This window comes from Anabas testudineus, chromosome 23 (assembly GCF_900324465.2).
Source record: "Anabas testudineus chromosome 23, fAnaTes1.2, whole genome shotgun sequence".
NCBI lineage: Eukaryota > Metazoa > Chordata > Actinopteri > Anabantiformes > Anabantidae > Anabas > Anabas testudineus.
In genome coordinates, this window is record NC_046631.1 from 8,254,788 (window position 1) to 8,493,970 (window position 239,183).

Genomic DNA, 239,183 nt, shown 5'->3' on the forward strand with positions numbered 1-239,183 from the left:
TGTAGAGTGGTCTGTGTGTTTGTGTGTGTGTGTGTGTGTGTGTGTGTGCCGGAGGGTGGGGGTGGAGTGGGGGCACTGGTGTAAACAGACATAAGATCCTGGTCCTATGTGAAATGTTGTGTACACAGTTGTGTGCACACGTATTATCGTTGGGAATTGATTTACATTAACCTGTAGGGGACTAACTATACCTGATACCTTATCTTAGCTTTAGTAATTTAGTAAGTAAAGTCATCTTCATTTTTCTTATGATGTGTATATTTTTTGTGTGTTTTGCCTCAACTACTGCATTACAGCACTTCTGCACTACAGTAAATTGTGGGAATATTTTCGATGTGTTGATTCCACTCTATGGTAATGTTGGAGGATTAAATGCGTTAATATGCACTGTATTATCCTGAGGTGTTTCTCTTATTACCTTTGAATCAACAGCTCTCTAAGAAGTGTTTCAGCAAACACTGAACATTATCACTTAAAGGATTATTAACCTGCATTAGTTTTAGCGTAACTGCATATTAATGTTGGATTTTTTCAAGTCAGTAATGAAATGCCAATTAGTAACAAAAATGCATTGTCAGAAATAAAGAATAGCTTTATCTTCTGTGTTCTGGCATCTACTTATCAGTTTTACTGCATCTGAGTGGCTGACTACAGTGGTTACTACCACAACCCACAGTCATCTCATTGTCTAAACTTTTGGACTTGCTGCCTTCAGTCTCTTCTGAAACAAAAATCATCTCCTTGCTGTGACAAACAACCCTATACCAAGAAACAAGAATAGCATTCCTTCAGTATCCTCTATTGCTCCTGTGTGCATTGGCACCTTTACGGCAGATCACAGCAGTTTCATGCAGCGTTGCTATGGTGATCAGCTATGAATAGGTTTTTGCAGTATGTACAATGGAAAACGAAGTTGAGTTGGTACCATGCAAAGGAAAAATGCTATAAGGCTCTTCTGCATTTGATAATGTTTTAATGTTTCTTTGCACTTTTCAGCTCACTTCCCTAAATGTAGAGCTTCAGTCGTTCAGACTCTGCAGTAGTTGCAATTCAACCATTAGCTTCAAAATGTTTGTCCCTTGAAGTCCCTTGCTCCAAAATTCAACACAAAAACAAAAAAACATAACTAATTTTCATTAATTTCCTCAGATTTTATGTCTTTATATGGTGTGTAATATTAACATTGGCAAAGTGTTACCCTGTATTTAAGTAGAATTCTGCTCTCTTCAGTCACGCTTACTCACTTTATTAATAACATTATCAGACCTCAGGTCTTCATCAAGTAAAATCTGTAATTGTTATTTTGTGGTTATAATTTCAGTGTTATTTTTGTGGGTGTCCATCATAAAGGGCTTTTTTTTTTATTTGCACTTTTTTCAGTATAAAACACAAAGGGGAATAAAAAGAACTGTTCAGTCATTAAATTTTTCCATTTTCCCATGGCTGTTTAATTTCCTCCAAAATGCAATTCCACATTGCTTTAGGTACTAAATGATGGCTCTAAATGTTTCCATTTGTCCACCAACAGAAATGCAAATAAGCACATATCACCATAAAACAGTACATTGTCTTGATGCCCCTAAGGCCACATAGCAATGAAATTGATTGATAATTAGAGAATAGGATCACAGGAAATATGATCTCTTGAAAGTAATGAGGCTATTGTATCAACACATTTTCTTTTCATTAGAGTCCAGAGTACCCTCTATTCTAATGAATTGCCAAGAGTACACTGTGCTTTTTAGGTGGCAGACCTTGGTTGGTTGTTAATCATATAAATGGCACGGTACCAATTAAGCCCCACAGTGCTGGGTATTAAGGCTTTAAGAGGCCCCACATTACCCTGGACCACTCCACTAAGAACCTTTAATTACCATCCTTACCAGGAGAAGGCCTGAGTCAATGAGTACATCAATGTGTGGATAAATTCATAGAGTAAGGCTGCACAAGTTAAATTGCCATGATCAACTTTTATGGGAGGGTTATTTCCTAACAGAATGTGCTTGAAACTATGTTTATGTTTATGAGAAGGCGAGTAAATGAAGTTATGGGTACACATATACTTCTGTCAAACATACGAGAAAAAAAAAAACATAGCAGATTAGCAGGCCTGGAGGTTCAGATAAAATGTTGTACTTCTCTGATGCTTTGTTGCATTAATAATTGTTTTCAATTCTGCAGTTTTAATTCAACTAAATGTGAGTAATTAAGAGATGTTGTGTAAAACAAATTTCTAAAAGGCTCAGTGGGGTTGTACAGCAAGCGATGCTAATCACATTTTGTGAATATCTCATTAGACCAGACGGAACTAAAGCAAACCACTGTCCAGAAACAATTAAATTATATGCATGGGAGTGAAATCGTTGGTCAAATATGTTATGTTGTCATTTTAATCCAGTAAGGTTTGGGTTCTTTCTCATTCCGTTTCTTCGTTGGTGTGCGTGCCATAATTCTGATGAGTACTTGACACGAGACAAAGCTTCTTGTCAAATAGAGCAGAAGATATATCATTAATTAAAGAGAGGAAAAAGACCTTGACAAGAAAATTGAATTAATTGCAAGTTTAAGATCTTGGAAAGTGGCAAAATTAGGTAAATTTCTCTTGGGACTGAAGATATGGCCAGCTATCATAAATTAGAAATTTAATTCAACATTAGGAGCTGCTATAAAATTGCATAATATATTAATATATTTTCATGAAACACCAAGTGAGACCATGAGGGAAATTAAAACAATTGCTAGTGAAATAAATGTTTAATTTTCTTTTTGGTTTAATGCTTTAGTCCTATAAAATCTTTTCTGAGAAAAAGTGTCTGACCTTCGCTTGGACATGCATGCTGATTTGAACTTGCATAGTTTATTTTAATTGGATTTCAGGGTTTGATAAAACACACTTGGCACAAATGGAGCCATGTTGCGGGATGTTGCATACATAGAATATTCTCTGTACTGTTATGTCCTGTGTGATGGGTGTCACAGACAATGATTTGTTTATTGCAGAGATCAGCATCTATAGGTTCTAATATTAAGTCCATTAATATTAACTAGAGGATTTCATTTTAAATTGTAAAATCACTGCAACCCATATACACTGAAAGTGGCCACAAATGCCGAGTAAATCGCATGATGTACAGCAACAGCACAGGGAATAAATGCAGTTCCTCAGCTGCAGCCGCAACAACAGTACAGCTGTAGTAACAATTATAATAACGACATTAATGACGTGTCTTTTTTGTGAAAGTGTACTGTATTTAATCTATAGTGCACACCTGTATCAAGAGTTAAACCACCCCCCTCTCACACACACCCCTTTTTGTCTGTCACAGCAAGACCATGTAATGCCATTATGCAGCTTTTGCATTTGAACACTGCCAGACTGCTTGAGAATTTTTCTCATGATGCTTTTCTTTGTCCTGGAGCTCACCTTCAAGCAGTCCTGGCAGCAGCTTAATTTTCATTATCAGCAGAGCCATGGTCCCTCTTGTGTTTCTTGTTAACAAATACACTTCCCAAATATGTTATTTTTACATGGACAAAGTATCTGTGGCGTGATGGCTTTGTTGGGTTATGTCACAGACCATTTCCTAATTGCCATCTTCAGCTTTATCAGCCACATCTAACATTAAATGCTCTGCTCACTGTCTTTTCACTGCATGTACCCTGTGTGCCCTGTACACACCAGCACATAAATTGTTAGGATGACATGCATGCACATTGCATGCACACGTTACACAAACATAGAAAGACCAGCTGCCTGTCAGATTGAAACAGCTGGAACAAACACATAAAAAAGACAGTGCACTAAGAGGTTGCAATTAAATTCTGAGCACCACCAACACAATGGAGGGAAGCATCTGATGAGCAGATGGAAAGTCAGGCAGCTGACGGCATGCTGCTTGGTATGAGCCAGACTTCGGGCTCCCCAGTTTTATAATATAGGATTAGTCACGATGAAAATTGCCATGAATGTTAAGTAGTTGGCAGCGGCAGAGGAAGAAAAATAATCCATTACAAGTAAAAGTCCTGGAATCAAAGTTTTACTTAAGCCAAAGTGCGTAACTAGATTCAGCAAAGGTTTCCTAAGTAGCTATTACATAGTCATTCTGATTGTTACAGTATATTATGTGTAATATACGATTACTAATGATGCCTAATGTGCAGGCAACATTTTGAAGCTGCCTACATATTGCTGGTTGAGAATAAGCTAATTGAAACAACCTCATATACTGTTTTGTAGGAGGTTTAACATTGTACTGATTGGCATTTCTCTAAAACAACTAAAGTGGAACATTATCATATTTGTTAAAGAACATTTCACCTTATAATAAATTGCCAATTGAATATAGGTTTGGTACTTTACAGTGTATTTAAAATACTAATTTGTAGCATAACCATAGCCGTCAAATGAGTAAAAGATAAGATTGATGGACTGACTGAAATTTAGGATGTAGGATGAACATAACTGTAAATATCTAGTATGCATAATACAACAAATACAAAGCCAGCTGTATGTACAGGCAGACACATTTGCCAAGCTGCCAAATGCATGAGTGAAAGGAGACTACCGTGTAATTACAGACTTGCACAATATGTCTGCTGCCCCCTGCTCCTCAGACTCCCTCACACTCTCCTCCATGTGTTCCCAAAGCCGCTGACCCATTGGCTTTTATGTAATGACCATTGAAACGGGTCGTTCTGTCTTATTGACACAGCCTGGACATTATGGCATGTCGGTAGTGGGGATTATAGTTCCAAGAGTAATGACTGCCGTTGTGGATCACAGTTTCAGTTAATGACCTTTGCTATGGGTTGAGGAAAGTGTCTGTCTCCCTTGCTGCCTGTGTTGCTTTGTCCATTCATCTGTCAGAAAAAACTGGTCTATTCTGAATGACCCACTGACAGTAGTAGAAATGGTAACTATGAAGGCATTAATTGATTCATTCATCCATACATGAAGAAATAGAGGCACACACCACCCCAGTTCTGAGCCCTGTGTCCATTAGAGTGACATGGATTTTGAATGACTCCTCACTCCCTCCAGCAATCCTGCACATTAGGGATTATGTCCACTGGTGTGCCAGGCGACAGAGTGAAAGCGTGGGCCGCCTTTTATTACACATGCTCAAGGGGTGCTAAAGGGTTCTCATGTTGTGTGTCTTAAATAATCAGGAAAATTATGATTCAGCTAAAATTTAAAAAGGTGTCCTTTGGCATCTGTATGACATATACACAGGGTTTCCAAATTGACTCTAATGCTAATTTACTTGGTGCTGTTTGACACCCAAAGCAGTCACTTTGGTTGAGTACAGCTGTGGCAATATTGGAGGCTTTGACATCATTGGAGAGAGGGGAAAGTCATTTTCTGCACAAATATGTATTGCAAGCCTCTTTGTCCTAGTCTAGTGCCAACACCGTGTGCTTAAAGATCATACAAAGCAGTCAGCATATTTATATTCGCACCTAAGTAAACAGGGATAGTCTGAATTCTCAAGTAACCCGGAAAAGTCATGGAAATGGCAAATCTGGATTCAATAATCTGCCTCTGTATAGTTCAATCTGTAAAACAAGCTACTAAAATAAGTGAGTGATTGGTACATATGACTACAATAACAGAGCAGTCGGGTAACGTGACATTCACTGTTAGATTTCTTAAAATACACAGATTCATCTCACATGTAATGTGTTGTTGGGCCATATCATGATGCTGTGGTTGGTCACAGTTTTCAGAAATCTGTTTACCTCAGCCCAATGCAACTACATTATGAGAGACAGAGAGCAAAATTGTCCATCTTAACATGACAGACAAAATCTTAATTTACACCTAGGTAATATTTTAATATTGAATATCAATACCCTTTCTCTTCTGAGCTGTAGCTATGTTGTGCTTGCTAGCAATATCAGTCAGCTACACAAATTCTGTGACACAGGAGTTGTTAAACAGACAAATCAAGAACTGTGTAGATCCCACAAATAAATGATCTTAATGGATGCATTGGACTTCAGGCAATAGGAGAAAAAAATAACCTAACACCTTTTGAGACATTGAGTGAAATAAATCCTTAAAATTAGGTGATTCCTTCTTTGTTTTTGAAGCACTTTAAATAACTATGCTCCAACGGCTATGTGTACAGCAGGTTCAATATAATGAATTTGAAATGGAATGGTATTTCAGTATATTCCATTTTACTGAAATGAGTGGTCTTCATCCCCCGAGGGGGTTGAATTAGGAATGTTCCCTGGTTCTCAGAAACAAGGTTACCACTTAAAGGCAACATTTCTGAAAAGATCCAGTGGGAGCAGAATTTAGATGAGACTGGAGAGAGAGGGTGCATAATCTCATCAATTTCATTGTTTTCCTATTTCAACATTATTTCCATGAAATGCATACATCTTGAGGCGCTGCTCAGAGATTGAATATGGCATATGTAATTCTGTCTGTGCTCCCCTGGGTGTTGTCTAGGTGTAACTTTGGCCTGGATGCCTAAGGCCCTGATGGGATCAGTGCCACCCTTGTAACTCATAATCTCTCTGAAGCAATGCTGTCCCTACCAAGTCCCTATCTGGCCTTAGGAAAGACTTTGAATGTGCCTGTATCTGATTCTTGTCTGTATTTGTCTGTCTGCATTGGGCTGTCTTAATTCTTTCTGTCTGATTGCATGATTGACTTCTGTCTATCTCTCTCTGACTCCTATAAGAAGATTGGATCGGTCAGTGTTTGCATATAAAGTCTCTCACCATGGGAACAAATGCGGCTTCTAAGCATCTCCACAACCAATTATCTCCCTTCCTCAGGAGTCCTGGACTCTGCTCTCTTTTGTCCTCAAACGTTCTTATTCAATTCTACACTTGCGAATACTTTCATACACCTCCGCTTACTAACAAATTGGGGGAAAATTAAATTTTGGAAAAAATAATCTTACCAAGTGAACAAAGTTTGACTCTGAGTAACATTTGTATTCACTTGCAATATTTCTTTCTGTTTCCAGCACCTGTAGAATAGTTACAGTATCCATTCACAGTAGTTAGTCTTTATCATAACCTGATGTCTTATAGCAAATGTTATAACCGCTGAAGCATAGCCATAGCTACTGTTATAATCACAGCTGCAATCTGTCTCAACAGCAGCTGGTTAACCATCTCTGCTAGTTATCTTTCTACAGTAGCTGCAGTGATATAGACTTGCTGCTGAGCTGCCACAGCTGTGGGTGAACCCTCTTATCCTGTGGCCACAACTAGCACAATGTATATTGTATCATTAAAAGCAAACAGCCTGCTATGGATCAGAGGGAATGCCAATGTGTTGTGAGGGAAATCAAAAGAATTTCATTTCAAAGATTTCCACTGTGATCCTTCAGGGGCACCAGACTATCTGGTCTGCTACTTTTTGAAATGTTTTCCTGTATTGTTTGTGTTAAGTTGTGTGATATCACAAGTTGCAAGTTTATATTTCTGTAATCGACCTGGTGTTAGTGATTGCCTATTCAGCGATTTCCTACATGCTGCTAAAATTACAAAAATACCAACAGTGATTTGAGCATTATATCTACCCATTAGGATCAATGGTATAATGACCAGAGTGAATTTTGTACCAAAAACAGAAGTGAGTGAAATGAATGGACGGATTTGCAAGAAAAGGATTAACAAGTTATGAATTAATCAGAGGATGACAGCAGGGGCAGGTTATGGAAATGGGACAAATTACGAAAAATGAATAGGAAAATAATGATCGCAGTCTAAAAGAGCTTTTTTTTTTTCTAACTTAATAGCAAATTTACCATAACATCATCCTTGGCATCTAATTTATTTTTCTTCATGTTCTGTGAGACTGAGGTTGTCAGTCTGAAGCAGGTCACTGGTCTTGGATGTGATATAGCAGTCCTCTACTGGCTCTGAGGCTGGTCCCAATTTGTCGTTGATGTTGGGCTATTCACAAATTTGGCTGTTCTTTCAGGCTGCAGAGTCTCTAGTCTGTACACAGAGTCTGTAGATGTGTAGACTTTTCTCTTTGACCTGTCACAGGCAGTTTGCCCAGCCACCTTAGGTAGACAGACAGAAGCTGAGATGTACTTCTCAGTGGACTGTATTTCAGATATGAAAGTAATGGGTTTTTTTTTTCTAAAGTTATGCAGACATCATATCCTCTTAATCTTTATTAGGTTCAGAGCATGTTTAGCATGTTCTTCCTCAGACTTACAAAAGCTCCATTACTCCAGAAAAAGTACAAGGTTTTATCTGGTGTTTAACTGAAGTTTTTGTCAGCTTCATGACCTGTGAAATTTTCTATTGTTGTGTAGGTGAATGTGAAGTAGCGAGGTCAGGTAGAAGACGAGGCATTAAGGTGAAGGATAGCAGAGAGGCTCACCAGGCAATTATAACAAGATTAAGAGATCTGAGATGTGAGAGATGGTGTACTTGGATGCTCATGCACATAGGCAGACCAATCTCGCCCTCTCAGACTCACTCGCCCACACGCAAACACAAAGCCCTGTAATTTACTTTGGCTTATAGAAAGACAGAGCTGGCTGGTTGTCTTTACAGGCACGTAGCAACACTGAAGCCAGGCAGACTGTCACAAATATAGACGTTCTGACATTCGTGACAGGTGAAGAAATATCTCCTCTCCTGCTCTGTGTGTTGTGTCCTGTTCACAACAAGACTGTGTAATATTAAAACTTGGTTTCCACTGCCTATTGGGCTCATGCTGTTCTTTTTTTGGAGAATCATTGCCTCGGGAAAATGTGGAGTAAATTTCTCAAAATTAGAATAGCTTTCCATTTTGAATGTGTATTCACTAGGTTTAGTTAATACCAGATATGCTTAGGTCAGTATTCATGGAGATGCCAATCTGACAAATTAAATAAATGCATACTTATACCAATGCAATAGAATATTAAACTTCAGATTATTCTCAGTATGCAGTATACAGTGTTTTGAGACCTGTCATGATGCCAACTACTGTATATTTTAGGGCTGTGCCATATTTTAGCATACATGATATATTGTGCTAATACCTCCTCATGATAAGAATTCGTTTCTGATATTGTAATAATGACAATATAGCTGCAAGATTGTATTTTCATTCATGGCATAACATGGACATGCCACATGAGCCTACAAACACAACAAGCATGATGGAAGGCTGAACCAAAACACAATGCCAAGCCAAACTGTTGACAAGGATGGATTTAGGCTAATTAATAAAAAGGATCACAGATACCGTGGTGAAAGAAATATGCCACTCACATTCCTTTATTTAGCAGTGTTTGTGTTTCTTTTCAGCTTAGATTTGATATCCTACATATTGTGTTTGTTATTTGTGACTTTGGTAAAGATTAGATCACATTGGATGATTTCACTGCAAACAGTGCCATTACTTTTTGTGACTGTGTGTGTACAAATAGCAATGTGCAAAAGTCTTAGGCCAGTCCTATTTGTTGTTTTTGCAATGCTTTTATGACCATTTATACTTTTTTCTTTCTCTCATGTCCACAATAACCTGAGGGCGTACTGTTGTCCAAAGGCATTTGTCATTACTTACTGATCAATCAGGAACATATGGCTACAGTTATTGTAAACATGCCAATAATATCAATGATGGGAGTCTAAACAGCAGAGGTCATTTGGATTGGCTCTAAACAGGTCAATAATGTTTATCTAAGGGACTGAACCAAGTTGCGTACAGCCCAGTATACATCCACAGATCCATTTCAGTGCACAGATGGAATCAATGTGCAAGTGAGCTTATGTAATTTGAGTATGAAGTGAATGGTTTGCCCTTGGTTTTTCAATTTTCACTCTGACCTCACACAGATCTCCACTAGAATTATAATGGAAAAAGTGGGATGGTAACTGTGGTACAGTGTAAGGGACAAGCCTCATTGCACTTGGGAAACAAGGTCATCCACTAACCTTCTGTCACCAGCCACAAAACAAATACTCAAAGGAAAATACTGCCATTACCAGCTCCCTTAAGAGGGTATCAAATCAATTCCCACTAGGCACACATGCAAACACACACACACACACACACACACACAGATGAGTTAAAGCTTTCCCTCGCTGTCACACATGTCCACACTCCCCTCAGTCCGTCTGACCTCACCTCAATTAGTGCGAGACATCTTTGTTTGGGTTGCTGTGCCTAATTAGCATGGTTCACCACAGAGCAAGTGCTCTTTTAAATTCGTTTATCAAAGGCGCTGGGACAATGCTTCATGTCACACCATTAGGATTGCAATCTCTCTCATCTCTCCAGCTCATTTCATGAACTCATTTGACAGTTCTGAGTGTGGGAATGAGGGAGGAAGGAGGGATGGGGGGGGGTGTAGCATTATGGAGCGGTGGATAGAAGGTAACAGCATGTAAAACAGAATGCTAGAGAGAAGGATACACGTGGATACTGAGTGAAACAGACAAATCACGTTAGCAGGAGACACGAGAAGGAGAGCCACCAGATGAGGGAAAAATGAGTGACAACTTTTTAGAAAGTGGCAGATGGAAGAAGGCAGAGTTGAATAGATTTTGTGAAAGACAAATAAATGAAGAAGAAAAGAAGGGAAGAGGGGGGAAAATGCCTCAAGGGCATTCATATTAAGGCCAGTTTGAGTCACTACAGACAGATATGTGCGTAGACAGTGTTGGCAGCCTGGATCTCTTCCTATCAGACCTTTCCCATGAGAATGCAGCTTAATGGCTTTTTGTATACACATACTGCCTATAGAGGCACTGCGTTCTTCGACATGCATCAAATATTCAAAACATCTTCTGTTCTCAAGACACACACACGTACATAACCAGACACCACCCTGTGCATTTCTTACAACCTGTAAGCTATAAATGTCAGTATAGAAAGCAATGCTAGTTATCTCCCCTCTTGCTGCTACTGCCTGTCTTGCATCTGCTCCCTTCTTTTAGTAAATGGAATTGTTTATCTAAATTGCTGAAGAATATTATGAATCATTTTTCAAAACATCATCATTTGTTATTTTTCACATGGTGTGCAAATTGATGCATGGGTAACAGAGAAGGGTGGAGGGAGGTGACCAACAATCAATCACAACAAAGTAGCGTGCAATGACAAGTAGAAGATCTCTGACATTTTTGACTGACTTGATTAATGTGTTTTTAGAGTACAGGGAGAGAGTGTGTCAAAAATCTTCTGGCATTGAGCTTATAGACATTGTGTAGTAGTGTTGAACTAGTATCACCAATGCTGTGAAACAAAGCACCATGCCAGTCAGGTGATTGGCATGCTGCCACTACTGTGAATACTTCTACTAAACATTATACGTTTTATTCTCACAGTAATTCAGTTTTTTAAAATGGTTTTATGTCAGTGCTGTTTGTGCAATGCCAGCATGAGTAATGGCAAATTCTTTATTCATTTATAATATATTAATGATCAATTTAGATCTGTAAATCTAAATTGCATAATTGTCTGTCAGCTCCTGCTTTCAGCATCTTGCTGTGACAAAGTGAAAAAGGAGCTGCTGTTATGTGTGTGTGTGTGTGTGTGTGTGTGTGTGAGGTTTCCCAGCTGAGCTATAATGCATGGTTTTCTCTCAGTAATACATTACGCCCTACTATAGCACAGAGACTCTATTGTGCCACAAATGTGACATTGAAATCCTTTCAGCTCCTATGTACCATTAGTATGTATGCTACTTTGTAAGTTTGAAAGCTATTCAGTTTTACCTTGAAGGTCAGTTACGTCTTGTTCTGTGGAATGTTTTTTCTCCAAGCCTTTCAGGAAAACCATTTTTTCTATGTCCCTTTATGAATGTTTGTATGCGAGTGAATACAAAATATATGAAGTGGAGTTTGTGATCTTCAGCCGATTATTACTACTCTATTTCCACATACAGTATGTAGAGAACCTTCATAGTGAATGGATTCAAAATATATCGTAACATTTAGTGTGAATTGTAATGTGAATTTGAGTGTGAAATTGAGTTGAACTTACCTGAAACATACCTTAAATCCTTGTAAGTACTGCTGCAGTTATGCTGAAATGTGTATCCTTGCAGAACTTTTATTTTGAGGTACATGTAGAGTCAAAAATCAGGCCTTACAGTTGTGACCCAGAAAAAATGACTCAATAACTTGGTTGTGTCACCTAGGTAGTTCAAAAAACTTTAAATCACGTTTGGCCCAGTTCTAACCTGAACTTCTAGATTTATTTTTGAATGACAAATGACCACATTAGTGCAGGCTGGTTTCACCTGATGAAAAAGTCTATTGTATATTCATAGTGATGAGTTGAAGAATGCGGCAAAAACGTGGATTTCACAGTTTCCAAAAGCGTGTCTATATCTAGAGATACTGTGCTTTACTGTAAACCAGAGAACGTGAGTTTTCTTTTTTTCTTAATATGTGCCAAAAAGTTCTAAAAATGATAAGTCGTATTCTTCTCTCATCATGTTATTCTGTGGGAGCTCGATTTCTCACCATTCCTTCTCTCAGAGCAAAGGGTGGTAAGGCAAGGTGACATTTGAAAAGTGCTTTTCCCTCTTCGCTCTGTCAATCTGTTCTTTTTTTTCTTACAGACAGGCTCCTCCATCTGCACACCACCACAGCATGCACACATAAACTACACACAGACTCTCACAAACCCCTGCCCTCTCCCTCCCCACTGACAATGATGTCCCTAGTTACCACCAGAGCTGTGTGTTTGCTCTACCAGACTCTGACCTCTGGACCTCTAAATGACACATATGCTGGCTGCGGTGTGACCTGAGGGCCCATTAAGAATCAAACCCAACATCAGACCTGTCATATACACTCCTGTGACGAGCTGTTGGATGTAGCACTCTCAATGACAGGTTGTCAACACCTGTGTCAAGATGATCGATTAGCAGATTAAGCCCAAAACCTCGTCCTGCTGCTTTCTATCTCTTTTTTTAGACTTATTTAAAAAGGCCTTCAATCATCCATATTTCATTACAGACTACAGGTTTATTTATGTCCATGGTGAGAAAGTTTTGTTGCCCTGTTAGAAGTTATTTGCTTGACTTGTTAAGTTTTTGTTTGTCTGCTTCAGAGCGGCTGAGGATTTGACATTTATGTTGTTACAGTGAGACAGTAACAGTGACGGTGATGATCTCCCAACCTGGGGCATGAAATGGCCTGCTTGCTTTAGGAACCTCTGTGTCATCTGGTCATTCCACTTGTTCATGTTTATTGCATTTAAAGACAATGCTTATTTCCATCACTACCACCATTTTGGCAACAAGGTAAACAGATGGATACTGACAGTGAGCGAGCGTCTCACAACAAGTGTCTTGCACCACCATATTGCTGCTCTGACAGAATGCAGCAAGCCTTTACCCAGTTATTTTATTTTTGCCTGGCGGTAGCCAGTAAAATAAATGCCAGACATTATAGGGATTTATGTTGCATGGAAATGGGAAGAAATACCAATATGAAGTTGACGGCTTTCTTACTGCAGTCACAGAAATAGGGCTGTGCTCTGAGTTTTGGTGGTACAGACAGCTCAGAGTTTTATTGCCTTTCATAAAGGGGACTTTAATAGCTTCAAAAGAAACAACCTTCTTTCACTTTCTCTCTCTATCCGTTCCGTCTCTGCTTTCATTTCTCACAATGGTTTGATTGTCAATGAGATGACGTATAAATGCACAAACACAACTGTACCAATCAGTGCTGCGACAAAGCTGTTGACAGCTTGCTGTAACGGTGACTTCAGATGCACTCATAAACAACCAATTCATTAATCACTTTCTGCTGATAGCTTTTGATCAGCAGAGAGAGATTGTGTTCAAGGACTTGTTGAAGGTCGCTTTGTGAAGATCTGTGATTGCTGTGTAAATCGATTATGGCAACACCTCCCTCCAAGGATGCTGTCACCGAACCAAGCAGTTCCAAGCAAGGCTTTAGAGCCAAGGGACGTGTGTAGAGTGGAGAGGTTGGATACTGAATGTTGCACACATCATAGACAAGCATACAAATAATTTATGCACATGTATGCAGCATATCAGTTGAATTGCTTTGTCCCATAGTACAACCTTATTCACCTAGTGTTTATATTATATTATAAATAAATTGAGATCAATTGAAAAATAACTTAATGACTTATTTAAATAAATTCATATAACTTTGAGTATTGCATTGTGACGTATGTACCCTTTCTGATGAGCAGCATGCTTGAACAGCTGGCTAAAGTATGACGACATTTCCTTATTGCCCATTTGTTCTATTCTTGAAATAATTAGCTTCTCGTTGATGGTTGTGTTGATGTGTTTGGGCCAAAAAAGAGAGAACATGGATGGATCAGTTTAATGTCCTGCTGACAGTCTAAGAACCACTTTGGCCAGGTGTACACTGGTGGTGTCCTGTCACCCGTAGGCAAGACTTGGAAAAGCGACAGATGAACAGGATGAAAAAAACAGGTGCTTGGATTATAAAAGTAAAATGAGAGGCAGTTTGAAAGACTCATTTAGAGGGACAACAAGAGCAGCTCGTACAGAGAGGGGAAGAGAAAGCATCAGGTGAAGTTATTCTCAGTCTTAGTAGTCTGAGGAGAGAAGTGTGGGCTTCTACACACTGAGGGTTATCTGTCTCGCCCAGCTGTGCCACACAGCTGTCACATGCTGCTGTGCTCCACTCTGTCCTGGCATCCTGGCACATGACTCTCTCTGCCTACCATTATCTCCCTGTGTATGTACTCCACATTTGTCAGCCTTCATGCTTTCAGATTATTAGCATGGAAAAGAGCAGGTTCAGGTTATTTATGCAGGACGCACCAATATGAGAGTCTCTCCATGCCCTTTTCACCATCTTCAAGACAGTTGACTATTACTCATTCAGCAGCTAGCTACCCACCTATTGTCCTTTAACATTCTTCTTTCAATTAATCAAATCATTCTGTGCATGATGCAAGTTTTCTTTTCAACACAGTCTTGGAATCTCTGCAGTCTTTTCCCAGTGGAGGCCATGTGCCTTCTCTAGACACCAGACCAATCTGCCATCCCCACAACCGCTTTCACCACCCCAACCCCGCCGGGTAAGAGCCTCAATTACCCAGAGCCTATCACCACTAACAGCCACTTTGCAGCCAACCACCTGTGACTCGGACTGTGGGAAGCTTTGGCTACAGCATGGTTGTGTGGGGGGAGAACAGCCAAAGCCTTGGGCTGGCCAGCCAACCATTGATTAAGGGAATCAGTATTGATTAAGGGAGCAGGGGACATCTGGAATGGACCAATTTATGTCCCCACATCAATTATTCAAATGGCTGTTGGTGAATTGGATTAGAGGACGATCTCCCTGACATCGTACCCCTCTACAATCTGTACCCTCTTTGCAAGCTGTCGTCACAAGTCTCCTGACAAGTCAGCCCCTTGTAATGCAAAGTTTTATTTCTCCACATGGTAGTTTACTGCATAATACAACTGGTGCAAGTCACTGTGCTCTGTAAAGATTTACTCCCTTAAGTAAAGCACATTGGGACCATGCTAGGACAAGCATTTCTTAGCCCCTGATCATTGGCTAATGCCTATAGCTGATTGCAGGCCCACACTGTGTTGTCAGATTTGTTTCTCAGTTTGCCCTTCTGTCTCTGTGTTGACATCTTGAGGGTTTGAATGTAGCACATAATGGCACAGCCTGCTAAAGTCTGAGCCAGAGGGTTATTCATATTCATATTCATAATGGTGCTGGAGAAGCTGTGAAAACGTGCACGGCTTTGTTTACAAATGGTGTGTTTTTTTGAGGGGTGAGGGTGGAGGGTATTTGTGTTAATCTTTGTGTTAATGTGCCTGGCTGGATGCTTCTTTATGTATCATGCAGCAGTCAGTCCACAGAGACAGTCCAGCTCTGTGCACAGCTGATGGGCTCCTGTCCATTGTAGATGGGCTAACATGGTGGGAATGAGTAGACTGACTGAGCCAGGGACAAAAGCCCACAAGTGGCTGACTGTGATAGAGAGCTGCCCTTTGTCTGCAGCCTCACCGGAGCAGATCACAGGAACACTGATTCCTTTGACAATGATTGATGAATGATTTTTTTTTCTTCTAAATACTATATTATCATGTTCAGTGATCAACTTTGTAACAAACAACAGAATTTTAGCCTTATAAATTATTTTAAAATGTCATTTTATTTCCATTCGTGTTGTTACTCATACTGAACAAAATGTATTTATATTACTGCTGTAGAAATGTACATACTGTTTCAATATAGTAGTATAAATTGTGGCTAAAATAGGGTTTGCTGTAGCTTATATGTGCCTCCAACAAAAGGTTTTTAGGATTCATGTCTGTGTTGCACTGCTGTAATCCATTATCAATGTGAGGAATACGTTGGACATGTAAGCATGTCCTCTTGTGTTGAAAATAAAGCAATAATACTTTCAGTGTACTTCTCAACCAGATAATCAATTTACTATGTTGTATAGGCTTGTGCAGCTTGGGTAATTTGCATTTCAGTGAGAGCATATGGCGCTCAAGCCCGCAGAGCAAATGTGCTGTTTAGAAGGAATTGCAAGGTTGTTATTGATTAGGAGCTGAAATGGGGAAGAAGATTTGTGGAGCCCATAAAGGAGAGACTGTGTGGGTGTGTGTGTGTGTATGGGTGTGGGTAGAGGCATAGTTGTGTAAGATCAGTGGCAATGTTTAGCCTAACAGGATGTGTCTAGACTCTGTCATGTTCAGGTGATTCATCTAGTAGTGGCGGTCAGGGAGGGTTGCACCTGGAAAGGACATTTCAGAGATGTAATTTGGTAACAATATGTATCAAAATTGCAAATGGTACTCATCATTTGAAATGGCTTTTACCTACTGTACTGTAGCATTAGGAGCCATCTGACTGCACCCAGATTCCCAAAAGTACCTTGAAAGTTACCTGAGTGTTCAAAGTCTTTGTTTTGAAATGTTTGACTGACTCAAACTTGTATCTTCATTCTCCATCTGTAGTGTTTAGGGTGTTTCTGGCTCTAATCTTGAGTCGGTCTGATTTCTTCTCTGCTTTATCCCTGCTGCCACCAGCAACACAAATGTTTACCAAGACAGAGCAGACGGAGGAGAATGGACTAATATCCGTAATTGCTCCCATCTGCTAGCTTGCAGTTGTCAATATCTGAGTCCATCGCTGAAATTAGACCTGTCAACCAGTGTCCAAGCTGTACTTCTATCATCAATCTATCCATTCTGCCAGTCAGGCAGTTGACACAGCAGCCAGTTATCCACAAGACAGGAGCCACATGAGAACCCACATTTCAAAACTCAGAATCACAAGCAATGACCACATATTTTAATAATTAGAATTATTAAAATGATTTTTTCTAGCTGTATTTTATTGCAAAAACAAAACATTTAACTTTTGTCGTCTGTATGATATAAAAATTGCACAGAAACAACAAAATCATTAGAAAAAGCTTGGGAGCACTGTGGTGTGAACAAAGTAAGATGAGTGAACTTCACCAGGCTTTAGAAAAGTAAAAAAGAGCAAAGGACAAAAAGAGTTAAAAAAAAAAAAAGATTTAGCACTTTTCACAGTTTGATGCTTATGAATTTCAGATAAAATCCCTCTATTCTCCTCTCTGTGCTCTAAAGCCGAGTGTGAGCAATATACATCACAAATGGGAGACAGGTTGGCACCTTCTAAACCATTACTAACCTTGAAGCATTTTTGAATTATAGGATAAGTGAGCTGTATATGTAGTCATTATAAATGATTAACAAGTTCTTTGCAGTTTCCATATGTCAATAAGCCATAATGTGCACAGTATGCCACTTAGAGCTCGACATTTGTTTGTTCCTGTTTTTTCCCCAACATCATTTTGCTTCCTGAATCAGTTATGCTTTCTTTGTAAGAGGAGTTTCACAGCAGCTGATGGAATATTAATCTTTTGAATAGCTCTGTTGACAGTAAATCTAACCGTCTCTTGCATGAAAGATGAGTAGTTTAAGCTGTGGTAGCTAGGGGATGGATAAGGGTTCAAGTCCTTAAAGCAGCAGGTTCAGCCTTATTGATGATCCTATCCCATAACCCCACACTGATTGCATCAACAGCACCAAAGTCTCCTATTTCCCCCCTTGCCTGTCTGTCACTACATTACCATGTGGACCTTTAATGTTGTTCATAAATTTTTTTTTACCATGGTCACCTCACATCAGTATGTGTGGATGTGATGGCAGGATGGGGGTTTAGGGTGAAAGGGCTGCAGTGATCATGGGTGTGTGGAAAACCACCCCTGGTGTGAAGCAATCATAGCCAGCTCTCTATCATCCTGCCCCCTTCACTACCTCAATCCAACCTCTCAACCCATCACCCCTCAGAGTTGCCTCTCTCCTCACTTCCATTATTCCCACCTCACTAGTCAGAAAATTAGGGTGACACTTGGCAGCCTTCCCTCTCTACCTTTCTTTTTCTCTCCCCCTCCACCTCTTCCCTCTTTCAATTTCTCACCCATTACTCCCAGTTCACTGGTTGGTATATGGAGGGTGACACTGGGCCAATTCAATCTCTCGTCCCCATCAGCCACTCAGCCTGCCGCAGTGCCACAGCCTCTCGTCTGTGGGCATACTTCTCCAGCAGGTCATCACTCTGTTTTCTACACTTCACACCTCCCCTGCCCTCTTTTGCTACACAGAACTTTCCATTTCCTCATCTGTCACTCATGTTTTCCATTTACCTGTCTTTTTTTTTTAGCTTGCCACTGACTTTTAAAGACCTGTGTGACTCAGGGAAGATGTTATGAAGATGGTTTTGTTGCATTAGCCTAGCAGAGAACCTTTTGTAATCTGCCACTTGACAATATGAATACAGTCCATAAATTTACCCCATGGAGCTTTTTTTTACTGCAACTTGGATTAGGAGCTAACATTTAGGAGTTAGGATGTTGTATTTGCATCAATCCAGTGAGCCAGCCATACTCCTTAATTAGAAAATGAATTATCAGCCAGTTTATTATTACTAAATTCAACTAGGAAGGCAGAATAGACAAGTTTTCCAAGTTGGGAAGACATGTAAATAAAGATATGTATGATGTACATTTATTCCTATAATTATTATTTATTTTTGTGTCTTTACTCAAGAAGAGTTTAGTGAAACCTTTTATACAATGTATACTGAAAAAAATATTGCTTTAGTGTATGAGAGGGCTGCTAACGGCACACCTACCTGCATGCACGAGGCCCCGTATATTTACAGTAATATCTACTGCCTGCTGCTTCTAACAGACCACCCCAGTCTTGATATGATTTGTGGGCCAGCCTTTGTCATTCTATTCCCAGCTGGCAGGCATGTTTGCTTTTGTCCCGCCCAATATGAGATAGCTTTGTTATTGGGTAGGGGAGCTCCTTTGTGAGCCAAAGTAAAACACTGATGCCAGTGGTTTCCATTGCATGTCATCACTGTGTGCTAGGCTTCTATCTCTGCTTTTATATTTTTGACCAACTTTTTAAAATATAATATTTATTATTAAACTGCTTTGTTTATTACAACGACTTCACACCTAATATTTATAGTTCTTGTCTGCAGCTCTATCCACACAAGTAATGGAGAGATCTGAGTACTAAATGTTCACGATAGATGAGGTCCAATTTCTAATGGTGAGAGAGTAAGGTGGTTTCTAGTGAGTGGCTATCATCTTCCTAGCAGCTGTTACCCAAGACAACAGGATTGTTTTATGGCATTTTGTAATACCTATAACTAAGCACTGTAACTTTCCAGTAGCTATTCCAGTGTGATACTGGTGGGTGGTCCCACATTATGAAGGAAGGTCCGTGCACTTGACAGCTGAATACTTAAAATCATCAAAATCAGGTACACTGGATTGTGCCCCTTTTTAATGCATCTTTATGTAATTTGGCAAGACAAGATAGTGGAAACACTCTAGTATACGGCTGTTTCTGTCAGTGATTATTGCTTCAAGTTTTATATAAAACTGTAAATAACATGTAGTCACCATAGACGTTGTTTGAAGTAGCCAGAAAATATGACGACCACTCAAATTAAGACTCTAATGCATAGAAAAAGCCCACACAGGAGTTTCCAGATTTGTACCTGATCTCAGAATTGCACCGTTCCAAACCTGCTTGACTCCTCTTCTTGGCACAAAAGGGAAAAAAAACTTTTCCAGGTTTCTGATCAGCTTTTGGTGACTTGAGTAAACACAACAGCTCCAGTCAGCTTGAAAACAAGGTCTTGGAGGTTGGTTATATTTATAAGCATGTGTATCATGTTGAAGTGACTGTTTGCTAGTGGAGTGAAGTGCTTAGATTCATTTTCAGATTACAGTAGGGCCCCCACACTTTGAACTCGGTGACAGTTAGGCTATAACAAGGCTACTGTAGTCAAAAACACAGAGCAAGAAACAATCTTGTAATGCTTGGTTTCATAATAAAGTTTATTCTATATTACAAATAGTATTTTGTTCTTGACTGCAAAATAGGAATGCATTATATTTACATACACAGGTATACAATTAATTATAACAAAGTTAGAGAAGCTCGCCTTATATCCCCCACATTTCATTTTTATCTCTCGATAAGATACTCTATCGTTCAAATATGGTCTAGTAAAAGTCTTATCTAGCATGTCTCTGTAACACCTGCTATAACACTGAGCTAGGTGGACATTTTTACTTCCTACAAAACGTTTGAAGGTGGAAACTTTATCTTTGCTCTAGGCAATGCAAGGTGACTACTAGCAGACAACCTTTGTTACAGGGGAAGACACAGAACAGGGAGAAATGAAAGACAGGATGTTAGACCGGGGGGGTGGTCACAGATTCACAATGACAGTCCAGGGATCTCACCTTGTGGTAATAATTATCACACGGCTGTGAGATTTACAGACACAGTAAACATTGGCTAAATGAATGAAAGAGGTTCTTTGTCCAATGATATTTCAGTTGTATATTGTTTACTACATTAATGTCAGTCTTGCATAAATTAGTCATCTAGTATCTAAATTAGTCCATATTTCTAACGTACTAATTTACTTGATATGTTTACTAAACATTGTGAGTTAACACCTTGTGAATGTGCCCCTCGACGTTTAAACAGACATTCATCATACTGTACAGGTACAGATGGTAATTATTGGACAATGAGTTGATCACATACAGTATAGACTCCAAAGACTCGTCAAATGTATTTTTCATCATGTCTGCTAGTTATCTCTTGTTAGGGACATGTTAATTATCACATGTAAAAATGGTTTGCTCCATGCTTCTTCAAAAAACTGAAAGGGATGGAAATGTTCGTACTGTATTTTGTGATCTGCAAATTAAACGAAAAACAAATTAATGCAATTATGATGAATTGATCTAATGCAGTAGAATGAAATAAGACGTGAAATAATCAAATGCAATGTTGAACGTGCTTCTTTTACCAAAAGTAAAACTACAGAGGAGACAACAGTAACAAAAAACTGAGGAGCAGCCATAGAGGACAGAGTGGTCGTGCTGTGGAAGTTAAAACTAGGGCTTAAAATGATTAGTTGGCTTTTAAATGACTTTAAAGTCGCTAAAAGTATAGAAATATTTTGGAGCAAGGCAGTTCAGTTTCATACAACCCAAACAGGTCAAAACATGCAGGGTATATAATGTTTTATTTACCATTTAACACTAGACAAAAACATGGGCATGAGTTTCTGCAGTAAGGAATGAACTGGATAAAGGTTCCACCTTAAACGAAAGTTATAGTTTTTAATTACATGAACAATCCACTTTTTCCATCTCAATTCTTCCAAGCAAAAGAAAGATAAAAGAACACATCCACATCATCATTGCAAGGCTTAATTTTCTTATTTTTCATTTTTTTAAATAAGTTTCTTAAGTTGTTTACGTTTTACATGCGCTTAAAAAGCCAATAAAGGACCCAAGGTGGACCTAGGGCGGTCTTCACACATTCACATCACCACATGGGGCACGTTGTCAAGGCAAAAGAAAGGGCAGAGGTCAAAAGGTACGGAGGGCGCCTCCATCTCTCTTTCAATCAGTCTCTCCAATAGTGGGGATTAACATCCAACAAGTCTTATCTACTTTTAATGTCTATAATTTCCTGTTTATCCTGCCGTGATGTTCAGTTCTTGTTCTGTTCCTGCTCTGCTTTGTCAGATTTTCTTTTAACGTTTTTTTTTTTTCTTCTTTTTTGAGGCTTGGAAAAGGCTGCCCCCTGCCACCACTGAGGACAACTACACTAATACAGACAAGAGCGCCTCAACAGTTACACACTCAAGAGTTGGGGTTTTGTCGTATGCAACTAGCTACAATCTCCAACACTTGTGCAAAACAGAAAAGAAAACTGCTAAGTCAGGAGCCAGACACAGGGGTGAATGGTGTGCCGAGAGCCGGAGAGATCCAGGACGATGGAAAGAGAAAGGAGGATCAGATCACCTCGCCCACAGAGCCTCTCACCTCAACACACTGAGGTCAGAAAAATCACACAGGTTTCTTAAAGTTCCAGTGACATTTGTTGTGCTAGAAGTGTGGTCTTTTACATAGTCCCTTTTTTTTGTCAGTTCCTCAGTGGCACTTTACAAATACATTTTTGACCGTTTTTGAAAATTTCAAGCTCCTTTGGTTTTTGGCTGACCGACTTAGTCCATCTTGTTTGATTTATCCACACAAGTCTTTAAATAAGAACATCCTGGGAAAGAAGTGCTACTGTCAGAGCACAGAGCCTCGTTAGGTAGCAGACAGCCGTCTCTGGCTACGCTGTATTGAATCATTCTTCTTATTTTCATTGATCAAAAAGTTTCTTACCCAGTACATTTCAGTCAGCCCTTAACCGCCTCCAGGTGTACATATCTGGGCAGTCAGGATCCTGGGCAGCTGCTGATTATGTGTGTATCTGTGCGTGTGTGCATGTGTGCTTTGATAGACCGTCGCAGTTGCGACACAAGATTGGAAGTGGCAAGAGCCAGACAAAGACTGCTCCTGGTGTTTGGATTAGCAGTCAAAACACTGTCTTCCAGAGTTGGTACTGTGCTTCTTAGAAAGGATCCAACTTGGGTCGGGGTCTCCAGGGTTTTGTCTAATAAGTTAAATTTGCAGTAGCCACATAAGCCAGATGGAAGCAGAAATCATGAGCATTTTTTTAAGTAAATGTATGCTGGGCAGAGAAAAATGTGTGAATGTTGCAAAGTCGTATAGGCTGGGGATGCTCTGGTTTGTAAAGTTTTAATATCAGTCACATTTCAATCAAGGAAAGTTCGAAGAAGCACTAATCCTTCCCTACCCCCCCATCAGTTTCTCTTCTTAAATACAACTCCAGCTACATTGAAAGAACACAAGAACATTCTAGGTTTGCCTGGGCTCACCCCATATTTCGCAGATATGTATGCTTCACTTGTAGGTAGGTACAGTGTAAACTTGGCAAACCATCCTTGCATTAATTTTCTTCAGAGGTGTTAATTTGGCTTGCAGTCATCATTTCTGATGTTTCCTCTTGATTGGTTTGAATATAGAACTACAATAAACTGGACTATAGATGATGGTTTCATTTTAACTATCCTATTTTGTAAAAAGTTCTCAACAAAATGGACACCCAACATTGTGGTTTTTAAAGAATCACCTAACAGTGTAAATTCTTGAAGGCAACATAAAAATGTTTTTCCCCTCTTTTCTTCCAGGAGGGGGACTGACGTATGCCAATATGGCCAGCTTTCAAGCAGTCACCCCTTGAAGCTCTCCCTGTGGTGAAGCTGAGGGATCCCCCACATTGCACTGCGGGTGAAGCCAACCTCAGCCCTGAACCACCCTTCAGATATGTTCAGGTAAACTAGTCTATGCAGCAGACTTGATGTGGAAAACAAAATATTTCTTGGGGAAGAGGAAGCAGAAAAAAGGTCAAGGAAGAAGTCATCTTTGAAAGGCAGAGGGAGGAAGTCACATGATGAAAAAGATGGGGACAGGTCTTCACTCAGGCACGGCTCGGTTTCTGACGGGGTTTCTTCCCAGTGCGCCCTGGGAAGTGTGGTCCTCAGCTCTCCAGACTCATGAAGGCCACCACCTGCTCCAGCTTGAAGGCCAGCCTCTGTTTCCTGGCTGCATCATCCTGCTCCAGTGAGCACACAATCTGCCAGCAGGACAGAGAGGTAAACACAGACACACACAGCCATTATTCACAGAACTAAGACTGACAAAAGTGCAGTCAGTACTTTCAAATCTGGTATGTCATTAATGTCAACCTGAGGCAATAACATGCCTCATTGCATTCTGTGTTGTCCTGATGACAAAATTACTTGATAGCTGTGTTTTGAACATTAAATAACCAATCCTACATGGATTGGCTACTTAATTATTGGCTTGAAAGTCTGCTATGTAGAGTGTAATTTCCATCAGGGATGGGACAGACATGTCAGTTTAACATTTTACTTATTTTGTGAAGCACACCTAGTTTATTTTTAAAACTAATATAAATGTAGAATTGTTTTCTATAAAGGGTACTACACTTTACCTATGCATTATTTTAGTATACTGCACACCTAATTAGTTTGACAGGTATATGACATGCCATAGGTAGCTTTGTTTAATTGAGCTTTTTCTGTATGTTGGATTTAAAAGTTTTATTCAGCCAAATCTTCTGTCCCATATGACCTTATTTTATATGTAATCATCACTGTTACATTAGGAAAACTAACAGACTGTTGATCGTAAGTTGTGTTAAAATGCCTAGTAGTAACTAGGGCTTCTCAAATCTGATCCTCACGCCCCCCTTGTTCTGCTAGTTGTAGTGTTGTAATAGTAGTAGTAGAATAATAATAGTTGTGTTGTACTAGAATAGTAGTGTTGTTGTGGTGGTATTAGTGTTGTAGTGAAGTACTAGAAGCCCCTGGTACTTCTCAGCTTCTTGTGCTTTTTCTGCCTCATGTTGGTATCACTATGGCACTACGGCCCTGTTTGCCTGTAGTCTGGTTAGTGTTGAGGTAAGGTCACCACCTCTCATGTGGGAGAGTGGGGTTCGAATCGTATCTCCACTAGTGTCTGCCATTTTAAGTGGCTTTGGATAAAAGCATCTGTAAATCTTAAAGAATGGGACCCTGTGACAGAAGTGTTTTAAACACTGGTTAAAGGATAATGAATTACAGCAGATCTTCCTGTGTCTACATATGTGACTCTGTAGCACTTTGCAACTGAGCATAGCTGGATAGGTGAGTGGTCAACACCACTGACTTTGGCATGGTAGGGTCTGGGTTCGATTCCAGGTGTTGCGTCTAACAAAAACATGAGATGAGAACTATTGCAACGTGTTACACAAGTAATCCTATTGAATACTTGAAAAAAACAGCATCTAGACTAACACAACTAGTAACAGCAGAAACAACTTAGTGATAGCTCAGTGGTCAACACCACTGACTTTGGTGTGGTAGGAACCGGGTTCGATGCAGATGTATTTTAACCACTGGTCAAAGCATAATTACCAATCATCGAATCTGCCATGTCTAGATATGTGACTTCTCAGCTACAAGAAACTCAGTATAGCTGGATGGTTCAGTGGTTAACACTTCTGACTTGGTGTGGTAGGGCCCGGGTTCGGTTCCCTGTGGTGTACTGCTAAATGTAAATGTGGATCTTAAATAATGGGACCCTGTGACAAAAGTATTTTAACCACTGGTTAAAGCATAATAAACTGTCATCGAATCTTCAGTGTCTACATATGTGACTTCTCAGCAGTGAGCACCTGAGTGTAGCTGGATAGCTCAGTGGTTAACACTGCTGAATTTGCTGTGGTAGGAACCGGGTTCGATGCAGATGTATTTTAACCACTGGTTAAAGCCTAATCAACCATCATCCTGTATTCCCGTGTCTACAAATGTGACCTCCCAGCAGGGTGCACATGAGCAAAGCTGTGTGGCTCGGTGGTTAACACCTCTGACCTTGGTGTGGTAGGAACCGGGTTCAATTCCCGGCAAGAGTGATAGTTGCACAGTGCTCACTTCACACCTAATGACTGATTAGGTACAAATGCTACGGCAGGGGGAGCCAGGACGCCAGGACATGGGGGATGCATCACCATCCCCCCAGTTAGAGAGTGGGGCCAAATAACAGAAGACGAAGAAGACCTGAGATAGACAGAAGAGCTGGAGATATAAAAACCATTAGAGAAGTACCTTTGAAAGTCTGAGAGATGTGAACGTGCAGCACAACACAGACATTAGAGATAGTTAAGAAGGGTGTCCATGGTGGGAGAGTGTAGAGTGCAGCAAAGCTTCCTTAGAATATAATTTTTACAACTTGAGTGAGTTGATTATAAGTCAATTAGCTAATTTATAATTATGACAGCTAAAAATGAGAAAAAACTCAAGAGTCAGCTGTTTTAAGTGTCATTTCATGTTTAACTGTTGTAAGTTCAACTAACAAAATTCTAAGGAAGCTTTGCTGCGCTCCACACTCTCCCACCATGGACACCCTTCTTAACTATCTCTAGTCTGTGTTGTGCTGCACGTTCACATCTCTCAGACTTTCAAAGGTACTTCTCTAATGGTTTTTATATCTCCAGCTCTTCTGTCTATCTCAGGTCTTCTTCGTCTTCTGTTATTCGGCCCCACTCTCTAACTGGGGGGATGGTGATGCATCCCCCATGTCCTGGCGTCCTGGCTCCCCCTGCCGTAGCATTTGTACCTAATCAGTCATTAGGTGTGAAGTGAGCACTGTGCAACTATCACTCTTGCCGGGAATTGAACCCGGTTCCTACCACACCAAGGTCAGAGGTGTTAACCACCGAGCCACACAGCTTTGCTCATGTGCACCCTGCTGGGAGGTCACATTTGTAGACACGGGAATACAGGATGATGGTTGATTAGGCTTTAACCACTGGTTAAAATACATCTGCATCGAACCCGGTTCCTACCACAGCAAATTCAGCAGTGTTAACCACTGAGCTATCCAGCTACACTCAGGTGCTCACTGCTGAGAAGTCACATATGTAGACACTGAAGATTCGATGACAGTTTATTATGCTTTAACCAGTGGTTAAAATACTTTTGTCACAGGGTCCCATTATTTAAGATCCACATTTACATTTAGCAGTACACCACAGGGAACCGAACCCGGGCCCTACCACACCAAGTCAGAAGTGTTAACCACTGAACCATCCAGCTATACTGAGTTTCTTGTAGCTGAGAAGTCACATATCTAGACATGGCAGATTCGATGATTGGTAATTATGCTTTGACCAGTGGTTAAAATACATCTGCATCGAACCCGGTTCCTACCACACCAAAGTCAGTGGTGTTGACCACTGAGCTATCACTAAGTTGTTTCTGCTGTTACTAGTTGTGTTAGTCTAGATGCTGTTTTTTTCAAGTATTCAATAGGATTACTTGTGTAACACGTTGCAATAGTTCTCATCTCATGTTTTTGTTAGACGCAACACCTGGAATCGAACCCAGACCCTACCATACCAAAGTCAGTGGTGTTGACCACTCACCTATCCAGCTATGCTCAGTTGCAATGTGCTACAGAGTCACATATGTAGACACAGGAAGATCTGCTGTAATTCATTATCCTTTAACCAGTGTTTAAAACACTTCTGTCACAGGGTCCCATTCTTTAAGATTTACAGATGCTTTTATCCAAAGCCACTTACAATGGCAGACACTAGTGGAGATACGATTCGAACCCCACTCTCCCACATGGGAGGTGGTGATCTTAACACATCACTAATCAGATAAAGTACTTTAGCTGCTCCTAGGATTGCAGCCAAACAGGGCTGTAGTGCCATAATGATAGCAACATCAGGAAGAAAGAGCACAAGAAGATTGAGAAGTACCAAGGGCTGAAGGAGAGATGGAAAAGATGTGGAAGGTGAACATAAGTGGTACCCAAAGTTATAGGAACACTCAGGCTGTAACTCCTAAAACTGGGAGAGTGGCTCCAGCAGATCCCAAGAACAACATCTTACAACACTACTACTGTTCTAGTACAACACTACTACTATTACAACACTACAACTATACTAGTACAACACTACTACTATTACAACACTACAACTATTCTAGTACAACACTATTACTATTACAACACTACAATACTCAAATATGAAAGTACTAAATACTAGTGAATAAAGTACTACATACCTCCTCAGTATATTTGCCCACGTAGGAGTAAATCTCACTCAGAGAGCTCATGGTGTTGAACTCGTTCATGTGCATCCGTGACTGTTCTGCCAAGTAGGCATTCATGTCCTGGTCACTGATCGCTGGCATCTTACTGATGTCTGAGTAGTACCTATGAAGAGAGGATGATAAAGAAATCAACTATTTACTACAAAAAACGTCATGTGCATAAACCTGCTGTTTTTCTTGGAGTGGTTAGGGCAGATCTTTAAAGATATTCAGCTAATGCATGCAGGAGAGGCAACAAGTGTGTTGTGTACTAACATGACTGAAATGAATTCATAGTAAATACTGACAGGCCTTACATTTCAACCTTGAACACCAGAACACATACACACACACACACACACACACACACACACACACACACACACACACACACACACACACACACACACACATAGCATTGAGATAAAAGGCAATCAGTCACTGTCAGCAGCAGCTGTGTTGCCCCTATCAACTATGTTAATTAAAGCTGCTTATTTACATATTAAATTCCTGAAGCTGCAGCCGCTCGAGCACTGGCCCGCTTTTGGCTGGATAATTCTGGGAGTGTGTGTGAGAGATGATATTTGCCAGGAAACAAGTCATCAGAACAAACTGAGCAAAGGGAAAGGCAGGTGGGTGTTGCTTATAGCCTTTGCACAGAGGTCAGACTCACATCAACACCTGTTCAGAGCTGCAGGGCATTTGGAGGGAACTCCTGACAGGGGATTGTTAGAGTAGAGACCAGGTGTGCTTGCTTGGGGACAAAAGTTTGTATAAACAATAATTCTATGCTTTGAATTGTGAGGCTGTTTTCAAAATAATTTCAACCATTAGCCTAATAAGTATTCATATGAAGTTGTTTATCGCTGAAAACAACTTTGTCAATCAACCTTTTGAGTGTATTTCAAACATCTTTCTCATGCATATGACAGGATAGATAGGCTAAGATTGTAAACGGTACATGCAACAAGGAGTATAGACAGGGTGGGAAGAAGGCAATATGAGCTATGTGTCCAGTTTATGATAGATAAGGGGTAAATAATAGTAAATAATCTTCAAATACAAGCAGACTGTTAAGAATCTCAAAGTTTGAATGTATTACTGCAATATGAGCTGCATCTGGGCCAAATGCAAACAGGCTTGTACGCAAATAATGTCATGACTGCTGTGATATATTTGTTATTATCTGGAGACCATCAGCTCACACATCAAATGTGAAGCAAATGTATCTCACAAGCTCACTTTACAAGAGCAAATTAACATCAATAGCATATTGTAGCTCATGAACAGTACTGTCAACAGGGTTTTAGTCAAACAGTACCTCGAACTTGTGCAGTTGCTGACCTAAGTAATTCATCAGCATTTCAAGTGGTGTTCTGTGTGGATTTGCTCCAGTAAAATGAAATTTCTACATGTTCTGACTCTACAGGGTAGCAGCAACAACATTCTTCCTGAGACACAAATTTCCATTAGACTGCTCACCAGGTAAATACATCCTGCACTTATTTTTTTAAAATGTAGCATGAAGGAGAGAGAAAAGGAGGCCATCTCTTTTGTCCCTAGTGTTTGCTTCCTTTCCATACTGTCTCCCTGGAATAACCCTTACAGTCATTACTATACAGTATTGCTGAGGCTTTTCCAACTGTTCCACTGTGAGGTACTCCCTGGTGAAAATATTGCTCCACCAAGCCTGCAACAAATGTGTTTATGTATAGAGGACACGGCATTTCCTAAAAACCCTGTGTTTGTGTGTAAAAACATTGCATATGCCCAAATCTCACAATAACCATGTGTTCTTTCTAAAAGTAACTACACTCATAAATTTCTGCTTGTGCTGCCAAATCCACACAGTTAATTTGTCTGCTTACAGTATCTATGTACGAATGAGTACAAGACTCTCACAATTTCCACTATTTTTTTTTTATCAGAGACCACAAAGACACACACTGGACTAATGAGGCCAGTCCTGAGCTTGACGTTCCTCATTTGGTTGCACCCATTCAAGCAGCACGCATACATTCTCGTCCTGAGGCTTGCCTTGTGAAGAAGCTCCAGAGACATAAATACTCTGAACCATTTCACAGTAGCCCATCTTTTATTCAGAAATGCTTTGCCTCCCCTGCTGACAAATAAATTTGATAAAACTTTCATTTTAACAAATTACTGGTCTCTGCTGCCTGCTACTGAAAAACACACACACACACAATTCTGCACCTTTCCAAACCACTAACTCCTCTGTCCTGCGGATCACATGCCCTGGACACTCCTATCTATTCCTTACTCAGACCAACAGTTGCAAGACACATAGCTAATGCATGCTACCCAACAATCATTGTCCTCTGTCTTCCGTCTATTGTTTAGTGTGTACATGTTATGGATAGCTCACCTCTCAACCCAGCTCTTGTAGCTGGGGATGTCCTTGGCATAAAGCAGCTTGTTGGAGGGTGAGTCCTTCCCAAGGCGGTGTTCTGATGTGGAGCAGGAGTCCATGAAGGTCTGGGCCACCACAGACAGACAAGCATCTGTGATGCTGCTCTTGTGGATGTCAAACACAAACTGAGGATTCTTGATCACATTCACCCAGAAACGCAGAGGTAGACTGCAGGAAAGTGGGAAAAAAAGTAGTTTAATGGAAAACTAGTTGTGATTATACAAGTTCTTTCTCTTTTACTGTGCTGCAGCCAATCCTTGCTAATGTTGTGGGATGTTTTAACTTATTTTAACATGGCTGAACCTGTACTGAAACCTGAACAAAATGTCAGTAAAATTATATTTGCGGTAACTTTTCATCTCAGTGTGACAGTGCTCAAATAACCATGCAAACATTGGTACAAAGAGTGTAAAGTAAAACAACAGTCTGGGTCTGGTTTCACCGCTCTGAGATGAAGTCTCTAAATACCATTTTTATATTTGCTACAGCCAGCCAGGCAACAGACATGAAGACATTATGAGCCAGAAGGAGGGCGAGGATTCATTCACTTTGCAAAGCTACAAAGCTAGTACACAGGTCCTGCTGTGGCTGATGTGCTCTATTTGATGTGTGTGCGCAATTCAATAAAGCCTTTATCTTTAAAAACAGGTGGCTGGCTCTTATTTTTTCCAGCAGTGTCCAAGGGTCCTCGCTGGGGGCCGCACAGTGACACAGTTCATATTGCCTTGTTTGTGCAAGTGGGTTCTATTTCGTGTCTGTCCAGAATAATAAAAATATACAAGTCTGTTTATTTGCTGAGCTTGTTTCTGACAAAATGAATAGATACAGGGCCAGCTTTATCTGTGTGCTGCATTGAAAGGGCTCAGGTGGTATTAAGAAAGAGCTGAGAGTTACTTGGATCTTTATATCTATACTATTCTCTGAGCTATGAGGTTTTAGCTGATGTGGCAGAAATAAGACATGAAAAACACAGCAGTCTATCTTGCATTGTACTGTCTGTGTGGCACATTACCAGATACTAGGTATGAGGTGGGACAAAAATAAAAATTGAAATGCAATAATTTAAATTCCACCAGTGCTCCCCTACCAACCCACTAAACATTTATCCTAGCCTAGCGCAATCACACAAATCCATTCAGATGTACAATCTAACAAAAAGAGGATTTGGGCTCAGAGGTAGGAAAAACTCTGCATTATGACTTCAAAATTAATCTAAGCTAAGAATCCAGTGGGATTAGGTGCAAGGATCAAAGGAATATTAACACCACTGCTGTGTCTGCCCCAGCTGCCCTGTGCTTTGAAGTACGTATGTGCAGTTTTATTGTGGAAGTAGACACTAAAATTATGAGGCTCCCCACATAATTTTCTGCAATCAAAATGACCACCATTATAACATTTACATTATATCTACTGTGTAATAGGCAAGACAATTTTTCTACAGTTAGGTCACGCTGAGTAGTTTTAGTAATCTGTAGGATGGCCATGATCGGTCCTTTTGGTTAGGGATTAGGTTAAATATCAGCTGCCAAGATCAAGGGCATCTCTTATCCTAGAGGAATTACACTGGCTCAGTCAGAAAAAAACGTTTTATTAAAAGACTATTCCCCTGCCTGTCAAATTAGGACTACAAAGTGCAGTTGATTCAAACTGAAAAGAAAAGAGTGTGATATATTTAACAAATGACTTGTCTACCCACTACTTTAACAGGAAGCAGCTACGCTGTTATGTCTGGACAAAAAGCCTAAAACAATCTTTCTGCAAATTATGCAACAGACGGCTTTAATGGTTACAGAAAATTAGCCCATCTCTCAAAGTCCTAGTGATGCTTTTACTGTCTGAGTGGAATAAAAGTGTGGTCTGATGTCAGATTGGTGGTTAACTGCACACAGAAAAGAGCAGTGTACTGTATGTGCTAGTTTTGCACAATCATTAAAAATCTGTTCCATCCTGACAAATGTGCAGACAGACACACACATACACAGACAGACCCGCCAATACAGAAGAGGGAGGATGAGAGGAGATGCTGTCACACTGCTGCTAATCCAAAAGATGCCAACTGGAGATGCTCTAGGGGACAGTGACTCATGCATGCACACAGTTACTGTACATGCATACAAATACACATTACAACTCCAGCACACAATGCAGAACAGCTAGCACTTCCTCATTTTAAACTTGCACAATAGACGATTCCAAAACCTGACAATGCACACTACCTTGATGAAATAGGGGCATAGACATCGTTAGAGCTATCATTACACTGTTGACCATCAATTGGTGTGTTATAGATAGTTTTCCTGGTCTAGAATAGATCCTATATGTATCTTTCACATTTTAATGCAAATAAAACCTTCTCTTCATTATCTCATAAGAACCAACAACAAGGCGCTCTTAAGCACTACAGCCTGAGGGATAAGCTAACATATAGGCTACATCAGTGGACTTGGAGGGGAGCTTCGATGATGGGAAACCCTGAAAGGAGGGTGCAGGTAGCAGTTGTGTGTAGAGGCTCTGGTTGCTGTGATGGGTTAGTTAATGGTGTGTATGATGACGATAGGCCTGGTAGGTTTAATGGAATGGGGGCCCAGCATGAGAGAGGCACTGGCGTTATTATTCTCTACCACCAGACAAAATGAAGGCTTTTGTTGTAGCCAAGATTACAGTCTTTAGAGACGATTAAAGGTTATAGGTAAGCAGACACAGTGAGGAGTGAAGACATGGGCATAATCACATCCCACACAGAGAGGGTATCTGTGGTGGCATCAGCACATACTGCTGTGTGTGATATTAGTATCTCTTTGTGAGGTTGTGTTTTCATGAATTGGTATTCAGCCTCAACTCTCTGGTGAGATCCCATTCCATTAAAAGTCTAATGTAAGAGCGACCTGTTGTGCTCGCAGAAAACACTTAACACACAGCAAATGGTCCAATAAGGCAGATTCAGGAATGGATCAAATTTAGGAGGACAGTGTCAACTAAATAATATTTCTCTCCTTTCTTTAGCCTCCCTCTATCCTTTCCTCCATCCATTTCCCTATTTGTCCCTTGATGCAGATCAATTATGTTATCCCATCTCCATAGTTCTCCCGGGCTTTGGGGTGAGTGCTGCGTGCTGGGATCTTGGCAAAGGCCAGGAGGCTAATGAGATATTAGTGTGCGTTTAACTCCCACCAAGTTCACTTCTCTATCTTCACCTTTCATTTCTCTCCACACTGTATTCTGGAGCACCGTTGGTTATTTAACCCCTGCCAACCTCTTAAGGTGGGCTCATAGAGGTCACAATGGTCTAAATTAATCAGCGGATATTAATTTAGAGATGTACTTCCGGCACCTGGGAGCATACATTTGTCACTATGGAGATTTCCACAGTGACAGGCGTTTTTTGGCCCGGTTATCCTCGATAATAAATGGAGAGTCTTGGCAGCCAATTGGATTAGCCCCTTGTGGTTGGCCTTAATGAAGATTACATGCCCCTGTGGTTAATGGATATTAGGAAGGAAAGAGGCATGTGGTGAAGCTTGGCACTGACGCTGGGCAATACCAGGGCAATGTCATGTGAAATGTGCCAATATATACTGATTGTGTCTGCAGGGCAGAGAGAAAAGATCATGAACAGAGCCAAAGGCACCATACTGATATACAAATAATGACAAATGTATAATCCAAGTAACTGCCTCAGTAGTTTCTTATGTTCATTCTGTTCTACTGCATTGCAAATCTCAAATTTTGGCATACAGATGCAAATGGTTAAATGATGATCTTTGCCTCAAGCATTATGGGGGATACTCAGTGTCTTTGTCTGCATTGTTTGTTGTTTGTTTGCAGGTACATACAGATCAATGTGCTTAAAACCACTCAACTCACCAGTTGCTCTTCCATGTGTGTCGAACATGTGGGTCATGAATGTTGTGTTTGTCAGCCTGCTCATCCAGGAAGTCAAACATGTATTTGATGGCCAGTGGCAGGGCACTGCCTCGATGGGCCGTGCTGAAGATGGTCTCGAACAGGTCATCGACAAACTTTTGTAATGTACCCTGTGGAGCAGAAAGAGGAGACATGGTCAACAGATTAGATGAAGCTCTAATACAGAACTTGTTTTTATTAAATCATACAAGAGAGGATGATCACTGGTTGATACAGCCCATCGTAAATATATATATTATATGAAATATGATACTATACAGACTTGTCTTTGTTAAGTACACTTTTAGTGTGTTAAGTATCCATATTGAACAAGACAAACAACCAGTGAAAGACAAAGAAAGGTCATTGTGTAATACATTTTGTAACACACTAGTGCCTAATGTTGAGAGAAAGATTGGCATAAAAGTTTGCAGTGCATGTTACTTTGTCCTCCAGGTGCGACAATAATGTGTCTGACTATCTTAGAGACCCCGGCCCCTAAATCTGTTTGCAGCTTTGATGGGCAAAATTGTTATTTCATAGCTGACTTTTAATAATATCTGGGAACAGGAGGCACATCTCCTAAGCCTCTTTGTGCTGCCGGATTAGCTTCCACACTGCACCATTGACCCTAATTTGATTTAATGTTGGCGACTTTAAGGAAGAAGAGTAAGAGAATCTAATCCTCTTGTAAAGAATGAGCTGGTGGGATGCACAGAAAAAGAAGAAGAGTGAGGGATGGAAATAAAACGACCGAGGTTTCATCTCAGGAAAAGAGGCCATTGAGTGTGGCAGATGAGGTGTGTACAGGCACTGGCAAATAAAAATCCAATTTGGGTTGAAGCGGGTGACCGAATCACAGAGTCAAGAGAGGTAAAAGAAAGTGGGAGGAAAGAATCCTGTTAGTCCGACAATCATGGTTATAATTCTAATGCGGCCCACATTCCCGACAGCTTATCATTTGTCTGTGAAGATGGAATCACACATCTGCACTAGCTGGTAAGGAAAGACCTGATGTTTTGTGGGTGTATGTACAGTGTATGTGTGTTTTGACACTAAAATGTGTGTGTGTGTGTGTCTACAAGTGCTGAGACTGTGACATTTTACGTCATATTCTATCTCAATGGGGACTTCTGCATCAACGCTTTCATTATCACAGGATTCTCTTGTTGCCTGACGGAGCTGAAACTGCCAACACAACCCACCCCTCCCACCATCTACCCTGTGATTAGACCTCACTCTAAACACAATATGTCATCTGGATGCTTTGATGCAATCTGCCTCCACATTGAAATGAGAGGAAAGCAAACAATCAGAGAGATGGGGATAGCACTGAAGCAGGAATAGAGAGACAGGAGATGTGGCAAGGTAGAGATGGACACACACTCTGTGAGTGTTCAAGTGAGGAGAGAAAATGTCATTTTTCTCGATGCCCCTCCACACATAAACACAACCTCTACCCACACTCCATCAGAGTGACACTGATGGAGCTAATATGAGAGATGTCAGCCGTTGCCAGGGAGAGGTATTTATTGGTAAGGTGAAAGCCAAATGCAGTCAGTTACACTGCTTGTCTGGCCAATCATTTCTCACCGAGAGAGATGACCAGCCAAGATAAACTGGTTATTTCACAAAAACAATCCATCTGGAAAGATGATGTGCTGTCTGCAGTCAGAAGCCACCTTCCTGCACTCTGGAATGGGATAATGGCAGGGAAATAGAGCGGCTCAGAGAGGCCACGAGGTGACATGTGCAGGGGTGTAGAGGCCTATACAGTATGTCATGATGACTGAGCTATCCTCTCATCCTGTTTCTTAATATGTACTATTCAGTTTCTTTGTTTATTAGTATTTCGTATGTTGCTTCCATATTTGACAAATACCTACTAATACTTTTGCTCTGTCACTGTCTGAGGTATCTTCTTTAATTCATCACCCACCTACCCACACATCTGCCAAGTCATTAGTTCTCCCAAGTATGAACAGAGAAAGTGTTCAGCCATTTGTCACATTTTCTGTTTAGCCTGTAATATCTGTATTTCATCACATTTTCTCCAGTGTGAAACATCATTTAACTGTATCCGTACAGTATGCCGATCCAGTTAAGATGTTGACAATGATTTATTGTTTGTTAAAGGAAGACTAAGAAAAACTATTCTTTTTCTTAAAAAATAAAGAAGCTGTCTTTCTCCTAAAATCTTACATTGTCGACCTTTTCACATAGCTATTGCTGTGTAACTGACACTACCAAGTCGGCTAAAGTGTTGACTATTTCCTAATTGTAGTTACCCGTTATAGCATTAACTATTATGCTGTAATTGCCATAGTAAGTTACATCGCTTACAGTGCATAAAGCCTCTATTTTGAAATATAATTACAACCTGATTATGTTTTCTATAAACCTAATGAACAGTTCACAATTTATGTAAATGACAAGTTGCAATGTGTTGATAGTTACATATCAATTAGATTTACACAGGTAACTTATTATTGTCTATTTAAAATATCCAATCTACAACATCATGTTTTCTTTTCCACAAAGACATCTGAACTTGCAGAACAACATCCAGTTTTGTCGTTAAAGTTTTATGGTTACATGGTCACAGCAGTGGGTTAAGATCAGTGAAAGGCTACCTGAAGCTCACACAGGAGTTTAGACAATGTATTTAAATGAAATACACAGAAGTGGGCTGATGCTCTCTGTGCAATCTGCTCAACAAAGACACACACTGGATCAAAAAACAAACTGAAATGTTCCTGAATCAAAAAATTACAGCCTGAACATTCTCAGATTGAGCCTTACTCTTTCCTTTTGCCTTGTTGTTCTTCAATCTCTTTGTGTCTGCTAAAATGGACGTCTTGATGAAAAAATGAAGGAGAAGGTGCACTACGAGTGGATTGGTAATTTGCATTCAGCTGTTAGATCAAAGTCACATTTGCCACCAAACTAAATTAACATTTCCTTTTTCTTCCTGGGGACCATTGTTGTAAGCCACATTCAAAGAGACTCATTTTATAGCGATTTCTATTTTTGCCTAATCATTTTTTTTTATTATGGAATCACCTTCACTAGCTTCATGGGTTTTCCGTCTTTACCCTTTTTGATATGCTGCCGCATCAACTCGAACAGTAATGAAAAGAGAAAACAAACAGAAATATCTATTTTCTCTTTTTCACCTGAGGGGATAGAGGAATACATTTGAATAATCTTTTCCACTGAGATGACTCATCCAAAGTAAACATGAATATTTTAATATAGTGAGGTTTTTTTGGAGTCATTGTAACACAGTGTGAAGGTTGGAGTGACCTTTTCACCTGAACTGAAATAATTTCCCACATACGCTATGAAATGTAACTGTTGCTGTTGAATTGTATGTCCTCTTAAATGTTATAGATCTAAATCCAAAGAGTGAATTTAGCATGAGATATAAGATATGATGACCCAATACCAATGGCTCACCTTAGTAGCCAGAAGTCGTGTCAGGTAGATCTCAGAGACCATCTTGCTACCACGGTCGCCCTCCTTCTGGTCTCCGTGCTCATGGTTCTTCACCAGGTGCCACACTTTGACCCCACTCTCCAGATCAGGGGTGATCATGGGAGTACGGGAACGCAGGCTGTCAGGGCTTCCAGTGTACTTTATCATGTTCTCTGTAAAAAAAAAAAAAAAAAAAAAAAAACATGTATTAAGTCAAGGAATACTGACTTCACTGATCTTTTACTGATGTAAATTAAGGGGGGTCTTCAATAACTCGTGGCACAAGTTAATCATCTTTTGGTTTGTAAATGTTAACTATGCTGCTCTAAGTAGAGATGTGAATCTTAATGTGAAAATTTTTAGGCCCAAACTGTAAAATAAAAATTTGACTTTTAGATACAGATAAGTAACAAGACAAATGCAAAACAATCAGAGCAGAGTCTGAACTAAGAAAGAAAAGAAAACTAACACTAACATCCAGACGTGTGCAGCACAGAAACAAACAGAAAAGTACTAAAAAGACAAAGCTGTTGCTTCACCACAAAGGCAAGGAGGGCCGTAACCAATGCAGCCGAAACCAATTTACAGGTCTTGGAGATTGGATATGAAACTTTTAGAAAGTGTGCATGGTTAATTTTTCATGGCTTCTTCTCCCAGGGACAAGACAAGGCATCGCTGGCTGACACAAAATCGAACAGGTGTCAGACGAGATGAAATATGTATGGCCCACCCAATAGCTGGAATGGCGATGACATTTCCAAACCCATGGCTCAATGAATGTTTACGCAGTGTAAAAAAAATTGATCAGTGGGTGCGGTTTTGAGGAAAAAAAGTGTTTTTCACTGTGACAGAAATCAATCTGTCCAGAGAGAAAAGCAGGAGGCGTGTACAGCGGAGGGTGTTTGTGTGTGTGTGTGTCTCCTGTTGTGGTGTTCAAGGTTGAAATCTAAGACCTGTCAGTATGTTTGTATTGGCTGCTAATATCTGATTAAAAATATGATCAGCTGGAAAGGTTTGTATTTCCTTTGACCACTGTGATCATATTGGTTACAGAGGATGTGAGATTCTTCTTTTATTAAAATGAGAGTAAGCAGTATTTGTATTCATTATTTATTTAAAGAAGTTAGAAAGTGGGGAAGAGAGTCAGGGATTCACAGGAGAGAGACTTCCTCTGGTTTTCTGGTTGGTTTCTATTCTCATGCAGCGCCACAAACAGGAGATGTTATTCTTCTGGTGTATTTTCTCCTTGTAGTTTTTGATGGAAACATTACATCAAAGATCAAACACAGAGGTGTCTCCTTTGATTCTCTGACTCAACATGTTACACAGTGTTTGTCTTAATCTTTGTACTTTTTCTACAACTTTCTCTTCGCCTCACTCTCTCTCCTCACAGCAGCTACAATAAATTCAGCATTGTCTCTTCCTTCACAGTTTGATTGTACTCAGGGAGAGTTCAAAGTCACTCTCAAATACCAGACCAGTTGTGAAGTGGATCACACTTGTGTTTGAAGTCACTCCCGTAAAACATTGTGTGTGGAGATAGTCCTGCCATTCTCCCTCCCTTGCTTTTGCACCACTCAACTTGTCCTATCTGGTCTAATTTGAAGCCAGAGAGGCGAGGTGAGACCGTATGGAGATGAGGCGATGCTAATAATGTGGCACCACATTTGATGTGTCTGAAGTGTTTGTGGCCAGTGAGGCTGGCTCTTTGATCAGCAACTAACTTGATGGTTTCTCAGGTTCAAGTAGACGTGGAGCAGACGGACAGGCGGAAAAAACACTGACATATGGAAGGATGAGAGGGCACACTTTGGAGTCTCAAACGGCCACAACAACGGAACAAAGAGTCAATTTGGGCTCTTGTTATATTTTATATATTAAATATACTATAAATTCTGTCTTGTCTAAGTCTACCACTGTGGTCATGCAGGGTGGATGCTTGGCCCCAGACATATACTTTTATGTGGGAGCACATATTTTTTACAGTCATGTCTGCCATCAGATTGACTTAAATGATATCTAATTTGGAATCACAGTTGCATGGCATCTGGATAACATAAGCCATGCCAATGGTGGGCAAAATGCAGTTTACTTGAATTATCCAATATATATTTTGATGTTTTTTAGCTCATTAGAGGTCTATTTTAATGCTGACGTGTTGCATATATTAAATGAAAGCATTAGACCATGTTGTGGGTGATGTGAAATATACTGTATACACACTTTCTACTAGCATAACTGATCTTAGGTCTATTGGGAGATGCTGAAGATGTATAGAAACAGGAAGACTTACCATATTTACTTGCAGAAGTTCGAGACACCGTGGAGTTGTTTACTGAATTGTAGGCTGTAACTTGCTTGGGAACCAAGGCCATTACTGCATTGTCAGGTACCTGAAAAACAGCCACACCATGTAAATGACTGCTCAAAACAATAAAACCAGAAAGGCTTTTTGCATAGATTTTGTGTTTTCATTTGGGCAAATTTCTAACACAACCAATCAAAAATCCCATAGATCATTCTATGAGTGTCGTTTTCTATATTTCCCTCCATCTATTCTGTTTTCACGTGGGTCGACAGAGAATATCTCATTACCCTTATGCGCTCTTTTCAGCCCAACACATGCATATGATGACTGACAGCGAGGGAGTGTTTAGCAAAGCATTGTGCAGGCCTGTGTAAGCAGGGATGTCCCACAGTCTCTTTTCAATAATGCCTTTCCTCGGTGGTAAAGGCGTGTGTGTGTGTGTGAAGGTGTAAAGAATCAAGCAGTGTGCATCTGTGCTATGTGTAAATAAGTGTGTTTAAATGAATGAGTTAGTCACGCACTCCTTCTTAACCAGTCTGCATGATTCAATTAACACAAATGGGATGGAGTCTGCCTCAGCAGTACACACATATGCACACACACTATACCCCTATTCTGCATAATCTTGCTACCCGTGCTGCAGGGTAAGACAGGGTTAATTGAAGTGATCTCTATCATTGTGTGGGTGGATGGGACAGAGAGTAAGGACTAGGGGCCTTTTCTATGTGTGTACACACACACACACACACACACACACACTGGGGCTTTATTAAGATTGTATCATTAATTCATCCAGTCACTCAATCTGCTCCTTATGCATAAGATGTTTATATCATCGTAAGCAGGAGATCCACAGGGCAGATTTTATTATTCTTTTGTGGTAAACCCCCCCCAACTCTTCAGAACCCTTAAGCATGTTCCCTGATCACTGCTCTTATATGTTGAATGGATATAAAATGCGCAAGGCATAATGGAACATAATGTAATGAAAAAGGAGGAGTGGCATTTGGGAAAATAACATTTGGAGGAGAGGATAAAGCAGAAAGCAGAGCACAGTTTCTTAAAAAGGGAGGAGGAGGAAAATGTCTCCCATTATGGGACAAAACATCTGATATGGCAAATGCCACATTTGTGCTCGTAGCTATTATGTGATGGTTTTCCTGAACAAGAAACAAAGTCACTCAGAAAAATCATCACATTTTAACTGATGGCAGAGTGAGTGGCTGAGTTAGGAAAGGAAGGAGTGCACATGATTATATTTAGTGTGTCTGGTTGGTCAACTTAGCTTCTAAAAGGAGAAACAATAAAGGAGGACATCTCAAGACTAAATATACTAGTATTACATCTGGAAAGTCTCAAGCCATTACAATTCAGTTAAAAATAAAGTTAGAACGACAAAGTGGAGGAGTGAGGAAGTATGAAACTGCAGGTGCCCTTCAACTGAATGTGTTGTTGCCTCCCCTCCCTTGCTCACTCTTTGCTTAGCCTCTCGACAAATTTCCAGCAGATGTGAGTGTTTTCTTTTTTGTGGTCTGTCAAGGATAAGGTGCCCTTATTCCCCAGCCCTGAAAAAAATGAATTAACTTCTGTCTTCATTATCTTATCTCAGATTCAAATCAGTTTCCTAATCCATTGCACTCGCGGCTTGTACTCTAGGGCTGTTGACACTTGCTGGCGCTGACATTTAATTTAGGCAACACACACACTGCACTAGAGGGGACAGTTGCTGCTTGCTTAGCTGCTGGAATTATTAACATAATGTTTAATTTGGACTCTTTTCTGGTTGGCTTGATGGACATCAACTACTCATGAGAAAACACCTTCTGGTATTTCTTTGTCACTCTGCATAGAAAATATGGGTATGTGTATTTAAAGAGAGAATTATTAGTATATTGTCCATTTGACTGGCTCTTACTAAATGTGCATATCCTTGTCAGTCGATGACTTAAAGCACTATCTAAAGCAATTGTACTTTGCACAAGAGCTTAATAGAAATCATATAGCCTAAACAAAGGGTGGAGGTTAGCTGAGAAGGCAGCATCAGACAGCTAAGGTGATGTTAGGGGAAAACAAAAACAACTTAAAATATTTTCCTTAATTTGTCAGAGATGTGTGTCAGAATTCTGTTTGTGTACCTTTGCTGTGAATGGGATGAAACAAACCATGCTGTAGCTTTCTTGAAAGAAAGAAGATGTGAGTCTCTTCAAATAAAAGATGTAATCTATCAGTTACAATCTCCAAACAGATGATGCTAATTATTTGCAAGTGCAACTGCAGATAGCAATCTTTTATTCTTTCTCTATCTGCAAGATCCAAATCTTTGAATTTCTGAAACTTCAAACTTTGAAATGTTATTAAAATCTTCAAATGTATGTTAATTCAAAGACTTTTTTAAACTTGCACACTTGTGTAAAAACACCAGGAAATTTTATATTTTAATATTTAAAATCTTGCTGCTAATTGTTTCTAGTTTAAAACTGAAGTTAATTAAATAAGTTCAGTTTAGATTGGTTTTAATAGATAATTTAACAGGTGTACCTGATAATGAGCCAGCATGTTCAGTCTCTTCCAGTCACCTTCGATCTTAGTGGTGACGTCTTCATCCTGCAAGATCATGCGCTGTCCTCGACCCTGCCGCCATTCTGCAAACAAAATAAAAGAAAACTTACAATGGTGAAGATATGACTGCTGCATTTACACAGTAGCACTACTACTGATAATTACTTTTATCTAATGTGCTTCGTTGCCAAGTTTTCACATCTTTTCACATCTTGTCATATCTCAAATATCTTGACATGCCTTTGAGAAATTAACAATGGATTGTGCTTGTTGTTCTTCTTTTACAGAATCAATAAGTATAAAATCAATTGTTAAAGAAACGTGTTACTAGAGGTAACAAGCAGTTTGCAAGTTCTGATTACATTAATTTTAAAGCTTGTTAACAACTGTCATTACTCACATCATGCATACTGGTTATATGTGTAGTAAATTTCCTCCAGACATTAATAAAGATTAATTTGTAATTTTAACTTCAGTTTGTAATTCTGAATTTCTTAATTGAAAACCATGAACACTCAAGAAAACACTAGGCAAACTAGTCACTGCCTCCATCTTCCTATATTCAGGTTTTTCTTTGCTTTTGATTGCTTCAGAACAATCATTTGACATTGCTGTGAAAAACTTGAATAGAATCAAACAGAGGAGAAAAACACAAAATCTTAGGCAAACAACAGAAAGGAAAGGAGAACCGAAATAGAAATGGCACACGTTAGATACACTAACAACAAGCAAGTTAAATTAATCATGTGCTCTACTCTTTTTAGAATGGAGCTTGCCCTTGTTGCTCTTTCACTGCTACGATCAATGGGTGTGATACAGCTGCATGCCGACGGCTTGTGCACTTCCCTTTCCCATCTGCAGCACGGCCTCTGAAGGTGCTGCTGGTCCCTGCTCTAAGCACCCTGACGAGCTGCTCTTATTGTATTGTATTGTAGCTCTGGACTTGAATTCATGCCATAACTAAATCGAGAAACTAGTAAGCTGTAAACATAAAGCATTTCCATAATTTTCAACAAGCAGCTTCCAGTGTACATGACGGAGTCTTTCATTTAAACAACAGGGGGTTTTTACATGGCCTTGCAACCAAATTACATCTACACTACATACACACAAGGTTTTCCACATCTGGACACTCTCAGCTCAAAACAAAACCAAATGCTTTGATAGAAACTTCTCACAATGCACCAGCAACATTATCATAAGTGAAAAAGGAAAGCCATCTCAAAAACAAACAAGCAAATGATTCCTCTTTTCTTTTTGCAGACATCACAGGTTTTATGAATACGTTATCATGTCTGTGCTTCTTGCTGTGCTTCCCACATGTGTTGGCCACTGTCATCTCCTATTCTGATCACTCACAGGAGAACAAAGCGACAATCACTGTAGCGCATGATGAGACCTGTCTTGGGAGAATCGACCAGGATTGTGTTATCGTCTGAAAAATCTGCAGGAAATAAAGATTCTCCTGTTGTTTTTGTCTATACAGTACATCTTCCCATAAAGATGCAAATGAGCGCCCGTCTCTAGTCGAGGCTCAGTAAACAAATGGAGAAAAAAGAGAGGCAGAAAGGAATAAATAAAAGAATAAACTTTGTGCAAAGCCAGAGCAAAACGAGATTATTCTAATTCCCAAATCTGGTGGTCTCAGCTCACTAGCAAGAGAAGAGCTAGGCTATATGTATAGACTTGCTTTATGGACTCAAACACAGCAGAGGAGATAGGAGCCTTGGGAAGTGTGGATGATAAAGACAACAGCTAAAGGTGACTGTTGAACGCCACAGAGATGTTGACACACATTTGTTACTGATGACATGCAGATGATGTCACAAAGACACACGCACGCACACACACAGAACCAAGCTTTTTGTTTTTCTTTTGTTCATAGGCCCTATCTTCTCTGGTGCCCTACGGAGGACTGTGGATTGCAACAGATTGAATTAAAACAATACCTGGGATAGCAACACCCCTGGTCAATATGTCTCAGGACAGGCCTGTCACAATCCCATTATCCTTATCAGTCTGTGTATATGGGTTTGTGTGCATGGGCTGTGTCTCTGAGATCATCCAAGCCCATATATGTATACATAAAGCACAGTCTGTTCAAATAACATCAATCAAATCAAAGGTGTTTCCTCCGAAAAATTATAATTAAAGTAAACAGCACCACAAGACCAAGAAATGTCAATTATAAAATCATGACTTTAAATAAAAATTTAACTGAACTGTAAATGGATATATTTATTGTGTTTTCAATTTATAGAGTCAATTAGAAGAAACACCTTTCTTCTAATCTGTGCAGCAAGATACATGTTTTTAATATACCATTGTTAATATATATATATTTCAAACTCATGTTCTCTTGAGGTTGCAGTTACTCCATTATTGTCTCTTGTACAATATCTCTCTCTCTCTCGCACGCACACAGAGTGGCCAGCTAACTCAGACAATTTCCAATTCCCTTTTGGAATAAAACAATAATAGAACAACACATCCTGCCCAAAGGGGGCAATAAAACAATTTTATCCAGGAGTGTCATCAAAAGGCTAAACAAATCTCTTCACTTAGCTAGCACACAGACAGACTCCCTGAGGTACTCACTCAGCCCATCTTAGATTTGGTATTGGTTATAAATATGCTACAAACACACAACAGGGGTTTGGAAAATCCATGTGGCAATAATAAATCATATAAAGCATGGTGCATGGTGAAGACACAAATTATGAGTATGGGCAGACAAATAATCCTGGAAAACATTTCTATGCATGTTTGTATAGGTGTACCAACCCCCCAGATCACTACAGGAGATGTCTTACTGAGGAACACCCTCTTGTCCCTAACAAAGGGACCTTATAGTCATTTGTATACTACATGAGACCCCTGATGAAATACAATTTTGCAACTTAGCTTCAATAACTATATACTGCAGTTGCCCACAGGGGTAATAAATGATAACATTGTGCTGTATTCATGTGCAATGCCAAATGAGGTCCTTCCTGAACATCCTTTCCCACTCAAAAATAAAAGGACACTAGGAAAGAAATTCTGTAGAGAAGAGATCACTGAGCACCTCAATTGATTCACTGATCAATCATCTGACTCAGCCGCTAGTCCACAACATCGATGGGAAGTTTGGGAAGAGGAGAGACCAATCTTAGACATCTGAGCCAACAAAGCCAGGAAGTCAAGTCTCCCAAGGTTAAAAAAGAAAGCTACTTCTCTATAACTAAAAAGACTTCCTTTTAGTCTTTGTAAAAATCAATGAGTTCAGCCTGCTTTACTCCAGGCACACAGATGGGAAACCCTGCACAGAAAGATGTTTTGCTAAGTTATATAGTAACTACAGGGATGTGCAGGAGCTAAACGTTTGTCTTGTCAACTATGACACTCAAATCTAGAATTATAAATATTTTATTTATCAGAGACAGGCTGCATCCACACAAAAAAGACTAGGTGCAGTTATCGAACAACCTATCACACATCTCTTCCTTATTCCATAAACCAATCAGTTCTCCATTTCACATTTCACATACTTTTTCTTGCCACTGTATCAAATAAAAACATATTAAAAGACATACAGACAATAAAGGGATTCAGTAAATGTAATGTACCAAGACAAATAGTCAAACCTAGGTCCATGTCGGTGGCTTTTAGGCGGTGTGAGTGTGGGACGTTCTTGTAGATTGCATCCAGGATTTTCTCTTTCACTTGGCTGATGGTGTCACAGTTCAGCACCTTCACCTGGATCTCTGGGCTCTTCTCATTTTCTGGATGGATGCAGTTCACCACCTGTAGCAGAAATACACACAAAACTGCCACTATAAGAGAGAAGCTGTTGCAAGCTACCAGGGAAGCTGTATCGCTACTGTTGATTTTTATTCTAAATGACAGTTTATTTGTAGTTAACCATGTTAAGATTTCTTGCAATGTTTGCAGCTGTAACAAAATAACTACAACATGTAATTATCTTTCCACGTTGACTGAGCGCAAGGATAAATTATGCTCCATCTACTGGATAGTGAATCTTTGTAAAGAAGATCTTTGTGTGTTTTATATTAATAACCTTGATTGCATTGTAGATCAGCACTTAGTGGAACTGCAATAATTTTGTGCTTGCCAGAGGGTCAGTGAGTATTGCAGCAGAAGAAAAGATCATTCATTAGCGAAAATGCTCTTTCCTCAGAGCTTGAAGAGAGTTAGCAATGTGCTACCTGAATTGATGAACAGCAAACCAGCTAATTACAAAGGTAATATAAAATTCATCAGTTCTGTGAGTACTGCCTTCTGGTGTTTGTGTAAATACCTGCATTACAAGATGAACACAAAAACACATGACAGGGTGAATGTTTTATCTTCTATGCATATATCATCCTGAATGTATTTTTGCATTAAACATAAAAATGTTTACATATTTTTAATTTCAAGTAGAGTTTCTAGATGCAAAATTGTGGGAGAATTGTGGTGAGTGAAGCACTGGAGAATCTTCTGCAAAAGGCCAATATAAAGTAAATTTCTAGGATGTATCTCTATATTACAGCACACTATAGACATTTAGAAGCTATGCAAATCAGTACTTCCACAATGTAGAAGTACAAAGGCACTAAAATGAAAGATAAAATGAATGAACAGAGTCTGAGTTTCTCTTTCTGATTCAAACACTTCACAATGTGGAGACTTGAGATGCTTCCAGAAGGAAAAAGCCTCCTCGTCCGCTTGTGCAGACTTATACACATGCATAATGTCTTTCCTTCCCTCTCATCTTCAGGTCCTGCTCTTTTCCCTGACAGCTCCAGTCACAGCAGGAAGTGAGGTCGCCACTCCTGCGCCCCGTATGTCAAGTGTGACAATGACAACTTTATATCTGTTGCACATCTCATGACTGACAACCCATAACCACCCTTTTGCTCTCCCCTTGTCCCTGAAGGCATATTAAGTGTACCCTTTTACCCTTAGGACCCCTGCACAGATCAACTCCTTACCAGCGTCTTGTAGTCAATCTGTTGTCTGATGAGCTTGTCCTCACTGAGTGAGTAACGTGCCTCCCCTGTAATGGAGTCAATGGGGCCTTTTTCCATCTGCTGCTTGATGGCACAGAAGAGGGAGAAGAGGGGCTCACCTGCACATTCCTGCAAAGAGATGTGAAGAGAGAGGAACAGAGAAAAAAGTAAAGTGTGAAGTAATTTCTGCACTCAACTCACAGAAATGTTTCATAATGTTTGAGAAAATATCTAAAACGCTGCAGAATGCTTGTTGTAAGGTTTTCCAGACTGACTTGGCTCCATAGTTGCTGAGCAAGACTTATAAACATCATATCCCCAACTCTATTATTCTCCTAAATAAAAGAAAATCGTACCACCTGTCAATATATAAACTCTGTTGAAAGGAAGTTGAAGGTTGGGAAATGTTTGATGGATCAACAGTGAAAAATGTCATAAAAGCCACCCACATCTTCCCTCCTAAAAACACTGCTGTTCATCAAGCAGAGCGGATTCACCATATATCATAGTTGTTATTCTGCTCTCAGGTGCAGCTAAGGGATGAGTGGAAAAATGGAGAAAAACAGAATGATTTTCTTGACTAAGTGGAAAGTGGTGGTTTTGCTTTTACTTGTGACCTGTAAAGTAAAAAAAAACTCTTCTCTTCAATGGCACAGTGACATGTTAGTGCAGATGCACTTTAAAAATTATAGCTAATGAATGAGATGATGAATGTTTAGAGGTCAATAAAGCAGGGTGAATTTTAGTTAATAAACTAAAATACAGTTATGCTCTATATCTAAGGTCTTCATTACTACAATGAAGGAAACTTTTACAGAATAATAAATGCATGTACAACATCTCTGACATACCTGTAACTATTTTCCTTGTGTCAGTTTACCAAACTAAACAACTTGTAGTCATTTTTCCCCCAGCGTTAAAAAAAGTTCATATTTATTTATGAAGTTACCTTCAGAAACTTGTAGAGGAGAAATGTAAACCAGTTGGTCAGCATTTTCTCTGCGACAGACTCAGTCCTGCAAACAGACAGACGTAGAGACACAAAGCACATAATGAACATATGATCTCCTACGCTCTTATTACCATCATAAATATTCAACACCATCATGAAATATCCTGCTAAACATGATGATCATTCCTAATGAATTGGCTTTTGTTACACAAACATAATTGCAAAGACATGAATTGAGAGAACCTTTGCGCATGCTATATGATGGCCTTTCAGACAATCTTCCGACTGGCTTTTATGCTCAGGCACGCCAAGGGCAGCTCGTCTACGGCGGTGGGGATTTTAATATGAGGCAAAGCAATTAAAAGCCTTTATTTGATCCCAGTGGATTGATGTCGTTAGGGGCTGGAGCAGCTCTGTAATAACACTGGCCTCATTATCAGGCGCTCCCTTGCCTATTCACTGGACTAACACTCGATCCATGCACAATAGAAAGTGAATGAATACATCTCCCTCTCTTTCTCCGCCTGGCATCCATGCTCCACTGGTGTGGCAAAATCATGTTTGCCTGCACTTGTGTGTCTGCATGTGTGTATGTGTTGACCTGGGCCAACAGTGTGAGTGATCCCGTGTGAATGACTAATATGCATACATAATAACAACAGGGGTGGCGGCAAGAGGAGAAAGAGGAGAGGCGAGGATCGGATATCCTTTGACAGCCACCTTCTTGGCCAGCAGCAGGGGTGTGTGTGTAATCTGTTAGAACACCTCAAACACACACACCGCACACCCCTCCCTCAGCTTTCAATAAGCAACTACCATAGGCATCAATATTTTAGGCTTAGTGCCCATTGTGCCTGTGTGTGTATAGGTTTTGTCCCAAGTGTTTTCGGCAGCCACCTGCAGCCCTCCCGCCCCTCACCATTCAGACAGCCTCTTTAAGGGGCTCCACACTGAGAAGTGAGGGGGGGTTTGATGTCCGCTGTGTCTGCGGGGTAGCCTGGCACCCCTGCCAACACTGGCACAACACCTGGGGGGGATTAACTTCCTGCCTCTCACTGTGCCTGCACTTTTATTTTGCCACCCCTCCCAAGTTCCTCCGTCCACAGATCCAAGGGTCAACTAGGTCACTTTTCATCTTTTCTTTCATGTGTCCTTGCTGTCTTCCTCCCTCCCTCTGGCTTCCCCATTTTGGATCCAGTAATCATACACACTTCCAAATCCTCTCCATTTCCACAAATGTAGCCCATCTATCAAAGGGATGAAAGAAGCAAGGAGAAAGAGGGAGGTGCATCAGGAAGGAAGAAGGGAGAGAGCGGTAAAAATGAAGAAAAGTAGAAGAAGAAATGTTTGGCTGGGTCTGGCCTTCCGTTTTCTTTTTGTTAAACTTCCTTTTCTTTACTCTACCAACAGATATTGTGTTTTTTTGTGTGTCTGTGTAAGTGGACAAGTGTGCGGCTGTTTTAAGGCAAGCGTGCACAAACCACAAATTAATCCCACTGCGTATGTATTCAGAAGTCACCATGTGTGCTGACTAGTGTTTATTGTCAGCATTGTGTGTGCATGTGCGTGCTTCTGGCAGTCACTGCCAGCCCTGCAGTAATAAGAAGTCTTGGCATGGCCCCACCAGTTTGCTTATGCTTATTCTCAATCACAGCACAGTCTACAGGGAACAAGGATAAAAATGGCACTGTGACGGAGCTGCTTTAACATCTAACGTTAGCGTTTGGTATTACAACTTTCAAACAATCTTCTCAAACCTCCTCGGCAGCTATTCAAAAAAGAAAACAATCTATGTTTGGGTTAATGCAATGAAATGCGCGGTGTCCTGTTGGCATGGTCAGGCTTGCCTACTTGGCAGTCAGTCAGAAGGGCAGTGGGCACTAAGAATGATCTAAAGCAGAGAGGCCCTGGCAATACTTAATGTCACATAATTACCAAGGTAGGGTTGAAAGGGATTTAGCATTGTGGTTGACCACAGCTGCCAGTAACAAGTATTTGAGTATCTGTATAAATTGGACTGGATATCTTATCATAACCAGAATTATAGAAACTCTTTGATGTCTCAAATCAAACAGCTAATCTCTAGTTACTGGTATTCCTGTAGCTTGCAAAGATTGATTACTGCATTAGAATAATAGGGCTGCAACTAACACGTATTCATTATTTGTTAATATTTTGCAAAGTGATCATAAAACATATTACAATTACCAGTAAACAAGCATCAATATCGCGCTTCACATTTAACAAGCTGAAACAGGAGGATGTTTGGCAGTTTGACTGATTAATGTCTCAGACAGTTAATCAATTACAATTGTTGTCCATGATTTGCCCATGTTCCTTAAAACTGGGGGCCACAGTCATTGTGATAACCAAACAATCAACTGGTGTGAGAGCCTGGACTGGTTTCATTCACATGTTAAAACAGCACAGCTGGAAGTCAAATATCATTTCCATTTCACACTCTGACTCCTGGTGAGGCAGATTGGACATCACTGTGTCAAACGGTCTTACGGTGACTGCTAGCTACTGACACCAACTTGCTGAAGCTCATGTGCACATAGAGACATTTATTCTGTATACTGCTACTTCAAACAAACCCACAAATTATCTTTCAACAGATACTATCCTTATAGTTACACAAGCCAGCCTTTAGCCCTATGTATAGACTGTGTGTTCATGCTGGAGCCAAATCGAGGTTGTGATCAACATGAGAACATATTGTGCTTTCATCTTTTGACCAATATTAAAAACTGCTATTTTGACACATTAACTAAAGCCAGACAAAATTTAAAGCTATGAAAACACACTTTAATGCTGCATGACAGAAAGAGGCATGGGGTTGAGAGGAGGCAAGTGAGAGATGGAGGAATGGGGGGAAGAGAGGAGTTAAAGGAAGAGAATGCAGCAAGGAATGTGACAGATGGTTGCGGAAGGCTCTCGTTAGTTAGCTTGCCTGGTGGTTGTGCTTCAGCACAGGTTGAGATGGGACAGATGGAAGGATGTGTGTTTGTGTGTGGAGAGAGATAGAGGAAAGAGACACACACAAATGTCCACACATACAGATTTCTTGGAAGAGGAGGTAGCGGGTAGCCGTGCTCAGATGCTGTGCCAGAGACACCTTGCTCACGCACTTTAAGCATTGATTTAGCAATCAAGAGAACAGGGGAGGGGAAAGAGGATGGGAGGAAGAGCTGGGAATATAGATTGAGAGAGTAAGTATAAGACAGGATGAGAAAGATAAAGATAGTGTCAGCGTGACACAAGTGGCGCAAGCATCAGAACTGAAAACAAATGGAGGGCAGCAATAGAGTATAAGTACAACGAGGCAGGTAGGAAGAAGGGAGAACATTCGAAATAGGAAAACATTATAAAAGGAAGAGAGAAAAGACAAAAAGGAAAAAAATATATAAATTAATGAGAAGCAAGAAGAGAGGGAGGGGTGCTATCTTTCCTAGACTAGATTATGCTTCATCTTCACAGCCTTGTGCCTGTGTATCTGGGCTATTTTCAGCTGCTATCCAAGGACATGCCAGTCAGCCCACACTATGGGGTGGCATAGCTTGCTCACACTGCCTCATCACATCTGAAATGCATGCTGGGATGCTGAAGGATTAATAAGCGCATCCAAGGAAGAAGGACTAGATGAAGAGTCTGATCTGTGCCCATCATGTGTATGACAAATGAGCAATGCATTTGTTGTAAACATATGCTCTTCAGTGCTGGCTCAGAGCGGTGGTATTGTATCGCCATCTCCTCTCCACTGTGCAAAGAATTTTTGTTGGTCAGTCTTTGCAGCTCTTCCTATGACTCTGCTGGAGAGTTTTATCTATCTTAAACTCACAATCATATTGTGATATGACAATATTTTATTATTTCTGCATACAGCACATGTGGTGGATCTGGTGACATGTAAGGTAAGTAATCAACGAGTTGCCCCAGTAGCCAGCTTTTCTTACTGACACGTCGTTAAGAGTCCACATGGTCCTTGACTACCTCTTCTTGTCTCTGCTGTACATGTCGTCTCTTATGTTTTACCTACTGCCTGGATCAGCATTTACGCCACTGTTTAGTGGCTGCGCCATGTTCAGGGTGCTCGGGCTGCAATTAATCACTCCTGCGCAGACGTCATTAATCTCCCTCTCTGCATCACCAAGTAGACTCTAAACAGGCTCTCATGAGGTGAATTTGCCCACTGGCTTTTGGATGTTATAGTTAACATACTTCATGTTTTGTTTATGTATGCAACTTTACTGACAAAGATGAGTTTTAGCCAGGGGGAGAAGCAGAATTTTATATATTTATATACACATGTACAAAATATACACTCACATATCTAATATAACAGCTGTGAGGAAGCCTGTTTACTCTGCTAACCATAATCATCACACATTTACCATACACTGCGGGCAGGAAGCATAATAATAACATACAGCGCTGTGTTCAAGTGCATGCCATTAAATCTCTGACTACAAATCCAAGGGAGGATTGTAAGCTTTACACAGTTTCACTCTCTTCCTTTCTTCATGAATGAGAATTTCTTTCCTCTTGAGCTATTTGAAATTGGATTCACTGCTAATTAATCATAATTATTTTGCTAATGATGAGCATGGCAACGGATTTCAGTGTCTCTGAGACAGTGCCAGCGATTCAAGGTCATGGGAGTTAATCCTAACATGTCACAGATAGGGAACACTGAGTAGCATATCCAGTCCTTCATAGTAAAATGCTGACCAGTACAAGTCATTTATGTCTATCCCAAAACAAACCAAGCCAACATCTAGATTCTGAACGTGTTTCGGTGTTTGCTGTAATATTTAGCTCAGGACCTTTGTTTTTTTTATAGGAAAAAGAAAAGTAAGGTAGCTGGAATGAAGCAACTCCATCAAACATGGTCACTGCCAGCTGTGTAACTTTTGGCACTTGTTAGACAAAGATTGGAGTAAAGTTAAACTTGTATTTCCTGCTGGTTCTTACCTGCGGAGCAGCAGCTTGGGGTGGTTCTTGCTCTCAAGGTTGCGTTCTATGAGGTCAGACAGCAGGTGCTTTAGGACATCAGTGGCGTACTCCAACTTGCTCTGCAGAACTGTCATTATAAGTGAGGCCACGTTGCCACGGTCCCTCATGGAGAAACCACGCTGAGCCTCCAGAGTGCGAATAAAACACAGCAGGAAGACCTTGTTGTTAATGAGCTGGCCGAAGAGTTTCAGACCTTTCTCTACTTGCTCTTGGCGGTAGCCTGGCACCTGTGAGGAAACAGAAGAAATGTTCACTTGACTGAAACACTTTAAAAATAACGGGGAAAAGTTCAGATTCTATGCGACATATTCAAGGTGATGACAGATAAAGCTAATTAGTAAAGGGTTTTTTAAAATGTAATATGAACTCTTTCCCTCTGTAGATGATCAGTCTTTTCATAAAGATCACAGTGACTTTACACTATTATCCTAAAGAAATATTTAGGTTTAGACTCTGTAATCTATATAATGATGTAATATATACTATATGATGAGTTTAACATGTTTTTATCTTTGTTACATTTATATTGAAGGCAGCAAATAAGGAGAAAAACAGCAAAGGGAGGTTTATTACTTTGGCACTATGTTCCATCCAAGTGCAGTGAATTTCCCACATCTGAGCCCAGATTGTCCCTGCACCATTTATACTAATACCTGGAGACAGTTTTTTTTAATCTGTCAAATGCGCTCATGCTAAGACAGCATCTCTTTGCACCTAGTGCAGCTGTCAAGCAGCATATGTTCTGTCTTTTTACCTTTCCTGGAGGAACCCTGTGTAATCTGATGGGAGCCTTTGTTAAGGTGCAAGTGGAATTTCATAAGCATTTGACAAGATGTATAATTTCTTTGCATATATTGTATGTATGAGCATGTGAAATTTGGGAAAACTCTGAAAGATCACTGTAAATGCTTCAGCCTCCTTTGTATTAAGCTCAATCTACTGGTTAGAGTTACTACAGATTGTAGTATACAACAGCACAAATAATGTTATGTGTCTTTTTATGGAGAGAAATACTTACTGACAGCCTAACATTCTGACCTACACATAATATCCATGGGTATCTCGTAAGCAATGTCTGAAGTTGAATTGTTTCCTTCGAGTTAAAGAAGTGGGAAATATAAAAGCAGAAAGCAAAACAGAATTCAGGAATGAAGTGAAACTGCTGGGAAAATAGAGGGAAATGAAGTGCTAAGAATAAATCTTAACAGTTACAAGGAACAAATAAAATATCTGAAAGCAGACCTTATTCAGCTGACACATGCCAGATATGTTTTAACGTCATTCTCCTCTTACTTTAAATATCTCCGTACTGAGCTAACTTCCCGCTTTTCCAGAATACGTAGACACATTTTCATCATCTGTGCTGTTTCAGTATACAGCTCACTGTCCAAAGCTTAATTTTACATTCGCTGACATATAAATAACAATTAGGCAATTTCAACCATCTAAGATAAGCCCCACTTCCTTCTTCATTAGGTTCCTATTTCACATTATACTCCTCATACAGTTTGACATTTAGACCAATTAAAACATAATTAAAATTGCTTATTGGTGGAAATTCTCATCAGGCATAGAGTAGCCAGCCCTGAGGGCAGTGAAATGAGGGTCCATCATTCTCTTAATGGAACAAGAAGACCTGCTCAATTATGGTTGTCTATCAATGTCACCACTGGGGATAAATGACTTGATTCTTTTCCTTTGCTTTTCTCCCTCTGATTGACTTTTAATTTGTTTTGAGGTAGAGAGAGAAAATAGCACAGCGTCTGATATCATTAGAGTTATTAATAAGAGTGTGTTTCTGATTTGAGGCCTGCCTTGTTTGTTTTTGAAAAAAGTGTTGTAGGCCATCAAAAGGCTTTAGTTTACCAGACAAAAACAAGACCGGCATCAATTTCACCTACTGTGACCCACCGCATTGTTAATTTGCTTGCTAATTTTGCTCCCTTTTCAAATAAGGCTAATTGCATAGCGTTTGTCATATGATAGAGACTGAAGAACAGGTACACACACTTCTGTTGTTTGCACTATACTATCACACAAATGGTAGTGGAACCCTTAATTGACTTGGAAATTGCTAACAACTTCTTCTGTCCTCTTTCAATAAACTGTTGTCTGGTCAACACAAGAGATTTTCCCTGTGTCATCAATAAAAATCCACAACCTGACACCTGCAGAATGTAAATATCATACATATGGCATCTTTTTTACAGAGCACAATTTTGGGTAACAACAACATGGTCTTTTATTTAAAAAACTACTCAATGTTCAATGATACACAATGTTCAAAAAGACAATACCTCTAGGTCTCTGAGTACAGGATGTTCCTCAATTCCCGGAAAAAGGACCCTCATGGTGTAGGTCCTGTAGTCCAAGAATGGGATTCCGGCACCATCCAGATCGCTGGTCAGTTCATGGATGTCTGTCTGAAGTTCTGCAAAAGCTGATGGCACACAAACCACGTATTATTTGTGGTATATATTATTTCTATGTAATCATATGTATTACATTTGTTTAAATAGGGTAAATGAAGACATCGAATAGATTAAAACAAAGCATCATGTTGAATCTATTAAGAAATAAACACACACAATCCACATATTAGTCTACTTCTTACCCTCTTTGCACTCCAGAGCCACACGTGATTCAAGGTTGTCCATCTGCATTTGCAGTCTCTTCAATGTCAGGTCACTCTCACGAGACTTGCGTTTGTAGGCAATGAGTACCACCACAATGAAAAGGATGAGCAGGGCACCGGCTGCAGCAATACCAATGATTGCAGTGCTGCTGAGCGGGCTGTCGGATGTGATGTGGACCACGCCTGGGGAAAACTCGATACCACCCACACGTGCCTTGTGACAATGAAAGATATAGAGGCAGATTGTAAATACTGTATATATGTACTGTACATAAATATTTAATTTACTTCCATGACAGGTTTTCATAAGGCAGGGCCATATGTTAGTAGTGTATCCTTTGTGGATACTCATTCAAAATAGAACAAGTGGTTGAGTATATCAGAGCTATAATAACAAAACAACTCCACTTAGGTTCAATCGGTCGGTCCTTAGAAAAAGACAAATAACTTTTAAATTCACAAAGAGGTATGGTGTTCTTACAGGTCTATAAAAACACTTCAAAATCAAGATCATAGCTCAGACAGACATATTGATTTGTTATTTCAGTGTGTACACACTCTTGTTTACTTGCGCATAAACTAATTGTTTTACAGTAGTGTGTACTGTACATCTTTTATACCACATGCAGGTGGTAACATCAGAAAGCGCTTCGTTCAAAGTGGTCCCTCTTAAAACCACAAATGGAATCTTTATTGAGTTTGCTGGGGCCCTAATTCCTCTTACTGAAGGCTTATTTGTTTGTCTTTTGTCTACTTGTGGGCACTAACAGGAACCACACAGCCACACAGCAGATTGGATTAGCGCTGTAGTCTGTCTGGAAGTGGACAAGGAAAAAGAGAAAACAACACAAGAAGTATGTCTCTCTATCAAACTGTCCATTGATTTGTATGTCTGTGTGCTTTTCCACCATGCCTATCAGTCATGCTGTATGTGTCTCTTGCCTTTGTGAACATGTGCTGTGCCACTCACCAGGACCTTGTGTCGGCCTGTCAGGTTGGGTGACTCACAGAGCAGCTGAGTCTCTGACACTGTCAACACGCAGGGTTTCTCTCCAATCAGAACTGTGTAGTTCAGTTTTCCATTTCCACTATTGGTTGGTGGAAGGAAGTTCCGCCCCTGCATATGAGAATTTATGTGAGAACAGTATTTGTGTCCACAAAAAAACTGATAAATGATAAGATAAACTAAATAAATGATGTGAGCAAACGTGTCTGAGTGAAATCAGTCTACCTTCAGTATGATGGGCGATCCAGGTTTGAGCTCCAACACCCCTGACACGCTGAGTGGTTCAAACTCAGGATTGGGGTGGTAGATAAAATTGGTGCTGTTGAGTGCCATCAGAGCCTGCACGTCATCCAGTTTAAAGCCAAACTCATCAGGTCGCTCAGACACCTCCTGCTGTCTGGCCAGGCTGATGGGCAGCTCTGGGGCCTGACACAGCATGGATGTAGGGCTAAGCACCTGGCACAACTGGAAGAAGACAAGAAATCATATTTGTGAGCGCATATATTGTCTATAAATGAAATGAAAAGTTTGGTAGAAGCAAAAAATTAAAAATTGTACATTGTGTACATTTTACATATATATTATTGTGGGTAGATCTCAGTATACTTCATGATCAAAGTTCCCTGTTTTCTCCCTCATCTCTTCTTACAAGTTCTGTCACACTTGCCAGTTGAGAATGCAACATTACTACATACCAAGAAATCCCATCAACAAGTCGTTAGTGTGAACCTTTTAAGTCACACATTTACATTTTGCTAAGCCCACTAGAGACTTGATTCAAACTGGAGGCGCCTCCATTTCAAAAAGTGCAAAGAAAACCTGTTAGAGTATTTCCTCAAAGAAAGCCACTAAATGAGGTGCAGTTAGAGAGTCGGTGCAGCCTCTCCACAATCAGATTTTGATGTGTGAAGATTCAGGAGCGATAACTAGATCTTACCCCTTCCTTCATTACCTTCCAGAAAGACACCCCCACCCTCATCATTTTTTTTATCCCTTGTCCAGTTATTTCTTCTTGTGATCTTTTCTTCTCTTTGACACTTTCCTATTCACTCACTCATCTTTCCTTTTTACCACTTTTCAGCTCAATTATGTATTTCAGTAGTTTTTTTGTGTCTTGTCTCGCTCTTGTTTTGCTTTGTCTTTGGTATGGACTATTATTTGACATGCACTTTAACTCCTTTACCATTCTTCATTCACATCTCAAATGCAGTTTTATAAACAAGGACAGACTGTCCAATCTGTCACTGTAATGCTACCCGCCCTTCAATATCTCTGTAACATCTCCATTCCCCTGTCAAGGGATTGACTAGTCAACCACCAGCACAGGTCCCGTTCACAGACACTTCACATTTTCACAGTAACCTCTGCCATGACGCCACTCAAACTATTTCCTGTCACTATAATTGGCTCCTTAACCATCAAACACATTTCTGCAACATCTATAGGACATCATTAATATGTATCCTGCACTGTTGCGCAAAAAATGTTTTAAACAGTTTCTGGTGTTTGTTTTGGTTTCTCTCTCATTCAAGAAAGCACTTTTAATTTATGTTGGTTCAAAGCCGCCAGCATGGTAGCTCAGGCACAATGACCAGTATAGGCACATACAAGCACAGATGTTAAACGTTGAGCAACTTCATGCTTAAATGAACCACAAAGGTAGCATTATCACCTTTTGTTACACCATCTTCTTTCAATCTGATCAAGGACATCCGTGTATGGCTTTATCTATTCTCCCCTGGGTAAGATGGTGAATAAAGGGTAAATGAATTTGATAAGGGCCAATCTGTGTTTCTTTAGTTCACTCAGAACTTCCCTATTGTTACAAAGGTGTGGACAGGAATTACATCATTCTCAATTAACTCAGTTGCAACCTGCTGATATTCACTTTGTCCTCCCAGTATTTTCAGTTATTTTTTTCTTGACCCATTTACCTAAGAGCTCTGAAAAAAGCAAAACTGTTTTGACATGTACTGAGACGGGCTTTCTAGCTGCGTAGAGGAGTTATGGCTTTAGAGCCGAGTCAGTTGTTTTTTTTTTTGTTTTTATTTGTGATAAAAAAAAATATTGATATCACACACATACAGTATATAGTATAGGACACAGCAAATATTCTTAGACATAGACATAAGAGAAAGAGAAAAATTAGTTTGAGCTTGCAGTCACTTACATTTAGTGTCTCGTGGCCATTGTATTTGGCTCTGATAAGTGGGGTCTGAATAATGTCCAGGTTAGTTCCGGTCACTGTCACTGGGGTGTGTCCACTGAAAGAGAAAAATGATTGACAGCAAGGTTATATCATATTGTGTTTTATTAATTTGTTCTCATTTGAAGTGTTATAATGGGCTTGCTTTGAACCATACCTGTAGATACTCCACTCGGGCTCTATCTTGGTGATGGTGGGATCCTCTACATACTCAAACCGCAGGTCTTTCTGGAGGTGAGCCTTGTTTATGCTCACAGACACAGACACATTGCCATAACCATTCAAGGAAGCATGAGTACGACAGGTGAGCCATTGCCCACCCCTCCTAAATTGACAATGAGATGAAGCATTAGTTATGTTTAATTAATACAGAATGCCAATATCAAACTGTATAGACTTAATTTGTTAATGAAATGAATTGTGTCCAAATATTTAATGTGTAACCAAATGTTTGGTATTGTAACTTAACCGACACTGGCTTTGACTAAGATTTTAATGAACTGTTGAAGTGTGACATATTTGTGTTTCCCATTAACCTCAGATAAGTGCATGGCTGATCCTTAAACATGATTGACACATTGCTTCCAGCATCAAGGTGGCTGCCAGTGATGTTGACAATGGTACCCCCAGAGACTGGTCCTCGGTTGGGCTTGAGGCCGCTAATCCTCGGTATCTAGAGCAAGGTTGAAGGGTCAAACGTTAGAGGGCAAAATCAAGGTAGATTAGGAAAAAATGATATCCAAAAGGTTAAATCCTAATACTCAAATATCTATATATATGCATGTGCAAGTTTATTACAAACACTGTATTTCATATTTTCACCAGTTTTTAACATCAAAAGTTCTGCATGTTTTTATAAAAAGAACAAGAGACTCACCACAAAGTAATAGTACTTGGAAGATTTTGCCATGAATTCTGGTCTGCACTCTCCAACCCCAACACAGACTTGCACATTCCCAGTATACTGGCTCTCCTGTGCTTTACCCATCTCACACACAATCCTGAAAACATACATTAGCTCAATAAATAAAAAGAAAAACATGAAAATGCATATATAGAAATACGGAGGCATGGACATCTCTGTATGTTGCTGCTTTCAGCCATCTCTCAATTCTAAACCATCTCTCTGTTGCTGCTGCTGAGACGCACCCACACTGCACGATGCTGCCACATTCATGCTTCAGTGGAAGGATGGTATTAGCCATTAGATAAGTAGGACCTGGTTTAGCGCTTGAATTTCAGTTCAAAGAGAAACATTTTTGTTTCATTTGTTTGCTCTCAGAGTCTTTGGTTCTCCCGTCTCTGCAGTGCACTTCTGAAGCTATGTTTGAGTGGCTGCTGGGTTCTTGACCACCACCCTTTCTTTACTGAAGTGACTGTACACACCATACAGTACACAACCATGGCTACAGTATATGACAACTTCTGGAAAAACTCTGCTGCACTTCCCCAGCAACTGCAGAGCAAATTATATAATAAGAGTGACTTAAACTAATGTCAAAGCCTTAATAAAATAAAGTATTATTTGGCAGTGGATTCAGCACCTGCACACTGCCAACCTATGCAAGAAAAAGGAAAAACTCTTCCTTTTCTATCCTTTAAAGTATGACCTCAAATTCAGCAACCACTTCTGCAGGGTCAGCATTTAGTTACAAACTGCTGGCACATAAGTTTTTAGCAGAAGAAGCACCGTGTCTGTTGATAAGCCAATTTTAAACTAGTTTAAATTTATTTAATAAACCTGCACCTGTAAGGAACCAAAGTGCTGGATTAAATTCAAATGTCAAGTAAATATAATCGCTCAAACTTTCTAAAATGATTATAGGACGGTGTGTATGTGTGAATGGAGGCTTGATTTGTTCTCTAATAGCTACAGCAATCCACATACAAGCCTCTTGTTCTGTCTGCACACAGCTGTGATTTAAAGTTAAACTCCAATTTCTTCTGGGGTTAAGCCAAAGATAGATTAGTTCATGTCATGTCCAGGTATGTCATAATCTCTCTCTTACTCACACATGCACACAAACACCCTTAGGTGAGTCCTATGACTCATGGTCAGTCGGTCAGGATGACTTGTTATGATTAAGTTGTTATGACTTGTCATGTGGTTACTGCAGGTAACAGTGTGTGTGCGCGTCTCTCTCTCTTTCTCTCCCGAGTGTCTTGTTGCCTGTGGGATATGAAGCTGCGTTCACAGTGCTAACAGTGGGGTTAAAGCAAATAAAAGAAGAGCAAAGGCATGCTGAATTCATGATTTAGATTTGCTGCTGTTCAAAAATATAATTTGACTTCTCATATCATATGTAAATTTTAGTAGACAGAATTACTATGCAGCAAAAGTCACTACAACCTATAACTATGACTATATGTGCTATTAATAGTGACTATAAACCAGCTACTGCCTCAAATGGGACTTCGTTCTCTACAGGAATGTAAGATGAGAATGATAAAATAAGAGTGTAATAATTATTACTTGGTACAGCCAATATAATCAGTCGCTGATATAAATTATGACTTACTGTTCTGCAGGGATGTAGCCCTCACGAATGGGCGTGCAGTCCACTCCAGCCACCTTCACGTTACCCTGAATCTCTGTGAACTCTAGTCCTAGGTTCTCACCACGGATAGTCACAAGCACGCCACCCTCCCTGGGACCCCGCAGAGGAGTGATCTGTAGAAATTCATTGTTGTGTGAGATGAAGAGTGTTAGTGGTCAGCCAGTCAGATACACTTCTTAGTGGTTTGGTTCTTGTGAAAGTCACTGTATTGCCAAAGGCCCTCTTATAAAACAATATTGATGCCTCAGATAAGAACACAAATGACTACTGATTGAATTTTTCAAGTTCCTTTGGGATAAGTATTAAATGTTTCTATTCATGTGATATTATACTGGTGGAAAAAGGATTTTGTGAAGGGTTGCGAGGAGGGAATAGACTGAGTCCAGAAAAGAGACAACAAATGACAAAATAACATCTAAAGTGACAGCTAAGATGGTCAAGACTCAGGGTCAAGGCACTGTCATTTCTCAATTCTGTATTCACTGTTATCCACCACAATCTATTAACACATAAGATGAACCTGAAAGCTGGCTCTGGGTGACATCTTTACAGTAATCATAGTTTCCTATGATTTATCAGGAACATCTCTCATTGTTGATTGATGCAGTTCCAACATCCATCAACACTTTACTCACACAATTACTTTTTGGCCAGTGAGTGTGAGTACACATGATCAGGCTGGTCTAGATGAATGGATGTTAGAAATGTCCCTATCGGTCTTTGCTAAACAGAAATCCTCTGTGCTGCCTTCCACAGCCTGGAATGTAGCACCAGGTTTAATGCTGCTGTCTCACCCTCGCTCAGGAAAATAAAAGGAGTGTCAAGAATTTTCATTGTGTCCTTTTTATACAGAAACCCAGCAATATTGGTATAAAGCCTGTCCTTGCTTAAGATGCCTGTGCCTATTTACAGAACTCATTTATGAGTTACAATCTGTGAGTTACTGAGTGTGTATGGCCTGAATATAATAATGTTCACGTTACTACTACATGCGTATCAAAAGATTTATATTTGACTTTCTAAAGACTATAGCTAAAACAAGTCCTGTGGCTGTTATTTGGGGGATATTGTTAATCATATGGTTTATCAATCATACGTCTCAGAGTAATAAGCCTCCTTGCTGATATCTTAAATTAAAAAATAAACTACTGGGAGTGGATTTACTATACATACAAACATTGGACACTATATGCGGTGGCAAGCCTTTGTGAAGAAATATTGAGGACGGAGAGGGATAAAGATGTAGAAAAATGAAGGAGAATGAAAAAGCAAAAAAATTAAGTGGTGGGGGGAGGGGGTGCAATGAGGCGTTGATTAGATTTGTGACTTTGACAAGATAATTGACGGTTGGGTAGAGGCAAACACTTAATCACTTCTCCGTCTCTCTCCTTTTCTCTTTCCACCTCTCTGCGAGTCTCTCCCTCTCATATTGTTGATGGGAGATGTCATTATAATGAAGTGTATTAAAATGCATTAGGGACCCGGCCATCTTGGAAAAGTCCTCACTCCTCACCCACTGACAGTTTTTATGGAGGATGTAAGAAGGCTGCAATATGTCCCCTGCTGCAGCCTCAGGGATGTAAGGAGGGCCGATCTCCTCATATAAATCCACCGCTTAGGGTGAAGAAAAACACTGGAGTGGAGGAATGAGTGTGAAAGACCAATAAATCAATCAACCCACTTTTTAATAAAGTAAAACAAGGGACAAATCATCACCTTCCTCAAATGCTGATTTGATTTTGCTAGATAAAAATAATAGCAATGGTTAAAAGGTATCAATATCAAGAAAACATTAATGTTAAGTCCATTCGGACACAAGTTCCCAATGTTTTTTATCCTCTCTCTTCTCCCGTATCTACTCACTTTAAACACAGTGAGAAGTTTTGTATTCTACTGTAATCCACTAAATTTAAATGGTCAGAATCAGACTCATTGAATATCCAAGGATCTGCTCTATAGACAGTGGAGACTCAAGAAGTTAGTTTATTTCTATTCCTGTGTCCCTCTCTTTGTATTAACCCATCACTCCACTTCTAAGCGCATCAGAGGAGAATCCCTACTCTCTTTTTTATTAATGCTTTCCTTCATCCCTTCATATCTTGTCAGTTGACATCTGCTCCTACCTTTCCTCCAGAGAGGACCATTCATAATAGGTATAAGGGAGGAGGAGGGTAACTGGGGAATTGTTCTTCTTCTAACCTCTCAGCCTCGTGTGACTCGATTCTGACTCAGGGTGGCCATCACCACTTGTCTTTCAAAGCTAGTCCATCCTTCTCTTGTTTTATCTAGTTTCTCCATTCATTTTTCGTTTGTATCTTCCTATACTTTAACTTACTAACCCTTATGTTTCCTTCTATAGCCTCTTTATATGTCTGGCACAGGTCAAGCCTATTAGCCTCCTACAGTTTGTATGAATATCTTTGTAGACGTGTTTGATAACTACAGCAGTAAAAGTGAGGATGATTAGTCTCTTTCTGGTCTTATACTCTATACTATCTGGTACCGTCTGTGGTTGTGGTTCTAGTTTATGAGTAACATTGAAACCTTTTAATGAGTAAGATGAAAACGTTACGGTGTATATGTGTGGCCATTGATGTATCGACATTGCTTCATCCATGTATGTATGTATTATGTGAAAGTGTGAATGAATGTGCGGACATATGTGGATGCTGATTTTCTGTATGTGCGTCTCACCTGTGTGATTCGTGGGTGGGTACACTTGCTGTTGATGCCATTGTGCTCTAGCCACTGGTTCTCAGGGTGGGGGCAGTGTTGCTTGAGGGTGCAGCGGTTCTCTCCTTTGCACCAAACACACCCAAACAGTGGGTCTGCCTTCAGACACAAACCACAGCTTCCACGCTGGGCGTCGCACTTGTACAGATGGACTGTGCAGGAGAGAGAAAAAAAACAAAGAGAGGTGGGAAAAGAAAACATGGAGGGAAGGGAGAGAAGAAGGTAACAGCCGAGAGAGGAAGAGAGGAGAAATGAACAACCTTTTTTTTTTTACAAATGATTACAGAAATGCAAATGCATGTAAATTCATTTTGGGCAAAAGTCTGAGATGATGGACAAATGCTTCTAAATACACAAACTAAAATGTGGGTTGTTTACTCAAATCTCTTGATGTCTGTCAACTGTTGAAAAAACAAACTGAACATTCTCAGAGAGACATTCATTGATATATTTGTCTCATTATCTCTTCATCTATCATCATCTCTATATACTCCCTCTCTCTCCCTTTGAGTTTCTTACACTGCTGCCTCTCGCCTCTGCTCACCCACCACACATTTAACATATCTCCATGGCAACAGGCCAGCAATTTTCTTTTAATTGCCATTAGATTCATGTCTGATCTGTCCATCAAATCATGCCCCAGGAGCCTCTTCCTCCACAGGCAAACAATAGGACCGTCTATAGAGGATCCTAGTTCAAGCATCTCCCTATGTTTCTCCAACTATTGCTGCTTTTATTCTACACTTATGCTCAAATATGTTTGTACATTGCATTTGACTCAGAGACACAACAACACTACTGCAAACACACACAAAAACATTACAAACTTTGCCTTACAGCACACTGTCATGTGCATATCATTCAAATTTTAACATTTCTTATTTGTAACAGTACCACCCTTGGTTAAAAGGAGTAATTTTCGTGTCAGAGAACTACAACTCCTACAATCACTCACACATATATCAGCATTATGTTGTTAAACTGTACATATATGTTTGACAATATCACTTTTTCAGCACTTTGAATTAAAGTGATGAGTAAAAATGAAATGGGGAGAGAGATTGATAGACTGCCAAACTCCTAGAGGTGTGTTGACAGGGCAAAGAAGAGAAGCAACTGAAAAGAAATAACATATGAGAGTAGGTAAGAAAACAGGTTGTAGAGAGTTGAGAAAAGACAGGCAGTGAAACAGTAAAGTGCAGGAGAGGCAGATGTTAATGGAGATGGAGATATAAAGGGTAAAGGGAGATCTATGGAAGGAAAACCTAAAGGAAGATGTGTTAAAGTTAACCACTCTACAAGGCAACATCAGGGGATGGATGCTGCACCTCAGCACAGTGCCTGCCTGTTGCCATGGAGACCGGCTCTTAGGGCAACAGGCAGCAGCTTTTTACTTTGTGTGCATCTACGTGTGTGTAAAAAAGAGTTTATAAGTGGCTATGTTGATTGGGTGTGTTGTTCCTCATGATATGAGAACTACGAAAAGAGCCGATATGGAATCGTGTGTATGCGTGTGTACACATCTACTGTAGTACACCCGTGCGTCTGTGCATGCTCACCTTTGTTGTGGGCAGGGTTGTCGATGCTGAAATCTCCGTTCCAGATGACGGTCAGCTCCACGGGAAGACTGCTCATTTCCATCCCATCATAGAAATACTATCACCGTGGCAACCAAAGTGGGAATGAAGGAGAGTTGAGAAAGACAGTATGAGAAAGAGAGCGAGAAGCTACTGTGCTACTATAAACTGATATAAACTATAATCTTCTGGTATCACAATGCTCTTTCAATTCCAAAGCACATCATCCACAGGTGGTTGTACACCTGTACACACAGTGAACACACACATGAACTCTCTCTTGCACACACATACTGTCTTTCACAAGCACGCACAAACACACCAGAGAGCTTTCAAAGATTAGATTACTTTTCATTTGGTTTTGTAACACTAACAGCATGGAGGGTTGGTGCTAGAATCGTAATTTTCTGCTACATTACAGTTTCCCTCCTTCACTGCTCAATCAAAGTACAATATTTGGATTGTACAGTGATTATACACAGAAATCCCACAGACATCTCTACACATAGACACTGACACATACACTCAGGTTGATGAAGACAGACAGGAAGATGAGATGTTATTGTATCAACAGATGATTAGCATCAAGACCAGCACAGAGCCTTTTTCATGCTAGTCTTTCATTGCTGTCAATGCATTATTCAGTCAGTGAATGGAGTGTGATCGCAGAGACAAAGTCAGGCTCTTGTCTCATCTACTCACTGTCTAGCTGAAAGAGCAAAAATCCCTCAGCTTGAATCAGTGTCTGTGCATGTGGCTGTGTGTGAGGGAGTTAGAAAAAAAGATTATGTTCACTTTTATAAGACAACTTTATAGAAACTGGGCATCTTTATAGAGATTGTGTTGGTGTGTGGGTGGATGGTAGTCAGTAATGACATGCCACCGAAGCTGACGTACTATAAAAAGCACACACAGATATACACACACACACACACACACACACACACTCCTCACCGATGTGTTTTGACACTGCACGGATGAACTGTTGAAGCGCAGGGCAGGAACTCTGTGCTCATTTCCCTGGATGGTTAGCAGACACTCGTAGCCCCTTTGACCAGACTGGGGCTGGGGCAGGTTCTTTGCCCGCAGTGTGATGGGTTTGACCACGTTGACTGGAACTAGAATCTTATCAGCAGGCAGTAACTGGGGACACCCCTTAAAGACAAACAAGGAGACAAGAAAGTGATTAACTACATGGTCTCAGCAGATCTCAATATATAAATCTTTATATAAATCTATCTTTAAAACTGTTTTTTAACATACCACTGTTAATGCCTATATATTTTTGACATTAAATCCACATCGATCTTTTTTTCAATTTGTTAAATATATTATGAACTAGCTAATTGAACCAGCAGTACTCCTAAAACCTGACTGGCATACAATGTAAACTCACAGAGCCATCAACACTCTCCATTTATTCAATTAAGTGGCAGATCACCCAACAGTACGTTTATGAACATTTGTTTAATTTAATGACATAGGCACTTCAGTATGTACTGTTTTCAGTGTTTCGGTGCTTTTATTTGTGATATTTCCTGGGTTAAGCTAAACTGAGTCTCCCAGTTCGACAGTTCTAGGACCTGCTCATATCCAATATGAGTGAAGGACCAGCTCAGTGGGTACTCCACCATCCTTATCCACACGAGGGGAACATTAATGATGCAATGAAACAGACACTTACACTGAGATGATATGAAAAATCAGTTTGTATTTTTTTGTTCATGAAAAGAAATCTCACTGGGGGATCGAAATAAGGTTGATTTCTGCCTGCGTAGTAATTTTGCAAGACTGAATGATAGACAAGAGAACAAGACAAAGATGAGTCACATAGCAATTGGGCATCTAAAATGAAAAGCCAATCAATTCAGGTGTGAGTAGCTGGCTAAATATAGAGCACCTATGACTATCACAGGAGAGGAAAGAGGAGAAGGACAGGAGGAGGGAATGGAAGAGATGGACACAGAAATGGAAAGGCAAACAGAGGACAAACAGGACAACTGTGGAAAAAAAAGCAGTAGCAAGAGCGGGAAAGTGACTGACAAGAAGAAGTGAAAGGTGAGGAGGGAGGTAAAGGAGGGTAAAGATAGTAAATAGAGAACAGCACTTCCCTAAGTACTTTGCCAACTCTTTCATGTTTTTGCTGAGGAGTGGTGGATAGAGAGAGAGCAAAATAGGCTAAATGAGAGAGGGGAACAACAAAAGAACAGAGTGAGTGAAAGAGGCAAAAAATACCATTAAACATAAGCGACAGGAGGAGCTTTAGCATGTCAAAGAGGCAGAAGCAAAGGGTGAAAAGAAGGCGAGCAGATAAGGTGAGCCCCCCCCCTCCATGGATGGAGCTAGGGGGAGCGAAGCATAGCGCACGTTGAACTGGGTGATAACGCTTGTTTGAAATTCATTAAAAGCCACTTGATTGGGTTAGGCTGAGTGACTGACTGGATGGCTGCGTGGTGAGAGAGGGGAACGCTCTGTGACACTATTCACAAAGTCATTATAGATAAATGACACACAGGGTGAGTGAGTTCAGTGGAGAAGTGGTGAAGAAGAGGAAGGAAGAGTTGCTGCAGTTGCTGTTTGCTCTTCCAAATCTCATTTTCCTAAGAATGAAGGGCTGTATTTGGAGAATGAAAATGAGTGGGAGTGCAAAGAGAGATGCAATCCATTTTTAATCACATCTCTTCCAGTTAATCCACTTGAACAATAGGGACAATAAATTTGATCTGGTTTGTAGAAATAAAGGCACAGGAAGCACTAGAGCACAACGTAAGCTGAATGTTGAAGACACAGATCTGCACTGATAGTGGCATATGGGCGATGGGGTGATGAGGTGTATGCAGCACCCACCCACACACCCAGACAGACAGACAAAAATAATATTTAGGTAGTTTCTAAAATGGTAAAAAAACTCTACAAACTCACAGCATAACAACAGATTCATGGTAAACACAGTGACATGTAAGCATATGCCTGCACATTCTGCATTACAGTAGGCTAAATGGCAAAGATAAACAACCACAAGCCCAACAAATCAAGACAGCATCTCTTCCATCATCTACCTTCATGATAACATGTCATGGAGATGTAAAATTAAATGCAAATTCAAGCTACACACACCACACACTATACACTATCACCTTCCACAATTCTCTTTACACTGACATCGGCCTACTTTTTTTAATGATTATGCTCAAGATACCTATCCATGTACTCTCAGGTATAATATCTTACACACACAGATTTATTTAAACACATAAACAAGAGTAATCTGGCCTGTAATTCTGAACAAGCTTCTCCTACTACTATGGATTGTCTACCCCCACCCTCAATAGCAGTATAACCTATAATTCCTAATGCTTGCTTTAAATCAGTGTAATCTTAATTTCACAATTTTAGTGTTTTGTGAAAGAAACAAACATGGTGTCCACTGCTGTTAGTCTGGTCTTTTCTCTTATTTTTCCTGTTTGTATGTATACACATAGTACATACATACTCATAACATACCACAATCACTGCCAGCAGTCCCTGAGGCCAAGTGGGCTGTCAGTGGTTTGGACAAACACATGTATATCCAAGTGGGTACTGATGTTAGTTGTGTTGGCAGCGATGCTCAATGTCGCCTGTTAAGATTTATGTCGACGTTAAGCTGATCTAATGTCAGTGTCAATGTTTATTGCTGCTCTGCTCCAACTCAACCCCCAATAACTGAGGTGTGATAAATAACGAGAAGCACAAATGCAAATTACTACACAGCTAAAATGTATACAAATCTCACACTACATAACCCCCACCACCCAAAAAAAAAAAAAAAATCAATTCAATATACCATCATACAGACAAAAAAAATTTTAATTTACAACTTTTTACTATGTTAGGCAAACTACTGCTAGACTTCTAGCAGAAGCAGAAGGAAGGCAATGATTAATTTTATGGAGCAGTGAGATATGGTAGAATATGGTAGGATAGGACTATAAAATGCAAAATGGTTTCTACAAACTAGAGTCCTGGGTAATAAATACAAGTTACAAACCAAATTGTAAACAGTTTTCATTGAGCCTTGCTTTGAAAATTATTGAGAGCATGTTAAGTGGATGATTGAGTGTAACATGAGTGCGTGCTTTTTTTTAAAAATATATTTCTATTGATGAGTGCATCTTAAACACTTTTACATTTAAACCTATTTTATTGTTGCAGAAGCACAAATCTTTTAGGTAGACAAAATTAACCAAAACTATTTGTGTTCTGTGGGTGAAACAGATATTACAGTAATATGCCTGGCTGGAAGCAGACATGTTTTTGTATTTGTGTTGTTGGGAGTGAAGATATAAACTTCAGTAACAGTCCTACAGTCATGTAACCACAGGCTTGCACTAAAGCACTAGAGAGAAAAGTACCTGTCAATAGCATGACTCATCATAACCACATAATAGGCGCAGACTTTTGAAAGCCAAGTTGGCGCCTCTTTTTTCAATATATAATTATCCTTTATTATTCCTCTCTCCATCAGTGACTCATTGTTTTCTCTGACTGCATTTCTGATTCTCTGTCATGCTCATGCTTTATCCCTCCCTCATTTATCTCTCACTAAACCAAGTCCTTGTTGTTCATCCCATCTAACTCACTGACCCTTGTCATTTCTCTTACAAACTCCCTTTCCCTGATTCTCCCCTCCCTCCTCTCTTTCCTTACTTCTTTTCTTCTCAGGGACCTACTTAGATCTGATAATTAGAGGCTGGTGGGAGGTGTGAAGGGTGGCAATGAGCAGAGTGACAGAGAGTAGGAAGCGGAGTGGGAACTGTGAATGTAAAAGCCCTTGGCATAGTTTGAAGCAAGGGAGGAGGGAGGGTGAGGGCGAAAGACTGAGAGAGGCCCATAATTATAGCAGTGTAAGGTGTGAAGATGAAGAGGATTTTAAGTTTTCATACACATACACACACCTCATGGTTACCAAGAGTTCCCCTTAACTGGCCTCTGTTTTATCATCTCCTACAGAGCCTTGGGCAAAGACACTCTCCTGCTCTCTTTTCACCCTCCCTCCTTCCCTGCTGATCCTTACCTTGTTCCTATCCTGCTGTTCATTCCTTACTGTAAAGTTTCTTTTTTTCCACATACTCTCCACTGCTTCTTTTCTCAAACTTAAGAGATGACTGATTATTGTGGTTGTTGTATTGGTTTTATCCATCATCATTTCATGGTTATGATGACATTCTACTTGCTAAACTTAAGGTTGATGGGGCAACAAATACTTAAATGTCTTTAGTTTAGCTCGATTTTTAAAACCACTTTATTTTTAGGTGAAACCAGAAATTAGTGCATCTAAAATGTTGCTAATAAACTTTAAAAAATGGTGTATAAGAGGAGGTTTTAAACAAATAAATACCAGAAAGTTTTCCTCAGTGTCCTTATTTACTTCAGCTGTGACTATGTGTATGCTTTAGCGATACTTGGAAATGTGCCATTATACAGAAAAACACTGTTTATCAGGTAAACAACAATCTATTGCCATTATAATCGATGCAACAGCAGTGGTCAGGAATCTCTTCTGGATACTTATTCAGTGTATCCAAATGAAGCTGCATGCAAGTTATTTGTCAGTGAGGCTCATCAGAAGTCCTTGAGACATGGCCTTGGTTAATGTGCCAAGAGGAAACGTCTGATCCGGTTGGCCATATCATTGCTGGCATGAATAAAAAGGCGCACACTGTACGCTCAGGCCTGGCTTTAACTCTGTCTTGCCCTGCATACTAACAACATGCTCAACCAGTAGGAAGATTTGCCTGGCCTCAATCATTAGCATAATGTTAAGGGATTATTCAGATCGTTGCCTGAAGTCCATTAATTGTAATAGTAAACAAAAAAAAAAAAAAAATCATCTGCAGAAGAAAGAGACCATCCCACTTCATGCAGCTAGGTTGGCTTTCATGAAATTTGGAAATGACTGTGGGTGTGTCTGCATGTTCTTAAGACTGTGTGTGTGTGTGTGTCTAAACGATTAATTCTAAACAGCAACCAAACATCTGGCTGCAAATACACGACCTTGAATTTGAGGGGTTAATTAAAAACAAATTATAAGTCATTAGGCCTGCAAAACACCTGCTTTTTCTGAAACAACATGTCAAAAAATGGATGTCATTAATGTGCTAATACGAAATCCCTCTTGCTTTATTTATGGTTTTCTTTTAGTCAGCACCACAATAGGAGAGGATTCACGCATTATTATCTTCAGCCAATATTGACCACCAGCGTCTGAGTTAATTGGAAAAGTAAACCTGCAAAGACTCAGGCTTGGGCCTGACTAAGCAGAAGGTTCAAAAGGATAATGGAAACAGAGAAAAAGAAAATAATATCGTCTATGCAGGTTGAATGGCTCGGGGGAAACATGGGTGGAAAAACACAATTGAGAGCAGACTGCTCATCAAAGGAGGCAATCTGTCTGAGCTTGTCCCTGCCCATCATGCAGCGTCTGCCAACCCAGACATGAGCACTAGTGATCTTCATCATAGCTCACCTCAGGCTAGGATTAACAGGCCACTAACTCTCTGTTAAACTGTCCCCTGAAAACGATCATGAATTGGCAAGATACAGGCAGGCAAAAAACAAAAAAACTAAAACACACATGTGTACTTAAACGTCAAAATATATTGAACCAAATAAACACCAGAGATTATACATATACATAGGCATATACTGAAATCATCCTATAGCTCCTTGAACTTTCCTGAAGCCCCCACTGTGGAAGTGTCTCTAAATCAAAGTCAGACTCCTTACATAGGATGGAGAGAGGATGGGTTGAGGGCATTGACTGAATGTACCCCATCCAGTGAGTGGCTTGTCCTCTGCAGCAGAGCAGCCTAATTACAGTGGGCTCTGCTTCGACGGGAATAGAACTGGTTGCCAATACTATTGATAATTCACACAGACTAAGCTGTTGCAGGGAATAGGGATGGGCAGGAGGAAATGGCTCAGTTTTATTAGCTTCCACTGCCCTTTGATGTGCAGTCAAGATCAAGTCATGCCAAGAGACTTGTGCCAGATGGAAGCACTACAGCTGAAAGGTGTCTCAGTCCTTTTAACATAACTCTTTTTGCATGCAAAACCTAGAATTATAGCTATTAGTCTCACGTAGCCAAACATTTCCCCTCAATTTATTTCACCATGTATTCCTTAGCTGGTCTACTATAAATGGCCAACTGGAGCTGGTCAGCATTAAAGCTATGGAGGTTCTTGGACATCATTTTATACAGCCACAGCTTGACTCTATTTGAACCTACCCTACCAACAGGCAGTGGTACTGCTAGACATTTTGGGCCTCCCTAGAACAGCTCAAAGAATTCAATTTACTATCCTGGTATTTGATGACTAAATAACTGGATGTAATGTAAAAACTAGAAAAACCAAACCATAACCAAGACAAATCTTTCTTAGGTGGGTGGGTGCTCACCTCAGGTTTCTTGACTCGTCCCTCCTGGAAAGAACATGTGCGGGGGTCGTGGGTACAGTCATGTCTGTATTTGCACCAATGGCACTGGTAGGGACTGCTTACACATGACAGGCACCTGAATGGAGAACATAAGAGAGGGGAGACGGTTATGGATTTCACCTAAACTTTAATACTTTGAGGTCGAAGTCAAGTAACACTCATCATTATGAAGGGATTACAATTATGACAAGGTATCTGCAAGAGTACCAAATGTTCCATTACACATTTCACCCATCTAGTGCAATTCTTACTTAAATTTTAATTCAGAATTAAATGAGTAAATATATAAGCAGACATCAACTCACGATTTGTGCACACTACAGTTGTAGAAAACAAAACTAGTATTTGCGAATGCCAGGCCTGTCTCCTTAGACTTGAGATAGAGCTGCACAATCTGGTGATCACCTAGAAAGCAAAGATCAGGGTAAAAATTAACAGTGTGGTACACAGAGGCAGTCACAATGGTTTGTATTCTAATTAAATAAGGTAAGGTTAGCATATCAAAACAAATTTGCCTTTATTTTAAAATGCATTTATGGACAGTAGGACAAATAAAACACTATTACAATGGTAATGGTAGCATGGTACCCAATTTTCTAGCATGAATACAGTGTAGACGCTTTTTAGGAAGCTCTGTCTAAATAATTATTTTATTCATTTGTTCACATTGCTTTAATGTCTAGTCACCTTTGATTTTTCTAAAACGATGACAGCACTGATTTAAGCCACAGGTGCTCTGTCTGTTGCAGTAGCAAAGGCAGAATCTTATCAGAGAGGGAAAGCAGACAGGTTTTATTGGATGGATTAAGTCCCTCTATCCCTTTTACCTTACAAGAGACAATACAAGTTGTGCACATGCATTTCCCTTGGGATGGAAAATATTCCCTAGCCTTAGAGAGTGTCTCTGACAAGGTAAAGTGGAAGAAGATGAAACAGAAACTGTGTGTATTTGTGTGTGTATGTCAGCCTGTGCCTCATCTGTATTTGGTGTGTCCTTTTGTCTGGCCCTAATGAAGGCGTTCATGTTTAATTCAACAGCACATCCACACATCTAACTGCACTCTCTTCTCTATCTCTGTACTTCTCTCTCTCTCTCATTCCCACTCAGTCTCTACACATAAGTCTCTTGCTGCCACACTGCAACTCTTCTACCCCGCATCTCTCTCCATCTTTCTAACAAAGAAGAAATCATTCATCAATCACACTAAAGCACCTCTGACAACAGATCTGTCCTAATTAGGCCACCTAAATGTTACCTTGAAGTCTGCTATCCGTCCATCAGTCCCTTTCCTTTCTTTTCTCTCTTTCAGCCAAGCTTAGACTAATGAGTACTAGTACAAATGGTACATGAAATATCTAAATATAGGCAAAAATGTAGAATATATTCCTCTTCCTCAATACAGGTTATATCCATTTATTCAGTGGAATAAATGGATATAACCTGTATTTGGGAATGTGACTGTAAAAAAAGAAACGTCAGTTGTGTTGTGTATTTTCTTGATGTGTGTATGAGGTTTCTGTTTAAATGGTTGAATTAATGAAAGGATCAAAATGTGAATATTTGTGCATGTCTACAGCTGAGGTCTTACACATTTCACCTTAAATGTAAAACCCATCAGTGTATGTATGTAGTGGCGTGTGTGTAAACTTTGAGCATCACTGATAGTTCACCATTGTTTTTCATTTCATTCATTATTCATTTTGCTTTTCATGGGAGTACAGAAGGGTGGCATCTTCATTATCTACATGAGGACACTTTCAGTGTTGGTGATGAAGGATTGCCTGCCTGGGGACAGGCCTTCCCAGATGGGGTCTTGGTTCAATTAAACTGGGCTTAGCCGAGCACAGGCAGGGGAGGAGAAGAGCAGGGGAATTTGAAAGACAAATAAAATAGTTTCCTTTCTTTACTTGTGGAATGATTGTCAGAAATGTTATAGTTGTTTGCATCTTGAAGGCAATGGAACAGTGACTGTGTATTCATCAGACTCTAAATTAGAGAAATATAGTATGAACACTTTTGAACTGTGGTTAACTGGGATCTCATCATTCCCCCTAGAGCATATCTATATTGAAGGAATGAGGTAAAAAGAAATCCCCCAACAGTCTTATAACTAATGTCAATCAATTACTAAATATGTCCTAGGGCAGTGCTCTAAGGTCTGCTGAGTTACCAATGGCAATGAGAAAACACTTATAGCCCTAGGACTAGCCTACTCCTAAATGAAAGATCCAGATGAATGTTTGGTTCCTTGACCGATGATGTATGTATTTTACAGGTGCACTAACTTGGATAATTTGTGGATTCTGGAAATTACATTTAACTTTTTTTTAATATCATAAATAGAGAAGTTACAAAAGTTACTAAATATGTTCTCAAAGCAAACATCAATTACCCTCTATGACATCTACTGCTGACCAATAGGCAATAGTACATTTCTTGATATAATTTGGCTTTTAGCTGCCAGGAAAAGGTTGACAAGGTAAGGCTCCGTTCTTACCTTTGTCAACGATAATGCGTGGCATCTCCTTTTCAGCAGGCGAGGAACACTTAATACGGTTTCCTTCCACCAAGCCATTCATTTCAGCCAGGTCTTCAAAGGTGCAGTTGACACCTGCAGAAAGTTCTGGGACGTTATGGGCTTCCAACACCAACTGCAGAAAAGCAAAGACAGAAAAGCAGGCTGTGTTAACACTGGTCAGAATTCTGTATGTTAAATTAAATATTAATCTGACATTATCTCTATGAAAAATAAGCTACTGATAACTGAGATAGTGAAGATTTTGTTTTAGTAGATTCACTTTTAAAACATGACACAATAAAAAAATTAAACAACCTTGATGAAGCATGACAAAGTGCATATATTTAGACCCAGGCACTAGTGGACTAAAATACGCATAGGATGTGGATCCCCTCTAGATGTCCAAGCAACACGAAAATTTTGCAATAAAGAAAGGCTTAAAACTGAATACAAAGTCATTTTAACAGCCCATATCTGATGGCCTCAAGCACTATTACCAGGCCGCTCACCTCTCATAATGTCTTGTTGCATCAATGAGCTGTATGGATTTCACATTCCTTAATGTCTTAGCTCTCAGGGCTCAGTGAAGAAAAAAAATACCAGAGAAAGTGAAACAAATTATAAAATCGGAATGGCAAGGCAAGAGGAAGGATAAGGAGTCAGAAAAGATTGGACAAACTAAGTGAATGATGATGGCTGAAGCTTAGTGCATGATGAAAAGAAACTATGGTCAAGAAGAGGGACTAGCAGGAAGTCTGAGGTGAACAAATGAGGCAGTGAATAATAGACAGGGAATGCTGGACAGGGGAGGAAAACAAAATTTTCCCCACTTTATTTGTAAAAACTATGTAAGGAAGCGCTCAGTGCACCTCAGCAAAACCTGGCTTCAGGTAGGTCAGGAGGGTAAAAAGTAAGAAAGAATTAAAAAAAAAACGTCCTTGCGTTTGAAGAAAAAAAAAAAAGACTTGAGAGGCAGGTGGAAAAATAATAGATAAAAGTAAAGATTGTCTGCAGTGGGCCTGATTTGAAGGGCAACCCATAGTACACTTGTGATGGGATGCTGAAGGCTGCCTGAACAGCAGAGAAGGGCTAATCTGCTGTTTATTTGTATCTGTTTAAGGAAAAGACAATGACATAGGTGTGAACAGACACACCGCTTCCACACACAAGATGGAGAATGCATGACCACGCTTCTATCTCTGAAGGCTAATTCATACTTTGTGTCCACTTTGGTATCCGTGATGTAAAATAATCACCTCCGAACATTCACTTTTCTTTCCACTCAAATTCTCTCTCTTCATCTCTTGCATTTATTTACCTACCCTTTTAAGGAGGGAATGCAGCCAGAACCTCAATTACATTTAGGTCGCTTTCCCACCTTAATTCGTTTGCTTTGATCCGAATCAGTTAATGAGTTTGTAACATTGTATCAGTTTCTCTTCGGTTCGGTTTCGTTTCACACTGAGTAAAAATCCAAACGAACCAAAACACGTCACTTCAAACTACGTGAGAACGTCCTCTCCTCTTATTGGTCAGATTGTTTCTGCCGCTGGAAATAATAAGTAAATACATAATAATAGGAAGAAGATAAAGTGTTGTTCTACTGTACGTTTGTGTGACAGTAGGGAGATTATTTTTAACTATAAATGTTAATGCAGATCGATCATCCCGTTCATTATTGTTTATTACGTTACATCGCTTGCAGAGTCTTCAGACCTGTGTCTGTGAGACACTTCACCTCCTCACGTCTCCACATTTGTCCTCCATTAATCAGGCTGCATGTTTTTGTTGGACAAACGAAAGAAATTGGAATCTACACACTACCCAAAGTCCTCAAAACACGAGATTCATAGCGTTTGGTCCCGTTTTGGTTCGGTACGCGTTCCCACCAGGAGGACCGCACCAGAGTTCGCTAGATGATGCGGATCGAGACCACCTCGTTTTGGGGGTCTCGGTGCGGTTGTTTTGCTGCGCACTCGAGTGCGATTACCGTGTTCACACCAGACAAAACGAACCGAACCAAGAGGGAAAACGAACTTGAGTGCGATTTAATCGAACTAAATCCTGTAGGTGTGAAAGCAACCTTAGAGGATTCAAGGCCAAGCTTGGACATAGCAGGGTGTTGACGGAAACATCTGACACACACATACACACACAAAAGTCCTCCTGTAGGTTTTAAAACATCCTGCCTAATGCTGAGGGTATGTGATGGACTGTTCTCATGGTGTAATGTGCCTTTCTTCTGCAACCATTTTTGTAGTAAAATGATTTTTTAATTCTCTTTTTACTTTTCTAAGCTCAAAAACAAGTCATACTCACATCACCAAATGCACTGGGTACATACAATTTCATCTACAAGTACTGCAAAAGTATTATGTAATTGTTATGAGATGGCTTACATTGTACTGTTTTTATTGTACATATACTGTATAAAGTTCATTTACAAATACTAGCAAATACATTTGAATACATATACATAGCAAATACATTTGCTAGTCTATGGAAATGTTGATAAACCAAAGAGAGATTTAAAAGTAAAGGAATTAAAATAATAGCTTTCTTCCCCTCAATGGGCCAGATTTCAGCGTTGAAGTGTCATTTTTTCTCAAAAATGGCTTGGCTTATCTTTCCAAACAAATATATAATAACACAAAGGTCAAGGAGGAGCCCTTGCCTGTCTAACAGAAGCCTCTGCCCTGCAATCAGTTAGATGGGAGATGTGTGGCATAGCCTTTGAGTAAAGGCTGCTCGCTGGGAAAAGGTTAAACACTTTCTAAAGGCTCAGGCTTGACCAACATCACACACACCATGAATATCATTAGAGTGATGGAGAGGTGTACCTCAGAAAATCAACCTCTTGTGTGACCCTCTGAGCAACACAGATGGAGAATAGTCATTCAAGGCTTGACCTTAGAAAATCATATTGGATATTTATGCAGTTGGTCTCTGAGAATCAAAACCAATTCCAAATCACTATTAAACAGGAAATGGGAAATGAATTGTGGCATCACTTAAGGTGGTTAAGGTCAATGGGATTTTCATAACATTCAGCATTACAACCTTTAAAATAGGTTTTTAATATTTAATCTTTTCATCAAGAATAACGGTAAGCCTTGAAAAATACAGTAGAACAACATGATGCATTCACGCAATCTTATATATACACACATCGATTTATACATGTGGGCCCACACCACACAGCTACTTAACATTAGACCCAGCCTATTCCTGTCCCAGATAAAAATTATACTTTAATAGCACTGGTGTAGATTAAATCAGATGCACTGCAAGAGTATAACATGAGAAAACAGCCTCTAGCTCGATTAATTATCTAACTTGAATAATTAAACAGAGATGACACATATTCTGTGTACTGCTGCTGAAAGGTGGAGTGAAACAACCACCCAACAAGTGTTTGGAGCTCTCCAGTTTCTGCAGATACAGATTTTTGTCATAGTGGACCATAGCTCCTTCAACACTAATCAATACACTTGAACAATCAACAACAATTCATACTGTTTAAGCCTGGCAGCTGTTTTAGAATGAAATGTCCAAGGGAAATGTGCTGAATTTAACTGCCAGCTATCACAAAAAACACAGCTGAGCTAAACTGTGTGCTGTTAATGACTGTTGACATTTGTTGGGGGGTATTTCACTGGACGGGACTATGAGTTGGGAGGTCAGGATTTCAAGGATTCATATTGGCAGGCTGTAAAATGATGTAAAGCAGGATTATACAGTTAACACTAGCTACTAATCAGTATCTAGAGCATAATTACATTGCATTACAAATTATGCTTGAGTGTGTAATATTGTCAATCTGCCAGACAAGATTTCTCACTTGCAACACATTCAGCAGTCCTCACTGTTCAGTGCAATATGGTTGGACTAAAACAAATGCTTCCTTATTGAGAGAAAAATTGTACTGACTCACTTGTAATTAAAATTTGACATTTTATCTCCCAAAAAGAACAAAGAAGTGTAATAATTAATTTCAGAACACGTGAAAAGGAAAGCTGCAGTGGTATTGCAGGTTGAATGATGATAAGGTAGGTGTAATTTATGATATGGCCATCTATGTACATCTATTCTCACCCTTTTTATGAACCTTTACAAAAGGTTTAGAAGAAAACAGGTCATTGTTTCTTTTTTATTCTGTATGAATAGTATGTTTCTATCCACTCACCGTAACACTAAACTGGGACACTGAGATGTTATTTGGGTGGACACTGAGACGCACACACTGCTTGATGTCTGATGCAAAGCGCCGGGGCTCTGATGAACGTTCACATTTCTCCTTTCTGGTGCACCTGGAAGAAGAAAAAAATAACAGAGGGCGTTATTCACAGATGATAAATAAACATACATGCATGTGAGCACACATACACACATAGTAACCTGATCAGGGTTTACACTATACACCTGTTGGCACCTGGGAGAAGAAGAATGTCTCGCCGCTCTCTGACAGAGTTAGATGCATTCATCATTTTTCGTCTCTGGCACTGCACTAGCTACAGTGGGCAGTGAAAAGAAACCCAGTCTCCAGGGGGAGGGGCAGCTGCATTTAAAACAATGGTTGCTCTATGTGTGGAAGTGGAGCTGGTCCGTTGGGAAAGAAGTAGGCCTCATCTTTGAAAAGCTGTATTAATGGCTGGCATTCATGGACAATGCCAGGTACAGACGGCGGTATAGATGTTGGTAGGCTGCAGGAATGGATTCCTCTCCCCTTTTAATACCAGAACTGATGTTCCATTACAGTGATTTGGGGAAGTTGGGAGAACTTTTCCTAAACCTAATTCCTAATTCCTCATAGTAGGAACATGTAAATAGGTTTCTAAGTTCGCCCAAGAAGCAGACAAAACACAGAGAAACTTGGAGAAATTCTGTGTGATGAGAAATTCTGAGAGACTAGGAGAATGAAATCTCTGATATAAAACTATATAAAACTTCAACTTTCTGTACCCTCTCTACCAACACACACACACGCACACACTTAATTCCCTCATAAATGCATTAAAGTTTAATCCCATATTGATTTAGACAAAAACGTGCAGCACAATTAACAACCTGGCAAATCCAGAGAGTGTCCTAAAACTCCTTAAGAGAAATGAAAGAATGAAAAGAAAGGAAGAGGTCATAATGAACAAATGGAAGACTGTCAAGGTGGTTAACGTTTAAGATACAGTAATACCTTATGCAGCACAAAGTTTTTTTATCTGGAATTGGAGAGATTGAGGTAGGGTGGGTTTTGACCTGACATGAGTATTGTCAAGTTAAGCGGCCTAACATGCTGCGAAAAGACAGACATAAAGAACAAGAAAAGAAATAATCTGGTTGAGAGAGGGAGAGAACAGGAGGAGGGGTAAAGAGTGCATGAGAGAGAGAGTGGAAAAGAAAGCAAAAGAGAAGCAAGATTTAAAGGAATTCAACCATTGTTGGCTTTCTCTGAAGCTTTCCCTGCTAAGCTGGTTTGAGAAGGGTTTTAATCTCTTTGATATGTTTTGTGCTTCACTATAACTCCTGTCTGTTCATCCTACTCCAGTCCAAGTATTTAATAAGACCACATCACACAAGAACCTCCAGGCAAACAACCCACATAGAAAACCAACTAATGCACACTTTCACCTACGAACATATAGACTTAGCTTGCTTTCCTTTTCCTGAGAAGAATAACAGCATAAAAATTTGTTCAGCAGGACATTTTTTTTGTATTAGCTTGTCTTGTATTGTCGAGTGGTTGTATAATGATGTTCCTCTCCTGTTCCTGTTCCTTGACAGTACCACACAGTGTTGTTTTTGGTAGAAAACCCTCAAATCCCATGCCAAAAAGACAGTGTTACATTATTAGGGTTTACTGGAACACATTCTGTAAGTGGATCACTGAATGAATAATACATGCATGAATAGACGTTTATACCATTTGCCCCCTTACACTCACAAATGCACACATACACAAAGTAAAGACGCATTGAGATACTGTTCTCTTGATTATCCTTAAACAGCTGCCTTACATTTTACTGATTTATGAAGGTAGTGATTATGTGGTCATAATCATAATAAGACATTACTTTAAAAAATGCAATGGGCAAAATAATAGACCCTGATAAAAACAATTAAACACATAAGAAATTGGTAAGACAAACAGTTGCCCTCAGGAAACTCACTAAAGTGCTACAATATAAAAGTAGAAAAGGTATTAAGCTAAATTCCTCAGACATGAACATCATCATTTCTCAACTGCCCACCCTTGTGGACAATATAAATTTAAGGTTAGATTTTATGTGAGAAAGTCACATTATACTATGTTTACATTAAATAATTACTTCTGCAAAAATTTTAAGCCCACATGTTTTATCACCTGCAGGTTTTTACAATGTATCTTACAAGCCAACAAAACATAATGAGGCAGCATGAGTTGATTAGTGTCACAGCTGAACCTGGCATAACTGGAGTGGAGCCTATTAATGCATTACCATTAGAGAGGGTATATCACTGTGCTCTAAAAAGTGGACAGGGGCCAATTTGTTTGGCTTGTTATGCAAATGTGCAAGGGGCATGGACATTTTCTTGTACCAAAAAACTGTCACTTAAGTGCAACTAAGGACATCAATCTCAGAAGAACTCACTGATTAACTTCCTACTGTGTGCATCTATTGTGGTGTCTAATACATTATATTATCACGTAATTTTACATCTAAAACAAAACAGTGAATCATATTGAGCTTCCACATATTGAGCTTCCAAATATTGATTAAAAAGTAATCTGTACTGTAAATAAAGCCAACTTACAGGTGTACATCATTGCAAAGGGGAATTTACATGATGCAGCTGTGTTTGGCTGATCTGGACATTCAGTGAAAAGATACTGAAGACAATGCTGTACATGATTTAGCTGATGTAAGAGGTGGGCATTATCAGAGCCAAGCACTGGATAATTGTTTTCAATTACTATCCAGGCAGACCTTGAAAGAAAAATGATTGCCTCGTTTGTAACAATATGAAACAATCCAACCCTTTGTAAACTTTGTAATCAAAGAATAGACCAGAACACCAGAAATCAAAGCGATTTAGATTTCAAATAACGTTCATAAAAAGCCTGACTGGGATCTTTTTTTTTTGTGGAGAATTAGATGTCCAACATCTATTCATTTGGTTAGTAAACACTGCTGTTATGGAGAGCTGTTTGTCTGACTGGCAATGACACATTATGAGAGAGCGAGCTGAAAGGATTAGATTGGCACTGAATGGAAACTAATCTGCACCCTTGTTTCTCCGAGCCTTTGATAAGGTGATACAATTAGAGTAAGACTGAGGAGAGGGCAGAGAAGGATTTCTAGCCTCTGCAATTGTTGCTGATGAGGCTGTCACAGCCATTCAAAATTAAGTAGTCTTGTAGATAACATATTTAATCACATATATTTACCACTTTGATGTTTTTATGATCTAATTGACTACAATGTTTAGAATACATGATGATCCTATTATTCTGTGCAGCATGTACACAACCAAATATGACGATTAACACTGAGTGATGTGAACATGCATATGTTCATCATCAGAAGTAACCTGTAACTTTCTCATTCTTTGATTCACCATTTGTGTTGTGAATTCAAGTAGGAACACAATGTACAACTGGAAAAACAGAATAATAGAAACATGTAAACAGAGGAACATCAGCTAGTGCTATGAAGTTTATCACACAATACAACATAATATCATGGCAAAAACCCCCCACAATGTTATAAGTCAGTATGAAACACACAATACTGTGGTATAGTCAAGGCACTGGGACAAAGTATAATTCCAGGCTTGATCCGTTGTGGTTCAAACTCAGTCTTCAAGCTAAGTATCAGTGGGGCTCAGTTGCAGGTCTCAGGGGAGCGTAGCAGGAATATACCAAAGTGAAGGTGCAGATGTATCTGGCCATGTGAGACTGCAGGTGTAATGCATATCTAATGTGAGGCATGGAGAAAGTTAAGAAGGCTGGGAAATGAAAGCTATTACATTCTCATAAAGCTGAGATCCAGCCATCCTCAGCTCCATCAAATGTTCATGTCACTGGAGAATCCAAGCATGTGTGTGTGAACCTACATTTATTGGGCACAAGTTTAATGCTGGATGCCTTTCCAGACACAGCCCTGGGCAGTGGAGGGCACACACACACACACACACACACACACACACACAAAAACAAACTCCTGCATCAGTAACAGTTTTTAAAGTAATTGTTGCAATCCAGCCTCACAGTAATTTGTGTGGTAAAACACATCACAATAAATAGGCACCTAATTACAATACTATAAATGCATCAGGACATATATGCAGTCCAGTACATACCAATAGTCTGAAGACCAGGAGCTGTGTTGCAGAGATTCATTCAAATGACACATCTACATCCAGCCTGGCTACATCCCTCATGCATACATGTGACCACATGGCCTAACACAGCCACACACACACACACACACGCAGATACAGGACAGTCAGTGTGCCTCCCTGTGCTATCATTAAGAGTAGTGTTCCACGGAGCAGAAATCCGCATGGAGAGTCATTACCTGGCCCACTGGCCATGACCCTGTTACTCCCGTTTGTGGAAAAACACACACACACACACACACACACACACACACACACAGACACTGACACTCACACACAGACACACACACACACCTGCGTCTCTCATTTAAGCCCATATCCAAAGACATAGAAATTGCAGAGTGGCTGCCCCCCGGTTTAGAAATCTGCGAGCCATCCCATTTACGTACTACCAGTGCAAGAACACCGACTGAGCGGAAAATTACATAGTAACACTGCTGCTGAGAGTGTGCAGAGGTATAAAGCCATGGGAGATAAAACTATCACTTAAATAAAAAAAAAAAAAACATCAATGACTAAAATGTGACTAAAATGAAGGCTACTAGCATTTATTTTCAACGACCTCCATACATTTTTTATTTCTCTATCACACACAAACACACAAGGATAGATGGTCATCAGCAGCATCAATCCAGCCCCCTGGGCAAACAAGCAGCAGCTGCTTCTCTTGGTCGAGACGTGGTGCCTCACACTCCACCATGCAATTTTATCAGCTGTCAAAAGCTGTGCCACCAACTTTCTTCATCTCTCTTTATCTCTCTCTCACAAACGCAAACACACAAACAATCCCCTATCTAATGATGCGGTGGTGTGGCAGCCTTATTAGGTTGTTTATCTAGTGTATGTGATGCCACTGCTGCCCCTGAAGATACCATTAGGCCAGGTTCTCTACATTAAACAGCTTTATCTGTCTGGCTGTGAGGTGTGTTGGTGTGTGCAGAAGTAGGATGGTTAAAGAGAGTGATTACAAAGCAGATTTCAATTACATAATTTGTTTTTATTTATTTATTACCTGAATTATGGAATAATTCCATTTCATGAGATAAACAGATTCCACAAATAATGCTCAAATATAATGTGATAGTAGTGACAAAGACAGCAAACTGTCGTTAAAAATGTTATTTTTAAACATCCACCTCACCACACTACTCCTTTTGTGTGCATTATTTCTTACATGAAGTAAACTGTACTGCACTACTTAGATTTGAGAATACAGCCAAAGAATCTTAAAGCTAATAGCGGAGTATTTCCCAGCAGCTCATTTGTCAAAATAACCACATCAAACACAATCTGACCTCACATTCACAAAATAAAAGCCCAAGCACTGACATATGGGAACAATAGCTTATCATTGCGCTGTATCTCTCGTAATCCCAAAGGTATTTGTGAAAGTTCCCTATTCGATAATGTTTTGCCCATGTGGGTAATAGTGCAGGACACTGGGGAGCTGTTTTGCAATTGTGTCTCAGTAGTGCACTTGGTTTTTACCTTTCATATATTTTGTTTTCATTCTGGATGTGTGCAGCTGTAGACAGCAGCATATGAGACTATTGATCCAGGCAGCCCAGCCTGTGGCTATATGGTGTGTTTATTCACAGCAGTTTGTCACTTACATATATATATTTATATACTCATTTTCTATTTAGATGTCTCTACATACATTCATTTCTATCGTATGGAAAGCTATAAAGAAATTACAAATGGTCATAAAGCAAACACATACATGACAGAGTTTTAGAGTCAACCCACTGCATGATACAGTGTTCAGAATCTTTGATAGCGACATCATGATGCTATTCTATTATCATGGCGTGTCAACACTATCTGACATTAATACAATTATCAGTGGGGATTACTGCTGAATTATATAACATGGTTATTTAATGCTTGGTGTGCTGATGTTGTCATAGCAACCACTATGGGACATGTGAGGTGACCTGTGTGAGCACTCTCTCCCAGAGGTGCTCTCCGCCATAGTCAATTTGAACTGCGTGTGTTCATGTGTTTACCCTCCCTCATATACTCAACTAGAGTACCTCCTTTTTGAGTTCAATTTATGCTGTTGAATTTAACTAACCTCTCTTTATCTAGTGTCCCATTCACCCATCCCATCATTTGGAATTCATTACCATATATCTTTACTTCCTTTTACTGTCACCACATCCCTCATTCATCCTCTGTCTCATGTCACTCCCTGTGTCTGGTTCATGCTCTGCTGGACAAAAGCAAAACACCTTCCCTACTGGGAGTGTGTGTTTGTGTATGCTTGTCTATTTCCCAGAGTCACTGTGTGTAAGGGGGGTGACAATAGGTGACAGTGAGCAATGGTCCTGACTTAAAAGTGGACATCCAGCTGTTGTCTATGTGCTTGCGGTTGTGTGTTGAAGTTAGCTAGCTTGGTTTGTGTGCCTTCACACTATGTTGGTGACAGTTGAGAGGAAACTGGGAGGTGCAGTACTCCGTTCCATCCTGATGCCCCTGTCACTTCTTGGTCTTGTTCCCTTCCCTCAACTTCCCTTAGCATTCAGGAAGAGGTGGAGGGTAGGGGTAAGGAGGGTGGAACTAGTCACCCATACTCAAGAGATGGTCACTCTCCCCTGAGAACAAACACCAGAGCAAGTGCCTTGGAGCTAGGATCTCAAGATGATAGAAAAAGTTTCAATTTGAGAGTTGATCAAGTCTGTTTAAAGGATAAAGCATGTGATTTCTATACTGACTCATAGTGACTAAAACTTAAATGACTTGTGTTGAAGAAATACTCTAAAGCCTAGTTCAGAACTTTTTTGTCAATGTTTAAAAATCATTAAAAACACAACAATGAACAAAGTGCAGGTCTGATCCACAGATATATACAGCAGCTTTATGACAAATTAATCCTGAAAACCACAACATTTTACATCACACACTTTTTCTTGCCACTGTATAGTACATTTTTACATATCAGATGGAATCTCAGAATAGTTAGTTACTAATTAATACTACTATTTACTCACAATTTATGTCTTCCTGAAGGTGTCTAGCCTATTGTTAAATCTCTCTCTCCACAATAGGGAACACAATTTTATTTTGTTGTCAACGATGCCCTTCCCTCTCCGAGGGAAGCTATGTCCAGGGGGAGGCTAGTGATTGCCTCAACCAACAGAAAGAGGCCTTGGTAGCATGTTAATTGTGGCACTGCAGTTTAATTAGCATTAGTGTGGCATACCACAGTAATGAGCACACTGAAAGTAACGGATGACTGTGAACACAGCGACAGGTAGTTGCCGTGCAGAATTAATGTGAGAGAGAAAAGAAGAAGGAAAAAAAAAACACTCAGTGGATCTGCCAATTAGCTTTTCCTTCTGAAAAGGTTATTCATTTGACAGCACCAAAGACGTCTTAGGAATACAAAGGATTCAGAAGACAAAAGCTTTGCAGCATGACTTGCAAGTTTTATCAGCCATACTGCGTGTTTACTTATGACTTCTTGAACTTTTTTGTATTATCCTAATAAGCTTCTACATGTGTTTGACAACTGTTTATCAAGGTGTGACTGTGTAACTGAAGAATACATCTTCATAAAAGCATTCTCAATCTGTTCATGTACAGCAGAGTGCTACGCCACAGGAACATTTAAGAAGCAACCATGTACGATGTGTCCATACTAACAATCATAGTAATGATAGTAATGACACTTTTAAGAACACAGTGGAGTTTACTGATTTATAGGGACTGCCGCGAACGTCACAGTTTACCTCTAGAGGTTTTCTATTGATTGTATAGACAGACCTTCTCTAATGAACTAGAAGAAGGCATTTGCCTGTGGCCACTGGCACAGATGACTTTACTGCCCCCATTCCACTTCAGGGACGAAGGATCGATGTTTATGAGTGTGTGGAGGAAGAGAGAAAAGGAGCTGAAAGAGTGAAAGAGTGTATGTTTACGGGCAAAAGCGCTTCTGAATACAAAACAAACTGGGATCTCTTGCACACAGTTTACATGTACATATACAGTACAGGCACATCCAAAATATTAACCAGTTTAAAACGCATAAAACGTACTGGAACTGGTAATATCTAGATAAATGAATGCAAACTGTGATTGGTTGGACAGAGATACAGAGACATAAGTACATACAAAAATGCCGTATATGATAAGCCTGTATTTTAGCTTGACAGAGTATAGGAAGAGAAAAAGAAAAATGACAATAAGAAAAATTGAGAAAGAGAAAATGACTTTAGTGCTGAAGGAGTATTACAGCTATCGAAGTCAAATGCAAAGACTGAGATATGTTAGAGCAATTATTAATGTGATAGTGGTGCAACATTAACATCACTTGTTTGAAACTGACACTGATATTACAGAGTAATGTGAGATATTCACAACATCCATGCCAAATATGATGACATTCATTTTGACAATGCTACTTCTCCAAATATGGTTTCCAATCTGTCTGGCTGTCACACATGACAGGTTCGTTGACAGTCTAGTTAACCACTTAGAAAACTGACAGCTGACAGACTGGCATTAGGTGAGGTATCATATCCATAACGTAGCTGTATAATTTCTGGCATAATGTTTCATTGCAGAAGTGCCCCTACCTTACTTGGAGGAGTTTAAGTGTGGATGGAAACCACACAGAAAAATAAATCTGCCATGTCTGACTAGCTTCAAACTGTAAACAAACAAAAACCCAGAGATCTTCTAAACACAGTACTTTAGTCAGACTTTGAAAATTATAAAATGGTTTAAAAGCAGCTCTCAATGGATTAAATTCAAAGACTAGGATGTCTACTAAATAATTAACATGAATATAGTAAGTAATCAAAGTATGATTACTACTGTACATATACTGCGACCCTTTCATAATCTCTTATAGGTGATCTTCTGTAAGAGTCCTTCTTGAGGATCTCTTCTGATTGACAGTATGACATCCAATGTCAGTGCCAAAAAGCTGGAAAGAAAGGGAACGATGAATAGGAAGGGCTGATATGATATTTCACCTGGTGAGTTAGACAGGCATTAGCATAAGTTGTGCATTTTGGCAGAAAAGAGGATGAGCATGAGTTTGATGGGCTAAGACAGTTTGGTTGACAGGTGAGGGTTCGGCTTTTCTCAAAGGGCGGCAGTGATCACTGCAGGGAGGAAAAAAATGTTTCCCACTGCAATCATATAATATATGGGGGCTATTGAGGATAACAGTTGGCAGGATAAATGTAATGTCTATACACACCCAAAACGCAAACATCTGCAAGACATCTGCATTTCTAAATAAATGGACAGTGTCAAGGACAATAACTGCTATCAGAGACACACACACACACACCCAGGTGCTCCTTCCACTCCTGTTGATTTCCTCCCCTGTACTATTGATCGTATTTCTCCTCTTCCCCTGGTATTCTCTCTAACAGCTCCGATCTATGGAGTAAATAAAGGCAGTGCTCAGAAAGAGAGAGAGAGGGGGGGGGGGGGGGGGGCTTGCAATTCTGTTTGGTCTCAGACCAGTAAGGTGATTTCAAGGTTGAGTGGGAACAACAAACTATTTGGAACCACATTTTGAAGAGGAACTGCATGCTATCATTCTCCCCTTCCACCGCTATGTGTAGAGGGAGAGTGTGTACTTTCTAAGAGTTCCTTGTGCTCTTTTTCTAATAAATATGGCAGATGGCTGTTTTGTTAATTATACAATATATACAATTATCTTTAACCTCAGGCCGGTTAAAAACAAATCACTACATAGCATTGCAATAATTATAAACACAATGATCACTTGTGCTTTATTAGGAAAACCCAGAATGCACTGAACATACACGTGGATGTTGTGCAGGCCTTTCTCTCTGTAAGATAACAGTATAAACTTCAACACCGAGCATTCAACACATCAAGAGTTACTGTAACTTTTCTATGCACCTATTCATCCCCGTGTCTATCATTATAATTGTCAGTCTCCCTATTTTACTTAACTTCTTGGAGCACTACTGTATAAATAGGAACATTATTCTGCCAAGAAACTAAAGTGAAGATAAAAGGAGGATGAAGGACAAAAGGATAAATATTTTTATCCTCTGAACCTGAAGCAGTTCAACTCACTCTGGATATATCGTATTAGTTATGGATGAGATGCCTGAAGACCAGGGCTTTGGGTCAGGTATGTGTGGGTTCCATTTATGTGTATGTCAGATCTGCTCACCAAGGACATGCATTGTTAATTCATGGTCACACTATTCCTCTCATAAGACAGCACATCTTCTTTCCCCAACTTTCCACCTCTAACACTTTTAAATTATACACAGCAGTAGTAGCTGCACATTATTCCTGAGGGATTTGAATGGTGACTAGTGTTGTAAAGGTAAGAGTCTGTTGATCCAAGAGACTTCAAATATGATAAAAGAATACTAGACAATTGGAACATGAACATTTTCATCTTCTAGGATGGACATCTTATATCAGGCTAGGAATCATTTAATGGTAATTTTAAAGTTCATGTTAAGAAGAATGAAGAGGCTAAATTGTATGTCTTGCTGACATGTTTACACAGACACATCTGCCATAAACTTTATTAGTTACACATGCACAGAAACAAAATACCTTAGCAATCTTCCTTTCTTTGATTGTGATGGTCAAACACTTGAGACAGACTTAAGTGGCATTTTGGTCATTTTCTCTCTGGACCTGATTCTTGTTTTGGTGTCTTGACATTAATTCTCATGCTTTTTAGTGTGTGTATGCCTGTCCGAGTGTGTAAAGAGTGGTGTGAGCTAAAGTGAGCCGATTCTATCAGGCTAAGTGTGACAGGCCAATCTGTGGCCACCTATTTGCTCTGACAGAGAGGATGTCCAGGGTGTTAATGTGTTTCTACACACACACACACATTGATTTGTGTGGGCTTCCTTCTTAAAAATATTGTAAGTCAAATTATCTGTTTGAATACCCTGTATGGTTATTTAATGTTTGTTCAATTAAACAAACTGCAGTGGTGAAATGACATGAAATGTCTATACAGATAAAACAAATTGATGCGTTTGTTTGTGACTTCTGCCTCTAACCTCGGGTTTATGACGTGTATCCTCTGTCTGCTAATGCACATTATACCCTGGAGATGAAAAACACATTTACTTCTCACTCCTCACTCAGATGATTCATCCCTCCTTCACTGATCTTCTGTCTTAACTTGTGTTCAAGGTGACCATCTTGATGTCTTTTTTTCTGCCATATTCAGAATTTTACTAGTTTCTCTTTTCTAGTTATCCCTATTTCTCCTATATTCTTTTTTGTATCTATCCCACCTGTATCTGCTGTCTTCCTTTCTGGGTTTTGGTGTATTTGTTCCTCTCACAGTGACACCGCTTCTCTGCCCTCACCTTGTCCTCTCAGTACCAGCAGGGATAAAGGTGCTAAATGTACTCACTCAACTCAAACACACACACACACACTCTCTCTCTACCCAAGGGCTAGCACCAACACAAGAAACCAATTTTCAATTTACAGTGGAGTGGGAAATCTCCCTGCCCCCAGCAAGCACTATCTCCCACTTCAATCTCGAGGGACAAAGTTCTGACAACCGCTGAGGTGCATGAGAATTTATGTGTGTGTGTGTGCAATAAAGACAGAATGACACGAAGAGAGAGGTTATAGGTAAAGCAAGGAGACAAATACAATAAAGAGAGCAAGTAAGCAAGGCAGAGAGTGAGTCAATTGTGGTTAATGAGATAATCTCTAAGATCTCATTCACTTTCCTACAATAACAGAAGCTATCACTCCTCGTGTCAACTCCTGAAGTTTGGAGTTGTGCCCATCGGAGCCCTTGCAGCGGCTGCCAGTGCCTGTGCTCTCACCAGGCTCTGGTTTCAGGGCTGGTAAACAATGCCACTGGTTAGGTTTGGTAATAGATCTAAGGGGGGCACTGGCACAAGACCAAGCTCCAGGAAAGCAATCTGAGACTTGGCCCGAGTTGGCTGGAGGAGTCACTGAATGCTCAAGGGGGGCAAAAGATGGAGTGCTGGGCATGAGACCAGGCATCACAGAGGTAGGAGAGACCAACAACCCAAACACAGTGCTCCCCAAACTGCCTTGTTAGTATTTTGGAAGTTCAGCGAATGCATAAAAAAAGTATTACAGCAGTAGTATAGAGTATAATGTGCAGATTCATAACAGTAGCACTTACATGTTGTGCAGGACACACCAACCACAGTGGGGATCTCCTGATCCAAGACATTCACTGCAGGTTGAATACTGACCACAGGCCTCCACCGGCACCCTTGACAGCTGCAGAGAGAGAACAGTGAATAAATCAATTAAATAACGTAGAATATAACCAAAGTAAAACATTTATTATAAAAACATTACTGATGACAGTTCTCATCCTTCTTCCACTGGTTCCATATGGGACAAGTGGCCACTTTGGACAGCAGTCCATCTTTTATGATATATGGTCCTGCCAATTCAAACTGGCATTGACTGGCACTGATTGGCATGTGACTTGAGTGAGTGAGCGCAAGGGGCAAAGCCGAGCTAGATCCAGCCGTCCCCTCCTCTTGTCTCCATGGTAACCAAATGGTGCAACAATAGATGTAGCTGGCACTTTTGATTAATGAGCCGTCATTGGTGGATGACCGCTGTCACTCACACTACTCACCGATGACAGCCGGGAAAGAGAGACGACATTATCAGCGTGGGGCTGATACTGCGTTGTGATAAGAGTAAAGCTGTGTGTGTGCGCGTGTGTGTGTGTGCCTTCATTCTACCGGGAATACTTGTAATGGGAGTTTTAGATGAAGCAGAGGTTAAACAAATGTTTTGTTTCCTTCCTCTGTCAAACAGTTCCTTTCATAGATTGAGGAAAAGGAGAAAGAATCCAAAAGAAAAATAGCAGGAAAGCACAATCTAATAATAATGACATAGTTTATTGATCCCCTTAGGGAAATTGTGTTTGGACAGCTGCCAGCTGATATGTACATATGGGCTCTACTACGGGATTTCGCTGCCAAGGACACCTTGACAAGTAGCCACAAGAAACCGGGAATCGAACCACTAGCCCTGGTGTTTGTAGATGACTACATATAACATTACTTTTGTAATATAGGTAAATAGAGATATAGAAATACAGAATTTTCCATCAGAGGCCAGAGTATGTGATCCACACCAGTACAGATTGCTGGAGATTATTTGGATTTAGTGCCCTGCTCAAAGATACTATGGGATTGATAATTGGCACTAAGGCAACTTCAGCACAACCCTTCACTGAACCATCTTCAACAGGTGTTGAACAGTGGTTTCCGTTTATACCTCAGGATATAAGTTATGCAATAACACATCTTTTTGCAGCATACAGTATTGTACTGACTAAATTCCATAGTTAAATGTATGAAAGGGTCCATAATTAAACCAGCCAATGTAGGGCATGACTAAATGTAACAAGAGATCAGAAATGCCTATGAGTAGTAGTATCTCTAAAGCACAGCCTGGTACTGACGGCACTTCTCTCTACTGAACTTGAATATCACAGCACAACTGTTTCTCTCTCCCTCAAATGAAAACACACTACAACTTTGCAAATTCTCATTGTGGAAGTAATACTTCTACATGTGAACACACAGATCCACGAACCGTCACTGAAGTCAAACGCTGACAGCGTGGCACAAGGAAGAAACTTGAAAAACAAACCAGTATATTATCTTCTCTTTTGGTCTCTACATTTATGTCTGTGTATCTCTCCAGGTATTATAAATAGTATATTCACGCAGATGTGCATGCAAGCAAATACACACACAAGTGCATGGTAATTCATTCACTCTCTCTCTCACACACACGCACGCACACACACAGCATTCACACAAGTGAATAAATTCAGAAGGGGCGTATCTCCTTGCCAAAGTCAAGAGGAATCCTGTATGCTATTACAGATTAGGAACAATGCAAGTGCATCTTTGTGTGCCAAGCGTGTGTGCATGCTTTGGGGGGGGATAAGCGAGTATGTTTTTGTCCTCCCTACTGTGTAGAGGCGTATTTGCATTAGGTAGATAAATGGAATGAGTTTGAGATAGAATCTGAGAGATAGTGCTTCAACTGTGTGTGCACATGATCAGACTCAACACTGATCCTCGTTGCATCTCACATGATAGACTTTCTCCCTTCCTGTCACTCTCCGCCAATAGCTCCTCAGCAACCTGCCAGCTAAATAACCTGTTAGTCACTGAAAAGAAAGCCTATTGTGTTAGCCTATGGACAGATTTCAGCTGCCAAAGCATTTATGTAATCTTTGTAGCCATGTGTCTGCATCGAGTGGTTTGTCGCCTTGTGATTTGCCATAAAACCTAAGCATCCAGACAGAACTCTAGCAAACAATGCCATCATATCTGAACGCTTATAATTTAACACTTCATCGGCAGCAGATATGCTGATACACACAGCACCCAAATATACACATTTATACTAGGAATTGGAAGGGAATTTTTGATGCCTATCACGGCCTCAGATGCCTGCATCTGGGGAAATGGTTTCCTCAAAAGATAAAATGGACACACACAAAGACAAACACACGCCACATTCAGAGCCCAGCAGAAGCTATGGGTGCCAATGTGAGTCCTCTGTTCCAGAGTGTGCATTCTGATATCATTCATTCTCCGTCTGTCTGTCTTTTTTCCTCTGTCACTCAGATGCTCTGAGGTGTGTAAGATCATACATTCATCATCTCTCCAGAGCCTCTGTTCTCTATCCGGCTCCCACACACTCAAGCAGCCAATACTTTTGTCCCTTCTTTTACATATAAAAAAAAAAGAAGGGATTTGGCTGCTAAACGACCCAATGCACTCCTTATATCTCTCATCTCAATATCACATTCATTTCATGCTATCTTTTTCATGGGCTGTGCCAGAGAAGCCGCTATTATGCCTCACTGTCTCTTCACTATGGCTACGCTGTCAAATGTATCAGCAGAGATAAATACAAAGGATGGGGTGCATGGCATTTTTAATTCCCCCTGTTTCAGGTGAGTAAATGACAGCCATTACACCCTGCACTTTTCCTCCTTTTACAATAGGAAGATAGAAGCTGCTGACTATAATCATGCTTTTAAAAAAGTACTTGATGCCTTAATGTGTGGTGAGAGAGATGAAGTTGCACTTGACCATTTACTGTGGCGGCACAGTGGTGTCACATTATATATACAGTATATATACGGTACGTGTGCATTAATAGTATTCATTCCTTTTTTAGGAATATATTAATCCCCATTTACAAGACAGGAGACATGAAGGAAGAGTTCAGGATTTCCTCTTTAACACGTTCAATACACTGAGCCCGAGTTAATGAAACTTGACTTTGTTTTTCTTTCCTCTCCCTTTCTTTTCTCACTGTCTCACTCCTTCTTATATAATGCCAAGGGCCTTTGAGTCAACCTGCAGTGGGAAAGCGATCATTTATTAAATCTGCAAAGTCTTCTATTATCAACTAATTCTGCCTCATTTCAGTTCCTCTCTTTATCCTACTCTTTTCCTGCCCTCTCCACTTATAATTAAACAGAGATTCCACCTGCAGCCAAACTCCAGCACTCCAAACGAACAGAGAGAGGGAAATTAAAGTGATAGTCCCATCCTGCTTTACAGGCTGTAGGGCACACTGAACTTCTCTTATCTCTTTTCTTCTTCCCCCCCGGCTAGCTTTGTCTTTTTCTCCTTCCTGGCGTAAGTTTGATCATTAGCTTGGCACAATGCTAGCACTATAGTGATTACTGTAGGCTGGGACATGGAAATTAATGAGAAAAAAAAATCGATTAAGTTTATGTAATGCAGTTATTTTTAATACACTGTAAATTTGTAACATTGTGCACGTCAAAGAAATATTTCGGCAGATGATAGCAGTGGCCTACAATTAAATATGTTCAGGTTTTGTAATAAAGTTAAATAATCATAAAGCTGGACAAAGTTAACTTATTATTTATACACATAACAATGCATATGGAAGCCATTTCTGACTTGCTTGTATTAACCAATCATCAACCATTTCAACAGCCTGCTGCTATGTGTAGTGTTTTAAAATGGCTGAAACACATGCTCGTTAGCCTCCCTGGATAACAGACAGTTGTTCTATGCACCTCTCTAGCTAACACGGGATAACTATTTAATCTGTCAATTCACCATCGTTCATATACTGGACTTTCTATAGTTTTTTTTGCCCCCGTGTCTCACCTCACTTCTCTCCAGTTGATCGGAGGAGAGACTGATGTGGTGAATGAAGTGGAGTAGACATCAACGACCTGTTGCCTCGTCACAGCTGAAGCACCACTCAATCAGCCAACAACCAACCAACAGTATTATGTCACAAACTCAGTCAACAGAGCGGGTCAATGGCTGTAAGTACAATATTGTTTTCATTTGACACTCTTAGAGTTCAAACAAGAAAGCCATTCATTGTACTGTCAGGAATGTCAGTGCATGACAAATGACTCAGATGCAATCAATCATTTTCACTTATCCATCAATACCAAAGAGGGTAAGGCCACCCATACACAGAAACGAGTAGCTAAACATGAGTGCGGATTTTAATTAATAACAGTTTGTCAATTAGAATTTGTTGCATGAAGCATTTTCTTTCTTATCATCTTTCATGTTTGGTATGTTCACATTAACCAAAACAGCTAAAGCCCAGTTTTACACTTACTGAGTGCAAAGTTTCAAGTGGTTTCTCACTTAAAAAATGTTATAGTCTCTGGCACAATGGGGTTTCCGATTCCATAGCTGAAACTGGAAAAGACACAGTACTACAAGATTGAGAATATATTGAGGAGCAGCAAGACAGAACAAGGGATAGAAAGAAAACACAAAGGTAAAACTTCAAAAGGTACTCTGAGTTAGCCAGGAGTTCACTCCAACCTTGTCTGCCCCACTTCATTGACATTTTTCACAAGTGTCAGGCAGCGGTGGCTGCAACATATCCGATCAGTTCACATTTTTTGTTAGACCACAACAGCCTGCAGCCAAACTATGTCACAACATAATATGCACATCTGAACACCTTCATAACTCACAACCGCAGAGGGGAAAGGGAGCTATACTGTAAGGGGTGTGATAAAATGTCGCCCTCTGAAATTAAAAACACTGCTATTAAACATCTGATGAGATGTGAAGATGTAATACTTCCACAAATTGGTTTGTCAGATTGCCCTTAGAGGGTTCAAAACAGAAAAAAAGCAATGAACACCCAACTACAGTACACACAGATTTAATAATTCACACTTACAGATCTGCATTTGCTAAGGCGAGTATAAATAATTTAACACCATGAGTGTGACAGTCGCAGCACTTTACAACAACAATTTATATGCTAAATGTAAATGCCACAGAATGCATTGAAATAAGAGTTTATTTAGCAGGAAATCCATGTGGGAAATCTAATTAAATCCAACAGTTACTGGCAGGATAAGTATACAGTATGTGACAGTAAACATTCGTAGTCATCCAGGTGAGGTGAGGTTCAATGCTCAGGTTTGAAACATTTTAAGGAAAATGTTTTGACTTAAAAAGAAATTCAGCTGCCATGACTCACCTTCCAGATACATTACCAGTCAAAGGTTTGGACACGCTTTCTTGTTTTGTTTTTTTCATTTTTAACATTGTGCAATACAGTCAATTAATACTGTAGTCAATCCAAAAACTGTCCTTTGTTTTGATTAATCAAAATTAGCTTGTTTTTAATAAATGGTTCCCACTCTGAAGCAACTTAGTCAAAATTGAGGGCACATTTAACCAGCATGGCTACTACACTCTGACTTTACAGCAACATGCCGTCTTATCTAGCTTGTGTGTAATGACGCAAACACACCTCTAGGTTATGTAAGAGCAAATGTTTAAGGAGAGTGATGGGCTGCTGCATCAGATGACACGACCTCCACAATCACTCGATCTAAATCCAACTATGATGGTTTGGTGTGAGTTGGACCGGAGAGTGAAGAAAAAGCAGCCAACAAGCAGAAAAACATTTCAGGTGACTAGCTCCTAAAGCTGACTGAGACTGCCAAGAGTATGCAAAGCTGTCATCGAAGCAAAAGGCAGCTACTTTGAAGAATCACAAATATCATATTCTGGGGTATTTAACACTTAACATTTTTCCCACAGGATTTCATACATGTTCCCTCATACTGTAGTTTGGATGTCTTCAGTATTAATATATAATTTTAAAATAATACAGAAGATACTGAAGGAGAAGGTGTGTCCAAACTTTTGACTGATAGTGTATGTGCTTGTTGGATTGCTGCAGGGTGATGGTGTGAAGCTGGCGCAGTACTGAGTGACTAAGACACACACACACACACACACACACACACACACACACACACACACAAAAAACAACTTGAACTTCTCTCAAATGCCCTGACACCCATGTCAAGTCTCAGCACAACTAGCTACTGAGTAATGTGCTCTGCTGTCAAAATCATATTCAATCACATTACTTTCTCATGACCTGTTCCAAACAGAAGTTGTCTTTTTGTCCTATTTGACACATTTCTACAGAGATAGACTGAAGTAATTATGCACTATCACTGTCTTAAGGTTAGTTACACATTACTAATGTGATTGTGACTATCTGCTTACTGTCTTGGAATAACATTTGACATTTGTTAAACAGTCTCTAAACTCTTGCTAGTGCAGTAGAACCTATTTAAAATATATTCTATGTGTGTGTGTGTAATTTCTATATTTACAATATATATTTATACTTAAATGCTGAATAATGCTTAAATGACCCCCACTACACCAACCTCCCCCAACACTACCTCGTTCATTTTACCCTGATGTCATGGCTGACAGATGAACCAGTGTTAACGGGATAGAAACATTGTAGTGAACTACAGGGACCTGTCCCTGTCACTCAAACTGCAACCCTAATATCCATAATCATGGCCCACGCTATAATCTTACTGTCCTCTTTATACCAGAACATCTGTTTAACCCGCTAATAAGATGACTTGTGTGTGTGTGTGAGAGAGAAAGTATGTGTACGAATGGGAGAGCAATACAGAGAGAAAGCTCCAATTAGAGGACATCCCATCACTAGATTAATGAGGGGGTAGGGATGACAGATTACTCTTCTTGTCAGGAACGGTGGAAAAAATGCAGGAATTGAGGACTGGAGGATGGAATGTTATGGATGGATAGCGAGAAAGGGTTAGAAACAAATATGAATAGAAACAAAAGATGGGAGAGCACAGCAAGAAACACAAAAGGCTGAATTCTGATTTACTTCAAGACAAATAATAGAAATAATACAGGCTGTAAAGAGCTATAATCCCTAGAAGAAAAACAAAACTAATATAATAATTATAAAAATAATAAAGTATTGGTCTTCACACTGACTAAACTAAACACGCTATTCAACTTTACTTCCTCTTGCACAGCCTCAAAATATATATAAAATATGAAAACATACAAAACTATCTAACCCCTAACTGTTTGTCTACCCTAGGGCTCACCACTGTGGAGGGGATGATTTCAAGGCTACAGGATGGCAGGAGGGATCTTGTATTGACTCAGCCTGCAGTGGTGGACCCTCTCCGCCTCTCTCCGTCTATCCTGTATTCTACCAGGCTTTCTCAGTGTCCGGATCCCAGGCCTCAGAAACAGCAGGTGGCCTTCAGCTATCGAGCAGCTCAGGCTGCTTTAATATTGTTTGCCACCGCTGGGAATTGGGATTGTGCATTTGTGTGTGAAAGATGTTATTCTAAACCAACACAGATACACTGATCCAAACACTCCTGTATTGTATTTCAAAACGCTCACATGTATTAGTGACCACAGTGTGACCTTTGGACTGGTACACAAAAAGCTATCAGGTGACATGTCACTCCTATTAAGACCAATAGCAAACAAACGACTGATGACATTAGTGATATATCTGTTAATCACAGGTACATGCCAACATTTTCTTTATTGCATTTTTTTGACGGCTTCTAAAAGTAAGAAACTGTGGAAAATGGATCCTGTCCTGTTCTTTCTTTGCATTTGCAGGAACATTCAAATAATTTTTGACATTTAATGAAATCTGTTTTGACTCGAGGCAACAGCGTGACACAAAGCAATTCAGCTCATAGTTTACAGGAAACCTTCAAGAATCAACCTGCTGTAGTGAAAGCTGTGAGAAAAAACCTGTGATGTCAAAAAACTGTTGCTACATGTTCTTTGCTTTGGAGAGACGAAGTTTGCACTCATCTCCTTCAGTGATTATAGACACTTAATATCATTGCTGTGTTTAGTAACAGTAAATCAGGCTATGTACTAACAGTAATAAAGCAGTCTCTTTTCTCTCTCTGCATTAAAGACAGAGACAAAGATACAAGAGGGCACTACAGTTAAATGAGATGTATTTGTATATCAGTCAAATGAACTGCAAAAACTATAAATATTAATCATAACTTGACTGAGTGAATACACAACAGAAACGTTAGTTTACAGATATAAACTAGGTTTTAATAGCTGGGTTCAACAAAACCCATTCATAAAGCAAATGGTTTAATTAACATTCTTAAGAGTTTTGTTCATTTACTACATTCATCTTTTAATACATTTCCACATTAAAGATGTGTGTTTATGTGTATGTGCACTGAAATGCTTTGTGTCCAATGTGTTTGTGTTTTGTTCATTAACTACTTTCTATATTTGTGTGAATGGTAATTCCCAGATGTTCCTCCTAAACAGTTAGTGGAGGTCAGCCCTCGACAGTAACTAGGCTAATAGACTAATTATTGCAAAGGCCTCATACACATATGCACATGGGACCAGTATTGCACAGTAAACCTCACGTGGTTGCTTTCCCCCTCAATTTAAGCTAATTGGGATCCAAATTAAAATTTCTAAATTTGTAACATGTTGTTGGGCGACAATAAAGAGACATTAAGGAATCTAACATAATAGGAAGAAATGGAAATTAAGTATTCCTAATAATAATTTATTATTCTGCAATATCTTGTGTAGGACCAATTACATACACGGCAAGCTAGAAGCCACAAAATAAAAAACAAAAAAGCTAAATTCTCAGATTGGTTTACACAATTGTACAAAGACCTATAATTAGATGACATAAGGAAACAGAATTTTAAATGTTTTTCATGCTGCTCACTTGTCTTTCTCGCTTTTCTCCTCTCTCTCTCTCAAACACAAATAGAGCTGTATTTGAAAGGGCAACTTCAAATTTTGTTTTGTCTCTCTGATATTTAAAGTTCGAACCGGGCTCTTTAAACGTGCACACATGTTGTCATGCACACAAAGAGATGCCACTACACATTAGTAAATAGGGATTCTTTCAAGGTGCCACAGAGGTTTTATAATCCTCTGGAAGCTGCAGACAATGTACAGGTGTAACAAGGCTATCACTGCCAACAAAACAGCAGCAGCCTCTTGTGATTACAGGTAGCAGTAGATAAAGAGGACACGAAGAAAGGGGGAATGATATGCATAATATGTTACTTCTGAGCTTTGCCACATTATTTCTAATAACAATGAACAATAGTAAACTAAAAATATCTGTATTATTTATTATAATAGAATTTAGCCCAACATACACATGGTTCATCATTGCCACACAAAAATTACTACATAATGTGCATAAAATATAAGGTAAAAACACGCTTGTGGTTCTGTAAAGAGAATATCTAACAGTGAGTCAGAGTGTGTGCGCATTTATGTGAGCACAGCATGTGTGTTGTGGACTTTCCATGGTGGTATTTTAGCAAGGTTTTGCCTCTGATAGCGGTGTTCACAGTCTTTCTGTGTCTGTGTCCATTACACGGAGTGCTGCTATTTCGCTCTACATGCCATGTCATCAAAGGTACTAGGAGAGATAGTGTGGTTGTGTGAATCTCTGCACAGGCATACAGTACACACCAACACACACAGACGTGGACTAAGACCACTCTCCTTTCTCCCTATAATTCTGCACATTTATTCACTCCAGCTCTACCCTCACAGTCTATTTCTGTAAAAAGGCATGTTCATAGCACCCAATAGCCCATCTAATCCTTTTCTCTGCTCCAGTCAGGCTGTAATGAAATCCTCTATACTACACCAAAGGTTATTCTACCCTGTGACATAAGAAAATGATAAATGCCAGTGGTTATGATACTGAGGACTTCTGATGTGCATGTTTGTGTGTTTGTGTTTCTGACCTGGGACTCAGACATGACATAGAGGTAGTGATGGTCAGAAGAGAAGGCCATGTCTCTGAGGATGGGTCCGTTCTCCACTGCTTGCACTGTCTCATACTGCAGAGCACGAGAGGAGCCATCCACACGGATCTGAAAAAACACAAGTACATTATGAATTACTTTATTCAATAGACATTTATTTAATTGGTGTCAAGGGTATAAAGAGCTTTTTAACTGCTCAAGTAGCAAAATTGTTTTATCTTTAATTTAGGAAAGCAAACTGGAAATCCATTACAGTGACCCCTTTGTTTTTACTGAATCTGAGGAAAATCTGCATTTTAATCAAACCATCAACCATCACTTACCAATGCTAGAAAAGTTGTACAGTAAGTATAAAGTAGTGCAGATTACAAAAATGCCAACAGCACTTGGTTTATCACCATTTGCTTTTACAGTATCTTCTACATGAAAAAATAACATAACTGAGTGAAAAACAAACAAAAAAAAGAAATAAAGGTGTGAAAGAGCAATATCGCCTCCCTTTAGGAAGAACTTGGCAAGGAACAAAGGTGGCAACTTGTACTACAAAGTGTAGAACGAACGAGGGTATCACTAAAAACACACTTTAGAACATAGTTATTTGCAAAACCGCCCATCTACCACACGCTGCCGTTGGATTTCCCCATGCATCATGAATTTCAGTGCTTTAATGAGAAGCTCATCTTTCTGTATCACAATCTGAGCCATTCAAAAGCAATTATGGTAATTAGGCATCTGGGCAAGAGGTGTGGACTGTGGGCCCTAGGTGTGTTTACTCAGCAGAAAGTTCATGAAATTGGCCGCGCACACACTAAGTACTGTGATAGAAGTGTTCTGCGTTGTGCCTGAACATCTGCTAGTATTTCCCCACACAGAAACACACACACACACACACACACACACACACACACACACACACACACACACACACACACACACACACACACACACACACACACACACACACAGACAGGCAGGCTGTGATCCAAAAGATCTTTTCTAAATCTGGACCTCTGGCTGTAATTTCCCAGTAACACACAGTCCTGACATATACCTACCCAAGCAACTTTGAGCACACGCACAGGCCTGTGTGGGCTTGCGGACAGGTGTGAAGCAAGTCTTGTTAAAGTTGTGATGACTCTTACTAGTTCTTTGTGCTCTTCAGCACTAAAGGGTTCACAGGTAACAGGCACAAATGGGAGGAAATTGGACAGGAAGCAGATGGTAGAGCAGACAGGTGAGTCACTTTATGATTAATTATAAAACGCTGATGGCAAACTCTGTGTTCTCTCTGTCAGCATATCATTAAAAATACCTATCTGCCTGCCTACAGCTAAAGTCGCTTTAAGGTCAACAAACCTCGACTGCTCTGAGAAAGTAAACACATCCTTTTGGTAAAATGCTGCTGTGAGATTTGTTGTTAGGAAAACAAAACACAACCAAAATTAACATGTTTTCTTTGTCTTTGCTTAGACAGTTGAGAAAAGCCTAAGTACCCTCAGTGCCATTTAAGTGTTGGCCTTCACCTGCTGTTTCTACTGATATCCAGTTTCACAACATGACATTTTGTTATACAGGAACCATCTTTCACCCTGGTTTCACCCTACTCTCCATCCTCCTTTGTTTCTCAGTCATTCTTCTCACTCTCTCGCTCTGCCTCCTGCTTGGCTTGGGCGCCAATCTTGATCTCAAAGGACCTCGAGTTGTGTGTATCAAAGCCTCACACACTTTCACTGGGAACCATTGTATGCACTAGGGTCAGTTGCAAGAAAAGAACAGAAGGCAAATAGGAGAAAGAGTAAGAAGAGAGGAGGGTAAGAACTAAGATTTCCATGTGAGCAAGGGCCAGATTCAGCAGGTGGGGTTATCTAATCTGCCCGATCAGGTGAGTTAATTTGAAGTGCTGTGTGTATGCACACAATATACATACACTATGTGTGTGCATGTGCACGTATGGGATGATGTGTATCAGCTTACGCTCAGTGCATATGAGAGAAGTGTGGTGTCAATTGCTGAGCAGAGGTGAAGGGCAGACAGTCTGTGGCAGTGGCTGAATACAGAGTTTTATTGTGTTGGGACAGATCCACAGTCACCAGGGAGCAGACGAGCTTCAAGGGGAAGCTCCTGTATATTATCCTTCAATCTGACCAGCAACAAAACAAATGAGCCACCAGGGAGCCCACAGCATGTGAGCAAGCATGCAACACTGGGACAGTGGAAGAACAAACAAGGAAAAATGATTGATCAAAGATGAGTGGACTTACTTATACAATCACTGGAACATGTAGTTGTATTTAATAAATATTTCATCATGCATAATTTTATCAATGGTCAACCTGGGCTTGTTCCAGCAGAATTGAATGATATCCAGAGTGTGTCATGCAATATAAAATATAAAATAAACAACTAGTACAAAATTGAAATTACTACATACGCCTTCCCAGTGTAGACAGAACACAACCAGTATTTTACTTCCCCAAATGAAAAGCCAAAGCTAGTCATTCTGATTTGTTATAAAATGATTAATCCCAGTTTAATTGTCAGCAACAGTAATTATTAATATATCTTAAAGTCGTTTTTCATCAGCCTAAAATCATTAAGACAGCTACAGTGGTGCTAGCCAATATTATCTGATTCCTTTTCAACAGTAATAAAGTGGATTAGCTGCTCTATGCTAAATGGATTACAATGCTAATCTCTGCTATCACATTAGCACTACACAATAGACATTCACTGCCAGACAGACTTCATTCTGCCTCAGTAGAAAGAAGGTGAGAGATGTACTGGGCTCACACAAAAACCTATGTGTTCTGACAAGTGCTTGCATATATAGGAAACACTGGTGTTTCACTCTCGCTTTTACACGCTTACACAAACACACACACACAAACACAGGCACGCAGGCCGTCTGGCTGAAGATACTCATATGGTAATGAGAGATACTCTGGGGAAAGTAGGGAGAGTTACTGTCACTTTTGACTCACAGAGCTTAAGTTCTCAGCCCTGCAAAATGTGTGTATTAAACATTTCTTCAGTAGCTCTGTGTGTGTGTGTGTGTGTGTGTTATGGTCCATGTGCACATTTACCTGTGGGAGAGATCCATGCAATATCATAAATCATGCAGAAAAAAATAAAGTCTTAGTCTTCCACAAAGACACTACACTTGTCATAAACTGTGTCCCCCTAGTGGCTGTGACACATTACTACACCAGTATTATTACTTATATACACAAAAATACAGGCTTTTGCATTTAAGCTGCACATCTGCACCTCTTAACTTCACTTCCACATTCAGAGAAAATAAAATATTTATTTTTAATTTAGACCTACCAGACCTTCCAAGATCAGTGACTATCCTTAAGCTCTATGACAGAACATGGGGGCAGTGTTGATGGAAATACTGACAACTATAGGCACACTTGTAAATCAGTATCAGTGTCCAAACCAAAACCAAATGCAAACCTTACATACATATGGTATTTTATGCCTTAAATCTGTCATTGAAAAAAATGTGCCCAGAGTGACTATCTGCCTCTCTCCATGGGGCTAGCAGTTAGCAGAAGGTGTGATACAGACAGGGAAGCCATTCCGGTGTGAAAACCACAGGCGTACCCTCTTTCAGTTTTCTCTTACTGGCACTGTAGACCACAAAAACACATGGAAGGTACGGTGCTTCCCCTCACTTGGCATGGAATTCATTTTGAGCCAGGTAAAAATGTAATACTCTAGTTGTTTTCTTTTTGTAAAGATAATTTACAGAGAAACAGTAAGACGTGTGATTATGTTATGTTTATGTCAATATAATGTGTGCTGGAAAAGATGCAGAAATGTACCAAATATACATTTAATAAAAGACATTTTTATCAAGTAATCATAGGGTCAAAATACAGGCTTTGTTTTGACTATGGTTGACACAAAGGACACCTTGCATATCCTAAGATAATTATGTTGTTGTCCCAGTAGAATCTCCAGTGACTTCCCCTGACATTTAGTACTTCTGGTTACACATCTGAGTACTTCTATTGATTTTGGATAACCTCTAAAATGGTGTGTCATTATGCAGAAACTACTTTACATCAAGTAGTAAGATAGATTGTTCACAGTCTAGTCAGTCCTCAGGAGACATGCTGTAGTAGCTTTAGTGCAGATGATCTGCATGATATACACAGCAAAAACAAATCCATCCAGACTTGTGAAAATATTAGCCACACTACATATTGAATGTGTACATTTTGTGTGACCGTGTGCACCTTAAACACACAATAACTCAAGTTCAAGTTGAGGAATATGAGTGCAGTTGTAAGAGAGGGCTATGAGAGGGACTGGAGAACTACTGCATGTCCTTGCCTGTGATGCCTTGGATTTTGGGGTAGCAAAAGGAATGCTAGTCACACAGAGTTGCAGTCTGTTAAGCATGGCACACAGACTAACGCACCATGGCTGGAAAACACACCATGACCAACATGCTGCTGGTGGAAGCCAGAATAAACTGCTGACTAAAGTATCACTATGCTCAGACATGGGCCATGCAACCACAGTGAGGTGAGCGGGCTGGAGCAGAATGTCATCCAAAGTCATACAGCATGCTGGGAAACTTAGATTGCCACAATATTTGTGTGAGGGATTCCACCAATCCACTGACACATGCACATGGGCAAACCCAAAATCAGTGCCAGCACTCATGTAGCCAATAAGGGTCATGAACCTTTCTGTGCTGTGTATCCACATAATAAAATATGTGTATATGAATATATCTGGTCCCAAAATGTATTTAAATACAAAACTTAATGCAGCAGTAGATACAACTAATTAAAATTATAAAAATGTCAAAATTAACAACGAAAACAATAAGTCTGGGGCCTCCTCTTTAAGCCCTCCCTATGCTGTTCAAGATATCAATCACAAACATTTTGGAGCAGCACCAGCAGAACTACATGCCAAACGCCACCGTAACCAAAGCTGCCACACTTTGTGCAGGTTTCAACCCCTGGTCTTTCAAACCACAAAGTGTTGGGTATTCAACCAGGCAAGGCAGGACACGCAATAAGAGCTCAGAATGAGAGACAGCCAGACATTCACTGAGAAAGAGAGGAAGAAAAGCAACAACCTATCGTCACTACATAATGGCAATGTGTCTATCCATGCATTCTATTCATACCGACAGCGATACAATGGTTGCTGTCTGATATCCCTAATCTGTCCAGCTCACTGAAACATATGGCAGACAGAAAGAAAAGAGGGGGCGAGGGTGGGTAGTAGGAATAATGGAAGGAAACGGGGTTAGGGGGCGGACTGGATCCATCTCTCAGTGTCAATAAGTGGTGGAACAAACCCTCCAATTGCACATTCAGTGCCTCAATATGTAGCTTTAGGCAAGCTGGACTGGTGTGAGTGGAAGAGTGTGGATGATTTGACATTAATCTGAGGGTATTAATGAGGATGTGGCACACTAAAATAGGATGTCAGGCTGGTTGTGTAGCATATGTGGAACAAAGAGAAAGAATAAGTAAGACCTCGTATTCCACACCAACACAGTCAAAGGGCCACACATGTTATTTATTAACACAAAAAAGAAAGCTTTACAGATGTACAGACAGTTAGACAGGTACTGCAGGTGACAGCCTTAATCTACAATGTCTTTCGGTAATACTATTTAATAATACTAATTTATGCAATTAAATAGTAATTAGTATTTAATGTTTCCTGAGAAGCTAGGAAGGAGGTACAGTATCTTGCAGTTATCCACAAGCATGACGCCGACTGCTTCTTTGCTTTCCTTTATCGAGGTAAAATATTCACTCAGTTCATTAAAAACAAGTTTAAAATACCCCCTTCTTTCCTTCCTTCCGGCTCGACTCCTTTCTCTATAGGAGGATGAGTGGGCAAAAAACCCCGCTGAGTGGAACTGAACTCATTCTGTGCTTTAATTCACTATTCTCTGTTTTATGTTTGCGATTAGGCATATCTTCTACACAGCAGGATTTTAATTAATGCCTTTGCTCCCGATGCCTGCACTGTGAGGGAAGGTGCTTTGTGGGTGAAAATCAGAGAAATGTCATTGTTGGCAGGGAAGTAACAGCAGTGACTTGAATGGGCAGGGTCAAAACTAAGCAGAAATATGACCTCTACAATGGACCTCCTGTTGAGGTTTGGTTTTACAGGGGTTAATCCTCTGCAGAAGTTTTATTTTGGATAGGAATAGATCATAGAAAGTTGTGGTAAACCTCAATAACGTGGTGCTCTAAGTGGTAACGGTAATAACTTGAGTGAAAGGAAGAGGGAAATAAAATGAAGACAATCAGAGAAATCAAAACTCAATTTACAGTTTTATGAATTGGCACTTATCTGTGTTTCTAATGGTGGCACTTCAGTCTCCGCCAACTTACACCTGGGATCTGACACCATGTCAGACAGAACCACTGGAGAACCATAGCTCAGTTAAATTAATTTTGGCAATAAAGGTACCTGTTAGGCTGCAGATCCATACAGCTTACTAATCTAAACATAGGACCCTGGTAAGAGAGAAAAACCAAGGACGTAGAAGAAAAGAAGGACAAGAATGTTACTGAGAGGGATGATTGTGTTCGGACGTGGAAAGGGAAAAGTATCTGGAGACTTCCTAACTCTCCCCCCTCCACCCCTCTCCTCCCTCAATAGGTTCAAAGGGTGAGTGACAGATTTACCTGCTATCATTGCCTTCACTGCTGAGCTGCCTTGAGCACTGTAGCCAAGCAGGGGACTCGCAGCTCAGCTTCTGTTACTCATTTCCCTCCTCTGCTCTTACTGTACTCCCTCTCCCTCTGCAACCTCTTTCTCGATCTGTCTCAATCTGTAAGTCTAGAGGTTGAGTAAAATACCTACAGGCTTATGACCAGTTCAATCTTGAGAACACTGACTTGACTTCTCACTACTCAAACTCAGTTTCTCTCATTTACTTTTTCCCCTTTTCGTTCTTCACAAAAATGCACACTCCCCCCTTTTCAGGGTTTGTTATTTTCTCCTATCTGCTCTGTTTTTATTGTGCTTACATCAGAAATCTGAATCAAAAATCTTCACACACTCTGTCAGATGTGACTAGAAATAAGAAGGCTTACAGGCCTGATGTTTTTTAGAGCCTGTTGATGCAGCACATAGTTGTTGATGGAACATATTTACCCACAGAATATAAGAACAGTGTTTACTGCTGTACTCTATGTGCAAGCAGACAGTAAGTTTTTCTTTTTCAGGTCAGTAAGATAAACACAATATATTCATAATGCCCAGTGAAGAGCAAACATGCCATGCTGTCCCTTTTCTATTTCTTGTTCATCAACTGCCCCCTCTCTCATGCTTTTTCCTCTCAGCTGCTACTTTCTGTTTTCATTGTCATGATTCATTTTTGTCTATCGATTTTAACTTTTGTCATTTTTCTCGTGCAACATGCATCATTCTATCACTCTTCCTGTGCACAGAAGATGTCAGAGTATGCCTCTCTCTATCCAACTCCACTATTTCTCATCCTTGTTTCCCCATTTTCCCATCCAGTTCCTCTTTCAATGTCTCATTACACCCGCAGCAGGGTGTTAGAGGTGACAGGTAGAGATCTCCTGACAGACCTCATTTAGTGCAGACAAATACCAGGACTGGCTGAGAAAAACCTGTATGCACATTTCTCTTTCAAACCAATTATTTCTTCTATTGTTTTTCCCATCTTGCTGCAGTATTCTGTAGTGATAAGAGCTGCTGTTCATGCACTGCTACAGCTACTGGCTGAGCCTTAAGGACTCCAAGGAAGCAACAGCATAATTTGAGAGCACACCACCACCTGTGTCTCTATTAGTGCTGCAACCCGGTGGCAGTGCTACAGGGTGGGGTGCACCCCATTATATTTTGTGACCAGAGGCCAGTGTGAGAGCTAAAAGGCTTTGGGAGCCATTAATGAAGTCAACATGCTCCCCGGAGTAGTGAGGGCACCAAATCAGCCTATTGTGTTGAATCAAGACTTGGCCTTTCAGGCAACACAGCAGTGCACAAACTCAGAGCTCTGGACGCCATTCATTTGAAGTAGTGTGACCGGTAAATGGTTTCAACAAGCCGAGGAGTCTAAATACAGCTCACTCTGTATAATCACGTTGAAATTATATTTAGAGGGTTGTGTTTTGTGTGAGTGTGTGTGTCATGACAGAAAGGGAAAGGTTGTATGAGTGTTGTGCACGCCTTTAAGGACTGCAGCACTAAATAAAGTGAACGTAGCCAAGCAAGTGATGCTTAGAATAATGTTAGATCTCTGCCCAAAGTGTAAAGAGCATCAGCATAGAAGTTTTAAGAAGTTGTTTCAGTCAAGATAAAAAAAATACATGCATGTGTTTAAGAGCTAAATGATAATGTGATTCATTCCTCAACCGAGTTCAGCTGACTACAATCCTTAACTATCAATCGGCAGTTTGTCTGTTGAAAATAACGAGTAGAGGATCCTGATTGTCCTATGAGCAAAAGAGACTGAGAATCACTGACCTATGATAACCCTAAGGTCAGTGCTAATTGGACAAAAACAGAGACTGGCAAAACCTTAGATCAGCATTTCACAGAACAGGTATAGTGCTCTCCTCAGGAACCTCAGATGAATATGAGCCCTTTAGATAATGGTCTGGTGAAAGCCTTTGATCAACATTCACAGGATCATCTCACAAGCACCCATCTTTATGTAAGGTTGTATTTCACAACAAAACAACAAGGATGCATTCTTCCAAGGTAATCTCAGTAGGTTTCCTTGATGCAACCATATTCTGCTTCCATAAATGTCAATCAGCAACCTATCCAAGCAGGATGGTGGCGAAGGGCCAGGTCAGCAAAGAGATGTCTAGGTCTGATAATGACCTACTGACAATCTCAGATCAACGTTGGTCAAAATGAGAAGTTGACTTTGAAAACTTCTTAGTCCTATGCCAAGACTGTGCTTTGTTTTAGCAGTTGTCTCTTTTTTTAAACTCCTTATAAGTATGCCCTCTTCTCTTTGGTCAATACTAATTTCTGCTTGTTTACAATACCAGAAAGCTGTTCATTGACATAGTACATACACTACTCACATCCCATGTTTGGTCATGCACAAAGAAAATGCCCAGAAAACACAGTAGTCCAGAACTGTGGAATGTGAAATGTGGAAAGAAAGTGTAGTAAAGAGTCAAACATCAGGGAAGGAGACAGTGTGTGGATGTGTGTAAGCATTCATGTATCCAGGTGTGTGAATAATAGATGGGGAGCTGAGAGCCAGACACTGTCTGAGAGCAGACATCACCCTGGATCCCTTTACCACACAGCGGCACCAGAATAACTCTGGAGACACAAGTATGCTCTTGCACACAAACCTAGAGTTCAAGCATTCAGACGCCTGCACAAGGCTATGCACAAACACAGTCCTCTGTTCCTGCATCACAAACACTGTGACCTCTCTGCACCCCCTGTGCTGCATTACTCAACACAACGAGATCTCTGTCCTGAGTCCTTCCTGAGGTGTAATCACAGAGATGAGTAATATGATCTTGATTGTTATGGGAATTTGAAAACCATGTGTAAAAAAATTTTTAAGCAATTTTCTGAGAATGCACATGCAGTTCATGTCAGCGCTACTACAGGGTTTCTGTGTCTTGTCCAAGGACACCTCGACATGTGGCCAGATGGAGACGGGAATCAAACCATTGAGCCTGGTGCTCGTAAACGACTGCTCTACCAAAGGAGCCGCTGCCGCCCCAATGTGGAATGTAGCTATGGTGGAAGAAAATTAGCAATAGTCTTACGTTTAGAATAATAGAGGTAGGTGTGCGAGCGTGCGTCTGTGTGCGATATGGGAAGTATTCATTGCTGACCCTTCAGTTTTATGCTGTGATGATTTATGGGGGTTCCTGCTGAAGTTTCTAATTAAATAGGGAAGCCCCTTACAACCAATTCCTCAGAGATAAGCAGGTGTGGATTTCAGTGCGCCCTCCTTATTGTCTGTGCAATTGTGTTTGTGTCTATATGTACACTTCCCTGTTTTCAGCCCCAAGGTGGCTTTCGTTTTCCCTTCTCATCTCTCCTCTTTGCCTTTATTCCTTTATTAAACAGACTGGCACAGCCCCTCCATTACACCTGTTTTTGCACTGAAGTGAAAAATTGTGTTGCTGGCATAGCAGGGGACACAGAGAAGGGGACAAAGAAAGAGTCAGAGTGAGAAAATGAAAAACATCGAGAGAGAGGAAGATAGGGAGAGCGAGGAATAACACTGCACTAAACCCTCAAGGCATGTGTTGATTCACCAACTGCTATAATAATGGAAATCATTGGAGGGAAGATTGTAACTGAGAAAGAGAAAGAAGACTAAAGGTCAATGTCCACTGAAAATGACTTGGATGCATTCCACGACACCATGTGTATCAGAACAAATACAATGCTCTTATATTATTAGTAGTTTAAATGTCCACTCCTGCTTAGACCAATACTGCTATATGTGCAGTTTTCTGCTTTTTCATGCATGTAGCCTAGAAAACTGTTGATGAATCTATTCACGGTACATAATTAAGGTATGTAATATACCGGTTCTGCACAGAATACTCTATTTTTATCCACAATGAATAGAGGAGCTAACCTACTGTGTTTTAATTCAATATGTTTATTATTTTTATGAATGTAATAATTCAAATCTAATAACCACCTTGTTGAAAGGTGATTGTAAATAAGTCATTTGCCAAAGAAAACTAAAGAATGAATATTGAGAATGCAAAAGCTAAAAACAATATGTGCAGGCTTCTGAGTTATTGCTCTTATACTTAATTTGAATTTAACTTAATTTAAAGAACAAGCATCTACCAGCAACACACATGAATCACAAGTTTATTTCTACATCTCCCAGTATGAGGTAGAGTAGCTGACCCTGAATAATGTCTGACATACAGCAACAGGTTTTTTCTTAGTGTATTGCTTTAGTTAAGTGACCCTTGGTGTTGCAATTGCTTTGAGTTTTGTGATACAATCTAAATATTGAATATACATATATACATAAACTTGTTATGAACTCAGTAAGCACATTCCTTCTCTTCTACCAATGAAGACATCATGAGTATATGCCAACCTTTCACTGACTCCACGGGAGGTTTTTCTAAATTTAGTTCTTCTTTATCAAGGGAGCACATTAGTGTTTCATGCCCATGCATTATGCTGTAGCACAAAAGCAAAGTATTGTGCACGCTAATGGAAGCTTCACAGTGGGAGTCAAATAACTTCACTCCATAAATAAATAACAATGTTATTTCAGGATACTTGGTTAGCTTATGATAAAGACTAGGGGACAATACTTTCCAATGTATAAGCAAGAATATGTGCAAATCTCTTCTCCTCCTCTCCACCCCTCAGTCTTGTTATCTACATTCATTTCTTCCTCGTCTTCCTATTCTGCCCCTTTTACGAGGTGACATATCAAAATGTGACGAGCAAACAGGCAAACCAAGTGCCCCTGTCGAAGCAGAGAAAGCCTGAATGACAGAGAGGAAAAGAGACAAAGAGGAGAGATTGAGAGGAACTGAAACATGTCACCTGCAGAATGTTAGATAGAGATGGGTGTAAGCTACACTAAAACTTGAAGACAGATAAAAGTTCATTCTTTCTCTGGGAGAGAGAGAGAGAGGAGTCTAAGCGGATATTTGGTGAATGGGCCCTGTCAGCTCACGTTGTGCAGAAATCCTCTTATACCTCAAAATTTCAATTAGGTGGGGAAGCGTTTCAGTGTGGTGCGCTTCTCTCACTCTGCACAGGAAGTACAAGGTGCATGAGGTAGGATTTGTCACAGCAGCGACAGGTCTGCTCCACCTACATTATGATTCAAAGAACACACAAAAACACACACACACACACACCTCTCCCAACTGCCACAGCCATTTCGAGTGACAACAGTGGTACACTTGATGCTGCTTCAGTGTTCAGTGAGCGGTGTTGCAATTGAGTTTGTTCCACTGAAGAGGATCTAAAATTTAAACTCCACAGGTTTGTGTTGGGTGGCTGTCATCTGTGTGACAGCTACAATTACACTGTGTGTCAACTTCTCCAAATGACACTGACTTACAGTAATTACAAAGCCAAAAGTAGAAGCCCATTTTCATGGTGTGTTTTCATTTAATTCCCACCTTAGTGTTTCTCTTTTATTTTACCTTGTATATCACAATGTCTCCTAAAGTTATATGAAGATGGAAAAACACAATAATTAAGTAGTATTTAAATAAAGGTACTACTAACTCTTACTTCTTTTAGCAGAGCAGAAGCCAGAGAGAACAGATATTTAAGGGCACTGCTGATTCCTAAATAATTGTGATTTATTAGATTTAGGGGTCTAGGTTTTGTCGTTCTGTTCATTATTTCTTTGGTTGTGAAAACACTGTCTAAGAAACAGCTTCAGCAAAGTCTGATGGGGAAGGAAAAACACAAGCAGTCAGAAGATCAGAGACTTGCAAGATTCTGAAAAACTTTTACTGGACAAAAAAAGTTAGCAAAAAGTGTCTTTGATGGCAAATGGACTTGCTTGTGGTACTGTTCTTCTTACACTTTATATTTATGTTTCACCTCGTCAGTAATGGCCCCCAGGCTCATGCACATAGCTGAATATAAGTCACCTGAAATATTGACCATACTACCCCATTGGGGATGCAAAGTATAACTACATCAAGTGTATTAGGTGGAAGTTGGACCAGGGACTGTCCCAGCTGTCAGAAAGAAAAACATTATGTATTATAACCAATAGAAACGTAGGACCAAAGCTGTATCACCCTTTAGGTGTACATTTGCTTTTTATCTGGCAATACAGAAACCCTACTTACAATAATATTATACTTACATTTCCCTTTCTAAGTTTTCCATTTTCCAATCTGTCTCACTTCCAGCCACATTTAGCTCCTGTTCTCCCCTATTCATGCACTCCCCATCCCATCACTCTATTCCAAGTATTTTACTCACTTTGCTGTCTAACCGCTCAATGTTCTTCAAAAACCTTACATCTCTTGTTACGTCCGTGTCCCTTCTCCCCACAAACCTTTCTCCCAGTCTTGTACTCTTTTCGTTGCCCATCTAGCCCCTTTACTCCTTTCATTCCCAAAACTCTATCCCCTCTTTTTCTTTCTCTCGCCTTTTCCCCCTTGCTCTATTCCCAGCTTCCCAGCTGGCTTTCATCTTCCCCAGGTTAGATTACTGTAAAGCACTGCCTGTCTGCCAGCATTCCTGAAAGCTTTTCATCTCTGCTCCGATTTATCTGGGGAGACAGAGCCAGAGAAAGAGAGAGAAAGAGAGAGAGAGAGAGAGAGAGAGGGAGAGAAGGCTGTGTGATACTGCGACTATGGATTTCAGAGCCTTCAGTGGTTAACCTGCACTGCACACTGCGCCATGTGCTGATGGGAAATTTTCCCGTTGGTCTCTTGGCTGTCTGTGAAACACCCACTCACTCAGAGCTGAGAGCACACCTCACTGGGGATAGACAAATATCCACACACATACATGCACACACTGGCTAAAGCAAGACGCAGAGAAAACACTACATACTACACAAAATCAAAAGTTGTAGCCTGAAGATCACCACGCGTAACGTAAGAAAACACCAACAAAATGAATAACATAGTTCACACAAATCCAAGAAAACTGCTCAAAGATGCACTAAGGTATGAATCACAATGAGATACTAATATTTGGTGACTCCTGCACCCCAGCTCATATTTCATACTGAAAATATTCAGCACTCAAATTATCAATTTCAACTTGCAAGATCAAAAACTCAATATCTCAATATCTATAATACCAATCTTATTATATTTTGTATTCAATTTGAATGTTCAAGCTGTTAAAAACCAGAACGACTCCAGTGGAATAAACCTGAAGATGTGTTTATGATGTAACTGATCAGATAGGCTCCACTTATCTCCACCCAGCACTCTGAAATTTACTCAAGAATACATGAGAGATGTAAATGCAGCAGAAAATGTGCCTTAAATGTGTGTTTCTGCCCACATACATGCACTGACAGCTTACAAACAGCACTACAGGTTTAATTACAGAAGACCCTCTAGCTGTTTATGGCTCTGCTTCAATGTGAGTGGGTGTGTATTTGAGTTTTTATTATATGTGTTTTGGGGCAAATGTGTTGCTGTGAAAATGTGTGTGTGTGTGTGTGTAACATTTATGTGCAAGCTGCGTGTGTCCATTTTATTGTTTAAGTGTCAATGATTGGTGAGACAATCACTCATTATCTCTTTAAAGTGACTCATAGCTTACTGAAAAAATAGAAATCACATATTCATAGACACACACACACACATACACACACACTATTTCCAAATCTCACTGTGCCAGGTCTTTCCTTTATGTTGGGACTGTGTGATGATATGGTGGTCTGAAGTATTAAGGGCATCCCTACATGTGATATTTATGGGCCTGCCAGTCTTCCAACCATAGTCACAACTCCCACACCCTTTAATCTTACTGCTGTCATCTACTGTCACTGCCTTACGACTATGGCCTTGGATAACTGCCAGCTGACACACAGGCGCTATATGTGTGTATGTGTGTGTGTGTGTGTGTGTGTGTGTGTGTGTGTGTGTGTGTGTGTGTGTGTGTGTGTGTGTGTGTGTGTGTGTGTGCAGCTGTGTGTGTACTGGAGAGTGCGAATGTGAGATCACTGAAATACAACACTACTATATAGTGTGCAATATGTCAGTCAAATGTGGGACAGCAGTGAGAGGCAAAATGACTACTGCTGGTTACAATACAAACTCACATCCATCTCTCGCTTAAAAACTAAATGACGAGTTGCTAAAAACACAACAAATAAAAAATAAACACATAATTACAGTCTTCCCTCCTGAAGCAACCCCAGTATATTACAGGCAACACACTCAGTTGGCAAAAAAATATGAAGATAAAGACTTGAGAGAAAAAAATGTTGTGAGAAAGGAAAAACAACAACATAGCTTTTACACTCACAAACTAAACTGAATTAGCAGTTTCATAAAATAAAGCTTTGGTCTTTAGCAGAAATCACCACTCCCACACATTAAAATGGCAATGACACATAGTGAATACATTTACACGTATGTCATGATAATTCTTATAACCAATGCCAACAGTATGTGGTGCTCTGAATTATCTATAGTTTTATTTACAGTTAGCCCTTAGAGGCTGTTTGATTGCTATCCACATCCTTTGTAGGCCAATTCAAAAATCACTTAATGAATAGAGAAACAGACTGACAAACGGCCTCTTGCAGAGTATGAAAAAAGATGCTGCATGCACACACATGCACTCAACATCCACACATATGCAGACAATGATAAGAGCCAAGCCTTACCCTGTTATGATAAGCATTTATCACTAAAGGCTTCCACAAAACAGCTAATTTGGCAGGCTCTGTGGGAAGCTCATTGTTCCTGAAAAGGTGATATGAAATTGCTGTGATCAGACAATTATAAATTGAAAGAGCTGCTGCATTGTGAAAAGTTGGAAAATTGAGCTCTGAAAATTCTCAGTTATACAGCATGAATATAATGTGAAGAGTAAACACTGTACACCACACAAACATGATCATTAATTGTTTCTATTGCCTGTAAAACTTTGTGATACATGTAAATGCATCAGTTCTGCTGTCGGAGTCAGATACATAATATTTTCCAAACAGACAATTGTCAGGGTTTCCTCAGTGAAGCACCTCTATAGTGGGTTAATTGCACAGTCTGGAATAAGTGCAGCTTCAGTGCTTTAACTTTGGCCCTCTCTCTATCTCCAAGATGGAAGCTGATCATTTGTCAGAAATATTCAGGTGGACCTGCTGAGTAAGCACATTGACTAAACCTATCCATTTCCCCAGCACCCCTAAACCTTCTCGACGTGTAGAGTTACTTGGATTAACGCTGTATAAATGACAGCGCTTACACTGCTATACAAATTGTATATGCATATGTTGGCACTGTAGTGTTTAAATTCTAATCAATAAATGCAATTAATATCACAAAAAAGTAGCAGCATTTTTTTACTAGCTGTCACTGTGTGGTAATAGTAAATGGGGATTACTGTTGTCACCGCACAGCTACCCAGTGTAACATAAGTCTTTGGGGAAATTAACAGCATTTGCCTGTTTCCCTCTGCTTTACAAGTTCTGCAACTTCTTCTGACTGAATGGCTGATGCAGTGTGGACCTAGCTGCACTGGCCTCGGGGCCAAGTTTCACATTTGGGAAAAACAACACTAAATATACAAAATTATTTACTGGAAAAGGTCGTACAGTATCCACAATATACATTATTGATTAACCTCCTCAGTGAATGGCAACTCAATTGTGCTGACTGTTCATTTAGAAATATACAACTAACCATTTAGCATATCTAGAGGTATTATAACAATCAGCTTCCAGAATATTTTCACCCAGTCCTATCAAGGTAACATGGGTGGAATGTATGATGTTATATAAAAGGAAAATAATTACAGCAGAAAGTTTTTAGATCAAAGTTTTTAGATGCCACTGCTTTGCATTCCTAAGCACCAATACACCTAAAATCAGTAAAGCCTCCAACTCTGCTTGCCTATGCTCCAACCCTATTTCTGTCACTCAGCCCCTCAACTGTCCCACTTGAGCCCTGACATTTCCATCTCCCTGTGGCTACGCATTTTAGCAAACCAAGTCACAGCCCCTTAGCTACCCTTGATCTATACGTATGTGTGTGTCTAGTGGTCTCAGGCCAGGAGATGAGGGCCCTAAAACGGGACTGGTAGAAGGATTAGCTTTTCCTATCCTCCTTTAGCTCTTTACCATTTTAATGAGGCAGTGCCACGGGGTCTTTCTTCTGCCCCAGCCAACTGTGTCATAGTTTGGGCCTGGGGACAGAACACGGCTGCAGGGGTTCAGGGATAGTTCTAATACAGCATTGTGATTGTACAGAGAAATGAAGTGAGATATGGCTCTGATGAGAGGGAAATTAGGAGAAGTGTGTGTATGAGAAAGAGAAACAGAGACAGATGTGGATGTCGTATTGTACGGTAAATGTGTGTATGCACAAACCTGTGTTTGTGTGTGTGTGTGTGTTTGTGCATGTTCTCCCAGAATAAAAGAGTAATTTAGGTCTTTCAATGGTCCTGCCTCCAAAGCTTCCCTGGTATGCACCCTGATAACACAGAGAGGGCACATGTGGATTAACGCTCCATTGAAGGAACTGTAATTACCTGCTGATATGAATATTATTACTACTGGGTGAAAACCTGACAAATTTCCTTTAAAAAAAAAACACAAAACCTGTCAAGTGAATGGTAAGGGTTAACTAAACAGGGGAAATAAATTGAGTGGTAATGCCGTGTTTGTAACATCACTTTAACTAAAAGACAACAAACATCAGGCTGTGTCAGGGAAATACTGTCTGGGAGAGCACTGATATGGGATAAAACCAATGCACAAATGCTTTCAAGCTGATTTTTTCTTTAAATTGTTAAATTATGTCTATAGACTGTGAGGTGAATACAGTCACGCAACTTTAAAATAAAAGCTTTTGACAGAAAAGACTAGAAGAGTCATGGTACTGCAATCGACAGGACAGGTGGGTGCTTCTGTATTCATTATTAGTAAACTGGCTCTGACAGACTTCCAAAGCCACCTGGGGTTATGCAAGGCAGATGTCTACTCGAAGCTTTAAAGGAGGACAAAGCTACTGTCACTGGAGTGAGAGAATGGACAAAAAGCCATAGGGTTGCCAGAGGGCTTGACATCAGTGGACAGAGGGGAAGGCTACGGGGCTGAGGGCTCTAGTGGTGTATATAAAGATCAAAGGTGTGGGTGTCCGAACACTTGGATGTGCATGTGCTTCTCCGTGCTTCCATGGGAGCAAGCATACAATGACACCTCAAAGAATCTAGACTGAATTTTTTTTTTTTTGGAATCTAAAAAAACCCTTTGGCAAAACAAAACTGGATCCACAGCAGGAGGCCCGAGTGAGCCCTCTCTATTTGACAAAGGGCCCGTCAATCATGACAGAGGGTGACAAGGGTGGCACACACTCACAAAGCAAGAATGCATGGCTAATGAAACTTCAGGAAAAACACAAATAACCTTGAACTGATGTTCTGTGGGTGTCACTGATAAAGGATTTCATAAAAAGGAAGAATGAGACCAACCAAAGAATGGTACTGGTGTGAAGGCGAGCAGCCATGGCTATTGAACTAGTTATAATGGAGTCCATGAAGAGAAGTCATTGATACAGGCTAAAGTCCACTTCACGGTGGTTTTGGCATTGAGGGTATGAGACTGAGAAACATTTCACAGCCAAAGACCTCGGGGCAGAAATTCCTATGGAGTAGGGCTAGGCTCCGCGCTATGACCTGGGTGTCAAAGGCCCTAGAACACAATCATTACTGTCATTAGGGTTTGACAAAGACTTAGGCTTTGTCTTTCTGTCTCAGTCTTTCTCACGCATACATTAAATAGTCCCAGACACAAGAACTTATACAGACAACCATCCCTCTCTGTAGTCATTTCAAGAACCAGTGAAACGGCCGAGACATGTACCACCCTTTTTGATAATTTCTTGACCTCGTATACTAATGTTCATCTTTACCTCTTTCCCATGCACTACACTCCAGTTTGCCTGAAATCATCTGCCAGACCTTTACCTCTATTCAGCTCACCTTTGTTCTCCTCGTCTCATCTCAACAATGCTGTTTCCTCTGTTTTCAGGCCCTATATTCCCAGGCCAGGCTAAATCACAGCCAGCCACAGGCACTAAATAACAACAAACACTTCTGCTTTACCTGGACAGCCTCCCTGAGGGGACACTCAGAAACTAGAAGACAGCAAGCCTCCACTCCATTTCTTTCTGTAAGACCCCTCCCCAGCTCCCCTCACCATGTGTAATTGGAAAACACAAGGCCCGAAGGCTTTTACTTTCTCTACAAACGAAATAGAGCAAATGTTTCACAGGGAGACTAAAAGTGAGGATGTGTGTGTGTGTGGGGGAAACACAAAGTACAATGCAGAGAAGTGATTTAAATGGACAGCAAGGCAGTCACAGTGGCTGGTATGGACAATACCTTAAAAAGTTAGTGCATAAAATGGCATAAGACATGGAGAATTGCGGTCCCTGAAGATGAACAGTATGACGTCACCCCCACCCACGAAGAGGTGCAAGAGGCTGCTTAAAGGATGCACTAAGCAAGGCTCTTCTAAGTTGGTGTGGCTTAATCCCCCTACTGATAGGACACAAGGTGTTGGGCTCTCTCATCACTCTATTAACATACTCACACATCCAAGTAATAAAAAGAAAATTCTCCTCTACAATATGCACAGAGGGACATACACGACATGTACAACTTCCGTGTGCAACTTTTAGTCCATGCACAAATCACAATCAGTTGAATCACAAATGCTCACTGTGTTTGTCTTAAGAAACCACTCTCAGATTCTGATGTGCATGTGCATACATATGATGCCAGTGTGTGACTAATTAATAATTTCTTCTTTGTGTATTAGTGTGTGTCACCGCTCCAGTCTGACTGCTTTGCATTCTCATTGCTCCCTCTCACATCGTGCACACAGATGAAAGCGGGACTTGTGTGTAATTAATTGGATATGTTTGTAATTAGGGGGCGAGAGAGGGAGAGATGCATGCAAGCCTCCTTTTGTTTTGTCTGTTGCGCCTAACAACAGCACAGGAAAATAAAAACTGATTACACAGAACACTAATTACCATGGAATTATACCCCTCACTTCACGGGGTTAATTCTTATTCCATGTGTTTGTGTGTGTGTGTGTACTCATATCCACACAAACACAACAATTTTGATGGACACACAGTTTGGTGTTACAATCAGTACGTTATCGAGACCATTAGACTGCTCAACGAGAAGCATTATCATGTGATGGATGGTAATAAAAGATACAGCTGATGATCTGCTTTAAAACACTAATGAGCTCTGAGGTCCATGCACCCCAACAACAACTCTTCTAATTTAGCCTCAACACCATATGATGTGTACTATTCTGTGACTTAAATATTTATTCACACGCAAGAGAGTCAGCTAGGACAAGGTGCCACAGCCAGGTGCAGGGGAGAAAGTGTAGGGCAGTGATCCCACACGCTCGTCAGTGTCAGCTATGTCCCTCATCATGTGAGGTACAAACACCTGAGGCCCAGCTTAATTTAAAATCCGTTCAGACTGCTGCAGTGAATGAATAAGAGAGTAGAAAGTCATGGAAATGTTCATAAACAAAGCCAGGCATTGAAAATATAATATAAAGTCATACTACTGGTCTTAAAAAGTAAGTTTTGCTGCTGAAGAAGCACATCAGCGACGTCACTCCACCAATGTGTCTGTTGTTTTTGCCATTTGCTGAGTAGAGTTAGTAATGAGTTGGTTGATTGTTGTTTATGTGTGTGTCTGTTTCAAACACGTGTGTGTGCATACACAGACCCTCCCACCTCCCCCCTTCACTTCCAACTGTGCCTAACATGCCATCTGATTAACAGCCCCAATTTTTTGCTTGGTGGCGTTAATAGGCTTATCCTCCAGCAGCTTTTATCCAAACAAACAGACACAAAACAACACCAAGAGACTAACTATAAAAGCATTTGAGTGTTTTAGAGTGAGGTTCTATTGGCATGGGGCAGGAAAGAGGTCTATATATACACACATACACACAATCATGCACCATAACAGGTGACAAACCATGCTTTGCAAAAGTGTCTAGCCAGTATGTAAGTCTGTATTTGTCCTTAACATTCAAACTATAGCAGTGGAGACGGACCATCTGGTGTCCCAGTGGTAAAGTTGTTCCTCCTAATTGTGGATGATGCATTGTGAATATTACCAAAAGGTAGAATAAACACGAATACATTTACTGTGATGACAGAGTTAGATATCATTGGTGCTGGCAGTCAATGGCAGAAATGCCATGGCAGAAATCTGTAAATAGACTCATTCTTTATACAAAGGGTTAAGACAAAAAGGCATAAACATTTTTCCTTTACATGTCATTTTGTAAATATACTCCTAAGACTCAAACACAGAATACAAGTGCAAAAATCAAGCCAATCATCTCTCATTCTGAGAAAAAACATACATCTTCAATCTATTTTTCCACCGATGTGGACCTCAGGGACACTCTTCCCTGTAGATTATGGAAATGGAAGAGTGGTTCCCTCTAGATTTTTCTCTCTCTCCCTGTGTTTTCCTACATCCTTGTGTTGCATGGCTCGGCTCGCCCAGTGTTACCATGGCAACAAGGACTGGTGCAGCATGGCGAGGACTACAGAGGGAGGAAAGAGAGGAAAAGAGAGAAGGAAGAGTCCACCTGCAGTCCCCTACCAGCACCAGAAACCCTCAGGGGAATCCAGTGAGAGAGGCACAGAGACAAGAGTTCAAGTCCAACTTCCTTTCCAAGGCGAACATCTTTGTCCTTCAGCTTCAACACTGACTCGTCTTTCTGTCTTTCAACCTTGTATCTTTTTCTGCTCATTTAGCCTGAACTCCTATCGTTTCACCCAAATGCGTCTTCCCTTCGGTCTTTGTCCTCCAACTTTTGTTGTTCTTTTTTCTCCCCATATCTTCTGTTCTTCTTTGAATCCCTCCTTCCCTCTCCTCCCCCATCCCTCAGAATGAATTAATAATGACACTGATTTGGTCCATAGTGATGAAGGAGAATGGTAATTATAAAAATGTCATTTCTAGTTAGGCTAAGCAAATGACAGAGGAGTCATTACCGTTTATGACTTCTGTGCTTTGAAAAGACAGATGAAAATAATTCTGCTTCATTTTATTTACAGGATCTTATCAGATTTAAATGCATTTACTGGGGCTAGAAAATAAAGATTTCATTGCATGTTGGAGTAATGAATTCTTTTTTTTTTTGTAGATGCATGACTCTGACATCATATCTTATAAAACATCTTTGAACAATAGATATCACCTTAAGATTTATGTGCCAGACTTACAGCTGACATAAAAGTGTGTCCTCTTATGCCTCTGTTTATTGGCAACTAGCACTTTTTGTTGGGATATTCAAAACATCTTTCCCTTTTTGATTTATTTCAATACATTTATATCACAGATGTAGTATGCAACATTCAAATACTGTGCACTGGGAATCTTGGCCATTATCTTCGAAGAGATCTTGATGAATAGCTGCAGGATGTTTGGTATCTAATAAAAAAACAACTTAAATGGCCCAGCTCAAATGTTTTAAAGTTATTTCTATTTCATGATAATACTGTGTTTACCTAGACACTGGCACTTGCACGATCTTGTGTGCAAACAGGACACACAAAGAGTGATGTCAGATGCAGCACAAAAAAACACTGCCCAGAAACACACAGATCAAGCCCCAGCATTGGCATGCTCCCAATGTACTGTGTGTTTGACAACAATCCTGAACACCCATCAGCTCCAGCGCTGCCAGTGTCCTGCTAACTATCTGGTCTGATCAAGCAAGAAGCCAGTTCCTCAATAATCAGTGATAGCAAAACATCATATTAAGAAGTTGAGTTTGTTGCAGTATCCTGTCTAAAATCATTATTTCATGATGTAGTCTTATCATAATTTCCACTATATTGTTATATGATATGAGAATCTTATATGGCTTTAGAGGCAGTAGGGAGTAATAAAGTCTATCTATATCTTCGTCTGTTAGAGTCCCAAGTAAAGGCAGAGCTGTCACACTGATGTAACAATCTGACCTGAGCAGGCCGAGGGTGCCGAGGCTCCCATCAGACTGATAAAGATGTTCATAAAAGGATTTATATTGACTGTCACAGAGTGTATAGATTGGTATCAGGCACATATAGATGCAACATCAATGCACATGCACAGTAACACACAAATGGATGACACGCACGCACACACCTGCCCCATTCATCTTCACTTTATATGCTACCAAACCAACTCTGATCTGGGTGATCTCACCAACCGATTCTGGTTTAGATTTGAGGTATTGGATGACAAGAGGAAATCACATAGAACCTAGATATGATCGGATTCAGAGACTTCCTCTAATGCTTCGCATCGAAACAGAACTGGATCCTGTTTTGACACATAACACAGGCAGCATGCTTATCATTAGTGCAGCTCACATTCCCTTTGAAAGACAACATAACCCAATTACCAACATCCTGTTTTTGACAAAGAACATACATTGGCGTGTGACAAAGTGTGTGTGTTTTTGTGTGTACATGCATATATCCACATACATTTCTGTTGAATATGTTGGTGATGGTAATATTACAGTGGAATGGGCACTAACAAAGGCCATGCATCTACTCTCTAAAATGCATATTGGTTCTTTAACTCAGTCGGGTATTATCTGGGAATAAATATAATTCTGTCAAACCAATTTCTTTGTAGAAAAATATAAATAGGAACTGACTGATTTGACATAATTGACTACAGTTGCATTTATTAACTCACACTTCAGCTGTGGTTTAACATGACCAGCATTGCCAAAACTAATAAAAGCCAAAGCCACCATTCCAATTGCTGCCGATCTTAAAAAATAAACACAAAACAAAGCAGTTTATGGCATTCAAAAAGAGATTGATGTTAATAAACTGTTATTTACAGGCCCAAATAAATAAAAGAAAGGTTAAATAAAGGAATCCCAGTACAAGTCTGATATATATATCAGCATCGGGACAAGAACATGTAGGAAAATACACAAACAACTGTGGAACTCTGTCAAAACCTGAAAATTTTCAATGCAAAGTAATGAAGGGGAAAGAGGAAGTGCAGAGACAAAAATGGGGTACTGGGGTTAGATGACTTAAACCATTTAAATTCTCATCCCCATCACTGCTCTTGTCACTATTCATTTATATAATGAAATGCAATAATGAGCTAGTTGATTGGAATAGATGTGGTGCACTGTAGAAGCTTTTTATGACTGATGTTGCCTCTGCATAAACATAATAAAGAGAGCTTGGATGGAAAGATGAAGGCAGAGATGGAGGGATGAAAAGGTGTTATGGTGCAAGACCCATTCATTAACAGAACCCATTAGTGCATAAATGAGTAGTGGAAATAAAACAAACAGGAAAGACTAATCAAGATGAACTGACTTAATATAGCAAACATAGGTTCGCACATCTGTGTCTATAAAGTGTTTGTGTCCCTACTGCCAATGTGTGTTTCAGATACTTAGAAAATTCATAAACATGACATTGCTGAGTGTTAGTGGGCCTCTCTCAAGGTTGTCAAGCTCTGCTTTAATTAACACACACTGCCAGAGGAAAGCTTCACTGATAAAACGAGAAACGCACCCAAACTCTTTATCAATGTTCCTACAACACTGCTGCAGGCTGGCAGGATTTGTTGTTACCACTAAAATGTACCAGCAATAAATCAAACTGAAAGAAAACCCAAGCACTCACGCAGAGGCACATGATCAGAAACATTTATCAAGCAGATTTAACACAAAACAGAGATCATGTGATGAAAATGTTGGTGTGTAATCCTTTGAACATGGCGATTACATGCTTACAACCACTTAACACTTTGTCAAGGTTAAGTTGAGGTCACATTGCTACAGTACTGTATGTGTTTGCAACCTTTTGCTCAAACTCAAAATATAAAATAACTGTATAATGGTTGCTTCTGAAAATGTTTTCTGTGTTAGTAGAGAGAATGCTCCCACTGGTGTTTGAAATATGTCCTTGAGCAAAGCAGTGCGTAAGGAACAGAAGATAAGACCTGTCTGTGCACGCACTCCTACAGAAATCATTTTTTCACATAGTAACATTCAGACGTTGAACCATAACCCCTGTCTCTCTTACACATACACACATATCAATACATAATCACCTTGATATGGTCCGTGTGACAAAGTACAGTCTCACAGAACGATACGGGGAATCAACACAAGACCTGATCAAACAGTGACCTGCTGTGTTCCTATCACTTACACACACCAGTGCACAACCAAACACATTCTCTATTATCTGATATAAGTAAACACACCTCTGGGTGAACACTGAAATATCTAAGGACATACACATGGAAACTTACACTGACGAGAATTTCTACAGAGACTGTCTTTATAATAATATAGTTCTCATACACAGAGACGCAAGAAGATGCACAAGAAATGCAATGCAGTATGTAAATATCTGTAAATATACAGTAAATCCATAATGATGCTTTATTCACAGTTATTCGACACAGAATCAAATCCCTTCTCAGTTAATCTCCCTTCAGAGTTTGCCTCTGACCGACTGTTGCTCATCTTGTTTTTCTCCCACTCTACCCATCAAACCCTCTTCTCCCTGATGGCTGCTGTCTGTTGTGTTACCCAACATGCAAGCGGAAGGAGAGGGAGTAGAACATAGAGAGAGTAAAAAAAGACAATTAAAAGTCAATGCTAGAGAGAGCTTCCCCCCCATTAAAGAGTCTAGTGAAACAAAAAGAGAAAGAATCAAGGATGTAAAGTGCTAAATAAAGAAGAAGAGGCAAGAACACAGGCTGCCAAATACCCAGCCTACACATAATGTAAAACAAAAGCTATGATCCAGCTGACATAACACTAAATCCAACTATACTTATAAATACACAAATAATTAACCGACTAAAAAGCTTTGTCAAAAGTATTCGTCATTCGTCACTCATGTAATGGGTAAGTCACTAAAACATGCCAAGTTGAATTAGTGGCACGAGACAGGCAGTGAAAAAGATAAAAACAAATGACATCCTTGATGAAAAGGTAAGCAAGCACCCAAGGTATGAAAAGAAATGCAATTAAATGGAAGCCAGATCAGGTTGAAAGACAAATCCATGAAAAAATTTCACAAGAGAGAAACAGGCGAGCAGTTATGCAGATTGAATGTGCCAAAGCATGACTGCAATGCAACAAACTGTTCTCTGAAGAGGTTCACAGAAAAAAAAGAAAAAAGGAAGGAACAAAGGAAGGAGAGAGTGCGTAGAAAGAGGATAAGAGAATAGAGGTGAACATGTTTCCTCTAGTGCTGAGTCCCCATGTGCCTGACAGTCCAATGGATGATTTATCGTGAGCATTGTCTAGCGGTGTAATTGGCCGCCATGTTGGTTTCTAGTGTGGGAAAGAGACCATGAGAGAAGTGGAGATAGCTCAGGACCTGGGTGGACTGTGTTCAAATAGCAGCAATCTAATGAGACAAGTGGAAGGTAAAGGGGTGGAGAGACCAAAATGTAAAAAAAAAAAAAAAAAAGGGGATGAGGAAAATACAGTGATAGAGGCCAAACTAACAAAGACTGAGTGTGCCATAAGGTCGCTTTCCTTACTTCCTCAGCATTGAGTTTAGAGAAACAAACATAACTTGTCCTCACATACACTCTGAGTTTTTGTATTGCATACAAATATATACACAAATAAATATGTAATTGGACTTATTAAAGGGTAAAGAGCTGTCATCACCCTTAGCTATGGTCTCATTTCACCACACAGTAGACAAAAGTGAGGCTCCAGTCCAATAATTACTTTTGAAGACTTTTTGCTCCCTGTTTATTTAAACTAATAGTTTGCAAGAGAACAAATGTCAGTTGATGATCTAGCACTTTGTAGACAGATGAGTAACACAGAATCAGCACACCGTCAGTCCTCAGTGACATGCAACTAGGTCTCAGTTTATAAGCTTATTGATGGGTGTGCACTCAGCAGTGAGATCATCTGTGCCACATTAAAATGAGGTCATATTACTATTCACTGACTTAACATGAAGGGCACCTTGGGATACCATCTACACCAAGGGGCAATGCCAATAAATATTTTGAACTACACTACTGATTTGGCTATGTTTCAGTAACAATGCGCTAAGCTCTTGATATTTTGACAAATGAAAATGGCATTTTTGTAAAGGAAACGTGAACAATGACTTTACAGAAGCAAAAAAAAATATTGTATATGTAGTAGCATACAGGTCCAGTTTTAATTGCAATGAGTCATCTATTGGGGAATTGACTGTATTCTGATTATACGTATTTACATTAATTTTCCCGCAATGGAAGTAATCATCAGCTCAAAGTAGGTGTCCCATTTGATCCAATTTTGTAATAGAGCTCTTCGTATAAAAGATAAATGATTGAGGATATTCAATCATCTTCTTGCCCAAATAGGCAGACATGTTTGATGTTAGTGCGTGTTGTTACATTGCTCTGATGTGTAAATAACTCTGCAAAAAAGTTGAGTGCTATTTGGCTTGGTGTTTAACTGATATAGTCTTTGAGAAAGACATCAAAGGGTCCACTGTGTCTTTTATCTTCCCATTCTGGAACTGATTTAATGCATACATGCATGCACACTACCATCTACCTACCTATACGCATGCACGCACGCACACACACACACACACAATCTTCTGAAAAGCCAAAAAAAAGCTAAGGCAGACAGAACTTCTGTCTCTCTCCCATTCTCTCGCTGATGCACCTCCATCACACCCCTCCCTACTTCTTCCCTCCCTCCTCTTTTGTCTCCACTTTTCCCACCAGTGCTGGCACTCAGAGAGAAGTTGTTCTCTCCATTTTCTCTGTGTGAGTGGACCAGTCCAATAACTTCTCTCTTTAATGAGCATGTCGTGTTTCCCTGCTCTGCTCATTCCCCAAACACACCCTCTAACACTGGCAGCTTTCTGGGAAGAGAGTGGTGTGTGTATGTGTGTGTGTACACAAGATTTTGTCGCTGTGTGAATGCAATAGACCAATAACTTCTCTCTTAAATGAGTGGGTGCTGCATTTCCTTGTTCTCTCAATTCTCCTAGCACAGCCTCTCAAACAGTGATAGCCTTCAGTGGGATGAAGAGAAGGATCATGAGGAGGAAAGTTCAGGCACGTGGTGAATTTTGTGAAAAGACCAGAAAGGAGAGAGAATGAAATGGAACAAGACAGAAGACAGGCGGAACTAAACTAAACACTTTCAAATAAGCTGTAAACTAAAGCTGTAAATGTTTTGGCACAAACAGTATCAGACACTGTTTGTACACTAACACAAACTCCATGTACAAATGCCAGCATCCATGCGCACACACACACACACACACACACACACACCCCAGCACCCTGAGGCTACAGCGTCAATCCGCAAAACCCTTCTCACCAAACTGTAATCCCCTCAACCTTCTTCTCTGTAGCCTCCAGTGATTTCCACACCATCCACTGATGTTGCATCACTGCTGTTGTCTTTTTCATGACATCACAGACTTTCCTTGAGCTATAGATCAGTAAGCATTGTACACCAGACATTGCATATACCACCAAAGCTCCTTACAGCCCAAGGCTGGTGAGAAAAAGGCTAATTTGCATAATGGCTGTGCTATTTGTAGGTAAAACAAATCAGACTGTCACCATTTAGTAACCCTTTCTATTTCACATTCAAGAGAAATAAGATGTGTAAGCTCCCACCAGGAGAATAAAAGCAAAATTTGTACCAAAAGGTCAAAATATCAGCCGATAATAAAAAATACATTTTAACATGGAAAATGATATCGCTTAGTGTGCTGGTAGACCGTCATGGACAAAAAGGCACAGATAAAGATGAAGTGAGACAGGCAGACACACACACAACCACACACTCTCTCTCTCTCTAGGCAAGAGAGCACCAATCCAAACTTCTGTCTAAGCACCAATAGAACCTGCTAAAAACTTTCTGCCGGAAGCAGGTGTGGATGAATATTCGTTGAATGAATCGAGTATCAGGTTGCTTTTCCAACCACTATCCTGTGAGTGAGTGAGACACTGTGTGAGCTTTTGTGTGTCTTTTGTGTGTATGCAGCAAGCAGGGTTCTGTATATCTGTATCCACGTGTAGGTGGAAAATGGCCTGCTCAGAGAAGGACAACTAAAGAACGACAGAGGGTGGAAACAAAAAGCACACTAGCTGCAGTTCTGAATATTCATTAGGCTTTGAGAGACTCAGAGCAAATCAGCAGGAAGGAACAGGAGGGGGGGTTTGCTCCACTAATTTCTGTTTGATCAATTTTGATATAAGCTTGGAACAATGCTGCACATTCAGACGTTTTACAGAACTTATAGCCAAGTCCCTCATAGCAGGGACTTTAAAGGGACTGTTTGAAGCAAATATATTTTTGTGGCAGCTGCTATGCATTTTAATCATTATCACTGTAATCCAAAAAAGTTTAGCAGCACGGTATAGCTCAAATATGGCGCTGCTCTACATATAGCAAGCAAAATTGCTCTTTAAGCACACTTCTCATTGTGAGGATCAGCGAAAATGTCCTCATTTGAAAAAATATCCTCACTCCAAAGGTTAGAAATTCATCCTGGTCCCTCACTAGGCACACACTATGCACGCACGTTTACACAAGGACATGCCCGTCACACTAAAATGCTGTCACATCACAGTTAGAAGAGGAAAAGCACGTTTTCCACCGATACTCATACATTACCATGGCAACACTGTTAAACAGCTTATTTGCATGCCGACACTGGTTTTTACCCTACATAATTTAAACCCCACTTATATGAGCTTTGTCCACTTAGAGATCTGTTGGGAGAAATGGCAACCATACATATTTTAAAAGCATGAGGGGGAATGGACCGAGATCGTCTGATGCTGTGATGCTGAATCATATTAATGCTAAGCAAGTAAGTCTGAAGTACTGGAAGGTCCAAATCTCCCAGTGGCCTGAGATTCAAAAAGGTGAAAATGAAAGGAGGCTAACTAAAGAATGAGGAGGGAGTAGTGGAAAAAAGGAAAATTATAATGTTTAACACAGAGAGACAAAATAATCCATTATTTATGGATTCCTCTTTTATTCTCCAAATCAGCGAGGATTGTACACTTTTACCAGTATGTGGGGAAATAGCTAGTAGAGAGAGAAAAGGAGCAAATATAAGAAATATTCTGAGAAACAAGGGGGGAAGTGAGTGCTGAGTACTTGACATGACTGGCATTTTAATGTGATACAAAGATAGCTGTGAGACCAGCAGCTCACCATTGCTTCAATAATAATAATGATATTAATAATAATGGCTTTACAGTTATGACCCACATGGATGGGGCACAGCACTGTGTTGGAATCCACTAAAGCCATTTATTTCTGTCTTTGCTTCAATTCATTACCATCTTTTTATTCAGCTCAAACACTTGCGAGGGGTTTGGAGAATTTTGTTGTCTCTTCAGGAGATGTTTTTCACCTTTTATCTCATTTTGTTCATATGTCCCATTGAGCTGTAGCTGGTAAAAATACAGGTTATAAAAAATGTAATTTAGAGCTTGCTACAGTGTGTTAGAGGTGATCACTAACCTAATCTAAAAACTATAGTCATACTTAGCTTGACTTAATTTCAGAACTTCAATAACTTTGGTGCCTTTATTTACTCAACAGATTAAAAAGTGATTCATGTGCTGGTGACCTATAAAATCAATAAAGCAATGGCAGCTGACTATGCAGCAAGAGCTACCTCAAGGTCTGTGTGTGCATGTGTATCTGCATGAGTGTATGACCTCGACGTGTCATATCTTGTCAGTCAGTATAGTATGTCAGTAGAGAGAGATAAACAATGAGTCAGCACACACCCTCAGTGAATTCCAATCAGGCCAGATGGGATCCTGCTGTGTCATGAGAAATATTCAGACCTGCATTCACCATTTTACACCCACACAGCTACTGCACAGGAGAGAAAGTGAGGAAACAAATCAGCACAAACCTCTTCACACCACCAGTGCATGTGAACGTAGCTTAGCTTAAGTCTAGTATGACTACTGATAGTGTTTAGATTATGTAATTGCTACCATGCCAGGGACTCAAGGCTTATCTTGTCACACTTAATTATATTTCTACTGAACTCAGTATATCAAATTTATATAGCACACAGATGTTCTGATACATTTTTTTTATCACCTAAATATAAAGTCACATCAGTACACATGCAGGTGTTGCCAGGTTGGACTGGTTTGAAGTGTTTTTCAGGAGGGTGCATGCAGGGATGAGAGCAGTTGCACAAAAGGTTGGTCAGGTAAAAAGAACAGAAAAGAAGAAAGCAGTCTGAAACAAATTTGACAAAATACACAATTGAGACTGGGGTAAAGAGGAAAGCAGAAAAAAAGAGTACATCCAGGCCAACGTAACTATAAATTTGGGGAAAAAAAAATCATAGGCTGTCCTGCTCAAGCACTTTTTCCTCTCTTGACACGATCACAGCCCTTCGACATCAACTGACGGATTAAGTGCTTTTCATCTTGTGGCAAGGTTTTTCACCCAGAAACAGCAATTGAAAATCTAGCTAAAAAGTCCTATTAAGAGCTTAACAGCCACCTTTGAATTGGGGGAGGAAAAGCACTGGCTAAAAAGTCAATAGGTTTCCACTTAAGATTCTTTTGATAACAGCAAGAACGACATCATACCTTGGCATGATAATTCCTAGGGTGATGCATATTGCTTTCAGAAACCATTTTCCTCGAATTCTACACTGCAGAAGTTAAAAATCATGCATGCTCATGCATGCACTTGCACGCACTGGCAGAATGGGAAGTTGCATTTTGCAGACGCTCTGTCTGACTGTAGGCACTTCAAACATAAACAAACAAAAATAATATTACAAATACATTACTTCAAATTCAAACACTATAGACAAAGGATAATGAGATTCAACAGCACAAAACTATCAGTAGTGCAATACACTTAACAAGAGCTGTTGACGTGTCTGGTGTCAACTGAACATCAAAATTAATTCTCATGAAACTGTAAAAATAAACCTTGGTATGCTATGCCATGTAGGGCAAAAAAACGTGCACCAAAAGACTCAAAAATCACAGCAAAGAATATTATATGTTGAAGTTTTTTTTTTTCTCCTGTGACTTTTCTTACATTACGTGAACTGACATGCAACACAAATGGCACACCTGGTAAAGTAAGCAGATTATAAATAACACCAGGAGTTCTCTGCACCTACTTTTTGACCCAGATACCGTGTGATCAATTTCAGAGAAGTCAAGTATCTTTCTCAAACACACATAAGGCAAGTGCAACATAATAACCACCATCACCTCCAGATTAACCAGGACAGCTACTACATAAAGACAGCTGTTCTTATACAGTACCTATAACACTGAATATTTTAAAGCAAAAAGGTTAACAATGGTTTTTATTATTCACATGCACTGCATGGAAGTGGTTCAAAGCAGAAGTAGAAAATAGGAAAGTTGAGAGGATAGAGAGGAAAACAATATCATTAAGTTATTAATCTTTCCCAACAAGAATTAAGACAGGTTATCACGATCATAAAAACCAACATCTTCGGGCAGGGCTGCATGAAAAAGGTCATCATTGTTAAGAAGAATATGTGAAATGAGTGAAAGGAACCCTTAAAGTGTTGAATTGAGTGTTGTGTCTGCATATCTCCAACTAGGTCAGTGTGAGACCACATGAGTGGCTGCTTACATAATTGAGTTTGCGTTTATTGTGTATGTTGTTTTTCCTTGTTTGTGTTGAGAGTAGATTATGAAATTTTCATCATTGCTTGACATGTGAGATTATGAGACAAGACAACTAGCAGTCTATGCCAGTCAACAACTAATAAAACTGATATTAGTGTTGAGAAGTGGAGAGCTACTTATTATGAAGTAATAAGAGGTTTTAAGAGAGGTTTCAGAGGTGGTAGAGTCTAATAGTTTATGTAAGACAGGGAGTCTGTGTTTGGAAGAAAAGAAATATGCAATGAACCTGATGTTCTTGGCAACAAATGCTACTCTGCCCACACCAACACTGACAATCTTACACCAGGGCACAATCAGTAATCTGCTGCATATCTAACACATAAATATGGTATATACTGAATATACTGTGTAGACTGGATGAAAGCAATCATTCTTCAACGCATGTACATACACATGCACACATCAGAGCTGCCACAATCCCCCAAGTCCCATAATTACAGTATAGAGCTCTCTATGGACCTAATGTGTGGTAGCTAGTAAACACTGCAAATAATGGACAGCAGTATATGCCTCAAGCCATGCTATTTTTATGTGAGACTAAGGGAAGTGACAAATCATTAGCATCAGGGATCAGTCTCACTAGATTAATAAAGTCAAACATAACTTCTGACCAAACACACCTTTGTCTTTCTACCTTAAAACTCCAAGTTAAGAAGAAAGTATCATACACTTTTGTCTTGGCCAGAATATGTACACAACAGAACATTTATTTAGCTAATGGAAAGGCACAAACTGTGTGCTCATACCTCAAATCCTACTGCCTCATATGGAGCATAAGAATAATAGACTTAAAAAGAGAGAGGAGGAAAATAAAATACAGCAGGAGGTCAGTAGCTCTAAATATTCTACAGAATGCCGCAGAAGCTATCGTGATGCTATGATAGCAGCAACAGCTGAAAACTGCTCAAGATTAAAGGAACAACCTAAAGAGTATGGGCACGCAGGTCACACAGGACAGTCACACACATACCACTACAATATCAAAACCTCACATAAATTTTTGTCTTTGATGCTCCGTGAGCACTCACGGGTTAAGATGACAAATAGATGAAGAGGGTGTAACAGGAACATTTTGACCTGGTCCACCATCACATCACCAATTTTAAGACAGAGGCAGGCTGGGAATTCTGGGCATAGACACTATTACATCCATTTGTGCAGCAAGCGTAATAGGAAAAAAAATCATATTGACTATGAAAAGTAACAAATTTCATCTCAACCATAATTACAAGACTAAAGATTGATTTACAATATGGCAATCATACTTAAATGCATGTTTATGTTTTTGTATGAAAAAAATAATGCTTATGCTTTTAGAATGACTGATGAAGTTTTGTGGACACTTTGTAAGACTGATGAACTTTAAACTTTGAGTGAAAGACGTCCTGAATTATCCTTGCATAAAACATTAATTCTTCATATTTGCACAGCTGCACAGCAGTATGTAACTGTGGTACAGTGTGGCTCTTGGTTACATACCTGATATTGGGAGAGAGCCATTTCACAGGTGTACAGAAGTAGAGGTATCACAGGAACATGGAAGAAAGGGAGAAATAAAACAACATATTAATAAAGTATTGACTGCACAAACAAAATAATACATTGTAAGCACAAATGATCAAAACTGGCATAACAAAACAACTCAAAAATCAAATGCTCAATTTATGCCACATAATAACCAGATATGTCAAACTAATTCAACAACATTCTGCAGGGGGTTGTTTGTGTGAAGCGAAAAACACCCACAGGCTGAAATGATCAAATTTGTCAGGCAGTTTCTGCTCATACCCTGAATCTAATTTTCTTCTCCTCGCGCTAACTCTCAGCCCCTGTTAACAGTGACAGCATCCACACCCTGTGCCATGTTGTGCCAGAGAGAAGCAGGCTGGCACGGGGCTGACTGGTGCTCTGCAGTGCTGTGAAAGTGCAGCAGCACAGTAGCAGCCTCAGGTTAGAAAGATGTGATTCATTAATCAACACTCCCCACAGGGAATAAGGCTGCCTGCTGGCACAGCCTTTCTTTCCATTCTCCTTCACTCCCTTCTGACTCTCCACTGGACAAACAGCTAAATAGTATGCTGTATACATAAGGGTATGCATGTACAAACACACCAGTACACATCCCACACATAATTAAACACACACACATACACACTCATATTTGTTATGCCTGGCTTGTCTCCTGAGGCTTACCTGTGAAAGAATGGGCTTGGTTTGGGGGACTGACGAGGCTAGGAGAATAATTAGTTGAAAGCAGAGTGGGAAGTTTTATCTGAAAGCTCCAGATTTCTCTTACAGTATTGGCCTCTATGGTCAGCCACTTACATTCACTTCCTATTTTTGTTTATGTTGCAACATTGGCTTTATTAATCACTGTCAAACATAATAGGGCCTGAAGTGGCCAGTAATTGCTGTTTGCAGTGTTATGCGCGACATTATACAGGCCCCTTGTGTTCTGCAAAGGTGAGAGAACAGAGGGGGAGGGGTACGTGTTTTTTTCTGTGATTGTTTTTCTTGATAAAACTAGAGGACCAACAGAAATGAGTTTCCTTTACACAAATCCTCATTCAGATAATGGTGAATGAAAACTGTTTTTGTCATTTACACCTTCCACTTTGATTAGGTCCTTGGAGAAAACTGTAAATTGAGTGCTATGGAAGCAAAGCCGCTCTGTGGTTGCAGTGGTTCCTATCAATACACTGAGGATGAGTGTCTGGTCCTAAAAAAAACTGCACATGCCATTAAATGCCCTAAGGTTCCCAGGCTCGTGTTAAGTGCTGGTTTAGCATCATGAGCAACCATGCAGTCTGCCCCATGGAGCCCTGAGACAGACATTTTAAGAGGACAGCCTTGCTGGGATTAGAGATAAAAGGTCACAACTGTGCAGCCAAAACACAGTTTGATGCAGTGCGTTTCTCACATGGACCTATAGCAAAAGGTTTTAATGGATAAGCTTTAGTAAGGGACAGAGCTGAAAATGGCAACAGATCCCTCTGCAGGCTGGAGATGAGTCACTGGGGATACACAACTTCTGAGACTGCCTTTTTTTGAGATTCAAGGGGAAAAAGCAAAACATAAGAGCAGTTCGCTGACAGTGTTTACTTACTATTTCTGAAGAGGTTTGAAGAGTGCAAGTCTTTGACTGCAAGTATATTTGGCAAGCTGTTTAAAAGAAAATGCTGAAGAGAGGTGAAATGTATACAATGGTCAGCCCGACTGCAAACAGTCTTTTGTCTCTGGCTGACAGGAAGTAGTAACTCTTCCCTGTTTAGAGCTGGGTCCATGTGTTGAATGTAATTTGTGTGGATGCTAGCTCACATTTAGGTCAGGCTGCAGACACATTGGCTCTTGTTTCTTAGTAACCACTGACTTTAATGTTTGGGAGAGAGCCCACCCAAACATATTACTAGAAAAAACACAGTATTTTTATGGTATTAAATTATGTGTTTAATGCAAACTGCTTTAATGTTTTTTTTCTTTAGTTTATGAATGAAATTAACAAAACAGCTAATATTTAAAATCAACATTTATATTTCTTTACCATGATCTAACGGGCACAAAATTATCCATTAACTAACTATTAGCCATCTGGTTTTGCTTGACCGCACCAGCTATTAGGCTGGAGCCCAGTAGTCACAAAATCAGTGTATTATTGACCGTCCATCTGGCCGTGACAAAATAAAAAGGGAAGACTAATTCCTGCTGAAACAACACATCAATTGTCTGTCCGGTCAACCACCTAGATGTCAAGGGACCTGCCGCTTAGTTCAGATCAGACTTGCTTTGAAGCAAAAAGAAAATCTGTATTTCAACCACAAAGGATGCCGGACCATTGCCAGGTGCAGCGCAAAGCAAATGGACACACTGAGGAACTCTAGCCCTCTCTGCATGCCATCCATCTATCATAACATTACCACAATAGGTCAAGACCCTTTTCATAGCGGGAACAGGTCTGTTCTACTGGGAGCCACTTATTTCATTATCATATTTCAAATTTACATTTACACAACATATGTGGCCACCCTGAGAATACTCTCCATTTTACGAATTAGCATTTAAACTCTGTAAATGAGATAGGAGGCAGACAGAGGAGAGATGAAGGGAGAAGAGGAGTGAAGAAACATAATAGTGCATGAAGGAAATTATGGAAATTCTGATTAAGGTTCAACAGATGGGTATCATTTAGATGAGCCACAGCTGACATTTCTGTGCCAAGGGAAATGGGTACTGAGACTGGCTCTCCTAAAATAAGGCTGCACTATGTAAACACTTACAGGAGAGGAAAAGAGGATTGTACTGTGTGTGTGAGCATGTTTGTGTGTGCATGCATGCGCGCCTGTACTTCATATACCTCAGAGAGCAACAGGGGGGGCTCAAGAGCTTCTTGTTGTCTGCACACTACATTCGCACACTTGACTGTGGCTTAAACTAATTTCCTGTAGAATTCACATTATTTCACAGCAACTAATGACTGCTCTTAATATGCCTGTAATTACCTGTGAATAGGATATAATTGACAATAACAGCAGCAGCCCTCGGCCTGAGGAGAAGAGGAGGGGTGCAGAAAACTGAGTGGCCAGAACATTTTATGACTTGCCGACATAGAAAATATTGATAGAATTAAACTTAATACAATTTTTGTCTCCCTTTTTTCCTGACAGTTTTATTTTTTGGCCAATACTTGAAGACTAATTAACTAATGTGTAGTGTCCCAGTTTTGAGGAATGGTGTCTAGGAGGACTATCTTAGAACATATTCTCTCCTTTTTATAGGTCCTCTGTTACAGATTTTGTTATCACCTTTCTATATCTTTTCGTTTCTCCTGTGTCCGATCAGCTCTTACAGCTTCTCTTTGCAATGCAGCAAGTACTCTCCTTCCCTCGTTCTTTGCTTTCTCTTCCTCCTCCCACAATCTGTTAGCTGCATGCTCTCATCGCCTCACCCCATTATTTATTGATTGGGAAATGGGGGGGACAGAGGAGGGGCTTTGTTGGAGTCTGAGGAGGCTGGGCAGTATTTCCATGAAGCATTTTAAGGCCATTGCCTCTCAATTCCTCATCCACCATCTCTGGAAGACATACTGTGGGGTTATAGGGCATGATGAAAAGACAACCCAATGCTCATGAAATATGGAAAGCTCATAAGAGTAAGGGGACAGCAGGGTGATGGGAGTTTTAAGGGTCAGATCTGGTGACTATGCTGTAAATCTAACAGTAAGAAAGACATTAACATCTTAGATTCATTCACATCAAAGTAGTGGAATGCACTCTCTCCTCACTCACTCCCTTGTAGTCAGACCAGTCAAGCCCCCCTTTCTCCTTTGAATAAAAGGACAATTGGTGCACCTGGTAGTCTGGCCAGGAAGCGCAAAAATTGAAGCGACATTGTGTGTCATTAAATTACTTCACACCAGGCCAGACTCTGCTGATTCAAAGGCACTACCAGTAATAGAAATTGTGTGTGTGTGTGTGTGTGTGTGTGTGTGTGTGTGTGTGTGTGTGTGTGTGTGTGTGTGTGCGTGCACATGCTTGGAAGCCAGTAAAAGGTCAGAGATGGTACCGCAGTCTCTTGTCAGCATTTATGGTGAGCAGCGTGGCAGGAGAGAGAAAAGGTTGCTAGTATCTTTTCATTTGGGTTTCCTTTGGAAATAACTGGGGAAATGAGGCTGTGTTTCACGGCTGTCTTCACAGCACTGCACGCAGGGAAAGGCAGTAAAAAGTGGACATGCAGAAGGATGCTCAGAAGTGCAGAAGCGACTGTTGATGTCTGATGGAACAGACCCAAGGTGTGAGTACGGTTTGGTGTGGGGCATGTGTGAGTCTGTGTGTCTTGCCAAGGCCAAAGCACTACCTCAGCATCTGACACTAGCCACTGCAACACGACACAGATGCCAGGAAGCAGACAGACATACTATGGCGGGGAATACAGTGGCTCTGGATTGTGAAAAGAGCGTGACTAAGGTTGAGTAATACTAAAGCACTAACTAAGCAGAGTAGTCAGACAGCCAGAAGTCCAATAATCACACAGTGTGTAGAGAAAGAACTGAAAAATACACAAGTTAATGAGGTGATAAGCTGGAGTTGAGTCGGGCTCACACTGAACTGCACTGAGTAAACAATACAGACATATTAGATGAGTAGTCCCGAAATCACGGAACCTGAAATGAGGCATAGAACAAATCTCCTGCTGTGAACAAGACAGGGAGAGATAGATGTAGCCAACGCAGGAACACGCTCTTTCTCACTGCTTTTGTAGGTAAGGTCTTCCTCTCTAGTTATAGTATAAATGATCCATTGGCCATCATTTAGCAATGGTGCATGCTAATCATTCATCACAGTAACCATGCAGTATGTAGGAGGCTGTTAGCCGACTAGCCAACCTATGTAAGACAGTAGAGAGCACCCAATGGGACTCACTGGGATGGATAACAGCAATGGATCATCCCATGAACATTAATCATACTAGCCTAGTTTCTAATACAAAGTGCAAATGGGAAGGAAGTACGGAGCAGTGTGTTCATAAGAACTATATTTATGCCTGTATGTATAAAAGAATAATGGGCATAAAATGAACAACAAAGAAGTGGATACAAATATACAAAGCTGTAAAATCACTTTGAAAATTTTAAAAAGGATGTTAATAAGTCTACATTTGTTATTGTAAAGTATTACTCATGGGTTTATAGTTGTTGTATTAAGTTTAGTCTGTCACACTTGTAAATATCAGGTTGTCTGAATTTACAGAAAGCTGAGCAGCATTTCAATCGTGCAACTGTGTGTGTGTGTGTGTGTGTGTGTGTGTGTGTGTGTGTGTGTGTGTGTGTGTGTGTGTGTGTGTGTGTGTGTGTGTGTGTGTGTGTGTGGTGGAGCACAGATGTTGACAGAGAGCAGACACAGAACACGACAACGTTAACTGCAAGCAAGGGGCCTGTCACCTGAAGACAAGGGCTGGAGGGGTGGGGGAAAAGACAACGCAGGCAACACAGGAAAAAGTGGATAGAAAAGCACTGAAAAGTGAAAATGGGATATGGCAACACACATCTACAGGCAAGTCAAAAATGAACAAGGGAGGGAGAAAAAATAGATGTGGACAAACACCAGAAAAGAGAAAAGGATAAAGACAACAGCAGCCATCTGGTTTGGGCCAGCATGTGTATGTGCATGCTGAGGGAACAAGCTTTTAGTTTGTTAGATGTGGCAGTATATGCGCTTTTATTTTCTGGTCTCCAACACAAATCGCTGGAATCGAGAAGATGACACTGCCACACATGCAAGTGTGTTGGTCGATAATTATGAGGACACTCATTGACATTATGCTGTACCACTGCCAGTGCCCTAACGTCAACCATCAAAGCTTAATGCCCAACCCTAAACCTAAACTAGGCCTAATTCTAACCTTAACCTTAAAAGCATGTCCTAGTCCTCAGAAACCCTTTGAAAGTGTGAGTACTGACCGAAATGTGTGTGTTTCAGGTGTTTATCTTCACAATGTCTAGGTAATAAACAGTAACAGCTGCAGTCAGTTCTAATTAAATACCTGTGCATATGCTCCTAGATCCGTCTTGCTTCTTGTGTCTGTTCTACTTGGTAAGTGGGTGGCTGTGCATTTCTCCGTTTGCACATGCAGCATTATGCAAACTTTTACTTCCCTATAGTGTTAATAAATATCCCATTATTATTTGAGCCAGTAAACTACTATATAAGTGTAATTACTTTAAATTGTAACCAATTGCATACTTCTAATGTGGCTTCATAAAAGACATGGACCACAATGGGTATGACTGACTTTCAGCAAAAGAGGAGCCATTACTGTCATTATCATCTATAACAGAATGTAAAAGAAAACACATAAGGGTACATACAAAGCCACAGAGAAGAGGAAGAAGAGTAGACAGGAGGTCAGAACATTAATCATTTTGGAACTAGATAAGAGAAAAAGCTTGATGAAAGAAAAACGGATGATTTTGTTGTGATGACGATGACGAAGATGAAAGCCTGAGCAGAAAGAAACAGAGCTCTTTGTGTTGCATCAATAGCAGCCAATGTCCAGTTTCTAACCATGTCAGTGTGTCTGTTTCCATTCAGCTCATCACCTTCCCTCAGGCCATTGCTGGCTCAAAATTGAGGTCAGATGTCACCAGTGAATGTGCGCGTGTGTTTTGTACTTGTATGCATACAGTATGAGGACAGGCGTCAAAAATGTAAGCTTGAGAAGAGGCAGACATACACACAGACATCAGCTAGCTCATCATGCCTCGGGTGGGGGACAGTGGTACTTGACCCTATTAAATATTTACTAGCACTGCTGTCATCAAGTGTCTCACAGATTTAACTGCTGCCCATAATAACACTGTCTATCATCCATCATCTCACATTAAGATAAACACTTACTCCCATTCTCTGCACACTTTTGAAATCTCTTTCCTGAATGTTTCCTGTATTTGTAAAGGCACCTTGGCCATTCTCACTAAAGCTTTTTAACTGAAGACAGTTCAAAGGCAGAGTTAATGAAGACATTTAACAGCTGATATCCACAGAATCATATATGCCCATGATATGTGTCCATGGCATACATTGGACCAGTGCAATCACTCAATTATCCAGCTGACATACTCCATTGTTTGGGTAATGGTAGAGACATGAATAAAGGTATAAGAGAGAGAGAGTGAGTGTGAGCGAGAGAGAGCTAGTGTGTGTGTGTGGGTGTCAGTCTTTGCCCCGGGAGTGACGCTCAGAGCAATCATTCTCTCCTCTGCATTGTTTTTAACCCCTGACCTTTTGGGGCGATACAGTGTCAGAGTGCTGAATATGTCTAGACCCCTTACTGATCCCTGGGGTCAGAAAAAAAGTCAGCTGCAGGACATCATTGACTGAGATTTATGAATGAAAGGGAAAAAGAAAGAATGATCTGGAGTCGGGACTCTTTTAAAGAAGCTCTTGCTGCAGCTCTCAATAAACACCAGGTGAATAAATGGATGTTCTTCTTAATTACTTCAAAACAGTAATTTGTAGAAATGTCTATTTTTTTACTTAATCTCAGAAACATTAAATAAAGTTGTGCTCATCGGCTTTAAGCCAAACCAATTCAACAGGATTTAAAATGTAACTCCTCAGGAAATAAATTTTAATCAGTAAATGATGAGAAACTGATCAAATGTAATTTCTCTACAACAAAGCTCATCTGCATCAACTGCTGGCTGCAAATGAGGTGGACTGAGTCCAAAAATATCTATCAAACTTTGGCAAACACAAAAAGTAAAAAAAGTGAAACAGAAGTTAATCCAACATCCACAGTTAAATAAGAGAAAGGGCTGAAAAACACATGCTACGTATATGGTTCATATTTATGATGGCATTTGTAATGTAAGGCAGCAGTCTGCATAATGTAATAAAAAACCTTGGAAGAGTGCTCCTAAAATGTGAAACCCGACCTTTGACAATCTCCCTCCTGTGTTTAGGCCATCTGTACTGTGTCAACATTAATTTAAGATTGTGTGTGGTGTATGATGTGCGTATGATGTGGAGGGTTAAGTTTTGAGAATCAATAGTCCCACACACCTCTATTATGTATGTCTGTGTGATCTGTGCTCAGAAATAAAAGATGATGCTTTCACACATTCCTGTTACATAGGATAAAGGGCACCTATAGATCAAAGGACAATTAAAAAAGTCCGGCTATTTTAAACCCACAGTAGCTGCTACCAAGAGACACGTTTTTATGGGAATAAGGGAGTATGAAATATGGTGGTTGCTAGTTAGGAAAATTGCCTTGGGGATGCTCTCTATGGCTCTTATTCCATCCTCCACTCCATTGTGGGATGTTGTGTATCCTAGACCGGTCAATACCCCTACCCCTCCCCGGAGGTAAGCCCTTCTAAAACATGCATGAGTTTATGAGCTGGGAATGTGCCACTAAAGGCCTTCGGGGCTTTTTTGAGGTGGTGGAATACCTAAAAGCTGAGAGAGAGCATCTTTCCAGGATTAGGTTTGAGGGTTTTTCACCTCCTCCCTAATGCAGTTTACTCTTTCCACTGATCTTCTCCTTCTTTTGCCTCTTTTTTTCCTCTCATCCTCCTAGAATGACATATGCCTCCATACATATAAATCACTCCTAAAGCCTCAGCCCTTGAGGTAGGGATATCCACAGATCCAGCCTGTTTAGTGTAATGAGAGGAACTCCCATGCCCATTGTACAAAGCTTAGATTTTAGTCACCCCATCAAACAATGTACAACCCCACCATGTTCTGCAAAAGAAAATGTATCTCCAGCAAAAAGCATGGCCCTCATTCCTCTTGATCACATCTTTAAAGGCTTTTAAAACTTTTAAAATATTTATTTAAATACTGGGAACACTGGGATAATCCAGGAAACTGGGCTAGTTTGAAAAAGAAAATGAGGGAAATACAAGGGCCGTCTCAGAGGAAGCAGCAGCGCAGAGATTTGGGATGATGAATGTTTGATGAATCCAAATGGCCTATTGTGCGACCCAGCTGCCTAGGGCCAGGTGGGCTTTTAGAGGCGAAAGTGCTGCTCAACAGAGTTGACAACCTACAGGACACATAAAAGGGAAACAAGCTTTGGGAAAATGTTTGCCAATAGGATACAGGATAGGAACTGTTTGTGTTCCTGATCTAAATTCACTTCCACTAGTACTTTGTTTACATTCTGTGACATATTTATTTCACTTCTACTCACAGAAAAAAGATGACGATCAATGCCTTGTCATGACTAATATGCACTGTTTGCAATGCTTCATATTCAAATCTGGGTCTCGGTATTAGAGCATAGCTGACACAAATCACTGCTCAATGGTAAATGTGGAACAACAATGGAGAGTAGGATGGATGAATTGGAAGAGGGAGGATAGCCACAGTTGATGGAAGAGAGGACCCCCTGCTTACTACATTAATCGTTAACATACAAAAAAGCAGGAATGAAAACAGACAGCATGATGCCGAAACCACAACACAGAGTTTTCGATCTAAAAGATGCATTTATGGAAGGGGAAGAGGACGGTTTTCTTTTAAACAACATGGTTGTACTTTCTTCTTGAACATGGTTTCCTTACTTACTTCTATCCATGTCTTTCGCACATCTTCCTTTAACCTCACACTGCTTCTGTTTGCTTCTACTGCATCTTCCTCTCTTCAGCATTCCTCTATCCACCTCCCCCTCCTTGCTCCATCACAGAGAGTGATTCTTAGTGAATATTACACTCCTCACCCATCCTTCTTTTAAGTGCCCCCATTATGGTTACCAGACGCACTTATAGCCATTTGGGCCCCATTGATTGGCACAATCAATACGTCATCTTAGCAAAGTTTGGAGACACTACATTAGAGCTCCCAGACGCTCTTAAAGCTTTAAGCAGTAATTCGTATGGAGATTGTGATAGTTCATTATGTTAATGGTCAACAGCAGGTGGGTTGGGATATGAATGCCTTATGGTTGCTTCCTGTACATTGAGATTTTTTCCACAGGGTTGCATGCTAAACATTATTCTTTCCTTTTAGGCCTTGTTACTGCCATTAGTGTCATTAATGACTTGCAATCAGCTTTTAGAAACTGTCAATTGTACTGTAGTATTTATAATGACTAACCATGGGATACAACATGGCCGAGATGTTTGGTTCTACATTTATTTTAACAAATATAACAAAATGTTGAGGAACACAACTTACACACAGTTTTGTGAGGTTCACTTAATGTTCATCTATTAATGTAATTTTGTTTTCCTGGAAGATGATGTTGCATTCTGAATCAAGACAACAAACCTAACAAGAATCCAATAAAACTGAATAACAATACAAAATAATGCATCAATTTTTCATTTGAATAAATAAAAAAACTCATTATTAACATGCTAGCCACTTAATTATTTGGGAATTTTGTTTTTATCAGGTTTGTCTCTCAGTTCTGACACCATGGGTTTTCCTCTCCTCTAGATGTTTCTGTAACTGGATTAGCACAGCAAGCTCAATCCACACTGCCTGTACAGTCATCACTGTCATATCAGTATCAGACTGTATTAATGTATGTTGGTTTGGCAGAACAGCTCATGTGAGAGTGTCATAATTAGCATCATGATTATATGATTACAGTTTTCATCATTACTGTGAACTTGCACAATGAAACTCTACACAATCACTGTTGAATTCACAAACGTGAAATCAGAGCCTTTATCATCATAATGCCAGTCTCTGCTGTTGAGAACTTGCACTATGCTACACCACAGATAAGCACTGATTGCTTTGCTATCGTCCTGCTGGCCGCCAAGCTAATCTGGCATGTCAGGCCCGCAATCAGGCTGAAACAGGTGACATGTGACTGAATGGCTGAACAATGGGATGGAGCTTGGGTCTCAGATAAGAGAATTAATATTGATTGTGCATGCATGTCAGACAGATTGTGTCCATTAGGAGTTACATAGCTCTCAGTCACATTGGTAACATGCCTCAACTGAAGGATGAATGAAGGAGGAAGAATGACCAAAAGTTCATTTGTTGAGTCTGTCATCATCATCGTTCATTTTTAAGTGTCTCTATTTGGAGTGATTTAGATTCCACAAACCCACAGTTCATGACTGTTACTGAGATGGTCACAAAACAAATTCACCCTTTAGTTCAATCATCAAACTCATTCAGTCCTCAATAATTACTGATTATTTCTGTGGAATATAGGGAAAGTGTTCAGTCATTTGCTGACTCATCTGCTTCACACATAATAAGGTTACATGAAATGTTCCATCCGTTTTCCCAGCAGCCAGGTCTGCACAGTTCAAATAAAACTACCAATATCCCCACACAGCCAAGTCACCTATTCACAGATAAGGCATAAATAAAAGCACTCACACACTCAGTCTGGATAGTGTAAGTAACACCCAAATATAGATTTGTGTGCATGAGGGTGTATGTTTATGTGTGTGCGAGTGAGCGTGAGAGACAGACATTGCTAAGAGCTGTAACTGTGGGAGTGTTTTACAAGCTCAAAGCCCTGTGCCTGCTCCTCTAATTCAGTACACACATTGCACTTTCAGCAGATCAATGATCCCCCTGTGCCTCATACACACACTTTCTTTCTCCTCACACAGACCTATATGCACTTATACTCTACACAATGCACACACACCAACATGTATACATTGAATCCTCCTAATTTCCTCTTTCCTTTTACTCCTGCTCTGTTTCTCACAAATATGTGCTCCCATACTTCTCCTCTCTTCTTTTCTTTCCATCACCCCTTCTCTCTGAAGCCCTGAGCAATTACTCATCAAGACTCTAGAGAAGATTTGACAAGAGAAGAGAAGAGAGGGAGCAACTGAGGAGAGAGGAGGAAGGAGGGATGACAAGAGAAGAAATAGATGTATAGCGAAGGTGAATGAAAATTGCCTGTCACCGACTGCAAGTCTTTAAACAAAAGCACCTCAAAACATCTGTTCTTCAATGACCAGGGTCAAGGTGTCAAGCAAAACTGTGTGTGTCTCATCTGTGCATAAACACATGCAGCATGCACGCTGGTGTCTGCAGCGTGAGGGCTGAGGGGAGAGTGTCTGTGAGACGGGCCACAACAGTATGACACAACATTACTCATTCATTGGGGAGGGTAATGTGTGCATTGCAGCTGGGACGCACATGCTCTCAACACAACAATGCACACACAAGCCACTTCTGGAAGAAGCTCTCTCACTGCAACACACAAATTATAAACCATTATGAAATAGCCATAATATTCTGAAGCTATAACAGTTATTACAAGTGAATCCACAGTGTGTGTACTTGTCCGTCTCTCCTTGCACTGTCCCCAGCCACCACTAAGCTCTCAGGTTGATCCATTTAAAACACAGTGGAGGATTACATTCTCATCTGGCCACTGGCTTCAGTCTGCACAGAAAAACACTAAGGCTTTAATGCTACCTTGGCACACACTGTGTCTGTTTCTAAGGGAGTGTGTGTTTTCATATTTTATGCAAGCAACACAAGTTGTAGCATTCAACTGTGTGCCTATCAGTATGTGTGCGTCTGTGTGTGCAGGAGGCTCAGGCCTGTCATCACGAGGGTAGGTTGGGGGATAAGACCCCTCTCCAGCGTGGAGTGGTTGTGAATTGGTTTTGGCTCTGGACTAAATCTCCTTACAGACACCTCTTCGTTTTCTCCCTAAGACCAGAGAAGAGACTGCTCTCACTCTAGCCTCACACAACGCATCCAATTCACTTAGAGCCAGTCCTTGGCCAAAATGCAGGTGTGAATGTGTGCGGGTGTACACACCTACCCACACACACCTCCCTCCTCTCTTCATTTTACTATCTTCATTTGCACCACTGCTTGCATTTTCAAAACAATAATGAATCCCCTACACAATGACCGCCACCCCATTTATTCAATCCTGCAACTCATTCTTCTACAACAAAACAACTGCTGGATCACAACCCTCTGCACATGCACACCACCCACACACACACCCACCCACCCGAACCCCCGCCCACAAAAAGGACGACAGTTGCAGTTTGCCTATCCGGTAGTATTCAGGACCCTGATTAAACCAGTCCTTATTGGTAATTAAACACTGTTCTTTGTGGCAGTATCCAGAAAGCTGTAAAGCACTCCACCTCCCCACCACACACACAAACACACCCCACTTTCACTGGCACAGTCTCCCCTCTTTTTCTGCTTTTCAGGGGGCCGCAGGTGGCACAATTGGCAGTAATGTGTTCTAATTGTTGGCAGCACTGCCTGGGTAAAGATATGTAGTGGGGAGCAGGAGCTTGGCAAGTGTACAGCATGAGACAGGAGGGAAGGGAGGGAGAGAACGTAAAGCGAGGAAGGAGGTGGCGGGCGAGAAAGAATTAAGCATATATGGAGAAGGACGGAAGAAAGAGAGAAGGGGATTTAAGAAACAAGCAGGAGAAATAACATAACAAGTAAAGAAATTGAGAGGAAAGGGTAAGAATATGACACAAATAAGAGCAGAACTGGGAATTAACAAGTGAAGACTGAGGAAAATATAAACCCATAGGAAGATGGTGTTCCTGTCATTTCCAAATGTTTCATTTGCTGTTGTTGTTTTACAGGCTGCTTGGAGAGAGTCTCCCCAGAGTTGAGGCTTAACTCTAACTGCAGCACAGACAGGCAGAGAGTGAGCTGCAGACTTCATGTTTAACACAGAGGTTAAACACAAGACTACAGTAAGTTGCCTAGCCAGAGACCATATAAACCCCTAGGACTTTGCACTCTACATATATATTTAAAGTAATATAAACAGGGTATTGTGGGTTTAATCTGAGGAAATGGTGGTTCTCCATTTTAGGGAGACAATTTATCTGTAAAGTATGTGATATTTTGTGTGATATCAGAATATTTAATATGACAAAATGCTTAGTAGCAGGTCTGCACTTTCAGTATTTTCAATGTGGCACCAACAAAAACGATCTAATAAATAATTCCCTGTCATGACAATGCCATAAAATAAAATGACTCATGGTTTATTTTGATATTGAGTGGCATATATTGTGCATGTGTGTTTCAATGTGTGAGTGTGACTCAGCAGCTCTCCCATGGTGCAACAGCACCTGTTCTTCATTGCTCATTGACAGGTGTTGCCATCCCCCCCTGAATGTTGTTAACATGAGCTAAATCAGATGGAAAGGCAGAATGACAGCTACAGAACACATGGAGATATGCCTCGAGACGCTGAATGCCAGAAACAGTCCCGGTAAGGTCTAGTCAAAATCCTGATACTGTGCAATAGTTCCTCTTTTCAACTTTCAAACACAAATACCTAGTACTAAAGTTGGTCTAAATAAATCAACGTCTAGTGATTAAAACTGTATGCACCTGCTGCATGTGTGGCTCTATGTGTGATATCTTAAGGTGGACAGACAAGCAAGAATTGCAGCTTCAAATGAAGCCACAATGGCAGTCGCATACCCAGTCATGGTTATCTCTTTGGCTACACATATACAATGGCACTAACACAGACTCAGTGCTCCCTAACATACTGTGTAAATCTTCTAGAGGTAATGTAGGGCAGTCCCTGAAATCGTTGGTCAATTAAAAGGCTGCCATGTTGCCACGAGTAATGACAGATTGACGTGATAATGATTTTAATCGTATTTAAAATGGCACTGATAGTGCATGTTTTCTCCCTCTCATTGTATACCAAGATATAGGTTGTGTAAATAGAGTTTTTCCACTAACAACTAACACAAAAGATTATTTAATTACAGTATCTGGCAGTAAAAGTAGTATATGGGAAATACTTAATACATACAAAACCAGGTATTCATTTTGATTATTTACCATCTCTGACTCCAATGAGAGGTGTTGCAGACACAAGTTAGGGCTACAAGTCCCTAATGCTGTCCATTGCCGTTTCAGCATTTCCGAATTGTACTCCAGGGGCATTGTAAAGGTCAGGAATTTTCCATCTATTGAGTTTTGCAACATTGTGTTCAGCGTATTTGGAATTATTGTGCACAATAAAATGCACACTAGTGCCCCTCATTTTCCACTTATGTTGCTCCTGCCAGCATGGCAGCAGAAACAGAACTAGTCATGTGACACCCACAGCTCTACAACATACAGTACATGCTATATATGTATTTAGACTTGCATGCACAGAATTTTTTTTCACGGCTTTTGCTCTCTGCGTCTCTCTTTCTGCAGTGGCTCACATGCTAATAGGTAATGTCCATGCAACTTTCACAGGAGATAAAATCCACTGGAATGAAAACTGCTGTGAGCTTTTGAGAAAACACTCTACACTGCAAGGCGCTGCTGCTGCATCACCATGGCAACGGTGAGGAGAGCATGGAGTGGTGGAGTCAGAATCTCAAGGTTACTCAATCTGTTCATGTTTTAATAATACCACTCTGTTATGAAAGGAATATTACATCCCGTGTAAGTATGACGAAAATACATATCAGATCTTTCCAGCCAGAGTACTTGTCCAATGAACGGAGAGAACCTGCCATCAAGGTTAAGACAAGGAAATGAACTGCACATTTCTTGGGTTCATTAAACAAGACTCGAGTTGATGAGGCCTGATTTCAGATTATTACATGGACACACTATTTCTGGCTTGGCCTATTTAAATGGGACAAAATTGATGAAAACCACCAGGATGTTTTCTCCTCGGAATAGAGCTGGGAAGAGAATGTGAGAAAGACAAGCAAGGTGGAAAAATGTTAAACCACTAGAAACACGTGCACAGAGTTTGAGGAGGATGGAAAAGCATGTTAGTTTTCATGAGAGCGGGAAGCGACGAAACAGAATGCATCAAAGCAGTAGCATCTTTCCATAGTTTTTCCCAGGTGTTTGTGTCAGAGGTGAAGCGGCAGGTAAGTGACTGGCACTGTTCTGATGTCTGCTGAGGTGGGGTCAAGGAAGCCTGCTGGGATTGAGTTTTCCACCTCATCCATTTCTGGATGCAAATGTGACTTACTGAAACAGATGACTAACATCAATCTGCCTGGAGTTAATAAGGAAAAAGCAGTTATTCGTTGCCCCTCTGGAGATCCTCTTAATAATTAAGAAATGATAATATCTGAACTGGATCATACAAAAAAACCACAAAGGTTCCACAATTTTTACATGGTCACACATTTTCACTCCACTTTCTGACATGTCACACAAATGTGTCACCATAAAGAGGATAGCACATACATATTGAAAATATTGAAGCAGAATTCATTCTATAAAAATGAAGAGAAAAGTTATTTGCAATAATATTTGAGCAAGGCCAACAGCACTGTAGAAAAATATGTTAAATAAAGTTTTTATTGTAAAGGTTTTCAAGCCAAGGACACGATGTAAGAAGAAATAGAAATGTTTTTTTTTCTATTATAGTTATAAAAGCTCTTCTGTCCTCTCTCTGATCCTCAGTACACAAGTTTCTAGTTTCATTTACTCCGTTTCTTATCTGGAGTGCAGATGAGGCCAGACTGTCATGAGCTGTAGGTTTATGTATGTCTGTGCTTGCTGTACAAGGTGCCCTGCAGCAGCCACTACCTCTGCAGTGCTACAGGATTCACTGACCCTAGGCAGAAACGCTGCAGTGCTACCACAGCCCTCTCTTCAATAAATTCATGACATTAAAAAGATTATGTTAACCCAAGAGAAATAAAACAAGAGTAAACAGTCTCTGCTGTAATACATTTAGACCTTCTGGTCAAATAATTGTGGCAAATTCAATTAAGTATTCAGAGCGGGAGGGCCTGTGAGTATATGAGTGAGCTGATCTGACTCTGACTCCTATATCATGCCCAATATTAAGGATTTTATTTTCAAATTATATTCATACAATTGCCACTTTGTGGTTATTTTGTCCCCTTGTTGCTTCTGTAATATGCAGTACCTATCCAGATACTATCACTACTTTTTACCAGACAGGATAAAGAGAGTTATGCCTGCAGTTTGGATGTTTTTTTAATTTGCTAATTTTAATCTACAAAAAGGCTGGCATCTCCAGTGAATTAATTCAGTACAGCTTAAGCTCAGATGCAAGCTTGTTTATTTGCTCTTAAAGCGACGCAAATATTAAAAATATTTAATTCTGAACGACTAAAAACAGAAACAAAAATCTTTTTAGAAGTGAAATTTTAAAAGAGTTTTTGGCCTAATTAAGTAAACGTTGGCGGTGGCGTATCAGAGCGTGAACCAATAAGACTGGCAAATTCATTGCTCTCTCCTCTCTACTATAAACTATTAATTAATCTCCAGGGAGACTTGCTGTTCAAACTGTTCAGAGATATGGGAAAGACTGAACCACAACCTCTAATGGAGACTGGAAAACACCCCCCTACCACCCATGGGTAAAAAGCTGCTAGTGCAGACTATGTTTGAGAAATTCCAACTTTCTATTAACACTGCTTAATGAAGTCACTATCACATTTGCAACTCATGCAAGTTATCAAAGCATGTGGAGTATATGTGATGTCTTGAGAGCAGCACTATTAATTGAGAGAAAAACATACATTAATAAAGGTCAAAGCTCTGTGTGTATGATGTCAAGAGCTTGATAAGGTAAAAACCTTTCTCACATGATTTATTGAGCTCAAAATCTGCTTACAACTCCAATTTAACCACATTACAATTTCAAGTAATTTGGCTAACCATTTGAAATTCAGATGTCTTCACACTTATGAATGATAAATAGGGACTGGGATGTTCTCAGTTGTGCACAGTTTTGTTCTGTGAATGTGTGCTGTACATTGCTAATATTACAGTACACCATGTTTTTAATGTAGCCATGCTGTATAAGTTAAAAGGGAATATTTTAATAGTATAAGAGTAGTACATGCTTCACTACATGCTATTCAAGACAGTAAAAATTGTATTAACTGTTTACTTTACAGATTTCTTTTATGCATGTGTGAGACAGGAGGCTAGGAATCTATAGTTCTACCTTTTTTATAAGGGGTAAAACATGTGCGTATGTGCATGTACATGTCTAACCCCTCACTGGCAGCATCAGCAGCTGAGGTAGGAGATCATCTAATTTCATCTGCTAAGAGATGCTCATCATGTGTGATGATGGTGGGACTAAAGCCAAGGAGCTAGGACTAGCAGGACAAAAGTAAAAACTCTTATCCTCTCTTTTTTGCCTTAGCTCATGTGCTTATCTTGACAAAGGATACACATTTATGCATGTGAATAAAAACCAACAGTCAAACTCTGTCTCCCTCACTTTCTGAAGCTCCATTTCCAGCATAGCAGCAAAAGCAGACAAATCAGTTCTAATAACAGGGGAGAGTGGTGAAAGGTGCCATGATGTAACAAACTGTAAACAAGCTCAGTGGAACAAATCACTGTTTGTATAAACACGAGGGAAAGTATACAGAGGTGGAGACCACAGGAGAGAGTGCAACTTTCCGTTAGACCGCGAGGAAGAGAGAGTGTGTTTGACAGAGAGATAATGAGACTGAATTTGTAAGCAGTTTCAATTTGTGTTAAAATTTGGTGAACTTTGACATTAAGGATATGTTTCTATTCAGAAATTACACATTAACAAATAGTCCTGGTTGTGTTGATCTTGGAGATAGCAGAAGTGGAGAATCCAAATTTAAATCGTCTGTTGTAACAACATACAAACAAAACCATAACCCAACATACAAAGTAACAACTGAAACTACACACTAATGTGGACCAAACTAACAGACAAAGCAGAAGTACAAAGTAACAAACCAAAATCACTGCAGGAGGCAGGATAGACGGAAACAAACGTACAAAACTAACAGGACAAAGTAACAACAAAAAATACACTGCAAAAGGCAGGCCAAACAATTCAAACTAACAAACAAAACAGAGGTTCCTGATGGACAAACGAACGAACGAACAAACTGACCAGAATTGTGGAGCATGAATGAAATCAGGGTGACAAACCAGCAATGAGCAGAGAACTGAGGGGTGCTTTTAAAACAAAGGGATGCACAGGTGAAATGAGTCAATAATTAGTCCAGACTGGAGAGTGGGGGGAAGAGGAAGTCCATATATGGTGTGGCAGGAGGGTGAGACACAGAACCAAACATAACAGACAGGGGCAGAGGGAGGAATCGTAACAGTTATAGTACACAGTATACTGGTATCACCTGGTATGCCATTCTGCATGATATTTAAAAATGTATTTCCATACCATTACTTAGCTGAATCACCTTTTATACCTCAGTAGGCAGGAATTTGTATACAAACTGTGGAGTAAAGTGCATTAACCTGAGTGTAGAGAGGGAAATCCTATTGTCTTGTAACTCATGGTTATTGGGAACACGAGAATTAATTATGTAAACAGGGCAAAACAACACAACAATTTGTGACACAAACGATTTGAAATATTAATAATTGTACTTTTACAAAACTGCAGCTATGTTGCTATTGTAGATTAACACAAAACAAGAACGACAGGATAAAGAAAGTGAGAGCAAAGATGCAAAGAGGAACTTATTCCCAAGAGACTAGTGATGTCTGCAGTTTGGGTTTTAAAAAATCTGAAGCGGATCAAAGGACTACATATTACAGAGTTTGTTAGGACACACGTGTTGCCAGTGTGCGAGTAAAACAGTGAAGCAAAAGACACTGAAAATACAGACAAAACGCTCTGTACCTTGCATGATAATATCAAGACACATTATAATAAAATCGACAACAAAGGGATTTACAACTGAATAATGGCCATTCATTTAATACTTAATACCTATAATACCTATAATATTAGGCATGTTACTAACTTGTGCAGTTTGAGAAATAAGTCTCTGAAAACTTTACCTTTATGTTCTGTGCACTCCTGACAGCACAATAAGGAACAAACCTTTATAAGTCCAGAGATGAATACATCAGAAAATAACATAATACACTTTGAAACCACCAGACTCTTAACCATTATATAATAATAATAAACCATGATATAAATTTTTGGACATACTGCACAGCAATACAAAGAGGGTACATGAGAGGGAGCCCACATCTCACACATAAAAGCTACCACTCTTTTGTTCAAAACATAATACAAAAGGGGAAAAAAAGCATCCACCAAATTGTATATACACAACATGGTCCTTAGTTATTATGGAATAGATGATGATGTCTTTGCTAAAGAGGTGATGCTCCTAAACACTACATGATCAGGCAAGTCTATGATTCATCATCATCCTTCTCTACCACGGGAGACACACACCACAGTGATAAACAACGGAAGAAGAGTCCCAAGAGATCTCAAAGGGGAATCTCGCCTGTGCTTGTGTGTGTTTGCACGTGTTACTATCATGATGGACATGCATCACAACAAGGCGCTGAATAATTCAACGCTCCAAAATAAAGGAACATCCTTGTGCATGCTGAAGAATAAACGGCTTCATAAATGATGAATGAGCAGATGACAAACAAAAAGGTTACTACAGTGTAAGCAACTATCATTCATTTTCCTATGTGTGTCCATTGGTCTGCATGTAGATTTACTATATCATGCATTCCATGTATTTAAAAACTACAAACAGCAATGCACACACAAGCATTCACATTAGTGGATATTATACCAAGCTGGTCTCTTCCCCCTAGGGGTGCCTTACAGCACAAAACAGCTGGGAGCTGAGCCAAACAATTTTCTTTAACACAACAACAGCAGCGTTCTTAACACTTAAATCTAAAGAAGCACTGCTTATTTAGAAAGTGTTCACAGATAGAGGAGAGACAGATATGACAGAATCAGAAAGAAAGACAACAGTGGAATGGAAAAGGAAGGAGGGAAAGCAAGAGTAGAATGGAAATGAAAAGACAAAAGGCAATAAGGCAAAAGCAAACACTGGGGCTTATTGAAAGTGCCAAGGTACACACACAGACCCACACACAGACACACACACGGATGGAGTTGTAGCATATGTCTCCAGTAGTGCCAGCTGGAGACATCTGGTGCCAAAACTCCACAGGTCAAACCAAGTGACATGCTCCCTGAGGCGTGGAGTGTGTGTGCGTGTGCCTCCATGTGCCAAAAGATTAAAATGGTCATTACGTTTAGTATACAGTATTCACATTAGAACAGACAGAGGATACACACCGTTACAGATGCAACATTCATGCACAATAAGTCATAAAAAAATAAATAAATTAAAACAAATCTAAATTGAAAGTGTGTTGTGAATAAAGAAGGGGAGAGAAAATAGTGTGTGTACTGTATGTGTTTAACAGCACCCAGATGTCCACCAGAAGGTTGAGAGGTGAGGATGATGAAGGAAGCAAGATGAATTATAAAGTTTGTTTCCTGACCAGGGGCCTGACAGCTTCAAAGGAAATACCCAATAAGAAGCAGCTTCAAAACCACAGCCTGACAAAAAAAACATCTGACATGAACAAACACCAACATTTTGCAGTTGCACACTGCTCTAGTGATCATTACAAACAGAGAGTTTCAAGATTATTAGAAGTAAATCAAAAGTCAGTGACTCACTATCATTAAGCAGCAAGTCATATGAATATATTCAGAAAAACATTTTTGGGCCAGCTTACAGAGATATCCCGTATACTATAAACTAGTGTTATAAAACTTATGGAAGACTGTAAACCAGTGAAAACATCTTTATGGGCTCAGACAAACTGAAAAAGCAGAAAAGATCAATTGGAGTATAAAAAGACACAAAACCTAGGCAGTGCACAATGTTCTAAAAGTTGATTAGGACCCATCGCCTGTATAAATTAAAAAAAAAAAAGCCTTTCAATCAATTACAGATGCATCTTTACAAAATCCAGATGCTGTAAGACTATTCCAACAATGATGAAGGATCCTGTCAGTTCAAAATTACTGACCTTAGTAAGTAGATTTCCTCACATATCAGAAAGTGTTGTGTGTGCAGTGTGTATTCACTGAAATAGCAGCCAAAGTCTAAAGCATGACACTAATCAGTGGAGAGAAATGATGGGGCAGATGTTGAGATATTATCATACTGAAGCTACCTCTCAATGTTGAAGCATTTCAATATCTGCAAAAGAGTTGCTGCCCTCCAGTCTGAATTTGCCATCCTTTGGAGTACACACACACACACACACACACACACACACACACACACACACACACACACACACACACAGACAGATAAGACATTTGCTTGTTGTGCGTCATTTGGGGACAAAGTGCTCAAGTAGTTGCACAATATATGGAGGCATTCTGCCAAAAACATTTTCACAAACACACATACCATACTGCCTGAAAAAAATTGCTCAATTTCAACAGAGCTCTGGATTTCATCATTCAATTCCAAACAAATGGCACTGACTTTTCTACTCCACATTCACAACAACAAACTAAAAAACCACAGCTGTTTTCATAATGCTGAACCCATCCAACCATATGCAATCCAAACCTCCTCTCCACTACTCCTTTTCAGATTCAGGCAGCCTCATATGTCGACAACTCTAACACTTATCACTCTTTAACATGGCTGTACTGTTGAGTACTGAAGTACGACAGTGTTCATCAAGCTGTACTGTAGAATTAGCATTGGCTCACAACTTCCAGTGCAAACAGACAAACACAGAAACAGAGATATGATTGTTATACTGGCTGTCCAGCACTGCTCATTAGGCTGAAGAGAGATACACTGGCAGGGCCCAATCATGCTGTGTGTGTGTGTGTGTGTGTGTAGGTGTGTGTGTGTGCTTACTCGCAGCTACAGTTGTATTTGTGTGTTCCACAAAAGTCTGTGTGCTCATTAGACTTCCTATAGTGAGAACAAAAGCCACTGGCCAGAAACATGCAGTCAAACACACAGACAGAAATAATCTGACTAGCAGTCGGGCTGCAAACTAAACACATGAAAAGTGACAGTTAAACTACACTCAACAATGTGATCAAGAATATAAATTAGGAGAACAATGACTGGCTAGTGAAGATGGGAGTTAGTAACCTACCATCTGAAAAGGTGTCTTAGTTTATATGTTCAGGAAAAAATAGAATTACAAAACGACTAACACAGATATATGGACATGCATGAACACTAAAGCCAGCTTACTTAAACTCTCTATATTCTCTTCTGAGACATTCACATCATAGCCTTTATATAAATCATTTATTCAATTAAAACAAATCAAAACACACATCATTAAACAACACTAACCCTTTTCTTTGTCTCACTGCACACACACACACATGCACAACCAAATGAGCACAAGAAAAAGGTACCATCCACCTCTTGTCTAGACCATCACAGAGAGTATTAAGCGGCCACGCCTGACTTCTAATTAGTGCTCGAAGCTAAATGTCTGCTAGAGAAAGAGAAGGGAAATAAAGAAAGAAAGGTAGTGTGCCATTTCAACTTCTGTCAGCCAAAACGTATTCAACCAAGGACAAAGTCATTCTTTTGTTTTGTTTTTTGCACCTATGCTGTATAACATCTGAGTCACTGTTGTAGGTCACCCTGAGGTGACGTTGCACTGCAGTGTTATGTTTAACATTAGGGGTTTAAATCTTGCACAAACTTCCAACTGAGAATATTGCAATGTCACTGACTTTAAAGGATTAAACAATTCATTGATGCATGCCTAAGAAGCATTGAGTTTTAATTGGAACTTGCCATTTCATTATGTTTCTAATTCAACTGCCTTAAACTGAATGCAAATATTAGAAAGAATTGCAATACCATATTGTAATGAATTATCCATTATAAAGTCTAAATCTTCCTCTAACAAAGTTCTGATCCAAGCTACTGCATTTACCTTCCACCATGACGAAACTTTTGGAAACTAGCTAAGAATGGTGTAGAAATCTAACTATTGCCTCCACAGGAGCTTCACACAACCTACACATTTGTCTGTATTTAAATCCACACTGACTGACTGAATGATTTTGCTTCTTTTAAATACTTTTAAAAAAGTGATGCCTTTGGATTAATTGACTCAAGTGTGGATAATGCCCACACGTTTTAGCATTGAGCTTAAAATGTATGATGATTAGATTAAAATGATCTTTAATCAGTGCCTAAAAAGATAAGTACAGCAGGGGACATGTTAATGATATGTTGGACAGACGGCCCCATTGTCATTCCTGTCACTGAAAGAGAGATACTGAGGGATGAGAAAAAGGAGAAAGGAAGACAGAGAGAGGAGAAAGAATGTGTGTGTTCACCCACACCCATGTGGGTTAGAGCCAGTAAACACATTTGCAGAGCCCATCATTAAGTTTCTCCCCTTGTGGTTGGTGTCAGGATCCAGACAGAAAGACAAAGCCCAGGCCTTTCCTCCACATGGTACCCAGGGGAGAGGGCAGAGGCCCGGGGGAGAGAGCTGGGGTGGGACAGCACATCCTGGGTGACAGACAGGCAGCAGGGAGGGAGGAAACCCAAGAGAAGGAAGTAAGGAGGCACTGTTTGATGTATGAATGTATGGGGACAGAGATGAAACTACAGTATCTTTCTTCCTAATAAGAGCCAGGATTGGAGGAAGGGGTGCGCACTTGGCAAGCTGGTGTTAGGGGTGTAATTAGTGAGAGAGACACACATGTCCCTCATTGAGGGGTTCCCTTGGGTGGTGAACAGCTCAATCAGAAACCAGCTGCAGGTAGAGTGGTTGTGTGTGCTTGCATGAGTGTGTGAGTGGAGTGCAGGTGCCAGTTTACAGCTGCACTTTCACCCTTTGCACTCTGACTCATTAATTCTTATGCTACATTAAAGGGTTTACTAACACACACATAAAAAGAAACACACATCTCTACTGAATACCGGCTGCCCTAATGGTGCACTTGCCTGCTGGGCTGCATAGTCAGCATAGACGCATGAATTAAACTTGATTTTGTGTGCCTATACTTACAGCTGATGCTTTCCTGGATATACTGTGATTACTAAAAGTGGCTGCTGTCTGAATTATATTCACACATTTTAAAACATTTTAAATGTGTTCCACCTTGTTTCAAATCAGCAGTCACTAATTGCGATTGTAAATGTGTGCTATATAAACAGAACATTTAGAAGGTGGCCATAGGCGGTCTTTAGGGGATTTGGCCCGCTTCTCCCGGATCTTACGGGGAAACCAGGAGCCTGGTAAAAAGGAAGGAAAAGAAAGAAGATAGGAAGAGAGTTGGGGGAAGGGGAAATGCTTGACTGAACAACAGCTGTTGGGATTACTGTTTAATAAAAGCCGTCATACGCATGCACTCCCTGATGCCCCCCTATGGAGCGGACCAAAAGGCATTGCTGAGCAGAGCCCAATAACCTGACATCACAGACAGCCCGCCACCCCTAGGGACCCGACGCCAGGCACCTCATACCACAATGCCAGGCCCCCGGATCTCCCACCAGGTCTGCCATGCCTCTAGGCACAGCATATGTGTGTGTGTGGGTGGGTGGGTGTTGCTTATTATCCGCCTATGCATATGTTTATATGGTGCATACATGAGTTCCGGACTCTAATGCATGTGCCGAATGGGTCTTTTTCATAGCTGTGAGCCTGTGTTGTGAGAGTGTAAGCTAGCAAGACATCTGCATGTGTGTGTGTATATACACATGTCTGTCTGTTTCAAGAGGGAGGGGGGGATTCATCAGATAAGCTACCTCATTTGGACCGCTTCAAGAGAAGTGAAAGGAGCAGTGGGGAGGCTTTCATCTCTGAGACAGAAAAAAAGAGACAGAATCAAGATGGAGTGAGTGTGAAAAAGGATGAGAAGGCAGGAGAGGGTGAAGAAAGGGGGCTGAAAGGGGGAAAGAATGAGATAAAGAATAAAAGAGATAATCCAAGAGGATGTTTACCTTGGTCATGCTGACAGAGGACAAAAGAGGCCACTAATAGGTACTGCCCCCTGTAGGGCCACAGGATATTGAGTAAGGAAAGACAAAGTTTATTGAAGAATACACACGTTGAGGTAACAGTGAACTAGACCAATCTCTCTCTCTCTCACAGACAAATCGCTTAATTAAACATGAGCGACCAAGTGCAGTCTGTCTGCCTGTGTATGTCTGGCTATACGAGTGTGTGTGTGTGTGTGTGTGTGTACTGTGCATTCATCTCGCCTTCATAGAAAGCACAAGGAGGCCATTTGCAAGTCAAATTCTGAATTTAATGACACGGGAAATCATCTGAATTTATTGAAAGCCAGCATGGAGGGGAAAGGAGCTTGTTCAAGTTTCAGATCAAAATGCATAAAATTGCCATCCCTCATTGCCTGCAAATAGAGCTTTGAGTGCTCCTGATTTTAAATGATGGGATGCGTCAAGGTGAATGTGTGGCAGAATGATAGCTTGGAGCTCCCTGGGTGGAATGCCAGACTCTATGTTTGATACAGATAAGGAATTAAAATATATAAATTATTAAAGAAAACTACTACAGAATTATTTACCCGAGTTTGGCACACATAGTGCCTACAGTGACCTTTGTGGGTGCACTTATGTACGTCTTGTGCATATGCAAGTACTGTTGTGTCTGCCATGTGGCGATAAGCTAGAATCAGAATACATGGATTTAATTTAATTTAGAAAGTTTGTGATCTGAACACCACGACCATGAACTACTATCCATAAAAAATGATTAAGGGCAAAGGAGAACAAACATCAGAAACTATATATTCTTTCATCATGTCATGCAAGTGCCATAAAGAAATAAAGGAAGCTTTTAAATGAAAGAAAGGAAGAGTAGGACAGGTATGAGATAGAAAAAGAAAAGGGAGGCAGTATGTTGTGGTCTGCATTCATCATGCTAATTGGAAATAAACAGGAGCTCATTGTCTGAGGAGAATTAAATCAACCTCTAATCAAGTCTCTATTTAGAATAGTTAAGCTTGTTTTGTTATTTCCCACAGAAATAACTTTAATGGTTTTAAATAAAGATGCTTGCATATGTATGTGCTCGTGTGTGAGGGAGTGTGTATGCATCACCACGTGGCTCATTATTTGTAGTGGCACATCCGGCCTGCCAGTGATTTGACTTTCTCTGTCCTACATATGTGCATATATTAAATACAGTATGTTTAAACTCACATCAATTTGAAGATGAAGGCAAGGCAGCAGGCTCTGCTGTTTGAATGTGACTAACAGGTTAGGCAGATAAAACACACACACACGATCCCTGGTCTGTCATGTCTTGCTGCTCTGGCAGCATATCTGCAGTCTCAAATCTGGGTTTGGGTTTGAAAAACAAAAAAAAACGAGACTACTATTTAGTGAAGAAGAACAAGGCCCTAGGCCCCTTAGTAAGAATCAAACTTATTACAGACCGAGTCTGCTGTATATATGGCCTTGTACAATTGTATTCATTAGGTTATCTCATAGTAGTATTTCCTTTTTATGTATTCAATCATGATTTGCTTAATGATTGCTATTTGTGGCACTTAAACTATAAACCACAGGCAGCCAACCATTAAAAGACCTAAATAGATGCTAAAATAAGAAGGCAGATGAGCCTGGCAGCAAGACAGAAGTTGATGCATAGAAACAGACACCACAGACATGAGAAAGGCAAAGAGAGATGCAAAGTTGTTGATTTCATTAAGATTAATACAGTCTGGCAGTAGAGCAACCACAGAGAAAGACAGGAACAGGAACACAGAGCTGTAGCTTTAATGGGATCAATAGATCGGGCATCAGTGCAGGGTCACTGGCCGTGTCCATGGTGACCCATCTCTCACTGGCTGGATGACTCACATCAGGAGTCCTCTGTCCATGCTTATCTCTCACACTGACTCACTCATTGGTCCCTTATTTGCTTCTTTCTCATCGCCCCCTACCTTATTTCATGCAGCCATTTCTCATATTCAGTCCCTATAATTCACCTTGATTTCCTATTTCTTCTTGCACTTGCTGTGCTCCCTTTCTCCTGCGATCCCTCTCATCCACTGATTCATCTCTTCTGCCTAAATATGATTTTCTTCCTGCTATCTTCCACCACCATTCCTGGTGACAGAACAGCCCTGACTGAGTATTTTGTACCCTCCTACTTAAAACAGCACATATAAATAACACACTGTTTGGCAGGCTTTTCAATGAAGCACTGGCAAATTCAAAATTTTACTCCATTAATCGTTGTTAAGATGCCAACAACACACTATGATCATAACACTGAAGTCTAGTTGACCAGCAGCTAAATCATATACTAACTAATACACTAATACTTTAAATTAACCATTGAGATGATGCCTCACTTTCTCCCTTGTACCCAGCATACTTTCTAAACTTGTAATTCCAGTGGATACATCAGTGTAGCCTCGTGTCCTGCTGACTGAATTATTTACAGTGGCTCAGTAGGGCACACTGCACACTGTTACCTAAACCTGGAGGAGACACCGTTACAGCACTGAGACAGAACAACATGTGTCAGAATAGATAGGAATGGGAGAGACTTCAAGCTGCACAGAGAGAGAGATGTACTGAGATGAATGGGTTGTAGAGGAAAAACAGATGAATGAAAAATGAGCAAAGCATAAAAATGAAATAAACTGAAGAGCAAAAATAGATGAATGAGAAATGAGGGGACCTGCATGAAAAGCCATGGAGATGCACAATTTGAAGAGCATTATGGAAGATTGGCAAATAAATAAAAGCCATACAGTATATATACACACCCTATATATAAGACTGGGGACAATAGGAGTGTTAAAAATGAACTTCAAATAGAAAAAATAAAAAACTGGAAATTATGATTATATGAGGGAAGGTTTGAAGTCTCAAAGAAAATTACGTAAAACCGTTATAAAAGGGAGGAGCAGAGAGGAAAAGAGAGATAGAGAAGTCCCTTTGCCTTCATCTCCAATAATAGGCCCTCATTTGTGTATTGCACTCACTATATAGAAGCTGCCAGTTCCCCTTCACAAAACAAAGCCCCAAAATATCACTGCCAACACATGGCACATGCATTTACAGAGCTTTGTGTGAGTGCACGTGTGTGTGTGTGTTCTAGCTTCCCAAGCTGTGGGGAGTGAGGAGTTCAGCATGAATAATTGAACATGGGGGGAGAAGCCTGCCATCCAAAAAGCAAAATGCCAACTGCCAGACTCGTTTTATTTTAGAAGAAGGGAGATCTAAAGGTGGAGTAAGGGGGAAAAATAAGGGACAGAACAAGGAAAATAAAATAAGATTTACCAAAGACACAGAATGAAACAAGTTTATACTTGTAAAGCCTACGTAGCCGTGCTACCCAGCTCAGTCTTCAACTTGCTCATTGGACAAACCGTGTTATAGACAACAAGGTCACAGATCAGGGGTCAAGGTGGGAGGTTAAGGTGAGGGTTGAGGTCACAGCTATTTTGAAAAGCTCAACAATAGACAATCTTTTATGACCTCCGCTGCATAACACCTGCTCATCATAATTGATCTTAACACAGCAGAGCAGCCAACGTCAATTAATGAAAATAATGTTGTTATAGAACAATAGAGTCTCTGGTCCAATAAATTTTGAAGTTTCCAATCAGAACCTATAGCCACTGCAGAGAAAACTGACAACTGAATGACTCAATAGTACAAATAACTAATCACATTTTATAAAGAATGTGCTTAAAAATGCAAACAAAAGGCTCAGAAATTAAATTACAAAAAAATAGACAGTGGGGGGAAAAGCCATTAGCGATGAAAGTAAGAGGGAAAGAGAAAGAAAAAGGGGTCATCCTGATTTTTTTAAATGGCACTTCTTATTCACCCCTGCTGGGAGATCACAGTTGTCCTAATATTTTATCTCCATGATCACCATGTCATATTTCCAAAGAGGCATCAAACAACTGAACACAGTACAATATGGCTACGCTTCTCTCTACCTTGGCTTTGGTAATGGTCAACTCATTAGTCCATTTTGATAGATAAGAGGCTTGCAGCTGGAAAGCCCCAGCAGCAGCAGGTTTTGTGGGTTAGAAAAGCGATGTAATCAGGTTTTGGCAATAGAAATCTAAGGAGTTTAGGGAGGAAAAGACTCACTGATTTGTGGATTTGAATTGGATAGAGATTTATCCAGAATCAGATCTAATGTGGCAAATGGCTGTAATCTGAGTACGACTGCGAGTTGGGAAAATATATTAAAGCTTTGTTTTGCACCATTTTTTCATTTTTTATCTACCTTCAACTAATTTCCCCCTCAGTCTCTGACACTGAATCACACTTTCTTTACATTTGTCTTTTTGTGGTTCACATTCCATGCCCTGTCACCGTGCGCTCGTCTTATTTTTTCATGCTCATCCTCACAATTTCATCTTCCACTCCCTCTCCCCTTCACAGTAATCCTCTCTTTCCCATTCCTCCTTTTACACTTGCTGTCAGATCTTTCTATCCACTCTAGGCAATTACACTTTTCAGATTACACCCCAATTAAAGGCCCAGTTGGTACTCTGTTTGCATGCTGCAGCTTGTCTCTGGAAACAGAAAAATGAACTGTGTCTGTGCATGTGTGTCTCAAAAAAAGAGCCATTTAAAAAACTAGAGGCTGAAAAAAAGGATGTGTGTTTGCGTATGTCTAATCGCAGACGGCAGTCCCCTGCTAAATCCCTATTAATGATCCTATTTACACTTGTTGCCAGATTGATCAAAGTTTAGCAGTTGTGTGATCCACAGCCTTTTAATCTCAGCTGGTTTGGGGTGGGAGCAGTTTGTCTGTGTGTTAGTCAGTGTGCGTATGGAGGTTTCTAGTTAGCACAGTATGGGGTAGTTGGCACAAACAAGGGCAAGACGCCATGATGTAAAGGCAGGGAACTGGGCGTCATTGAGGGTGTTTATGTAGTGCCTGTGTAGTCCATGTGTGGGGTGCAGGCTGCTGGCTGAGATCAGAGTGTTAAAAGAAGGCAGCCATAATGGTCAAGGCAAACAGGTGCTGCAGAACAAAATCAGTGTGTTGTGAGGCAGATAAACGCGATTTCCCTAGTGGAATAACTCCTTTAAAAGTTTTTTCTAAATGATATCTTCAAAGCTTATTAACTTTAACAACACATGTCCTGCTTATAGGACATTTTTTAACGTAAATTATATTTATTTGTAATGAATATAGCCAGAGATATAATATGTAATGCAGTGTCAAAACACCTCAAAACAGACTGCTCTGCAGTTGATAAATTTCCTAACAATGTCCCAAATGTATTATCTGGTATTTACAAAGCACAATCTTCATAATGTGCTTCTTTACTCCCCAACGTCACCCACACATACCTTTTTCTTTTAATTTATGTTTACCAAAATACTCAATAACTCATCTTTAACTCTCCTTATGTTGTTTGTACTTCAACTTGTACTTCAATCTCTATCCCTACATTCACACTAGCTCAGCCTTGTTTTTAAGCGTGCTCCACGTCTCTCACTAAGAAATATGCTTCCCTTTCTTTTCTATTCCTCTCTCGCCAACTCATCTCTCATTGCATTGTCCCCTCAGGTCTTTGCCTTGTTAATTGTTCCAAACAGGAAAACTTTGAAGTCACTGTCCCGTAAAATAATATTGCACTCATTTGTTTGCTGCCAGAGCTTTGGCCTGAAGCAGCACACGCAGAGAAGAGGTTTGTGAGGAAAGACAGATAGATGACATGGAAAAATTCAGACAAAACAGAGACGGGAGGAGAGAGAGAGACAGAACGAGGGGGATTTTAGCTGGAAAAAAAAGAGCAAAGATGAAAGGACAGGATGGTAGAAAGGGGAAAAGGATAGATTTTTTTATAGACACTCTCCTCTACTCAGGCCTCTGGCTCGTTCATCACCTGGACAGAAGCCCTAACAACATAAACACAGATGCACATACACACCTATGCACTCACACAAGATCCTTTCCATTGTCTTTATGGCTGCTCATTTTCTGTAAAAGCACTTCCCTTACTATGTGTGATTCACCACATCCACAAGCTAGGAGCTTGCGTAAGCACCCCCACAAACATATCAATGTCATATGCAATGTAAAAAAAATTTATGGCTGACTGCTTTCAAACAAACCAGTCTATATTTCTGTCCTGTTAAAAATGTTAAACCAGCGGAGTGGATGCCCGTTTAATTCACCAAAATGTAACTGCTTTGTAAAAGGTTGCATGGAGCAAAAGTGTTGTCATGCCATGGGAAAACAATATACATTTCTGTAAATTAAACAATGTAGAAAATGTTAATTCTAATAAAAACATGTTTGATAATAACCAAATCCTCTGATTTAGATATGTGTGGAGCCTAAATTACCCCAGTATTCATTACACCCCAAATAAATGTCCATTTCATCCTCCAAGTAGAACAATAACTGTAATTCATGATATGAAAATGTAGAGGACATCAGGAAGATCTTTCACAGTCAGTGTCTGGTACGTCAAGAAGACAGAAAGGATCATCTTAAACCTGCAAGGAAATTAACCATTCGCTCCATTACTGCCTATTCACAGTTCTATTGCCATTCAAATTTAGCACTGATTGGCGTCAATCATCTCTTCTCTGTGACCAATGATGAACCCGAACTGATGGAGCTGACACTCGGTGTACCCACTCTGATGTGCGTTTGTGTGTGTTTATAGCATCTGTGTGCAAACACTTGTGTTGTGCGTTATATTAGACTGAACAGTAATACTTTTAATGGACAGGCTGGGAAGGTCAGAGACTCCGAGAAAGTGGGAAACCATCAATTGCCAAGTGGCAGGTAGGAAATGAGAAGGGAGTTTGTGTATGTGTGTTTCTGTGCCTGCATCTTTACATAGGACAGGTTAAGAGATGCAGTAAAAGTCACTCTTGTATAAACATTTGAGCTCTCAATTAGTACCTGGTCTTTCTATTGACCCTTACCAGCCACAACACCTGCACACTGACAACAGCAAAAAAAGTCTCTGTCACTGCTTGAATTAGACAGAAAAACAATATACTGTGTGTATCTGAATGATTTATCATCTTGCATTTTATGTTTTGGTCTGTACTATATATTTATGCATGAATTATGCAGCGGGCAGTTGCTGACTTGCAGCTGTTGTTTACCTCCACTGCAGCAAAATATTCACGTCTGCAACTTGAATATGCATAATATGACACCACATAGTGTACAAAACAGAAGGCTAAATTGTCCATGCTAACATCCCCATTGAGCTCCCCAAAATCCCATAATAGTACTATAAACTGTTGCCTAGCAACAGAGCCTAGCAACAGCAGCAGTCTAGATATGCTATCACTGTACAGGAAACTCGAGGGGAGAAATGCCTCCACTTTCAGCAAAGCCCAAATTTATTAACAGAGGACCCAGGGAAAACATCAAACTCTACCGAAATGGATCTACCATATCAACAGTAATGTAGACACAGATCCTTTTCCTCCCATGTGCTGTTGATGAGTAGTGTTCAGTGCTGGCTCGGGTTTCTGTTGACTCTCTCGCTTACACACACACGTTCTAACTCATACAGCCACAACAGAAAATATCCAACAGGGACACAAAAAGGTGACTGAGCTCGTAAGTGTGAGGCAGGTTTGGACAATTAGTCTGAGATCAATATTTTCATAAGCTACATTAAGTTGAGGAGTGTCTCTGTTTACAAGAATAAGCCTCAGACTATTGTTTTAATGAGTTGATTGCACTCATCTCAGAGCCACAGTCAAAGCCATTTGCTTAATGCTTGGCATTTGCTACCATGTTATAAAATCATAGATTTGGACTTTTTGAAGGAATTAACTCAGACTGTATAGATAGCCTTGGCACAAGTAAATCTTCTGTCAACTCAGTACAGTTTGCCACACTACAGCCTGAAGACAACCGATGTGTAATTTCACTTCTCATCCATAAATCAATTATGTATAATCCCCTGATACAGAGAATTAGTGTCCATTTAACACAAGGAAGCTAAGTGTCTCAGCCTGTCTCTGTGTGCACATGGACACATGTATTTTGGTTATGTGGGAGTTGTGTGAGTGACTTTTTACCCGTTCACAAAGTGTTGCACTAGAGAGGTTGAGTTTTTAGTGAGCAGCATCAAAACCAAGGACATAATATTCAGACCATAAAACACTGAGTAGCTGTTCCTATGGTCATTTGCTCTGATGATGTGACAAACAACAGTTCAGTAATTTCAGTATCTAGCACAATTTATCCACCAATGTTAACAAATAATCTAATGGTTTACAACCCAAATCATTTTCAGCAACTATCAACTTAATAAAGTCACAAATGTATTATTAGGAGCATTTAAATACTGCATGTAGCTTCACACCTTAGCTGTGAAGTTTCATAAAATGCAGTTTCTTTTACAGACTTCCAGATTTAAAACAATCCTAGGAGTATACTGAGAGAAGACTAAAATAATTACCAATTATGGGACAAACCCAGTGTGTATTTATTTTGCTCCTGAAGGAGGAAAAGTAAAAACATTACAGTCTACAGTCAACAAAGGCAAGACAAAAAAAAAACAAGATGAGACAAAGGCTAAGTGTACAGAATTGATCTTCAGTATCATACAGCAAATTTTTAAAAACACGATTTTTATGAGTCAGAGTACTGGAGGGATCTAGCACTTTTCTGGCATTCTTCTGGGACAAATGAAGCCTAAATAACATTTTCCTAAGAGATGAAAATGCTCCCTCCATGTTTCTATTTTGGAATGTGTCTCCCTTGGCGTGTCTTCGTCGGCCAAGTCTGTAGCCCACGCTGTGTGAAACGTGGCGTCTGCCAACACGTTCTAACACACACAGTTACATCTGTAGTGTGCTAAGCCGCCTGGGAATCAGGGCCTAAACCATAGGGCACTGTATCACAACACAAGGTACTTGTGAGAATAAATAAAGCTAAACCAGCATCCACCTTTAAAAGCAAATTTGCTTTTAAATGAGCTGAAGATGCAATATGATGCAAGAATGATGTCCGTTCTGTCGTGGTTGAAATATATTTTGATTGTTGTTTTTAGGATTTTAAATGAAATTACATTTTTAAAAATGTATGCAAAAAGGTATTCTAACTCTGACCTATAACCCAAACCCTAATGTCTAGGCTAACTATATTTTTGTGTGTGTGTAAACCTTATTCGATTGGACTTGGAGCGGACAATTAAGCTGCAACGCTGGACGAGGGTGGCGACAGCACAAGGAGAAGAGGACAGTGGTTTGGTTGGTTTGCCAGTTGTAGAAGCGGGCAGCTGAGACTAAACAGCAATAATGGCCTAACAAGGAGAGATCTGGAGAGCCAAACCAGATGGAACGGTCACAACCACGTGCTTGTCTAACTCTCTCATGGCTTTGTTAGCCAAACACAGACACAGACAGAGATTTACTCAGAGATAAGGCCAAATGATGGGAGAAATGCTGAATTGAGCCTAAGGGATGTCGTCTTCTCTACATCTCAATTCTCTCTTTTCTATTCGTTTATGTCATATTAAGTATTTAATAGATATTTTCTCCAGTCTTTGTCTCTATCCTTCTCCTTTTCTAAACTCCTCTCTGCATCCTCTCATCCCACCCAAACTCCTTCTCTGATTGATATTCAACACACTCAGTGACAAAGCTTCCCCCCCCTTCGTCTATGTGCTAAGGGCTTAACTTTAATGAAAGGGGAGAAGTTGATTACATGTGGGGAGTAAAACTAGGCGTCTATCTCCAGAGAGGAGTGTAGTAGACGAGATGCAGCGCTGAGTTTTAGTCAACAATGAAAGCAGACTGAGAAAAAAGTAATTGGGGCTGGGGTGTGTACATCAGAGTTTTCTTGGAAGTCAAATTTCTCAGGGTCCTGAAGTGTTAGGAATAAAGAATCTAGAGAATAGGATAAAAATACCCACGATGCCAGATTTTTAAAGGGTTCAGGCAGGTACTACAGACACAAGGACACACTAAGACATGCATACACGTACAACTCTCAGCATACACAGCTCCAATTTGAGGAGTTACTGTGCTACTGTGATTGCTATAGTGAGCTTTGTGGACATTTACTGAATTGAGGTTGTGCTGCTGGCAGACAATGTTTCAACAGACATGAGAGGAAAACATGGTTCTCCCAAAGGTTTTTATCCAATTTCTCACAAAAGAGCATCAACTGTAGAAAAAGAATCATCTCTTTCTCTGCAACCTTTCTCTTTACTAGATCATACAATTTGTGTTTAGCTACAGTTGTGGGAGGAAATAAGAAGCTGACACTAATAGAACCCTTATCTGACAACTTATTTTCCACAATGTTTTGGGTGTCTGTGACTTTTACAATATTTTCTATTATAGTGATACCTGTTTATAAAAACTCCACATCCTCCAAAAAGATTTTCAAACACACATAGTAACACACTGTAGGTCTGTTTTGTTTTGCAGTTCAGCCTCACAGCAGGGATGAAGAACAAGCAGGAAAGAGCTGGCTCTTGCTGAGAGGGAAGGAAAGCGTACAGGAGTAGTGATTGAGTCTCACGTGCAAATGCACAGACAGTATCACAAACATTGTGGTTTCAGTGCTTGTGCGATTCTGAGCTCAAGAGTATTGCTTTCCTAACTGCCCTCTTGTGTGACGGCAAGAAGCGAGATGTATTGACACAGGCCACTGATAATGTGTCTTATTCTAGACAGTGATGAGACCTGTGTGAACATACATTACAGAGGTGTTATGGCAGCATAGCTGCTAAGATAATCCACAAGGCCACATACACGAACTGACCGACAACCTCTTAAAACGCTATGCTTTTTATCCAATTCCACCTTATTCCTTAAAAACAAGGAGTGTCTGTGACTACAGATTGCCAATTATCATTCTGTGTGAGTAGTGAGGAGAAAAAAATCCCATAATCCTTTGGGAGTGCTGGTGTAGCTGAGATAAAAATCCACTTATTAAGGTCTGCGTTAAGGATGGGAAAAGAAAGGGCGGGGATGGCGCAAGTAAAAGCCTGTGAGGGTAGGTGTGTAAAAGACAGATGTTAATTTCTCGTTCTCCTTTTACTTAACTCTGCCATATTTTTCATATCTATCCTAGCATTTCTCTCTCAGTCTCTCCTGCCTTCCACCTCATTTATTTCTTCTCTCCCTGTCATTGTGTCTGAAGCAGCTTCGTTACCTGAGGCAGACTTCAAAGTCTTGATGTCAGACAGACAGAGCCAGGGACCCTTTAAAATGTTTACACTGCCATCTGCTTAATGGGAGAGTTAGAGTAATCTAAATCTCAACTCACTGACACCACTGCAGCTACATTAGAGGGCGAATGTGGCATGTGTGTCTGGGAGATGAGTAGGAGGAAAAGCTGAGCAATATAAGAGCGTGCAAATAAAACAAAACAAACTAACAGGTGTTGAGAGATGCAGCTGATGTTTGCATGAGACATAGAATAATACATGGAGGTTAACAGAAGCTTCCAAACAGATAACACAGAATATACCACCATGCACACAGATAGATTGAAGAAATGTCTCATTCGTATTTGCCTGTCATTCACATTCACTTCCTATTTCAGCTACTCCCAAACTAAATGGGTTTGAATACACCCACATGCACGCAAAACACAACTCTCTTGACTGTACACTTGTCTCAAGTTTCCCCTGTGTTTTAGCCAAGCCACGGTGCAGCCTAGCCTAGCCTCTCTGCCTGGCTGTTAGCATTTACTGCAGGTAAGAGAAAGAATGACCCAGTTGTGAGGCAAACTGTTCTCTGCAGAGAGATGGAGAGAGAAAGGAAAAGGAACAGAGAGAGAGAGAGAACACAGAGGAAATGAAAAGGTGTGTGGGGGCACTAGTTTCCCCTAGAGATGTACAGTGTGCAGTGATTGGCTACAGACGTGCAGGGAAGCAGGTCATGAGAGGAGGGGGGGCAGAGGGCTCACCTGAAGTGATGTGTCCTCTATACTGTAGCTGCAAAGATTCAGCCATAAATCACAGAGTGGGAGGGAGGTTGGAAAAAAAGGATGAAGACACAAAGGATAGAAAGAGGTAAAGGACCAAAGAAAGGGGCTCTGCAGGATGTTACTGTATGTACTGTAATCATGGGTGCTACACGCAATATCACTAATAAAAAATGAGGGTAAAACAGATTTGCATCAAACAGTCATCCATCAATGACTTTGATATAGTCCAATATTTACAAAGTGATGAAAGTTTGTGTGGTGTGGAGTGATAAAGATAAATGTGACGGGGACAACATTACTTTCTTTCTGATAAATCTGCCTGGAATGATGAGAACATAAATCTTCACTTATCCTTGACCATCATGAACCTTTAGTTATGAATGGAAAACTAAATAATAAAAGGTGGAGCTGGAAGCTATTTACCAGCCTATATCCCCTATATTCTATTTAAATGCTCTTCTTTGGTACAACAGTATAAATTGGATGTTTGAGAGGTGCTGATGGGAAATTACACTCTGGCTCTGGCTGTGTTACTGCTAGCCATACATCCACTAAGCTATACAGAAACACACTGTGTGATTAGCTGCTAGACATGGTATTGATTTTTTACTGCTGGTGCACAAATTAACAATTGCAATGCAATGATTTAATACTTGCACACAGGCAAATGCCAATGCATAAACTGAATTGATGCACTGTAATTTTGTTGGGCTGCAGCTACTATAAACCTTTCAGCAATCTTGGACATAAGCAGAAGTCCATGTAAATGTGAAAGTATTGTGTGAGTAAGAGACCGACAGCAATGTTTGGAGTGTGGTTACCTACTCAATGAGAAGGAAAAAAAAGCTTGGACATAATTAGATTCCCTTTTATTGGCTTGACACAGACTTAATGTAGACGAAGCATGTTACGAATCATACTAATCAACTGTCTGGCTTAACTATGAGGCAAGGTGGAGAAAAAGTTTTAAAATGTTTTTTTATAAACCCCAGACGCCAGTGTTAGTGAAGACTGATAACCCAAAACAGTCTGACTTTCTTCATGATACAAGCCCCATGCCCGCCTGGCAGAGCCACCCTCACTGAGCAGCTTGTAAACACACACAAGCTGCCAGCTTTCCTCAGTGGACAGCCACACAACAACATGTTAATTAGAACAGAGAGAAGGGGAAGGAAAGAAAGAAGGAGATAATGATAGATGCAGCACAGAAATATGGAAGAGGAAGCTAGAAAAATGCAGAGAAGCGAGGAAAAACAAATGAAATGGTAGAAGAAAGAAAAATGAAGAGTTAAAATGTGTGCATTTTCTCCAGATTTAATATAGAGGCCTGTAATTTACCTGTTACTGGATCACAACACCTTTACTATATTTGCCTTGTTTCTGGTTTTTGAATCTTAATACAGCCAGACTGCATTATCTAGTATCTCAGACACAAATGAATGCGTTCCCTGAATATTTAACTGAAGAAGCCACCATTTAAGCATTTGCCAGCTTCACAAAGCCAACTCACCATTTTTGCTTTGGTCTGGGAATACTTAGTAGGTATTTACTCAGATTAAACACATTGTCAATGTGCATAGACCGAAATGACTGAGTGACTGAATGTGCCTCATAAAAAATTCAACATTATAAGCTTTACAAGAGGCACGAAAGTGATTGTTTTACACTGCATTAGTAAAGATTTTCATGTTATTGTCTTATGTCCATGCACAGCATATAACATCAACTGTTAACTGAGAAGATTGTAGATGGAAATAGTAGATATACGCATGTGCATATTAATGCACAAAAGGGTATTTTAACTAACAAAATACTGTAAAGGTCTAAGACTTCTAAGATTTCCAGCTGAAGTACCACACAAACCATCCACTGTAAAGTGAGTCACAAATTATACTTAAGATTGAAGAAGAGATTACAGATCCCATGTCAGCACTTTGATTTGTTTATGTCCCCAGAACTTGAGTCATCTTTCTCAGAAGCTAACCTTGTCTTAACCCACACATCAGAGTGAACTACAGTTCAAACTGCCAGGAAACGGAAAGATCAAAACTGAAGTTAGTCATTTTCTCTCTCCAACATGTCTGCTGGCTCAAGCCTTTCAACTCCACATACACACTACGGAGAATAGCCACTCAAATCACTCACAGCTCAATAGGCTGCCACATACTGGTACTCTTCTCAATAGGTGCAGACTCACAAGAGTGAAATGAACATCAAACTCTATTTTATCACTCTCACCCTCTCCTCCCATCAGACTGTCTCCCTTCACCCTATCTCGACATTCTCTCCATCTCCATAGCTTTCACTGATCATTCTTGCCTGCTTCTTTGCCCTCTGCACTTTTTCAGTCTCTGTGCTGTGCCCTCCTTTTTGTACCTGCTCAGCCAGTCTCTTCCCACCTTGCATTTCAGAAAATATCTGAGTAAATAAAAAATACTTCCAAAAGCCTTATGTCTGAATACTAATTCAATTTCAGAGCAGGGTTGGAGAAATGTTAAAATTATTCAGCAGCCTAACGTTGTGTCACATTCTGAGGTAGTTTAATTTCACTCTAAGAGCTATTGCAGCTAATTAGGAAGTCACAGCACTATAAACAACATCTAAGCTGTAACACTACATGAGCCATGGTTCATAGCTAGAGGCTCACCTGTGTGACAAGCTGCAGCAATACAGGAACTTAAAGCAATCAGGTTTGTCGGAGTTAGTATGCTTGTGCATGCAAACATAGTGTCAACCTGCAGTGTACCAGCAGGATACCAAGGTTCGTTGTGTGTGTGTTTGTGAGTATGCACCCTGCTCAGCCTCGGGCAGCTCATCAATTATGAAGGACCCTGGAAAGGAGGGATAAGACCAGCTACAGCAATGGCATCTATAAATACACACCTGAAAGATACACTTGAGGTGAACATCTATTTTTGCACACGACCACGCATGCACACACATGAAGGTTGACAGCTAAACATGCAATGTCATCCATCACATTAGGGCACTTTGGGTTTCTGCTCAGTAAGAAAGGGTGTACTCTGGCTGTTCTTTGCTAAACATTAGCACCATGATACCCTGATTAAGAGGAATGAGAGGAGAGATTGTTTTCATCCTCTTCTCTCATTCCTATCATCATCCAAACACCATGTCTGGTTGGATGGATAATCGGAAAGGTTGGTGCGTGCATGTGTGTCTATGTACATGCATAAGTAAGACTAAATTCAATAACTGTGTGGAAGACATGCTCTACCACTTCCTGGTGGTCCCTTGCTTTCTACTTCCACACTCTCTATACCTATGTCTCTCTACCTTTTCATTTTTTCCTCTTAGATTATTTAGATTTAGTTTGTCTTTGCATCCTTTTCTACTTTCTCTCCCAGCTTCTCAACCTCACCATGTGTTGCAAATTCACTCTTCCAGTAATACATTCCTGTCCACATCTCTCCATCTGTCTTTTCTCTTTTTCTATCACGCATGAAGCCAATTAACCATCTTTCTTTATTTGTCCCTTTTCAACTGCCCAAGCCATGCAGCTTCACTGCATTTGTTCCTGTTTAGCCCTTTTCTCATTCCTCATCTTCCCTTTCTTTCCATTCCTCCCTCCAGATCGATCCCATATCCTTCTAAAAGCAAACTCCAAGAATTCCTTACTAAATGTGCCCTTCCCCTGTTAGATCAGTTAGATCTCCAGCCATGACTGGACTTCACTTCTCATTAGTTCCTATTTCTACACAGAACTGAACACACCCACACTCTGACTATCCACCAATTCCCTAAATCTTGAGAAGAAATAAGAATTTGGAAGAAAAACATTGTGCAGCAAGCAATTAACAAAAGAAGAGGCATGTAGAAACAACTGGCCAGGAACAACATGACAAAAGAGATGAGAATAGAAGCATAAGGTGAAGGTAGGGGCTGCCAGTGGGTTTCCATTGACCGATTCCCCTTGACATGCCTTTCTATCTCTACAGCAAAAGATGGAGTCAAATTGAGTAACAGAAAGCAATTACTACAGTACAGTGAGACAGAAATGCTTAATGTTCAGTCAGCCCTATAGCTGTGAGGTGTACCACACCTGTTGTCAAATACAGGTCCACTCTCATTGTTTCATCCTAATGTGTGTTCAGTCTATTGTATCAGCGTAATGTCTACACTCGGTATACAGTACGGGGTGTATCACAATGTGCTCCCAGATGTGTTGGTGTCTTTACTGTGTTGATGCTTCTATACATTCTATCCTAAGCGAGTCGAGCAGCCTCTGCTACCATGGTAACTCACAACTGAGCTTTAATATGTACTGCTGCACTAGCTGCACACACACACACACACACACACACACACACACACAGCCAAGGCAACTAGGATGACTGCTAAGGAATACTTAACAGTATGGGAACATTGACATTCTGGGAACTGGCTGAATACAGCAGTGGTTTAGACCAAAGCGCAGAATGAACTGACTGCTGGGTGTGGTTGTGATGGCTACTGGTCAGGGCGATAGTAGCAGTGTGTGAAGGTGTGCTAATGTATTGAAAAGTATTGTGTTCATAACATAAAAAGGATGGGGAAGAGATCTAAATCATTAACCACTGTCCGTGGCACATACACATGATGCCAGCTCGTCCTAAAGTATATTTCATCATTAGCTTTAAGCAGTTAATCCTCTGCTCCACTGACCACAGCTCAGCTCAGCCCATTTCAATAATATGCTTTTGGGGCTAACCAGCACATCACACATACACACGCAGACAATAGCACACACATATGCAAAACAAGAACACAATCAACCCACAAAACATATGGAATTGGTCCAGAGTAATAAATATCTCAAGCAAAAGCTCTCACACCCCCACATGCGTGTAAATTTATCCAGCCATAATCCATTGTGTTGTTGTTGTGGATGTCAGTTAGCAGAACAGCCCCTGCTTCATCTATTAGGCAGAAATGCACAGCTAATAGCAATTACACAGTTCAATTAACATATTTAAAATAAAAATACTGGACCAATTTTTTGATCAAAATGGCCCTGCAATCTAAACTATTATTTCCCGATGAGCCTTCTAGGTTAAAAAGGTTGCTTATAAACTTATAAACTTAAAAATCTAGTGTAATGTTTGGCCAGTTCTCTTAGCTACTCAAAAGCTTTGTAGTGTTAATAGAAATCAGAATACAGAAAACGATCAGCAGAATGATGCCGTTGAGAAGTTTTCACATGTACAGTTGTTCAAATAGTAGATCACTACCATATTCAGTAGTTCAGTTCTGGCTTTAAATCACCAATTTTACTGGACATGTTTTATATGAAAATACATATAATTGATGTAATAGAGTGAAATCATCCGTTATCTGCATCTCCTTTTTATATTACAGCTAAGGAGAACAAATTGATATCTTCAGCGGAAATTGAAGGGGTGAGGTGTGCATAGGAGAGGCAGTTAATGTGAAGAGTGACACAGCAGAAGAAAACGACGAAAAAAATTAAATGAAAGATAAATAGGATGCTTGTGAGGAGGAGGAGAGGCAAGTAGTGAAAAGAAAGATTACTGTAGCTGGAGAGAGGGGTAATGAGACTGTCAAGAGAGTGGTCTTATGAAAGTATGAAAGAGGGAAATTGACAGATGTTGAGTCAAAAGTGAGAATTTGACCTTTTCCTTCCCAACAACAAGCTTTAACCATTAAGAGTTGGAATTGACCCGTTTCTCACTCATGCCATGTCCCCTGACAGCTTTAAGTGACATCTTCTCTCTCTAGCTCTACACTACTCCCAAACGACTCCCTCCCTCCTTTAAGAACCTATGGCTTGGCAAACTGATGTTCATCACTTCTGTTTATTTTCAGATTTCCTTGCCAACCAAATCTTTGTGTATTTCCTTTGTCTTCCACTTGTCTGACTTGGACAGATTGAAATAGAGTGTCAGTGGTTAACAGGTGAATAAATTGCCACAACCGAATACACTGTTTACCATCTTTGGCAAACACCAGCAAACAAGGTTTATGTTCCCCCCTTTCATTCCTTCCTCTCACTACTTTTTCAAATGCAACGTTTGCCAGTGCTTTCTGTAAACTGGTAACACTTTTATCCTCTGCTTCTTCGACCTCACTACCTTTGCATGCCATGCCTCGCTCATTTCTGTGGCTCTGTCAAGTTCAAGGTTAGCTGCTCATTGTATTGAGTGCCAATGCTCCCCCATGGGGACGGACAGAGGGGAGATGCATTAGCACCTCAGCGTGTAGCCCTCAATCTCAGATCTTCCCTCTTTTTTTTTCTTGCCACTTCTCTCCTCCACACCTCCCTCTCGTTGACTAGTCCACCTTTGGCCCAATGGAAGAACCTGGCGAGTCTTTGTCCAGCAGGATGTACATGGGCTGGCGTGGTTGTAAATGCTCATTGATGCATGTGGGTTCATCTCATGCACATGTCCACACAGACATTTACCTCTCATGGTAATGTGTATTAAGGCCAGATGACCATAAACTAAACCAAAGTCTGCAGGGGGTTAAGGCTTTCCCCTTGACCTGCTGCTGTGCACTGACCTGCACTAAATGGGTTTAAACCTTACCCAGCCTCAGCCTTTTATCTCCATCCCATCTCCATCTACTCCTTAAGCCACCGACCAATACACACAAAATGACCGACAGACTGGCAGACAGAAGTCATATGGTCCTTTCACTATCAATGGTAGGAGGCAGCCATCAAAAGAGCTTTCACAGCATCATCCCTCAGCTATGGATAGACAGAGAGGGAGAAAGGGAAATTATGAAAGAAGAGCCAACAGGGGTGGAGAAAGAGAGGTGAAAAAGAGGGACAGTGTGGAGGAGTACAGACGAAGACCCATTCTATCAATTCAAGAGAAAAACAAAAATGAGGTGGAAATAAAAAGATTAAGTAAACAGCATGGAGGTGTTCAGATCATATAAGCCCTGTGAGATGGGAGAGTTTTAATCCTTGTGTGCGACTGTAAAGGCCAGGCATGACTGTAGCTGTGGGCATGTACAGAATACTACTGATTCGACAGCACTAGCTGTTTTATGCTGACAGGCAAGTGTTATGAAATTCAGCTTAGACTGTGTCAATATGGTCTTTATACAGCACAGCCACTCAGCATCAGAGACATCCGAGGCAGGGGCTGGTGTGTGTGTGTGTGTGGTCTTGCACTACAAACCTTGTTACTTCTTCAAAGGACTGCTTGAGAGTAAAGACTTGGTCTTTGTGTTAAGGTTAAATATAACATTGGTGAATGTTCCAGCTTTAGGGAATACTGTTCATTTTTCTTCACAGGCCTACATTACATTAAGCCACTCAAGAGGAGCAGATCTGTTCTTATGTCTTCAACTGATCTCCAGTTTAGGCTAAAGTTAAGTTAAGTATGCAGTCATGTTAGTTAAGTATAGCTTTAGGCTGCATAATTCAACATACTGATGACTGCCCTCTCTGTATAGAATTATTATTGTGTACTCTGATCTACAGGCCTCACATTATACTAGCAAAATTTTACTCTAACCCCCATAACATAAAACCATTTCACAAGCAAATTGAATTTAATTCACTCAGCTTTCTGTCCAGCTCAACTTCATGATGTCATAACCATGAGCCTGTAAATACTAACAATTAGCTCACCCAAACAACACAGCCTGAAAGTCCAACCAGTGTCTTTTACTGTAACACTTATATTTATTCAGGGTCGCGTGCCTGTCACAAGATCATAAATAACACTGAATAAACAGAAAGCGTCAGACAGTGCGTGTGACAGACGATCTGAGATAAAAAGAGGAGGAGGAGAGGGTGTTGAGGGACGGAACAAGTAAGGTGGAGGAGTGTATATAAATCAACATCCATTAGCTGAGGGGTTATAAAGTCACTGATGAAGGAGGTGGACTGAGGCTCAGACCTTTTATTGTCTTGTTGTTTTTTATTGCCTGTGATGTCATCTAATGGTATACAGTTAACGACAGGGGTGGGGAAGTATGTACATGGGAGGGGAGGATGTGGTTGTAATGGGGCTGTGCGTGCATGTGTGTATGCCCGTGTTTACCCAAGATATTGATCACCTTTTGTCAAAGACGGCATGTGTCTGTTTCATTACTTTGCCTCAATAAACCATATGTTCACACTCTGACCTTCATTTACAAAGAGTTTGTGTGACAATGGTGCCAAAATCACGCCAATAACCAGGAACAGAAAATAGTTTCTAACATCCTGAAGCACAATAATATCCAGAAAACACAGAAAACAGCTTGTCATACTTTTAACACTCAAAGCTACAAATCTTTCCCTTCCCCCTCCTCGCCCTCATCACCACAGATGAGCAGCAGGCATTAAATATGCTTACATAGTCCCTGTTTAAAACATCTGTCTACGTGTTGATTATTATCTTACAAAATAAAGAACTGCTGCCTGCACCACTCCTCTGCTATGAGGAACCATAGCGGCATGAACAAACAAGGCAAGGTCCAGTAAACAGCAACTAGAAACCATGTACAAATCTGCACTCCTGGTCGTCCGTGTACTTGTAGATAAATATCTGGTGACATCAGTTAATGACAGGTTGGCCTTGATCACTTCTTTGTTCAACTTTTTCCCCTCTCACTTCATCCTTTTACATACAACTGTTGAAATGATCTCCCTCTATTTAAGACAAATTTAAAGAATATATTTCATGTTTGTCCAGGTTGCTCTTCCAACTCTCCTCTGCTTTCATTCCATCCTTCTTTCTTCCGTCTGTGCTTTCCTGTGAGCCTGTGAGGCTCACTAGCCGAGCTACCCAAGAATTAGTCTCAGTCATGGCCCTATGATATACGTGAGTTGGGGGGGGAAAGAAGGGTAAAAGCACAAGAGCCGCCACCCTTCTATCACACCTAGCAGCAGTGCATTATCACATTAGCCCAGAAAAGGAGAGCCACACAGAGGAGGACACAGGGGCATGAGGGGTCTCTTAGGTGGAAACCACAACACACCAAAACCCAGCTTATCCAGTGCTGTTTAAGTCTGAGGGGACAAATCTTGTTTAGCCAAGGGCTTTGCTGTCACACACAGTATGACATGTTTTTCAAATGAGAGACCGTTGTGGTGAAATATTTCCACAACTGCTTTGGCCAACACACTTCCACAGGCGCTTCAAAGCCAACAAAGCTCTTGGTTGCATTTCCTAGAATTACAAAAATGTGACAATATCCTATCCTAGTATACAAAGTTAGCAACAAAACAGTCAAACAAGTGTTTCTCATTGTCTTTTGTACTGATACAGTAAAACACAGTTGCATAAATCACTTAAATGATGCATTTCATCCTATTCTGATGCCTCAATTTGCCTCAAGAAACAAGCAAGAAACTTTTTCTGATAAATTTGGATACATGCTGATCTGTGCTGTCTAGCAAGTTCTGCAACATGCTGATGTGTGCTGCAATTTGCCCCTAGGGCTCTGGACTTCCTTCAAATCCAACGTGAAAGAAAAGTACAGTGGATACTCCTGATATTGGGTGTATACAAGTGTATGTGTGATATATGGTGCAGTGGATAAGGAGGATGTTGAGAGATACTAAATCGGCTTGGCTGTAGGAATAAAACCCCCTCAGGGGCTCTCCTGACACACACACATACAGATACACACGCACACAGTCATTTCACTCTCCTTCTCTTTCATGCACACATACACCTCTTCCTCCTACAAATACAGTCGACTCAGCTGATTTGCTTGAAAGTCTATCTGCCTCACTTGTACTATCCTTCCTCCAATCCAGCAGTCCCCAATTCCCAGACCTTACTCTACATTCTAAACAGAAAGAAACCAAATCTCTGTCTACCAGTTCATCCATCTGCTACTTTTAATGCTATAGTTTTCTCCTTACCTTTTTCATTCGGCCACTTTTTGTGCCCACGAAGACCAGTGAGTGGTTCTTGTAGACGTAGGCAATAACCGATGTCATTTTGTCGACGGCATCAGAGAAGAGGGGTTTGCCTCGCACCATTTCAGACACACCCAATGGTGCATTCATGTCGAGACCGCAAAAGTCATCGTCAATGGTCAAGAGCTGCAGAGGAGAAGAACAGGCATTAGTTTCTCTCATGTAAGGCTTAAAAAAGTTTCCTAATACAAATGAAAAGGTCTACTCCACTGCCCAAAGGTTGAATTCTTGTGTGATTTTTTTTAAATAGCTTTTTGTCACAGAGGTCCTAGAGGAGCAAAGCCAGGGGGCATCCTGCAGAGAGCATGAATACAAGGTAAACTCACAACTGACTCAAACAGACTGAGCTCAGGATGAATAAAAACAGGATTCACTGAGTGTCTTCTGGAGGGCATTTCCATAACGGACAGATACAGTATGGAAAGGTAGGTCAGCTAAGGAGAAACATTTTGTATGTGAGTGAGAGAATTAGTCAATTGTCTATGTGTGTGTGCGCATCTGGTGATGCACATGCAGAAAATGGCAAATGTGAAAACAAATGAGAGATGAAAATGGAGGTAGACTGCAGTGAGGCTCGAGCTCTGTAATAGTGCCAGAGGCTGCTCCGTTAGGCACAACTCTCCACCCAACGCTACAGCAACTGCAGAAATTCCAGAGCAGCATGATATTCACTGTGAAATGATTCAAAGTGAAGTGAGTGAATAAAGTGCTGCACCATCACACAGCTCTGAGCTGAATCACTGCTGTGTCAAAATATAAATTTATATGTATTAAAAACAAACAGAATAATATAAAATATAAATCTTCATGGAGAATCATCAGGTTCGGTATGGAAATACTGCAGTGATTCTGTGATTTTATATGCAGTAGCTGTGTTTCACATGCATTTTATCCTGCCAGAGGGGCATTCATACCAGTTATTGTAAGCAGCATGATTTATGAGTTTTGATAAGAGAATAATGGTGCTGGTGATTGGTCATTATTCTGTGTGTAGGGATGGATTTGAAACAGTGGTTCTAACTAGGACTGAAGCAGGCATTGCTTGATTAATAGCTTAGCAATGTGTGGCCGCTATGAGGGAAAAAACAAACAAACACAGGATTGCCCTTACATTTAAAAGAAATGCATATAAACCAGCATTTATTTGAGAGTGAGTGAGAGGCATGAAATCCACAAACTACTGTAATGACTTGATGAAAAGCAAATCATCATTGACTTTTTTGAATGTTTAAATTGAGCCTTGTAGTAATGGTCTGATATGAATGAATGATTGGCCAAGTATGAACTGAAGGTTCGCTAGAATGGAACATATCAAGCAAAGCAAGAAAAGAAAAAAACAAAAACAAAAAAGAACAAATATCCTCACAAGACAAAATGCAACAAAAACTTCAGAAGGAAAAGATGAACATGCACTCATAAAACCTTGGCTTAAAAACATCAAATCATTTCAGATTTACAGTTGCTTAGTGGTTTGACCTGTCAGAGGCAGAACACTCTGGAGAGCACAGAGACTTTTACTTTATGTTGTATTTTTTTGTTTTTCTTCCTGGAAGTGTGCACCCTGGGCTCGCGATCAATCTTGTAAGCACCAAGTGTCTCTTCACAACCTTTCACTAAAGGCCATCATCATCAGAAGCCTCAGACTGAGCCACAGAGGAAATATGGGGTCTGCTTTCATTAGACAAATGGAACATGGCTGGTGTAGGCCAGAGCTTTAGGTTTATATGAAGTGGTATGTATGATCGATAGAGATGACTTGAATGTGGGTCAAGATCATGTCACATGGCTAGATGGTTGAGGTTAAAATGAAAAGGAACAAGAGCAAGATGGATTAGCTTGAGATGATAGATAACAATGTGAGGCTGACAAGCCAATGAGTCAACAAAGACGAATATTAGTGTGCAACAAAAACATATCTAAGTGGACCATTTTCACTCCAATTTCTCTCCGTGCCTTCCCTCCCCCGACCTTTTCAGAATATGGAGTTGTCAGGAAAGCACTCTGTCCTACAAGTCATGTGGTGGCTCACTGCTAGACTAATGGTCCTCTGGTGAGAGCTACGGCCACTTTGTAAAATATCACTGTGGTTTGAAGTGTTAGCCTGTAACCTGCCAACATACTCTATGACAATGATTAATAATCTATTTGATCATATTCCTTGTTTTTTCTAACACAAAGAAACACCACTGTGCTGCTATTAGTTATTTAAAAAGCTTCATCAACCCAGGGTTCAGAGGTTAACCTGATCTATCAGAAGCAAAATAGAGTACTTTGTAATATTTGGTGCCTCTATAATTGAATGCTTCCCCAAGAGATAATGAAGGTGCAACCATTTCTCCCAAGACTGATTACTTTTCCAAAAAGATAAAAGTGGTTTTCATCAATAAAACATGCTTCACATAATGTGTTTCTGTCAACACATTAAAGTCTCTCTGCTTAAGGGAGGGGTGATGCATGTGGAGAGAAGATTTTTATTTATTTATATATTTTTATCTGTGAAAAATGTGTGCACGTGAGTTTTCATCTCTTGCCACCAACACATGCTGTATTATTTGGTTGCCAATCAGAGCTGCCATCTCTGTCCCGCATTCTGCAATCTAATGAAATATACTTTGTCTGTCAGGCCTTTCAGGATGCAGACACATTTTCATTACGCCACCACCAAAACATGACATTTGTAGTTCTGAAGCCACAGACATCCCTAGACAGAATACCAAATAACATCAATGTAACTCTTGACATTGTCTGCCAGTAACTCACTGCTGTCATTGCTTATATCACATTTATTGCCTTCCTTTCTCTTGAGCCACCTCATTAATGTATAATTTCAAACTCAGAGGTTAATAACGTTCACTCTCACTCACTCGCTGCGATTTCTGTTATTTTTGACGGCCAGTGCTTACAAGTTTATCAAGTATAGGTAAACACTGACTATATGTAGACCTTCATCTTTTCTCAACCTACTCTGATCTTAATAAAGACTTTATTATTCATTAATTTCTACTCCAGATATACTGTATGACTTAAATGATTAGATACTGTACTTTCGTTGTCTATCTGGAGTGTGCAAAATCAGAAAAGCTGATTGCAGATATTTAGTTCTGATCAATTCTTGTTCAGGTCTGTAGGTATTTCAGTCAGCATCCTGCACAGTACCAACAGAGAAGGAGGACGTAGATTCCTCCCTAAAGACAGACAGTCATGAGAGCACAGTCTCTATATTTGGACAGAGGCCAGGCACTGAGGCAGAATCAGGTCACTCTCAGCCGTATCCATCTCTCTGCTTCTGTCTGCATGCCAGCACCAGCACAAAGAGAGCTCTCTTCTGGACCGTGCAGCAGGATCAGCAGATACAGCGTGTAGAGAAAGAGAGGGGACAGTAGGCGCACGCGAGAGAGAGAAAGTTGCTCAATGTGATTAGTGAATTCTGAAAGAGATCTTGAAAGTGATTCCGTCTCTAACACTCTCCGATGTATGCCCTAATCTGGGCTTGAACTCTTGTGAGTACCAGTGCCTTTCAGTTCACAAAGTTAATGACACACATTAAACCACAGAGCCATTACACTGCATGCTACTGCTCAACTGTTAGAGACTCTAAAGCAGGGGTCACTAACAGGCGGACCGCGGTCCGGATCCGGACCCAGAAACTGTCCCATACGGACCCGGAGGTACAGAGCAAACCGAACGTTTGATTCCAAATCTAGCGGACACCTTAATTATAACCGCCGCAGCTATTGCGATCGTTACGGTAGTTATTAAGTGGACGCGAGAACGCATTGGCCAATTGAATGCGAGTTAAGCCATCCCACGTGACTTCACTTAGCCAATCGATTCTGTGGATCGTAGGCAGTAAAATTAGAGACTCAACAGTAGATGAGAGAAAGTTGGAGGTTGGAAAAAAATTAATAAACAGAGATGGTGATAACAGAGAGACAGAGGAGAGGGACAGACGACAGAGAGGAGAGGGACAGACGACAGAGAGGAGAGAGACAGACGACAGAGAGGAGAGGGACAGACGACAGAGAGGAGAGGGACAGACGACAGAGAGGAGAGATACAGACGACAGAGAGGAGAGGGACAGACGACAGAGAGGAGAGATACAGACGACAGAGAGGAGAGGGACAGACGACAGAGAGGAGAGGGACAGACGACAGAGAGGAGAGATACAGACGACAGAGAGGAGAGGGGACAGACGACAGAGAGAGAGAGATATCAGACGACAGAGAGGAGAGGGACAGACGACAGAGAGGAGAGATACAGACGACAGAGAGGAGAGGGACGACGACAGAGAGGAGAGAGACAGACGACAGAGAGGAGAGATACAGACGACAGAGAGGAGAGGGACAGACAGACAGAGAGGAGAGGACAGACGACAGAGAGGAGAGGGACAGACGACAGAGAGGAGAGATACAGACGACAGAGAGGAGAGGGACAGACGACAGAGAGGAGAGATACGACGAAGAGAGAGAGACAGAGACAGAGAGGAGAGATACAGACGACAGAGAGGAGAGTGGACAGACGACAGAGAGGAGAGATACAGACACAGAGAGGAGAGGACAGACGACAGAGAGGAGAGATACAGACGACAGAGAGAGGACAGACGACAGAGAGGAGAGAGATACAGACGACAGAGAGGAGAGGGACAGACGAGAGAGGAGAGATACAGACGACAGAGGAGAGGACAGACGACAGAGAGGAGAGACAGACGACAGAGAGGAGAGAGACAGACGACAGAGAGGAGAGAGACAGACGACAGAGAGGAGAGGGACAGACGACAGGAGGAGAGAGACAGACGACAGGAGGAGAGACAGACGACGAGAGGAGAGGACAGACGACAGAGAGGAGAGAGACAGACGACAGAGGAGGATACAGACGACAGAGAGGGAGAGACAGACGACAGAGAGGAGGGACAGACGACAGAGAGGAGGGACAGACGACAGAGAGGAGAGATACAGACGACAGAGAGGAGAGGGACAGACGACGAGAGGAGAGAGACAGACGACAGAGAGGAGAGATACAGACGACAGAGGAGAGAGACAGACGACAGAGAGAGAGACAGACGACAGAGAGGAGAGAGAGACAGACGACAGAGAGGAGAGAGAGACAGACGACAGACGACAGAGAGAGATACAGAGACAGAGAGGAGAGAGAGACAGACGACAGAGAGGAGAGAGACAGACGACAGAGAGGAGAGAGACAGACGACAGAGGAGAAAGTTGATAAAAGGACAGTGAGACTGAAAAAGGAAGAGATAAATATAAAAATGTCCAAAAAGAAAAAAGTGCACAGTAAAGAGTTTTTAATCCACAATAGACAGACTCCTTTCTGTTCATATTACCACTGGGAGCAGTAAACCAGTATGTTTGATATGTTCAGAAACTGCGGCTCTTATTAAAAGTGCCAATGTCAAACTGCATTATGAGACAAAACACAAAGGTTTTGAACACACATGCCCACTAAAATCTGAAGTGTGATCACAGAGAGTTGCTAGTCTCAGAGCCCAGTATGAGCAGTCCACCAGGATCTTGAGCCACATGCTCAGTTTGATGTTACATATAAATTCCTACTGAATTAAAGGGTCAATTTCCTGCAGTTACAGTTATTGTACTGCATGTGGTAGTTCAATGACTTTCTTCCCTAAACTGCTTTGGTATGGTAAATTATGATTCTGTATTTGGTTATCATTATCAAAGCCATTCAAGCAACATTATTTGTATAAAATTAACATGTTTTACTTTCGAGTTGTAGATGGTCAAAAAACTTCCCTTACAAAGAAAGATTAGCGTTGTAAAAAGGAAACAAAAATATCCTACTGGCTACTCTTTGTGTAATTACCCATTTAGACATTCAGTATTTCCTCCAGTCCCACTGTGCTAAATGACTGACCTGCCAGGATGATTGGCAGTACTAAAAAATATGTCACAGCTAAGTGGGTGTGCAGTGTTCACTGTAATATATAATGTCAACATTCAATTTCACTATATAAAACACTGACTGCATGACTCTTAAAGAAACTGCGTCAGTCTGGAGTTAAGAATCTGCTAAAACGCTAGCCATTACTTTAGTTATATGTCACAACTTGCAGGAGAATATTTTGTTCTCACAAGAACTGGAAGATATCAAAGAATGCAATTATTATCACTGTTAAAAATAAAATGGTAATTCCTCTTTATGAGATCCAATCTGCAGGTTATTGTCTTAGTAAAGCAGAAGTCAGTGTCACTTCCTGAATGCTGCAGTTTTGCTTTCTTTGTTGTTTTATTAAAGGAATCCACAGGGCATTCCAAAAGAGCTTTTTTTTTGGGCACTCTGACTCAATAGTCCTCGAAATTCAGTTTGAATGTACAAATGTCGACCCTGAGTACATGAGCTGTCAGCGAGTAGATTTAACTTCCCCTTTGTATGGCACCCAGGGGACTGTTTCGAAAACCAGTCACAATGATTAGGACTAAAGAAAGAAGAATATATATGGGCATACAGACTCACACAGGGTTGGTTCAATGGCTGACAATGATGGCAGTTTAGAGAGAACCTACCATCAGTCTTTTCTCAATAGTTACTGCATATTCGTATTAAATTAAATCTGTCTATTCTGTAGTGTGTACAAGCATACAACACTGTACACACACACACACACACACACTCCTCATGATGTGCTTGAAATAAAGATGATTTATTTATGTGTTCTGTTGGCAGGTTTAGATGTTCGGAGACAAGCTTTGATAAGCCTGTAATATTTAGATAAATTTGAGTAAGCGCTCACACCTGCCAACCATTAGTTGAGCAGCTACAACATAATAACTATTGTTTAGGGAAAACAACCAAATCAGGAAATAGAAAAACAGCAGGTAAATTCTGCAAAGAAACTGAAACATCACTGAAGAAAAGCCAGGATGTGGGCAGGAGAGAAACAGAATGACGCCTGGAATCGAAATCCTGCAGAGACTCAATATAAAGAGAAAGATGTTTCAAATTACTTCTTTTTTTTTTTTTTTTTTTTTTTTGCTTCATTGTGTACTGGTAGGAATCTTGTTTAACATGCATAATAAATCATCTTAATATTCACCTAAAACTTTCTAATGCAAGTGGTAAATATATAAATATACTAAATTCAGAGAAACAAACAATACTGCTTATTCAGTATATGTACTGTACTCAAGTACTGTACTTCACGTCAATTAAGGTGCTTATACATAATTTACATTTGAAGTATTTTATAATTTTCCTCCACTACATTTCTAAAGATGTTGTATGCTAAACGACACCAAATTTCCTTGACAACAACTTAGGAGTTGCACAGAACACTTGATCGGTTCACAAAATGAGACACATTACTGCATTACATTAATAATGCAGCTGTTAACAAAGATCAAATAATCATGCTCGCAGGGGACATTATCTGCATAATGAGTAATTCTGCGTTCTTGTAACATTTTATGCAGGGTTATACCTTAATCTTTATACAGTATATGCAAAATATCTAAATACTGAGTTTATCACTATAGCAATAATTAAAACTATACCTACTATAAACTTCAGAAACATCGAATTTATGCAAAGAACTGTTGCCAAATTGGACTGCATGTGGCTGAGTGTAGCCAAAAAATTACCCTGGCATCTCAGTGGATTTCGCCAAATGACTTTAAATATTGCACATCCCTGCTTGTTGGAAAGTGAGATAATTAGATAGTAGGAAAAGACATAGCACACATTAAGGACAAAGGAAAGAAAAGAAAATGATGAAATGAAGGCACCCAATTCAGTCAGTGTTTTCAGGGAGAGGTTATCCAGCAGAGTAAGGAAGCAGTAGACACTTGTTTAATCACAGAATAATGATATTGTGATGGATTCTGACCTTTAGCAAGTGGTATCATGTATGGAGATTTAATTAGTGGGTCCGCCAGCAAACAGGATAGCGGATATCTGGATGGAGTGGGGTGAAGTGGGGAGGGGGGGGCAGTCTGGATGTTCTTAATGAATCCACTAGCCTTTCCGTTCCTGAGGATGTGGCCTAGACTGACTCATCAGCAGCAACAGCCAGCAACTGATTAAGTTCAGCAATCAGGAGGGGGGGGGGGGATCGACAGGCCAGCACGGAGACAACACCGTTCAAAGGTTGGTCAAACTCCAAACCACACAGAAGAAAGAAGAGTAGAGTAGGATAAAACAGAAACTGAGCATGACTATGAACATGGGAGACACAGAGGATGTCAGAATGGAAGAGTTACTTTAAAGTGAAGGATAAAACGAAGGGGGGATGAGCACGCGTGTTGTGGGACTGTGAGGGAGATCAAGAAAAAAAAAAACTCTAACAGCAGCAGCCGAGTAGAATAATCTAATTAATTGGACTGAATTCAGAATGTGAAGTCGATAGTACATGACAAATGCGAAAGAATAGCCCGTGGCATGTTAGTTAATGACATGTAATTAATGATCATTAGCAAAAGGGATGAGGGGATGGCCGTGGCCTGTCAGGGACTTACAGGCGACCTTGTAATTTTCTCATTGACGTTAGAGGGGGGGGATGAGAGACAGTATTTAACTTCATGCTTATAGAAAACAGTGTAAGGGGAAATAAAGGGGAGAGAAGAACAGAAACAAAGATGAGGAGCGTAACAGCATAAGAAAATGAGATGGTGGCAGCAATCACGAAGAGAAGGACCGAGACCGAGGATTGAGAAAAGAGCAGCATAGGTGGATAACGATGCATCAATGATGAGAGCAGAGAGTGAATTTTTGCGATCCTGCTGTTTTGTTGTTCTGTTTTTTTCTGCTGACACAGTGAACATGGAGGGAACAAGCAGTGTTTTTTTATAGGTCACATGCCACTTCACAATGATCTATGGATGCAGGCCTTTTGCAGACTTATACTGTTGAGCACGCATTATGTGGCTCAGCCAAGCATGGCCATTTAGAGGAGAGAGAAAGCATCCCCCCCCACTTACTCTCTTCCCATCTATCCTCTGTACTGTTCTCTCACTGCTCATATCATTCTGTACATTTCTTATTTCCCCTCAAGTTATTTCTATCACTCTCAACTTAACTGAAAAGCTTAAAAGTTATTGTAAAGCGACAAAGTTCTGATAAGAGGTACGTTTATACATATACCTTGTAAATGGCAATGTCTTTCCACATAATACCTACTGCAATTAATTAACAGTTGTCAAGTAATTCTCAATGGCTACCAAATACAGTAGCTCTTTAAAATACAGTAAGATGTATTACTTGACTATAAATCTAATAGAGGATCAGCCTCACCTGTATCCTGAGTTACAGGTGAGATAGATACATAGATATTAGGTATCCAAAACAGTCAGTCAAAACAAGAGCTGTGTCATATTTCCACCCCGACGAATGAAAACAGTCAAAATTGAAATTGATGTGGTTGTTCGAGGCTATTATGGTCGTGGCTGTCATGTATCTGTTCTTGCACAGGAATACTGTATACAATATGTGGTTAGGTTTATCCACATGGGGTCTGAATGCGTCTCATCCATATCAAAAATGAATGTGTGCTCATGTTAGTCCATACAGCTGGCCTACTCTAATGAGCCTGGGGGCTGTTCATCCTCTCCCTAATTGGAGGAAAAACACTTCATGTTCAAAATACAACAGTGTTTGAAAGACTGGGGTAAAAGTGTATAAGAAAGCAGGAAACAGGGAAGACAGTGTGAAAGAAGAAGCCATGGAGCGAGAAAGAGGGCAAGATGAGAAGGGCCATACCCTGTATACAATGTTCCCTTTCATCTGTGTTTCCTGTAGCAGTAACAGCCATCAGAGTGACATGCAATCCACCATTTAAAAAAGATTCATAGCCTGTTCTGTTAATGTCAATTTTTGCCACATTTTAAGGAAAGGGAGAAATTTCCTTCTGGCTGGTTTGAAATAGGTGAAGGATCCAAAAAGCCTTCGACAATTCCCAGCAACTTTCTTTTGGTAGTTTAAGATAGTGTGTATGAGTATGTGCATACACACATCCTATGTCTATGATGGCTCTCTACTATACACCGCAGGGAGGCAGAGTGGAGAGGGAGTGAATAATGACTTTAAAATACATTTCTGATGATTTCAAAAGACACTGCACTCCCACACATGCATTATTTAAAGTAGCAGAAGAATTAATTGGACACTAACAAATCAACTGACTCATAAAAAAACCTCAGGATTTTAGAAAGACAACCATCCATCACAGATACTATCCATCATCCATCCATCCCAATTAATACTCAGGCAACAGGGCTTTAACTTCTAAACTGTGTGCCCACATTGATGCATTATTTGAACTCTAAACACAGTGTGGAATTAGCTGACATGCATTGTAATAAATCACTTCATAAGCCTTCAGTGTAATCACTTATTTCCATTATTTTACTTCATCTCACTGCCTTTAAAAGCCACCATCTCCATCTCTGCAGTAGCCACACTTAAATGTGTGGTGGCACGTGTGTATGTGTGTCAGAACTCATCTATCTCCTGCAGAGTCCATCGTCACTTGTTCAGCAGGGTCTAATTTATGCGGTGGTGTGGCGATACTGTGGCGCATGTTGAAATAGCATCATTCCTCAGCGCTAACCCCCGTGTGCTCCCTCACACTTCCTCTCCCTGCTGACAGATCCACCTCAGGCATGATTTATCAGGCCCTCAAGCAGCAGACAAAGGCTCCCCAGCACGTGTGCTGTGCCACAGATGAATTAATAGATAAACAGTGATTACAGAACCAAACACAAGACGGGGTCAGATTCATCTCAAAATGAGTACATGGCTAACATCAGAACAATATAGACTAGGTAAAAAATTTCACATTTCGATTTTTGAAAGGTGCAACAATACACCTTTAATAAACAGGCCTCATTATTGGGGTCATAGTTTAGCCACAACTGGTAAGTGAGCACATGGTTCACTTATTAATGCTTGCTATACAGAGGAACAACAAAAACACTCTAATCAAAATCATTTTCTATTTCTTGATGTTGGCAGCTTTTATTAATGACGTTAATATGAGATAAAGGACAAAAAACAGCTTTCACTGATTGTGAAGGTGATCTAAACACGTAACACCCAATTTAACCTTGTTTTTGTGCATAGAGTGAGAAATCAAATGAAATGAATCACTGAATCTGTAATGCCATTATGGAGAATGGAATTATGGTAATTTGGTTGAACATTCAGCTGCATTGTTAAAAAGGGTGAGCAGACTACAGGAGGCAGTGGATGGTTAACACCTCATCATAATGGGATGGAACATGATCCCACCCAAGATCAGTGTTCACGGAGGCCTCCCGCAGTCTAACCACACTCATTAAAGTAGAAGGGAGGGGGGATTCACAAGTGTTTTTTTTTTTTTTTTTTTTTTAAACACAGATTCTCTAAATGCTGGATCTGTAAATTTAGACAACCGAAACAATAAGAAATCAGTCATTTGTTTTCTTATTGTTGTCTTCCAAAAGCTTTTTTTTGGCTGTCACACATTATCTGTGTACTTGTGCATGCACAGCACACCACGCGTTGAATAAATAATATCTAAAAATGCATCCCTGTTATTTCACACTACAATATCAATATCTATAGTGTGTCTTCAGATTATTTTGTTGTTGTTCTTCAGTGTAGTCATGAATTTATTGTACTAATAATGTCACAATAAGTTTATTGTACATTGCTCTGCTACTCACCGCACTGCTGCAAGGAATATCTTTGACTTTCAGCCAAGCCAGGTCCAGCGTGCCCTCCCCCTTGTAACAGGACTGCAGCCTTTCCTTGATTTTCTCGTTGATCTTCCGAAGAGAGAAAACACAAAGTGCTGAGTCCTGGGAAGCCTGGCGTGGACGTCTCTTCTGGCCTTTTGAGAAGACAGCAAACAGCACATCATCATCCGGTGCGACATCTAGTGAGCGTGCCAGGATAGCACCAGCTTTGGACAGGTAAGCTGCCTCGAGTAATCTGTACTCCACGTTGCCGCTAATGCATCCGATAGGCACCTCTACGTATGAGTTGAAGGCAGTGTCTGCCTTGCAAAGACGGACTATTTTGGAAGTGTAGACCTGTTCCCGGCCAGCAGAGGATGACCCAGTAGTTGGCCCACCCCCCATTTCAGGCTGCAAAGTTAGAAAGTAGACAAAGTTCCCGCTGGCAAAGCCATAAATGTAGTATATGTCAAAGTCCGGGATGACCGTGAAGGTGTCTGAGGGGATTTTAATCATAGAGGCCACAAACTCATCATGGAAGACATAGGCAAACATGCCATCTTCCTCTGAGTTTCTGGCCAACTTGCGGCTAGAGATGGTAGGGAAGTACTCTGGCTTGCCATCCACTGCTGTGGCCACAAACAACATGTCTGGAGAGGCATTGCCATATGAAACAATGACGCCAAACACAGAACCACTCTCATTGACACCAGAGAGGTAGTGTTCCTTCTTGTGGAAGGGCTCTCCTAGTTTGAAAAGATCGTCTAGACGGAGGAGTTTGCAGATTCCCTGGTAGAGGCTCCCACATGCCAGCAGCCGGTTCTCCCGATAGTCCATCAGAAGCATCTTGTTGACATTGTTAGTTAGTGTCAGTGGCTCACTGCATGGCTGTACAATACGGGGTGGATAGCACTTGCGATTGTCTTCATCTGGACCAGTCTCATGGGATACCTGGACCTCCAACCCCGGGGACAGTTTGTATATGCGATTTACAGCTCCCAAATAAACATTGCCATTGCGATAGTCCACTGCCAGATGGTTAAATGTCCACTCAGGGTTCTCAGCACGAAATGATGCATACTCCTCCTCCTGAAGTGATGCTGTGATCACTTGGGAGCCTGCACTGTGAGCCTGTGATGCTTGCACTACTGTTTGCAACGTCACAGGAAGCACCAGACTAGACAGAAAGCAGCATACAAAAAAACAGGTCCATGTCCTGGTGGGAGATGTCATGGCTGTACTGATACTGGGAGTGGTAAGGAGTGGGAAGGAGGCACAGTCCAGTACTGGTGACCAAACAGGATCAAGCTTCTCTTGAGATGGAGGACATTATATACCTAAGGGGAAAGAGACAAACCTTTGTGAATACCAGCAACATGAAACCAAACAAGACCAATACATTACAAGGAACTGTGTCATTGTTTTAAGAGATACACATACTTATCCATATGAGACATGATCTAAATTGTAATCCTATGTGACACAGATTAGAGCATTGCATCATTACAAAGAATAAATGCAGAAACAGGTGAAAAGGCCACACACTTGAGACAGTAGCACAATCTATAATTGGAGAAGAATTGGGCTAGACAAAAGAGGAATGGAGGCTAAAGTACAGCAGAGATTAAATAAAAGCAATGTGCAGAGAGCTTCACTCTGTAGGATCAGTTCATGCACCAAGGAAGGGGACAGAATAGAAGTAAAGAATTGCTCCAAAGGAGGTGATCAGCATGTTCTGCACCATCTCACTGCATGGACCCCTGCCCCTCTTCTCTCCTCCTTGCCTTTATGCTCCAGCCGCTATGCACCTAATTGATTCTCCCCTTGGAGTAGCAATTTGCATGCTTTGGCAATTTCTCTCTTTTCTCCCAATAGGGCAGCTCACCTGCTGACACTGCTAGCAGAGAGAAAAGCACCTTCACTCTCTCTTTAACATACCTACACACACACAAACACACAGTCACAAAGACACAAAGAACACAGCTTATGGGCAGAAGAGGAACAATTAGAGAGGAAATGCAAGTAGCTGCAGAAACACATTTCCCCATAGTCTTTAGGGTTATTTGCAAAGTCTTAGCACTACACATAAGCTTTAACACATACAGGTAAATTCATAGATATTTAGCATGTACTAAACACTGAAGAACAGCTGTAAAAGAGTTTACAGGTGCGATCAAATATAAACTTCATCCAAGTCAAGAGTATACATAGTATTTACAATAAAATGTGAAAATAGTGTTTAGGAGATTATAACTATGATCTTAACTATGATCTCTACAAATGTTAGCACCCATAAATGCTAGTGCTACCTGATATTATCCAGACACAGATCTCATCTCAGGTTCATAGCAAAGAAATCAAAAGTTGTGGTGGTGTCAAATGCAACCTCACTGCAATCTTATCAATCTCCCCTCTATCTCCTAGCAGGCTGAGAAAGAATGAACAGAGCAGACAGCCTCTCACCACATGATAAGAGGACCAGAGAGGATGATGAGAGGGATAAAAACTGATACAGAGATAGAAAAGGTGACATGTGCTCTCAGATGTGTGTGTTTGTGCATGGATGAGTGTGAGTCAAAGAGCACTCATTACCATAGCTATATACAGTGTAAGTGTGAGACAGGCAAGTGAAATAGGCAAAACAAGAAAAATAATAAAATAATAAAAACCCTAAATACAAGTTCAATTAATAGAATAAATAAAAGCTCATGGAAACTGAGTCGAAACATATAAAAAACTCATACTATTAACATTTGTTGCATTTGTTGCAGGGCAACTGTACTGTAAGGTGTTTCCGGTAATGCGTCCACAACTGAATATTTCCACACCCCACACAGCCGACATCTATAATCAAAAAGATAAATAAAAGAAAGAAAAGAAAGTCCTGCCATAAAACACTGACATACTTAAAAAAATAAATTAATTAAAAAACATCCTCATCAGTGGTACCCTGCAATAGCAGACTACTGCCAGACGAATCCACTGGTAAAATGCAATTATCCTTTCTGACAGGGGGGGGGCAAGCTCGTTTAGTTGCTGCTTGCCTTTGCCTGCTGATCATCAAGTGCCATTAATTAAAACTTGCTTTGGTTCTGAGGATTTATACATTACACACACACACACACACACACACACACACACACACACACACACACACTATTCTGTGCAATTAGCACATGGATTTCCCTCAGCTGCTCTTATATATGCAAATTAAAACAAGGTTAACAGAATAGAAAGTTTTATTTAAGAACATCTGCAATTACCACATGGCAGGAAAATACGTTCTAATAACAATGACAAAACAGTTTGAAGGTGAAATAATTTATCTTACCTATCTTGCTTCAGCTGATACATTTACATACAAAGTTGACCAACTAGTTAACACTAACACTGTCTGCACTTTCTACATCCGAGACTCTAAACAGAGTAGGAGCACAACGTCAGAAAATAATTAGAAGCTTTGCATTTCCTCTTGAGAGCTGTAAAACCACCGCTCTGCAAACACCCACAGGTTCCTCTACATGCGTCTAAGCTCTATCAGGTAAAAGGGCATTGACATGGCTACACACTATGCATGTGTTGGCAAATGGATAAATGTGGTCCTGCTTCCTGTCTTGTTGCACATTTAGTCCAGCTGTCAGAAATGTTGCTGAAAACGTAACACGAGGTAGAAACAACCAGTGAAGTTCAAAGATCAACTGTTCCTTATTGCCCTGTTTCCACCATCGTATTTTGATGCTGTACAGCTAATTTCAGGCACAACAGTATTAAGCAAAGCTATTATAGATATGTCGGGAGCCATTTTGCTTTGGCAATGATTGTGTAATTGAGAGCCAAGGCCAGACGTGACAATTGGAGAAGACACAACAAAAAGCAAGCTTTGACAAAATAATCTTCTACTATTTATAGTCTGATGGAAAGGAGGCGTTTCTATTGAAGAAAAGAAGAAACTGTCAAACTCTTTAGTAAACAGCTTAACTTCTCAGTGCAAAGAATGCTCAAAAACACTATGAGTCCAATGGGATTAGGAGATTATGAGTGAGTAAGAAGTAGAATAATTACACATAATCCTTCATATTCATAAAGAAAACTACAGATTTGTATACACTTATCTAGGGTAATCTGTCACAGGATGAACAAAGGTGAATTAAAGACAGTTGCTAGCACATACACATGCATAAAGGCTTAAGTGCGTTCAAATCTAAGTCAATCTAAGTTTGTTTTCCCTCTTTGTGCGGTTAATTTTTTCTGGTACACAGTAATCACACTCGAGCAACTGGACCAGAGACCACCAGATAGAGGTGGTCTCCATCAGCATCATCTAGCAAACTCTGGTGCGGTCCTCCTGGTGAGAAAATGTACCGAACCAAAACACACGCTATGAATCACCTGATTTCACTGCTTTAGGTAGTATGTAGATTTCCATTTTCATTCGTTTGTCCACCAAAAACATGCCATCTGATAAATCGCGGTTAAAAATGAAGATGTGAGGAGGTGAAGTCTCTCACAGACACCAGGTCTGACCAGACTCTGCAGGTGATGTAGCATAATAAACCATAATAGACAGGATGACCAACCTGTGTTAACGTTCATGGTGAAATAATCTCTCTCGTCACACAAATGTACAGTAGTCCACAACACTTCACCTTCTTCCTGTATTTCCTGTACTTCCTTTTTTCTGTTCCTACAGCAGACACTAATAAGAGAGAACATTCTTGCCTGATTTGACGTGACACATTTACAGTTGGATTTTTCTCAGTGTGAAAAAAAAGAGGAAAACAGTGCTGCTTTAATTTTCTGTAAATAATTGCTTAGCTGTTTTTTCTTTTTCCTCCCTCCATGTTCATGAGACCCAAAGCCATTTCTTGATTATTTTGTGGCTGCGGCCAAACTGGAAACGGTGTTGTCAGTCACAGCTGTCTGTCTGTTGCTCTTTCACTGTGTGTACTGCAATCATGTGTCTGTCTAGTTGATGTGATATCAGTTGGCATGGACCAGGATGGGGGACTGCTGTTGTAGTATTTATAAGGTCAACGTGAGCATTGCTTGAGGCTATACACCTGCTCTTATGAGACTGCTAAACTTCTACAGTGAGATCTGCCTGGTAGCTTGCTTATGTCTCTCATGACCCGTCACTTTTTGCAGTGGGATCTTCAGTTACAATAATGTGACATGATGAATCCTGAACGATTTGGGTGAGATTGTTGAGATCCTGAAGTGGTGTGCTACAGTAGCTGTAGGCAAAGGAGAAGCAGAGGTGGTGGAAGCAGAAGAAGCAGTCAAAGTAGGAAGATAGGCAAGTATACTGTATATACAAGTGCAGTATGAGAATACAACTCTGTGTGACACTATAGCACTGTGAAAACAAAAGGGCAAAAACAACTAGAGAAAGAGAATGACAGAAGACAGAGAAACAGTGCCAGAGATGCAGATGAAGTAAGGCAAAACAAGCAGACAGAGATGTGCTTCCCAGATCAGTGGATGTACTGACTGGAGTGTTGTCCCCCCCTCCTACCTCCAAACCTCCACCCGCAGCCCCTACCCTGCTGAGGTCTGGCACTGATCAGAGGAATCAGCGACACTCTGTATTGTAGCCACACACTGGGTTTGGAGAAAAACAGTGTCTCCACACTCACCCAGCATAATCACAGTCACAAATGCATACATGCACGTACACACATGCGCGCACACAGACACACTGCAGGTCAAGACACAGCAAAACACATGCTCAAACTAAAACCATAATGCACAAAACACATACAAACACCGCAAGCATATGTTGGAAAATGCCCATCAACCCCGTCTACACTCCCCCACTACAACACTGGCAAAAAACATATTTAACCTGAAGCAAAGTAATTTAAGATTGTACAGCTTGATGGTGGCTGGGAAAAAAGTACAGGTCTTTGCTACCTAAGGATGAAGCACATGAGAAGCCAGAACGCGAACTATAACACAAACACTACAGTCTGAGCAAGGGACGATTCACTACTATCGCATGAGCAACTCTTATACAGTTTCTCACAAAAATCCAATTCTGCATTACTTGGGATCCAAAGTTATACTAAAGTGTATGCACATGTAACTAAAAATTGCAGGCATGCTCTGAAATAACATGGGCAGACAAGCAGACAGGGATACATTAGCTAGGACCATGCATGTTGCAGAAGGTAGGTAAAGGTAAAGGTAGGTCAGTACCTGTGTGTAAACTGTGTAACAACCACTGCATCTTGCTTAGTTGTCTCTATTTCACATGTTATAGTATATCATCATAGTGTAGCACCATTTAATTACAGAAGCACATAAAAACATGATCAAACAGACAAATCTTAAGTAAGGATGGAGTGATCAGGTCCAACATGCCTATCAGGCAAAGCTAACCCCTGCTGATACATGAAACAGATGGCACAGGAAGGCAGCAGTGGAAAAGAAAAAAAGAAGGACAGAGAGGATAGAGAGAGAAGGCAGGCTGTCCTTGGTGTTTACATCAAGACATGGATTAGCAGCATGGATTACTGTCACAAGATACCCTGTCTAGCTCAGGGTTAGAAGGTCTAATCCACCACAGAGCTGTTGATATTACAAAGAAAGCCATGAGATTGCACTGTCAACTGAGTACATACTATGTGAATGATGTGAAAATTGAATGAATGAAAACTGAACTTTTGAAATACAGATGCAGAAATCAACCTGGTGTTTACAGTTACAATCTTAATATCACCATGTATTACCTATGACTAGATTGTTGTTCAGTGTATCCAGAGTTAAACAGTTCTGTTCATTTAGACATAATTACTACCAAACAATAGACATCACAATAATATATCAATGACCATCTGAAAATAAGTGAAAATTCAGAAAAGGTACTCTATGTGACTTTCTGTATAAAAGGATCATAGCCAAATACAGTGAATCACTGATCCAGTAACGCTGATCCAGAAGTGTGTCAACCTTAAACACAATGTCCGTGTCAACCATTCCCCGCTTTTTTGCTAGATTGCTGGCTATCTGTCAGTCTCTTTTTCACTCTCCTAGAATGAGTCAGAGCATTTCAAAGACGAGGTCTAGGCAGAGATCCAACTGGACAACCCCTCTGGATTTTAGGGAAATAGCTGACATCTGCCGATCCCCTCTTTTCACTCACTTTCTTTCATTTTTTGCCACTCATTCTCTTTTCCTCTTTCACATCTGGGAGTTCCTAATCCTCCTTACAAGAATGGGATTCAAACACACAAATTTTTTTACAACACACACACTCGGTCAGGCCCATCCAGAATGTTTTCCATACAAGAATGTCTTTCAACACAATGTCACTAGTGGTATTACTACACTGCAAGTGGGAAGATACAGGCGTCCTTGCAGGCGTACAGTCCTTGGTTCCAAAGTAAGGTCATTCAAACACGCACACATGCACACACACACTTGGCGCAGGCTGGGCCTTTGTGCAGTGGGTGCTGAAGTTGGTGGAGTGTGTTATCAGTGCAGATCAAGAGGCTCTAATGTCATTAGGAGGACTGTTGAAGAGCTCACAAGCTTGCCATCAGCGCCACGCACTGATGGGGTTAAATTTGGTCTGACTTCCTGAGTGGGAGGGACTTCTGAATTGGACACAGATCACATATTGCAGCAGTGACTGCAGATGACTATTGTGAACTGAATGAAAATCTACATTCAGTTAGGGTGGCTGAGCCAAGGACAAGTACAGTACCAAATTAAGCATTAGGGACAGTGGCACACCTAAGTCACTTTTTATTATTTACGCTTATTGGAGTTTTATTAAAGTTAAAACATTAAATATGGTATTGGAGTAAAACAAAGCTTTATTTTTTTTATCTAAAAAAGAAATCTTCATTATTTTTCAAACTGCCCCCTAGTTATAGTCATATAAACCTGTTTATATTGTGCCATATAAACACATTGGGAATCAAAAGGCAGAAATATTTAGCAGTAATTACTATAAATGCAGCCAAAAATCCTTCGTAAATGGTGTTGCTAGGCACTGTCTGACAGCTGCTTTCATAGAACAAATTCAAAGCCTCTAGCTCGCTCTCCTTTACCATTTCTCTCCCTCTCTCTCCCAATTCCCTTATTCCCCACGATAACGGGCAGACAGGAATGCAGGGCCGTGTAGACAAATCAGCTCTCGCTTCCATCGGCTGCAGACTGGCACCATCATAAGTCCCAACACGTCTTCCCTCTCTTTCTCCATCCATCCATTCTTACTTCTCTGTACCTCTTCTCCCTCCAGTTCTCTCTTAGCTCTTCTGTTATTTCATGAGTGAAATTTCTGCCCCCTCTCCCTTTATCCCCCTCTCTTATTCTGCTCCCTCACCCTTTTTTCTGTCTCATCTCTGGTTTCTAGCATCCCTTTTTTCCCTTTCGACACAGTAATTAATTATGAGCCTGTGTTTGCTTGAAGCTGGAATGACTGAATGTTTTACTGCAGCAGAAGAAACGCTGAAACAAGACATGTCAGTGAAGTGTGTTCTGTGTGCGTAGGCCTGTGTGTTTTGGTTAAAGACACAGAAATGGCTTTGCTGTCTGTTACCTTAGAGGCAGGATTTTGCTGTGTTGCTGCTAAACACTGAGCATAACTGAGTCTGACTCTTACATCAGCATGGTCAGTATTACCAACCAACTACACAGATACATACAATACAGTATTAGTGAAATTTGCAGTACAATAACACCAATGACAAGTTACAACCTACAAAATGTTACTTCCATTGCATAGTAATGTATCTATAGTAACATCAGCCACTGTATTTTTCAGATGTTTTCATCAGTATCATTAAGTGTCTCATATCCATTATGTGTTGGGCTCCAATTTGAACTGACTGAAGAAAAACGAACACAACTTTTCTCAATACTCACAACTGTCAAAATGTGAAAATTCACCTGCATCAGCCAACGTAATCAACAAACACACTTCCAAGCATCCACACATATACACAGACAGTGTGACCCTGGGATTTTAATCATCATGCAGTCAGGCTTGCTGAGTTGTTGTTGCTAAGAGTTGATTTTCAGCAAATGTGACATCTCAGAAGCCATTTTTCACATTAGCTTTTCAAGCTCTCTCCCTTTATACCTGCCTCTCTCACTCAGTAATATCCAAAGCATGTCAGCGCCACTGAAGCAGGTAATTAATCAGGAATTACAGTATAACACTTCATTTTGCACACAGCACACTTTGGGCCAATCATAACAAACAGCTTATATAAGACTCTACAGTGGAGGGATGGGAGCGTGATGGTGAAGACTTTAAACACACTCATCAAAGATGGAGAAACTGGGAGGAGAAAGTAGGTTGTATGATCAATGTAAGGAATAAAGCTCCTTTAGTGCTTCCACTCATTTCAGTACCTCCCCTATCTAAGGAAATACAGAGCTACATGGGGCAATGGTTAAGTAACATCACTATGAAATGGCAATCATCAGCCGACGGCTTGTCACCATTTACAGGGCTTTTAAAATGTAATGGGTGGCCCTTGCTGCCAAGTAAGGTGGTGAAAATCTCTGAAGGCAGAGAGAACGGCTTAACTTTCACATATTAAGTTTTTAATGTGATATAGGTTTCACACTGCTGCACAGCCAAAACAATGCATTGAGGGAAAACTGGATAGTTGCAAAAAGAGAGTCAAGTGTAACTAACATTAATAATGATTTTGCTCCATTTGTTCCAGTAAGACATAATAACACCAGAGCTGTGGGACAGATAAATGCAACTTACCTATAAAATGTTAGTAATTACACCTATGTTTATCCTGCAATGACATGCCAAAAGGTTTGTGGTCAAAGTTCTATAGCATGAGATGCAGACATACAACCTTACCACACACACAGTCTTCCACACTCACACAAACACAAACAGACTCTGAGCCTAAGGGAAGAGTACAGAAGAGTTGAGTAGCTGTGATCCAAGTTGAGACAAGCCCACAGACTACTAGCACCTTCAGGGAAAGCACATGTAAATTAATACCATAACATTTGAATATCTCCAGATCTAAAACATCAGAATGATGGAAACAGAAACATGAAAAACAAATGTCTATGGCTTTTATTTAAATGTGGTCGAACAGAACAAAGGTTCCCACAGAACTGTCGAATGCCCATGACAGTATGTCACCGTCGTGCACAGCACATTTTTCTATTGTTTAACCACTGAACCAGTCAAAACTCACTTTTACAAGAATTAAGAACAGCTGCAGTCACCATGACATGCAAGTGACTTGGCATCTCCTGACAGTAATACTTTCTTACAGACTTGACTTTCTACTCTTTGAACGGATTTTTGTATTAACTCGCACTGTATCAATCACTACGTTTTGACAAATAACCGTCAAAGAAATACTTACAGCCAGAATGGTGTTTATTTCCAACTGGTTACAGCTTGTGTAGCACCCCAGGGAAAAACATTACCTCTACATGCCAAAATAACTGCTTCTGAACTCACCCTTTGCTAAATCAGGTATTCTGGCTGAGTCGTGGTAAACAGGATCAGACCTGCCCCAATTCATATGTTTCATAATGACAAAAAAGCTATTGACCACACAGGCACTTTCACAATTTTGTTATATTCATTCTTTGTATCCACTCAAATGCGTCTATTTCTAACACTAAACACGTTCAGTGACCTCTATATCCACTGCTTTCCCATCTTCTTTTCTTACTATTGCTAAACAAGGTTAAAGCAGACATGACCTCTGAGATTATCTTCTTAGACGTGAAAGCTTGATAATTTAGGAGGCTTTGTGGTGATTATAATAAAACATTAAACTGCTGCTTCTTCTCTGATCCTAGAGTGGGGGCCTGTCTTTCCTCTTTTGGCATCATTTGTGAGGTCTACACCAAGATGTGAAGCTGAGCTCAAAACATGAGGTGTATGCCTGTTGGCGCATATTAACAAATGTGTGTGCATGTGTGCTGCGCTCAAAAGACAAAGACAAGGAATAAACTATTCGACAAACGAGTCATATTAATCCATCCTGTTCCATTCCATCACACAAACAAAAGAAGAGCCCCATGCACATCTGCGAGCCTCATCAGTGCAGTCGCTGATTTGGTTTGCTCAAAGCACATGGATTACCGCTTTCCCTTTTAATCCGTAGTGGTGATGAAGAGGAGTCTTAAAGATCTCAGCTGCTGGTTTACTATGCACAGCTGGAATGAGGTCACTCGCTTGGCCAGTGTCCTTTTAAATTGTCATTTCCTTTGTTTCTGTAATTCACTTTTAACTGCCTACCACACTGAATAAAGACTTAAAATCCATGAACCAAGACAAATCACAAATATATTCAAGTTGAAAGTTTCATATTTCATACCTTATACTGACCATATACTAATCAATGGTGCAAAATCTTTCATTTATAGTTGGTGATCTTACTACTAAGTGAGGAAGGTGGACAAGGTAACAAGAAAAACCATAAAATAGTTCACAGCAGCAAGAACAGCAGAAATTGTTATTTGACACAAAGTCCAAAAAAGAAACGTGAACACTATATTTGACTTTACTGGTTGGACTTGACACCTTGACATTGACACCCAGTAGATGCAGTTACTGACAGTTCAGATTGCTGCAGTCTATGAGAATATTGATGCACTGAAATATACAGCACAAACAGCTCGTCTCTCATCTATTTTTGCTCTTAAGAGGTATGCCCTAACATCTGCTTCTTCTTTTAGAAAAAGAACTTACTCTGTCATCGTGTTCACATGTCCATCCGGTGTAAATTAAAAATACCGGCCATATGGGATAGATGGAGAATGTGAGGCATACTAGTGAAGACAGAATGTCTACACTTGCCGCCCTGCAGTGAGAGTCTCAAAACTGAAAAATGAGTAGTTTGACAGGCTGTGTCAAAAAGCCCTTCCAGCAGCTGAGATACCCCAAATTTAAACACGTTCAGCAAATGGTAGCATATTATAACTATTGCCTGAGAAAGTGCTAAGACACAGAGAGAGAGAGAGAGAGAGGAGAAACAGCTGGCACAATAAATGAGCAGAAGTGGAGAAGTGAATGTGTCATTTCCCTTAAAGGTCAAAGAAAAAAATGAGAAACTCAACAGTCAGTGATTTCACATAGTGCAGAGAGAATTAAATAACACTGAAGTCATTACCATAACAAATGATGGTGATTAAATAATGATATTTAGGTTGTGCCCCAAACTAAACATGTCCACAATCAATTCCAATTATCTCTAAACACATAACTACTGTGCACACATATGCATAAACATTTCTCCCCTTTTATGTCATTCTTCCACTGTCTAATGAGAAAATATGTATCTATCAAAACTCCTAAAACTAATGTTGGCATGATGACATAATAGGTAGTAATTGCCAGTAATTGGCGATAATTGTCAGTAATTAACAGCACAGACTCTCCTTTGGGCTTGTTATGAAAATGTTAATATTTAATTGATGAGTCGAGCAATGCACAAGAGGAGACATTCATGTCGCAGATGTAAGGCAAGCTTGTGCTCATAGAGGTGAATTTAAACTAAATGCACAAAACATTCACTGACATTTTGCAGCCAACACATTGAAGAAAACTGGTGTTGCTAAAGGTAATGTACACACACTAACACAGCGTGTATGTGCTCCTACATATTTCTTCTGCACCCTTTGTTCTGCTCCACTGCAAGGAGAAGGGTCAGAGCTCAAACGCTGCTAAATCAGAGTATAAACTGGCAGGTCAATGGAGGAGAAGTGCTTGAACTGATGAAAGCATCTAGGCAGTTCATATTAAAAAAAGAACAGTAAAAGCATTTTTCTCCAACCATTTTTGAAAAAGATACGTCTGGATAAACCCCATTGTTGTTATTTGGTCCGTGCACAATCACACAAATATTGTATGATTTGGATGTTAGTGTTCCACATACAAGTGCTCTCTTAACACATCAAACAACAGTGTTAAACAGTATGTGCTGCTGCAGTCAATTATATTTTTTGGATACCAATTACTGAATAATTAAAATAAATGTTATGCTATCTGTGGGTGTATGTGTGTATTAGGAGAAGGGAAAGCTATTCAAACATAAATGTGCGTTACAAGCCAAATGTCAGCATTGGGTGTGTGATGTCCTGAGGCACACACACAGGCATGTGAGGCAAGGTTATAGAGCGCTCTACTGGGATGAGGTTCATGATATAACAATTCACACATTCATAAATCCACTCCGATGTCATTCTGGAAGAAGATACAGACCAAATCACACTTACTACTACTCATTACACACATGAACACAATACTGTCATTACAGTTACAAAATCCCATTTGTTACAGAATCCTTTTGGTCATGAATCCTACTCTTACACTGGATACTACTGAAATACGACCTTAGTTGTTTTTAACTTTTAAGTTTGATGAGAAGAAGGTTGTATGAGTTGACAATACAAACACGTACACATTTCCCTTTTGGCTGATTAGACTGTAAACTTTGCCATCACCGAGAATAAATGGCTTCTGTAAAAAAACGGGATTGCACTTGGTAGGGCAGTCGTCTATGCCCACATGTCAAAGTGTCCCTGTACAAGACCCTGAACCTTGAAATTCAGCTTCCTGTCCACAAGATCTTCCCCAAGGAGATTAATAAAGTATCATTATTTTTACTATTTAACTTAAAAGGTGTGTGCTATGATCTGAGTTTATAATTAGGTATATAGTAAATAAAAATGCATTTAAGTCTAGCAGAAAAGTTATTTCCTTTTATGCAGTGTAGCTTGTTGCTTCAACTTAATTTCAGCAGATGTTGTCATAACTTAAAATGATGCAGACTTTTGCATTGATTTTCTTTGTTGAGCCAAAGTTTTTGTTTTTAGAGTGTACTTTAAAAAATGTGTAGATTTTACACAACAACAGGCCAATACTGCAGCTAAGATAGAATAAATCTGTAAAGGTTGAAGCTATTTAAGGATGTAGGTGTATCTGAGAAATAATCTTTAATAATGGTGATTACTCTTTTAAAGCTTAATTGGATGACATTTGTTAAAATGCATATGTAATACTTAAATTAATAATTCCTCAATTTGCCTTAAAAATTAGGAAACTGCAAGTTTGGCATGAAGTAGAATAGTATATCTAACTTTACGTCCCAGAACATCAGCTGGCTCTGTCTGTGACTCATTTCTCAACCTGACAGGAACTTAAACTGAGTTCAGGCAGGTTTACACTCCATTAAAAGCCTTTCCGCAGCCCCTCCCCCCCCTCCTCACTGTTTGCCTCCCTCAAAACTTTCCCTCTCCGTTTTACTCTATCCCACAAAGCCTATGGCATAAACACATCAGACAAGCTTTCTAGCCCGCCGTCGTTCACAGTGGAAAGCGAAAGGATGCAAATTGTTATCCAGCGTTCTACCCCTCCTCTTCCTCCCTCTCCTCCTCCCCTGCTTTCGTCTCTCTGCAACTGGTCATGGCCATTTTTAGACTTTGATTTTCTGCAAGCTTTACCTCTTCACATTGCTTTTCCCAGAGACATGGAGAAAAACCTGTTACACACTCTGACTTACATATGGACATCTGATTGCCAGATTTGCCGGTGGGCCCAGAACAACCAATTTAAAGCAAAGCTGGAAGTACTGCCATGACAATGTAGATCAGACGGACACAAAGAAAGAGAAGCAAGGATGTAAACCTCCCTGAAAACTGAGGCTTTCTTTACAGCAACACGTGTAGACTCAGAGAGAGAGGATGGCCTTTTTGTAAGCCAACAAAAAAAAAAGGAGGATACTTGATGCTTGATCCAATACAACAAACTGGCTCACCTTTCCTCCTCATCTGGGAATTGGAGTAGTGCTGATGTCTACAGAAGTGCTCTGTGTGGGAGGTGGAAGACAGAGGAAATGTTTGCTTAGTACTGAAGAACTTGCAACACCCAACATGTGTCCATATAGACGCCACTTATCTCATAACAAGTACGTTTAACACCCCACTGCAGACAAAAATGTTAATACATCAATAATACATCTTCTCAGCCCAGCTGCTGTCATATTAAATGTCAGAAGACAAACTTATTCTCTTTAATGCATCTCTTCTCTTTAAACATGTTTTCTTGGTAACGTTGTTGTGTGGGTTCAGGTAAGGACAGTGTGTGTTACTATAAAGAAGTATGTAATAGGTCCTATCTAAACTGAGTGAAGCAGTGATGCAGTTATGATGTACTATCACACATCATAAGCTTACGCTACTACTCGTCACTAGGTGACGTGGAACGGCAGCGTGTGTCACAGCTGATGAGATGATATCACAGATGTAGATTAACCAAGTTGATGATTCACCAGACTGGTGATAGAAAGTTAATGCTAAATTTTCCTCGTACTTGTGTATACACTCTTTGCTGGATAATCACATCAATAAAAAAATCATTACTTGTCAGTGATCAGAATATTTTTTTCCAAGAGACAAAAACTTTTCCCAAGCGTTTGCTGAGAGTTGGGCCCTGGCTAAGAGTCAATGACTGCATTCGCACAGACACAAGCCATTCCAAATCCCATCAACAGAAGAGAAAAAAAATACTCAAGAAAGGCAAAATCCCAAACTCAAAAGGGACTAACACACAGAGAGTAACACGAAAACCCCATGTAAGCCTTGTTAAATCTCTCTGTAACATCCTCAACATTATGCTGCTAGACTATGATATGTCCTGAGGGAAGGAAGGTGGGGGTGGGGGAAGACAAGAGAAGGTGGGATGATGTAGGGAGGGCATTACAGTAAAGATCCTCCCCCCCATACCAGCGCTTTCTGGGGTCTTTCCTGGGCCCGTTGTTTCATAATTACTGTTGTAACACTGCATACTGATGGCCCCTGACACCACTGACACTCAGCAACTAGGAAGTGAGAGAGAAACGAGACAATAAAGAGTTCAACAAAGAGTGTGTATGGCTGTCGGCAATTACTCAATGGGACCATTCCTACAGGGCTTTGAAAGCACATCAATGATAGCAGCACTAGACTCAGTAGGGATAAACACCAATAATACACTGTCATTTTGCAAATGTGCATTTTGGCAACTTTAGTAATAATCTCTTTTTTAACCACAGTAAAAGTTGTTAATAGCTTTACAAAGGCTTTGTGCTGGTGTCATTTTCTTATTATTTCTTTTAGTGATGTGAGTGCTAACAAAAATGTCTGAGCCTCTTTTAGCACATCTCACTGTAAGCACTGATCCTCTCATCAAGTGGAAACAAGTTAATTATATCACTAATAACAGCCAACAATGTTAAGCTTGGGCTGGAAAAAGGGTGAAGTGTCGAGAGCTTAGTATCGACAAAGTTATTATAACCTAAACAACATGTGGACAGAATTGCACACGACTCTAATGTTCATAAAGATGGCAGTACAATGCATTAAAATTATGCTTAAGCACTATATTATAATAAATGTATAGTTGCTTCCTGCAGCGCTTTCTACTTTAAGGCTTTTCTTCACAGAGTTGAGTGAAAAAAGTGAGTTTGTGTCTGCCTAAGCACAGCCCTTAAGAGGTAAATTACAAGTCATAAAAAAATTCACATGGTTGTAGGTTACATGTTAAATATTGACATCTGAGGTATTGTGTAAGATGGATTAATAAAAAGTGTGCGTGAATGCATGCATGCATACTTAAGCATGCATCCCCATGCTTCCTTGCGCTAGGGAGGATGAAAACAGAATTAGGGGCCTAATCCTTGCGTGGACTTAAGGCATCAGTGCAAGAGCAAATGAGAGCAAGCAAAAGGGGGAAAAATGCCGTAAGACTGCCTGCAATTTTGTCATCATTTCATGCATCTGAAACAAAACTAATTTACTGCTTGTCATGCTCGGCTTGGCACACACAAACATAAGAGCCAATATGCCACAGCATGTCATCTGCTGCTGCATCAAAGAGAGCTGTTTATGTATTAGCTTCACAGCTCCATATGAATCATAGAGACCTGGGAGAAAATGCTTAATATGGTCTTATCAAAATGAGCAGTCTGGCAAACCTGCTGATATATTAGTGCCTTGCCACATCAACAGCAACATCCCATACATCCTTCTCACTTTTTGTCCTGCCCCATAGGTCATTTCAATGTGACAGTCACAATTTTTTGAGTGAAGCAGAAAGATATGGGAGGAGAGGACTGGAGGCAGAAAGAGAGAAGGATTGAGAAAAAGAAGATGAAAAGAAGCACGAGAGAAGGCTGGAGGGAGAAAATAAAAGTGGTGCGACTGTGATATAGTAGCATGTACATGTATTGGGACCCATTACAAAGGCACGTGACATCTTATCAAGCCTCTGGCTGCCTGGATGTAAAAAGTTCTGAACAGAAGAATATGTGCAAACACACACAGATTTTATTTATATACATATAGTTATATATGCACCTTCTTTCCTGGCACCATTCATATGCTTAATAAACTATTCAGAGGATAACAAAGCTTCTTCTTAAATTGGACTCTGTGGCGTGTATTAATTTCTCCTCATAGAAAACATATCTCCTATCTAGTGAAGGAGATCCTCACTTTCAGCTGTCTGCCGTCATTGCTGCAGTACACATCAATGTGAAGCTCTGCGGTGCATTATTAAAGGGTTAATTATATGCTTGTAAGCAATTATTCTCTAAATGTGGCATAGAATCCCTTTCCAACACTGGAATTTAAACGAACACCATCGAGTGAGTAACACCATCTTTCTAATGAAGTATCAGCTAAAAATAAAAATCTTTGAATTTTACATCACCATCCAAGTTTAAAGCCTACTCTGAGGTCAAATCCTCATAGATTAAGTAACAGTCAAAGGTTTTATGTCACAAGTATATTACAACTGACAGTCTATTATTCAAAATTTAACACCCGTTATACTGCAAAAAGTTAAAGCACTCAGCCTTCATAAACAAATTAATATCCCCTACATTACTCAAAAAAATTATACATCCCAATTTTTATCCCTGACTGTGTCTGACTGTCCTAAAATATGGGAGACCGATTATGGTGGGAAGAACAGTTGGTGACAAGGAAATAGAATTTGTAATCTGGTGTTTGGTGGCATTAGATAGGTGGGGGGGGGTCTAATTGGAACACTAGCCTGTGTCTGGTAGTCCTGTCACTGCCTGGAGGGGTGTAAGTGTGTGTGTGTGTGTGTGTGTGTGTGTGTGTGTGTGTGTGTGTGAGTCAGAGAGAGAGAGAGACAGAGAGAGATCAAGGGAGAAAGACAGAGACAGAAAGAGAATGAGTACAAACACAGAGCTTCATTCAGGTCCAATCCACAGACACATCATTCAGTCTAACATGATGATACATCTCTGGGACCAGAGTATTCATAAAGCCCCTCGCCAGGCCAGTCACAGATGCATCATTCACACCCATTCAGACACACAAACACACTTCCGCTTGAGTCTTGCCTGCACTGCTACCAGGCGTTTGTATCACTAATGAGAATCTTACTAAGATTCCCCATTCTTATTCATTTACACTTACCCCCCTTGACATAGCCATATTGCAAAGTTTATATATGTGAGTGCACCACCCCAAAATGCAAAGAATGTCTGCCAGGGTTGGAGCAGAAATTTATCCATTAGCAAGCCATAATATTGGCAAGGCCATACTCTCCAGGTCCAAACTCCAGCCTTGTAGTCGTAACATTGGCTGACAGACAGGGGGTACTATGTCAATATGAGGTGCTTACAGGCTGATAAAGGCTGCTGTTCCAACATCTAGGCAGGCCTTGATGGATAGCACACAGCGAGAGGGAGGAAGAGAGAGGGAGAGAGAATAAGCACTGTTAAGTGCTCCTACAGTCTTTAAGAGTTTAGGACCTAGCTGGAATTTGGTGAAAGCACAAGGAGCCAAGATAAAGATGAGATAAGATTATCAAACTGCTCAGGGACTAAATGTTTTTTCCTTGAGTTCCTGACAGAAGTGGAACACATACTCTATGAAGACAAGCACACATTTGCAAATGAGCTAAAACACACATTAACACTGAAAAACAGGTGCAAACACACAAGCTTGCCTGCCAGGCACAGTCACAGTGACACAGACATGCAGAGGAATGCAAAGAGTAAAGTTACTCTGCCCTACTAACAAGCTACTTTACTTTACTTTGCCATCACAAGAAGTTAAAGAATAGACCAAATGTTTTGTAGCCACAACAAAAAAACTAACATTTCTTGTGGCTACCTATTATAAATAGAGTAAATTTAAGGTCAATACAATTTTTTTTCAATGCAAAAACCATAAAACGTCCAAAAATATCACAATGTTCCATCCTTCTCATGTATCCACTGGAACAAATTAGTGGTCAATGAAAACCCTGGATATGGGATCAATCCATCCACTGCACCAGCCTGTGAAGCCATACTGCCCCTCATGGATTTCCAGCATATAGCCTCTCTTCTTCAGCCACACTTCGTTGAGTTTGCATGAGTGTGCATGAACAAATACTGTATGTAAGCCTTCAGATGAGATCAGTACAACCCAGCGCAGAAAGCATAGTTACTGTGCCAGTAAGATGGTTCAGTAACAGGAACAAATCACCATATATTAGGGACAGGGGTAATATCAAATAGGGGCTAGAAGGACAATACTGAATTGATGCATTGAGTCTAGAGTGCAGGTGGATGGAGTGAGGGAGAAACCAGCAGAGGGGCTCAGAGTACCCAGTGTTACTGCTGGAGAGAGCTGTATTTTGCATAGGCTGGAGCAGCTGCTTTCTGAGCACGAGATGCAAGAGAGGGTAAAGAGGAGGGAGCGATGCAGAGAGCCAAGGGAAACCTTACCTAAAAGTCATATTTACAAAAAAAAAAAAAAAAAAAAAAAGGGCTGCATCACACTATTTAGCTGAAAAAAGTGTATTAAAAAGAAAGTGCTCACAGATACTCGTGGTTTGCTGAACTTTGTGTACCACTAGAACAAACAGGCAAAACCAATATGTTGTTAAAGTAGGAAACAGTGAAGAGAATGAGATGCATCACTCTAAGACAAAGTTTCCCATTTTCACTTAATACTAAAGACAGATTACTCATCACTGCATCTCTTAGCTCACTCTATGAGGCACGACTCCACAAGGAAAGTGCGTCAAACAAAAGAAACATGATCTATGTTTGTTGACTGTGGAAGTACGTCTAAATCACCTCAGGAAATGAAGTTACCAAGTTTGTTTACTGCAATTTGGCAGTGCCATCAAATTCTAGCCTTGAGTGAAAGTAGAAATAGCTCTATACGTCAGCAATTACAGTACAACTCACAAATCACCACGACTGAATGTATAATCTACTCAACTCAGAAACAGTATAATGAGATTTAAAAACTGTAAAATGCCTGCTTGACAAAAAATTAACACACACATATTTAGCTCTTTTGTACAATATAAACATATAAATCCTTCAGTCTAGTTCAAAAATATGTAGAAGGAACTATTTTGACCTTAAATTACACCCATCATGACCTAAAAGTAATTTTATTTTAAATACCAGGAGTAATATAATTTCCAAACTGAAGATAAGGGCACATTAAACTTGGTGCCTTCTGCATCCCACAGAGCAAACGTCCCCGCAGAGACATTTCACATGTATCCCTAAAGTCCAGCCCTTCCTGAGGCGCACTGTCTGAGCCACATCGGTCAAGTCCAAGAGCTCCGAGAGGAGAAATGTACCAGGACTGATTCAACATTAAGCAACACGAGTTCTTCTACAAATTACTGCACAAATAGCTGCTCTTAAAATAATAACGGTGTGACTGCGACTAAACTGTAACTTCTAAAAATACAGTGATATCCGCCACAAGATGTTCAAAGACAGAAAAACGAGGAAACATGAAGTGCGACTTAAAAACCTTGAGAGGGACCCGTTTGCAAAAGCTCTTCGTTTCACGCTTCAATCAATTCGAGCTATAAAAAACATTTTTTTAATAACCACGCCGTGTTTATAACCGTGCACATTTCGCAATTGACCTTTACATTTTAAAATCTAGCGGATATACAGATTGTAAGAAGCATGTGAGTGAGCGTCAGGCAGTTTGGTTCAAATCCACGCTGTGAGTCCAGCAGACTACACGCACTGGATCCTGGTCCTACACTGGGTTATTCCCGGAGCCACTAACATGTATAAACCCTGACAAGTGTTTCAGTTTTTAACCTTCAGAGTTAGGGACGCGCACAATCTGAGCATGTGGCTCTGTGTGGATGAAGGGCATGAGTGAGGAGCCAAACTCACATAGTCCAGTCACAGAGTCCCATGTGGAACGAAATAGCAGGTCATTCAATTATTCTGCAATTCTCCATTGGGTTTAATGATCAGATCCAAATGGACAGGTTCGGAAGGAAACCCACCCCGTCGCCAGAGTACGCAGCGCGGGCATGGCGCAGCTAGAACAGGTGCAACACGCCTCCCATCACCTGGATGGTGCAATGGCACCCTCACACCAAAAACCCGTCTATAATGGCACCAAAGCGCGTTAAAGACAGTCCTGGCTGTGGGAACTAACGCCGTGACAAGTCTCTTTGCTTACCTGTAATCTATGCAGATACCACTTCACAGCCGCATCGACACTGCGGATAAGAGCCAAGTCCAGTGCAATCCCCAACTCCGTTTACTTCCCCCTCCCCAAAAAAAAAAAAAAAAAAAAATCACAAATGCTTAGAACAGTGTTATATCCTGGTCAAACGGCTTGTCCACTTTAAATCCCCGACAGAGGTGCAGTTCGAAGGCGATTCCTTCACGGGAAAAAGAAATAGCAGCAGACTCCAGCAGCATCCCCGATCAGCAGGACCTTACTACGCCGCTCTGAGCGCTCTGACACCCGGGAGCTGCACCTCCCATCTCCCGGCGAGGACGCACTTGGTATGCCGCTGGAAAAGCCGCTGCGCCGTATGGGATACCGCAGGAGGCTGTGCTTGTGTGCGTGTGTGTGCGTGTATATGTGTGTGTGTGTGCGTGTATAGATGTGACTCAGTGCGGTGCTCCTGCTCAACTGAGGTGCTGAGGGTGCTGCGGCGGAGTGGGAGAGGGAGAGAGAGAGAGAGAGAGAGAGGGAAGGAGAGAGAGCGCGGAAGGGACGGAGACTGGGGGGAGAGAGAGGTGCGCTGTCTCGGAGTTTGGAGCTTCGCAGCGGATCTTGAGGCTCGGCAGCTACTGGATAGATGGCGCTTCCTCCGTTGCAAAAGGCGACTGTTTTCAGCAAGGATCCTGAATCGCCCGCAGTAACACCACGGATCTGGCGCTTGGGTTACATTTAAATCCCTGGCAACCACCCTAAAGAGGCTTAATGCGCATTAATGAGCACTATACAAAACAACGTCCACCCCAACAAGCCAATTATTACCATAATCACGCTTATGATTAAATTGCTTTTAAAGACAGCGACACGGTGGCAGATGAAGTGAGAAAACTCCATTATGGTCATAGCAGTTGCTGATTTTCAGTGAACGCATCTCCAATAATCGCACAGGCACCTTTAAAGGAGAACATTTTAAAAAGTTGCTTTTCAAATTTGGTAGTTCCACCTTTAATTGATGCTTTTGCGCATAAGAAAACACGTGCATGACAGAACATATGGGGTAAAAATAAGATTATGCTTTGTTAAACTAGGGTTTATGCAGTTTTATAGGCTATAGGTCCTGCAGCCAGGCAAAGGTTTATGTAATGCAGTCATCCCAGTGAGAATAGGATTTGGCAGTGCCAAAGGGGAATTTGGGCACATTTACACAAATACGCTACAATGCTGGGGTGAAATGATCAGATCATCAGATTTGAATATCTAATCGCAGGATCTGTTACACAGAGATTAAGCAACGCTGCATCATAATTACGACACGTTTGCATAGTTGCAGGGCATTAGAATCTGCATTTCTGTTCTTTGATGATCTTTTAATATGCTTCAGCAGCCATAGATTAGCTCATTAATATTCCAAAGTCTAATTATGTAATCACGCCTTTAACGACACTGGGTAGGCACCATGAGGGAGCAGGTATAGCACCGTTTACATAGGGATGTTATAGGAACTATAAAAGCTTTCTCAAGTCTTCATATAAGGGCAGAATATGGGCAAAACATTGTGCGCAACACATCACCATCCATCTGATGACACAACTTCCTAAATGAGTTCAAATGCCCCTTAAATGCTGCATTAAGTGAATGCATTTGACTTGTCTGCTCAGTACAAACAAGTGTTTTTAACCATTATGTTTAACTGGGGGGATAAAGTGGAAGCTTGTCTTTCATCCGTGCCTGCTGCACCAACCTCTCCCTGCTCGGTCCCTCTCTCCTTCCCTCCCTCCCTCGCTGCTGTCACTTCCAGAGGGGCTTTGAAACACTGCATCAGAGCCCCACCTACAGGCCAAAGACACTTCACAGCGTCTGACACTGACAAATCCAAAGCAACACAGGAGGCAAAGTGCTAACGGTGGCTCCAGCATTAATACAACACACACACACACACACACACACACACACAGGTCACAGGTCACAGGAAGCGAACAGTACGCACCTTAGGGTACAAATGGTGTCGGTCGTAGCAGAAGCTCTCAGGTCTCTCGGGTGGGGAAGGAGGTCTAAAAGGCTGAGTGGAAGACATGCTGCTGTTTTGTAAAGTCCAAAGAGTTTTTAGAGTTTAAAGATATTGTTCAAAGAGCTGCTACACATGTCCAACATGGCGCTGAAGGAACTGTGGAAACGAACAAAGCAGCCACAGGAAAAATCCCCAAAAAACGCAATTTAACCTTTCTAAATTCTCACTTACCTCTAATGTTCTCCACTGCTGTCTTATTAATAAGTGTGCTCCACCGTTCAAATGCATCTTTAACAGTAATTTTACAACTTGGAAGTGTAAAAACCTTCAAAAAAAAAGCGAAGTTTAAGCGACTTGATCACAAACATTGAGGTGAACCGAGACACTAATTAACGTCAGTTCGTCGTCACGTGATCGCAATCAAAGTGCCGAACAGCATCTTTGTATTTTTATTTTTTAATTTTATTTTATTTTTTGGCTTCAGTAGCTTGACGGTGCATGTGTTTACCTAGGATTTAGTTTTCTTTTAAATTTAATTTTTTTTAAATGCTTTTTTTTTTTGTAAATGGTGCCCCTATAATGCAGGCTATAGAGGAGCCTGCAGACACGTTTTCATGGTGGGACCAGACGAGGTTATAGGTCAATATTTGTTTAAAATGTATTAAGAAAAACAACATAAAATTGTGTTTTGTAAACAAATACATGTGAAAACAAAGCTTTTTAGCGCTCTTGTCACCTCTGCAAAAAGTCTGACCCCTTGTAAATCAATTCACACTATAAATCAACAATAGCTGTGTGGCCCCTATTTACCAATATCTCTTTGACAGACAGCCCATTGATTTTAGTCTGTGTCAGACGTGTGTTCATTTATTATACTTTGGTGTTCCTGACAGACTCTCTTTGAGTCATTTCAAGGATGAAAATGCGCAAGTATCAACACACCTATTGTCTTGATTTAATTATTCAATACAAGCGGAGCTGGATCAACAGTCTGCGGATTTCAATATCAGATAGTTTTCAAAGCACAGCAAATCAATACTGCTGCAATTTACAGTGACAATAGTAATTCCAGGAAGGGTTAAGATTGCATGACCTTATGAAATTAATGTTGAGGTCATGGGTCCAGTTGTAGATCAAACATGCTTGGACCACAGGATAATGGGTCTGTTTAATTATTTTTATAGACGAAACATGCTATCTTGGTGCTGCATGAGCATACATTAATTCAGTTCAAGGACACATAGGTTTGAATTGAATCTTAAATCTTATCTGCTTTTACTTTACATTTGGTGTAATGTGTATTGATTATATTGTATTTAAATGGCATTAATGATAATTAGTATACACACTGAAATGAATGAAGAATATTTTAATGTCTATTTTTCTCTCTGTCATAAAAACAAAATACACTAATACTGGTGCTAGTCACTCTTTATTATCTCTTAGTGTTTTTAAACAGCGTTTAAAACTATTTTTGATAACAGTGTAAGACAAATGTCTTGATAAAAACAAGGGTTGTTTAAATTGAAAGTTAATTATTGTATTTATTTCTGATAATTAATATATTGTCTTGGAGCTATAGTGATGAATGGCAACATTGCTTCCTATCTTATTCTTGTATTTGACATGTTTTAAAATATAAATTCTTGAGTCTTGGTTTATTCCGTTGAGTAAATCCCTTTTGTTGTGTGAAAGCCTGTGTTGCAAGGGCAGAGGAGAAAAAGATGCTAACTCGGTGCTTGACTCTTTATTAAAATGCACTGACCAATCTGACTTCCCCATTTGTCTTGCAAATGAGATGATGACTTATGGAGGCAATATGAATAGCTTTGATGAAGCCTCCTTTCTAATGCAGTCAAATGGGTTGCAGGGAGGTGTGCGTGTGTATCTCTGTGTTTGTGTGGACCCCGTTGCCAGCTGGCACGGTGCTATTTCAGCAGCTCTCCTCATCTTGGTGAAAACTGTATGTGTGCACTTGGGTGTCTACACATAAGCCTGCATTGTGTCCCTGTGTCCTTTTAAATTAACTCAGCAAACCCCTTTAAACACAGCTGTACATGGTTTAGCTTAAGCCTGTGGGGATACAGAGATCACCCCACAGTGGTACAGTGTTCCCGGGGGTGTTCCCCTTTACCCCTCCAAGCCCCAACAAACACACCATGCACACACATTGCGTGACCCACATCATCACATATTTGTTACACTATATCCCTCAATGAGGCAGGTTGCTAAATCACGCACACAAAGGATATACATAAAGCTGCCTTATGGTCAATTTACAAGTCATTTCTATCCCAGAGATGATTATATTTATGAGCTGCCAGGGGTGATGCCGGATTTAGTGTGTCCGTCTTCATAAGCGTGTGCCCATTCTCTTCACTCTCTCAAAGGCTTTTTTCTTCCTGGTTTAAATCACACAGAAACACTGGATATGTCAGCCTCATCCATGATATCACATTTTTGTAGAAAATCTATTAGTGTGTCGCTGAGCTAATGAAGTTTTATGAGCAGTATGGACACAATGAATGACACTCTGATATGCCATTGATTTGGATTGTAAATAGGGTTTCAATTTTCTGTCTGTATCGTGAGCTTCCAGATAGTAAATTATATTGAAAGTGACATTTCTGTACATCTGGTGTTTGTGTGTGTATGTGTGTGTATGGTCTGTTGCATGGAGGTGTATGGATGGGTGTGTTGAATATGTCACTTAGTCATATAATTCGTTATTTTGCATATTGATGACCTACTGCTTTTTGTGTAAATGTGTGCACTTGTGTGTGTTTATTCATCCATGCATCATCTCCATCAGCCTCCCCATCAGGCTAGCAGCTGCCTGTCTGTCTGTCTGTCCATATATCTGTGTGCCCCAGAGCCAGGTGAGTCAATGTTTTGCCAGCTTCTTTCTCCGGAGAGCCAAGCTCCAAGGTCCGTGGAGATCCAGACAAGCCACCCCCATTGCGCCTCTTTCTGTCCCCTCAGAATTAAAGCCTTCCATTGGGATTGGCCCTGCAGATGGTCAAAGGGTTGGAGACTAGAGACACATAACATACATGCAAAAACCCACAACAACTTAAAAAGCAATAAAATTGTGTGGCTCAGAGGGGGTGCACAATTTACTGTTAACATATTTTCCTCTGGGGTATCACCTCACATCCTCATCATGACAGACCTGCAAACAAATTATATATTCTTGTTAGCTGAAACCCATCTTTTCTAAATCTTTACCAAACGTTTTAGTCGCCTCATCCCAGCAACACCCTACACAGCATTTTTGCCTAAACCATCACAATAATTTCCTGCACCTAACAAATTTCAGTTACCATAAACAAAACTGAATACAATAATATAATATTAGTTAGATAGAGGTTTCTGTCTGGTAATGTGGTTGCTAACTTTATTGTCTTTTCAATTTCTCCCTCCCCCCTTTCTTCCACGAGCCATGGCAACTAAATCTGCCTTTAAAAAATAATTCACAAATGTCATGACAGATTTATATCAATTTTTCTGTCTTCCAGCCTACAGCATGGACAATAAGGTGCTACATGTGATAAAACATTAGAAGCATGTCTGTAGGTTTTGCTTGTGCTCACATGGTCAACTGGGTTTTTGGACGTGTTAAAAGAAGACTAGTGGAGAAGGTGGAAAATAATGAGAATGTGCAATGTAAATGAAGTCATTATTTTGACAGACGGAGCAGGCAGACAAGAGCGTTCCCTCTCATCATTTGCCTCTGCTGCAGATTCACCAAGCTCAAATGGCCAAATAGTTGCCCTTTAGGGTCAAGTACAGTGAAGTACCACACAGGCTCGATGATAGCCCACTGGCACATGACAGCCAACTGTTGGCATATTGTGTCTCAGTCTCAAGTTTTGTTTTTTGTTTTTTTCTTGGCCACTAACAAAATGATAATAGCGTCTTTGTCTTTTTCACATGACAAGGTATACTGATAAAAACTGAGTGTGAAAGAATGCTTGTACTTTACTCATCTATGCACACACAAGTAATCACATGCACACTACACAAACTATAATTATTTCCCGTTTGTAATAAATCCATTGGCCAAATGTATGTGTGTGGTCATATCTGCTTTCCATAATAGCTTTGTTTTCCAGATCCATGTCTTCAGATACTCTTGACTTGTTTTGATATTCTTGGCTAATGAACAAGTATTTCCAAGAATGTTTTTATGCACGTGATGGATTTATTTTTGAGTTCTGTGACCTGCAGTAAAACCCTCTTTCCATGGCAGTTATTGCCTTCTGTGCAAACTGCAGTCTCCATACACAAACATGTGTGACTTAAAATCATTTTGACATGTGTCTGAATACATCATGTTAAAAATTCGAGGACAAGAACATTTCAAAAGGAAACGATAGTACGAACAAATCACAGACGCGCACATGCAGAACCACACACGTTTGTTGCTTTAGACACATGAATGGAGTAAGTGGATGCTTAAGCCTCTCTTCCCACAATCCCTACACCCTCTGGCCTCCACAATACCTTCCCCACCAATCATTTTTTGCTTAAAATGACATTTATGTCAAGCAAACCTTCACTAAATATAGTTGAAAATACATGTATTTCACATTGTCCATGACGTTTAATCTCAATTCAGCTTATACATGACATATATATATATAGTAATAAGATGACGAGGGAGGAATGGGATGGGAAAACATTACATTAACTACAAATGTTATTTTCACTGTTAATTGATTGAACATGGAGGGAACACATTTACATTTTAAATTGATCAGTCTTCCAAGACTGATGGGGGAGCTGTAAATGGTGTTATTATGCATGCATGAATACATGTCATAAACACGCAGTGTCATTGCACTCTACCAGAAAGTGCTGTATGTGTTACCATAAGCAATGAGTGACAGACTATATCATATTCATTTTGCATGGAGGTTTTGACAGGGACTGCTGCATTTTGTCAGCAAACAATAGCTGAGAAGGCTGTGGAATGCAGACAAAACACTACAATAATAGTGGTATATTTGACAATACTTTGTGCCAAAGCTACAAACACATGCATATGAAACAAAACACAAAAGCTGAGTGAGAGCACATAGCAAGGGCATCAAAACAACACATTCAGGCCTGTGTGTTAAACAATATGCAGGAGAACATCATTATTTAAAAAAGAAAAAGGGATGCTCAAGATGCAGTGTTTGCACAGTCACTGAAGAAATCCCTTTTAACACATTTATCCTGGATCTAGCCTGCTTTTGTTAATCCTTCAATGAATCGTTTATACTGTAGTCGTAGTATTACTTTAAAATCCCATTCGGCATTGCCTGTGATGTTTGGATGATAAAAAAATAAATGCAAGAAAAAGTACCAATCACACAAACCCAACTAGTGCACAAGCTTTTGGGTCTGTGTTATGGCCAGGGAGGGGGGGGAAATCCATTCTGATCATTTCACAATGACATTCCCGCAGGAACAAACAGCAGTGCAAGCCACTGGTGAATAGAATAGAAGCAAACAAATACATTTTGACATAAAAGCTGAGCTTTCCCTGTATCACTAGGTCATTTCTTTTAAATTCCAATAGCTGAAAAGAAACCATAACTTGATTTTTAAAGCTATTTTAGAGTTGCAGCAGTGAAAGGTGAAACTGATAATTTAGCCCACAGTTGTGTCACAAATAAGTGGCTAGAAAATAGCTTTGTGACATCATTCACTGCTGAGACAATTAAGTGCAGTAAACAAGGAGAAAATACCTGCTAGAACTGTCCAAAGCGCACAAAGGTTCAGTCACAGACATCTGGTGATACTACAATCACATTTAGGCACATATTTGATTCACATACACAGAAAAGAGGCTTGCATACGAACAATTGTACACACAAATCTTTGGTGGTGAATTGAAATGTCATCAGTCTACAGCAGAGAGCATGCAGTCACACATAAAAGCTATAAAATGCTACTCAGGGCTGCAGTCGGGGACAAATGCATGCTTTACACCTGCTAGCGTGTTCAGCACATAATCTGTGTGTCTTTTGCAAATTGTAATTGTTTTTACAGTTTTTTATTTTGATTTGTCATCTTCTGTCACTGTATCCCCTGGACAGAAAGCATCCATCAGCTCAGCCCCAATATGAACTAAACAGGAATTAAAACAAGTGATTCCCAGCAGAGACATTTGCTGGAGCTGATTCCACATCCACGGAGCAGAGGAATGTAAGAACCCAGTAAGTAGTTGCTATCAACCATCATGTGAAGGATGGTATTTTCTAGCTAGATGAATAATAGATGAATTACAACTATGTGTGATGTTTTTTAAAGGCACAATTTGTACTCCAAACGTTGTAGTCCCCCAAACACAAGATTGAAATCTCCTGTCACTCCCAAAATGACTGACAGATACTTTAATTTAGTGACTAACACTAGGCAAGACTTTATTTAAATGCTTAATGTTTTGTGATACTTTTAAATACTTGTTGACATCAGACATGTTTGCAGTAAAATTAGCAGTAACTCAGAAGACTTTGTTTGATTTGAAATAGTTTTTGAGACTATACCACCGTCAAGTCATGGTGGGAATATTTGTATCTCTTCAGTACTGTTTCTCTTTGAGTAGTTCAACACTCAACAGTACACACACCAGTCCTGACATCTAACATCCTGCAAAGAATGTGCACATTTACTCGCACATAAACACACATACGCAAAAGAAGAAGTGGATGAAGGAGAAGACTTCAGCGAGCTGACAAGCTGAAGATTAATCCATCTTCCCCAGCCCAGTCACTCCTACTCCCTCCCTCGTCTCGTTTCTCTTTCCAGCCTCATTGTTTTCAATAAAGTGTCAAGACTGGCCATTTTATAATCACATTTGTGACTTGGGATCTGGGATTCAGATGCAATCAATGTCTATTAGAATCACAGGGTTATTGATTGAAAGAGGAGAGATGGTGCGAGTGATCTCTTCCATTTTCATCCTCACTCCCTTCCACACACGTATTGTACACATTTACATACCGCCAAAGCTCGGGCTCGTACATTCCTAGCTACACATTTCTAATGCTGTTCTTGCACCAGCTTGCTGTAAGAACAGAAGGAAATGAAACAAACATCAGAAAGGAAATAAAAGAGTTCATCCTCCTTCTCTGGTGAGATGTTCTTGAAGCTACTGTTACAGGACTCAGTGAACATAATAGTATTTTGCCATTCTGTTGCTGGCTCTGTATAAATTATATGAAGATAAATGACTCCTTAAGATGCTACACTTGAACTGCAGTTTTGAATTATTCTCATTAAGTTCAGGGAATGTTTGTTTGACAGGTAGCAGCACAAACGATTCAATTCGATTTGTCTAATTGTGGAACAAGATGAAACAGCATGAAGCATTAAAGAAGTGTAGGAAGCTGCTGCTTGTGGTCCTTTTCCATGTATTCCTTAGAGTACATAGTATTAACATACACAGCTCTCTCTGCCACTTTTTGTGTGGGTGTTTGCATACAGCAGAGTTTGTCAGCCAGGGTCTGTGCAGCATTTTCACAAGGTGACATTTAGGGGACAGTTTCACACACTGGGGATATGGCTCCTTTAACTGTTGTTTGTCATGTGCTTCTGGAAACGTCATCCAGCAGTGCAGCGCCCATATATCAGGTGCTCCTGTGCTTATAAGCATATGAGTGAGAGCGACACACACACACACACACACACACACACACACACACACACACACAGAATGTTTTTTATACTTCTATAGCCTCATACTGTGTTATTTTCTCATTATCAATCTGTTCGCCCACTCTTTATGAAATTCGTTTCAAGTTTCTATTTGTTCTGGTTTATGAGGTTTTCAGGTATTTGAGGTATATGCTGTATTTGGTGCAAACATTAATGGCAGTAAAACTCATTCAGTTTGAGAATGAGACAAACAGCTAGCTGGAAAGGCAGATAGCTGCCCAATGATACTAATAGAATCTGTGTTGAGCAAGTCATATACAGATATTCATATACATATAAGGGTTATGACTTAGTTGGGATAAGGTTAAAATAAAAGGCTGTAGGAAATGTCACTGATAGTCTTCACAAGGGGTGGAGGTAGAAAATGTGTGTACTTCTGTTTGTGTGTTAAACAGCTTCAAGTCCCTGGACAACTCATTAAGTGTGTCGCCCTTCTGTCAAAGAATAAGGAGACCAGGACACTGTGCTGGTGCAGTCAGCACACAGGAACCAGTGTCTGTGTGTAAGAAAGAACAGAGAGAGAGTGATAGCAAGCAAGAGAGGGAGACACACAGCCGTTCAACTCTGAGCTACAAAAAACATGGACTGGTTTTTCATCTCTCACTCACATTCTCTCACACACCCGAACTCTGTGACTGACACACAAACGCGAGCAAAACTTACAAAGGCCAACACAGATTTATGTTCCCCACCGCTCAAGGAGACAAGCGTCGTAGAAAGGGGACAAATTCAGCCAGAGAATGGGAACACCCATTGTTCTGAATGGCAAACACACACACACACACACACACACACACACACACACACACACACACACACACACACACACATACAAGAACGCACACTCAACTTTAACAGGAAATGGTTTATTGACTGTGCAGAGCAGTCAACATAGGCTGTTGATTTAGTCACTGCACGCTACTGTGCACTGTCTCCTTAATGGAATAATTAAGTCTAGGACTTCTATTGACATGTGCATGCATCTAAAACACACACACACACACACACACACACACACAGACACACACACGCTCACATCGGTAAATGCTGATGGACAGAGAAGTCTGTGAACTACATACATTGTGATCATTGATAAGAATCCTTTGAATATTTGTTATTTGAATGGAAATGAACCATATGATTATGTTTGGTTACTGTCTTGGGGTGAAATGTGTGTGTATCCATCAAATGGGATTTGTTGGAAGTGATATCTAAGAAGGCACCGGGCCCCGCAAGATTTTAATGAGTCACTGTTTGATTTGGGAATTGGAAACTGAAAGGTTATTTCTTCATGTTGATTTGTTTAATCATAAAGTTAATGCTGTTTCTATGCATATGTGCGGTGTTTTCCCTTTTCTATCTATTTCTCTTTCATCGTCTTTTCTGCCATGTGTTGCTTTTTTGTCTAACCGAACATCCTTAATTCAATATTTCTAAACTCACAAAAGATAATGAGATCCTAACACAACGAGAGACAGTGAGAGCGAGAGGGTAAATGAAGGAGAAATGACATGAAGCTTTTGTGCGGCTCTATTTCTCCACCAATCCCCCCACTCAGTCGATGAATGAGGGAGCGGAGGAGAAAACAATACAAACAAAAGGAAAATAGGCTGTGTTCCTCCATCTTTCCTCAGCCTCCCGACAACTCTACAGTAATCGATAATCAATCCCTAATCTCTCTCACCTTCTCTCTCCATACTCTCTTTTCTTTCAAGTCTTTCCATGTCACCAGCTAAGATATTGAACCTGCTGCAAGGACACGCACAGGACCATGCAGAGGCACACAATTATTCATAGAAACACACATACACACACACACACACAAAACTAAATAGACTTAGGTTGTGTAATTTCCAAAATGACAAACAGTTCCTTAATGAGAACGTATGTTTATCTTTAACCACTAAATATGCAATAAAACTTAATGCAATGTACAATAAAAATAACATTTGCTGTTGAGGGAGGATGTTAAAATGACTTTGTAACCTCTAAATCAAAATATGAATGAATGAGGTCATTAAAAAACTCTCGAGAGGTGGAGACACTAAGTAGTGTTTCTATACCTGCACAGCATAAGAACAGTAGAATTAGGTTTATACTGGACATATCTCCCATTCCCTAGTGGAAATCATGCTGTTACACACAAGCTTTTTGTAGCCTGTAATTTCTTTATAGTAGCAGTCCTGGCTCCAGAGTTTCCAGCCCATTCTCAGGTGGAGTCTCAGTGAGACAGAAAGAGTCTCCTCAGTGTTTCACCCAATGAAAACACACACAGCTTATATAAGGAGCATCAGGGTCTGTTGCTCATATGTGGAAGTAATGAATCTACCTCTCCGTTCCCTCCACTGTTCATCCACAGGTGGCTATTGCTCTAGGAAACGTTATGTTTGCCTACTGAGACATGATGATAAAAAAAAAAGAAAGGAGAAAAATGGGAGATATTAGTGATTGAAGGTAGAGAGAGAGAGAGAAATGAAAGAACAAAATGAATGACAACAGAGAGCTGTTCTTACAGCCATATCAACCCCTACTGGCCTGTGATCAAACCTTCATTTAATTCATTCTGTACCTGCTTCCTTACTCTCCTGTGTCACATTCTTGTTTTTTTGTATTTAGCAGAAAATGCTAAAAAATGAATCACTGTATAAAAGAAATGACAAGCGGCACATCAGTACATCCACAGCTGAGTTCCAGTGTTGACAGAGCATTAAACAAGAACAGTGACACCGTTACAGGAAGCCACCTGCTGTGAGTGTATGTCCGTCTGTGTGTGTCTGTATGTAAGTGTGTATCTCCTGCTGTGGTTATTAGTGATGAAGAGCTGTCCCACTCAACACCTGTCCAGCTGCCAGCTGTGGCAAATTCACACTAAACTGCAGGTGAAAAACAGCAATAAATACAGAGATAATAGTACTTAAGCAGCGGATATGTGCACATCTTGAAGGATCTGTTGGTGTTTAACTGTTGTAAATGTTCACTCACATTTAGGCCAATGTCAAAGAAAATAATGATCATTAACATTTTTATATCCTATATGTTCTACTAAATATATTTCATGTAAGTTGTATTTCCTCCGATGAAGATCTTCCTCAAAACATACTGGACACTATAGGCATGTAAATACACTCACTTCAACTAAAAACAGCACTCAATAAAGTTTGTTAGCTGTGTAGTCAGTAAACATTTTCTATTTAATCCAGCCTTCCTTAATATAACTGAATAACACCTTCACTGCTGCAAAGACATTTTAGCATCTTTTGTTATCTGTTGCTATGGGAAAGGAAATCAACACTAGTCAGAAAGAATTCATGTTTAACAGACAGCACTTTTATTTTTATTTATTTTTTCGCTTTTAAAGCGTTTTAATATTTCCAGCTGTGAGCCCATATGCATTTCTTTATTACAAATCTCAACAATCTCTGTGGGATCAAGAGGTAATGGTTGGAAATCCTGCGAGAGTGGGCGGTTGTGGGATCGGGCAATAAAACAGTCTTGCACAGACTGCTGAAGCAAGGACTAAAACATGAAAAAGACAACTTGAGATTGAAAAGACGTTTGCACCTGCTCCCTCGTCTCACTCTTAAAGACAGCAACAGTGAGCAACACACCAACAACAGCTTTTCAATTCCACCTCCACAAGTGGTATGAAGTATGAGGAGGGTAGGCAGGAGTCGCCACAAACTCTGTTTGGTCCTTTTTGGGCTTTGTTCCACAGTCCCACTTATTTTAAATTCCAAATGCAGGCACTTAAAACTCAAATCTTTTATTCATCGGTCTGATTGTGAAACACGTAGGTGGTTTGAAGTGCTTACGGTCACTTCCCAAATGGCATTTAGTGATTACAGAGCTGTGAGAAACAGTGGCTGCTTTCAATCTGGTGGCATTATTCCACAACTAATTCTTTTTCTCTCATTCCTTTCCTCTCATTCACACACACACTTACACAAAACTAGTAACCTAGTGAATATTTAAGAGTTATGACAGCAAAACATGTTCACGGTGTCGTGCTCAAACAGCCATGTACTTGTTGTTGTTTGTGCCGACCCTCTGATACGAGCCGTACGAGCACATCAGTGGTAGGTGTTCCTTCACCAATAACAATAATAAATATGCTATTAAGGTTGTGGAGTGGTCACGGAAGAAAGAATGTAAAACAAACAGTGGCCTCCAGTGTGCAAGTTATGTGCTTTGTTGGCCCATCTGGTACTGATAAAAAGTGGGGTTGGGCAGGCTGGAGGGTAATTTAAGAGGATTTGAAAAGAAATGTTAATGCAGAAGCTCACACTCTGAACATATTAAATTGAGAGAATAACAATGAATGATTAATGGTTTTCATTAACACACCACACCACAATAATTTTTCCTCAGAGCATAAGATGTTTATTACCCCAAAGCATGTCATTTGTATAAGGCTCTGATATCTGAAACAGACAAATTCATTTGGCCGAGCTGAAGCAAAGTAACAAGCAGCTGAATCTTTGCTGCAGCACTTTAAGCACCGCTGGAAGGGAGGAGAAGCCGTTATCCTCTGTGTGTGCAATTAACCCACGAGTGCTACAGGTGCTGTGCAATCCACTGGATATCCTACAGTAATAAAACCTTTTTGTCTTTGGCTCTGTGTGAGCGTGAGTGAGAGGCGATTTAGGTCGTAAACAGTGGTCATCTCGGTTTCCGCGAGTGTGTGTTACAAACAACTATTTCATTTCCATCATGATTTTCAGTCAAAGTGCTGAGCAGACACAAGCCGGGAAACATCCTTTAGTTTTACGAACCCGCTTCTATTACCTTCACTGCCACTTAAACACAATAAGCTCCCATCATTGATAAGATATTGCTCATCATCACCTCTGGCTGCCCAAACACACACACACACACACACACACACAGGAGTCACTCACCTCCGGGGTCAAACTGCTTCAAAGATTGATAAGCCAATGTCATTCACACAAAGTGTTAACACAGCACCATGTCTGCTCCATCAAAATCAATAACGGCCCCGGGGTGAGTGTTGTGGTCATGTTTGAAAGCAACAGCAAAACACCAGCAGCAATAATAACCATGCTAATGAGCTCTAGAGAAAGGTCAAGGCAAAACAAAAGAACTCCTCTTTATAAATATTTAAGTGTGATTAAAATTAGCAGTCCTAATTAAGCCATCAGTCTTTGCCCCATGAAAGGGCTTTTGATTACTCCACACTCAGGACGACTCACTCCAATGGAGAGGAGCTCTGCAGGGCCTGATGTGGAGGCTGTTGAGGAGAGGGTGCGTGTGAGCGTTTCTGTTTTTTTACTAATGGCAGACTAAATTATGAAATTGATATGATTGGTCTCCATGCCAACAGCTTCATCTTTATTAAGACAACACATTTTCTACAAGACTGTCTAAACATGATCATGAAATTGAATGTAAGTGCTTGTCACTGTATTAGAGGCTATGATATTTTCACAGGATCTGTTTTGATAATAGTTTTGACTTCCCTACATTATAATCTGTAATATCTGACAGAATTTAGTATATGGTCATTTATTATTAGAAAAATTAAGGAGGAAATAAATTTACAGATCAAATCTTGGCACAAATAAATGCAGGTCACAAACCAGTGATTGTCCAGTGTGAATGTTTTTCCCACTGGAACACATTCAACATTTTTCCCATTGAAAGTATAATAGGACAAACTCTAACCCTTTATTACCATGAAAGGTAATACGTGAGTATACACTGTTCAAAGGGAACCAAATCAGTTTTAATTTTCAGCATCAATGTAAACATAAAGAGAAACGCTGGAAGCACTGCAGCCCATCGAAGAGATGTAATAGAATGTTGAATGAAGCATGTTTTAAAGATGAGGTCAAGAGTTTTGTATTTGGTGGGAAAAAACTATGGACTTTATCAGTGTGTCTATAAGAAACAGAATCCAATATTGCAGAAGAGTTGCATAAGATAACTTTGAAGAATACATGACAATGTGTACAGCTGGTTTACATCCATGAGATACTACTGAAGGTAGTTCTATATTTCACTGTAAATGTAAAATGTAAAACACAAACACTAATTGACACACATACTGTACAACACTCCAAGTTGCCCAACTGGGTTGCATGTTTTTTCTAAACCTGGGTTGTACAGTTGTTTGTGTGTGTGTGTGTGTGTGTGTGTGTGCGATGATTCTATGATGTCACTCATCTCAAAACAACCCCGTCACACACATGTAATGGAGATAATCAAGTTTAAGTGTGTGTCTGTGCTGTTCTGTGCCTTGAGGCACCTTACACAAGTGTTGGGGACAATGAGGCTTCACGCACAAAGCATGTGTATGTGTGCGAGCGTGTTTTAATGAGCAGTACCTCCTGTTTGCCCCCCAGCCGTCCGCTTGCAATGTTCATAAGCTATATTCATTCTGTAAATAATAAATTACTGTGTGTGTTTGTATCTGGTTCTATTCTGTCCGTGCTTGTGGTTATGTGCACGTTTGTACAGGTTTGTGTGTACGTGTTTAACCTCAGTACACATTTATGCATTAAAGCGTCTAACATGAAAATACAAAGGCTGCTACAGTAATGTACGCTACATGTCACTGTGTGCATGTGGAGCTCTCATCAGAAGGAACAAAGTGAGCACAATACATATAAATGGGCCTTGGCATTGGGCTTATGGACAAAATTAACATCAGAAGCGCTCCAGGCACAGACTGCAGGACACATCACAGACAAGCCAGAGTGCAAGTTGTAAGTGTAAAGTAATTTAAATCCTCTTCTGAAGGGTGAGAAAACATTTTATACAGTTGTGAGGATTAGTCTAAACTGGCTTCTTGCAGGTCACGGATGGATAGGCTTATGCAGGGCCATGTAACAGGTTTAGAAGCCACTGGCTTATGGCATATGATTTTCTAACATGTATTGTAGGAAGCATCTTACTGTAACCTTCATATGTTCACACCTCCCTGCATAACGTGCTGTTTATTATATTTAAGTACTTTCTTTGCTAAATGAGTATAAGAACTAACAAAATATGGTCATTTAGTCATTACTAGAATAATGTAATACCTGATTAGGTAAATCAGAAAATACAAAATAAACAAAATACAAAATGAAATTCAGTTTAGTAGGAAGTGAAACTATAAATACAATAATATAATTGGCAACAGAGTGTGAATATAATGACATCATGCCCATGCTACTATATTTAATAACTAAGAGTGTATCATAAAACTATACAGTACAATAACAGCAGCAAAAGTGGGAACATAATGTGAAGTTTACACATTTAAATATGATTTACTGACTGAATGGCTTTTACAGGTAAACCAAATACTGCCTCCAGTTACTTTAGGCAGAAAAGATGCATGAGGATATCAAAACAAGAAATCTGCTTGAAAATGTACCAGACAAAAACAGATTTCCCTGCAGTTAAAATGTGAAGGCAAACAAGCCCAAAGTTTGTTCTGCTGTGGAGTTCTTCCTCATTAGCAAACCGGAAACTCAAGTCATTCAAAAAGAAAAGAGCAAGTAGAAGATTTGCTGCAATATGGTGTGTGAGGTGTCACTCTGAAGAACAGAGACACACTTTAGCAGTCTGTTGCTTTCCTCATATTAAAACTGCAGCAAGGATGATAAAACACGTATGGTCTCTGTGTGAAGTGATCTCTACTCGTGCAATGAAATTATGTTTTACTGTCCGAGCTGGCTTTTTGTAGCATGCTGTAAGCATGTCTCCAGTTGGACTTGCACGTGTGAACGGTCAGTGCAATTTTAAATAAATAAAATATCTTGACTGCTAGAAGTTTGTCTGCGGTCTTCAAGGTCATCCTCCTCCCGTGGCGGTCCTTCTGTCTCCTCAGCACAGCGGCTCAGGGCCTCATTACTGCTCACTTTATCTCTGGAGAGTCAAAGGGAACCTCTCACTCACTGCCTCGATCAGTCTCTGCTTCATATAAGCACACACACCCACCCACACATATCTATCCATCACACCACCACCATAACTGATGTCAGATTCTTACACAGCGTTTGTATATTTGCTCCGTTCTTTTCTTTCTCTTTTTCTCTTTTGCCTTTAGTCCATTATTTATTCAACTGGGAGTTCTTTATCTCTTTAGCTCGTCCTCGTCAGGGCAGAAAGCTCCTGATTTATACATAATTAAAGCTCATTTAACTGACATGCTGTACATGTTGTATTCATAACAAAACTGTTGCCAATAGAACAAAAGCTGTTCCGGGGTCAAACCAAACCCTGATGAAATAGAGACACACTAACAGAAACAGCTTTTTCACCCCCATTAATGATCCAATTTAGTTGATATGCTGTTCATAAAACAGATCACAGGTCACTGCTAACCCTTTTATCCATAGGCTACAATATGCAAATTAACAATCTTATTTGTCTGTCGATTTATACCACTCATAAACATATGTCCTGTCTTATACAACTAGTCTGCAACTAATGATGGTAGCTTAGCTACAAACAGTAAAAAGCAGTAAACTGGCTTTGATTCAAATATCACTGAAGTTTGTCTGGGCCCCATGAGACTTTCTCTGCCACCAGACACATACAATACGTACTGTGTTCACATGACCAAAACTTCAATGTGCCAGAGAAAAAAAAAAAAGACAACAAGGTAGTAACACTGAGCCAATAACTCAGTCCCCAAGCTGCAGAAGTTTGGGCTGGAATGAAACAGTCTCTCATGGCAGACACCAGCACAGACTCGGCGAGAACGGGAGAGGAGGTGCAGACGAAAACAAAAAGGAACAAATAAAAAAAAGTGTGGGTGTGAACAGAAGATCGGAGCATGAGGGGAAAAAGAAGTCTATAAATTGTATCCCAGTGCAGGGCTACAGGGAGGGTGTAGCAGTCTGATGAATAGAGCCATCAGCCTAAGCAGAGGCTACAGAGCAGCCTGCCATCTGCTTACCCATTACTAGAATGGAGTGTATGGTGGTCTATTCTCATCTGCAGGCCCACTGGCATCACTGGCAATCAAGAACATGTCTTGTGTGTGTGGGTATGTGTGTTGTAAACTCCAAACAGGATGAGATGTCCTCCTTGTCATTACCATAACCACATGTTCACGGTCTCCTCAGTTGTATTTTTAATTTGTGTGGGTTAATGCATTTGTCAAGTGCTTAACTTGTATTTCGCAAGTGTGTGTGTGTGTGTGTGTGTGGACATGTAAGGAGGCAAGGCTAGGCCTCAGAGAAGAGTTACAGCAGCATGGCAGAGGCTTCACACCTCATTGGCAAGCACGGAGAGCCAATCACCGCCAGCAGATCCACCCCTCAGGCTGCCGCGCTACTCTTTGGCATCCTGGATGATGAGAGCAATGAAGAAGCAAACAAAGAACAAGAAAAGATTAATAAACAGAAAAAGCAGAGTGAGATTTAAAAAAGAAAAAAGCAGAGAGAGAGAGAGAGAGTGATTGTGTGGAGAGGCACAAAGAGACGCACAGACGGCCACGGAGGGATTGTGGAGAAAACGTAAAAGGGAAAGATTTCCCTTTTTTTTTTTTTTTTTGAGGTCATTAAATTGAATGTGATTTGTCATCATTGTGGAGGATGTTGTCTTTTGTATTGCAGAGTTGAGTGCATTCTGCTGTTTTTTTCTGTAGAGAAGAGAAGCAATATAGGACCAAAACACCATGAAAGCATCAAAATGAAATTGTAGTTTCTTCCTAATCGCTTTTTACAGTCGATGCAACAAAGTTTGGCTGTATGGACGGAGCACTTATAGAGGTTATATTGTGCTTTTTGTGTCCTGATGTTACATATATAGTTTTGTGAAGTTGGACGCCCATGTTACACTTTACTTTACAACAACAGCACAACTTTTGGCTAAGTTGTGGCTGCATGATGGTGCTTTTTATTACTTGTAAGTGATCCACGGTAGCCTTGGAAAGGTTAGTGCAAAGTGAATTACAACAGTTTTACTTTTACTTCCATCTCAAAACAGATTGCGAACGGGTTTAACAATATTTCTGACCTGTTCTAAACAAAAAGAAACCTAACTATCTACATTCAGCTCAGGATTCAAAGCCTGGTTTGAGAAACATCTAATTTGTGAAAGGTCGGATTAACAGGAGAGGAAAGAGAACCAAAGCTATCCAAACAGTGAAAAGGTAAGAGGGAAAACCAAGGCTGATCCAGAGACAGAAGTAAGAAATCATTTCTTCTGAAGCTCGTCTCTTCCACAGCAGGTGATGTGGAAGAGACGCGAATGGTCTGGAACAAAATCTTGATTATTAGATGCAAGGTTAGAAAAATAGGTTGCGCTGGAATTAAAGTCACAAATGCACTGTTGGAGGGAAAGTAATAACAAGATATTCTTGTGGTGGATAGTAAATTCATAGGTAAGGGATATTAATGACGTTACCAATCCATTAAGTTCATCGCAGCCAGTCAGATTGGCCTGGATGCCATTTTGATAATGAGATTAGTTGACTGAATTTTTACCACACTCCTTCCATTAAAGGGAAGTGGTTTCACTGCTGATGCCGTCTCGGGATGAGGCTGCACTACCCCGACTTTAGCGCACATTTCCTGCACTGCGCATGTCTTGTCTTTATCTTCTCAGTGTTTTGTTCTACTGTGAAAAGATGGTCTCCTGGCATCTCCCAGGTCTGAGTCAAATTGGCGATTAAAAAGAAGACAGACCTCTCATCCATGTCTGACAGCAACTGTTGGGTGCCTAATGTCTTCCTACACATGCTCTTAACTACCTTAAAGAGGAGCGAGGTATATATATATATACATATATGTATACATGTTATGTCCACATGTATCAATGGGGGGAAACTACCAAATAATTGTAGATACATAAATCACTACATGAAACCTTTCCCATATTCAAATTGAAACTCAATTATTTCTATTTCTTAGTTTGATTGCAAAGTAAATATCCTTAAAAACTGTGGAATGGAAATCAAACTAAGAACAGGTAACCTACAATCATTTGAATGATTCAAAAGGTCACATGATTTTGATAAACAAATATCCTGAAATGAGGTTTGTGTTTTGCACCAAGTTATTTTCCAACCCGAGACCCCTCTGAGAACTCTGGCCCAGTCTGAACACCGCCTGATGCCGACGTGCCAGCTTCACTTCATCAGTCGCAAGCTGCTCCGTGCTCAAGGACATCTCAGCCGCAGTATTTAAAGTCACAATGAAACAGAATAAAATATGTTTTGTATGTTCATTCCATCCAACATGTGCTTCTTTACATCAAAATCTCATTACTAGCTGATAAATTGAAGATTTTAGCGGTGGCTTCAGGGGGCGTGTATCCAGCTAATATAGCACTACATTCATTTTGCATTCTTCCAGTTTTACATTATGTCCTCCCCTAATAGACCATTTCTGTGGAAATGCATCAACTAAAAACTAGAAAAATCATCTTTCTTTGGAGCTTTAAAAGAAAATGCAGCCGCGACCCCTCATATAAAGCTGAGTATTGTTTTCAAAGTATGACAACTAAAAAAGGTTGCCGAGCTTGTGGTGGAGGCCTGGAGGAAAACATAACATGTTTAGATCTCATGATTCTATAATCATGCTGTAATTATATTAAAGGGGATATAATCTCATCACCGACAGAATACACGGTTAAATCCCTCATGTTGCCTCTGAGATACTGGGTCAAAGAGTGCAAGGAAAAAAAAACAAGTGGGAACAAGATGGGGACAAAAAATAGGGCTGCTCTGTGGAGAAACACCTGCCATGAACTCCAAGGTCCATTATCCCCAACCTTTAGAAAACCCCTCTAACACCCATACAGACACACAGACCAACCCCACGTATAATAGAAGTCATCCCCTGGCCCCTCTGAGACTCCAGAAGTCAAAAAGCAAAAGGCCAGCTGACTGACAGACAGAGGGGGATTAGTCACAATGAATAACACGCCTGCATGC

General features: G+C 40.3%; 1 protein-coding gene and 1 long non-coding RNA gene across 7 annotated transcripts; one reads left to right on the forward strand and one right to left on the reverse strand.

Annotated features, from left to right (window-relative positions):
- Positions 1-20,347: 20,347 nt before the first annotated feature.
- plxna4 (plexin A4) lies at positions 20,348-218,045 on the reverse strand. 6 transcript variants are annotated; one of them, XM_026362620.1, is made up of 32 exons: positions 217,579-218,045; positions 196,102-197,450; positions 184,376-184,558; positions 102,938-103,066; positions 92,948-93,048; positions 80,615-80,738; positions 76,408-76,561; positions 74,215-74,314; positions 73,871-73,985; positions 67,384-67,584; positions 66,412-66,508; positions 64,814-65,004; positions 62,081-62,232; positions 60,439-60,562; positions 60,098-60,234; positions 59,719-59,886; positions 59,526-59,619; positions 57,581-57,820; positions 57,320-57,466; positions 56,329-56,563; positions 56,012-56,154; positions 53,673-53,941; positions 48,696-48,762; positions 47,729-47,875; positions 46,379-46,538; positions 42,732-42,835; positions 40,179-40,278; positions 37,868-38,058; positions 34,370-34,539; positions 30,461-30,673; positions 28,048-28,198; positions 20,348-24,044 (listed from the first exon to the last, which is right to left on the reverse strand). In XM_026362620.1, exons 2-32 carry the CDS (start codon positions 197,344-197,346, stop codon positions 23,949-23,951), a joined length of 5,748 nt encoding a protein of 1,915 aa, XP_026218405.1. In that variant the 5' UTR covers positions 197,347-197,450; positions 217,579-218,045; the 3' UTR covers positions 20,348-23,948. The 6 variants fall into 6 exon arrangements, with proteins under 6 accessions (XP_026218405.1, XP_026218400.1, XP_026218403.1 ...); XM_026362615.1 differs by having other exon boundaries at positions 46,361-46,538; XM_026362618.1 differs by lacking the exon at positions 217,579-218,045 and adding an exon at positions 210,879-210,921 and having other exon boundaries at positions 46,361-46,538.
- LOC113163731 lies at positions 23,984-30,445 on the forward strand. The gene is made up of 3 exons (XR_003298930.1): positions 23,984-24,063; positions 29,504-29,559; positions 30,003-30,445. It is a non-coding gene; the product is annotated as an uncharacterized LOC113163731 (long non-coding RNA).
- Positions 218,046-239,183: the final 21,138 nt, after the last annotated feature.

Bases quoted from the DNA above. Each gene is read 5' to 3' on its own strand.
- plxna4 (XM_026362615.1), bottom strand. From the start codon at position 197,346: ATGACATCTCCCACCAGGACATGGACCTGTTTTTTTGTATGCTGCTTT. The intron at 48,763-53,672 runs GTAAGAACCAGC...GTCTGTTTGCAG, and splicing joins CCCAAGCTGCTGCTCCGCAG to GACTGAGTCTGTCGCAGAGA. The intron at 42,836-46,360 runs GTACATTACATT...TTTTGTTTGCAG, and splicing joins AGGTTTGACTATTTGTCTTG to AATGGCGGCAGGGTCGAGGA.